The 262,407-nt window shown below is 46.5% G+C and overlaps 2 protein-coding genes across 4 annotated transcripts; one reads left to right on the top strand and one right to left on the bottom strand.

The window, feature by feature from the left end:
- The first annotated feature begins 22,875 nt into the window (after positions 1-22,875).
- Positions 22,876-26,181, top strand: LOC148521354 (uncharacterized). Its single transcript, XM_088475278.1, has 5 exons — positions 22,876-23,119; positions 23,216-23,323; positions 24,195-24,266; positions 25,464-25,604; positions 26,112-26,181. Exons 1-5 carry the CDS (start codon positions 22,933-22,935, stop codon positions 26,132-26,134), a joined length of 531 nt encoding a protein of 176 aa, XP_088331404.1. The 5' UTR covers positions 22,876-22,932; the 3' UTR covers positions 26,135-26,181.
- A 71,886-nt stretch (positions 26,182-98,067) lies between these two features.
- Positions 98,068-260,334, bottom strand: TEC (tec protein tyrosine kinase). Of its 3 annotated transcripts, XM_088475251.1 has the most exons (19): positions 260,177-260,334; positions 196,113-196,242; positions 185,678-185,870; positions 158,074-158,178; positions 155,992-156,073; positions 148,295-148,423; positions 142,387-142,427; positions 132,224-132,414; positions 130,120-130,185; positions 122,763-122,817; positions 118,486-118,565; positions 116,410-116,540; positions 114,676-114,750; positions 113,364-113,535; positions 112,563-112,779; positions 107,776-107,840; positions 103,612-103,730; positions 100,006-100,163; positions 98,068-98,491 (listed from the first exon to the last, which is right to left on the bottom strand). In XM_088475251.1, the coding sequence occupies exons 3-19, from the start codon at positions 185,813-185,815 to the stop codon at positions 98,420-98,422; spliced, it is 1,896 nt and encodes a 631-aa protein (XP_088331377.1). In that variant the 5' UTR covers positions 185,816-185,870; positions 196,113-196,242; positions 260,177-260,334; the 3' UTR covers positions 98,068-98,419. The 3 variants fall into 3 exon arrangements, with proteins under 3 accessions (XP_088331377.1, XP_088331378.1, XP_088331375.1); XM_088475252.1 differs by lacking the exon at positions 185,678-185,870; XM_088475249.1 differs by lacking the exon at positions 196,113-196,242.
- Between the last annotated feature and the right edge of the window lie 2,073 nt (positions 260,335-262,407).

The following is a 262,407-nucleotide window of genomic DNA, read 5'->3' as shown; positions in this document are numbered from 1 at the left end:
ATGCTAGTTTTTAAAACTTAATGCCTGGTACACTTTAAAAGGAAATAAAATAGTTGTGTTGTGTACTGATTCTATCAGTGGTAATACAGAGGCTGTAGAGAAAGTATTCACCCTTATTGGGGTTTTCTCACATTTTATTTACTTACACTATACAATGTCCAAATAGAGCTCTTCCCTTTGATCAGCACAAAATAAACTGTCAAATAGTGATAAACTAAATACTCAAAGCCAGTGGCGTAACTAGGGTATTTGGAGCCCAGGGCAAATTTGAAAAGGGAGCCCTCACCCCAATGTGCGCGCGCCAAAGGCACGCGCGGCAAAAAAATGGGCGTGGTCACTTAAAAATGGGGCGTGTCAACATGACACACCCCTTTATTTTCACACTGAACATTCCTATCCATATGCACCTTAACCCCAGTAGTACCCCTTATACAGTACCTCCAGTATGCAGTTGTGGTCCCTCTTATGCAGGCCCATAGTAGTGCCCCTTATACAGTATCCCCAGTAGTGGTCCCCCCAAATGCAGTGCGCCATGTAGTGTTCCCCCTTAGGCAGTGCCCTTTATATGGTGCCCCCAGTAGTAGTCCCCCCCCTATGCAGTGCCCTTTATATAGTGCCCCCAGCAGTAGTCCCCCCCATGCAGTTTTCCCAGTAGTGGCCCCCTTATGCAGGCACCCAGTAGTGATCCCCCCTATCCAGTGCCCCCTGTAGTGGCCCTTCCTATTATTGCCCCCACTAGTGGTCCCCCGAGTGCAGTGCCTCTAGTAGTAGGCCCCTTTTATAATGCCCCCAGTGGTAGTTCCCCCCCCCAAGTAGTAGTCCCCAGTAGAGATTCCCTCTCCCGATTAAGTGCCCCCAGTAGTAGCCCCCCCCAGTAGAGGTCCTCCTAATAATGGTCCCCCCAGTAGTAGCCACCTCCCTCCCCCATTGTGCCCCCACCCCCAGTAGAGGTCCCCCCAGTAATAGCCACCCCCATTGTGCCCCCAGTAGTGCAGATAGGTTAAAAAAATATATATATATATATTAGGGGTGAGCGGGTTCGGATTTCTGAAATCCGAACCCCCCGAGCCCCCCCGATCCGAGGCAGATCCGAGTCAGGCTCGACTTTTCCCGCCTGACTCGGATCTGAAATCGAGGCAAAACGTCATCATCCCGCCTTCCGAGTCTCGCGGGTTTTGGAACCTATATAAGGTACCCGCGTCGGCGCCATTTTCTCACTCGGCTGTGGACAGTGAAGAGGGAGGGTGGGAGTTAGGGCTGGCTGGGCTGTGTAGTGTAGTGTAGTGTAGTGCAGAGTAGTGTTGTGCTGTGCTGTGCTGCGCTGTGCTGCTGTCCACTACTTCAAAGTCCATAGGGGCTGGCTGTGTTGTGCTGTACTGCTGTTGTTAATACGGGCTGTGTCCACTACTTCAAAGTCCATAGGGGCTGGCTGGACTGTGTTGTGCAGTCAGTTCTCCATAGGGGCTGTGTCCACTCCAAAGTCCTGTGCAGTGTCCCAGTCCTAAAGGGGTGCTGTAGTGTTGTCCAGGGGGTGCTCTGTCCATCAGGGGTGCTCCCCCCAAGTGCTAAAAAAATTATATTTTTTGTGTGTTTGTGAATTGTGTGCGCAGTAGCCGCACGTGCATCAACAAAGTAGTGCCAAGCGTGCGCCTGTGTCATAAGTAAAGGACCGGCTGGCTTGACCATTAAAGGGTGCTGTAACCCCCAAAGTACACTCCAGTCCAAACCAAAAAAAAAATTATTTTCTGTGTTTGTGAATTGTGTGCGCAGTAGCCGCACGTGCATCAACAAAGTAGTGCCAAGCGTGCGCCTGTGTCATAAGTAAAGGGCCGGCTGGCTTGACCGTTAAAGGGTGCTGTAACCCCCAAAGTACACTCCAGTCCAAACCAAAAAAATATATTTTTTCTGTGTTTGTGAATTGTGTGCGCAGTAGCCGCACGTGCATCAACAAAGTAGTGCCAAGCGTGCGCCTGTGTCATAAGTAAAGGGCCGGCTGGCTTAACCGTTAAAGGGTGCCGTAACCCCCAAAGTACACTCCAGTCCAAACCAAAAAAAAAATAATTTTCTGTGTTTGTGAATTGTGTGCGCAGTAGCTGCACGTGCATCAACAAAGTAGTGCCAAGCGTGCGCCTGTGTCATAAGTAAAGGGCCGGCTGGCTTGACCGTTAAAGGGTGCTGTAACCCCCAAAGTACACTCCAGTCCAAACCAAAAAAAAATTATTTTCTGTGTTTGTGAATTGTGTGCGCAGTAGCCGCACGTGCATCAACAAAGTAGTGCCAAGCGTGCGCCTGTGTCATAAGTAAAGGGCCGGCTGGCTTGACCGTTAAAGGGTGCTGTAACCCCCAAAGCACACTCCAGTCCAAACCAAAAAAATATATATTTTCTGTGTTTGTGAATTGTGTGCGCAGTAGCCGCACGTGCATCAACAAAGTAGTGCCAAGCGTGCGCCTGTGTCATAAGTAAAGGGCCGGCTGGCTTGACCGTTAAAGGGTGCTGTAACCCCCAAAGTACACTCCAGTCCAAACCAAAAAAATATATATTTTCTGTGTTTGTGAATTGTGTGGGCAGTAGCCGCACGTGCATCAACAAAGTAGTGCCAAGCGTGCGCCTGTGTCATAAGTAAAGGGCCAGCTGGCTTGACCGCTAAAGGGTGCTGTAACCCCCAAAGTACACTCCAGTCCAAACCAAAAAAAAAATTATTTTCTGTGTTTGTGAATTGTGTGCGCAGTAGCTGCACGTGCATCAACAAAGTAGTGCCAAGCGTGCGCCTGTGTCATAAGTAAAGGGCCGGCTGGCTTGACCATTAAAGGGTGCTGTAACCCCCAAAGTACACTCCAGTCCAAACCAAAAAAAAAATTATTTTCTGTGTTTGTGAATTGTGTGCGCAGTAGCCGCACGTGCATCAACAAAGTAGTGCCAAGCGTGCGCCTGTGTCATAAGTAAAGGGCCGGCTGGCTTGACCGTTAAAGGGTGCTGTAACCCCCAAAGTACACTCCAGTCCAAACCAAATAAAAAAATATTTTCTGTGTTTGTGAATTGTGTGCGCAGTAGCCGCACGTGCATCAACAAAGGAGCAGCGCCAAGCGTGCGCCTGTGTCATAAGTAAAGGGCCGGCTGGCTTGACCGTTAAAGGGTGCTGTAACCCCCAAAGTACACTCCAAACCAAATAACAAAAAAATTTTCTGTGTTTGTGAATTGTGTGCGCAGTAGCCGCACGTGCATCAACAAAGTAGTTCCAAGCGTGCGCCTGTGTCATAAGTAAAGGACCGGCTGGCTTGACCATTAAAGGATGCTGTAACCCCCAAAGTACACTCCAGTCCAAACCAAATAAAAAAATATTTTCTGTGTTTGTGAATTGTGTGCACAGTAGCCGCACCTGCATCAACAAAGGAGCAGCGCCAAGCATGCGCCTGTGTCATAAGTAAAGGGCCGGCTGGCTTGACCGTTAAAGGGTGCTGTAACCCCCAAAGTACACTCCAAACCAAATAAAAAAATATTTTCTGTGTTTGTGAATTGTGTGCGCAGTAGCCGCACGTGCATCAACAAAGTAGTGCCAAGCGTGCGCCTGTGTCATAAGTAAAGGGCCGGCTGGCTTGACCGTTAAAGGGTGCTGTAACCCCCAAAGTACACTACCAACCAAATAAAAAAATATCTTCTGTGTTTGTGAATTGTGTGCGCAGTAGCCGCACATGCATCAACAAAGGAGTAGCGTCAAGCGTGCGCCTGTGTCCAATAAGTAAAGAGCCAGCTGGCTCATTTCTTAAAGGGTAGTGTAACCCACAAAGTGCACTAATCTCCTGCAAAAATAAAAAAATATTTTCTGTGTTTGTGTGCACCTTAGCCGCACATATATATCAAATCGATATAACATAAATGGAGGACCAAACTTTCTCCGATAAAAATAAAATAGAGAAAGATCAAGAACCACTTCCTCCTAGTGCTGAAGCTGCTCCCACTAGTCATGACATAGACGATAACATGCCATCAACGTCGTCTGCCAAGGCCGATGCCCAATGTCATAGTAGAAGCCACATACAATCCCAAATGACAAAGTTCAGGAAAATGACCTTAAAAAAAACATTTAAATCATCTAAAGAGAAACGTAAACTTGCCAATATGCCATTTATGACACGGAGTGGCAAGGAACGGCTAAGGTCTTTCCCTATGACTAGTGTGTGTCATACTAGTATGACTAGTATGTTCATGACTAGTGGTTCAGCTTCACATGACGATGGAAGCCCTCCTCCCACTAAAAAAATCAAACGAGTTAAGCTGGCAAAAGCACAGCAAAGAACTGTGCGTTCTAAGAAGATATCACAAATCCCCAAGGAGAGTCCAAGTGTGGTGGTGGTTGCGATGCCTGACCTTCCCAGCACTGGACGGGAAGAGGTGGCTCTTTCCACCATTTGCATGCCCCCTGCAAGTGCTGAAAGGAGCACCCACAGTCCACTTGCTGATATGCAAATTGAAGATGTCACTGTTGAAGTACAACAGGATGAGGATACTGGTGTAGCTGGCGCTGAGGAGGAAGTTGGCGAGGAGGATTCTGATGGTGATGTGGTTTGTTTAAATCAGGCTCCGGGGGAGACAGTTGTTGTCCGTGGGATGAAAAAGCCCATCACGGTCATGCCTGGGCAGAAGACCAAACATTCCACCTCTTTGGTCTGGCAATATTTCTATCCAAATCCGGACAACAACTGTCTTGCCATATGTACCATATGTAAACGTGGAATAAGTAGGGGTAGGGACGTTAACCACCTAGGAACATCCTCCCTTATACGGCACCTGCAGCGCGTTCATAATTAGTTACTGTCAAGTTCAGAAACTTTGGCTAAGACCGTAAGCAGTCCAGGGACACCTAAATCCCGTTGTCCTGTTGTATCTAAGCGCATGCAAACCACACCGTCAACTCCCTCCTCGTCAATTTCCTCCTTAGTCAGGATCGGAAGTAGTCCTGCAGGCCATGTCACTGGCATGACTGACTCTCCTATCCGGGATTCCTCCGGAGGATCCTGCATTGCTACGCCTCCTGCTGCCGCTGCTGCTGTTGTTGCTGCTGGGAGTCGTTCATCATCCCAGAGAGGAAGTAGGAACACCACTACTTTTACTAAACAATTGACCCTTCAACAGTGCTTTAAGTACGACAGCAGTCATCCTGAAGCAAAACGTATAACTGAGGCCTTGACTGCTATGTTGGTGTTAGACGTGCATCCGGTATCCGCCATTAGTGCAGTGGGATTTAGACAATTGATGGAGGTAGTGTGTCCCCGGTTCCAAATCCCGTCTAGATTCCACTTCACTAGGCAGGCGATACCGAAACTGTACAGAAACGTCAACAAAAGTGTCCTCAGTGTCCTGAAAAATGCCATTGTACCCAATGTCCACTTAACCACGGACATGTGGACAAGTGGAACAGGGCAGACTAAGGACTATATGACTGTGACAGCCCACTGGGTAGATGTATCACCTTACGCAACAACAGCAGCAGCGTCACCAGTAGCAGCATCTCAGAAACGCCAGCTCGTTCCAAGGCAGGCTACGCTGTGTATCACCGGTTTCAGTAAGAGGCACACCGCCGACAACCTCTTAGAGAAACTGAGGGAAATCATCGCCCAGTGGCTTACCCCACTTAGACTCTCCTGGGGATTTGTGATATCTGACAACGCCACCAATATTGTGCGGGCATTACATCTGGGCAAATTCCAGCACGTCCCATGTTTTGCTCACACAATAAACTTGGTGGTGCAGAATTTTCTGAAAAGCGAGAGGGACGTGCAGGAGACGCTTTGGGTGGCCCGAAAAATTTGTGGCCACTTTCGCCATTCAGCGACTGCGTGCCGAAGACTGGAGCGCCAGCAAACACTCTTGAACCTGCCCCGCCATCATCTGAAGCAAGAGGTTGTGACGCAGTGGAACTCAACCCTCTATATGCTTCAGAGGATGGAGGAGCAGCAAAAGGCCATTCAAGCCTATACATCCACCTATGACATAGGCAGAGGAGGGGGTATGCACCGGACTCAAGCACAGTGGAGAATGATTTCTGTATTGTGCAAGGTTCTCCAGCCCTTCGAACTTGCCACACGTGAAGTCAGTTCAGACACTGTCAGCTTGAGTCAGGTCATTCCCCTCATCAGACTTTTGCAGAAGCAGCTGGAGAAAGTGAAGGAGGAGCTAAGACAGAGTGATTCCGCTCGGCATGTGGGACTTGTGGATGAAGCCCTTCTTTCGCTTTGCCAGGATTCCAGGGTGGTCAATCTGTTGAAATCAGACCACTACATTTTGGCCACTGTGCTCGATCCTAGGTTTAAAGCCTATGTGGTGTCTCTCTTTCCGGCCGACACAAGCCTGCAGAGGTGCAAAGACCTGCTGGTGAAAACACTGTCAGCTGAAGCGGAACGTGACACGTCAACAGCTCCTTCTTAATTTTCTCCCGCAACTGGGGCTGCCAGGAAAAAACTTAGGTATCCTAAGCAACCCGCTGGCGGTGATGCAGGGCAGGCAGGACCAAGTCTGGACATCTGGTCCGGACTGAAGGACCTGGCAACAATTTCTGACATGTCTACTGTCACTGCATATGATACTGTCACCATTGACAGAATGGTGGAGGATTACATCGGTGACAGCATCCAAGTAGGCATGTCAGACAGTCCGTACCTGTTCTGGCAGGAAAAAGAGGCAATTTGGAGACCCCTGTACAAACTGGCTCTATTTTACCTAAGTTGCCCCCCCTCCAGTGTGTACTCCGAAAGAGTGTTTAGTGCAGCCGGGAACCTTGTCAGCGAAAGGCGTAGGAGGTTGCTTCCACAAAATGTGGAGAAGATGATGTTCATAAAAATGAATTATCAACTCTTCCAGGGAGACCAGCCTCCAGAACGTACAGAGGGACCTGTGGTGGTGGTTTCCAGCGGGGACGAGTTAATACTCTGTGAGGATGAGGATGTACACAACACTGAAGAGGGTGAGGAATTGGTGGATGAGGATGAGGACGACATCTTGCCTCCGTAGAGCCAGTTTGTGCAGGGACAGATTAATTGCCAGCTTGTTTTGTGGGGGCCCAAACGAACCAATCATTTCAGCCACAGTCGTGTGGCAGACCCTGGTGCTGAAATGATTGCTTTGTTAAAGTGTGCATGTCCTGTTTATACAACATAAGGGTGGGTGGGAGGGCCCAAGGACAATTCCATCTTGCACCTCTTTTTTTTCTTTGAAGTATGTACTGTTTGGGGCCTAGTTTTTCAAACTGCCATCCTGTCTGCCACTGCAGTGTCACTCCTAGATGGGCCACGTGTTTGTGCCGCCCACTCGTGTCGCTTAGCATAGTCATCCATCTACCTCGGTGCAACCTTTTGGACATAAAAACACTATTGTGAGGTGTTCAGAATAGACTGGAAATGAGTGGAAATTAAGGTTTTTGAGGTTAATAATAGCATAGGAGCAGAAAAATCAACACATTCTGTGATTTTAGCTGTTTTTATGCTTTTTTTAAAAAAAAATACAGATCCAAAACACAAAACCCAGAACCCAAAACACTGAAGGGTGGTTTTGGCAAAACCAATCCAGATCCAAAACACGAAGAAAGATCCAGATCCAAAACCAAAACACAAAACACGAAAAGTGGCCGGTGCACACCCCTAATATATAAATACTTACCTGAATCCACGCTGCTGCTGCTCCGGTCCGCGACGCCGCTCCCGACACCGACGCCGCCCGCCAGTCCTCCCGGGCTGGCATGCTCAGCATTATGGGACAGACGTCATGACGTCATGACGTCTGTCCCATTACCCATTGCAGGAGCCGGACGGAAGCCCGGCTCTTGCAGTGGGTGCTGCAGCAGTCAATGAGAGTCTATCTGACTCTCATTGGCTGCTGTTAACACACGCATCGCTGCCAGCGCTGGCGGCGATGCGTGTGTTATGCACAGCCGGAGCCCGCCTCCTAGCGCTATTGGGCAAGCGCTCAGGGGGAGGGAACGGGCTCAGATGTGCAGCACAGGAACGGCACTGGAAACCTAGCGCCGGTCCTGTGTAAATGTGTAGCGCTGACCGCACTCATTGCAGTCGGCGCCACACTGGTTAACTAGGGCGGGCAGGCCGGTACCGTGGCCGGCGGCGCCCCCCCTGCGCCACCAGTCCAACGGCGCCCAGGGCACACACCCCGCTCGCCCTGCCCTAGTTATGCCACTGCTCCAAGCTCTTTCTACATTTATTTATTTATAATGTTGATATCACAGTGCTGATGGGAAGTGTTGGGTGTATTGGGGCTATGCGTTGCACAGTACGGATTAGGAGCAGGAATGAGCATTGTCTTAAAATAAGCATTAAGCACAGATTTTGATTAAGAGGAAATCATTATTTATATTAGTTGTGTGGTTAGGGCACTTTTATAAGGGTGGGTCCACTGGATTGTTCTTCTTATGAAAGATGAAAAATCTTCGGGAAGGCATCAGACATCAGAGTTACCCTCCTAAAGTCACTCAAGATGGCTGCCACATCTCTGCTGTTGAGGCCAGTAAATCTGTGCTGGCAGATGCAGTCACTAGCCTCGGCACTTCCACAAAATGGAGATTACACGCCTCTGTTTTTTGCAATGATCCCATTCTCCTCCCCCAAATGGGAGTCAATCAGGCTGCGGCTTCCCCCACACTGTGGACCTCATTCAGAGTCGGTCGTTGCGGCCGCACGGTCGTGCGCCACCAATGTTCGCTAAACTGTGCATGCGTAAAGTTCGCAATGCGCGTGTGCAAACTAGCTGCTACGATCAGAAATTTCTCTCTCCTTGAACACAGCCAGGTCGGTAGTAGGGGTGACAGAATGAGGCATTTGTGGGTGGTAACAGGGGAAGGTGCTTGAAAACGGGGGAGGGGAGATCCGAACGCAGGCGTGCCTTATTATGCGAACGGCGTTTTATGGGAGTGCATAATTAACAAAGTAGTGTCATGGCACATGTGACATGGGTGGTTAAGAGAGGGTATGGTCAACCTTAATCTCTACGAGCAGTTCCGATGGTTACCGATGCAATGCATACGGGAAGGGGGCGTATTTTTGTCTTACGGCTGCATCCTCCCCTTGGTCGGCCAGCTAATGATCCGATTTTAAGGACGCAACTTGCGAGTGCATCATTTGCATAACCGGCCCCTTTTCCCTTACGACCCTGCGGCCGCAACGACCGACTCTGAATGAGGTCCTGTGTCCGGAGCCACAGCTGCCTCACGTCACATGCACCCTGCAGTTCTGGCGCAATTAAAAAAAAACACTGGACAGCTGCAACCGATTCAATCCAGCATCTGTCTTTGAATCACCCCCAAAGTGACATGTAATTAAAAAAATTAACAATGTCCCCTCACTCTGATGATGTATAAATCCAATAATTTATATTTGAACATACAAATGAGGCTAAACTGCAGGATTTTAGGTTAAAAAAGATGAATTGAATGAACTGGGTGCTCCCAATGCAAGTAGGATGGACTCTAATGTAACATTTTACATCTACAAACTGCTAATGTAGGTGCAGCCCCCTTTGTACAGGCTCTTGGAGGTGGGGGAGCACCGTACAATTCTCTGGGAAGATACATTTTTATGATTCATACATTTTGAGGATCATTTTTGAAGGGACAGTACAGTATACACACTTACCTACCGAGGGACATCCAGATTTACTCCATTATGTTGGGATCTCAAAAACGGCATCATATTGGCTATCCGGCTATCACGTGTTTTGGATAGCCAATCAGGTAAATCGGAACTAATCAGAACTTGAGCAAATTTGGTGAAAAGACAGAGTCTAAACCAAATCGCTCATCTCTAGTGGCAAGTATGACATCCTTGCAAAATATGTCATGGCATAACATTAATGTTGTTTGCAGTAGTGACTGAGGGTCTGATTCAGAGCCGCTCGTAAGCGGCCGCTCGTTCGCTCCGAGCGATGTTTGCCCAACTGTGCATGCGTACGGATCGTTATACGCATGCGCGAAAAGTCAGTGCGGCCGAAATTCATGTGCTCGCAAAATAGCAAATGCCTGATAATTTGAGTGACAGGAGTAGGCGTATGTGGGTGGTAACGGGGGAAGGTGCATGAAAACGGGGAGTGGAGATCCGAACGCAGGCGTGCTTAAAGGTCAAAACGGGCGTTTTATGGGGGTGTATAATTAATACAGCAGCGTCATTGACCACGTCACTGGGTTATTTTATAGCCAGAACTGCTCGCAAAATTGTGGTAGCAAAAACCAACCCCAAGAATAGCGAGCAGTTCATACCTTGGTCGATGTACTTGATTAATCTAATAAATAGCGGACATGACGTAGGATGCGAGCGGCCAGGGGGTGTATTTTTTCAAAAAACGACTGCAAGTTTTGTTCGCTTGTTCAGACATAGAGGCGTGAACAGACCGCAAAGAGCGAACGGTTCATTTGAATAGCCACCCCTTTTTTCTGAACGAACGACCGCAAATAGCGTCCGGCTCTGAATCAGGCCCTGAATTCGTAAAGACTTTTACACACTCAGGTTATTGGTAGCTCCAGACAGTGTCCCCTCATACATAGCAATACAGAAAGGTTGACATTTACAAATGATGTTAATATATAAAAAAAACATCTGTAAATAACATAATCATTGAGTTCTGAGAATGTAATTCGTGCTTGCAAACAACTTGGCTGTTTCCCGTAAACCAGGTGGGAGGTCCATGGGGCATGGTACAGCAAGGTGAGCAGCAAGGCTGTAGCTAGGGTAGTGCGGCCGGTGCCAACACACAGGGCACCACAGGTTAGGGGGAGCTGTTGGGACCTGTCAAATTTCTGTTTATTATCATTCTCACTTGTAACATCCTCTTATTTCATCCCCAGCATCTCCTGGCCTCTCCTATCTCTTCCCTGGCTTTTCCCCATGAAGCCATGGCCCTTTTTTGGGTGCATTATGTCCCTTTGAAAAATGAGGGGGGCACCAATGCTCTTTCTGGCACAAGGCACCAAAAAGTCTAGCTACGGCTCTGGTGAGCAGTGTGGGGGCGTGGTGCTACAATATCATTGTGACCCCACCCCCTGCTGCTGTACAAAGCTGTGCGGATCGCCCACTTCAACAGCGCAAACTGGTGGCAGCAACGCCTTCACCCACCACTTACACCAATGTCACTGTGTGCCCTGTGCACTGACTGATATGTAGCCTATCCTATTCACCCACCACTTACACCAATGTCACTGTGTGCCCTGTGCACTGATTGATATGTAGCCTATCCTATTCAAGTGTATACGGGCCTAAAGCATCTCTCCCTCCACCACTCACTGGCCACGTGCATGGTGCCACATCTATCTTTTGCATTGATGATGTCAATACATTTTGTTATTTGTTAGACACCCCCCTAAAGGGTTAGGGATAGCCTACTTATCTCCCCTATCGGGAACTTCCGGCATCGGTATTTTATCCGCCGGGCTGACATCTGGCGGTATAACATACCGATTCCGAAACAAAGTGCAAATTATTTCTAGGAATTTCCACTACAAAATGATGCGGTTTTCATGAAAATCGATTCAGTAGTCTTTGCACCAACTTGGAACAGACAGACACAACCAGGGCCGGACTGGGACTAAAAATAGTCCCTGGCATTTAAAGAACACACAGGCGCACCTTGGCGTCAGCATCTGGCTCCTGGCATAGACTCCTCCCCTTACTATTCCTGACTCCTCCCACTTCTTAGACTATGCTCTTACAAATATAATTCATATTAGAACAACATACAAGTGTACATCATTCTCTGGATTAAAATACACACAACAGAGCTTTCTGGCAGGGGATTCAAACATCTGTCATAGTCAGACGTTTGGTTTTTGGCTGGTTATGTTAGGTATATGTGGTACTTCATTGGTGTAGGTCACACACAAAGAAAAGGGAAGGCATTTTTCCAATTGACCAAACCTTAGCTTAGCAGGTGTAGAGGATTAGATAGCGTTCACTGTAGGAATCTTTAGGGCAGGGGTACTAAAGCACACATCTGTACACATCAAAGTAGAGCCATAAAGATAAAGAGCATGGGTACCCCCCTCCACACCCCATGGAGGGGAAGAGTGCGTCGTAGGCGCGTTTAAAAAAAACAGGGTGTAGTCTCACTGGGAAAGGGTGTGAGCACACAATAGTACCTCCAATTCAAATTATGCCACACAGTAATGCCCCTTAGTCACATTACAGCGCACAGTAGTGTCCTTTACACATTATGCCACACACCTTAATGGCCCTCACACATTATGCCATACACCATAATGGCCATTACACACATAGGCAAACCTATACATTTGGTAATGGGTGGTCCCAGCAGGGCTCCCAAGACACTGGGCAGGCCCAGGTATGGTGGGAGTGCATGACTACATGGTAGGGCATGGCAACTCCCTCTCATTTACAGCATGATTATAGTGTGCACTGCTGTGAAGGTGTGAGTTGAGTTGTGTGTGGTTGCTGTATATTGGAGACATTGGTTACACCTGTACTCCCATGCCCCTAAAGGGACTTGGGTACTTTGTACCCATCCTCCTGGGTCCCAGTTCCGACCCATCATCAGAACTTTTGTTTCCTAAAGAGATTGCCATTACGTAGGTCTCATGACCTTTACGTAGGTAAAATTTTCTAGCTTCAACTCTAGTCCCTGTGATGTGTTGTGCTGGGCATACACTATCAGCAGATCGCTCTGATAATCGTACTGTGTGTGCGGGCAACCGAGCATAAAATATCAATTGGTCGGGCATGCTGGATCGTCCATCTTGCCCGTCCGATGCGATATTCTGCAAGTTAAATGTTGGCCAAATTGGACAGTGTATGCCCAGCTGCAGCCCACTGACAGACATTTCCCTTTTCCTTCACCGTGAGGGAACAGGGAAATGTCTCCTCCCCAGGGGCAGAGGACAGAGTATGACTGCAATATCTGTTGGGGGTCAGGCTGCCTGATAAATGTCTGTCGGTCTGACAGGCATTTTATCTGCCAGTGTATCCCCTGCATTAGGTATGAGGCAGCATCAGCGATATCTTCACTTTGCTCTCGAGACTCCTGCCCATGCCTGGTCTGCTGACTACTCATGTGCAGCGGCCATTGCTGGGGAGGGCTCCAGGCTAACACACCAGCATCCCGTACACTTCCCATATACTGTATATAATATATTTAATCATAGAGCCAATGCACTCTCATAAAATTGTCAACCGTGGGGTGCTCTTCATCGGTGTACCAGGCCACAGTACAACTTAGGAATCTTCCAAGAAAATAAAGGGACTCCTCCAACAATTGAGCTTTATATATATAATTATATATATATATATATATATATATATATATATATACAGTATATATATATATATATACATTATATATATAAATCATACACAAACATATATATATATATATACACATTACACACACACAAATATATATTATATATATATGTATATACTGTGTATATATATATATATATATATATATATATATATATATATAAAAGTAATAACCAGGGGTGCACTCAGCAGTATTCATGCAGTATTCATTTATTGTATTATATCAGTAAGAGAATAATCAGAGATGTTTCGGTCCGGTACATGGACCTTTGTCAAGAACACCACATAAGTGGACCAAACACACTATATCGGGGTATATACTGTAGTGTGTTTGGTCCACTTATGGAGACGTTGATGTGAAGCCTCTGATTATTCTCTATGTGATATAATGCAATAAATGAATACTGCATGAAGACTGGTGAGTGCAACCCTGGTTATTACCTTTTTCTAAAAAATGTTTGGACTTAATGTGGTCCTTCATTGGGTAGCGACCCCAGCACTTTAACTTTTATTATCTGAGTGTGGACTTTTCTGGATGTATGTGTGTATATATATTATATATATATATATATAGTATATATATATATATATATATATATATATATATACACTGTATACTATATATACACCCACACACATTTGGCCCAATACAATTTGGGGGGCAAATCAACCTTTGATACCCTGATATTGCATATTTTCCTGCACACCTCAGGGGGAAAGCTGTAACTCCCCCCCCCCCCCCCCCCCTCCTCCCGTGCACCTCTACAGTGTGCATGGGAAACTATGCCTAGTCGGTGGCGGGAGGCACAAGTGTTCTGACAATTTTTTTACAGCACTTTGCTTTTAAGTGATTTCCCCCCTTAGGATGTATGAAGGGTTGATGGCTCTTTTTATTTTGACATATTTACATTGCCGTGTTCTCGCCAAAGAAAAGGCTTTTCTCACCTGTTTTTCAAATGCACAATAGGTTTCTCTGCTGCTCACCTATTTAGAATCTATTTCCTCCATCTCCATAGATGTCTACGAGGAGAAAAGCTTTGCTTGAGATGGTATTACCCTATTCCCAGCGATGGGAACCCTTAAAGCAGGAATGGTTTTACTTCATTAATACACTGTGTGCATGCCTATGCGTATTTCACCGTGAACCCTTCTGGTAGCACTAAGCTGCCAGTGAAGGGGAAAAAACCCTCATAGAGGTGCCAGACTTGCAATGTTGCTCTGCAAGGAGCTCCAGATTGGTATATTGTGGTGCTATCAAAATCTGTATTCCCACTTTAAGTGGCGATACAGATTTGTAGTTAGACTCGCTTATTAATAAATTGACTCCTCGGTATATAACACCGAGCTGTGACCAAAAATGTGTCATATTCATCCTAGCTCCTGTGGTCAGTTATTGGATATACAATAGTTTCATTTAATTTATTCACATTTCTTTACTCCCTGCTAGCTTTTCACTAATGGAAGCAGGGCCGGATTAAGGTCTGTGGGGGCCCCTGGGCAACAAACTTGTGGGGGCCCCTACATACCACCGTCCCCTGTAGTAATGCCCTTTAGGCAGTACCCCCAGTAGTGGTCCCCCTATGCAGTGCCCCCAGTAGTGCCCCTTATATAATGCCCCCAGACCCAGTAGTGGTCCTCCCCTATGCAGTGCCCCTTATATAATGCCCCAGTAGTGGTCCCCCTATACAGTGCCCCCAGACCCAATAGTGGTCCCCCCCATGCAGTGCCCTTATATAACTCCCCAGTAGTGGTCCCCCTATACAGTGCCCTCAATAGTGCCCCTTATATAGTGCCCCCAGTAGTCCCCCCTTATGCATTGCCCCCAGAAGTAGTCCCCCCTATACACTGCCCCCAGTAGCAGCCCACCCCTATTCAGTGCTGCCAGTAGTTGTCCTATGCATTGCCCCCAGTGCCCCCATGAAGCGGCCCCCCCTATGCAGTGCTCCTTACACACATAAAAAAAAAAACTTACCTGATGCGACCGCCGCTGTCGGCTCCGGCTCCTCTTCTCCTGCAGTATGGGAGAGACGTCAGCGTCATGACGTCACTCCCATCATCAACCGGGGGAGAAGCCGGAAGACGGAGCTCATAAGTGAGCTGCAGCCGGCTCCCTCCATTGAAGCAGCAGCCAATGAGAGTCTGTGTGACTCTCATCGGCTGCTGTAACAAACACACAGCTGCTGACTGCGGCTGTGTGTATGTCACTGTGTAGTGTGGCCGCACTCACTGTGCGGTCTACACTACACTAGCGGCGGGTGAACCCACCGGCTGCACCGCTGCTAGTGGGGGCCCCTCTGTGTGTGGGGGCCCAGGGACGACCGCCCCTGTCGCCCCCCCTTTAATCCGTCCCTGAATTAAAGTGTTTTTCTTAAGTTATAAAAAATACTTGCAACACTTCATGTTCCATATATTCAGATAATCCTTATAAAGGTTATGACTATTCTCTTTTGTCTATAATACTGCGCTGTATACATAATTGCATACACACACATATATATATATATATATATATACACACACATTATACAGTATATATACACACATGTATGGCCCGTATTCAATATGGCGCGAAAAGTCAGAGATCGGATTTTTCGCCCTCATCGTCGTTTTTTGCAGAGAGAAAGTATCGGGCGCGTGCCCACTTATCCCCGCATTCAATTAGGATCTGGCGAAAACGGAACCCAGCGGAAAGGTATCGAAAAGTCGAGGGAATTTTCGGGAAATCATCCTGGCCCCTCCTAAAGATGGTCTGACATGGTGGATCACTATGGGTACCCCCGATTTGAGCTGCAGACGGTAGTTGGGGTTTGTAATAGCTCCGGCTTGTGCATAAATGCGGCTTTAGAAGAAGGGGTGAAGAATAGCACTTAGATTTTTTTTTTTGTTAAAAATAACTATGCCCATCAAATTTCTCTCTATTGGAGTCGAAGTTTACCTAAGAAGAGACCTTATGTACACTGTCTTGTGAAAAGCTACAGTCGGTACGAGGCTTGCATATTTTGGGTGTTGGTGATTGTTGGATCCATCACACGAGTGACTTATGTTTTTTCTGACACCTTTTGTGTGTTTTTGCATGATCACATCATTGCTGTGCAATTAGCACAGTTATATGTATTATATAGATTATCCATTATCAGGTTACACTATATTTTTCTTTATTCTCTTTTTTGAGATATACTTTCTGGGGCACTATACACGGAGATCCCGTCAGGACTTCTTTTAAAGTTCATAGGGACTCTCTATGAACAGTTTGTTGCAAAGTATCTAAAAAAGAACTGGTACACTGAAGGCGCTGTTCCTTCATCATTTCCATTATATATATATATATATATATATATTTATGTATATATATTTATATATACACACAACTAAGAACTGAAAGGGAGTTCCAGCCTCACCACCTACCTGACGGCGGGGGGGTGCTCTTGTGATCACGGGGGGGGGAGGGGCACTCGCGGGGGGGCACCCATGGGGGGGATGCACCTGTGATGTGCTGCACCCAGAGGGAGCAATAGCTCTGCCTCCAACCAAGCATGGGCTGATTTACAGACACTAGAGCCCATCTCTCCCTCTGGCCATTGCATTGCATTACACTATGTGGGGGCGGCCATTTTGGGAAGGATTTTTATCACATAGACGGCCGGGCATTTCAGCAGCCAGACCGGCCCATCTTTGCATCGGCCCTTCTGGCATTTGCCAGAATTGGCAGATGGCCAGTCCGGCCCTGGATATAATGTTCTTATAATATTAGTATAGATATTGGAAGTCACTCGTAATGTCCCTATAATATACAGAAGTTGCCAAATTATTATGACCACTTCGTTAGTACTTTGTTGGGTCACCTTTTGCACTTAATACTGTTTGAATTCTTCTAGACATGGATTACACTAACTGTTGGTATGTTTCATGTGGAATATTGGCCCAAATGCGATGAACTGCATCTTCCCATTCCAGAAGGTTTGCTGTTAGCGGATGCAGAAGGTCCCACGCTTTCAGGGCTCTGTCTCCATCTGCACCCTTACATCTGCATGGTGTAATTAAAAACGTGATTCGTCAACCACATGACCCATTCCCAGTAATTTACTAATCCTGTTCCTGTGTTCCTGAACAAACTGGAGACATTTCACCCTGTTTGCAGCAGACAACAATGGTGTACAGACATGCCTTCTGCTTCTGGAGCCCATACAATGTAAGGTGCAGTGTACTACTCATTGATAACCAGGGCTGGCAACAGAAATCTTGGGGCCCGTCACATCATGTTTTTGGGGCCCCCTGTCCCCTCCCAGTTGGTACAGTACATGCAGGTTGGCCACTGTGTCTCATAGCCTCTGCCCATGTGTCTGTCAACATCAAACCCAGCCCCTGTGTCTCACAGCCCCAGCGAGCAGACACAGGTGGTCACTTCAGGGGGTGGGGCCAGATTCATGTCATTTAGCCCCACCACCTCCCTATGAAGCCTCGATTCATGGCAATTATGCAGTGATTCCCAACATTTATGTCCCCATCCTGCCCACTTCACTAGGAAGTGGGCAGTATGCGGGAGATCTGGATACTCTACCGACGGAGCCTCCCAAAACTTCCGGGACAGTAGGTAAGTATGCCCCAGCCCCTGTGCCTCACAATTCCAGCCCCTGTGCCTCTCAGCCCCAGCCCCTGTGCCTCACAACCCCAGCCCCAGTGTCTCACAGCCCCAGCCCCAGTGTCTCACAGCCTCAGTTCCAGTGTCTCACAGTCTCAGCCCCAGTGTCTCACAACCCCAGCCCCAGTGTCTCACAACCCCAGCCACAGTGTCTCACAGCCCCAGTGTCTCACAACCCCAGCCCCAGTGTCTCACAGCCCCAGCCCCAGTGTCTCACAGCCCCAGCTCCAGTGTCTCACAGCCCCAGTGTCTCACAACCCCAGCCCCAGTGTCTCACAGCCCCAGACCCAGTGTCTCACAGCCCCAGTGTCTCACAACCCCAGCCCCAGTGTCTCACAGCCCCAGCCCCAGTGTCTCCCAGCCCCAGTGTCTCACAACCCCAGCCCCAGTGTCTCACATCCCCAGCCCCAGTATCTGATAGCCCCAGCCCCAGTGTCTCACAGCCCCAGTCCCAGTGTCTCACAGCCCCAGTCCCAGTGTCTCACATCCCAAAGTCTCACAGCCTCAGTGTCTCACATCCACAGCCCCTGTGCCTCTCCAGCCCTGTCTTCCTCATCTCCCTCCCACCTGCCACTTCATCGCCAGATTCCCTACTCACCGCCTGAACGTGAGGAGGGGGCAGGACTAAATGACACGTTTTCATGTCATTTAGCCCCACCACCTCCCTATGAAGCCTCGATTAGTGGCAATTATGCAGTGATTCCCGGCATTTATGTCCCCACCCTGCCCACTTCACTAGGAAGTGGGCAGTATGGGGAGATCTGGATACTCTTCCAACGGAGCCTCCCAAAACTTCCGGGACAGTAGGTAAGTATGCCCCAGCCCCTGTTCCTCACAATTCCAGCCCCTGTGCCTCACAGCCCCAGTGTCTCACAGCCCCAGCCCCTGTGCCTCACAACCCCAGCCACAGTTTCTCACAGAATCCCCAGCCCACAGTGTCAAAGAAGCCTCAGCCCCAGTGTCTCACAGCCTCAGCCCCAGTGTTACACAACCCCAGCCCCAGTGTCTCACAGCCCCAGCCCCAGTGTCTCACAACCCCAGCCCCAGTGTCTCACAGCCCCAGTGTCTCACAACCCCAGCCCCAGTGTCTCACAGTCCCAGCCCCAGTGTCTCACAGCCCAGTGTCTCACAACCCCAGCCCCAGTGTCTCACAGCCCCAGCCCCAGTGTCTCACAACCCCAGCCCCAGTGTCTCACAGCCCCAGTGTCTTACAACCCCAGCCCCAGTGTCTCACAGCCCCAGCCCCAGTGTCTCCCAGCCCCAGTGTCTCACAACCCCAGCCCCAATGTCTCACATCCCCAGCCCCAGTGTCTCATAGCCCCAGCCCCAGTGTCTCACAGCCCCAGTCCCAGTGTCTCACAGCCCCAGTGTCTCACAACCACAGCCCCTGTGCCTCTCCAGCCCTGTCTTCCTCATCTCCATCCCGCCTGCCACTTTATCGCCAGGTTCCCTAATCACCGCCTGAACGTGAGGAGGGGGCAGGACTAAATGACACGTTTTCATGTCATTTAGCCCCACCACCTCCCTATGAAGCCTCGATTAGTGGCAATTATGCAGTGATTCCCGGCATTTATGTCCCCATCCTGCCCACTTCACTAGGAAGTGGGGAGTATGCGGGAGATCTGGATACTCTTCCGACGGAGCCTCCTGACACTTCTGGGACAGTAGGTAAGTATGCCCCAGCCCCTGTGCCTCATAATTCCAGCCCCTGTGCCTCACAGCTCCAGTGTTTCACAACCCTAGCCCCAGTGTCTCACAGCCCCAGCCCCAGTGTCTCACAGCCCCAGCCCCAGTGTCTCACAATGCAAGCCCCAGTGTCTCACAGAACCAGCCCCAGTGTATTTTCACCATTATTGGCCAAAGATTGCAGTGAGCTGACTGGTTACTAAGCGACAGACGAACAGAGCAGCGACACAGACACCACAGTTTAAAGCACATCTATGACACATTGCCAAACAGCAGTGGCAGAAATGAAAGGTAGAGCAAGATGGAATTGTCCTTGGGCCCTCCCACCCACCTAGTGGGGTACGGCCAGCAGAGTCACAGTACTTGTTTACACAGTGGGCTATGGACCTGATTCAGACCCGGTGGCTAAGTAGTGCTCGCTCTGAGCAATTTTCGTCCATCTGCGCATGCGTATAATTCGCAGTGCACGTGCGCAAGCCAGTCTTTGCGATCTGTTTTTGGCTGCTCGTAAGCCACTATCATGTTGCTACTTTGACAGATAGGCCTTGATGAAGTAGGGGGTCTTGAGAGCCCGTTAGAAGACTTATAGAGAGGGGGAGAGTCTGATAGGGAGAGGAAGAGCGTTCCAGAGGTAGGAAGCAACGCACAAGCAAAATCTTGGAGGCAGGAGTGGGAGGAAGTAATCAGTTGGCAGGAGAACTATCAAACTAATTCCTACCTTAAAACATACGAAAATGGTGTTTCCACAAATTTAAGGCAGAAATATGTTTCCCAAAAAATATCAAACCTAAAAATCAGGAGATATTGGAAATATCTTTTGCTTTGAGAGCAAATATATTTGCAGCAGCTGTCCCTTTAACTCTCCCTGGGGAAAGCTATTTAACAAGCTCCAAAAAGCTTAGAGTTAGCCCACTGTTCCCTATGGGAGAAGCCTGAATGGAGATTCTCATGCAGTTTAGCTGCTGTGTCCAAACTGGAAAGTAAAGTAATAGTGTAAAATACTGTGTTGAGAGTGTAAGTAAACACTTTACTTCTTGCAGATCTCCAGCAGGCAAAAATCCCCAATTAAAAATATTCTTAATTTCCGTTACACGAAGTGACAAAGAAGGTTAATTTTCGGGGATATATTGGATGTTTTAATAAATAGGCCCCAAAAGTGTAAAGTGGTAGCTGGAAGTCTTTAGCATGATCAGCCAAGCAAAATCAGCAGCAGCATCAGCATCCAAATCCAGAACATCTGCACGAGGTGAGTGAATTTCCATCAACTTATGGTGATATCCCACAGGACACAGATTGTCCAGATACTGACAGGGAATTTCAAACAACCTCCCTCACTCCAATTACAACTTATCACAAAGTCTGCCCCATTAGTGATTTTATCCATGTGCAGTGGACTCACTTCGCAGTTCATATAGGGAGCAGACCACAGCCACTATCTGCAGGGCATGCTTGCGGATTCTCCTTGAATGTCGGGGAGATTGCCTGAAATAGTGGTGAGCTCCATGAAGAGTCTAGTAATCTCCTTGAGGCCGGTAGGTGCAACACAGTGATGACATCATCACTCTCCATCCACCACAGAGGAAACATTGAGGAAAAGAGTAAGGGGGAGATGTATTATTGATCACCTTTTTTTTCGCATATATTTTGCAGCGAAATAGTAAATCCATGTTTTGAACTACGCCGGAATGTATTACTATTTTTACAAAGAGCTTCCGTTGCGTTGTCAGGATATCAATAGCAAGATCCACGCGCATGTGCAGAGTTGTCTTTTCACATCGGCATGCGCAGTAGAACATTCGGAGACGCCAATCTGTCAATGCGGCCTCCATTTCTTTTCGGGCACGACTGGGAACCACTGAAGCGGGAACAGACGTCAGAGGTAAGTTTTAAGAAGTTCTCTTTCAGATAAACCCTCGCAGAACGGTTGCAGAACGGTTGCATCTCCTCTGATTTCAGCCACGGCAGCAGGGTGGTTCTTCCCTAGTTATTGATTTGGCCAACCAAATGGTGGCTTGATGTTTTTATGGGTTGTGCTTCTGTGTGTAGGCTGCTGTGAATGTGACCCTGTGTATGTGTGGGAGGCTGCTGTGAGTGTGACCCTGTGTATGTGTGGGAGGCTGCTGTGTATGTGTGGGAGGCTGCTGTGAGTGTGACCCTGTGTATGTGTGGGAGGCTGCTGTGAGTGTGACCCTGTGGATGTGTGGGAGGCTGCTGTGAGTGTGACCCTGTGGATGTGTGGGAGGCTGCTGTGTATGTGTGGGAGGCTGCTGTGAGTGTGACCCTGTGTATGTGTGGGAGGCTGCTGTGAGTGTGACCATGTGGATGTGTGGGAGGCTGCTGTGTATGTGTGGGAGGCTGCTGTGAGTGTGACCCTGTGTATGTGTGGGAGGCTGCTGTGAGTGTGACCCTGTGGATGTGTGGGAGGCTGCTCTGTATGTGTGGGAGGCTGCTGTGAGTGTGACCCTGTGTATGTGTGGGAGGCTGCTGTGAGTGTGACCCTGTGGATGTGTGGGAGGCTGCTGTGAGTGTGACCCTGTGGATGTGTGGGAGGCTGCTGTGAGTGTGACCCTGTGGATGTGTGGGAGGCTGCTGTGAGTGTGACCCTGTGTATGTGTGGGAGGCTGCTGTGAGTGTGACCCTGTGTATGTGTGGGAGGCTGCTGTGAGTGTGACCCTGTGGATGTGTGGGAGGCTGCTGTGTATGTGTGGGAGGCTGCTGTGAGTGTGACCCTGTGTATGTGTGGGAGGCTGCTGTGAGTGTGACCCTGTGGATGTGTGGGAGGCTGCTGTGAGTGTGACCCTGTGGATGTGTGGGAGGCTGCTGTGTATGTGTGGGAGGCTGCTGTGAGTGTGACCCTGTGTATGTGTGGGAGGCTGCTGTGAGTGTGACCCTGTGGATGTGTGGGAGGCTGCTGTGTGTTTTTATTTTTTTGTTAACCATTATTTTTATATGTTTAATCATAGATGAGCTCCTCTAATCTGTCTGAGGATGATGAGCCTGTTAAAAATTCCTCAGATTTTGTACCTGAAAATAACTCCTCAGATGAAATGGAAATGGAATCTGAAGAAAAGATTAAAAAATTTCCAAAACGTAAAAGAGGACCACGTTTTAAAACGGCTGAAAATGAAGCACTTATAGATGGTGTCATTTCTAATTACAAAATTTTGTTTGGAAGGCACACAGGTCAGAATGTCAATTTTGAACGAAAGGAGGTTGTCTGGAATAGAATAGCTAAAGCTGTGTCTGCAGTAGGAAATGTTCCGAGAACCATCTATGTGTGTAAAAAGAGGTATTCAGATTGCAAAATGAAAGTCAAAGAAAAAATGTCAGCGCTAAATGAGCATACCAAGAAAACTGGTGGTGGTGGACCAATGAAAATCCTTTTTTTGGATTGGGAAAAAAATCTTCAAGCAAAATTATCCCCAAATGCAGTGATGGGCATCCCGGACGGGATTGATACTGAAGACTATAGTATGCCTCCTAAAATATTTGGTTTGTATTATCTTTAAAGTTTTATTTGCCTACAAGTTAAAATTGTGAAATCTTGTAAACTTTATTTTTTTTAAAAATGAATGGAACATCTTTCAGCTGGAACATCCCAGATGAACGTAGAGCCAGGATGCAAACCAAAATCTTTGAAAAAACACAATAAAGCTGTAATTCGACAACATGGATCCATCAATATTGAAAAGTCAGGTAAACATTTTTATATTAAAAAATGTTTTTTTAAAGTTTTTAATTAATTTTTAGTTTAATAAAATTATAGGGGGCTACTTATTTTTATACTGGATTTCTTTAGAAGGAAGTGCATTCAATAAACATTATGTTTTTTGAAATAGTGTATTAACTGAAAATAAAATAGTAAGATTAGTTATGTGGTTTTTTTTTTTTTTTAAAAACTTGTAGAAATTTTTTTTTTTTAAGAAGTTTAGAAATATGTGTTTCTATGAAATAGTTTAGTTTCCATCTGTGAAATTAAGTTATTTAATATTGGGTTATCTAGACTAGATAAATATATAATAAATAAGGGTGAGTTGTATCATCGTGGAAAATGTGGTAAAACCCCTGAAAATGCAGTTTTCAGGGGTTTTACTGCATTCTCCGTATGTATTAAATTCAGCTGCTTCGTGTTGCTAGGTAACGCCACCTTCAGGTGGCGTTACCCATTAGAAGCCTTTGGGCTTCTAAAACACAATGCTTGGGGCTGGGAGGGATCCAAACGGATCCCTCCCTCCAGCCCCCACGGCCCGCGTCCTTCTACGCATGCGCAGAAGGACTTCTGGTTGTTAAAGCCGGAAGTCCCTCTGCCCGGCAGCATTGCAAAGGACAGCTCTCATGGAGAGAGTTGTCCTTTGTGAAATCTTTGTAACCTACCGCGGTACGGAAACGCGACATGTACGCAAAGTCAGGGGGGATGTATTGTATTGGTGAAATCACCGTTAATACATCTCCCCCATATTTTTATTTGTACAATAATATTTATATTTGTGTAATGTGTTTTATTTTATTTATTTTATTTTTTTTACATTTTAATATGAATATATTCATTTACATTACTTTGTTTTAGATGCTTTATTAAAGAACATTTCCAAGTACTCGGGAAAATTTGAAAGTTTGAAATGTACAGAAGGTACTGAAGGTAGGTAAAAGTGAACCCAATTGTAAATTTCTAAATGCAATACTTTAAAACTGTTCTAAAATTTTTATTCTTAGAAAGGCACATCCAAAACCTTTTATGATGTTGGCTTTATAATAAACTTGAGATTTCATAATATATTTGAGAGTGGGGAAGGCAGCGGTGGTACTGAGGAAGACAATGGAGACCACTGCAGCAGGGCAGCAGCCCTGATTGGAACAACACCCCTCCATTTCCTCTTGATTCCAGGGCTGTGTCAGAAATGCCACTGAGCATGAGCTGTTCATGAATTTGTTGGTGCAGTTCACAATGCCTCTCTTTACAGGTAGAATCATGTGTATACAGTACTAAGGCTGGGGTTTTTTTTACAACAATTGATTGGTAACACTAAGAAAAGTAACCTGGGAACTCCAGGCTCCTGTCTCCACTCATAAAACTATCATACAGTATCCTCGGCCTGTCCAAGTTGAACATTAGTCTCAGTGGATGTTAGAATTTATTCTGCGCAGGGGCAGAAAAACAGGGCAGGTTGTTCTCCTCTCTTTTACGTGATGTCTGATGCCTTTATACCAGCAGAATCACTAAAGAATGACGTTGAATGAATGTTTGGCAGCTGGGGCGGTCATGGTGTGGCCTGCAGGATCCGGCTTCTGGATCCCAAACTATGTGCGTTTCACCAGTGGAACTAGAACCATCATTTTTTATAAAGTTAATTTGTTTTTATACAGTTAGATTAATGTTACCAATGGCGTTATAGGGGTGGTATAGGCCGCAGGGGGTCAAATCCTTCCAAGGGGTTACACCACATTGCCCACTCCTCACTCAACATTATCATTATCAGTGATAGGAGCCTTGTGCTTAACTATTGATCATTGTGCAGCACTCTGTTCCTGTCACATTTAAGGGAGCCGGTCATATTGTAACACTGGTCCTCGGGGGCAGTGTGCACCTTTTCAGAGCTGCTGGAGAGAGCTAAAGTTGGTGTTCCGTTGTGAGGGTCAGCCCTCTGTCACATGGCCTTCCTGCCTTGTCAAGAGGCCACCACGCCTTTTTCTTATAGGTTTAGATTCCTAAGTGGATATTCAATACTTTTGCAACTTTATAACATTAATGAATATGTTTATTTTTTATACATTTTTATAAATAAATTAATCTTTAATATTATTTTGTTACAATTATTTACTTATTTCATTTGTACAGTTCCAAAAAAACATGTCTCAAAACAGCGCACAAAAATGCAAAGTTACTCCTTGAAGAATCAATCCACAAAAAGTAACCATGCAACCTATGGAGAACTAAATCATGGAGAATCAAGTCGTTACCCAAAAAAAGCATCAATAGGTAATTTTTAAAATAATAAATTACATTTTTATCTAATTAGTATAATTAGCTTTTTTATATTTTTTTTTTAATTTTTTGATCATTTTTAGATTCCCATAACAATTCTGTATCGAATCGGATTGATATTGATGATTCGAGTGATTCCACAGGATCTGTATACGAAATACCAACTACATTTAAGCCAAATGTCAAAAATACTGTGACAAGTCAAATTCAGGCATCATGTTTACACCAAAAAAAAACAAAAAAAAACAGAAACATCATTATTGTCTAACTGTGTTACCTGTTTTTCAAAATTTTGGAGGGTTTTTAATTTTCTTTTAAAAACCTCAAATACAAAACTACCAGGAAACCCAAGTTTACATAGAAACACGTTTACATACTTAATTGAATACACACCCTAGTCACAAAACAAAATGATAAATATGTATAGATTTCTTGTTTAAATGCAGCTATATTATTTACTGACGTATTAAAGTAAATTATGTTTTTTCATTGTTTCTTTAGGAAAACACACTGGACATTCCTGACATTTTGGAAAAAATGTGGTGAATCCAAGAAAATTATATGTGTAATTAAACAGTTAATTTTAGAATGAAAAATATACAAATTTTAAATTTTTTGATCAACAAAGTTTAACAAGCTGAAAAATCTTAGCTGTAGCAAAATATGTTTCAGTTTTTGCAAGACTTATTGTTTCTTAACCAAAAAAAATCTGAAAAAACGAATACTCATTTTGATGTTGTTAACATTTAATTTAAATTTTTTTTTTCATTGAAGAACATAAATATACAGTAAAAACTTTAAGAAAAAACAGTTTTTTTAATGGAAAAACAAGGACCACATTGTCTTTCAAATGTTTTCAAACAAAAATGGTTAATCCAACTTTTGAATAAAACAACTCGAAAGTTGTATTTGCGTTTTTTTTTATTATTAATAAAGTTTCTAACGTTGATAAATAACATAAAAATAAAAATTTACATTTAAACAACAAATAGCAGATTACAAATGCAACTACATGGTATACATTTTAATGAAAAGTAGATTGCGTTTTCACCTGTGATATTTTGAACATTTAAGAAAAGTAATTAGTTATTACATTTGCTCTCACAAGATTTCCAGTATGTGTTTCTAATTCATTCTCTGCAGATACATTAGAACAATTTTCCTCTTGAAAAAAAAATTGTTCCTCTAAAGCAAGATTATGATTCAAACAGATGTTGTGAAGTACGCAACATACAACAAAAATGTTACAGACTTTACTGGCTCCATACTGTAGTGCACCACCTGATTTTGATAAGCACCTAAATCTGCTTTTCAGTAATCCAAATGACCTCTCGATCACTCCTCTAGTAGAGATATGTGAGCGATTGTATCTCTTCTGCGCTCTTCCCTTTGGTTTGCTTAAAGGTGTTAGTAACCATGGACGACATCAGTATCCAGAATCCCCTGATTAAAATGTATGTAATTAATAAAAAAAAAATTAATTCAATTCAAGTTAATTATATGTGCAAAAAAAACCATGACATACAAGTCAAAAATATTTATAAAAAAACAATAAACCTAACAGTGACTAGAAAGCCATTTTAAAATATGTAAACCAGCATTGTAAAGAGACTTGCAAACTCCAGAGTGAATGAAATATCACACTTATGTAGTAATTTTGGCCTATTTAAAAAAATACCTTTACAAATTTTTTTAAAAAAAAGGTTATTAAAAGGGTAAGCCTTGCCTCACACAACTAATGTTCACTCATCAATACAGTTTGTAAACATAATTCTGCATTCCATTTATAAATAATTGTTTGAACTTCCTGATATGATGACATTAAAGGTTTTGCTTATAAGATAAAATCTTGTTCATAATTACAAAACCAATATTTGTTGTGTAATATCCAACAATGAGGGACCCACCCTCATATTTTTAATTGTAAACAAAGAATTTTTTTAGTACAAAGTACCCTGTATTTTAGAAAGCAGTACCTCTCAACTGGTATACATATAGGATTTTGTCTTTGCATGAAATTTTAAATTTATGTACTTTTTGCTGTTTTGGGAAAAATTGTACAGCCAAAAAATTTCCAAAAATATTACTCAATGATTTAAGAATTCAACTAAAAATAGTATTGGGAAATAACTGCACCTCTCGCTGCATGATTTCAAGACGAGCAGATATTACAGCATTGAATAATTTTTTTAATTTTTTTTTATATGTTTGCAAAATTAGAAATTTAATCGTAATAAAATATATATTTAAATAAATAAATTAAATATATAAATATGTATACTGTATACTTAAGTAAACTTTCTTAATAACCAGCCCTCAGGGAACTGGTTAGTTTCAAATTTTTCAAAAATTTGAGAATGTCTTAATACATAGGCATCATGAGTAGAACCCGGGAATGCTGCATAAATATTCATAAATCTCATCTTGGCAACACAAATTGCTTGAAAATTCATTGAATGGAAATTTTTGCGGTTTCTACACACCTCATCTAACTCTTGAGTTGGAGTGAAAGCAACATGTGTGCAGTTGATAGCTCCCACCACATTTGGAAAATTGTCTATATCATAGAATTCTTGTTTAACGGCATTCCAATCATTCAAGGTTTGAGGAAAATGAATATAATTTTTAGTGTGTTTCAAAATTGCATTTAGTACCTTTCAAAAAAACGACTAAACGATGACTGGCTTACACCACAGATCACAGAAACTGAATTTTGAAAAGATCCAGATGCTAAAAAATTAAGTGTTGCCAAAAACTTTGTAAGACCGGGGATAGATTTACTTCTTCTGGTTTTAGGAGAAAGATCAATTTTAATTTTTTTATATAACTGGAGGATGGCTTTAGTAGGTAATCTGAACATTCTACGTATGTAGCTTTCTCTCAAACCTCTCAAAACTCTCCTAGATTTAAACAATCTCTTCCTACAAAGTTTGATACGATTTAGAGCTGAAGTGATCACTCTGGACTGCACAGTTTTCCTCAATCCATTTCTGACAAGTAACAATGTCAAGAGAAATCTAAAAAACCATAGTCTATAATTCATCTGTCAAAGTATAGAAAAAGATTTTTGATTATATTTTAATAGATAATTTAAATTTATTATGTTAGGTTAATATATACATTATATAACATAAATTTAATAAATATTTAAAGTTCGTAACTGGCTTAAAATTCAAAATGAATTTGTCATTTTATTAGGTTAAACATATACAGTAGTTTAAAGGATAATTTGAACATGTAAATATTTTGATATGTTCAAAATAATATATTTTTAGACTACAAACATACAAACAATTCACAAAATTTGGGAAAAAGTAGTTCATAAAACTTTTTTTATTAAAAAACATAGGTATAACTTAATTTACCTTGACTGTCTACACTTGATGACTACACTTATAGGGTCAGTACTAATTGATGTATTGTCTTCCAAAGGCGAGCTTTAAAGATTTTGCAATCAAAAAAAGAAATTGATGTAAAGAGTCGATGGAATAATCAATTATTTTATTAAATCTAAAGACACAAATATACAAAAACAAGTTATTTCAGTTCATTTCAGAAACAAATATTAAGCATAAATATACAGATTTTTCTAAACATCCATTGCTGAAATTTTTTAGGCCATAAAAAAGTAGATATTTATGATATGAATGGCTATGGAATTTGTGCATCACCCGCTAGCAGTATCTGGCCAAACTCCAGAGCCAACACACGGACTCCGGGCCTGATTCCGAGTTGGGAATAGAGAGAGATCTCTCTAAACTGATCATCTTGATGAAACCATGCTGCACTGCAGGTGGGTCAGTTTAAAATGAGCAGAGATATTTACATTTGGGTGGAACTTGTCCAAACCTACAGAAAAAGTGCCGTGTAATAAAAACGCTTTGCAGCTTACATCTAAAGTGCTGTGTAATATTAAAGCTGTGCAGTATTTGTAACCAAGATGCAAAAACACACACTATTTAGACTACATTCAAAAACAAATATGTATCTACACCCCATCATTGCAATGCGATCGTCTGGAAGCCGCCGATCTAAATGCTGACCACCAACTTCCAGACTGCTTTATCCCGACTAGGGACAAATGAATGGCCTCTAAATCTAGACGCCTGTCATTTTCCCAACGTCGAGAGACCAGCGCCCGGCATCCCAAACGAGCAGATGTCGGGCACCGGACGCGGCCAGCCTCGGGGGGAGGGTTAGGTTTATTTAGGCCTCCCGGGGGGGTCTTACGGTTAAGTACCCCCCCAGGAGGGTTACGCTAGGGGGAGGAAGGGTTAGGTTAGGCAACCCCCCGGGGAAGGTTAGGGTTAGGAACCCCCACGGGGGACTTTAGGTTTAGGCAGCGGCACAGGAGGTTAGGGTTAGGCACCCATAAGGAGGGTTAGGGTTGGAAGGGTTCGATTAGTAAAGTCAATACTTACCTTCCAACGAACGGGATTTCCTCTTTCGTCGGACTTCCACTGGCGGAAATTGAGCCCGGCGGTAAAACATATCACAACCATTGCAATATGGTTTGTCAAGGGAAACATTTAAGTGCTATCTCTTCCAAATTCAAAAGGCCCTCAATTCTATCGTACACCTTGTCTCTCCATTGGGACATGCATCATTCACAAAAAAACCTCATCAGAAGGCCAAAAAGTATTTTTCAAACGAACCAGCACATGCACAGGGGACTGTATAGCAGTCTATTGCCCACTGTGTACTGTTGTTTCAGTAGTCGGTCTGAAGGATCAGTTAAACCTGTGTCGTGAAGATAGGTGGATAGTCATGATAGTTATTTAACATGGGAGAACTATGATCAACAGTTCACTCGGGAGAAACTGGAGTGGAATTTGATTAGCAAACGTCTCAAACAATGAAATGCAAGGCATGGGGCTTATCTTATTGGCCCTGCACATAATTAAGTTGACACCATAATCACATTTTGGATTACTGTGGCCATTCACACTATCCATACCCGCATGTATCAAATTTTAATTGCAATTTATGTTAGGAAAGGGAAGAGAGAATTTAAAATAAAAAAAATTACTCAGCATGCAAACAGCTGGTGAAGCAGTGTACGGACAGCACAGTGTGAAGTAGTGTGTGCTTGGTGCAGTGTAGGGCGTGCTAGGAGCGGGTGTAGTGTAGTGAGTTCTGGCAGCTGGTGCAGTGTAGTGTAGTGAGTGTTGGGAGTGGGAGCGGGTGTAGTGTAGTGAGTTCTGGCAGCTGGTGCAGTGTAGTGTAGTGAGTGTTGGGAGTGGGAGCAGGTGTAGTGTAGTGAGTTCTGGCAGCTGGTGCAGTGTATTGTAATGAGTGTTGGAAGTGGGAGCAGGTGTAGTGTAGTGAGTTCTGGCAGCTGGTGCAGTGTAGTGTAGTGAGTGTTGGGAGTGGGAGCAGGTGTAGTGTAGTGAGTTCTGGCAGCTGGTGCAGTGTAGTGTAGTGAGTGTTGGGAGTGGGAGCGGGTGTAGTGTAGTGAGTTCTGGCAGCTGGTGCAGTGTAGTGTAGTGAGTGTTGGGAGTGGGAGCGGGTGTAGTGTAGTGAGTTCTGGCAGCTGGTGCAGTGTAGTGTAGTGAGTGTTGGGAGTGGGAGCAGGTGTAGTGTAGTGAGTTCTGGCAGCTGGTGCAGTGTAGTGTAGTGAGTGTTGAGAGTGGGAGCGGGTGTAGTGTAGTGAGTTCTGGCAGCTGGTGCAGTGTAGTGTAGTGAGTGTTGGGAGTGGGAGCAGGTGTAGTGTAGTGAGTTCTGGCAGCTGGTGCAGTGTAGTGTAGTGAGTGTTGGGAGTGGGAGCAGGTGTAGTGTAGTGAGTTTTGGCAGCTGGTGCAGTGTAGTGTAGTAGTGGGTGCAGTGTAGTGTTGTGAGTGCTGGGAGCGGGTGTAGTATATGCAGTATAGTGTAGTGTGCAAGGAGCAATTAGTAAAATTTACATAAGTTAAAATCGCAACCACAATGAGGCGTTGTTTAATATGCGCTATCAACGATGATACATACAACCTCCCGAAAGCCTCCACGTCTGACAATGACAGAACGAAACGCCGCGATATTACAGCGGGATTTCATGCTTGCGATGTTTACAAGTTTTTTTTCCCGGAAACTTTATTGATACATACGCGATACAGAACTTCAGTACGGTAAGCACTGTTTAAGGCTGCGATAAAACAATAATACATCTCCCCTTAAGGGTCATACTTATTATTAATTGCAGTGTGCACCCGATATCAAAGATTCCTTATCAGTTTGCGACAATAAGGAATCTTTGATCACCAGAATGTATCATTCCTGAGTTATCTGGACAGGAGCTCCAAGGGAGCCCATCCCAGTGATCAGTTAGATGAAAAGCAGTGCCAGAGTAAGGTACACATGGGCCTGGAGCTGAAATTTCTGAATGTCCTATTGTGTGACACTGCAAGGGGGTTGGCAAGCACCCCAGTGATGTCACTAGTGATGTGGGGTGCCTTACCAGTGCTGTGGGGTGTTGCCTGCACCAGGAGAGTGGCTTGCACCATGGAGGGTATAGCTAATAAATAAACTATATAAACATCCAGGGGCAGATTGAGCCACCGGGACACCGGGCCGGTTCCTACAGTGGCCACCCTCCACTCACCCATGCCCACTGCTGCAATTGGAGCTCAGCTCTGGTCGGGCATACTACAGCTTCTGCGCATGCGCAGACGCTAATGATTAAAACAATGTCTGACAGGGGAACTGCTGTGCATGCCCAGCCACAGCAGCTCCTCTCACAAGTCCTTGCGGAGTCTGTCAGGAGGAGCAGGAAAGCGTTGGCGGCGGCTGCACGGGGGGGTTCGAGCTGACAACACTGGGCTGGTCGGGGGAGGTCGGAGCTAACGAAACAGGACTGGTCGGGGGAGGCTGGAGCTGACGACACAGGGATGGGGGAAGGGGAGGTTGGAGCTGATGGCACAGGGCTGGGGGTGGATTGGAGTTGATGACACAGGGACAGGGCAGAGGTTGGAGCTGATGACACAGGGCTGTTTGGGGGAGATTGGAGCTGATGGCACATGGACGGGGGGGAAGGTTGGAGCCAATGACACAGGGCTGGGGGGGAGGCTGGAGCTGATGACACAGGGCTGGGGGGGAGGTTGAAGCTAATGACACAGGGCTGGGGGGGAGGTTGGAGCTGATGACACAGGGCTGGGGGGGAGGTTGGAGCTGGTGACACAGGGCTGGGGGGAGGTTGGAGCTGATGACACAGAGCTGGAGGGGAGGTTGGAGCTGATGACACAGGGCTGGGGGGGAGGTTGGAGCTGATGACACAGGGCTGGGGGGGAGGTTGGAGCTGACACACAAGGACTGGGGGAATGAGGCTGAGAGACACTGGGGCTGAGACACACTGGGGCTAGGGGGATTGAGGCTGACACACACTGGGGCTGGGGAATGGCTGGGGCTGAGGAATGGGGCTGAGACACACACTGGGGCTGCATTAGCACTTTATCCTTGCTCTGTACTGGATAACTAGGAGAAATATACAAAAAAGAAAAAAGAATTACAGATGCACAACTCCAACATTATTCATTATATATTAATAATACATTTTGCAATATAATTTTGCAAATAATAAACACCCAGGTAACCTCTGAGGGTAGGTCCCTAACATACTGGGGTTGAAATCCAGAGTGCATGACACCCCCAAACCAGCCCTGCTGAGCCACCCCAGGGCATCACTCCAATAAGGAAAGGTGAAGTGTAAAAAGGTGTAGGATAGATAAGAGCTGCTGCTGCTGCATATAGTAGGGTGAAAAATAAAGATGTGAAAATAATACATATATATTAAACAAACAATGAAAGTGCTAAAAGTTCAAAAAAGGAAAAATGTGTATATAATGTGATGCTCTGAAGCAGCCCAACCAAAGCAATCCAGGGGACCCACGCCCCAAAAATCAACCCTAAGCTGCACTACAGTATAAACATTTTTAGGACTTACCTAGATTGTGCCTCTTAGCAACCAATCAGATTGTACTTAACATTTAACTAGCACCTTCGAGAAGATAATAGCTAGAATCTGATTGGTTGCTATGGGCAACATCTCTTCTAAAACTCACTTCTAAAAACTCTCACTTTAGTAAATTTACCCTGTGACATCTTGAAATAATTCACAATGGACCTTCTTTAAGGTATCAATGTTTCGGAGCATTTAGTTATTTTGTCATTTCCCAGGTGATTTGCACTGTGATGCTACCGCTGATGCGGTGTGGGGCCCATGCACACCCTGCACCCCGTATAAATATGCCCCTGGTCGGGATGCATCAAGCATCACATTTTGGATGCAATGCAACCGACACATGATCGCATGCATACCAGCGTTTAGTAACACCGTATGCATGATGATTTAAGCAAAGGGCAGCTCTTCCGACAAGACCCATCCTTTGCAATGTGGGGACTTCCGGGGTCATGACCCGGGAGTCCCTCTGCGCATGCACAGCCGTCGACAGCGTATGTGCGAGCTGCGGGGGAGCCTGGGAGGGATTCTATTGGATCCCTCTCGGGGAGTCTCCCGACAAGAAGCCCACAGGCTGGCATTGCCCATAGGGTCCAAGCTGGTGCATATGGAAAATGCCGTCAAAACTCAGAGGTTTGATCACATCTTTAGAGTTGATGCATCCCGTTCCAGATCAGACTGTTATACAATCCTACTGCACACCTGTGACAGATTCTACATCCAATGTATGCACCTGCTGAAACAATCTGCTGAAAGGATTGTATCACCATACACACTCTTCCAATGTTTGGCAGACCAGCAGCCACTCACACACAATTTACATAATAAGGGTCAAAACTATCCGCACAGTATGATCTGTGCAGGCTAAAGAAAAGGTTCATTTAAAATAGAGATGTGCGGGTTCGGATTCACTCGGTTCTTATCGCTACTTTACCGCAAGTTCGGATTAGTTCGGATTTATTTTATTGGCTATTAAAAAAAAGTGATAGTCGATAGCCAATAAAATGCCGGTTTGAGATCCGAGTAAATCCGAGTAAATCCGAACCCGCTCATCTCTAATTTAAAATAAAAATTGTGTGGGGTTCCCCCCCAAATCAATAACCAGACTTGGACCTCTGAGCCTCATCTAGTATTCTAAAATAGGGGGGAAAACTGTGTGGGGTTCTCCCTATTTTTCAATAACCAGCATTAGCTTGAACCAGCCAGGGGGATAATGCCATAGCAGGGGTACACACACAGCGATAACGCAGTGAGCCGCAAATTTTCTCGTTGCGGCCATCTTGAACTATGAGAATGGCACCGTGAGCGAGCCAGTCACAGCATGCTAAACCATTTTTGAAATGGGATATGCCGCTATTGTGCCCATATACTACTGCCTTACAACCAGAGGTGAGGCTGTAAGTGCAGTCCGAAATTCAAATAGGGGAGCCACACTAACTGCCCTTCCAAACGCTGCACTGGCAGTGGGTGTGGCTCCCTTATTTGAATTTTGGACTGTGCTGAAGCCCCACCTCTGTAGCCACCACTGCCTACGACTACTGTCGAACACTGCAGTATTGACTGATGGGGGCTGGATCCTCCAGTACCCAGGCCCGATGCCCGCAGTCTCCACCAGGTCCCGCCGCATTGGCGATAGTGCCAGGTCCCTCCGGATCCAACTTTGCCACCACGTCTGTGATACCCCTAAAAGTGGTTGCTGCAGGGCTGTCTTAACAATGCACCGGAACCCGGTGCATTGTTATGGGCTGTCTTAACAGGGCAAAGCAATGCACCGGAACCCCTACCCACCCATTTATGGGAAAAAAATGTCCTGTGTCTGGGTAATTGATAGGCTACAGCTACCCAAAATTATTTATATATAAAACACAGGCGCTGGAGCGCTAGTGGTTGCTCCTGGTAACCAGAGGAGTGGAATTGCAGTCAAATCATGTGATGTACCTGCAATTTTTTTTTCCCCACATGTAAATCAAATTCCCACAGCAGCTGCAGCACTGGAGATAGGCTTCCATGTATGCGATCGGAATGCAGTAGTTTTAGAAAATATCAAAAATATAGAAACTGGCTGTGGCTGCAGGGCCCGGGCAACTGCCCAACAAGCCCAATGGAAGAGACGGCCCTGCGTTGCTGTCCAACTTATAAATATATATGTATAGTTTAGATTCATATATTTACACAGTTCCTAAATTAGAAAGACTGTCAGTTTATTTATATATGTGCCACCCCTCACAGAGGGGACATTGGAGCAAGCTACCCTCATTGGACTGTGGGTGCTGAAAGAGCGCGTGGCACAGGACGCTGGCATGTGACCCCTATGCAGGGGAGAACTGTCCCCATGGCGGATTGGTGGTAAACAGGGAGAGTGAGGCGTAGCGGCGCGTGGGTCAGGAGGGAAGAGGACCCACACGTGTCCGCTAGTGTTAATAGGACTGCCCAGCTGACCATTGGGGGTCCGGATGACGTGCGCTCTAGGCGCGGTACAAGGAGACCTTGGCGCTAAGTTTCTCCTATCTCAGGGGAGATCGGAGCCTAGGGTGACTGGAGCGGGACTTACCAGGACTTACTGCCTTCGAGGTAGCAGTCACAGCAGCAGGGCTACACTTAGGCCAATTTCACACATGCCGGTTTTGGCCAGCCAGGCAAGAACCGGGCGGTAGCCGGCCGGCTTTTTTCAGGCACTCAGTGCCTTTCATAAGCAGCGGCTTTGAGATGCTTTTTATGTGAGGGGGGTTTTTTTCCTATTGGGCAGCCGCTGCTGCACAAGCCCGGCCGGCAGAAGCCAGTGTGTGTGTGAAAGGAACATTGTTTCCTTCACACTACTGGCATGTAGGGACGGCATGGCCATGGCACGGCACCGTCCTGCACAGTAGATGTTTCCAGCCGTTGGACGGCGACCGTACCATGGCCGTGCCGTGTGAAAGGACCCGCTAATTCCCTGCATTTACTAGTTTTCACACCCGGCTAAAAACCGGCATGTGTGAAATTGGCCTTACCGGAGTGTATTGTGAGCCGGAGCTGAGAGGAAGCAGCATCGGCGGGACTGCCCATCCACTCCCCCTCTTGAGGTGACAGACAGCTGGGAGCTAGAGGTGCGGCCTGGGTGGAGCTCATAGACAAAGTGGATTGACGGAGGAGGAGAGACTGTGCTCTGGGGACAGGCTAAGTGACTGGGTGGAGCTTCTGCAGGACCGCCCGCTCCTCAGTCACTACTCGGGGAAACTGTACGTGTAGAGGTGGAACAGTGAGTACCAAAGACCCTCCTTCTCTCAGATTCCACCCTTCTGATAGGGAGTGCAGGGAAGGACACAAGCCAGTTTTGGGAGGTCTTACAGCACCCCTATAGAGAAGTAGTCAGCCGAGACTCTGTATGCAGTCTTTTGGACACATATATGTTTTTGCTGAAATAGTTGCAGTTTAAGGGATCTATTTATTAACATTATTTTTACTAAAATAAAGTGAAAAAGGGTGTTTTCACACCCTTTTCACATTATTTTAGTATCACCTATAGTTATTGCAGGCCAATTGGAGTAGAATTCGTAAAATTCTACTCCAACCCCTAGTATCACTTATTTTTAGTAAAGCAGATCGCATTTCCCATAATTGTAATGGGAAATGTGATCCGACCAGAGTTACTAAAAATAAATTGTAAAAAAAAACCGGTGGAAGTCCTGTGATAATTACTCCACCTGGAGGTGGCGTTATCCAGGGTCTCCCCCGGTTACCGGGCTCCCACTCTGCTCTAACGGGGAAAGCAGAGGCGGGAGCCGGTACCAGTAATCAGCTATGTGGTCTAAACAGACCGCAAGCTGATTGCTGTAAAAAAAAGAAAAAAAAAATTGAAACATTTTTTTTTTACTTACCTGAATCCAGGGACCGGTGATCGGGCCTCCGGTGATGGCTCCTCTCCGGTCAGCTGGTCTCCCATAGTGCACTGTGGCCCGGTCATCAGGTGATCGGGTCCCAGTGCAGTATGGGAGATCACCTGATCGGGAAGCCCGGAGAAGATCACCGGAGGCCAGGAGGATGCAGGTAAGTGTAATGAAGGGAGGGGGGTGTCGCGGGGGTCCGCGATCGAGGGGGGCGGGGCTTAGCGTCGGTGGGGGGTAGCAGCGATGGTGGGTCGGCGCATGCGCGGGCTCTTAGTCGCGGTATTTTTTCCGAAAATACCGCGACTAGAGTGCGGATGGGATCCGCAGGGACAGAGCTTTATCACAAGCTCTGTCCCTGCAAGGGATTTATAGTAAATCCCTGTGATATTGCCTGAATTCGCAATGCGAATTCACTCGGTAATATCACACTACAATACGCATTCAATATGCAGATTGTAGTAAATAGAGCCCTAAGTGAGGAAACAGCCAGAAATAATTTCACTAAATGTCCATACCTCTGCAGCAATCCTGCTGATTCAGCAAAGTAACCAAAGTATAAAGAAAGAAGAACAGGAGAGCCAGGATTAGTGACCAGAAAGAACTGTATTTAAGTACTTACCTGTCTATGATTCATGTAAGCTCCTACCATGATACCATCTATCAGTTAAAAGCATAAGGAGACAGGAAGCTATACACTTGTTTTTCATACACCAATAAACTTTAATGCAGTCTGCAGTACCATTAGGATTATAACTGCTGTGACTTATAACCCGGGCACCGTTTGCAAACATTTCAATAGCTAGTCACTCACTTGCATGCATAAGTGACGAGAAACTATTATTTGTTTTGTGCACAAAATAATAGAGTTATATTTTATCTAGTATTGATATTGCCTGTTTGCATATCTCTTGATTAACCCTTCTTACAGTATTCGGATCCGAGATTCCAGTTCCAGTCATAATAAAATATACGGATCTCAGCGTACTTTCCTGTCTTAAAGTGTGTGTGCAAATTGCATTGTAAATTGTTGAACTATATTTCTGATGTAGAAGTTGTCATTTAGCCAAACTAATATTGATGAATAAATGTACCAGCTGTTTTGCCCATTATTGCCTGTATCTCTACCATCACCTTCCGGAAGAGTCCAAAACGAACCAGAAACTGTGTGTGTTTGGTAAGCAGCCGGTTACTCCACACCTAGAATTACCTGTGTATTGGAGGGGTACCAACAGCTGTTAACTCTCCGGCTGTCAGCAAGTGCTGCTGATGCTGGCATGTGCCCGGCTGACAGCTGCTGCAGATGGTATGCTGAGCTGCCAGGACCGGAGATCGGTCGCCAGCTCCGGTCTGCAACATTGGTCAGCGGTCAGGGCTCCTGGTTATTAAGCATGCTTAAAAAAACATTTGACCTGACCAGGCGAAAGGATTGTTCAGGGGAGGGGTAGGATCTCCTGAAGAATTGGACAAGTGTGTACCCAACTTTATACTACACGTAGATAGCAAGAAACACTGACAGATGGCAGAAGAGAGAGACTGTAGCTAATAGTATAGAGAACACAGAGCACACAGGGGTATACAGCTGTTTACATTAATTAATAGATACACGTTTATAAATATAAAGAGATTATCTCTAGATAAGTGGAAGTGTGACAATTTTCAATGACCTACAACTTGCCAGTGTGTATATATATAAATAGCCAGCAGCCTTTTCATGCATGTACTATAACTAGGTGTCAAGCCGCGATCAAACCAGACCGAAACCACAAATGGAACATATAGCAAAGACATGTCACTCCACACGCCACCTAACTATGGTAACTTTGGAAGATTTTTTATTTTTTTAATGGAGAAAATGCAACTGTCGATAGTCATATACATATCTATTTATCTATTACACATGAAGCCCCATATTTTTATACTTATGAGGATGAACAAATGACACTGTTTATATATTCTAGCTGTGCTGATCGAGAAATAGGCAAATCAGAAAGTCAACGTCCATGCCCCTTCATGGCAATCAGGGATAATGCACCACTATATTGTCTGGTATTGATAGTATTAAACTCCCTATCAACAGATGTCAGTACTCACCATGCAGTCTTCAGAAGAGTATGCACCAGTGTCCTGAAACGGCGACACACTGTTATGTGATGCATTTCAACAGAATGTTGAAGATTTAAATGGAGATTGCGTGTAACTATAAATATATTTCACCTTGACTAAAATTTCCTATGAGTGCCGCGCTTGTTGTTTGTACAATACTGGAGAACATTGTTTGGCTACGCAGTGGCACCAAGGTGGATGAAGTACTCTTTATTTTAGTGTCAGACTAGAGGAGAATATATCCAGTGCTATTTCTCAGCAGGAACAAGTAGGAACTCAGGGCCCGATTCAGCAAGGAACGCACGGTAGCAGACGCATGCACCCGTCCACTGCAAGAATATGCTAATCAATGTGCACGCACAGAGACAGCAGCACAAGATGCAGACCCCCAGCCCCATATTAAGCCGTCCATCTCCCTTACTCACAGCCTGATCAGTACACAAGGTAGCGTAAACATCAGTAACATTGAGAACCATTGGACCAATTAGCATAATAGTGGGTGACCTGACCTGCCGCATGATTTTGGGCGCTTCCTGTGTACAGCTTACGTTATGGCTGCGTATGGCGCCACACTGCCTTAATTATGCACGCCCCTATAATAGCGTTATAATGCCTGCGTCGCCTGACCACCTCTCGTCACCACCCACAAATAGCACTTCCTGTCAATCAATATCGGAAGGGTCTGCGTACACAGTGGCGTCAGAAGGGGGGTGCGGCGGGTGCGGCCCGCATCGGGTGTCACCCTTCAAGGGGGTGACACCAAAAACAGCAGCATACAGACCCGCGGGCCGCACCTGCTGCCAGCACACCCCCTTCCTCTCCACCGAGGTCCTGCACTCCGCCGCTGGGAGTGACTTAGTTCTCTCTCCGCGGCCGGCGTCCAGAGCCACACACAGGCACAGAGCATTTCTATGTGCCTGTGTGTGGCTCTGGACGCCAGCCGCGGTGACGTCATCACTCGCGCGGCATGAGGAAGAAGGAGGTGCGCGCCCAGAACCCTCCTGGTGGAAGCCATCCTGGAGTGGACATCCTGAAGATAGGTAAGTAGTATTGCACAGGGGAGGGGGCACAGCATAAGGGGCATTACTGGGGGTGTTCTGGGGGCACTACTGGGGGTACTGTATAGTGGGCACAGTATAAGGGCATTATAGAAGGCACAGCATATGGGGCACTACTGTCTGGGGGCACTGCATAAGGGGAGCTCCTGCGGGGTACTGTATAAGGGCACTACTGGGGTACTGTATAAGGGCACTATAGGGGGCACTGTATAAGGGGTGCTACTGGGGTACTGTATAAGAGCACTATAGGGGGCACTGTATAAGGGGTGCTACTGGGGGTACTGTGTAAGGGCACTACTGGGGTACTGTATAAGGGCACTATAGGGGGCACTGTATAAGGGGTGCTACTGGGGGTACTGTATAAGGGCACTACTGGGGTACTGTATAAGGGCACTATAGGGGGCACTGCATAAGGGGAGCTACTGGGGGCACAGCATCAGGGGCTCTAATACAGGAAGCATTGCATAATGGGCTTTAATATAGGAGGCATTGCATAATGGGTTCTAAATACAGGAAGTACTGCATATTGGGCACAACTACAGGGGGCATTGCATAAAGGGGTATTACTAAAGGGGAAACTGCATAATGGACACTATTACTGGGGGCATTGAATAAGGGGCACTACTACTGTGGGCATTGTGTATAAGTGTCAATAACGTGGTCATTGTGTGAAATGGGCACTACTGTGTGTCAGAACATAAATTAGGGACACTACTTTATGGTGTAATGTGAATCTCTAGCACTATGTGCGGTGTAATGTGGATAACATTGTGCTACTGTGTGGCGTAATTTGAATTACGGATAGTATTGTATGGCCATGTCCCTTTCTTTCAAGATCACGCCCCTTTTTTGCGCTACACGCCTTAGGCGCACGCTGTCCTTTTATTGATAAATCGCCGGGGGAGGGGGGGGTCGTTCCACCACATCTCTAGGACCACTTTAAGCATTGCTAGCCAGAATATCGGGCGTGGCATCGACACGCCTGCCGGGTGCGCCTGGCATTCCGTGAGGAGCACAGTGTGACTGCTGGACTGGTAAGGGGGAAGAGTTTGCGGAGCTGCGCTCCATGGTCCCGATTTTTTTTTTGTGGGGGGGGGGTCACCGTGCATTACAGTACCGGGTGACACCAACCCTAATGACGCCTCTGTGCGTACACACTGCGTGCAGTCTGCATACCATAACACGATCGCACTGGCTAGTTCACGCACGCGCAGTGCGATGCCTACTCATGCGCAATGCAAAAACATCGGCCAAGTGATTGCGTTCTGTCCTTTGCGTTCCGAACCTCTCATTAACAATACCTTAATGTCCTGGGCCAAAATGTATTTTCCATAAGATAAGCTTTATTTTAAAGTTCCTTTTGAACGCCTTCTTTTTTAAATACTATGTATATGTTTATATAATATATATAACTGTTTTTCTATAGCTCCACCCCCAGTAGCTCCACCCACAGTTCCTGAACCTATTTTTCCAGAAAAATAGCCCTGAATCTATCATTGTCATCAGGGATACAAAAACATATAACACCATTACTCACTTTCTAGCCCAAGACACACCACATGAATCAGCGTCCGGAGCTGCAGCAGTGCGCATACTGCTGACGCCATAACCAAGTGCCCGTCACCACAGCAACCCATACACAACTCAGCGGGACTCACTAACAAACATATAAAAGGCATAGTACATATAAAATGTATACAAAATATTATACATATACATACTACAGGGCAGAGACATATCACTACCTATATTTAATGTAGAATTGAGTAATCTAAAATCAGATAAACACTCACAAGTTCACAACCTATATAATATTAAATCTGGATCAAATTTTATTGATTTATTACCAGGTATTTACATAGCACACATATTCCACAGCGCTTTACAGAGAATATTTGGCCATTCACATCAGTCCCTGCTTTAGTGGAGCTTACAACATGCACGGTATGTTCCCTACCACATGCACACACTAGGGTTCATTTTTTGTTAGAGGCCAATTAACCTACAGTACCAGTATATTTTGGGAGGAAACCAGAGCACCCGGAGGTAACACATGCAAGCACAGGGAGAATATACAAACTTCAGACAGCTAGGGCCATAGTGGGAATCCAACCCAGGACCACAGAGGCAGTAATGCTAACCATTACACCATCAAATAGATGATAGTGAACCTAGCCACAGTGGTATAAGGAAAAATATAAACTTACAATCATTATAACTAGGGGGACACATAACGATATTACAATAATATTAATATGGGGAATTAATTTGATAGGCGTGATCAGGCAGCTCCTTCTGGACAAATGTTAGCAAACCAGACCACAACAAGATGTTAAACCCAAAATTCAGGGGCCTATTCATCAATACAAAAAATTATATGGAGGTAATTAGGTTTAGAACCCGCATGGAGTTCTACCAATTTACAGGAGGAATTCATCATTCCTCCTCTGCATCAGTATCTATTCCTGAAAAACTGTCATTTTTGCGATGACAGCTTTTCAGGAAATAGATAGTTATCCCTGTCTACACTAACTTACCGCAGCTGGAATCATTGCTATTGGATGAAGCAGCGCATGCGTAGCAATGATTACAGCTGCACTAATTGAATATAATATATATATTTTTATTTTTCACAATACTAATCTATGCTCTGCCTGCCGCTGTATGCTGCTGCTGCTGGCGGGAAGCGTTTCTCCTCTGTTCCCTGGTGGCCCTTGTAAGTGCTTCTTCAATTGCTAAGCTTACTTATAAGTGCCACCGGGGAAGAGAGGGGAGACGCTTCCCGTCAGCAGCAGCATGCAGCGGCGGGGAGACCAGACAAGCCGGAGCTGGAGGACAGAGACAGAGGGGAGACCCGGAGGACGCAGCCGGAGGGGAGGCCCGGAGGACACAGCCGTAGGACTGAAAGCAGGTAAGTTTTCTCCCTTTCCTACACAAGCTGCCGTGTAGACGGCAGCTTGTGTACACTTTCAGGGGCTGTACGCCGTCTGAGTTTGGCGTACAGTTACAACATCAAATTCCGAAAATACATAATGTTCGGAATTGATGAATAGCTTAATTTCTACATCCCCATACTAAAGTACGCGGAGTGTGAAAACTAACACAGACAGAATTAACCAGGAGATATCAGTGATATCTCCTGTGTTAAGTGTGTTAATGAATACCAAAAAAAGGTAATTAAAGAAAACGTCCTTAAAACCGTTAGTTTGGTGTTGATGAATAGGTCCCACAGTCACATACACAGAATATACAGTATAAAATAGGAAATGAGAGGGCACTCACTAGGCTTGATGCAAACAGGACTGGAGATTTATTACACCACATGAATAAAATTGTAATAATCAATGTTTCGGTCCTATTGGAACCTTTTTCAAGATATCACCAATCCATAATCCAAAAGTAAGTGAGTCACAATTTCAGAATACAACTTTTACCTGAGCGTCCGTATATAGGGCCTGATTCAGAGCTGAACGCTCTGACCAGAGCGCTCGCTCTGAATCAGGGCCCTCCTACCTGTTTTTGGAGCGTCCTCATGGACGCTCGCATAGCTGTGGGTTACCACCCACAGCTTATGCGAGCATCCATGATGATGGTCGCGATGGTCAAAGACCATCGCGCTTCTGACGAGACCCTGCGGTAGGGTCTCGCTGCCGCAAGCCCAGGAGTGATTTTGGCTCTATCAGAGCCAAAGTCACTCCCACTGACATCATTACTGATGCCAGTGGGGCCGGACTCAGACAGTAGGCGTTCCCATGGGAACGCCTCCATCTGGCCACCACGCCCCCGGCACGCCCACCAAAGGGGGCGTGCTGTCAGTCACCATCGACAGCACTCCCCCTTTGGTGCTCGTCGGGTCTCGCGCATGCGCATTTGCCAAACATCGACCCGCTTGCGAGCGAACTTCCCTCGCGAGCGGGTCTGAATGACCCCCATAGTGCCAGCAATGTAGTAGTAATGAAATGTGACTACTTAATTGCTGGCACTATATAGGGAGGTTCAAGTAAAGGCACTGTTGTATGCTTAAATTGTGACTCAATTATTTTTGGATTATTTGTTGCTGATTGTAAAGTGGTCTGTGTGCAAATCACCACAGGATTCTGGAGAGCTGCAGAAGTGTGTCAGTCTTTACTATATGAATTCATGCTGAACAATGGCTGCAGAGTAGGAATGGCCTTTGGTCATCAATGGTTAACAACCTTCAGTGGTTAGTCAATGGTTTTGCAATCGATGGTGGAGATCCAATGTTATATACAGTAGGTGTAGGTGCAGGGGTGCATCTTCTATGGGGCACGGGCCGCTTCCAGTGCCTGCCCTCTCTCTGCACCTACTGGGCACCTATGCTGCCAGCTCAGACGCACACTCACCTCCTGAGCTCCTTTAGCAGTGTGCTGCTGCAGGCACATCTGCTCTCCCCGCCACTTCTGTCTCCGTCTATACTCACTGACTGGGACTGGGAGGAGGCATGTATGTCAGTGCCTAGCCTAGGTCTAGAAACACAACTGGTAAGGGGCCTGGAAGCAAAACCAACTTATTTGTGGGCTAGGCATCTGTTGGCAGCCTGTGTCTTGGCAGGATCTGGCTTAACACCCTCTGAAGTAAGAAGATGGCCAACATTCGGGACCACAGTGGCTCTTGTCAGGCCAAGATGAGGAAGCCAGATGCGGGGGATGCTGGAATTGTAGTTCTTGGAGACAACAGCTAATAACAGCAGTATAAGAAAGGACTACATACCTCAGAGTGCACTGCAGGAGACAGATCTGGGATGCTGATTGGTGAAGATTGGAGGATTACGGGCACTCGGTACTGCAGTCTCAGTGCAGCAATATACTGAGTGCTCTGACCAGGGAGCCCCCTGAGATAAGGGCCCTGGGACACCGCGTCCCCACATCCCCCTCTTTATCTGGCCCAGCCGGCGCCCCGAAGCCACAGCGGGATCTGCAAGGGCCTTTACTACGCCACTGACCTGTTGAATGACTTGCACATCAGCACTTAAAGTTGGTGACCCTAGTTTTATGCTGTCTAGCAGTCCTAGGAGCAATTTGACATTACTGCATACTTACCAAATTTCTAGTTGCCTACACCAGGTAGGGCACAGCAGGGGGCATAATAGCGGCATAGGTGGGCATACAGCGTCGAGATCACAGGCATTGTAAAGGGGGGCGGGGCTTTGATGACACGATTCAGCGCTAATCTTGTCATTACCCCCTCTGGACCTTCCACTTTTACTTGGTAAGTTGGTGGCTATGGAGGGTGTGGGGTGTGTACCAGCTCCTGGGAGATTTACCCACTTTTCCAGGTGCCCGGGAGCGCCCGAAGCACAATTTTCAGGAGACTCTCAGCATTCTGGGAGAGAAGGCAATTATGCATATATGTCCACTATATGAAACTGTAGCTGGAATTTTATGGACTTATGGATAGTAGGGAGGCCAATCCCCATGGTCTTAATTACCTGGCCACCATAAGCAATTAGATTCACAGTGTGATATCAGTCTATTGTCTTTTAGGGTTCGTGCGCTGGATGAGTTCACGTGACATGACTACATTTGCCGTCACTGTCTGTCATCAGCTTTAGGCTTGGACCAGCACCAGCGTGCAAAATGATGTTGTTTGCCACAAGCATTGCAGCGTTTATTGAAAGCAGGACATTTGTGGTGTTCATGGAAATGGCGACCGCCACAATTCACACAACGTGCTTGATGCTGCAGTGTTGCCAGGTTGTCTTTTGAAATCCATGCAGCATGCATATGTGTATAGTAGTTTCCAGTGTACATTCCTTCTCATGTAGCAAATGTACACGAGCAACATCATTATAAGTCCCACACATAGGACCTTATTCAGACCAGGTCACAAGCTCTGCGCGCTCGCAACCAGGTCGATGTCTTGGTCCTGCGCACGCGCAGTGGCCGCACTGCGAGTGCGCAAGCCCCGGAGCGAGAGAGAAACTCTCTCGCTCCGGAGCTCACTACAAAAGGGCCGGCTGTAGATGTTGATTGACAGCTCGGCCCGTTTTGTAGGCGTTTACACAAACGGAGGCATTCCTGACGAACGCTTGCCATTTTGTGGGCGGCCGCACTGACATCAGCAGTGATGTCAGTGTGGAGCTTCCTGCTCAATCAGAGCAGGAAGCTCCCTGGGGCTTGTGGTTGCCGAGACCCTAAGGTTGCAAGTCGCGATGGTCGCGATGGTCTTGACCATCGCAACCATCATCCTGGTCGGTCGCTAACACTGTGGGTGGTAACCCACAGCTTATCTAGCGACCAGGAGGCCGCACTAAAAAAAAGAAGCAGCCGCCCTCATTCAGAGAGAGCGATCGCTTCTTGCGACCGCCTCTGAATGACTGCCATAATCCTGTTCTTGATGAGTTCACTTGCTAATGCACCATAATCACATTTCTTTGCTAGTAGTTTAAATCTGGCAGCATATAACGGGATACTCTCAGAGGGGCTCTGCACAGCAATGTTAAAAGCATGACTGCCTATTATAACATTTTTCACTGCTAAGCATGTCTCATCAAACTTTTGTTATTAGTGTGTCTGGTTCTTCCTGATTCTCCCCCTAGAAATATACAAATAAGTCTGCATTATTTATTAGCAGCTTCAGAGCCAACCAGCTCGGTTGAGTAGGGTACATGCCTGTACATTTTTTTATTTGTCTGAGAGCCCGGCAGAGCAGTACACACGCCATTCATTCTTGATCTTGAACCATGTGTCTGCGATGTTGTCCTTGAAAACCAGCAGATCTATGTGTCAAAGACCTTTAGCCATCACAGCTAGACTTCTGACACCGTGTAAAGTGTTCTGTGTGCAAATCACCACAGGATTCTGGAGAGCTGCATAAGTGTGTCTTAAATACTTCATGACTTTCTGCCTGCCCCGCCAATTTGGCACAGCTGGATGGCATAGATGGGCAAGATTATTAGCATTGTACAGTGGGGGACAGGGCTACGATGGTAAATCGCGTCATCGGCCACTCGGATCGGCCATTTCACTCAGAAAAGTGGGCAGCGACCAGCTCTGGGAGACTTGAATATTTACCCAGGTGGACAAGAGCACCACACGACATTCGAGAGCCTCCCACGTATTTCGGGAGAGTAGACAAGTCAGATGTCTTTACTAGCTGCAATCATGCTGAACAATGGCTGCAGAGGCACTTCCTGTATGACAAACACTTCCTGTACAACAAGTGGATGGCAGCGAATGCAACTTCCACCATCCACATGCAGCATACAGTACATATACACTGATATCTTTAAAAAGGTCCTTATTGGACTGAAGCACAGATTATGGCAATTTTGTTCCTGTGATGTTCTTCTGAGGTAATGAATCTCCAAACCTGTTTGTATCAAGACTGGTGAATGCCCTCTCGTCTCCTATTTTTTTTGCATATGGGATTTCTGTACAGACAGAATTCTTTATGGAGCACCCCAGCTGTCGAAAGTAGATGATATAGCGAGAACCATCTGGTGTTTAGTTAATTAGGACCCTAATATAACCAATCATAGGGCCTGATTCACTATTGCTATTGTGATCACGGCTGTTATTACGCACACAGGTCTGCTGCGAAAATATGCTAATGATTGCAATCGCAAAGTCTTCTCACAGCCAGCATAGAGACGCCCACTACCGCTATCTCACATCCGTAATACCTTGCAGTCCTGTGTATACATTGGGAACATCAAGTAACATCGCCCCTCACGCACAATTACAACAGGTCAGACCTTACTCAGAAATTGCTAACCACGTCGCACGCAGTGAGTACTCAAGCTGTGTATGCCGTCACAGTGGCTAATTTATGCATGCCCAGGTAACGGCGTTCAAACGGACAGGCACGCCTGTGTTTCTCCTTTGTCACCACCCCCAAACACTGACTTCCCATCCCTCAATCTGTGATGGCTTTCTTTCTGCGTGCGTGATTGCATACACATGTGCAGTACGTACCATCTACCATTCTGCATACCCTGTTGCAGTTGCAATCCGTGATGAATCATTCGCTGTTAGTACATCCCATCCTGTGTGTGACTTTCAGTAGGCGTCATCTTTTTCATTTGCAGATATTTAATGACGGCTTGAATTTCAGTTTTCTCCATTTTACAGTATTCAGTATTATCCATTTTCAACTTGTAGGGGTCTATTTACTAAGCAGTGTTAGGAGACAGAGTGAAAAGTGATAAGAGAGTGATAAGGTGCCAGCCAATCAGCTCCCAACTGTCGTCATCTCACAGGCTGTGTTTGAAAAATGACAGTTGGGAGCTGATTGGCTGGCACCTTATCACTTTTCACTCTGTTTCCTAACACTGCTTAGACCCCTTAGTGATGTTGTTCTGAACTTTTAGTGATATTGTTTCATTTATTATTCAATATCTGCAAAAATAAAAGAACAACTGTGCAAATCAACACGGGGTTACATCTACTACTACGTCAGGACACAGACTTTTGGATCCACCTTTGTACATCCAAGTTTGTTGTATACTACAAGATGTCCCTGTGGTCTTCTATATCTGGGGAAGACAACTAGGCTCTTGAAAGAGCAGATGACCTTACACAGGTCCTCTATGAGGCAAGCTCTTGAGGGAAAACTGAACGATCAACCAGTGGTAAGACATTCCAGAGACCAAATACATAATTTGGCCAATCTGAAGGATAAAATTAAGTATAAAATTATAGATTGGATTCCTTCTAATTCAAGAAGCGGTGATAAAGCAAAAGTGCTCTTAAGGAGAGAAGTATGGATGATGTCACCATGCCTCCGAAGGGGAGTCATGGCGCCAGCATTTAGCACTTGGGGGAGTACACTGACATATAAGATATGTAATTTTGTATACTGTATACTGTTGATCCCAGATGAAATGATTTAGTGATTTAAATGGACATAATCCCAGGCTTTTGGGGGCTGTTTTTTTGGCTGTATGTGAACAGGAGTGCCATCTGTGGAGTCTGTGTATACTGATCGTTTTTGGAACGACACCCTGGTGAGTTGTCTCAAAAAGGAGTACCGGTCATTCTGGATTTTATATATATGTAACCCCCCCTTTTACCACTAAAGGGTCATCAGGTTACTTATCTCTCCTACTAACAATATTTGTGCCTCCACCTTGAAAGTTAGTTTAGGGCTAGCCTAGGAAATGTCATGTTTAATCTCTAAAATGTAAATTGTAATCAGTTGGGTGTTGTGTAAAGAAGCTTTCAATGTATATATTTGAGCAATGAACATTGCTCAATATAAACAAACCACCTGTTATGTTTATTCCCACAATATGCAGTCAGGATGCCGACAGCCGGCTTCCCAACTGTGAAATCCCGGCATAGGACTAATGATAGGCCTCGAAATCCCGACACCTATCATTATCCACCCGTTGAAATACTGATGCCCAACGTACTGAACGAAGGAAAGCCAGAGTCGGGAGCGGACAGCCGCGTGGGGGGGATAAGGGTTAGGTTTAGTGGCTCTCTGGGGGACTTAGGGTTAGGCACTCCTCTGGGAGGGTTAGGGTTAGGCTAGGAGGAGGGGTTAAGGTTAGGCACCCCTGGGGGGAGGTTAAGGTTAGGCACTCCCCCGTGAAGGTTAGGTTTAGGGTGCGGGGAGGGGGGGTTAAGTTTAGGCAGCCCTGGGGGAGGTTAGGGATAGGCACTAGAGGGGAGGATAGGGTTAGGCACCCCTAAAGGAGGGTTAAGATTAGGGGGGGAGAGGGTTAGGGATAGTTAAAAATACTTACCCTGTCGGGATCTTCAGTCTTCTGCCTTCCGGCTTCGGTATTACATCCACCGGGCTTATGTCCGGCGGTATGTAATACTGATACCTATTCCCACAGCTTCCGACACTGATGTCTTGCAGCCTCCTAAAGGTAAGTACAACTCACACATACAATTTTACGTATTACTTATTTCTTTAGTTAGAAGCCAAGTGTACAATGCATTATAACAACATTCAGTATATTACTTCCCACTTTACAACTTTATAATAGCAGTACATTTCATAACAGATTACATTAGTTATTCAATTGCATCCAGTAGTATTGAAATAATTTAAAGGGCAATAGAGGTAGTCTACCGTACGATAAAAATGCACAATATGAACAATAACGATATCGACCATATTGTTATCGTTCACATCGTTAATTTTTTGGTGCCCAACGACCAGCAATATGCGAGCACATATGGTCGATAACGATATCGACCATCACCCATGCATGCAGGCCAACCTGGTCGATATCGACCAGGTTACATAGGGACCTGCGATCGTTGATCTCTGGTTGCTGGCCCGTCGGTGGGTTAGGGATGTGTTGGATGAACGATAATGATCATCCAGCACACCGGGAAGGTACAGGATTATGAGTCAGCGATATCGTTATCGCTGACTGATCGTACCGTGTGTACGCACCATTATTCTCCTAAACTATCATACTACTGAATCTTGGTGGTGAATGTATGAATCCTTGGAACACGTAAAATAATCCTGGAAAAATTACTGTAACACTGTATTTCCTCTATTACTCTCCTATTGCTGGCTCTCCTCATGTAGTGTTGCCAGTATATCTGTACATATACAGTCATGTATATTCTTCACAATAACCTCTACATACAGGTCTCTAAAGGAAATAAAGCCAGTGCTTTAGCATCTATGTTTAGCTTATGATGAATTCCTTCCTGTTTGAGTTTCTAGCTGAAATCCAGGTAATACTAGTCTATATTGTAGCTAAATTGTATCTCAAGTACTTAAATCCCCAAATTTGATATTTCTGTATCCTTAGCACACAGTCCTGCAGCTATATTCCATAGATTGGATATATGTTCTATGCCTGTGGGACAGATGTACTCTGGGCCTGATTCAGAGCCGGACGCTCTGACCAGATCGCTCGCTCTGAATCAGGGCCCTCCTACCTAAAATTGGAGCGGCCTCCTGGCCGCTCGCATAGCTGTAGGTGACCACCCACTGCTTTTACTAGCGGCCAAAAAGATGGTCGCGATGGTCAAGACCATCGCAACCATAGGGCTTGCGACGAGACTCCTGCCGCAAGCCCAGGAGTGCTTTTGGCTCAATCAGAGCCAAAAGCACTCCCACTGTGGGGCCGGCCCCAGACGGTAGGCGTTCCCATGGGAAAGCCTCCGTCTGGGCAGCAACGCCCCCGGCACGCCCACCAAAGGGGGCGTGCTGTCACTCACCATCGACAGCACGCCCCTTTTGGTGCGAGACCCATAGTGACAGCTTGGCTGTCGCTATGCGGGTCTCGCGCATGCGCACGACGGAGCTCCCTCCGTCGTGCGCATGCGCACTAGGGCACCATCGACCCGCTCACGAGCGCTCTGCGCTCATGAGTGGGTCTGAATCAGGCCCTCAGTCTATAAAGTCCCACAATTATTTATCTACCCCCGACTCTTTCCTTATCTCTTATATTATGCTAAAGGCTTGGGACCTATTCATCATCACTTAATTTTTAGAAAAGCAGGAGAAAATGCACATTTTCACTTGCAATTGTAAAAATTACGGGCCATTCATCAAGAAGGTAAAGCAGGAGATAATATGAGATATGGTAAGAACTTACCCTTGTTATCTCTATTTCTACGAAGTCCATAGGGTTCCACAGGATACCTTGGGGTATAGGTGTGACGTCAGTCGCAGGGCACCAAAGAGTTAAGCTTTCAGCCTCCCAGGATGCACTGGGTCCCCCTCCTATACCCCGCCCCCGAGCCAAGGCACCTCAGTTAGTTACCAAGCCATAGGCCGGAGGAGGAGAAGGAAGAGAGAGAACAAAGATCTGGACACATACAAGAATCACATTCTCACCAGAGGGAGACGGAAAACCGGTGACCAGAGCAAAGCCCATCTGCAGCACAGGTGCGACAGGGCGGGAGTCCTGTGGAACCCTATGGACTTCGTAGAAATAGAGATAACAAAGATAAGTTCTTACCATATCTCATATTTTCTACTTCAGGGTCCATAGGGTATCCACAGGATACCTTGGGGATGTCCCAAAGCAGTATCCTTTAAGGGTGGGGATGCTCCTGTGCTGAAAGGAGAATCCGCCGCCCGAAGGAAGCATCCTGAGAGGCGAAGGTGTCAAACCTGTAATACCTCACGAAGGTATGGACAGAGGACCAGGTAGCAGCCTTGCAGATCTGGACTGCAGAGACACCACGTCGAGCTGCCCAAGAAGGACCCACAGACCTAGTGGAATGAGCCTTCACAGAAGGAGGAACCGGCAGGCCTTCATGAAGATAAGCTTCAGAAATAGCCATACGGATCCAGGCTGCCAAAGTTTGCTTTGAAGCAGGCCAACCCTTTTTACGGAAGCCATAGAGGACAAACAAAGCGTCCGACTTCCTAAACGAAGAAGTGCGGTCAACATAAGTCCTTAAGGCCCGCACAACATCCAAAGAGGCCTCACCCACGGAAAGACCCGGTGAGTTAAAGGCCGGAACAACGATTTCCTCGTTAACATGAAACTGGGAAACAACTTTGGGAAGAAACTCGGGCCGAGTGCGGAGCACTGCCCTGTTCCCATGAAAAACCAAGAAAGGGGGTCTACAAGAAAGAGCCCCTAACTCAGAAACACGTCTGGCCGAAGCAATAGCCAGAAGGAAAACAGTCTTAGCTGTTAGCCATTTAAGATCCACTGAGCCCAGTGGTTCAAACGGCGGTCCCTGGAGAGCCCTCAGGACCACAGCCAAATCCCAAGGCGCCACAGGTGGAACAAAGGGCGGCTGAATGCGGACAACACCTTGCATAAAGGTGCGCACATCCGGGATTGTAGCAATCCTACGGTGAAACCAGACAGACAGGGCCGAAACCTGTACCTTCAAAGAAGCAAGGCGAAGCCCATGATCTAGTCCCGCTTGCAGGAAGGCGAGAATCCGAGACAGACGAAACTCCCGCGGTGCATAACCTCTCGGTCGACACCACTGGAAGAACGTATGCCACACGCGATGGTATATCCTCGCGGAAGACGGTTTCCGAGCTCGCAACATGGTACGCACCACAGAGCTGGAAAACCCCCGGGACCTCAGCATGGCCGTCTCAACAGCCACGCCATCAAAGACAGCCGAGTCAGGTCCGGGTGACGACAAGGACCCTGAGACAAGAGGTCCGGTCGTAGCGGCAACCGCAGAGGACTGTCCACGGACAGACCCTGAAGGTCTGAGAACCAGTGCCGTCTGGGCCACGCGGGAGCTATCAACAGGAGCGTCCCTCCTTCCTGTTTGAATTTCCGGATTACCCGTGGAAGAAGGGAGACCGGAGGGAACAGATATGCGAACCGGAACATCCACCGGACGGACAGAGCATCCACCAGAGACGCCCCTTCGTCTCTTGTGCGAGACCCGTACACCGGCAACTTGTTGTTGTGCCGGGACGCCATGAGGTCGATCTCTGGAAGACCCCATCTGTCCACCAGTAGTTGAAAAACGTCCGGGTGCAGGGACCATTCCCCCGGATGAACGTCCTGGCGACTTAGAAAGTCCGCCTCCCAATTGAGCACTCCCGGGATGAAGACCGCTGATATGGCCGGAAGATTGCGCTCCGCCCAAACCAGGATCCGAGACACCTCTACGAGAGCCGCCCGGCTTCGGGTTCCTCCTTGCCTGTTTATGTAGGCCACGGTGGTAGCGTTGTCCGACTGGACCTGTACCGGGTGACCCTGGAGAAACCGATGTGCCTGCTGGAGAGCATTGAAGACCGCACGGAGTTCCAAGATATTGATTGGAAGCTCCGCTTCTGTCGGAGTCCACCTGCCCTGGAACAGATGTGGACCCGAAACTGCTCCCCAGCCCCGAAGACTGGCGTCCGTAGTCAACAGGACCCAATTTGGAATCCAGAACGGACGTCCCTCGCTGAGGTGGGTCGTCTGTAACCACCAAGCAAGGGACAGGCGAACCTCCGGGGTGAACACAATCATCTGGGACTTCAGAGACTGAGGCAGCCCATTCCACTTTGACAGGATCAGGTGCTGCAGAGGTCTGGAGTGAAACTGGGCATATTCCACCATGTCGAACACCGACACCATGGAGCCCAGTAACCTCATCGCCGAGTGTAGAGACACCTGGCGGCTGTGCAGACAACTGCGCACCCTTGACTGCAAAGCAGAGATCTTTTCCTCCGTCACGAAGATCTTTTGCTGTCCCGAGTCCAATAAGGCTCCAAGATGCAGAATCCTCCGAGACGGGATTAGAGTGTACTTCTGCCAGTTGATTAGCCAGCCGTGCCGTTGCAGCAGGGCAATGGTCAGGTCTAAGTGGCGTAACAGGAGCTCTGGAGATCCCACCACCAATAACAGGTCGTCCAAGTACGGCAACATGCGGACTCCCTGCAGCCGCAGAGAAGCCGCCATGACCGCCATCACCTTGGTGAAGACACGTGGTGCTGTCGCCAGGCCAAAAGGTAACGCCCGAAACTGGAAGTGGTCGCTGCGGATTGCAAACCTGAGGAACTGTTGATGGCGCAAAAGAATAGGGACATGCAGGTAAGCGTCCTGTATGTCCAATGACACCATGTAGTCCCCCGGTTCCAGCGCCAGAATGATGGACTGTAGGGTCTCCATCCGAAACTTCGGTACCCGCAAAGACTTGTTGAGTGCTTTGAGGTTGAGAATCGGACGATACGACCCATTGGGTTTCTGTACCAAAAAAAGATTTGAATAGAAACCCTGGCCCCTCTGGGAGAATGGAACAGGCACTATAACTCCAGCCTGGAGCATAGTGTGCAATACCTTCCGCAGCTCCGTAGCCTTGTTCCGGTCTGATGGTAGACCCGTGGTGAAGAATCGAGCCGGGGGTCTGTGCCAGAAGGAGAGGGCGTACCCATGGGGGACCACCTCCAGAACCCAAGTGTCTGTCGTAGTGACCGACCAACACTGGGTGAACTGCAGCAGGCGGCCTCCCACCCTGGGATCCCCCAAAGGGAGGCCCGGACCGTCAGGCCGCAGGCTTGTCATCTGGCTTGGGGGCCGGACGTCTGGTACTCCATGCCTGCTTCCGGGGCTTGACCGATTTCCTAGGGCCAGCCTGATGAGGAAACGACTGTGGTTTGGGCCTGCCCTGGGCCCTAGATGACCGAAAGGACGATGGTCCAGAACCAGAAGGAGCAGCGGCCGACGGGAGACAAGCCGATTTGGCTGCCGCCTGCGTGGCCACAATCTTATCCAGATCCAGACCGAAGAGAACTTCTCCGGTAAACGGCAAGGCTTCCAGACCTTTCTTGGAATCTGCGTCCGCCTTCCAGGATCGCAGCCACAAGGTGCGACGAGCAGCTACCGCTGCTGAAGAAATTCTAGACACTAGAGTACTAATGTCTAGAGCCGCCTCGTTGATGTAAGTGGCCGAATCACGGAGATTGCCAATCAACTCCGCCTGTTCGGCCGGACAGTCGGACTCAAAAGAAGCCTCTAATGAATCCGCCCAGCGCTCCATCGCTCTGGCAACCCAGCAAATGGCCATAGCCGGCCGTGCTGCCCCCCCCGCAAGGGAATAAGCGGACTTCAGGCAGATTTCCACCTTGCGGTCCGTAGCATCCTTAAGGGAGGACATGGATGGCATCGGCAATGTGGCACTATGGACAAGACGGGTCACGTGAGAATCCACCTGTGGAGGGGATTCCCACTTAGCAAAATAATTATCCGCGAACGGATAAGCCACCGCCAGGCGTATCTTTTACCAGGCTGTTTCCATGCCTCCTCTAAATGGTCCACCAACTGACCCGAAAGAGGAAAGACTGTGGCATCGCACTTCACATCTTTGAAAAAGGCATATTTACACTTAGCCGCTGGGGGAACTTCATCCTCAATCACCAAGGCTGTGCGGACCGCCCGAATAAGTCCAGGAATATATACTTTGGACTTAGCATCAGCGTCCTTAGTATGGAGAGGTTCCTGATCGTAAGGATCCAGAATCTCCCCATCATCAGACGTCCCTTCGTCATCCTCATAAGAAGCGGACAGAGACGCCACCGGCCTTTTATGAGGCCGCATCACAGACTCCCCTTGCAATACATCCGACAAGTGCTGTACAGAACTCGTCAGGGAGTTAACCCACGCTGGCTCCTGAGAAACCGGGAGCGGGGAAATAGGGAGACTGTGGGGTACCACCAATTGTCGTGGGAAACCCTGCATGGGTGACGACACCACAGACTGCTGGGACAAACCCATCGGAGTAAACGCGGGCTGCGGAGCTAACTGGCCCACTAAAGCTGTTAGCGCCTGAGCGAAACAAGCCCAGGGCGGCTCCTGTACCGGTGCTGTAACCGTAAGAGGCCGCGCCATGGACAAACACTGCCGGCAAAGGCCCTCCGCGCTACCCTCCCCCTCCGCTAACGGTACTTTACACCTGGTACACTGTAGCCGGAGGGGAAAATCACTTTCAGACATGATGGCACCACGTATGTGACCCCTCTCACCAATTATATATTAAATAGGCGAGAGACCACCCTGCAGCACCGCACCGCAAGGGCTTAGCAGAAAGAACAGGGACAGTAATAAAGCTGACAGTTTAGAGAAGAAAAGTTACAGGCAGCGCTAGCACAGTCACATACAATGCAAAGAAAATCAATTCCTGCACTAACAGCGCTGATCACTCAACTACACAGACACAGGGCCTGGTAGGACACAGCGCTGCATACACAGATCTGACCACAGCGGAGGAGAGGTATGCGGGGGGACCCAGACCACGATGCTTCCGTCCAGTGCTTCCAGCAGCGTTCACCATGCGTTGGAGAAGATGGCCGCCGAGGAGCAGAGAGGAGGCTGGCCTGGGGGAGGAGCGCTGACACAGGGCCAGTCAGCACAGTGCAGAGAGGGCTGTGTGCAGCGGGGGAGGCGCTGGCTGTGAGACAGGGAAGGCGTGCTCCCCCGGCATGCATTTAACCCCTGGGACCCCGCAGCACTACCGCTCTGCTGCGGTCCGCTGTCCCAGGGGGTAGTGGAAGCGCAGGTTGGTCACCTGGCTCCACGCTGCAGCCAGTCCCCAGGGAGCCCCCTGCCTGGGGACTTAGGACCATGTGATCAGCGGGGACCCACCGCGGGACCCCGCTGCTTACCTCTGTCCCCCTTGAATCCGGTCATGGTCCGGAACATCTGGGGTCACCGCTAGCTGTGACCCCAGATGCCCACCAGCATCCCCGGATCAGTACCGGCGTTCTGGTACCGGCGGGGTGTAGGGAAGACAGCATGGACATCAGGACTGACTGTCCATGCTGTTCATCCAGATGTGCAGCCACAGCTGCATGAAGAAAAAGCTTCAGGGGCTCTTCTAGCCCCCACTCCAACAGGTGCACCCGACTCCGGCCGGGCCCCAAACTAAACTGAGGTGCCTTGGCTCGGGGGCGGGGTATAGGAGGGGGACCCAGTGCATCCTGGGAGGCTGAAAGCTTAACTCTTTGGTGCCCTGCGACTTACGTCACACCTATACCCCAAGGTATCCTGTGGATACCCTATGGACCCTGAAGTAGAAATCACAGATATTTCCTACTTACCTTCCTTTTGCGGAATGGCCCGCTGTCCCCATACACTAGTATGGAGACAGAATTCATCAAGCTCCGAAAATATTATATTTTCGGAGCTTGACTACGGGAGCATTCGCCATCTTCAGATGGTGAATGCTCCTGCTCCAGCATCGCAACCTGCTCTTTTCCTATGGGAAGGAGGTCCGGGTTTGCGATGAGGGATCCTTTCGGATCCATCCGCCCCTGGGCCGGGGCTCTTGTGGACGTGCGTGAACTGACAGGAAAAGATTCACTGCTCTGAAAAGGAGCAGTGAAGTGGCTCACGGGGACAGCTGATATCGCATCAGCTGTCATCGTGCTGGAGCAATGATGAGTCAGAATGTTAATTATCGGGGTCCGTTCGGATGGGGATAATTAACATCATGAATAGGCCCCTTGGAGAAAAAATCCATTAAACTATTTCTCTGTCCTAATTTCTTTCAATCCAAATACTGTTAGGTGAATCCCTTTCTATCCTATGCTTTAACTTGTGTTAAAAACTGGTTGGATCAGTTCTTAACTACTGCATGTATGTGCAGTGTAAATTTTGCTGCTCACAGCCGCGGTCAGGTGATGCTTTGTATGGATGTAGCCACAAGGATTGATGCACTGTTTTTCTCATGAGTGTTATTAATATTAATGTCAATTACATGATATTACTTTATGTGTACATTATGCTGCTTATAACAACAGTTAGTGGAAATGGCACTTTAAATGGGTGACTTTTGTGCATAGAGCCGACCTCAGTTTGACAGCTTACAACTGCTTACCTATCAACATTTAGCCCTCCTGGGGAGGGACAGCTTGTGTGCCAGAGAGGGCGTGGCTTCTGGAAAAGGGGTGGAGCCTATGGAAACCAAGGCGGAGCCTCGTGACGTCCCCCGTTTTTGTCATTATGGCTGCGTGCCCAGCACTCTCCGAGATGCTGGGCAGCCCCCAGGCTCTCCCTACACGAGTGAACAGATGCCACATGCATGTGCATGGCATCTGTTTTCCTCCTGCACACCCGCTGCAGCGGTTTGTGCTTCCCCCCCATCATGGGACACTGCGGCCCGCGTGTGGGACAGCGGGACAGTCCCAGAAAAATGGGACTGTCCCGGCTGGATGGGAGGTATGCAACTGTCCTGCCCGGCTCTCCTCTTTACACATATGAGCTGGCTGTACACAGGTGTATGCCTCTGACTGTCTCTTGTATGACAGACAGCCTGTCACTGGATGGGATCCAGGACACCCGGGACTGCACACCGCTGATGCCGCTTCCTCCACCTGGGTCCCTGTGAGAGCCCTGCCGGAGCTAGGTCAGCACAGCGGATTGGTCCGGGACTTCTGCCTGCTGTCAGCGGTAAGCTTCCTCCGCTGACAGCCATCACTGATGCCTTCTCTCCGGCACCACCCCCTGCACCTGGCAGCCTACTACGGCTCCAGTGCTCGGGTCACAGGGAGGTGGGCACCCGAGGAGGGGAACTCCAGACTCTGTAAACTGCTGCTGACAGCTGTTATATGACAGGAACCAATTCACTCCTACATGTATCACTTCACCCATGTTAAACATGGGCTACCTGACTGCAGCTCCTGCCTGCCAATTCTGGCACTTTCTCGTATAATGCACACTACTTAAACATATACATAAACATGTACAGTATGAATTTAAAGTACTTTGACATCTCTACACACATATACCTTATTTATTTAAGCAATTACATACTTAAATTACCTCGGAATGCTATGAAATGTATATGCCAAAAGTATACATTTAAATTATTTTTCTTTAACCCTAAACCAGGGTTACATACATAATAGAACAATGGTAGGTGGCACTCAGTCGAATGTACAAGACTTTTTTAAGCGTTACGTCACGTCCAAGGGAGCCAAAACCAAGTTCTGCTCTATCTCCACTATGCATACTGCAGCAGCAGCCTCATCAAGAGCTCAGAGGAGAAGGAGGCTGCCTGCACCGCAGCGTCATCACTAGCCAGCCAGGACTCACAGGTGAGTAGCAGTAGAGGGCAAAACAGAGCACTGAAGCATGGGGGGGGAGACTGTGTGGTATAATAGAGGAACTGTGGCATACGGAGGACACTGTGGCATGTGGGTGACACTGTGTGGCATAATAGAGGAACAGTGCATACTTCCCAACTGTCCTGCACTTAGCGGGACAGTCCCGTTTTTGTGGGACTGTCCCGCTGTCCCACCCGCGGGCCGCAGTGTCCCGCGGTGGGGGGGGAAGTTGGGAGAAGCATACACGCTGCTCTGCTATGCGAGTGAGTCCCAGCCAGTGATGTTTGGCAGTGTGTGAAATGACAGTTGGTGTGACTCCCCTATTTGAATTTTGAACTGCGCTGCAGCCCCACCTCTTACCAGGGAATTCCAGGACCAGAGCATTGTGTCCCTCCTGGAGAGGGTCATGTTGGAAGGTATGGAACACTGTGGAACAACGGGGCACTGTGTGGAATATGGGGACACTATGTGGCATATGGAGGACACTGTGAGGCATAATAAGGGACACTGTGGCATAGGAGGGCATATTACTGCCTCACAGCACTGGGGTTGATGATTCGATTCCCACCGTATGCCTAACTGTGTGGAGTGTGTATGTCATACTTGCCTACATTTCAGGTGGGTTGTGATGGTAAATTACCGCGATTGGCACAAATTTAAATAGGGGTGGAGCTAAATTATGTGATTAATGCAGAATTGCATAATTAAGCCCCTCCCCCTACATGGGGACCCGCGATCGCTGCGGAGATTCTCACCATTCTGCCCACTTCACTAGGCAGTGGGCAGAATGCGGGGGGTTACCGGAAAAATTGAGAGCCTCCCACGATTCCGGGAGGGTAGGCGTGTATGGTGTATGTTCTCTCCACGTTTGCGTGGTTTTCCTCCTGGTACTCCAGTTTCCTCCCACACTCCAAAAACATACTAGTAGGTTAATTGACTTTCAACAAACAAATTAACCCTAGCAAGTGTGAGTGCGTGTAAATATGATAGAGAATATAGATCATAAGCTCCACTGGGGCAGGGACTGGGGTCACTGTAGCATATGGGTGGCGTTATTTGGCATTATGTAATTTTGTTGGTAAGGGCTCCCACAAATGCATCGCCCTGGGGCCCCCATAAATGCATTGCCCTGGGCCCCCCACAATCCCTAATCTGGCCCTGGGTTAGTGTATCAACGCTTAAGCACCAGGGCTGCTTAATATATATTCAACTGATGACGGTCAATATTTTATTAGAGTGAACAGATTGTTTTGCATTTACCAAAAACATAAACTACACATACTACTATTTTCTTCTAAGTGTATATTTCCTTTTAACTTGTCTATGTTTACACACTATATTTTTGGCTTCCTTCAATCGTGTTTTTTGGTGGCTTGTGTGGGTGTTGATGTTGTTCCCCTTTTTTAGCCCAAAGACAGGTGATGATATTTTCCACAACTTCACTACAATTTTGAGGTTATTGTCATTTTGTTTTTTTTGTTTGTTTTCTCTCTCTCTCTTTCTCTCTCTCTTTCTGTTCTTATTTCTTTGGTAGCTGTCTGTAGGGAGACTCCTATATCCTTGCATCATTTTGCTTATACAACCTTTCATGGTTCTTTAGCAATCTCCTTATACTATATATATATATTTACAGTAAATTCTATATGTTATCCCAGAGCTAATCAATTAGTCTGCAATTACCATGTGAAAAAAAATCTGTGTTAAGTGCACCCTCAAGGCTTACCACGCTGAGTAGTGTGCAGTAATGGAATAGCTCAGGGCAGTTAAATCTGCCCCTTAGTGTAACTGTGCCTCAATACAGCACTATTAACACCACATTTTCACACTGCAATTCCTCAGTGCACACAACCTCCCTTACATTGATACAGCATATTTATCACAAAGCAACACCAAAGTAAAAAAGTAACACTTTACAATACAAACACAACAGTACAACAATCCGAACCTGTTTCAGCAGTATCCAAACTGGAACTAAGTGAACATTCCTGAGATGCAACACTAGTGCCAGTGCTGGAACAAGACAGGTATTAAATGAAGCAGGTAAACACCATGCAATTTACAAGTAAAAAATTACAATGTAGAAAACTGCGTAGGACGGCATGTCTCGTATTCCTAGCTTGAATTTTTTGTTCTCCCAATGGATACAGGTACCCCTGGCTGGTATAGACCATATCTTCCAACCATCCCAGTTTTTGTGGGACAGTCCAGTTTTTCAGGCATTGTCTCGCCATCGAACCAAGAACATACTTGCTTACTCTTATGGAGTCTCCGGGACAAATCAGAATTAGAAGAGGAGTCTTCCGGGTCCTAGAATAGTGGGCAATTCTCTTACTGGAAAAAGTGGCCAGGGCAATGGGGCATGATGATGTGATTTGGCACAATGACGAGAATCACAGCTAAACATCATGGGTGCATGGCTGCAATTATCCCTATCCTGCCATTCTGGCCCGACCTATCCTGGAATCTCCTGGAAAGGAACTTGCCAGAGTTGTCAAGTATAACCCACAAATGTTAGGAGGGCATCCATACACTGTAGAGAGAGTCTATGGGCAGATCAGCAGCTTGGGAAGGGATGGGCATGCCCCCAACATGATGAGTAATGAGGGCATGGCGCAGATGCAGGGCATATTTATAATGGGTGCAGGGTGTGCGGGGCACATGGGCCCCTGGGTCCAGGGGGCCCGTACCGCACACCCTGCACCCATATTATACTTACCTCTCCTGAGTCCTACATTGGTGCCGGTGTCTGCTCTGTAAAAAATGGCTGGAAAATGTCCGCAGCAGCCATTTTCCCATTGTTTGCGCATGCACAGTACAGGGGAAATGGCTCCCGCGGCCATTTTCCCAGTGACCTGCACATGCGTTATAGACTCTGGGCACACTCTAGTGTCCAGAGTCTATAAGTGCGGCACTGGCCGCACAGCGCTCAGTGCGCTGCGGGCTGCCATACGAACAGGAGAGAGCTCATGAAGGAGACTGCTCCTCTCTAGAAACGCCCCTGCCCAGATGTCCCAAGTCTGACCCATTTGTGGGATATCTTAACAATGTGTAAACACCTATGAGAGTCTGATCACATCTGAAGATTTGGTTTTATGGGTATCCTAATATTCATCCGATGCGATGGTACAATGACGAACACACCTGGAAGCTTGTTTGCCCTAACGACCTTTCTGTCCAATGCTTTTATCAATTCTCCGCCAGGCCAGGTATCTGTGTGTACGGAGTCGCAATCTTTTCGTGAGGATTACGGATAAAAAGTAAGATTGTACAGGTGTGTGGCAGGAATCCTGGTACGCTCTTGCCACCCCCTCTGATGACCGTTATTTAGGGTATGTTTTATTCCTGTGCCTCCGTCAGACCGCAACGCGACTTCTGTTATATTGTTGCTGATATTTGATTGTGATTGAAATGCTTATTGGTATTAGACTGTATTATATTTCTCTGCTACAGTCAGAGGCGTTTATAGAGAGGGGGCCCGTATGCAGTCTCCATCACGGGGCCCCTCCTCTCAGACTGGCGGCCGGCAGCGCACTGAGCGCAGCACTGCCAGCGTCGCACTGATAGTCTCTGGGCCCTAAATTGGGCATGGCTGTGGCGGCTATTTTCCAGTCATTTTACACAGCTGAAACCGGCGCCGACGTGGGACTCCGGAGAAGTCAGTATAATATGGGTGTATGGTGTGGACCCAGGGGTCCGTGTGCACCGCGGAATCGGCATGATTTACTGCCGGACGCCAGTCCGGCGGTTGGAATCCTGACAACGGCTGCCCGACATGGGTGAAAATCCTGATCGTCCCTAAGGTAAGTATAAACTAACCTAATTCCCTCCCCTAACCCTAACCCTCCCTTAGGGGTGCCTAGCCCTAACCTTCCCCCCAGTGCCTAACCCTAATCCCCCCTCTAAGTGCCTAAACCTAACCCCCCCTTCCCCACCGCCTAAACTTAAGTCCCCCGGGGGGTGCCTAACCCTAAGTCCCCCCCCGGGGGTTCCTAACCCTAACCCTCCCTCCCCCTAGCCTAACCCTAACCTCCCGGGGGGTGCCTAACTGTAAGTCCCCCCCCCGAGAACCCTAAACCTAACCCTCCCCCCCGCGCGCCCGGCGCCTGGCATCCCTTCGATCGGAATGCCGGGCGCCGGTCTCCCGGCGTCAGTAAAATGACAGGCGTCTAGATTTAGACGCCTGTCATTTAACCCTCGCCAGGATTAAGCAGTCTGGAAGCCGGCTGCCAGGATTAGGTCCCCCGGATTCCCGACTGCATACCTGCATCACACACTCTGCACTCATTATAAATACGCCCCTGGTTACAGTATTATGTTTTTCCTGTATACTGCAACTGTTTTCTGTGGCTGTATATTTCTCTTTTCTTTTTTTTTCCAAAATATTTTATTGGTAAACTGTATACATTAATAAAACATATATAATGCATCACAATTAAATGTATAAACAGATACATTTTGTATTTACCATAAAACACATATATATAATAAGTTGTCAGAAACAAATGGGTTGAGAGAACCGCACGTATCACTAATAAACATTTTGAATCAACCAAATTAATACATTAGAAAGGTGAACTTCCTGTTGAAACAACTTCTAGGTTGTACCAAGCAGTTAACGCTTGGCGTAAATTATCTTTTGTCTCAGAAGGTAACGTACAAACATATGGTAACCATGTCTCAAAAAAATTTTTGACCTTTTTTTCCTTGTTAATTGACATTTCAAGCCAGAACAAATAGGAAATACCGGGTATTAATAAAGGTAATGTCAAAGTGTGTGGATATCCACTGAGACAGGATGGTCTTCTTTCCTGCTGCTGCAATTTTAGCTAATAAAATTCGTTGACCCAGTGGTGGTTTAGGTAAGTTCTGATCAAGGTATATGTCCCATAGGGCCCATTCGGGATTGATATTGATAGTTATACCTAAAACATCTTTAATATAAGTTTGAATTATAAGCCAAAATTGTTTAACTTCAGGACAATTCCACATACAGTGATAAAGATCTGCTTCTAAAGCCTGACATTTGAAACACTTAGAATCATTGGAGGCCCCCATCAAAAAGCGTAACTTGGGTGTGTAGTAAGCACAATGTAGCAGTTTATAATGCATTTCTGTGTAAGAAGCGGAAATAAGTATTTTATGTAGACGAATAAAAGCTTGAAGAACATCACTAAGTGGAATGTCAGGAAAATCAATCTTCCATTTAACAATACCAGACTGCAATTTTTCCAAATCTATAGATCGTTTAATTTGAGAATACAAATATGAGGTAGAGCAAACTCGTCCTGGGCAACTACTCAACACTCTATCTAATGTATGTGTCTTGTCTTTTAAAAGTAAGGGTAACATTATATTTCTCTTTTCAATATTTTGTTCTGATTCTATGCTCATATATATATTGTTTTGTTTTACTTTATTGTATGTCTTTTTAGTTTTGCTGTTTTGCTATTGAAAACCTTTCAATAAAAATACTTGGTTAAAAAAAGATTGTACAGGTGTGTACGCATGAATCTGCACATTGATAGGGACCTTCGTGAGTGTAATTGTAAGAAGAATCACATGTGAAGTATGACTGTACAGTGTGTACCTAACTTTAGGTCTATTTGTGGGTTGTTAAATAGGAGTCTGCAAATTCATTTCATTTTCAGTTTACCTGGTATGTACTAAGCGTCCAACTCCATACCTTCAAGGCTTCTCAGCAAAAGGATCTAAACTTTGTGCCACCTAATTGATTTTAATAAGACTGAGGGGAAGAGGTTTAAAACTTTTGAGAGAGATAAAGTTGAGAAGATGCCCATAACAACCAATCAGCTTCTTTAATTTCATGAGTAGACTGTGTTAGATAAATGATAAATAAACTTCTCAACTTCAACTTTCTCGAAGAGACTGATTGAAGCTGAGGAGGTATTAGAGGTATTAGAGCTTGGAGTGCAAAAATGGTGGCAGTGGAGGAAGTACTAACTAACTGTCAAGGTCCAAGTACTTTCCCATTAATCTAGACCTCACAAGGAAATATCTGAAGAAATCTCTCAATAACTAATTTGACTATCTTTCATTTTTCTTCAGTGACTGGAAGAGAACTTGGTTGGGGTAGCCTCTCTATGAGAAATTCCCTTCATGCAGTTGGTAATGGAGTAAAAGCTGTTGTCAGTAGCAGGGGTAAATGTATGAAGCGTTGATAACCGCTTTTTCCAATGTTTTTGCCGGAAAAAAATAAATTTTTCCAATTCCCCAAAATGTCTGAAAGTGCAGACTTTGGAGAAGGCAGTGATTTATCAAGCGGCACCTTCATATTCTGTTAATAACACTGCCACAACAAACAGCTATGGCAGCAAATAAGGATAGGCACCTAAAAAAAATAGCTTTTCCGTTGCTTGATACCTAACACTATAGTATAGCATCAGCACTAGACAGAGGTTGCTGAGCAAGTGCATCGGCAGGGGCGGATCTAGACTTTTCATTTAGGGGGGGGCGGTTTAATGATGATAACCATGACTCCTCCTCTTTCCTATCCTGAAACCTCCCCTTTCGGGTCTAGTGGGAGCAATATTGGTGTGCAGTCCCATTTAACTCATAACACACTGATTTTTTATATATATATATATATATATATATACAGTGTATATCTACATACATACAGTATATATATATTATATATATATATATATATATATATTAGGGGTGTGCACCGGCCACTTTTCGTGTTTTGTGTTTTGGTTTTGGATCTGGATCTTTCTTCGTGTTTTGGATCTGGATTGGTTTTGCCAAAACCACCCTTCCGTGTTTTGGGTTCTGGGTTTTGTGTTTTGGATCTGTATTTTTTTTTTAAAAAGCATAAAAACAGCTAAAATCACAGAATTTGTTGGTTTCTCTGCTCCTATGCTATTATTAACCTCAATAACCTTAATTTCCACTCATTTCCAGTCTATTCTGAACACCTCACACCTCACAATAGTGTTTTCATGTCCAAAAGGTTGCACCGAGGTAGCTGGATGACTATGCTAAGCGACACGAGTGGGCGGCACAAACACGTGACCCATCTAGGAGTGACACTGCAGTGGCAGACAGGATGGCAGTTAGAAAAACTAGGCCCCAAACTGTACATAATGCAAAGAAAAAAAAGAAGTGCAAGATGGAATTGTCCTTGGGCCCTCCCACCCACCCTTATGTTGTATAAACAGGACATGCACACTTTAACAAATCAATCATTTCAGCGCCAGGGTCTGCCACACAACTGTGGCTGAAATGATTGGTTCGTTTGGGCCCCCACAAAACAAGCTGGAAATTAATGTGTCCCTGCACAAACTGGCTCTACGGAGGCAAGATGTCATCCTCATCCTCCTCATCCACCGATTCCTCACCCTCTTCAGTGTGTACATCCTCATCCTCACAAAGTATTAACTCGTCCCCACTTGAATCCACCACCACAGGTCCCTCTGTACCTTCTGGAGGCTGGTCTCCCTGGAAGAGCTGATAATTCATTTTGATGAACATCATCTTCTCCACATTCTGTGGAAGCAACCTCCTACGCCTTTCGCTGACAAGGTTCCCGGCTGCACTAAACACTCTTTCGGAGTACACACTGGAGGGGGGGCAACTCAGGTAAAATAGAGCCAGCTTGTACAGGGGCCTCCAAATTGCCTCTTTTTCCTGCCAGTACAGGTATGGACTGTCTGACATGCCTACTTGGATGCTGTCACCGATGTAATCCTCCACCATTCTGTCAATGGTGACAGTATCATATGCAGTGACAGTAGACATGTCAGAAATTGTTGCCAGGTCCTTCAGTCCAGACCAGATGTCCAAACTTGGTCCTGCCTGCCCTGCATCACCGCCAGCGGGTTGCTTAGGATACCTAAGTTTTTTCCTGGCAGCCCCAGTTGCGGGAGAAAATGAAGAAGGAGCCGTTGACGTGTCACGTTCCGCTTCAGCTGACAGTGTGTTCACCAGCAGGTCTTTGCACCTCTGCAGGCTTGTGTCGGCCGGAAAGAGAGACACCACATAGGCTTTAAACCTAGGATCAAGCACGGTGGCCAAAATGTAGTGGTCTGATTTCAACAGATTGACCACCCTGGAATCCTGGCAAAGCGAATGAAGGGCTTCATCCACAAGTCCCACATGCCGAGCGGAATCGCTCCGTCTTAGCTCCTCCTTCACTTTCTCCAGCTGCTTCTGCAAAAGCCTGATGAGGGGAATGACCTGACTCAAGCTGGCTGTGTCTGAACTGACTTCACGTGTGGCAAGTTCGAAGGGCTGGAGAACCTTGCACAACACGGAAATCATTCTCCACTGCGCTTGAGTCAGGTGCATACCCCCTCCTTTGCCTATGTCATAGGTGGATGTATAGGCTTGTATGGCCTTTTGCTGCTCCTCCATCCTCTGAAGCATATAGAGGGTTGAGTTCCACCGCGTCACAACCTCTTGCTTCAGGTGATGGCGGGGCAGGTTCAAGAGTGTTTGCTGGCGCTCCAGTCTTCGGCACGCAGTCGCTGAATGGCGAAAGTGGCCAGAAATTTTTCGGGCCACCCAAAGCGTCTCCTGCACGCCCCTGTCGCTTTTCAGAAAATTCTGCACCACCAAGTTTATTGTGTGAGCAAAACATGGGACGTGCTGGAATTTGCCCAGATGTAATGCCCGCACAATATTGGTGGCGTTGTCAGATATCACAAATCCCCAGGAGAGTCTAAGTGGGGTAAGCCACTGGGCGATGATTTCCCTCAGTTTCTCTAAGAGGTTGTCGGCGGTGTGCCTCTTACTGAAACCGGTGATACACAGCGTAGCCTGCCTTGTAACGAGCTGGCGTTTCTGAGATGCTGCTACTGGTGACGCTGCTGCTGTTGCTGCGTAAGGTGATACATCTACCCAGTGGGCTGTCACAGTCATATAGTCCTTAGTCTGCCCTGTTCCACTTGTCCACATGTCCGTGGTTAAGTGGACATTGTGTACAACGGCATTTTTCAGGACACTGAGGACACTTTTTCTGACGTTTCTGTACAGTCTCGGTATCGCCTGCCTAGTGAAGTGGAATCTAGACGGGATTTGGAACCGGGGACACACTACCTCCATCAATTGTCTAAATCCCACTGCACTAATGGCGGATACCGGACGCACGTCTAACACCAACATAGCAGTCAAGGCCTCAGTTATACGTTTTGCTTCAGGATGACTGCTGTCGTACTTCATCCTCCTCGCTAAGGACTGTTGGAGGGTCAATTGTTTAGTAAAAGTAGTGGTGTTCCTACTTCCTCTCTGGGATGATGAACGACTCCCAGCAGCAGCAACAGCAGCAGCGGCAGCAGTAGGCGTAGCAATGCAGGATCCTCCAGAGGAATCCCGGATAGGAGAGTCAGTCATGCCAGTGACATGGCCTGCAGGACTACTTCCGATCCTGACTAAGGAGGAAATTGACGAGGAGGGAGTTGATGGTGTGGTTTGCAGGCGCTTGGATACAACAGGACAACGGGATTTAGGTGTCCCTGGACTGCTTACGGTCTTAGCCAAAGTTTCTGAACTTGACAGTAACTTTTTATGAACGCGCTGCAGGTGCCGTATAAGGGAGGATGTTCCTAGGTGGTTGACGTCCCTACCCCTACTTATTTCACCTTTACATATGGTACATATGGCAAGACAGTTGTTGTCCGGATTTGGATAGAAATATTGCCAGACCAAAGAGGTGGAATGTTTGGTCTTCTGCCCAGGCATGACCGTGATGGGCTTTTTCATCCCACGGACAACAACTGTCTCCCCCGGAGCCTGATTTAAACAAACCACATCACCATCAGAATCCTCCTCGCCAACTTCCTCCTCAGCGCCAGCTACACCAGTATCCTCATCCTGTTGTACTTCAACAGTGACATCTTCAATTTGCATATCAGCAAGTGAACTGTGGGTGCTCCTTTCAGCACTTGCAGGGGGCGTGCAAATGGTGGAAAGAGCCACCTCTTCCCGTCCAGTGCTGGGAAGGTCAGGCATCGCAACCACCACCACACTTGGACTCTCCTTGGGGATTTGTGATATCTTCTTAGAAAGCACAGTTCTTCGCTGTGCTTTTGCCAGCTTAACTCTTTTGATTTTTTTAGTGGGAGGAGGGCTTCCATCGTCATGTGAAGCTGAACCACTAGTCATGAACATACTAGGGATCGACCTTAGCCGTTCCTTGCCACTCCGTGTCGTAAATGGCATATTGGCAAGTTTACGTTTCTCTTCAGCTGATTTAAATGTCTTTTTCAAGGTCATTTTCCTGAACTTTGCCATTTGGGATTGTATGTGCCCTCTACTATGACATTGGGCATCGGCCTTGGCAGACGACGTTGATGGCATGTTATCGTCTATGTCATGACTAGTGGCAGCAGCTTCAGCACTAGGAGGAAGTGGTTCTTGATCTTTCTCTATTTTATTTTTATCGGAGAAAGTTTGGTCCTCCATTTATGTTATATCGATTTGATATATACGTGCGGCTAAACACAGAAAATAATTTTTTTTTTGGTTTGGACTGGAGTGTACTTTGTGGGTTACAGCACCCTTTAACGGTCAAGCCAGCCGGCCCTTTACTTATGACACAGGCGCACTCTTGGCACTACTTTGTTGATGCACGTGCGGCTACTGCGCACACAATTCACAAACACAGAAAATAATTTTTTTTTGGTTTGGACTGGAGTGTACTTTCGGGGGTTACAGCACCCTTAACGGTCAAGCCAGCCGGCCCTTTACTTATGACACAGGCGCACGCTTGGCACTACTTTGTTGATGCACGTGCGGCTACTGCGCACACAATTCACAAACACAGAAAATAATTTTTTTTGGGTTTGGACTGGAGTGTACTTTCGGGGGTTACAGCACCCTTTAACGGTCAAGCCAGCCGGCCCTTTACTTATGACACAGGCGCACGCTTGGCACTACTTTGTTGATGCACGTGCAGCTACTGCGCACACAATTCACAAACACAGAAAATAATTTTTTTTTGGTTTGGACTGGAGTGTACTTTCGGGGGTTACAGCACCCTTTAACGGTCAAGCCAGCCGGCCCTTTACTTATGACACAGGCGCACGCTTGGCACTACTTTGTTGATGCACGTGCGGCTACTGCGCACACAATTCACAAACACAGAAAATAATTTTTTTTTGGTTTGGACTGGAGTGTACTTTCGGGGGTTACAGCACCCTTTAACGGTCAAGCCAGCCGGCCCTTTACTTATGACACAGGCGCACGCTTGGCACTACTTTGTTGATGCACGTGCGGCTACTGCGCACACAATTCACAAACACAGAAAATAATTTTTTTTTGGTTTGGACTGGAGTGTACTTTCGGGGGTTACAGCACCCTTTAACGGTCAAGCCAGCCGGCCCTTTACTTATGACACAGGCGCACGCTTGGCACTACTTTGTTGATGCACGTGCGGCTACTGCGCACACAATTCACAAACACAGAAAATAATTTTTTTTTGGTTTGGACTGGAGTGTACTTTCGGGGGTTACAGCACCCTTTAACGGTCAAGCCAGCCGGCCCTTTACTTATGACACAGGCGCACGCTTGGCACTACTTTGTTGATGCACGTGCGGCTACTGCGCACACAATTCACAAACACAGAAAATAATTTTTTTTTTGGTTTGGACTGGAGTGTACTTTGGGGGTTACAGCACCCTTTAATGGTCAAGCCAGCCGGCCCTTTACTTATGACACAGGCGCACGCTTGGCACTACTTTGTTGATGCACGTGCGGCTACTGCGCACACAATTCACAAACACAGAAAATAATTTTTTTTTTGGTTTGGACTGGAGTGTACTTTCAGGGGTTACAGCACCCTTAACGGTCAAGCCAGCCGGCCCTTTACTTATGACACAGGCGCACGCTTGGCACTACTTTGTTGATGCACGTGCGGCTACTGCGCACACAATTCACAAACACAGAAAATAATTTTTTTTTTGGTTTGGACTGGAGTGTACTTAGGGGGTTACAGCACCCTTTAACGGTCAAGCCAGCCGGCCCTTTACTTATGACACAGGCGCACGCTTGGCACTACTTTGTTGATGCACGTGCGGCTACTGCGCACACAATTCACAAACACAGAAAATAATTTTTTTTTTGGTTTGGACTGGAGTGTACTTTCGGGGGTTACAGCACCCTTAACGGTCAAGCCAGCCGGCCCTTTACTTATGACACAGGCGCACGCTTGGCACTACTTTGTTGATGCACGTGCGGCTACTGCGCACACAATTCACAAACACAGAAAATAATTTTTTTTTGGTTTGGACTGGAGTGTACTTTCGGGGGTTACAGCACCCTTTAACGGTCCAGCCAGCCGGCCCTTTATTTATGACACAGGCGCACGCTTGGCACTACTTTGTTGATGCACGTGCGGCTACTGCGCACACAATTCACAAACACAGAAAATAATTTTTTTTTTGGTTTGGACTGGAGTGTACTTTCGGGGGTTACAGCACCCTTAACGGTCAAGCCAGCCGGCCCTTTACTTATGACACAGGTGCACGCTTGGCACTACTTTGTTGATGCACGTGCGGCTACTGCGCACACAATTCACAAACACAGAAAATAATTTTTTTTTTGGTTTGGACTGGAGTGTACTTTCGGGGGTTACAGCACCCTTAACGGTCAAGCCAGCCGGCCCTTTACTTATGACACAGGCGCACGCTTGGCACTACTTTGTTGATGCACGTGCGGCTACTGCGCACACAATTCACAAACACAGAAAATAATTTTTTTTTTGGTTTGGACTGGAGTGTACTTTCGGGGGTTACAGCACCCTTAACAGTCAAGCCAGCCGGCCCTTTACTTATGACACAGGCGCACGCTTGGCACTACTTTGTTGATGCACGTGCGGCTACTGCGCACACAATTCACAAACACAGAAAATAATTTTTTTTTGGTTTGGACTGGAGTGTACTTTCGGGGGTTACAGCACCCTTAACGGTCAAGCCAGCCGGCCCTTTACTTATGACACAGGCGCACGCTTGGCACTACTTTGTTGATGCACGTGCGGCTACTGCGCACACAATTCACAAACACAGAAAATATATTATTTTTTTAGCACTTGGGGGGAGCACCCCTGATGGACAGAGCACCCCCTGGACAACACTACAGCACTCCTTTAGGACTGGGACACTGCACAGGACTTTGGAGTGGACACAGCCCCTATGGAGAACTGACTGCACAACACAGTCCAGCCAGCCCCTATGGACTTTGAAGTAGTGGACACAGCCCCTATTAACAACAGCAGCACAACACAGCCAGCCCCTATGGACTTTGAAGTAGTGGACAACAGCAGCACTACACTACACTACACTACACAGCCCTAACTCCCACCCTCCCTCTTCACTGTCCACAGCCGAGTGAGAAAATGGCGCCGACGCGGGTACCTTATATAGGATCCAAAACCCGCGAGACTCGGAAGGCGGGATGATGACGTTTTGCCTCGATTTCAGATCCGAGTCAGGCGGGAAAAGTCGAGCCTGACTCGGATCGGACTCGGATCGGGGGGGCTCGGGGGGGTTCGGATTTCAGAAATCCGAACCCGCTCACCCCTAATATATATACATATATATATGAAAAAACAGCGGCACTCACAGGACTGGATAATAACGACTCACGACTCCAGTAAGTCTGTGTTCAACGTTTCAGTCTATACGACTTTTATCACCCGGGCTAGTATCTCCTTTACAGTGGAAATGCCGGCATTACTGTATTTTATATATATATATATATATATATATATATACAGTATACACACACACACACATATAGATATATATATATATATATATATATATACACACAGTATACACACACACACATATTTACAGTATATATAGATATATATATATACATACAGTATACACATATATATATATATATATATATATATATATGTATATATATATATATATATATACATAGTATACATACACATAAATATATATGCAGTGTACACACACACACATATTTATATATATATATATACAGTATACAAACACACACGTGTATATATATATATATATATATATATATATATATATACAGTATACACACATATATATATACAGTATATATACACATATAGATATATATATATACAGAATACACACATTATATATATATATATATATATATATATATATGTGTGTGTATATATATATATAGGAGGGGGAGTTAGGGTTAGGCACCACTGGGGGGAGGGTTAGGCACCAGCCAGTGAGGTTAGGGTTAGGCACCCCTAAGGGAGGGTTAGAGGGGGGAGAGGGGAGGGATAGCTACTTACTTACATTACTTACTTACATTGAGTGGCCGATTGGTAAGTGTGGACAGCTTACAAATCGGTTGTTCAGACAGTGGATCGGTCTGCTGACAGATCCATCATGATAGTGTGTACCCTGCATAAGACATCCTGCATTGCTGTCGCAAACAGCAAATGAGGCTGTCTCTTAATGCAGAGGAAAGGGCTGTGGTAGTACTTTGACCCCATAGTATTCTCTACTCTCGAATCTAACACTCAGCTCATGCAGTTACAGATTTATGTTTGATGCTTCTTTTCAGCATGTCTCTCGGGTGGCTGTCACCACTCATTATTAGCTGTTGTGAGGTAGCATTCTCTCCAACTTCACCACAGGAAGCAAAAAAGAGAAAGCTACATCCAAACCAGGCAGGAAGGCTAGACAATGGAGGACAGGGAGCTCTAGACTGCCCAAGGGCATTAGACTGGCTGTAAACAGCAACAAAATGAAAGCATTAAAGAGACTGGGACCTAACAAAATAACCACTTTCCTTATCTTCTACTGTCGCGGCAACACACATTACCCTACCTTCTAAGTACCTGAAATTCCAGGGCATATTGTGGCCGGGGACAACAAAAGGCTCAATCCATAGTGACTACATTAAGACAGAAATGACCTATTGAGGCAACTGAGGGTAATCATAGCAACCAAATACACGTTGTATACAAATGTTCCCATACCTTTAAAGAATGTGACATGTTGGCCATTGTGTTTGCATTTATTCTGAGTACAAGTTTTTTATTGTTTGTTATGAGCCATTTTTCTGCAAAAGGTAATTGCATCAGTGGGATTTCTGACAGGAAGTCTGTTGTGTTACAGAAATAGCTACCTCATGATGACCACAAGTGTAACTGAAAAAGATCTTCTACTCTGATACGTTCCTGAAATATTTACCTACAGCAGGGGTGGCCAACAAGTCAGTGAAATATCTGTATTCAAGCTAAAGAGCCGATAGCATGCACGCGCAAAAATGGGACGTGGCCTGGCTACCACAAGGCCATTCCCCATTTTTGTACGCACGCCTTTGGTATGACATTTGCAGGAGCATGACCTTGTGTCACACCCCTGTTTTTAGTCACACTGAGGGCGAGCCCAGCATTACTGTATTTCTGCCCCCTAAAGTAGTACCCCTTAAGCAGTGTCCCCTGTAGTTTTGCCCCTTATGCAGTGCCCCCTGTATTTGTGCCCCTTATGCAGTGCCCCCTGTATTTGTGCCCCTTATGCAGTGCCCCCTGTTGTTTTGTCCCATGTGTAGTGCTCCCTAAAGAAGTGCCTCTTAAGCAGTGCCCCCAGCCCAGTACTTACCTGACCACGCTGGCTTTGGCTCTGGCTCCCGCTGCCTCTGACTAGATCTAACTAGATCCACCAGGCGCGCAGGGCAGGATCCTCACATTCAGGTTGACATCATGACGTCAACCTGGCTATCTGCTCCCACACTCCAGCCACACAGAAGCTGGCTATCTGCTCCCACACTCCAGCCATACAGAAGCTGGCTATCTGCACCCACACTCCAGCCATACACAAGCCGGCTATCTGCACCCACACTCCAGCCATACACAAGCCGGCTATCTGCACCCACACTCCAGCCATACAGAAGCCGGCTATCTGCACCCACACTCCAGCCATATAGAAGCTGGCTATCTGCACCCACACTCCAGCCATACAGAAGCTGGCTATCTGCACACACAACAGCCATACAGTAACTGGCTATCTGCACAAACACTCCAGCCATACAGATTCAGTCTATCTGCACCCACACTCCAGCCATACAGAAACTGGCTATCTGCTCCCACACTCCAGCCATACAGAAGCTGGCATAAAGAACTGGAGGTGGGGACACAGGGAAGTGGAGGCAAGGGAAACTTGAATAAAGGTACAATTCCTGAGTAAAGTGTGCAGCGGTACTACATGTTGTGCCAAATTGCCTCCAGCCTGCCTAATCAACTGTGTTAGGACGGAGGGGACTCAGGGAAGTGCGTTTTGTTCCTACCAGAATACTTTCTCGGGCACCCCCACTGGTTCTTCCTTCCACATTTGGAGACTGGATGCACACGCTTACAATGCCTGCTGGAGTCCGCCACTGTATACTATACACTGTAATACATTAAAAAAAAAAATAGTTCACAAGACAGTCACATTTTGATCTGTCCATCTGCACTCCTGGCTTTCATTGTGAGACTAATACCACTTTCATACAGAAAAGGCAAAAAACCCATCTTTAAATGCCGGGTTGTTTTGCCGTTCCTTGCTTGTGCTCAGACAGAAGAGCAATTACCAGGTCATACATTTCTACCCAGTAATTTGCTGATCAACACGGGTATTTCTTCTGTCTGATAGGGTCAACCTGGGTCTAAATTCCCAGGTCAGCTCCTAACTGTCATTTTTCAAACACAACCTGTGACGTGACAGTTAGGAGCTGATTGGCTGGTACCTTATCTCCGTTCACTTTATCTCCTAACAAAGCTTAGTAAATAGACCCCCGAGGCTTTTATAGACCAGATAGTCTCCAGTCACAGGTACAGTAGCAGTAGCTGCAGCATACATACTCTGACACAGACACACACACTGACCTTACTGCAGGTCTGTCACACCACACACACACAGTGACCATACTGACTCTTTCTGCAGTCCTGTCACACCACACACACACAGTGACCATACTGACTCTTTCTGCAGTCCTGTCACACCACACACACACAGTGACTTTACTGACATTGTGAAGCAGCGGGCGGAGCCACGATGACGCGATTCAGCGCGAATCGCGTCATCGGGCTCCCCCCGTGCAGGGATTTTTACTAGTAGTCCGGGGGGGTAGGCGGCAGCCGGGAGGCTTGCCTGCCTTTCTGGGGGGTCGGGAGCGGCACCCAATATTCGGGAGGCTCCCGACCAAATCGGGAGTGTAGGCAAGCCTGACACACACACACACATTAAGAAGCCTGCGAGCCTGCCTGCAGGCTCCAAGCTTCCCTGAATGTGGCCACTGATGCAGGTCCAAATTATTCAATAGTGCACCGGCCCAGGGGGCACATGGCCCCCTACTCCCCGGTCCAGCCCGCCCCTGCCCATTCCAATTAATAATCATGCACTTGGAGGGGTTTAAATAACATAATTTGGCCAATAAAGACGTGAGTTTTCAGGTGAATTTCTCTAAAACGCTCAATAATGGGTTAATTATTTGGTACAGTATGTGGAACAGGTACGTGGATGTGTAAATGATGTGTGACAGGTACGTGGAGGTGTAAATGATGTGTGACAGGTACGTGGAGGTGTAAATGATGTAGTACATGTATGTGGAGGTGTAAATGAGGTGAGATAGGTATGTGGAGGTGTAAATGATGTGGAGCAGGTATGTGGAGGTCTAAATGGTGTAGGACAGGTATGTGGAAGTATAAATGAGCTGGGATAGGTATGTGGAGGTGTAAATGATGTGGGGCAGGTATGTGAAGTTGTAAATGGTGTAGGACAGGTATGTGGAGGTGTAAATGATGTGGGGCAGGTATGTGAAGTTGTAAATGGTGTAGGACAGGTATGTGGAGGTGTAAATGATGTGGTACAGGTACGTGGAGGTGTAAATGATGTGATACAGGTACGTGGAGGTGTAAATGATGCGGAGAGGTACGTTGAGGTGTAAATGATGTGGTACAGGTATGTGGGGGTGTAAATGATGTGGGACATGTACGTGGAGGTATAAATTGTGTGTGACAGATATGTGGAGGTGTAAATTATGTGGTTCAGGTATGTGGAGGTGTAAATGATGTGGTACAGACATGTTGAGGTGTAAATGATGTGGGACAGGTATGTGGAGGTGTAAATGATGTGGTACAGATATGTGGCGGTGTAAATTATGTGGTTCAGGTATGTGGAATGATGTGGTACAGGTATGTGGACTGGTACAGGTACGTGGAGGTGTAAATGATGTGGTACAGGTATGTGGACTGGTACAGGTACATGGAGGTGTAAATGATGTGGGACAGGTATGTGGAGGTGTAAATGATGTGGGACAGGTATGTGGAGGTGTAAATGATGTGGGACAGGTATGTGGAGGTGTAAATGATGTGGGACAGGTATGTGGAGTGGTACAGGTATGTGGGGGTGTAACTGATGTGGCACAGGTATGTGGAGGCGTAATTGATGTGGTACAGGTATGTGGAGTGGTACAGGTATGTGGAAGTGTAAATTATGTGGTACAGGTATGTGGAGTGGTACAGGTATGTGGAGGTGTAAATTATGTGGTACAGGTATGTGGAGGTGTAACTGATGTGGTACAGGTATGTGGAGGTGTAAATGATGTGGGACAGGTACGTGGAGGTGTAAATGATGTGGGACAGGTACGTGGAGGTGTAAATGATGTGGGACAGGTACGTGGAGGTGTAAATGATGTGGGACAGGTTCGAGGTGTAAATGAGGTGGGACAGGTGATTTGTATTTGCACTATTCTTTGTGTATGCTGAAGAAGGGGTCACCGTACCGCAAAAAGTTGATGACAATAAACACAATGTTGTTTCACCAATTTTGAGATGTCTCCGGAGTGCCTACATTATTGGCATTTATACATTGGAGATGCATACTCCCGTAGGAGGGCACCCGAAGCAAGGTAAGGTCCATAGTGACCAGCGGAGTGCCAGACAGTTTTGTATATATATATATATATATATATATATATTGTGTATATATGTATATATACAGTATATGTACATGTGTGTGGTTATATATTTTATATATACTGTATATATCTATCTGGTATAGCTAGAAGTGATATATGCTTGTACTTTAACACAATAATTGGGAGATAAGGTTGTGTATCCCTGTTTTATTTTATCGCCTGGACAAGATAGGTATACCTACTGCATGCCTCTGAGCAGTTTACATCTTTATTCAATATCTGCCTGAATTATACAGGTTTTTGAGCGCTTATCCCTGCTTCCTTACCGAGATTGTGTATTTATCAGGTTGCATAGCACTCTCTTTTGAAGCGCCCATTGGTTAATACACACTGGTTACATGCGCAGGGGTTTGCGTGGAACGCACCGCTGTTCGGCACACAACAACCGCGCCGTGTTATACGATGCCTCTATGATGCGACAAAAGTGATGTGGCTTCAGCTGGCTATATGAGTTGGAGGTGTAGGTTATCGGTAAGTTACATGTGAAGTTTGGCACTCTGGAAAAGAAACAGTATGCCAGGGTGCTCTCCTACTTTAGTAGAAGCAAGTAGGTACAGTATCCTGTAAAAAGAAAGAAGCATCAATCACTCTACATACTTTTAAATTAGTGTAAATATGTACCATGAGGAAAAGATCCATAGAGGTCTTGAAATATCGGTAACTATTAATAGATTTAAACTAGGGGTGTGCACCGGCCACTGTTCGTGTTTTGTGTTTTGGATCTGGATCTTTCTTCGTGTTTTGGATCTGGATTGGTTTTGCCAAAACCACCCTTCCGTGTTTTGGGTTCTGGGTTTTGTGTTTTGGATCTGTATTTTTTTTTTAAAAAGCATAAAAACAGCTAAAATCACAGAATTTGTTGGTTTCTCTGCTCCTATGCTATTATTAACCTCAATAACCTTAATTTCCACTCATTTCCAGTCTATTCTGAACACCTCACACCTCACAATAGTGTTTTCATGTCCAAAAGGTTGCACCGAGGTAGCTGGATGACTATGCTAAGCGACACGAGTGGGCGGCACAAACACGTGACCCATCTAGGAGTGACACTGCAGTGGCAGACAGGATGGCAGTTAGAAAAACTAGGCCCCAAACTGTACATAATGCAAAGAAAAAAAAGAAGTGCAAGATGGAATTGTCCTTGGGCCCTCCCACCCACCCTTATGTTGTATAAACAGGACATGCACACTTTAACAAATCAATCATTTCAGCGCCAGGGTCTGCCACACAACTGTGGCTGAAATGATTGGTTCGTTTGGGCCCCCACAAAACAAGCTGGCAATTAATGTGTCCCTGCACAAACTGGCTCTACGGAGGCAAGATGTCATCCTCATCCTCCTCATCCACCAATTCCTCACCCTCTTCAGTGTGTACATCCTCATCCTCACAAAGTATTAACTCGTCCCCACTTGAATCCACCACCACAGGTCCCTCTGTACCTTCTGGAGGCTGGTCTCCCTGGAAGAGCTGATAATTCATTTTGATGAACATCATCTTCTCCACATTCTGTGGAAGCAACCTCCTACGCCTTTCGCTGACAAGGTTCCCGGCTGCACTAAACACTCTTTCGGAGTACACACTGGAGGGGGGGCAACTCAGGTAAAATAGAGCCAGCTTGTACAGGGGCCTCCAAATTGCCTCTTTTTCCTGCCAGTACAGGTATGGACTGTCTGACATGCCTACTTGGATGCTGTCACCGATGTAATCCTCCACCATTCTGTCAATGGTGACAGTATCATATGCAGTGACAGTAGACATGTCAGAAATTGTTGCCAGGTCCTTCAGTCCGGACCAGATGTCCAAACTTGGTCCTGCCTGCCCTGCATCACCGCCAGCGGGTTGCTTAGGATACCTAAGTTTTTTCCTGGCAGCCCCAGTTGCGGGAGAAAATGAAGAAGGAGCCGTTGACGTGTCACATTCCGCTTCAGCTGACAGTGTGTTCACCAGCAGGTCTTTGCACCTCTGCAGGCTTGTGTCGGCCGGAAAGAGAGACACCACATAGGCTTTAAACCTAGGATCAAGCACGGTGGCCAAAATGTAGTGGTCTGATTTCAACAGATTGACCACCCTGGAATCCTGGCAAAGCGAATGAAGGGCTTCATCCACAAGTCCCACATGCCGAGCGGAATCGCTCCGTCTTAGCTCCTCCTTCACTTTCTCCAGCTGCTTCTGCAAAAGCCTGATGAGGGGAATGAGCTGACTCAAGCTGGCTGTGTCTGAACTGACTTCACGTGTGGCAAGTTCGAAGGGCTGGAGAACCTTGCACAACACGGAAATCATTCTCCACTGCGCTTGAGTCAGGTGCATACCTCCTCCTTTGCCTATGTCATAGGTGGATGTATAGGCTTGTATGGCCTTTTGCTGCTCCTCCATCCTCTGAAGCATATAGAGGGTTGAGTTCCACCGCGTCACAACCTCTTGCTTCAGGTGATGGCGGGGCAGGTTCAAGAGTGTTTGCTGGCGCTCCAGTCTTCGGCACGCAGTCGCTGAATGGCGAAAGTGGCCAGAAATTTTTCGGGCCACCCAAAGCGTCTCCTGCACGCCCCTGTCGCTTTTCAGAAAATTCTGCACCACCAAGTTTATTGTGTGAGCAAAACATGGGACGTGCTGGAATTTGCCCAGATGTAATGCCCGCACAATATTGGTGGCGTTGTCAGATATCACAAATCCCCAGGAGAGTCTAAGTGGGGTAAGCCACTGGGCGATGATTTCCCTCAGTTTCTCTAAGAGGTTGTCGGCGGTGTGCCTCTTACTGAAACCGGTGATACACAGCGTAGCCTGCCTTGTAACGAGCTGGCGTTTCTGAGATGCTGCTACTGGTGACGCTGCTGCTGTTGCTGCGTAAGGTGATACATCTACCCAGTGGGCTGTCACAGTCATATAGTCCTTAGTCTGCCCTGTTCCACTTGTCCACATGTCCGTGGTTAAGTGGACATTGTGTACAACGGCATTTTTCAGGACACTGAGGACACTTTTTCTGACGTTTCTGTACAGTCTCGGTATCGCCTGCCTAGTGAAGTGGAATCTAGACGGGATTTGGAACCGGGGACACACTACCTCCATCAATTGTCTAAATCCCACTGCACTAATGGCGGATACCGGACGCATCGTCTAACACCAACATAGCAGTCAAGGCCTCAGTTATACGTTTTGCTTCAGGATGGCTGCTGTCGTACTTCATCCTCCTCGCTAAGGACTGTTGGAGGGTCAATTGTTTAGTAAAAGTAGTGGTGTTCCTACTTCCTCTCTGGGATGATGAACGACTCCCAGCAGCAGCAACAGCAGCAGCGGCAGCAGTAGGCGTAGCAATGCAGGATCCTCCAGAGGAATCCCGGATAGGAGAGTCAGTCATGCCAGTGACATGGCCTGCAGGACTACTTCCGATCCTGACTAAGGAGGAAATTGACGAGGAGGGAGTTGACGGTGTGGTTTGCAGGCGCTTGGATACAACAGGACAACGGGATTTAGGTGTCCCTGGACTGCTTACGGTCTTAGCCAAAGTTTCTGAACTTGACAGTAACTTTTTATGAACGCGCTGCAGGTGCCGTATAAGGGAGGATGTTCCTAGGTGGTTGACGTCCCTACCCCTACTTATTTCACCTTTACATATGGTACATATGGCAAGACAGTTGTTGTCCGGATTTGGATAGAAATATTGCCAGACCAAAGAGGTGGAATGTTTGGTCTTCTGCCCAGGCATGACCGTGATGGGCTTTTTCATCCCACGGACAACAACTGTCTCCCCCGGAGCCTGATTTAAACAAACCACATCACCATCAGAATCCTCCTCGCCAACTTCCTCCTCAGCGCCAGCTACACCAGTATCCTCATCCTGTTGTACTTCAACAGTGACATCTTCAATTTGCATATCAGCAAGTGGACTGTGGGTGCTCCTTTCAGCACTTGCAGGGGGCGTGCAAATGGTGGAAAGAGCCACCTCTTCCCATCCAGTGCTGGGAAGGTCAGGCATCGCAACCACCACCACACTTGGACTCTCCTTGGGGATTTGTGATATCTTCTTAGAAAGCACAGTTCTTCGCTGTGCTTTTGCCAGCTTAACTCTTTTGATTTTTTTAGTGGGAGGAGGGCTTCCATCGTCATGTGAAGCTGAACCACTAGTCATGAACATACTAGGGATCGACCTTAGCCGTTCCTTGCCACTCCGTGTCGTAAATGGCATATTGGCAAGTTTACGTTTCTCTTCAGCTGATTTAAATGTCTTTTTCAAGGTCATTTTCCTGAACTTTGCCATTTGGGATTGTATGTGCCCTCTACTATGACATTGGGCATCGGCCTTGGCAGACGACGTTGATGGCATGTTATCGTCTATGTCATGACTAGTGGCAGCAGCTTCAGCACTAGGAGGAAGTGGTTCTTGATCTTTCTCTATTTTATTTTTATCGGAGAAAGTTTGGTCCTCCATTTATGTTATATCGATTTGATATATACGTGCGGCTAAACACAGAAAATAATTTTTTTTTTGGTTTGGACTGGAGTGTACTTTGGGGGTTACAGCACCCTTTAATGGTCAAGCCAGCCGGCCCTTTACTTATGACACAGGCGCACGCTTGGCACTACTTTGTTGATGCACGTGCGGCTACTGCGCACACAATTCACAAACACAGAAAATAATTTTTTTTTGGTTTGGACTGGAGTGTACTTTCGGGGGTTACAGCACCCTTTAACGGTCAAGCCAGCCGGCCCTTTACTTATGACACAGGCGCACGCTTGGCACTACTTTGTTGATGCACGTGCGGCTACTGCGCACACAATTCACAAACACAGAAAATAATTTTTTTTTTGGTTTGGACTGGAGTGTACTTTCGGGGGTTACAGCACCCTTAACGGTCAAGCCAGCCGGCCCTTTACTTATGACACAGGCGCACGCTTGGCACTACTTTGTTGATGCACGTGCGGCTACTGCGCACACAATTCACAAACACAGAAAATAATTTTTTTTTTGGTTTGGACTGGAGTGTACTTTGGGGGTTACAGCACCCTTTAACGGTCAAGCCAGCCGGCCCTTTACTTATGACACAGGCGCACGCTTGGCACTACTTTGTTGATGCACGTGCGGCTACTGCGCACACAATTCACAAACACAGAAAATATATTATTTTTTTAGCACTTGGGGGGAGCACCCCTGATGGACAGAGCACCCCCTGGACAACACTACAGCACCCCTTTAGGTCTGGGACACTGCACAGGACTTTGGAGTGGACACAGCCCCTATGGAGAACTGACTGCACAACACAGTCCAGCCAGCCCCTATGGACTTTGAAGTAGTGGACACAGCCCCTATTAACAACAGCAGCACAGCACAACACAGCCAGCCCCTATGGACTTTGAAGTAGTGGACAACAGCAGCACTACACTACACTACACTACACAGCCCTAACTCCCACCCTCCCTCTTCACTGTCCACAGCCGAGTGAGAAAATGGCGCCGACGCGGGTACCTTATATAGGATCCAAAACCCGCGAGACTCGGAAGGCGGGATGATGACGTTTTGCCTCGATTTCAGATCCGAGTCAGGCGGGAAAAGTCGAGCCTGACTCGGATCGGACTCGGATCGGGGGGGCTCGGGGGGGTTCGGATTTCAGAAATCCGAACCCGCTCACCCCTAATTTAAACTATTTTAAAAGTCTGTGGAGCGCAGCTTTTTCCTTTCTACAGGATACCTATATGCTATATGGGATCGGTATGAGTTACCGCCGGACGCATGCCTGGCGGTTCTAATGCTGGCGCTGGAAGACCAGCAGTTCTAATGCCGACAGGTAAGTATTTCCTATTCACTAACCTAACCCCCCCAACCCTCCCTTAGGGGTGCCTAATCCTAACCTCCCCAAGTGCCTAACCCTAACTTCCACCTGTAAGTGCCTAGACCTAACCCCCCTTCCCCTCACCTTAAACCTAAGTCTCCCGGGGGGGTGCCTAATCCTAACCCCCCTTTCCCCTAGCCTAACTCTCCCAGGGGGGTGCCTGACCCTAAGTCCCCCGCAGGAGCCCCTAACCTAACCCCCCCCCCGCGGCTGTACCCGCCCAGCTTACCTTCGATCAGGATGCCGGGCGTCGGTCTCCCGGCGTAGTCAAAATGACAGGCGTCGGGATTTCGACGCCTGTCATTAGACCCTTGCCGGGATTAGACAGTCGGGATGCCGACGGTCAGCATTTAGACCATCGGCATCCCGACTGCATACCTGCTATATATAATATTAATATTTACCACCTAATTGTACCATAATTCTCTCTCTAGTGATTGATGATGCATGATTTTAATTTTAGACTTTAGGGCCCACCCTGTCTTAAGTGCCCCCGGGCCTCCCAAAGCCTTAATCCAGCTCTGGGACACGTACATGGAGGTGTAAATGATGTGGGACATGTGGAGGTGTAAATGATGCAGGACAGGTATGTGGAGGTGTAAATGATGTGGGACAGGTATGTGGAGGTGTAAATGATGTGGGACAGGCATGTGGAGGTATAAATGATGTGGGACAGGTATGTGGAGGAGGAAATGATGTGGGACAGGTATGTGGAGGTGTAAATGATGTGGGACAGGTATGAGGAGGTGTAAATGATGTGGGACAGGTATGTGGAGGTGTAAATGATGTGGGACATGTGGAGGTGTAAATGATGTGGGACAGGTATGTGGAGGTTTAAATGATGAAGGACAGGTATGTGGAGGTGTGAATGATGTGGGACATGTGGAGGTGTAAATGATGTGGGACATGTGGAGGTGTAAATGATGCAGGACAGGTATGTGGAGGTGTAAATGATGTGGGACAGGTATGTGGAGGTGTAAATGATGTGGGACAGGTATGTGGAGGTGTAAATGATATGGGACAGGTATGCGGAGGTGTAAATGATGTGAGACAGGTATGCGGAGGTGTAAATTATGTGGGACAGGTATGCGGAGGGGTAAATGATGTGGGACAGGTATGTGGAGGTGTAAATGATGCAGGACAGGTATGTGGAGGTGTAAATGATGTGAGACAGGTATGCGGAGGTGTAAATTATGTGGGACAGGTATGCGGAGGTGTAAATTATGTGGGACAGGTATGTGGAGGTGTAAATGATGCAGGACAGGTATGCGGAGGTGTAAATGATGTGGGACAGGTATGTGGAGGTGTAAATGATGCAGGACAGGTATGTGGAGGTGTGAATGATGTGGGACATGTGGAGGTGTAAATGATGTGGGACATGTGGAGGTGTAAATGATGCAGGACAGGTATGTGGAGGTGTGAATGATGTGGGACATGTGGAGGTGTAAATGATGTGGGACAGGTATGTGGAGGTGTAAATGATGCAGGACAGGTATGTGGAGGTGTAAATGATGTGGGACAGGTATGTGGAGGTGTGAATGATGTGGGACATGTGGAGGTGTAAATGATGCAGGACAGGTATGTGGAGGTGTAAATGATGCAGGACAGGTATGTGGAGGTGTGAATGATGTGGGACATGTGGAGGTGTAAATGATGTGGGACATGTGGAGGTGTAAATGATGCAGGACAGGTATGTGGAGGTGTAAATGATGTGGGACAGGTATGTGGAGGTTTAAATGATGTAGGACAGATATGTGGAGGTGTAAATGATGTGGGACAGGTATGTGAAGGTGTAAATGATGTGGGACAGGTATGTGGAGGTGTAAATGATGTAGGACAGGTATGTGGAGGTGTAAATGATGTAGAACAGATATGTGGAGGTGTAAATTATGTGGGACAGGTATGTGGAGGTGTAAATGATGTGGGACAGGTATGTGGAGGTGTAAATGATGCAGGACAGGTATGTGGAGGTGTGAATGATGTGGGACATGTGGAGGTGTAAATGATGTGGGACATGTGGAGGTGTAAATGATGCAGGACAGGTATGTGGAGGTGTGAATGATGTGGGACATGTGGAGGTGTAAATGATGTGGGACAGGTATGTGGAGGTGTAAATGATGCAGGACAGGTATGTGGAGGTGTAAATGATGTGGGACAGGTATGTGGAGGTGTGAATGATGTGGGACATGTGGAGGTGTAAATGATGCAGGACAGGTATGTGGAGGTGTAAATGATGCAGGACAGGTATGTGGAGGTGTGAATGATGCAGGACAGGTATGTGAAGGTGTAAATGATGCAGGACAGGTATGTGGAGGTGTGAATGATGTGGGACATGTGGAGGTGTAAATGATGTGGGACATGTGGAGGTGTAAATGATGCAGGACAGGTATGTGGAGGTGTAAATGATGTGGGACAGGTATGTGGAGGTTTAAATGATGTAGGACAGATATGTGGAGGTGTAAAAGATGTGGGACAGGTATGTGAAGGTGTAAATGATGTGGGACAGGTATGTGGAGGTGTAAATGATGTAGGACAGGTATGTGGAGGTGTAAATGATGTAGAACAGATATGTGGAGGTGTAAATTATGTGGGACAGGTATGTGGAGGTGTAAATGATGTGGGACAGGTATGTGGAGGTGTAAATGATGTGGGACAGGTATGTGGAAATGTAAATTTTTACATGGTATTAAAGCACTGAAAAATCACTGTATAGACATTCTGTACCTCAAAATGTTAGAAAGACTTTAATATGCTGGCTGTGATTATCATCATGAATAAGGAAAAAGTGTTTTGAAGCAGATATGGTAAACCACTTTAGTTTTAATGCGCTATAGATGCTATTGGATCCTCATTTTGAGGGACATTTCCTCACATATTTAAGGCCACATGTGCATTCTAACAGGTATATTACTGCTGTGATTGCACAATTTAAAATAAAACAAAAAAACCCCAAAAACTATTTTATGTAAAAATAGCCTCAGTGGAGGAAACAAGGGCCCTCATTCAGAGCCGCACGTTAACAACAGTACGCTCGTTGCGTTCCGATGTTGACTAACCGCGCATGCGTCGGTGTTACACTGCGCATGTGCGTACGGTAGATTGCGAGTTTTTTTTCTCTCGTTCCTAAAATAGCGTACAGGAAGTGACATGTCAAATGTGATTGACAGAACAGGGCGTTTTTGGGTGTTGACGGGGGTGGAGATGAAAAAACGCAGGCGTGGCGAGGCGTTTTTGGGGCGTACATACATTAGCAGATGCGAACGTCAAATGTGTTCGGACCGTCTCATACGTCACTGGAACATCCGCTTTCCCTTCAAAATGCTCGCACAGCTTAGGGTCAGGATTACTCGACCACATTGGTGATGGCCTTCTCCTCCGTCCCGGGACTCAACGATGGTGCTGCGATTAATCGCGGCTGGTCAGTAAAGTAATTAGTGTTGGATTGAAAACCGGCTTGGTATGTGTTTGGAAAGCAGTTTATTGGGATAGCACAAAAGCGTACGCAGGTGGAAATCAGAGCTGCTAATGTCATGATTACACAATCAATTAGCGTACATTTTTGGTGTTTTATTTTGGCCACAATTTGTTGGTTATGGCCTATTGTAACAATAATGTCATCATGTTTTAATTAGCTCCCCTTTTTTTTGGTTTACTGTGGAATTTGCATCGCTATGTGATTTTTTAAACGTTCCTTAAAGAGGCCTTTTTTTTTTTTTAAGAGGGTCAGTTTTTGCCTTTAGGGCCAGGATTAAATGTAACCCATTTGTACAATAATGTCACAATACAATCTCAGTTTTTTGTTTTAAATTTATTGTTTAAACACAAACAAATTGGCCTAATATTTTGTTGCCTTTTTTTGTGGCAAAGATATTTGTTAAAAAAAAAAAAAAAACCATAACTGCTAACATAAACGTAAATACAAAATTTAAAAACATTTCACAAGAAAGGAGAGGGAAGTTTTGACCAGAAAGGAATATGAGCCAAGCACAGAAGGAGTGTGGGAAAAGTCGCCATTGCTGTCACCGTTTTCTCGCCCGTTTGGCTGGGTGAGGGTGGGCGCCAGACCGGGTCCGGGATGCCATCGGGCTGGCCTGTCCAGAGGCAGATGTTGTGGCCTCTGGACTAGGCACAGGGCTAGGCACATTTGGAGGATTGGCTGATGTTGTGCCAGAGGTGTAGGATCCGGATGTTCCGGCAGGAAGGGAGGTCGGCTCCACCATGTGCTGGCGAACGAGCTGCTCCAGGGCATCGGCGATGCGGATGTTGGCCCTGGTATTTTCCGCCAGGGCCTGACCAATGGTCACGTTGGCCGCAGCATTTTGCTCCAGGGCCTCAGCCACCCGTATCAGACTGGCGTCCATCCTCTGCAGAATCTCCGTATGGCAATCCGATTTAAAATTGAGTTCTGTGAGGAGGCCCACTGCCTGCGAGGGGGCACGCCCTGGACTGGCTTCTGCAGGGTCCTCAGCCGGATGTACTGGTTCCTCCCCTGCAGAGCCAGCAGAAATTCTGCGGCCAAGGCTCCCCTCTGGAGCAGACTCATCCGCCTCTGTCTCTGTTAGGAAAATTGCGAAAAGACTCACATTAGAATCTACATATTGGCACAATAGCATTTCAGAGTTGGTGACATCACAAGACTTACCTTGGCCAACATGAGGAGCCGCAAAGTCTGGCATGTCCGTATCCATGTTGGACACGCCAAACACCTCCACAGCCTGCACACACCCCTGTGCCAGCTCTTCTAAGTCTGTCAACTCCAATGACACAGGGGTGGGACCCCCACCTGTCCCCCTTGCATGCCTAGCCCTGTCGGCAAGTTTTTGCTTGAGACGATATTTGAAGTCTGCCCATCTGTGGAATGAAATTGGACCCATTATCCTTTTTTTTACAATGGGGTTTGTTTATAGGATGGGAAAGTGTTTACTTACCGCCGTTTGACATCCCGGGCTAGACGGACATAATCACCCACCCTATTGACAGCAACGGCGACCTCCTCCCACATTCTCCACTTCTGGCTTTGGCTCATATTCCTGGCTGCCTGGGGCAGGATGTCAACGCACTTCTGGATCAAAACCTCCATCTCCTTGCTTGTGAAATGTGGCTGCCTTTTTTTTTTGGCAGCTTTGGCGGGTTGACTGGGGCCAGCAGTCTCTTCCATGTCATCCTCCTCACCTATTTGGGTAAATATGCAGATTTAGCCACTTCACAACTTGACCAATATATTTGTTTTAAAATAATCATTGAGACAAAATGCATGAAGGCCTTACCGCCGGATTTTTGGCCATTGTTTCCCTGGTCTGAAGCCATGTCTCTGCTTCCAGAATGAAATCAACCAGAAATTCAATGTGATTTCGTGACGTATTTATACATGCGTCCTTTGTTTGCGGCCGCATCATTGATTGTGCGTCCCTATGATTCATCCTTAATTTGTGCGGGAAAATAAACACTATTTATGGCTTGGTGTGTGTGGAGTCGAGGTTGGGTTGTTGGATTGTTGGCGGTTAAGTTGTTTGGATTTGGTTGTTTGCGGTTGGAGGATTTGGCAGAGTTGGTTTTTTGTTTGGTTTTGCTACAGTTGTTTTGGTTTTCCGTTCACATTTTTTTGCTTTTTTCCCCATCCTTTCCTGATTTGGTAAGTTTTGTGCAGTCTAATTTGTGGCCAATTGGTGTCTACTTCTGTTTTTTGGTTAGCTATTTTTTTTTAACACTAATTTCATCTTTTTTAGTTTGTTTTGGCTTTTGGACCCAAAGACCTTTTTTTTGGAAATCTTATATATTCGAGTTGGGTAAGTCCATTTTTTTTCTTGCATTTGCGAACTAATTACCGCATTTTTGACTGTTGGTGTAGTGACTTGCATTTGCGAACTAATTACCGCATTTTTGACTGTTGGTGTAGTGACTTGCATTTGCGAACTAATTACCGCATTTTTGACTGTTGGTGTAGTGACTTGCATTTGCGAACTAATTAACGCATTTTTGACTGTTGGTGTAGTGACTTGCATTTGCGAACTAATTACCGCATTTTTGACTGTTGGTGTAGTGACTTGCATTTGCGAACTAATTAACGCATTTTTGACTGTTGGTGTAGTGACTTGCATTTGCGAATTAATTACCGCATTTTTGACTGTTGGTGTAGTGACTTGCATTTGCGAATTAATTACCGCATTTTTGACTGTTGGTGTAGTGACTTGCATTTGCGAACTAATTAACGCATTTTTGACTGTTGGTGTAGTGACTTGCATTTGCGAACTAATTAACGCATTTTTGGCGGCTTATTCATCATGTAAACCAGTTTTGCTTTTCCCTTTTCCATTTTTGGGGTCCATTTGAACCCTATTTGACGTACGGTGTGCAATGTCGTTTTCATCGATGGCCAAATGTGTGTTTCGCCTATTTTATGTGTTGGCTTGCAACAATTTGAAAAACAAAAATTCACCCTCTAAATTTTTGATGTCTCATTTTTGGCTTTTTTACAGTTTATACGTATCATGACAATACCCCGGCATGTAAGCAGCTATGGATGGTATCAGAAAGCTAAGTTGTTTTTTGTTACTTTTGGGGTGGCTCAAAAGCCTTACATTGTAAACTTTGAATTTCAGGTAGATCTGGGGCGAATTGTTCTGGCCCTGCTCCCGGAAGACGACCAACCTCAAACTCGTCCCAGGCGTAGGCATCGTAGGCATGCAAGGCCCCAGATATTTCGAACACGTGTCACCCTTTTTGGAATGCCCGATGATGAGGTTTTAAGACGCTACCGTCTACCTCCCAAAATCATCATAGACACTCTCTCATTAATAGAAAGTGATCTTGAGCGGCAAATTGACAGTCCAACAGCAATACCACCACTGACGCAATTTATGGCGGTGTTACATTTCTGTGCCTCAGGATCGTTTCAAACAACGGTGGGAATAGTGGCGGGCATCTCCCAATCCTCCTTTTCCCGGATCCTGAGGGCAGTGATGGAGGCACTTTTCAAGCACCTCCATCATTTTATTAAAATGCCTTTGGATATGGGTGCCCTTAGTGTGGCCAAGGCCAATTTTTACCAAATAGCTGGCTTCCCACACATCATAGGGGTTGTGGATGGTACTCACATACCACTTCAGCCTCCAGCACGGCTGGAGGCAATATTTAGAAACCGTAAACACTATCACTCCCTGAATGTAATGGTGGTATGTGATGCCTCCCTCCAGATCCTGTCCCTGAATGCTAAATTACCCGGAAGTGCTCATGACTCCTTCGTCATCCGGCAATCAGGGATATGGCAGAAATTAACCAACCTACAAGCTGGTGATGCGTGGCTTCTGGGTAAGTGGAGACCTTTAGTACATAACAATGTTAAGCTTGATACACAGTGTTCCTGATGTGGTCTATTTTTGTTCACAGGAGACAGTGGATACCCTTGCATGTCCTGGCTGCTCACTCCTTATTTGGCTCCCACACCAGGGCCACAAAGTGCGTATAATGCCGCACTTACAGCCACCAGGCAAGTGGTGGAGCGCTGTATCGGCCTTTTAAAAGGCCGATTCAGATGCCTCCACCGCTCTGGTGGCGAGCTCATGTATGTGCCGGATATGGTGTCTAAAATTGTGGTCCTGTGTGGGATATTTCACAACATTGCCATAAGGAGTGGTGTCCCAATGCAGCCAGAGGATGCCTTACCTGAGGATGGCCCCCCCGAGGTTGGTCGAAGGTCAGTATGTGGGGGGGCCATACGCGATGATGTGGTGGCCAGATTTTTTAGGTAAGTTTGAACAAAACTCCAGTGTTTATACCTAATGTGTTTGTGTTTGTTTGCGAACATCTAATTTTTTTTTTTTTTGCTCACCATCTTCTGTTTGTTCACATAATCTTTGGCACTCCAACGCTCACTACTTCCTGCTACCCTTACCAAACCTGGATCTGGTACTTTTGGGCATATATTCTGGAACCCATATCGCAACGCCATGTTTGTGGAATCATGTTGGCATGGTCCTTCGTCAACCAGTTCTTGATTTTTTGTTTTTATTTAATTATTTCTTGGTATGTGTTGTATTTGAATTTATCACTGTGTTCTTTTTTTGGGAGTGACCACTTTGTTTTCTCTGTTATGTTGTGAATAAATGTTTGGAGAGTGAAATGGTCTTCCTTTTTTGGGACGTTAACAGCAAGTGTAACCAGGTTAACACAAGTTACATTTGACTAAGGGGTAAACCAGTACTGACGCCAGTTGAGCTAAACTGAAATATGTTTTCAGCTTCCCAATCCACACCAAAAGGAAGCCTGGCCCAACCTTGGGATTTGTAAGATTGGCCTAAGCAGCTTGCGCACCAACTAGGAACCTGGAAAATGTAGAAATATGTAATTGACACTACACCCAAAAAGGGAAATGACATTGTTACTGTTATGTGTTTCTTGTGTCTGTTTGACATACAAAGACAAAACACAATCTAACTTTTAAAAAAGGGAAATCCTTGCAGGAACAGTCTACTTATGTCATGCTAAACTATCTTGGTTTTGGTTTTTAAAAATGAGCCACAACGTATATTTGTCTTAATAAATTTATTTTGAAAATATAACAAAAATAAAAAAACTGCCGAAGGAGGCTAGACAGCCGGTCGAGGGCCACCAGAATGCCGATGACATGTTGGCGCATCTGCCCCACACAATCCGCCACCTCTTGCCGACGCCTCTGTTCCTCTGTGGGTGAGAAAAGTGTGTGGGTTAATACAACAATAGGGAATCCACATTACAAAAAAAAACACAACCAAATCACTCCTAAACCCAAACAAAAAAAAAAAAGGGGGGGCTGGCAAAAATACAAGGCCTAGGTACAAATTCCCACAGGTATGATATGTGTATGTTGAAATCACCAGGAAGAGGTAAAGGCAAACCTTCAAAATCACCAAAAGTCAAGCCACAAAAACACGAAGAAAGGCACGACACATGATTACATACAAACAGTTTGTGCTTTAAAAAAAAAAAAAAAAAAATACATACCGGGAGACAAAACGGGAGCTCCGGAAATACCTCCATGATCCTCCTCGGAGGATCCGTCATTACCCAAAGAATGGGGAGGAGTTATGATGGACTCCGGGGAGGGGGTAATTGGAAGAGGGGTGGGTGGAGGAGAGGGGGAAGTGGGACGGAGGGGAAGGAGGCCCGACATTTCCAGGAGAGGGTCTGGGAAGGATGGGGAGGAGTGGGGAATAGGGGAAAGATTTGGGGTGGAGTGTTGGCTGGGGGTTGGGGATAGTGGCCGGGAACGCCGTCTGGACGGACGGTGACGGCGGAGTCTTGGCTGTCCCCCTAAAATATGACAAAGAAATTGCGGTTAGTTTATGGACAAATCCGGGCAACAAAACTAAAAAAAAAAAAAAAAACAACAAATAAGCCAAATAGCAGTAGAATGAATAAATCAGAAATAGAGGGAAAACATGCACACGCAGTTTGCCCCACAAACACAAACATTAAAACCACAATACATAACACTTACTTGCCAGGATCTGCATGCGAAAGCATGCCAGCAAGCGGGGCGTTCGCCGTTGCAGGTCGGACCACCTGCGCTCCAGCTGCCCGATGTTGCGGCGTGAGCCGAAGGACCGCAGGCGGGACCGTGCCTCCGCATACGCGGAGCGCTTCTGCCGGTTGGTCATGGGTTGAGGTTGGCTGGTGATCCGGCGATCCATGACCTCCGTAAGCACCAGCAGCTCGCGCCTGGTGAATGCGGAGGCTCTCATGATGGCAATGGTGTTTTTCTTAAAAATCATTTTTGATAAAGTGTGTAAAAATTTTCTGATTGGCTAATGTATTTTGGAAATTAACAGGAGCAATTTTATTGGTTAGTGTATGAGTCATGTGTTCGACAGGGCCAGAAATCTCTGGAGAGTTATGATAGGCTTGATGCAGTGACATGCGTAAGCAAATTTAAATAAAGAAATGAACCCAGGGAAATATGCGGGGATCCACAGCAATAGTACAATTGTTTAATTGTGGTTCACATGTTTTTTGAACAATAAAAGCGAATGTTTCATCCGTACGTATTCTGCGGGTAAACACAAACACGGACAAGAGTAAAGTTTCTTGCATTGTGTTGAAAAAAACAAACAATTAAGCTAATTGATACATTGATTGGCATGATACGATTGATGGAGGTAGGCAGAATAAAGGAGCAGGTAATCGACATCTGACAAGGCCACTTCCTGTTTATACTTGTGCGTGCGTTCCTTTCAAGCCATTTCGGGGATGTACGCTCGCTATTTCATACGCTCGTTAGTTAGAGGAGGGGTCGTCAGAGTTTTGGGAGGAATTTTAGATCCGAACGAAAATACGAGCGAGCCATTGAATTTAAATATTTTTGTACGTACGCCTAACGTACGTGCGCCCGCTTGCGAGTGGGTCTGAATGAGGGCCAAGGACTCCTCTGTGTAGTTACAAATTGTACACTGTACACTGGTTACATTTGAAAATCCCAGAGAAACTTGTTGCCTAATCTACTTGTTTGATCTGTGTGGGGTTAAAGAGGCAGAGCAATAGTTTATTCTAGTTCTATCAGGCAGTGTTACATTTATGAGAAAGCAAAGGGCAGAACAGGTCACATAGTCCTCATGCTTGGCTATGTCCTGCAGCCTTTTACTGTGCTACCGTAGTTATCCCAATTCTGCAACAGTAAATGTTGGTAAATACCTATGGTAGTGGTGTATAAAGTACACCTGGAAAGATACATTTTTACATCGCTGCAGATCCTTCTGCTTTCTGGGTGCATGTGCATCCTTTAGAATGTAAGCTCTCATGAGCAGGGACCTCTTCCCTCATGTGCTTCTCTTTACATTTTCTTCTACTCTTTACTCCCCATAAGGGCACCTAACACGTGGCTGCCAACTCCCGGCTGCTTATTGTGAGTGCTTTAATCGCTATTGCAGCAATGTATATAAATCGTGTCCTTGTCCTGCACTGTAATGTACTGTAAGTTACTTGTTTCTTGTTCACCTATTAGTTCTATGTACTATGTAAGGCGCTGCGCAACACTTGTGGCGCCATATAAATAAAGGATAATAATAATAATAATGCGAGTAGAAATAGGCGATAGATGTCATGTCACAAAAGGAAATGTGGCTGTATGACCTCATTTTGCAGCTTTGTAAGTTACCCTTATAGGGTACAACAATTCCAGGGAATCTACAAGAGGCTGGACGTCGACAGCGCGCCAGAAAAGCTTAAGGCCAATATGTAATAGCCTGCAAATTGCTGGAATAGACATGATTCAAATAATTTACCTGGAAATTTAAATTGGCAACAATATAAATTACAAAACCAAGTTGATTTTACCTTTTAAATTACTGGCGCTTTAAATCTACAGGATAAATAGCCAAAATCACGCTTGTTCCAACAACTCTCTCTCTATTACGTATGGACCTAACGGTCTGCATCAGAGGTGTAATCTCTTTTGTTTACAAGGAAACTGGAAAGTCTGTTTAATTTCATCTTGATTTGCAGTAATTCCATCCTATTAAAGTAGCATGTTTACAGTTATCGAAAGCTGAAATGGTGGTGCCAGTATTCTCATACCGACAAAAGCATTGTCAACAATGATTTTGTGGACATTATGACCACATACCCTTATAAACACTAGAAAACTACTATATGTGTGTTTACGTTTTGTTTGTCTATGTTATTATTCAAACAAATTATACAAAAAACTTTTCATCAAAAATCCCCAAACCTGAGTTATCACTGTTAGAGCGGGATGTACTAACCGTGCTGTGTACATCCCTCCAGTCACCGCATTGGTACTAACATATGCGATTAGCATCACAAAGGACAGCTCTTGCGATAAGAGCTGCCCTTTGCGAAGCTGCCGTTGTCGGGTGAGGGAGTCTCCGCGGGTCTCCTCCCCCTCCTAATCCCGGAAGCTTCCTGCTTGAATTCTCAAAGATAACATGCTGAAAAGAAGAATGATCGCATCTTGTGGTCATTCATGTTTTGTAGTGCTTGGGTCAGTAGGCTTCTCTGGGAGGTTCATAAATGGGATGTCGGACCTGTATCGCTTGCCCTCCCCATGTACTGTCTGACGACCTTCGGGATCACTACTGCATTATTAAATATTCTGTAAGGGGTTTTAAGCTCTCTTTACATACATTCAGGATCTCTTCCTCAGAGTTGACCAACTGGAATGCTCCATCCCCTTATCTGCATACGGTTTTCGGCAGCGTCTCGTCCTCCTTCCCTTTAGGATCCCTTCCCCGTTTCTTCACTCAAAACTAGTGAATTACGAATGCTACTTATCATATCTTCTGCTTTTGATGTTTATTGTGCATCTATCATATAAGCATGTCTTTACCTGTATTTCTTTGTATTCCTAACTTCAATAAATACAGAATTTCATTAATAAATAACTTTCAAATATATTAAACTTAAAACGAGATAAGCTAGCTCACGTATGTTGTACTAGCTGTAGTCAGAGGCTTCACCCACAATGAAATAGCTTCTGCCAACAATTTTTTTATTTGAGGTGCTTTAGTTGTATTACTTTGTATAGGGGCTCTGTGCGGGGGTGGCCCTTGTCACCAGCAAGACTGGTGGCAGCAGCGCCTTCACCCAACACTCATACCAATGTCACTGTGTGCCCTGTGCACACACTGCTATGTAGCCTATCCTCTTCAACTGAACGCAGGCCCGAAGCACCTCTCCCCCCACCCCTTACCGGCCGCGCACATGGTGCCACACCAATATCTTGCATTAATGATGTCAATACATTTGTTTTTGTTATTGCTCAGCTTTAACTTGACGGATTGAGATGAAACAAAGTGCAGGTTATTTCTAGGAGATTACACTACAAAATGATGCAGGTTTCATGAAAATCGGTCCAGTAGTTTTTGCGTCAATTTTGAATAAATAGACACAACGTTCTTATTATATTAGTATAGATATCTAATTACATTGCATACTGGAAAGACTAGAGATGAACCAGTAATGTGTTGCTGATTTGCTACTATAGGAGTTTTCCAACTGTGCACTTTTAACACTTTACAGCCACTAATAAAAGCCTCATTTTTTTGGTAAATTACTTAAAACATGTTTTGAACATCCCAGGGAAACTCCACCTCTGGAATGTACTTTAGTCGTCTACAATTAGAGACTGTCACCTATATCAAGAGCACTGTGGTTAAGAAATACATTTCATCCATAAGGGTGGATGTTGCTATGGAAGCATGTTTAGCAGAAGTTATTAAAACCACATTAAAGAATTTCAAAGTGTATTTTATCACAATAAGATCTATCCTTTTTTTAGTGCAAAACTCAAAAACAAACATTTTCCTTAACATAAATATATTTATATATACATATGCTATATACAGCTTGTTACACGTGACAAGATGAACCTTCATCCAGAAAAATGACAAGGAAACAATCCTAGAACACCACAGTCATCAATTATTTGTGAGTTGGGTGAACCTACGTATAATCCCTAATACCCGTAGTGTGCCAAAAAGTCTGACAATACATATAAGAAGTAATCCTGTAGGAACCACAGAAGTGAAACATTTGTCCAAAGGTTTGGATGCCAGGCAATTAACATCCTCCTTATATATAGTATATACAAATATTGTCCAATATTTCAATGTTCAATTTTAAGTCTTCAGAAGTCTCCTTCGAGTATTTGTCCGATTGCCAGCAACAGGTCATAAAATTTTGGGCGTCCTTCTGGTTTCTAAAATATAAAAACAAATCATTTGAGATTTTGAGATATAAAAAAGATCTTGGTCTCCAAAATATAACATGGCATGTCTAAGATGTATAAAGAGACCTATAACATTGGGGGAGATTCAATTCAGCGCGCTGTGAATATCCCCGGGAAGGAGTTCCTGGAGCTTTTCAATGCAATGCGGTGTTAAGTTTGACTAGTCTGACTTAAGACAGAGAATGCCGGTTAACGCGACTAAAGCTGGGTGCTTAGTTGCGCTAACCGGCATTCTCCGACTAAAGTGCCGGCCGCGAGGCACCGTGCTAAGCCGGCAAACAGCTTCACGGCCGGCACTTAAGTTGGATTTCTGCTCGCACCTCAGGAGACTACATCAGAAGTCCTTTAAACGGCCTAACAGCGCATGGAATTGAATAGCTCCGGGTACTCCTTCCCAGAGCTATCAACAGCGCGCTGAATTGAATCGCCTCCATTGTGAGGTAAGTATACAATATACACTGGCCTTTTATTAAAATGTCATTTTCATATATAAAAAGTTTAACAATTGTTTTAATCCATTGATTATCAGAGCAACAAAAAACATACAAAGATGTCTTTCTTTCCTCTCTGTAACAATTGTTACAGCAGGATAATCACCCTTCCACTGCCTATTGTACACAATAGTGCTAAGCACAAAATGGGATTTGTATTGCGTCATTGTATTTCTCAAGCTCCATATTGACAAGAGTTGCTGCAAGATCTGATTATATTGGGCAATGCTGGCATTTCTCTTGCAGCATTGCCTTTATATAGCAATACACCCTAATTATATGAGCTGTGTACACAAGAATGTACAATATAATTAAATGCGAGATTCTGATGATTTACAGCTGTGTATATAGAAGGTAAGCACAGGGGTGAACCTCGCTAATTTTCTGCTCACATATTAGGGAATGCAATCAAACAGGAGCAAGGCTTTCCTGCCCGGATAACACGATCAGTATTAGCACACGAGTTTCCTATGGAAGGTTGTGGCTAATTCGTGCAGTCGTTTGTCAGTCTGTGATGTGCCTACACTGAACGATCAGTCAATCAGTGTAGGCACATCAATCATCTGCAAACATGCTGAACCTGACGTTACCGTCAGGTTGTACAACATATTTGCCCGATGATAGCTGTCTAAACGACCAGCGGGAGCGCGCATCGCTGGTCGTTTTAGCCATTTTTTTAAACGCTGTGCAAATGTTTTTCTAACGATTATTGAACAATGGAACAATAACGATATAGTTATCATTCAATCACTCACTTTAATCATCTAGTGGATGTGTGCCTTTAGAGGGGGGAAACACAATGTACCAAGGATGTACAATAGTGTAACTATGCCTTGCTCAGAATCGAAAAACAAAGATGACACTGACAATCCACCAATTTATGGCCATGAGAATTATTATATACAGTATAAAATAAAGCATACAAATGTAGTTCCAAATGTATCAGATGCACTGGTGGGAGTGAGTACTGTGTGTCATGGGCTGTAATCTTACCTCATGCCAGCATGCCATCATTATAGTGTATATCTTGTTTGTAGCCAATCTCGGCCGATAGAGCCTCTCTCCTCTTGTCACCATATCCACCACTTCAACATTGGAATAGGTCTCGAAGGGCATCTTACCTTCTGTGAAAACCTCCCACATTAATACCCCTGGAAGGAAAAACAGAATAAGGAAATGAATGCCTGAGGCTCCATCCCAAATAATACAAGTACAGTATATACATGCAAGAATTGTTTGCTTAAAAACTTGCCATCTTACTGCAACCCTGGCTTCTACCTGATCCAATGTGGCCTGGCCAGTACATAGATAGAGCAAGTATGCACATGAAATGCAATGTGTAGTCACACATAAAGCATGGATAAAGCGAAGGGTAAAGTAGAGCATGCACTACACAGACCAGGGGAGAAGCAGGCTGCCTGATAGTTGGAGCGCCTCCATACATTACACCATTCACAGCACGACGTTGGCTCAATAATGGTCAGGTGAATCATACAGGTTTGATATATCCGGCATTATGCTAACTCATGCTGAAGAGCGTAATCCCCATCATTCTGAATGGGGACTGCGATCTGCCCCTATTTACCAGGCGAAAAACATAGGCCCTGATTCAGAGCCGGGCGCTCTGACCAGAGCGCTCGCTCTGAATCAGGGCCCACCTCCATAAATATGGAGCGTCCTCCTGGACGCTCGTATAGCTGTGGGTCACCACCCACAGCCTATACGAGCGTGCAGGATGATGGTCGCGATGGTCTTGACCATCGCGACCATCGCCAGTGCGAGCAGAAGCCTGCGGTTGAGTTTCTCAACCGCAAGGCCAGGAGTGATTTTGGCTCTATCAGAGCCAAAATCACTCCCACTGACATCACTAGTGATGTCAGTGGGGCCGGCTTCTGACGGTAGGCGTTCCCTTGGGAACGCCTCAGTCTGGCAGGCACGCCCCCGGCACGCCCACCAAAGGGGGCGTGCTGTCAATCAACATCGACAGCACGCCCCCTTTGATCAGACACAACGAGCGAAGGAAAGTCCTTCGCACGTCGCGTCTCGCGCATGCGCACGACGGCGCTCCCTCCGTCGTGCGCATGCGCAGTGCACACCATCGACCCACTTGCGAGCGGACAGCCGCTCGCGAGTGGGTCTGAATCAGGCCCATAGCTCTTTGGACTTGGACCTGTTAGCTAAAACCAACTTCTGATCCCCCAGATCTCCTTCTCTCCTCCTCCGCTCCTGTATGTTGCATTTTTCTTACTGCAGTGTCCTAACCAGCAGTAAAGTGATAGTAATAGCTATAATATTACTGCCAGGCTTTTCGCCAGGACAGCCTCTTATTGGACCTGCCGTCACAAAAGCTTTTTGGATTAATGGATATAAATATCATTCCAATATGCAGCGATAAGATATGATAGTTTATGGTTCTTCGGAGTTGATACGGACCCGCTCGTTAAGATGTGAACGCTCGCGGCTGCCGGTGGCATGCATTGTGCGCATGCATCGCAGTGCACAAACCATAGCCAAAGATCAGAATGCATTTGCTCGCAGCACATAGACAGTCCAGCAGAGTGAGTGACAGGAGAAGCCGTTTGTGGGTGGTGACAGGGACTGGCCATTAATAACGGAGGAGTGGATGTGAGAACCAAGGCGTCTGAGCGTCCCAATGCCGTTTCAGAGGTGTGCATAATTTAGAAGCAGCATCATAGTACATGTCACCTGGCTGTTTTTTACCCTGAAGTGATCGCAATGCTTGCGGCAGGGTATGGTCAACCTCAAGCGCTGCGATCGCATCCGATGCTACCCGATGTACCGATGGTTACATACACTTCCTGGAGATGACGTGCACAAGTGGGCATCTTAAGATATGCCGGTGGGCGTCTGCATACACTATGCAATCGCTCTCTAAGAAATACTGGGCGTGCTAATACATTGCTGTGCGATTACCCTGTCTAAGCAATTTGCATACACATCGTGCGAGCGTTCGCATCTAGCGAGCGGGTCTGAATCAGCTCCTTTATTCCAAATATATAAAGGACCTAGAATCTTATTGCTTATTCCTGTCCAAAGACTTCTGGGAACAACTCAGGTTTGTGGCTCTAATTACAGAGCTTTGCTAGGCACACTGCCAGGTGGGGGCGCAGGGGCATTTCTAGAGAGGAGGGGGCCAGTGTGCAGTCTCTGACACGGGCCCCCTCCTCTCCGCCCGGGGGCCGGCAGCGCACTGAGATGTGCGCGGCCAGCGCTGGAGTTGTAGCCTCTGGGCACTAGAGTTTATGCACAGGTCACCGGGCCATTTTCCAGTCATTTTACAGCGCCGAACCCCCACGCCGACGTGGGGACTCCGGAGAGGTAAGTAATATTATTGGTGCAGGGTGTGCGGTGTGGGGCCCCCCTGGACCAGGGGCCCGTGTTCCCCGCACACCCTGCACCCATTATAGATACGCCCCTGTGGGGGCGCTATAGCTCGGACAGCTGTTGGGATGTCTGCTCTCACAACATCTGTATGGTGTAATATCAGAGAAATCCTACTTATATGTGCATATTTATAGTCCTTTAGTGTTTTTGAACAAAATCGGGTCCACGACTGCCGGGGGAGAGTTCAAGGGAAATCGGACACGATATCGGATCGTCACCCTAGTGTGTGGGCACCTTTAGGCCTGATAATTAACATTCATTCCCAAATCTGGTGTAGAGTGGATGTTTCACAGGCACCATAGGGAGTACTGTCATTAAATGTTACTCTTCCATTAGTATTGTCGTTTTCTAACAAAATAAATGTAGTACTTCTATTTACAGTGACATCTAATGACGCATTGTTCCATTGTGAAAAATCAGCTCTGCCTTAGTGCACAAAGTCTGATCAATCTAAATTAAATATATAACAGTATCAGGACATAGTAGTGCAAGTTAAAGTGGTAAAGGTAATAAAGTAAACACAATATAATGGACAATCCAGGTTTCTGTATGCAACAGAAAATCCCAATAAGTCGCCGACTGAACACTTACTGTAAGTGCGCCTTTCTTGTGCGTCTTTTTCCTGCATACGTTCAGGATGCAAACACTGTATGCTTCCTTTTATTTCAGGGTTTGACAAAGTAGGGGAGAGAAAGTGTGGACCAGGTAAGCAATAGAGCGCTGTTTCCGGCACTTATTTCAGATGCAGGAACCTCATTCCATAACAGCTTTCCCCTAATAGTGGTCACTGAAGACTAAGGGGAGATGTACTAGACCTAGGAGAGAGATAAAGTGGACAGTGAGAAAGTATCAACCAATCAGCTCCTAACTGTCACATTACAGGTTGCGTTTCAAAAATGACAGGAGCTGATTGGTTGGTACTTTATATCTTTCCAAGGCTTAGTACATCTACCATTGTTCCACTGAGGTGGTTACACACGGCAAAGGTCACTGTAATTTCCATCACATTTGTTGTTGTCTCTGATATAAAGCTGAAGAGTTGTTAACCTTCATTTGGGTTTCTACATGGTTTGACGGTGTGTTATTTTGATGATGTAATTATAAAATATGCCAAGTGTCTGTGTTCAGGAATAGGGATTAGTGCTCCAGTCCACACAGTAGAAATTGTGATATTATTTCCAATGTATTTCTTACCAAAAGACCAGACATCAGATTTGCTGCTGAACTTGCTGTAGTTGAAAACCTCGGGTGGTGACCACTTTACTGGAAACTTGGCTCCACAGGAACTTGTGTATTGGTCGTCAAGGACATACCTAATTAGATATATATATTAAAAAAAATGTACCTCTAAGAACAATCACAAGTATCTGCTTTATACATAACAATATAAATTATTACGACTTATTGATCTACTAAGGTGCTATGCAGAGCTGGCTGTAGGATAAGGTCAGTGTGACCTGCCACAGGCTTCAGATTGAATAAAGCTCCCAGTGACTGAAATACATAGAAGCTCTCTACACCTGTGTCCAAGACAACACAGCGACTTGACACACGTGTGAATATTAGTCCCTTGTCCACAGCTTTGGAGGTGTCTCCTGAAAAGACCCTACATACATTACAGCCCTCTTGTTCATTTAATCTTTCACATTTTTCTTCATAATATACTGCTTAATTTATCCTGATGTGTACAGTAAATGCATTAAGAGCGTGAGGGACACTGAGACGAACAGAAACCCCTTTTTTACTTTGGCTAAATTGTGCGTAAAATGGATGATACCTAATCCAGTACTTTGGCAGGATGGATACAGTCCTGTGCGCACTCCAGCAAAGGATAGACCTAACTCCTGTATGTATCTTCTCTAATCTTTTATCTAGTTTAAATAATCACTTCTCGCTAAATGAAATCTAACTTTTTTGGTAGTGGATAAAGATGTCACCCTCATGCTGACATAGTAACTGCACCCACTAGATGGTGCAATCCATTAATCCCCAGCAGAGGCGGCCTCAAGTACACGTGCTTAACTGTAAACCAGGCACATCTGTGCAAAAGTGAGAACAATAACCTTACACTACACCTGTGCATGTCTGTGTATGAGCCAGCATTCATCAACAATTCATCAACAAGAATAACAAAAACTGGGGAGATTCCACACCATTATATGTTCTCCTCCTGAGCAGGCTTATAGAGTAGAAATAATAACTTTCTGCTGATCCTAAACTCATGTACAGTAATCATGTCTCATCCATGACTGGTTTCCTATCGTTATAACCTGAGTAGCAGATATACTAAATTGCCCATTATTCCATATTTTATTCTGCTCTTATTTGCCTTTCGGCTTTTATTTTGCCAGTATTTACTATATACAGACAATTGTCATCAAGCTCCTATTGTGTCCATACTATAAACACTTTGGTAAAGTGATTTATCTGTAATGGGTGCCGGACCCATGCCACACAATCTGTACCCCAGAACAAGGGCCTATCCGGTGGCATTTATTTGGCGATTTCTTCAGAAATATGGCGCATGCACAGAAGATGCCAAGGACTCTGGCACTGTAACTTCTGCGCATGTGCCAGCCACATTTGCCCACGGGTGGGGTCCCACACAAAGACCTGCACATTGGAGTTGTCATTTATGAAAGCGCCACTGCTTTGGTAGTCCTGAATGAGTTATCCCATATTAAAAGATAAAATATACACATGTAAAAAGATGTGTAACAGTAAATATAAAACCTGTCTATCAGGAACACGATCACATTTACTGAGATGGCGAGTGCCATTATGTAAGTGTGTGGGTTGTATAACCCTCTGTCAAAGAACAGGTTAGCCAGCACTGATGAATGTTAACCATCAGGAAGCATGAGCTGTGCGACTCAGGTACATATACACACTAACAACATCGCCCCCTGTGTCCGACATCGACACTGCGTTCAGCAAGTGACCAGAAATATTTGATATATTTCCTGGTTATGTCACAGAAACCATGAACTGTCATTGGCAGCTTAGTACCATGTATGGGGATGCTTGCAGATGGCTTATGGCACATAAGGGTCTTTGTACTAAGCCTTGGAGAGAGATAAAGTGGACGGAGAAAAAGTACCAAACAATCAGCTCCTAATCAAAGCCGGATTGCCCATCTGGCACTTCTGGCAAATGACAGAAGGGCCGATGGCAGAAGGGCCGGACCGGCGTCAAACTCTGGCCAAGCAGCTCCGCTTCCTGTGATACAAGGATACGCCCCTTTTGAGGTGAGACCACAACCATTTTGCGGGCGCTCAGGGGGACTGCCAGTCCGTCCCTTCTCCTGTCACTTTACAGGCTGTGTTTGAAAAATGACAATTAGGAGCTGATTGGTTGGTACTTTTTATCTCTTTCCACTTTCTCTCTCTCCAAGCCTTAGTTCAGAGACCCTCTAATAACTGTATGTTTACTGCGACTGAGAAAGAGTTTTCCTCTACACGATATTATAAAATAGGTTATTAAAGGTCTAACGGCGCACATCCACGACATCGTTATCGTTCAGTTGTCCATTAATCGTGCATGAATCGGGCACTAAAATGTCGTAAACGACCAGCGATGCGCGCTCCCGCTGGTCGTTTCCGACATCAATCATCGCCTGAACATGCCGGTCACTCTGTCGATAACGACAGATTTACCATGTTCAGGGATGAGGGATATATATTGAACGAACGATATATATTGTTCAGTGTGGACACTGCACAGTTTAATGAATGCCTGAACGATAACGATATCGTTCAGTCCTTCACTAGTCGCCTAGTGGATGTGCCCCTTAAGCTCACAGCAAGTGGGAAGATAGAGGGCCTCATTCAGAGCTGCTCGCAAGCGCACAACGCTCACAAGCGGCTTGATGTTTATGGTCTGCGCAAGCGCCACGTCCGGCGTGTGCATGCGCTAGCCCTGACGAGCGACTGAGCTTCAGTCGCTGCGGTGCTCGCTATAAGATGCCCAGTCTTGTAGCGAGCCCCGCAGCGACTGAAGCTCAGCCCCGGCTGTCGATGGTGAGTGACAGCTCGCCCCGTTTTGTAGGCGGGGGGGGGGGGTTGGGCAAACGCAGGCGTTCCCAAAGGAACGTCTGCCGTTTGAGGGCGGACCTACTGACATCACTAGTCAGTAGTGGGCTTCATGCTCTAATAGAGCAGGAAGTCCACTCGGGCTTGCGGGAGCCGAGACCCTACCATAATTGCGACGGACTCCAGGCCGCTCGCACAACCTGTGGGTGGTCACCCACAGCTTTGTCAACGGCCTTGAGAAAAAAAAAACAGGCCCTGATTCTGAATCAGGCCCAGAGTTTGTAATGAATACACGTATACCAAATACATTTATTGTGTAAGATGACACTTGAACCCACCTCCGCTTACAGTAATGTATTATAAGTCTTAAGGTGCTCGGGGGGTTCCCCGGATTCTTGTCTTGATTAAAGCTCTATATTTTAAGACAACCCTAATGTAAAGTTCTGACTTCAGGCTAAAGCTGGTCTGCTAACAGTGACTGAAGATGCAGCAACCAAGAGTGAACAGACCTTTAACTTCAGTGTGTGCGCTAAGCATAATAATTTGCCTGATCTGCATATGAATAATATGTATATGGATATTGAACTATGTGATATGCCTTACATTGGAACCATAGGATTTGCAAAATTAAAAACAGAAAGAAAATATAAACAGAAAATAAATCAAAAGCTTTGATCTGTATCCAAGTACACAACAATCAGCAGAGCAGTCAATATCAGCAAGTTTGTTACACGAGATCATTTTCATATTTAGTTGCCTTTTGCGTTCATTTATTTCATTAAGCATTCTCACCTGTCTGATGGGTTGCTATGGTCCAATACAAATGTTAGTAAACAAGAGCTACTCAACAAACAAAAAAAATATATTAAACAAAAACAAAATGAACATTGCCTATTGGCCCTAAATCTGATTCTGTTATTGAAAAAAAAAGTCCACATTTAGTTATTTCTATGTGAGAGAAAATTAAGTGCTATATTCTGCAGACATTTTTAGGGGAGAGTAATAATACATCAGATCTGAATAATTGTGTCTTGACTTTGGCTAAACATATCTTGAAAGAATTTTAGTTACATTAATATACTGACAAGGGTGCCAAGAGATGGGGGTAGCAGACGTAACAACATTCCCAAAATGGCCCACATCCATGGTGGCACTTTGCCATGCACCCAAGCTTGCCCATTCCCCACACAAACACACACACAGAACTGAGACGGCCTATTTCTAAGCAGCCCTGTCTATGGAAACCTCGGCACAAAAGACGTTAAGTTGTACTAGAACAGCACAGTTTTCACCCTGTATAGCACTTCAAATGTTACTGAATAGTTACCTTGTCATTCCAAAATCAGACACTTTTACTACTCCAAGATCACTTACTAAACAGTTTCTGGCAGCCTACAAAGAAAACACAATGCAAATGAAATTTGAAATGGAATATCGTTTGATGAATTATAAATCTGTGATGAAGATCTTATACACATATAAATATATACATATACACACATACATATATGTATATATATATATATATATATATATATATATATATATATATATATACATATATGTATGTGTGTGTGTGTATATATATGTATATTTATTTTACATTTAATCCAATGCACAGTATATTAAATATGTGCTTGTATCACAAGGCTCTGCACTAATAAACACCACATATATAAAAAAAAGTTATAAAGTGCCCTCACTTCCCATATGACAATAATTATTGTATGTATCAATAATTCTTAAAATGCAATAAAAAATGTTTGTGCTCTACTGTATAACACCTGCAGTTATCACAAAATAAATAGTTTGCTCACTTGCTACAGAATACCGATTACACGACTTTATAAATGTGCTTATGTAATAGTAGTTACATGTCTACAGAATTAAAAATTATATTTGTTATCCACCTTTGTTAATCTTTTCATAATATTGAAGAGTATATCATTATTTTTCAGTGATCAGATATAATGGGCCAATTGTAATAGGGTGAGAGTTTAGAAAATGTGAGAGTATAGCAGTAACCTCTCACACTATTACATTGATCAAGTTGTATATTAAAAATGGAAAACATCTGGATGAGAGTTTAAACTGTGAGTTTTTTTAGTCTGAAAAACATGAGAGTTTGCATATTCTCTGACTATATTCAGGGCCAGGATTAACGGCAGGGCGACAGTGGCAGTCGTCCTGGGGCCCCCACACACAAGGGGCCCCCACACAAGATTGCTCTGAGCCACCGATGGCTGAGAGCAGCTGCCGTCTCAGACGGTCACTCACAAGGCTGGCGCTGTGATTTTGCGACTGCTGCTGAAGGCACATGCATACCGAGCGGCTCCCAAGTCCCGTAAGCGTGACATCACGTCCGCGACGCTTATGGTACTCGGAAGCTGCTCTGTATGCGCTGTGCATTCATAAGCAGCGGCAGCCCGTCCTGGACGTCTGCCTATCATCGGAAGAGCCCGCCACAAAAGGTAAGTACTTGGGGGCTCTGTAGGTGTGGTGCACTGTGGGGATAAAAGTAATACAGCAGGGGCCACTGTGGGCATATACTGGGAGGCATATATATGTTATATATTAATTCTGGAGATGGCATTATGATTTTTAATACTGGGGGCATAATTATATTACAGAAAGCACTGTGGACATAATACTGGGGGTACTTGGGGGGGGGGATAATACTGGGGGTATTATGTGACATAGTGAAGGTGTATTATTACTGCGGGACATAATATTAATTCTGGATGGGGCATAATATTTATTGCTGGGGGGAATGAAATTATTTCTGGAAAGGGCACAATATTATTACTGGGGGTATTGTGGGGCATAATATTACTGGGTATATTCTGAAGGGGGCACTGTCAGGCATAACATTTAATATTGGGGCACTGCAGAGCATAATAATAATTCTGGAGGGGGCACTGTGGGGCATAATATTAATACTAGAAAAGGCAGTGTGGGCATACTATTAATACTGGAGGCATAATATTAATACTGGGGGCATTGTGTGACTTACTATTGGCAGGGTGTGGCATAATATCAAGACATTGTGTGGCATACTGTGGGGACAGTGTGACAGTGTTTGGTATGATGTTTATACTAGCCACTGTGGCATAATGTGCATAATGGGGACACTGTATGGCATAATGTAATTTTATTGATAGGGGCCCCCACAAATTAGTTGCCCTGGGCCCCCACAAATCTTAATCCGGCCCTGACTATATTACATTGACCAAGTTTAAAAACTCTCGCCCTATTATATTTGGCCCGATGTGTTTAAATTAAAACTCACATTAAAGAAACATCATGTCCCCTATTAGTGAATATATTATATGTTTTATAGTGCCCACAGTTATTTACACATGAAATAATACATTTTGACAAGTAAGTGCCGTTATCTGTACCTTATATTGATTCCCTATTTTAGATTGTCTATGGCAGGGGTAGGAAACCTCGATCAGCGTGAGCTACCAACAGTTCACGTTTTCCAGACCACCTAGCAGGTGCACAGGTGTATTCATTACTAACTAACACATTTGAAAAGATCCACAGGTGGAGCTAATTATATCACTTGTGATTATGTGAAGAGACCTGCAATACATGCACCGTTGGTAGCTCTGGAGGACCAGGCTTGGCTACCACTGCTCTATGGTATGGGGCATTTGGACATTTGCACAGTGTCAGCTTCCGGGAACTGGCCGGGGGCTGCGGGGGAAGAGATCGAAAGATCTCTCTCCTGCACCTGGAGCCTCCATAGGCTTACAGATTTTTGGAGTTTAGTACATATGGGTCAGATCATAGTCCCCATTAATAATAATGGGGACTGCTATCTGAAGTGCTAATTAGCACATTGTCGGAGATTTCTGTGAAATTCCTGCATTGTGCTATTAGTACATAGCTGCAATACATAAAATGATGCAGAAACTGCAGTTTCTGAGTAATTGTATGTAAAAATCAGCTTGATACATAAGCCCCTTAATGTTCTTAGGGTATACTCTCCATCAGTGCCTACTCTACATAGCTCACTGGATTAGGAATTGTTTGTGATAAGTAGTCCATCCAGCATCCTATAGTGTATTTAGATGGACTGACTATATTTCAGACAAACGGTGCAAATGGAGAAAATGCTCCACTAATGCTAATGCATGCCCAGTCATTGTGTATATGAACTCTCTGTCATTTGTCTTCTATATAATTATTATTATTATCCTTTATTTATATGGCGCCACAAGTGTTCCGCAGCGCCTTACATAGTACATGGAACTAAAAGGTGAACAAGAAACAAGTAACTTACAGTACATTACAGTGCAGGACAAGGACACGACTTAAATACATTGCTGAAATAGTGATTAAAGCACTCACAATAAGCTGCCGGGAGTTGGCAGTCCCGTGTTAGGTGCCCTAATGGGGAGTAGAGAGTAGAAGAAAATGTAAAGAGAAGCACATGAGGGAAGAGGTCCCTGCTCGTGAGAGCTTACATTCTAAGGGGAGGAGCAGACAGACAGGCGTGACACAGAAGGGGAAGATAGGAAGGAAAGAGCATGAGGTGGGTTAGGATGAGTGCTGGAAGGCCTTGATGAGGTAGTGGGTCTTGAAAGCCCGTTTGAAGAATTGTGGAGAGTCTGATAGGGAGAGGGAGAGCATTCCAAAGGTAGGGAGCAGCACGGCAAAATCTTGGATGCGGGAGTGGGAGGAAGTAATCAGTTGGCAAGAGAGGCGGCATGCATTAGTTGAGCGAAGTGGACGGGCGGGAGTGTAAAGGGAGAGAAGGTCAGAAGTGTAAGAACCTTGAATTGGCATCTGAAGGGGAAGGGGAGCCAGTGTAGGGCTTGAAGGAGAGGGGAAGCAGATGTAGAACGTCTGGAGAGGAAGATGAGCCGAGCAGCAGCATTGAGAACAGATTGTATTGGAGAGAGGTGAGAGACTGGGAGGCCAGCTAGGAGAAGGTTACAGTAGTCCAATCTGGATATGACCAGTGAGTGGATGAGGGTTTTAGTGGCATCCTGGGTGAGGAAGGGTCTAATCCTGGAGATATTTTTTAGGTGAAACCGGCAGGACTGCGAGAGGTGCTGAATGTGCGGTTTGAAGGAGAGGGAGGAGTCTAGGATAACTCCAAGACAGCGCACTTTGGGGCTAGAGGAGATAGTTGTGCCATCAATAGATAATGAAATTGTGGGAAGTGATGTAGTGGAAGAGGGTGTGAAGATGATCAGCTCAGTCTTAGACATGTTAAGTCTAAGAAAGTGCTGGGACATCCATGAAGAGACAGCAGAGAGACAGTTGGAGATACGGGTAAGGAGCGAGGGGGAGAGCTCAGGGGTGGAAAGGTAAATTTGAGTATCATCAGCGTAGAGATGATATTGGAGGTCAAAGGAGTTAATGAGTTCACCTAAAGAGGATGTATATAGGGAGAAAAGGAGAGGTCCAAGAACAGAACCTTGGGGAACTCCTACTGTTAGTGGAAGTGGGGGGGAAGAGGAGTCATGAGAGGACACAGCGAAGGAATGATCAGAGAGGTAGGAGGAAAGCCAGGAGAGGGCAGTGCCACGTAAACCGAGAGAGTAAAGGATTTGCAGGAGGAGAGGGTGGTCAACAGTGTCAAATGCAGCAGAGAGGTCAAGGAGAATGAGCAGAGAGTAGTGGCCCTTGGATTTGGCAGCAAGGAGGTCGTTGCTGACTTTCGTGAGGGCAGTTTCAGTGGAGTGGAGAGATCGGAAGCCAGATTGAAATGAGTCAAGGAGGGAGTGGGAGGAAAGAAAGGTGGTAAGGCGGTTATAGACAATACACTCAAGGAGTTTGGAAGCAAAAGGGAGAAGAGAGATGGGTCGATAGTTGGAAAGTATGTTAGGATCAAGGGTAGGTTTTTTAAGAATAGGGGAGACAAGAGCATGTTTGAATGCAGAAGGGACAGTGCCAGATGATAGGGAGAGATTAAGGAGGTGAGCCAGATGGGAACAGGCAGGAGACAGGTGGGAGGGGGAGACGGGAAGGGATAGGGTCAAGAGGGGAGGTGGAAGGAGGGGAGGACCGGATGAGGGCCATGACTTCCTCTCCAGAAGCAGGGGAGAAGGATGTCAGTTATAATATAATATAATATTGTGAACGTGTATATATTACCAGGTCACGATGTAAGAAATTATTCAGCTCCAGATAGTTCATGCCGTCACACACATCCTGGCACATACTGAGCAGAATGTCTGGATTAAACTGTCCATGTCTTTGGCGGAGGTAATTGAGGAGGCAGCCATGTTCCATGAACTCTGTCACTATGTAGATCGGCCTCTTCTCTGTACAAACGCCATACAGCTGCACCAGTTTGGGGTGAGTCAGTTTCCTAGAAGTAAGATGACAATGACCATACAGTACTTTGGGTATGGACAGCTTTCCACACATCTTCTACACTGTATTTACCTCCGGATACTCCTGAAGTCAGTTCAGATGACCCTGTCCTATCCGTACCTCGCTTCATATAATGTGCAACAAGGTTCCACTTGAACTACGGTTTGGGCTTATATTGTGCAGATGAAAGGGCAGAAGGCTGTGCTAGCTTCTTGTACAGCAGGTGTATAGAAAGCTGAGGAGCGGAGATACAGAAAGCACTAGTGTTTGAGATAGGGGTGGGACTACCGGGGTGGGTGTAGTATTATTGTTTGCACCTTGACCCAGCAGTACACAGATATTGTTTTCATTTTGTTTGGGTAAATCCTTTGTCGTCATATCACTGAGTGCTTTCTAGGCTTCTTCATCAAAGATCTTCTAATATTAACAATGAACAATATCCAACTCATGTATCAAAAAGAATAGCTGCTGTAGACATCAAGTTAAATATGTACAGCAAGGTTCACATAAAACAATGTTGTTCTATGCTTTTTAAATACTCCAAAATGAAAGCTTGATGACAAACAGCAAATAACATACATCATGACTTTAGCCTCCTCGATGAAGTCTTCTTCAGACATGGCGCCCTCTCGAATGGCTTTGATTGCTACTTTGTACTGTGCACGCCATTTCCCAAGACGCACCACGCCAAACAGACCGCTTCCCAGTTCCTTCATGAATGTGAGCTCGGAAGGGTTTATTTCCCACTTATCTGAAAATAAACAGGACACATCTCATTAGAAAACTGCTACTATATACTGTATACAGTGAATGACTTTACTAGAGACAGTGACCTATCAATTCACTAGAAACTAGCAACATCATTGAGGTGCGAGGCACAGAGTGGCTGCAATGTGTGTGGGTGATGGATGCCCTGGCAGAATATTTGTTTGCACTCAGTTGGAATGAATATGGCCCAAAATTAAAATGGACATCTATGCTGTTAGGTTTAGTTACCATAATCCTCTCTCTGAAAACGAATACATGAGTAATTATTCATATGTAATATTATTATGTATTACCTACTATCCTAACTGCTAATTATGTTTTAAAAGAAGTAATATATGTATAGGGTAATGGACAATAAGTATATTATTAATTATAAATTAAATCATTGTTTGCAAAGCTGAACCTCGCACTTAGGGCTTGATTCAGAGTGCCGTTATTTGCGCAGTTGAGCGATGTTTTGAGACTGCGCATACACAAAAAGTCTAAAAACTCTTACTGCGCACACGGGGTCCAATATGTGCGATAACGTTCACAATTGCAAAGTGGTTTGCGATCCCTGGGCATATCCGGGTGGAGACTGGGAGGTGACCTAAAGTGGTCACATAAAGGGGCCATTTCATGGGTGTATTATGGGAGTGTCCCTGGCATGTCTGAGAACATTCCCAATCGCTGATAAAGTGCTTCAGAGGACATGTTACGTTAGATTACAGGAGAATAGATAGAATAGACCCTAGACTTCCACAAATGTCAATGGTGCGACCGATATGACGTCGATGTTCGAGTGGTTACAATCTCCATCGCAAATGCACAGACCACGCAGCCGGCAAGTGGGAGTCTCAACGCTCGTACACTCCATCGCTGAGATTAGCATTTGCATATTCCCGCTGCCGCTATTGCGAGAACTGCTGCTTTAGCAACCATCGTAGCTAAATGACAAGTATAAAGTGTCAATGAAATGGAAAGCCTTCAAGCTATTCATATTTTAGGATTGATGGGTAACCTACCCACTGACTAGAGTGCTGTTAAAAAATAAACATAGTAAATATAGGCTCTATATTTTACTAAACATTTATAAGAAAGCAAATGAAAATAAACTTGGCTTATTCAGTATTGCTGTGCCTACCATAACTGAATCCAGCTGTCGTAGGTGCGATTTTATTTTTTTGACACACAGGGTATCGCAGTCTGGTCACTAGACCTGTTGAAAACAAATTATAATATCAAAATACAACTCAGAATATTTAACAGTCATTGGGCCTGATTCAGACCCGTTCGCTATTTGCGGTCGTTCGTTCAAAAACAAGGGGTGGCTATTCAAATGATCCGTTCGCAAATTGCAGTCTGTTCACACCTCTAAGTCTGAACGAGCGAGCAAAACATACGCTCGTTTATTTGTTAAAAACGCCCCCTGGCCGCTCGCACCATACGTCATGTCCGCTATTTATTAGATTAATCGAGTACATCGACCAGCGTATGAACTGCTCGCTATTCTTGTGGTTGGTTTTTTCAACCAGTATTTTGCGAGCAGTTTTGAGTTAAAAAAAACCAAGTGACGTGGTCAATGACGCTGCTGGATTAATTATGCACTCCCTTAAAACGCCTGTTTTGACCTTTAAGCACGCCTGCGTTCGGATCTCCACTCCCCATTTTCAAGCACCTTCCCGTTACCACCCACATACGCCTCATTCTGTCACTCAAAATAGTAGGCATTCGCTATATTGCGAGCACATGAATTTCGGCCGCACTGACTGGTTCGCGCATGCGTATAATGATCCGTACGCATGCGCAGATGTGCGAACATCGCTCGGAACGAGCGTACTGCCGCTAGCGAGTGGCTCTGAATGAGGACCATTGTTACTAATGGCATGGATTTCAGCAAACCCCAATGAACACACAGAGGGCCTGATTCAGACTCGTCACTCTGGGTCTCACTACAAAGGGGGCGTCCTGTCAATGGTGATTGACAGCACGCCCCCTTTGGTGGGCGTGCCGGGGGCGTGGCTGCCCAGACGGAGGCGTTCCCATGGGAGCGCCTATGTCTGGGGCCGGCCCCACTGACATCACAAGTGATGTCAGTGGGAGTGCTTTTGGCTCTGATAGAGCCAAAAGCACTCCAGGGCTTGCGGCAACGAGACCCTACCACAAGGGTCTCGTTGCAAGCCCGATGGTCGCGATGGTCTTGACCATCGCGACCATCTTTTTGGCCGCTCGCTATAGCTGTGGGTGGTAACCCACAGCTATGCGTGCGGCCAGGAGGCCGTTCTAAAATGTCGGCGGGACGGCCCTGATTCAGAGCGATCGCTCTGTCACAGCGTCCGGCTCTGAATCAGGGCCAGAGGACGCAGCTTGTGAAATGCAGAACCTAGCCATAGTCTTATGCTTAGGAGAACTTTAGAGATCAGCTACTAGACAGAACTGCAGGTAGGGACTTGTCCAATAGACTGGGAAAGCACTAGGCCCTGGATGCTAGGGGTTGAGCACCAGTTAGTGTAGCGTAGAAGTTGATGTTCTCTTGTATCTAAAATAGATGGTCAGACTACATGATGAAGGTTATCCTGCAAAGTCTATCTATGCCAACCAGTAAAAAAAGGGTCTTGCCTGGCTTTCAATCTAAATCTGCCAAATTGTAAAATCAAATGAGCTTTGCCTTCTATTGTTAGGCATTGCTAGAACCAAGCAGACATCCCAAGTAATACAGACTATAGTAAGAAATGTGACAGTGTGCTATAAGGGAAAGCAATACATTTTATTTGTTATTATTGTGCACTAAATCATTATGAGTCCACAATGAGCACCAAACAATGCACTGATTTTACCTTCCCTTAGACTTGTTATACATATTTACTTTAATATTTACCTGCAGCATTGTGCTTGTGGTAATCAATCATATCTGGAATAGAGTTAAAGATGTGTTTCTCAGCTAGGTAATATTGTTTGGGGAACCCGGTTTCCTTTATGTGGTAATGGCGTATTGCTGAGGAACCTTCCCTGGAAGGAGAGACGTTTTACAATTTACAATTTAAATGCCCACTGTTCTAGTACACAATATAAAATAAAAGCGCTAGAGCTCATCCAGTCACTTTCCCAGTCAGCATGGAGCTTAATGTACTCTCCACAGGGTGACCGCAGAACTGGAATTCTAGTGCTACAAAATTAAGGAGAGATGTACTAAGCCGAGGAGAGAGATAATGTACCAACCAATCAGCTCCTTACTGTCATTTTTCAATTTTTCAGCCTGTAAAGTGAGTTAGGAGCTGATTGGTTGGTAGTTTATCTCTCTCCAAGGCTTGATACATCTCCCCCATAGTCTGATCAGGAAATGCAGAGTGGTGCACAGCAGAACGTCAGACAGCAGCAGGGAGCTATAGTAGCTGTCAAACCAGTGAGGGTAGAGATTAATGGAGAAATTATGAATATGTACATTTCTGGGCAATGACGATATGAAGGATTGATGGGGCACTTGATTATATGGGGGATTGATGGACAGAATGATGATATGGAGGACTGATGTATGCCTGAGGATATAGGGAACTGGTGTGGGGCAGAATGATATGGAGAATTGATAGGGGACATGATGGGCAGGGGTGATTAAAGAGAGGAGGGGGCCCGTATGCAGACCACTCTGTGCGGGCCCCTTCCCCTCTGTGGTGTAGTACTCTGGCATTGTGCCAGAGTGTGCTGTGCATCTGCAGGTCTCCGAAAACATGTTGCCCACGCCACTGTACCGTGAACATTTCTACTGCACATATCACCGGCAAATGGCTACCATGCCATTTTCCCGGTAATTAGTGCTGCCACTGCAGCGCCGACGCTGGTCTCCAGAGAGGCAAGTATTAAACATGGGTGCAGAGTGTGCAGTGTGGGTCCCCCTGTATCCAGATGCCTGTGAGAACCACACACCCTGCACCTATTATAGATATCCGCCAATGGGTATGGGTGTGTTATCAGGGGACATGGCACAGTGATATGGTGGATTTAGGGGGCATTATATAGGGCATTGATGAGAGATATGCTAAATGGGGATAGAGGAGATGTGGGCTTTGATGTGGACCGTGATAATATGAAGGAATGGTGGGGACATAGTGATTTATATAGGGGATAGATGGGGGACATATTGCCCACCACCACTGCCACATATCATTATCCCACATAGTAAGGGCATAATAAGTGCAGTCACTGATAATATGGGGGGCATGATGACATGAAAATGATGACAAAGTACTCAGCTCCATGGTGACCGCATAACTCATATATCCCCTCCTTCCCCTCCTCAGCTCATCATATAGCCATTCTTCCTCTGAGAAGAACAATATCTATATAGTTCTAGAAAGTAAAGTTTTAACAATTTTTGTTGACATGTGGCAGATGATTTGCCTATACGCATTGTTTACACCGTGTCACTCTGCATTCTGCGATTTCTGTCATTTGACAGTTGTTCTATAATGTATATTATTGTGCCCTGTATATTACTGTAACATATTATTATTACCTCTCCTATTATATTTCCGTACCCTCCCTCCCCCTTCCTATATAATGTTTAAAAAAGAATCTACTAAAACTGCCTTAAAAAAAAAAAGAGAAAAAAAATACATAAAAATCACCAGCTATTATGTGTAATCCAGAAACAGACTACTGTGGCTCCCAGTGACACCATGTGACTTCCATCATGCAGGTGCACACTGGTGATTATAACTAGTAGCAAAGCACACTCATATCCCGAGATGAGTACAACTCTGCCTGTGGGTGAATACATGTCATTTTCCTGTGCACGCTCCTTCTAAGCAAAATAAACCTGACTTGCCTCTAACGGCATCAGACCCCATAAGTGGAACTTACTAAGGTCCTTTAATAAATAACTTTAGATAACAGCGATCATTTAACATTCTAATCATATAATGGTAATAAAGATTTTCCAGCAGTAGTATGAACTTACCCTGCATATTTTGTATAAAGTGAGACAGTATACAAGCCAGCTTGACTGGAATTCCTAACGATGAACCCACCTTCTTTATCCTGTTACAACACAATGGAGCAGATATTAGGGCTACTAGTTAAGTATGCACTGTGGGCCTGATTCACACAGTTCAACTACGATACTATGCTAATCCATTGTGATCGCTATGCCGACGTAGCACAACATAAGGTCGCCAACTTTACCTTACACACATCCGTAATGTTTAGGAAGACTGCAAAACCATCGGTACAATCGAGTACCATCGCAGCCTCACGCACACTTGCACAAGCCCTGACCTTACTCAGAAATTGCTAACAAACACGCACGCTACCAGGCTGCGTAGGGCATCGCAGTGGATAATCTATGCACACTTATGCAACGGCGTTCAAACGTACTGGTACCCCGTCACCACCCAAAAATGACACTTCCTTTCAATCACTCTGCGATGGGTCTGCGTAGTCACTGCGATCACAGTCCCGATCGCAGTGGCCGGTTCGCACACTGCAATGCATTCGCAGAACGCAAAAATCGACCAAATGCGCATGTAATCGCAGTTCTGATCGGTAGTGAATCAGGTCCTGTGTTCGCCAATGGCATTGTCATACTAGCACAGTGTTTGTAGCAGCCACTAGCGAAGTTGTGTGTGACATAACAGTGTCCTGACTCTGTGTAAAGTCCATCTCACATTCCAGAATTCAAATCAACATTTTGTTATTTATTCATGTAACCGGACAAATGAGACAATATAATACGCAAGCTTATGCCCTGTAAGTCCAGCCAGAATTGTAATTGCCTGTTTGCCTACTATTCTCAGTTTTATCTTTGTAACATTACTATTATATGAACTTAATGGAAATGGCAACTATATGCGGCTTATGTATAGGGTGCGAGATTGTGCCGGGGCAGGAATTTAGGCGAGTGTTCCCTGTAGTTTTAAAGAGGCAATCATCACCAGCTTAGTTTTGCCTTTAAAATGACTGGTGCTTGAAAATAAAAGGAACACTCGTCTGAATTCCCGCAGCGGCACAAGCTCGCACTCTATTACATAAGCCCCTATATAAGTATATATCCCTTTAAGGGTCCTGTAGGTGAGAATTGCATTTCTTGCTTTTTATTTATTTTATGGTTAATTCATTAATTATCATCATTCATTTTTACTGACGTTTTGTAAGACTAACACAGGGAGGGGATGGATATAGAAGGAAGAAAAAGGGGACATATGAAAGGAGGGGAATCATTGTGCACACATGCAAAATCTACAATATATGATACATGGAAACACACAATTACACAAAGTGAACACATCAGTATAAGCATAGCGCTCAAAAGAGAGCTAGAACTAGGTAAAATACAGGCATCAGATGACATGGAAAGCTATGGGTCATCAGAGGGTTCAAAATCAAGTCAGCACCTTCTATATCAGTGAGAAATTAATGTCATCTGATCCATTTTACCAATGGCAAAGAGGCAGAGGTAGAGCATGGGAGTCCCAATGTCTCCATTACAACGCACAGCTGTACCCAGGTCATGTATGGGAGCGACTGACAATCGACCACATGGTCCCACACACCGGAGAATGGACAAAACTGATTGTTCAAATAGGTTAAATTAGTTTGATTAAATCAACTTGTCTGAACGACCATTTTTGTTGGTTTTCCAGTGTTTGTGAGCAAATGGACGATTGTCAATGGCTCCCATACACTACCAGGTTTTCATTCCAACCAGCCAGATTGGACAGATGTCTGACCGATAATTGTATAGTGTATGCCCAAATCGCACTCCAATGCAGACTGTCCCCATTTCACATTTCTGCTAGAGACTTAAGGCACACATCCACTAGGCGATATTAATGTGCGATTTCACGATTACGACATCGTAATCGTGCAATCGCTCATTAATCGTGCACTAAGTCGGAAAGGACCAGCGATGCGCGCTCCCGCTAGTCGTTTCAGACCTCAATCATCGCCAGAACATGCCGGTCAATCTGCCGATAACGACAGATTGGCCATGTTCGGGGATGTTGGAGGGTGCCTGCACTGAATGACTAATCATTCAGTGTAGGCACTGCAGGGGATGGAGAACGACGGTACGATTACAATGTTGTAATCGTACTGTCTTTACCCCATCGCCTAGTGGATGTGCGGCTTTACAGTGACATCCTTTCCCTCTGATTCTGAGATGGATGCTGCAACGTGTGTGTATCTTTTGCTGGTACTGCTTTTACAACTTTATGCAAATATTGCTGCAAACCCTTCCCTGGTGTACAACTGTGCGTCTGAGATCTCACTTTGGGTGTCTTTAGATGCTGAATGCCCATAAGAACGACTTTCTCTATGCATCCGCATAGCCACCTGCCTGTCATCCCAGTCATCGCCCAGATGCGCATAATAAATTTTCAAGACATTTCTGATATCATGTGTCTTAATCACAACTGCGACTCTGGGCCTGACTATGACGTGCATGTAGCTACATCTATTGGCGATCACCCACCTACGACTTTATTCAAATGGCCTACAAACTCTTTCCCTTGTGTACATCCATGCGGCCGAATGTGTAAGGGCTGAGACACCCCTTATAGCGCCTGTATCAATTGGTGCGCCCTTATACACCACCATCGGTCGCACCATCGAAACTTGCACCAGCCCTACGGCAGGCGCAGTTTCTCTGTCTGACTATGGCCTCCCATATCTGCAGCTGTGTGTCTGACTATGGCCTCCCATGCCTGCAGCTGTGTGTTTGACTATGGCCTCCTATGCCTGCAGCTGTGTGTCTGACTATGGCCTCCTATGCCTGCAGCTGTGTGTCTGACTATGGCCTCCTATGCCTTCAGCTGTGTGTCTGAAGCTGTGTGTCTGACTATGGCCTCCTATGCCTGCAGCTGTGTGTCTGACTATGGCCTCCTATGCCTGCAGCTGTGTGTCTGACTATGGCCTCCTATGCCTGCAGCTGTGTGTCTGACTATGGCCTCCTATGCCTTCAGCTGTGTGTCTGACTATGGCCTCCTATGCCTGCAGCTGTGTGTCTGACTATGGCCTCCTATGCTTGCAGCTGTGTGTCTGACTATGGCCTCCTATGCCTGCAGCTGTGTGTCTGACTATGGCCTCCTATGCCTGCAGCTGTGTGTCTGACTATGGCCTCCTATGCCTGCAGCTGTGTGTCTGACTATGGCCTCCTATGCCTGCAGCTGTGTGTCTGACTATGGCCTCCTATGCCTGCAGCTGTGTGTCTGACTATGGCCTCCTATGCCTGCAGCTGTGTGTCTGACTATGGCCTCCTATGCCTGCAGCTGTGTGTCTGACTATGGCCTCCTATGCCTTCAGCTGTGTGTCTGACTATGGCCTCCTATGCCTGCAGCTGTGTGTCTGACTATGGCCTCCTATGCCTGCAGCTGTTTGTCTGACTATGGCCTCCTATGCCTGCAGCTGTGTGTCTGACTATGGCCTCCTATGCCTGCAGCTGTGTGTCTGACTATGGCCTCCTATGCCTGCAGCTGTTTGTCTGACTATGGCCTCCTATGCCTGCAGCTGTGTGTCTGACTATGGCCTCCTATGCCTGCAGCTGTTTGTCTGACTATGGCCTCCTATGCCTTCAGCTGTGTGTCTGGGAAAGCAGCCCCTTGCATTTACACGCCCATGACACTCCCATAACACGCCCACTGCACAGACCATGGAGTCTATTCACTAAGCCTGGGAGAGAGATAGAGTGGAGATAGATAAGTACCCACCATTCAGCTCCTAACTGTCATTTTTCAAACACAGCCTGTAACATGACAGTAAGGAACTGATTGGTTGGTACTTTTTGGTTGGTATCTCCATCCACTTTATCTCTCCAAGGTTAGTACATAGACCCCATATTTGTGTGCACTATTAGCCATGTCTGCCAGTCACTGCCAGGAAACACCCATCATGTTACTGTCTGAATGGAATGCAGCAGCAGCAGCTTTGTGTTTACAGTCTGTGTAACGCATGCGCCATAGGGGTTTTCAGAAATTCTCATGCATGCGCAGTTGCAAATAAAAGGCTCAACATACATGAACATCAGCATTGCGTGCAGATTGCGTGTGACTCAGAATCAGGCCCTCTGTGCACACAGACTCTGGACACGTGTAGTGCAACCTAGACACATGCGCAGTAGAAGAAAATCGCTCAACTTCATACATCATCGACGTTGTGTCCGACTCAGGATCAGGTCCCAAGTGACCTTTATGTGGTATATATAATTATTAGCGCTAGTCATTGTGCATTGTTACCACTTACTTCACTCCTAAGTAGTTGTTCTGCTTTCCCTCTGTTCATATTCTTGCTATACCATCTGGAACAAACAAAATGATTTGTTGTTAATGAATGTTGGAAAAGGGGTGTGTGGGGGCCATATGGCCTGGAGGGAAAGTAGAGTAAGTTTCTCTTGGTCTCGCAGCCCCACATGCTATTACAATAACAGGCTATTATAGGAAGACATGCAGACATGCTGTAGCAAATTATGATGAGCCAGGAGTTGTGTGGTCCTGCAGAAATCAGCATTATGCCACCTCGTAAGCAGATTTGCCAGTAAATCAGGTGTAAGTTCTTTGCTTAAAAGGAATGTGCACAGAAAAATGTGTATGTTTCATTTTATCTCGAAGTGCCACCATATCTACATGCATGTACACCTAGTTTACCATTAATCACCATCATCAGTGTGGACTTGTACCTGTCCTGTACTAGGTGCAAAAAAAACACCTTCAAAAAATATGAGATATGGTAAGAACTTACCCTTGTTATCTCTATTTCTACGAAGTCCATAGGGTTCCACAGGATACCTTGGGGTATAGGTGTGACGTCAGTCGCAGGGCACCAAAGAGTTAAGCTTTCAGCCTCCCAGGATGCACTAGGTCCCCCTCCTATACCCCGCCCCCGGGCCAAGGCACCTCAGTTAGTTACCAAGCCATAGGCCGGAGGAGGAGAAGGAAGAGAGAGAACAAAGATCTGGACACATACAAGAATCACATTCTCACCAGAGGGAGACGGAAAACCGGTGACCAGAGCAAAGCCCATCTGCAGCACAGGTGCGACAGGGCGGGAGTCCTGTGGAACCCTATGGACTTCGTAGAAATAGAGATAACAAGGGTAAGTTCTTACCATATCTCATATTTTCTACTTCAGGGTCCATAGGGTATCCACAGGATACCTTGGGGATGTCCCAAAGCAGTATCCTTTAAGGGTGGGGACGCTCCTGTGCAGAAAGGAGAATCCGCCGCCCGAAGGAAGCATCCTGAGAGGCGAAGGTGTCAAACCTGTAATACCTCACGAAGGTATGGACAGAAGACCACGTAGCAGCCTTGCAGATCTGAACTGCCGAGGCACCACGTCGAGCTGCCCACGAAAGACCCACAGACCTAGTGGAATGAGCCTTCAGAGAAGGCGGGACCGGTAGGCCTTCATGAAGATAAGCTTCAGAAATAGCCATACGGATCCAGGCTGCCAAAGTTTGCTTTGAAGCAGGCCAACCCTTTTTACAGAAGCCATAGAGGACAACAAAGCGTCCGACTTCCTAAACAAAGAAGTGCGGTCAACATAAGTCCTTAAGGCCCGCACAACATCCAAAGAGGCCTCACCCACGGAAAGACCCGGTGAGTTAAAGGCCGGAACAACTATTTCCTCGTTAACATGAAACTGGGAAACAATTTTGGGAAGAAACTCGGGCCGAGTGCGGAGCACTGCCCTGTTCCCATGAAAAACCAAGAAAGGGGGTCTACAAGAAAGAGCCCCTAACTGAGAAACACGTCTGGCTGAAGCAACGGCCAGAAGGAAAACAGTCTTAGCTGTTAAACATTTAATATCCACTGAGCCCAGTGGTTCAAACGGCGGTCCTTGGAGAGCCCTCAGGACCACAGCCAAATCCCAAGGCGCCACAGGTGGAACAAAGGGCGGCTGAATACGGAGAACACCTTGCATAAAGGTGCGCACATCCGGGATTGTAGCAATCCTACGGTGAAACCAGACAGATAGGGCCGAAACCTGTACCTTCAAAGAAGCAAGGCGAAGCCCATGATCTAGTCCCGCTTGCAGGAAGGCGAGAATCCGAGACAGACGAAACTCCCGCGGTGCATAACCTCTCGGTCGACACCACTGGAAGAACGTATGCCACACGCGATGGTATATCCTCGCGGAAGACGGTTTCCGAGCTCGTAACATGGTACGCACCACAGAGCTGGAAAACCCCCAGGACCTCAGCATGGCCGTCTCAACAGCCACGCCGCCAAAGACAGCCGAGTCAGGTCCGGGTGAAGACAAGGACCCTGAGACAGAAGGTCCGGTCGTAGCGGCAACCGCAGAGGACTGTCCACGGACAGACCCTGAAGGTCTGAGAACCAGTGCCGTCTGGGCCACGCGGGAGCTATCAACAGGAGCGTCCCTCCTTCCTGTTTGAATTTCCGGATTACCCGTGGAAGAAGGGAGACCGGAGGGAACAGGTATGCGAACCTGAACGTCCACCGGACGGACAGAGCATCCACCAGAGACGCCCCTTCGTCTCTTGTGCGAGACCCGTACACCGGCAACTTGTTGTTGTGCCGGGACGCCATGAGGTCGATTTCTGGAAGACCCCACCTGTCCACCAGTAGTTGAAAAACGTCCGGGTGCAGGGACCATTCCCCTGGATGAACGTCCTGGCGACTTAGAAAGTCCGCCTCCCAATTTAGCACTCCCGGGATGAAGACCGCTGATATGGCCGGAAGATTGCGCTCCGCCCAAACCAGGATCCGAGAGACCTCTACGAGAGCCACCCGACTGCGAGTTCCTCCTTGCCTGTTTATGTAGGCCACGGTGGTAGCATTGTCCGACTGGACCTGCACCGGGTGACCCTGGAGAAACCGCTGTGCCTGCAGGAGAGCATTGAAGACCGCACGCAGTTCCAAGATATTTATTGGAAGCTCCGCTTCTGTCGGTGTCCACCTGCCCTGGAACAAGTGTGGACCTGAAACTGCTCCCCAGCCCCGAAGACTGGCGTCCGTTGTCAACAGGACCCAATTTGGAACCCAGAACGGACGTCCCTTGTTGAGGTGGGTCGTCTTTAACCACCACGCAAGGGACAGGCGAACCTCCGGGGTGAGCACAATCGTCTGGAACTTCAGAGACTGAGGCAGCCCGTTCCACTTGGACAGGATCAGGTGCTGCAGAGGTCTGGAGTGAAACTGGGCGTATTCCACCATGTCGAACACCGACACCATGGAGCCCAGTAACCTCATCGCCGAGTGTAAGGACACCCGGCGGCTGTGCAGACAACTGCGCACCCTTGACTGTAAAGCAGAGATCTTGTCCTCCGTCACGAAGATCCTTTGCTGTCCCGAGTCCAATAAGGCTCCAAGATGCAGAATCCTCCGAGACGGGATTAGAGTGGACTTCTGCCAGTTGATTAGCCAGCCGTGCCGTTGCAGCAGTGCAATGGTCAGGTCCAAGTGGTGTAACAGGAGCTCTGGAGATCCTGCCACCAATAACAGGTCGTCCAAGTACGGCAACATGCGGACTCCTTGCAGCCGCAGAGAAGCCGCCATGACCGCCATAGCGTCCTGTATGTCCAATGACACCATGTAGTCCCCAGGTTCCAGCGCCAGAATGATGGACCGTAGGGTCTCCATCCGAAACTTCGGGACCCGCAAAGACTTGTTGAGTGCTTTGAGGTTGAGAATCGGACGATATGACCCATTAGGTTTCTGTACCAAAAATAGATTTGAATAGAAACCCTGGCCCCTCTGGGAGAATGGAACAGGCACTATAACTCCAGCCTGGAGCATAGTGTGCAATACCTTCCGCAGCTCCGTAGCCTTGTTCCGGTCTGATGGTAGACCCGTGGTGAAGAATCGAGCCGGGGGTCTGTGCCGGAAGGAGAGGGCGTACCCGTGAGAGACCACCTCCAGAACCCAAGTGTCTGTCGTAGTGAACGACCAACACCGGGAGAACTGCAGCAGGCGGCCTCCCACCCTGGGATCCCCCAAGGGGAGACCCGGACCGTCAGGCCGCTGGCTTGTCATCTGGCTTGGGGGCCGGACGTCTGGTACTCCATGCCTGTTTCCGGGGCTTGACCGATTTCTTAGGGCCAGCCTGTCGAGGAAACGACTGTGGTTTGGGCCTGCCCTGGGCCCTAGATGACCGAAAGGACGATGGTCCAGAACCAGAAGGAGCAGCGGCCGACGGGAGACAAGCAGATTTGGCTGCCGCCAGCGTGGCCACAATCTTATCCAGATCCGGACCGAAGAGAACTTCTCCGGTAAACGGCAACGCTTCCAGACCTTTCTTGGATCTGCGTCCGCCTTCCAGGATCGCAGCCACAAGGTGCGACGAGCAGCTACCGCTGCTGAAGAAATTCTAGACACCAGAGTACTAATGTCTAGAGCCGCCTCGTTGATGTAGGTGGCCGAATCACGGAGATTGCCAATCAACTCCGCCTGTTCGGCCGGACAGTCGGATTCAAAAGAAGCCTCTAATGAATCCGCCCAGCGCTCCATCGCTCTGGCAACCCAGCAAATGGCCATAGCCGGCCGTGCTGCCCCCCCTGCAAGGGAATAAGCGGACTTCAGGCAGATTTCTACCTTGCGGTCCGTAGCATCCTTAAGGGAGGACATGGATGGCATCGGCAATGTGGCACTACGGACAAGACGGGTCACGTGAGAATCCACCTGTGGAGGGGATTCACACTTAGCAAAATAATTATCCGCGAACGGATAAGCCACCGCCAGGCGTCTCTGCGGCTGGTATCTTTTGCCAGGTTGTTTCCACGCCACCTCTAAATGGTCCACCAACTGACCCGAAAGAGGAAAGACTGTGGCATCGCCCTTCACATCTTTGAAAAAGGCATACTTAGATTTAGCCGCTGGGGGAACTTCGTCCTCAATCACCAAGGCTGTGCGGACCGCCCGAATAAGTCCAGGAATATATACTTTGGACTTAGCATCAGCGTCCTTAGTATGGAAAGGTTCCTGATCGTAAGGATCCAGAATCTCCCCATCATCAGACGTCCCTTCGTCATCCTCATAAGGAGCGGACAGAGACGCCACCGGCCTTTTATGAGGCCGCATCACAGACTCCCCTTGCAACACATCCGACAAGTGCTGTACAGAACTCGTCAGGGAGTTAACCCACGCTGGCTCCTGAGAACCCGGGAGCGGGGAAATAGGGAGACTGTGGGGTACCACCAATTGTCGTGGGAACCCCTGCATGGGTGACGACACCACAGACTGCTGGGACAAACCCATCGGAGTAAACGCGGGCTGCGGAGCTAACTGGCCCACTAAAGCTGTTAACGCCTGAGCGAAACAAGCCCAGGGCGGCTCCTGTACCGGTGCTGTAACCGTAATAGGCCGCGCCATGGACAAACACTGCCGGCAAAGGCCCTCCGCGCTACCCTCCCCCTCCGCTAACGGTACTTTGCACGTGGTACACTGTAGCCGGAGGGGAAAATCACTTTCAGACATGATGGCACCACGTATGTGACCTCTCTCACCAATTAAGTATTAAATAGGCGAGAGACCACCCTGCAGCACCGCACCGCAAGGGCTTTAGCAGAAAGAACAGGGACAGTAATAAAGCTGACAGTTTAGAGAAGAAAAGTTACAGGCAGCGCTAGCACAGTCACATACAATGCAGAGAAATAACAATTCCTGCACTAACAGCGCTGATCACTCAACTACACAGACACAGGGCCTGGTAGGACACAGCGCTGCATACACAGACCTGAGCCACAGCGGAGGAGAGGTATGCGGGGGGACCCAGACCACGATGCTTCCTTCCAGACTTCCAGCAGCGTTCACCATGCGTTGCAGAGAAGATGGCCGCCGAGGAGCAGAGAGAAGCTGGCCTGGGGGAGGAGCGCTGACACAGGACCAGTCAGCACAGTGCAGAGAGGGCTGTGTGCAGCGGGGGAGGCGCCGGCTGTGAGACAGGGAAGGCGCGCTCCCCTGGCATGCATTTAACCCCTGGGACGCCGCAGCGCTACCGCTCTGCTGCGGTCCGCTGTCCCAGGGGGTAGTGGAAGCGCAGGTTGGTCGCCTGGCTCCACGCTGCAGCCAGTCCCCAGGGAGCCCCCTGCCTGGGGACTTAGGACCATGTGATCAGCGGGGACCCACCGCGGGACCCCGCTGCTTACCTCTGTCCCCCTTGAATCCGGCCATGGTCCGGAGCATCTGGGGTCACCGCTAGCTGTGACCCCAGACGCCCACCAGCATCCCCGGATCAGTACCGGCGTTCTGGTACCGGCGGGGTGTAGGGAAGACAGCATGGACGTCAGGACTGACTGTCCATGCTGTTCATCCAGATGTGCAGCCACAGCTGCATGAAGAAAAAGCTTCAGGGGCTCTTCTAGCCCCCACTCCAACAGGTGCACCCGACTCCGGCCGGGCACCAAACTAAACTGAGGTGCCTTGGCCCGGGGGCGGGGTATAGGAGGGGGACCTAGTGCATCCTGGGAGGCTGAAAGCTTAACTCTTTGGTGCCCTGCGACTGACATCACACCTATACCCCAAGGTATCCTGTGGATACCCTATGGACCCTGAAGTAGAAAGGTGTATTTTATCTTGCGTCTAGCTCTGCTTTTGCTTGAACACACCCTCATTGATCATTGGTGACGTGAGAATGCCCACTTACACCCCAGTTCTGCAGCTTCAATCACAAGTATAGATGCAATTTACATGTAAATGACTCTGCATTGCCCATACCTGCAGGTACAGATTTTCCCAGTAGTGAGAATTCACACAAGATATGCTCTGTATATCTGCGTCCGCTCAACTCGGCCCCAATAACTATGAGACGTGCACTAAGGGCCTGATTCGGCTTGGATTGCAGTTGCTAATACGCACGCAATCGGACGATTGTTTAATTTTGCGCATGCATATGCATTGCAGTGCTTGTGTCAGTCACTGCGATCGCAGTGACTACGCAGGCCCATCGCAAAGTGATTGATAGGAAGTGCCGTTTGTGGGTGGTGACAGGGGGGTACCAGTGCGTTTGAACGCCGTTGCATAAGTTTCCTGGCCTCTATTTAGCATCTGCGGCGTGATCCCATGGGGCACTTAGCATGCCAATGGTCTAGCAAATGATCCAATGTTCCGTTCTAGAACACAACTCGGACCAATAATGCATGCAGGAGGCATGACACCTCCTGATGCATTACCAAATTAGAGCTATCGCAGATGCTACCATGTAAGCAGCTGCAATCGCCCTGTATCCTTCTGTTCATGTACTCGGTGTCCTATGCTCTAGTTCCGGAACTCTGAAGTGACTTCGCCGCGGAACCAGCAATCCACTCACTACCCGATCATCCGTGAATTGCTGGATTCCCGATGCCCTCACTTCTGTGTTTCGGACCTGGAAGCAGAGGACGCTGACTATCCATACAGTGATAAACAGTTTACTGATAACTACATAAATATGAGTTTTAAATAATATTATTAATAATCATATGTTCGCCCATGCTCTCGACGTTTGATTTTATTGTTGCAGATATGTTCCCTGCTAGTTCACACATGTGTAGCCCAAAAACTTTACTATTTAAATTTGTCCCAGTACAGTAACCTTGTAGGACATGTCTCGATTTAAAAAAATGATCCCTTATTTACTTAACTAAGTAAAATATTTGACTTACTCATATTGGTCTAAATTGTCTAATTTCTTTTCCGTGACATAGTTGCTGGGAATATAGCCTTCTTTTCTGAAACAAACAGAAACAGATTTACTGTAAAAAAGAGTAATACACATAGTAATTATTTGCATAATTTCCAATCTAGCACACAAGGCAAGATCGTTGTTTCAGTAGGCACCATAATCAAATTATTACAATCATGTTTTAATTCTTCAATTTAACTTTGTATGAGATTAAAATGAGTTATATAGAATGGGTGTAAAATGCATCCAGGTATACGTATTTATATGACTCCTGGAATTATTCAGGTAAGTTAAGAACAGATGTCCCATTATATAAGAGAGCAGGTGACAATGAGGAAGTGAGGATACTAGTCATATTTTACTTAGCAGCTGCCTGGTCAGAGTTTCATTACCTGGGGGGAGGGGGCTACATACACCTGTGACCCCGTCTAAAATCAACTATGAATGAAATAGCAGCGTTTATTCTAAAACTAGTGACGGCTTACCATATGCCTTTGTATATATGGTTTTGTATAATTAGACTATGTTTTCAGCAGATATATAGCAAAGCACAGTATTTGTACATATTAGTGGATATTATCAATTAAATGTTACAAATAAAGGATAATAATAAATAATAATTACAAATGTTTTCTCATTCTCATATATGGGTATGCTAGGATCATACTACATGTGCCTGGCTACGCTTTCATTAGCTACATTTGTTACTTTGCACTGTGCTGAGTCTTAGGCCCCATACACACTAAACGATGTGTGTAAGTGGCATTATCGTCATCGGCAGGGGTGCCGGCATCGGCAAGTGTACACACACTTGCCGATACCGACCAACGACGGACGATGGCGGGGGGGGGGGGGGGAGTGGGGGCATCGCTCAGGATATCCCTAGGTTGGGCTACTTGTACAGCTGATTGGAGATATCATAAACGACCAGCGGGAGTGCGCATCGTTGGTCGTTTTTCGCATACACGCTGGTCGATATTGTGAATGATAACGATATTGTTCAATTGTTCAAAATGTCACTACAGGTATATGAAAGGTACCTGCAATCAGGTGACACATACATCCTGCTCAGACATTAGGTGAATAGGGTTTCCCATAAAATTAATGGACTGAAGGAGCACAGGTAAGTGATATTCCCCTATTTAACATCTCAACTAATATCACCTTTATTTTTTTTTAATATTTAAATGTTGGATAGAAATAGCCTTTAAACCTGGACACATACTGTATGCACCAAGGCAATTGGAGTCTGGCCCTGATTCAGAGCCGGACGCTCTTGACAGAGCGCTCGCTCTGAATCAGGGCCGGCCTTCTTGTTTTTTAGAGCGGCCTCCTGGCCGCTCGCATAGCTGTGGGTGACCACCCACAGCTATAGCGAACGGCCAGGAAGATGATCGCGATAGCCAAGACCATCGCGACCATCGGGCTTGCGACGAGACCCTTGTGGTAGGGTCTCGTTGCCGCAAGCCCCAGAGAGTTTTCGGCTCTCACAGAGCTGAAATCTCTCCCACTGACATCAATCGTGATGTCAGTGGGGCCGCCCCCAAACGGAGGCGTTCACATGGGAACGCCTCCGTTTGGGCAGCCACTCCCCCGGCCCGCCCACCAAAGGGGGCGTGCTGTCACTCAACATCGACAGTACGCCCCCTTTGGTACGAGACCCGGAGCGACGGTTTGCCCGTCTCTGTCTGGGTCTCGTGTATGCGCACGATGGAGCCGGCTCCGTCGTGCACATGCGCACTGGGCCAAAATCGACCCGCTTGCGAGCGCTTAGCGCTCGCGAGCGGGTCTGAATCAGGTCCTCTATCCAAAACTGTTATACTGTATGTGTAGAACAATTGAATGTCCAATCCAACTAAAACTAAAATCTGCCACTGATCCAGCACAAGTGTTCAACATCATTGTTGTTGGACAGAATAGTGTGGTGAGGATGGATCTATGTGTACAGGCTGAGCAGTCAGTGCACATATATTCTGTTATGATTGTGTTACATGTGAAGGTGAGATTCCCACTAGAATGCTGCAATCACTTCTGTGCTGTCCCACAAACTACAAACCTACAAATCCATAGTCACTCTTGCTTACCCATATATATTTCTTGCCTTCCACCAGTGGACGTCCTTCTTTTCTATCACCACATACTCTTCCCCAGTAACCAGCTTAAGGTCATGTGTCTCTGCCGGATGGAAGTCAAACATTGCAATCACTATGTCTTCTTTGTCTCCATTGCTGCTCATCAGCTCTACCTCTGGGGGCTGAGGAGGTGGAGGCCTTGACTGGGGAAAGAAAAGCCATTTATTGCAATATAAACAAAAGGGCTGTTAGTTTCTGTAACCAACATAAATTTACATTACTTTATAAATCCTATTTATGTGCAGGTTTCTAATGAATTACATTTTCTATGAACTTGCAGCGAGCTGTAATTTTGCTTGTTCATGCTGGGTCACAAAAGGTCCAATGAGCTTAATCCAACCCTTTATTCACTTGAAAGTGTCTCAACCATGAAATTAAGTAATATTTAGTATATTTTGTAGCTCTCTAGTTTGGATAACACCCTGAGAAAAATGTGTAAACTTTCCCAGTGGTACAATTTCAGCTGCTTTAACCTCTAGTCCTCTTCTTCATTAAGAATTAGCCGGCGCATTTCACTATGCAGCAAACAACATGTACTTGGTATATTCACTAACTAGGCAGTGGCGGATCCAGGGGGGAGCGATAAGAGCGATCGCCCCCCATACACACAGCCGCAATCCCGAAAGGGGCTTTAGTAAAGGGGCAGTAGGGTCAGCCAGTCAGCTCAGCTGGTGCTGCCTGTCATCAGTGCAGCCGCGCGGTGCAGCATCAGCGCGATTTGAGTGAGACTGTTGCCGGCCCCCATGTCCTCCTTCCGGGTGCCCGCTGAGGATTTGTTACCAGCGGGTGCCTGGTCCTCCCCCCGCCGCGGCAGTCGGAGACAGAGGCTGGATGAGCAGAGTGCACTATGGGAGAGACGTTATGACGTCTCTCCCAAAGTGCAGAAGAGCAGCCGAGCGGACCGGACGTCAGCAGACGCGAGAGCAGGGCTTAAGGTAAGTATTAGGTTGTTTTTTTTTGTGCAAGCGTCTGGGGACATTACTCGGGGGGCACTACTACTGGGGGCATTACTTAGGGGGGGCACTTCTACTGGGGGCATTGCTTTGGAGGCACTGCTACTGAGGACATTACTCGGGGGCACTACTACTGGGGTCATTACTTAGGAAGCAATACTACTGGGGACGTTGCACAGGGGGCACTACTACTGGGGGCATTACTTAGGGGGCATTACTACTGGGGGCATTGTTTAGGAGGCATTACTCATGGGACATTACTCAGAGGGCAGTACTCAGGGGGGCACTACTACTGGGGCGACTGCTACTGGGGGCATTACTTAGGGGGGTCTTCGACTGGGGGCATTACTTAGGGGGCACTACTACTGGGGGCATTTCTCAGTGGGCACTACTACTGGGGGCATTAATACTGTGGCACTACTACAGTGGGAACATTACTACTGGCTGCACTAATACAGGGGCATTACTACTGGGGCACTACCACAGGGGGCACTACTACTTGGGGCATTACTACTGAGGCACTACTACAGGGAGCATTACTATTGGGGGCACTACTAATGGGGGCATGGCATAGGGGGAACTTCATAAGGGGCACCACTGCTGGGGGCACTACTACTGGGTGCTCTGCATAAAGGGCACAACTACTGTGGGCTCTGCATAAGGGACACCACAACTGGGGGAACTACCACTATTGGGGGCACCACTGCTGGGGGCATTGCATAAGGGGCACTACTATGGGCATTATGTGTATTAGGGGTACTACTACTGTGGGTATTGTGTATAAGGGGCACTACTGTGGGCACTGTGTAAAAGGAGCACTACTGTGTGTCATAACATGATTAAGGGACACTACTATGTGGTGTAATATGAATCAGGGTCACTAGGTGCGGTGTAATGTGGATAAGATTGTGCATCTGGTGAGTAATATTTCATGTGGGTGCCTATATGTGTGTTTTTTTTCCTGTGTATTTTTTCAGTATTTGTTGAAAATAGGAGGGGCAGAACTCTAAGTGGGAGGGGTAAATGAATAGAAAGGGGGAGGAGTCAGTACTAATTCTTAAACCGCCCCCCCTAAAAGTAAAGTCTAGATTCACCACTGTAACTAGGTGATTGTGTTGTGTATAGTCTGGCCATGGCTTATTGTGTGACGAGAGTAATCTATATCAGAATGTGAGATCTAGGAGCTCTTTAAGAAAAGCAGTAAACGTAAACACATAAGGACTGATTCTGAGTGTAAGCCAAGTGGGTTTGTAGACACATCTCGTGGCTGCCCGGCTCTGGAGGTCTGCATAAAGAGACGGTGACCTGCACTGCTGCTGCTCGCAGGGCAACTCCGATGAAGATCCCCGTCCCCCACCCACCCCCTGATGATAATGGCACATGGCGCACTGCTTCCCTGATACGGCGCTGTATATTTCAAAGTGTTTTTGGAATTCAAGCTAAATTTTGGCGTTAAACCAAAGAGAAAGTGAAGGAGAACATTTAATCAGCCATATCTGCTTTAGAATGACATCTTTAAACCAATAATTGTGAGTTCACTAACTCTGCAAAAGAAACTCCTGCTGTTCACATAACCTGGTCACTCCACACTGAACTCCCTGCTTGGACACTGCAAAAACTTATCACCTTGTTTGAAAGCATTTGTTCTGCCTTTATATTTTCATATACATCAGACTATGGGTTAGGTATGAAATCCTGGCTGTTGGGATGCCACTGTTCAGAATACCAACAGCGGCATCCTGACAGCCAGAATCCCGACACCCATAAGAACGGCTGGTGAGTATTTTCCCTAACCCTACCCTAATCCTCCCTCCCCGGTGCCTAAACCTAACCTCCCCCTCCCCGCACCCTAAACCTAACGCCCCCTCCCCGATGCCTAAACCTAACCTCCCCCCTAGTGCCTAAACCTAACCTCCCCCTCCCTGCACCATAATCTTAACACACTCTCCCCGATGCCTAACCCCTAACCCCGCTACCTAACGCTAACCTCCCCCTAACACCCCAATACTTACCTTCGGGATGGCGACGGTCCAGATACTGGTGCCGGGATCCCGACCGGTATTTAGACCGTTGGCAGCCCGCACACAGGGATGCCGTCTACATCCCAGGACTACATATCTGTACCAATGCCAATCTGCATTTATACCCATTAGTTCTGTCTGAATTACCATTGCTTTTTATCCTCTCACGGCTAACACTGTCTACTTTAGAATTTTCTTTCTGCACCAATAAAATCTTGTAACCAGTGGGTTAAATAATTAATTTCTACATAGGCATATAAGTTGTAACACACAACCTGTGCTATTAAGGTTTGAATAGGACATTGCATTCATGTAGTTCTAGTCTATGCATAGACTGGTCATATTACCTAGGGTGTCAAAAAATTGAGAGGCCCAACTTCTATCTGTCATTAGTAGATGTATAATGAGCCATTTATACCTTATATGGTGTTAGTTGTAGACAGTTAGTTACATTCCAGTAGGGTGACCACTGTAAGTTGTGTAGAGACGCTAAGCATTATGGGTTACTGAGCTTCTACACAAAGGGGCTTTGAAACAGTGTAACATTCCAGGACACGTCATTACTGTATTTCTCTGGGTATATGTTAATGCTTATAGAGCATTTGCTAGAGAAAAGAATGGTCCATGCTATGCTGTATCAATCAGTGCTTGATACCCAGTATGTAAATAATATGGGCTTAATATCCAGAAAGCCAACACCCATACGATGATATATAAATCAAGACCTAGACAAAGGCTCTTCGGCTCGTGCAAGGACCTGAGACTGCAGTACATGGTGCCTGCAATGTATATTGAACTACCTGGGCGTTGTGAAACGAGGGCTCCCAAGATGAAGATGAACATGAACTACATCTTATGTTGAAGATGATGAACTACCGGTGTCATCTGAATACATAGACAAAAGTTGAGTATACTGTAAACTTTGTATGTTAATTGTTTGTTTGTGTCAGGACTGCGACTATTTCAGTACATAAAGATAGATTACTTTTTCCAAAGTTCCTTTGTGGTCGTTGGAGGAGCTATCCTGCTTGCTGGCGTTCTTCACATACAGGGAATAGAGAGTTAAAGTGATTATCTGTTTCCAAAGTGTTGTCAGGTTGTGGGATTCCTAGATTGCTCATTATTTCAAACCTGATTCCATTTGGGTCACATGTTCTGAACTTCCTATGGATCACAGACTTCTAGTATAAAGCCTGTTACTAACTGTGTCTCAATGTCTGTGCAACGTTACTTTCAGGTCTTTCTTGGACTCCTGCCAGATCCCTGCTGTGCCTGTGGGTTGCTGTGGACTTTGTTATATCTCCGCTCATGTTCCAGCTAAACTTCTGATGCCAGTTACCAGCCGCACTGCAGAGCTCAGCATAGCCATTGCCTAAGTATTGCTTTCTGCTCCACTGCTGTGGTTTCACCTTTTGCTGCACTATTTCCTTTGTCTGTTTCCTCTCACTCCTGTGGATATCGAACCCATCTTTGTTACAGTTGTCAACTGCACCGTTACAGTTATCATCACCGCATCGCGGGGCTCAACCCCGTTCTGGATTCTAGTCACGCCTCAGGGCTCAACCCTGTTCCGGAACCACACCGCTTCACAGGGCTCAACCCTGCTTCAACCTTCATTGCATCACGGAGCTCAACCCCGCTCCGGATTGTAGTCACACCGCAGGGCTCAACCCTTTTCCGGAACCACACCGCTTCACAGGGCTCAACCCTGCTTCAACCTTCATTGCATCGCGGGGCTCAACACTGTTCCGGATTCTAGTTACATCACAGGGCTCAACCCTGCTCCGACCTCACCGCATCACAGGGCTCAACCCTGCTCCGAGCTCCCCGCATCACAGGGCTCAACCCTGCTCCAACCTCACAGCATCACAGGGCTCAACCCTGCTCCGTCTTTCACCGCATCACAGGGCTCACTCTGCCCCGGATCTCCATCACTACAGGGTTCCACCCAGGTGAAGCTCCTCTATACCATCCTGAGGTCTTAGCCTCTTACTGGACTCAGGGTTCCCTACCATATTAACTTTTCTGTGTTAAAGACTATATGGGGGGTTTTCTCCTATACTCATTATTGCTTATGTGAACCTCAGTGTTGTTGAGACTTTATGTGAGACGTTGCTATTATATTTCTCCTGTGAATAAATTCTATTTTCTTTTATTCCGTGCTATCAAGATTTCATGAAAAGGTCATTCCTAAAGCCACCCCAGGTTATTGTGCCTAGTAGGCCTGCCTCCTCCCAGGAGTCTCAAGTGTCGGCAGCCGTGACAGTTTGTTACTTGTAAATAAAGTGTGTTAGTTTGTACTCACTCAAATGGTCATGTGTGTAACTATTCATTTGGATCAGAACGAAACCCACTGTTATGCAAATCTCCATCATTATTCTGCTTGTGCACACATATTTACCATCATTGGCATTTCTACAAATTTGCAGCACTGTCTGCATCTCATACAGCATCAACTCCTCCTTCCAGTTTTTCTTCCCCTATTTACCTCATCCACACAATGACCATCTTTTGTTTAAATCCTCCCCTCACTCAGCATCAACATTATCCATTATTCTACCTCCTGTTCCCACCTATATCCTTCCCACTAGTCTCATCCAACTCCTACTTTCGCTCATCTGTCTTCCTTCCTTCCTTCCACCCCTCTGCTTCCCTGCCTCACCTCCCCATTACTCAATTTTCATTCACTTTTCCCCCACCATGGTCCTGTTACCCCACCTTTAAGACCAGCTTCCTCCCTTCTCTCCCTGTCTCCTCGCCTCATCTCCATCCACATCACACAAAACTCCCTCCCTGCCCTCCACCTGCAGTTTCCCTTCCTAGCCCAGGACCCGGCCACATATCTACACTCTCTACATCACTGCTCCAAATGAATCTGACCTCCACACTACAGCAACCCTGATTCTCATCCACATCTCTCCCACAAACTCAGGCCTTCATTCAGAGGCGGCCGTACGGTCTACGACCGCACGGCCGCCTTGATGTTTGTCAAGTGCGCATGCGCACGAGGGAGCCGGCTCCTTCGTGCGCATGCGTGAGACCCGCTACGACCGACAGCGCCAGTCGTAGCGGGTCTCTTCCCAAAGGGGGCGAGCTGTCGATGTTGATTGACAGCTCGTCCCATTTGGAAGGCGGGCCGGGGGGGTGGCAGCCCAAATGGAGACGTTCCCATGGGAACGCCTACCGTTTGGGGGAGGCCCCACTGACATCACTAGTGATGTCAGCGGAGAGCTTCCGGCTCTGACAGAGCCAGAAGCTCTCCGGGGCTTACAACAAGTGAGACCCTACCCCAGGGTCTCGTCGTAAGCGACCATCACCCCAGCGGTCATTAGAGCTGTGGGTGTAAACCCACAGCCTAACGACCGAAACAGAGCCGGGCGGTCAGGATGCAAGCGGCCGCCCAGTTTCTGAGTGACCGCTTGCATCCTCCGACCGCCTCTGAATGAGGCCCTCAGTCCCCCTCTCCTGTGCCCTCTGGAATGCCAGATCGGTCTGTAAAAAACTGGTCCCCACCCGTGACCTTCCCATCGACCAACTCCCTGAGGGGTCTATTTACTAAGGCTTGGATGGAGATAAAGTGAACTGAGATAAGGTACCAGCCAATCAACTCCTAATTGCCATTTTTAAAACACAGCCTATGACATGACAGTAAGGAGCTGATTGGCTGGCACCTTATCTCTGTTCACTTTATCTCCATCCAAGGCTTAGTAAATAGACCTCAAATAATCATATATTTGCACCAGGCATCTATTATAGAAAAACCAATGCTGTCTGGAATTCTCTGATTTGCTGGGTAATCATATATTTGCACCAGGCATCTATTATAGAAAAACCAATGCTGTCTGGAATTCTCTGATTTGCTGGGTATACTGTCTTTAATTAATATCTGTAAACTCCGGAGTAACTTTATATTTAATTATTTAGTCAGATCTTATCTCCTAGCTTCATGGGATGCTGTTTTGGCTCTGCTTGTTTGTATTAGATTTTATGACTTGTATCTGGTGTGGGTGAGGGTATTGAGGGTGGGTGTAATCAGTGACTGCACAATATAATCAGTAGGTCACAAGGCTTTAGGCTTGTACAAGGCTGCTAGGTTTTATTTCAAAGTGGGTTTTTTTCTAAGTGGGACTACATGTACAGCATAATTTAAAGAGTTAGTCAGGAGTTAAGCAAGAGGACGACATTTTAAAAGAACTCTCTAAAACTTGGGGAAAAAACAAAGGATCTTCTGAGCTTCTGGAAACCCTGCTACTCAGCCACCAGCTTCCATTATAACCTGGACACTCTTTTTGCCAACACCCTGCAAGCAACTACCTGCTTACTTAAAATTTAATACTTGTATGTTTGTTTCTTCTCTACAATGTTTAAATCATTCCAATACCACTGTCAAATTATCTTTATACCACTGTAGTATCTGCCATTGTTTCACACCTATACCTTTTATTTATTTTTTAATATATTCATACTTTATACTAATTCTCAAGTCTTACAACTTGAACACCTCAACTCCTTTTTTGGTTATAATATACTATTGTAGTTGTGCCTTTACATCTTCCAGCACTGTTCTTCCTTTTATCTGATTTTGACCTTTGACCTGTACTGCTCCCTCATCTCACACTCATTACTACTACTGACTTCCCCCCCCCCAACTGCCTCATCTACACATTATCTCTTTTCTTCTACTCCTCCCTCACTCAGCTGCTACATTATTTTCTCCTCTACCACCAGTTTTCATCTCATTCCTCCATCCATAGTCCCCTCTACGTTCTCCCCCTCCTTCCCCTCCCCTGTCTCTCTTCATCACATATAAGTCTCTCCACTGCATCTCCCACAACTCCAGTATTATTCACTTCTCTTCCACCATGGTCCTGCTGCACCACCACTAAACTCTGCACCCTCTCTTTTCTCCAAGTTACCTATCCTTCCCCCTCCCCACACCACACTAAACCTCCACCTTACCCACCACCTGCTGTCACCCTTCCTCATTCAGAAGCCAGCCACATAACCCCACACTCCTTATCCTCCTTCTCTAGATCAATATCACCTCCACACTACATCAACCCTAATAATGTCAGTCTCTTCTCGCCTCTTAACTTTGTCCCTCTCTCCTGTTCCCTCTGGAAAGCCAGTTTTGTCTATAATAAACTGGTCTCCGTTCATGAGCACTTCATCTGCAATGCCTTGATTCTCCTTGCCATCACCAAACCCTGGCTATACCCCTCTGACACCACTGCTCCTGCAAAATTTCTCCATCACGTGGCTTCCTGGCTCTTAATCTTCAAATGGGCCCTCAAGACCCATTTCTTCCTCAATGCTCTCCAGCGCTCAACCTAACCCATTACTCTATGCTCCTTCCTCACTATCTAGCCCATGTGTGTCACCCCTGTTTGTCTGACCCTCCCCTCAGAATGTAAGCTCTCACGAGCAGGGCCCTCTTTCCTCACGTGCTTCTTCTTGCCTTACTTTTACTTTCATTTACAATGGCACCTAAAACTGATTACTGACACCCTGCTGCTTATTTAGGTGTTAGGCAGCATTGTTTATAAATCATATACTTGTCCTGCATTGTCTGTACTGTTAATAATTGTTGTCTTGTGTGCTCATTTGTTTCTGTACCTTGTAAGGCGCTGCGGAACCCTTGTGGCGCCATATAAATAAAGGATAATAATAATAATCTCCTAGCCAACAAAACCTGGATTTCCCACTATAACACCACATCTCCTGCAGCTCTATCCTCTGGGAGCCTTACGTCCTCTCACACACCCAGGTCCAGTGGTGGAGTTGGGGTAGTTCTATCCTCCGGTTACTCCAGCTCATACGCTGGAATGGGCAGCCCGACAAGAGCAGAGTTAGAAGCAGCGGAAGCCAGACAGCGCTGGAAATCCCGATCGTGGATAGGTAAGTATCTACTAACCTAACCCCCTAACCCTAACCCTCCTTAGGGGTGCCTAACCCTAACATCCCCCCCAAGTGCCTAACCCTAATCCCCCCTCTAAGTGCCTAACCCTAACCACCCCCTTCCCCACTGCCTAAACCTAAGTCCCCCGGGGGGGTGCCTAACCCTAAGTCCCCCCGGGGGTGCCTAACTCTAACCCTCCCTCCCCCTAGCCTAACCGTAACCCTCCCGGGGGGGTGCCTAACCCTAAGTCCCCCACGGGTGCCCTAAACCTAACCCCGCGCGGCTTTCCGCTCGCGGCGCCCGGCATCACTACGATCGGGATGCCGGGCACCGGTCTCCCGGCGTCGGGGAAATGTGGGCGTCTACATCTAGACGCCCGGCATTTCACCCTTGCCGGGATATGACAGTCGGGAAGCCGGCTGCCGGTATTTAGGCAGTCGGCTTCCCGATTGCTTCCCCATACGCTCTGAAAAGCTCAGATCTTCCCATCCTCAACTTAGGTGACTTCAATATCCCTATCGATGCTTACTCTCACATCATCATTTGGTCTCTCCCAATGAACCTCCTCACCCTCCCATGTGAATGGACTCTCACTTGATATGGTATTTACTCACCGCTGTGATATTTCTGATGTTCGTGTCAATAGGCCATACCCCCTCGTGACAAAATGCCGGGAATCGCGGACATTTAGATAGGGGGTGGAGCCAAATGACAAAATTATCAGATAATCACGTCATAAAGCCCTGCCCCCTCCCGCCGACCGCAAATTCACGGTAAGATTCTCCCCATTTTGCCTTCTTCACTAGGAAAAATGAGAGTCTCCCACAGGTTCTGGGAGAGCAGGCAATTATGCCAGAGACCCTGCAAGGAAAAAGCTGTGTGGCAGGGTGCCCTCAGGGCAGTGACTGCACCACTCCCTCAGCCTTGCACCCTGGGCCGGAATCAACTGCTGCACATCCCCTGGATGTCACAAACTTTATGCAAAGTCATTTATTGCAGCAATAACAAATAAAATCACTTTATTGCTGCCATTAAACTCAATAATGTGATAATGTCCTGGGGCGGTATGAGTTATCTTAATGCTTTATCTGACCAAGTACTGTAGTTGTGTGTATGCCTACTTATGCTGTAAACAGGAAAGCAAAGATTTTGACTTTCAGTTCTACGTGGTAAATACAATTACAGTTTAAAATACACAAAAAGTATTTTAAAACATTCAGGTCATGATCCTAATGTTCTTACCCGGACAATATCTGGAGTAGGAGGCAGGGGCTTCCTTGTAACTGAATAAAGGAAACAACAATACAGGCAGAATAGGTTAACACAAGAGACACATTCAAGCATGTATAGGCAATATATAATAGCTTAATAATGTCACAATATATAATGGCATAATCATTTTCACATTATTTCTTAATGTCTTCAATTTAATTCCCTTGACACAAGCAGCGGCATCACACTACCTTCAATTTCCAGGGGGTCTGCTAGACTGAAATGTGAACATGTTCTCAATCCCACTAATCAACAAGCAGGTTTCTAGGGACTGCAATGGGAGCCAGATAGGGCTGCTGTCATAGCAGGGGAGTGACTTTCCATTGGAAGCTCTCTCTCTGCTAATCACATGATAGACAGGTAGGCCCTTCCAGGGGGAGAACATACCTTCCCTGAGATTGCCTGTCCAACATATGCTTAGCAGGGAGCGCTTCAAATGGGAAGTCACTGCCACTGCTGGGCACTACAGGCCCTGCAGGTGGGAGATTTTACTGCTGCAGCCCCAAGGTAAAATCTGCCACTGCTTGCTACTAAATTTTACATGCTGAAATGTAGGGATAGCGTAGTATTCCAACAGTTAATATGTAAAACAGCCTGAATGAAGGCTGTGAAACAAAAAGGTAACATTCAGAATGTCAGCCTGGACAGAATGTTGACAGTCAGCATGTCGACAATGGACCCGATTCAGATCCGCATGCAAAGGCCATCATCCCAGCTGCAACGTCTCACAAATCGCAATTGCGAAAATATGACTCACTCGCTGTCCAGTGCTTAGAGCAGCTCACTGAAAGCATCCCACATCCGCCGCTCAAGCACAAAACCGGAAACATCGAACACAGAATAGGCGGCCATCAGCCTTCTCAGTAAGTCTAAGATGCCGCAGACATAGCGGGTCTCCAGACACGCAGAGGGCTCTTCTGCTGCGAGCAAGGATGCAGGTGCTAATTTATGGAGGTCCAGAAAACAGTGTTTTAACGGTTCAACACGCCTGCGTTTCTCTAACCACTCAGTTACCTCCCCACTCACTTTGCGAGTGAATCCTATGTGTGTGTCTGATCGCAAAACAATTAGTTTCAAATAAAACACTATCTCTGGATGTCGCTATGCCTGCTCGCACAGGAGACAGGCATGGAAGGCACCGCTCTCTTCCTGCTGTCTACCTCGGTGCACTGGGCTAAACGTATAACTTTCCCTCTTTCACATAACTGAAATTCGACATAAAGAGCCCACCAGAAACAACATTTGTCTTCACCTGGACAGGTCTCATCACCAGGTTTGCTTCATCTGTCCCAGCAGGTCTTTTTATATAAATACAGCAATATCCTGATGGCGAAAAGCGTCAATATTTTTCTACTGCTTTACTAAATAGAGCCCTATGTCAAAAAGTTCTACCTGTGCTCCAATTATTTTTAAACCTATCACGGGTCTGTATCTAGACAGCTTAGTGCCCTGGACAGGCTGGGCACTGTCCCCTCCCCCTAGCTGTTCCATTACCTCCTATTATAAACACTGTATGGAACAGAAGCCACAAGTGTAGTTGGTGGAAAGACTGTGGAAAGATGGCACTGCACAGTAGCATTGGCTCTGGCACTGTGATAGGGTCTTTGCTCTCTTCTGTACATTTATCACCGGAAGTATGGCGCCGTAGAGGAGCAGAGGGATCCAGCGCACCACGCAAGAGATACATTTCACCTTAGAGCAGGGCTCGCCAAGTCCCGGGGGCCAGGTCGCCATTGCGACTAAAATTTTAGTCCTGGCGACCAGATTTTACAAGAGACAGGTACTGTGAAAAATAAAGCTAATTGAAAAAGAAATGTTACAAAGCACTCCTATTGGTGGTTACTGGAGTGGACGGGATGCTGCAGGCCTGTTGCAAGGAGGAATGGATGCCCGCCATAATTAATCACTGTGGCACCTCCCTTGCGCCCGCGGGGAGGTGCCTCACTACCGGCGTGGAAGTGGAGAATGACCACGGAAAGCTGCAACACCATTGCAGAGGAGTGTGACCGCCGGGAGCTGAATTATTACCGATGCTTTGAAGGAGAGTGATTGCGGGTAGCTACAGCACTGCCAGTGGGAGCACCAGTTTTGCCAGCAGCAAAGGAAGACAGTGACCACCATAGCATTGCCGATTGGGGAGTAGAGTGACAGTTGGGGAGCTGCATCACTACCAGCATAAGGGTAGAGAGTTACCAATGGGAGCTGCAACACTGCCAAAGAGGAGAAATGTGTGACCAGGGGAGCTGCATCACTACCGGCATGGAGAAGAGTGACTGCGGGTAGCTGCAGCACTGCTAGCAGCAGAGGAAGACAGTGACCACCAGTGGAAGATAGTATCCTCCAGGGAGCTGTACAAAGCTGGTGAGTATGTGGTTTCATTACAATGACCACCCACTATAATACTGTTATTAATTGAAAGCATTCCTGTGTGGCACACTGAATTGGGGGCACTTGTGTGTGGTGAGCTTCTGTTTGTATGTGGGGCTCTCCTTTCTGGCATGCTGTGAATTGGGGGCACTCGTGTCGAGCCCTGCCTTAGAGAGACTTTAATTCAGAGAGTGGCTAGCCTGAAGTATTTCTATAAGCATGAGCTGGAGTTGGAAGCTTCTTGCAGATCTTTAGAAATAGCTTATATCTCAGATAATTTAGATTCAACTAGAGAGGCTTGGCTGGCTGCCCAGAAAGCATGGAAGGACTGTTTAATGGACAAGGCACAATATAAATTATTACTTAATTCACACTTGCAATACGCATCAGGAGATAGACCTGGGTCTTATTTGGCTAACCTGGCAAGGGCCCAGTGCTCGTTGAATACGGTGGTAGAAATTGTTGGCTCTGACAATGCTGCCCATGTGCGGACTCCAGATATCGCAGCGGAGTTTGTCAGATATTATCATCAACTATATAGTTCTAGATTACTTTATACTCAACAGGAATTGCGTAATTTCTTGCAGAATATATCCCTTCCAACACTTTCCCCAGAGGCAAGGGAGTTTTTAGACTCCCCTATAACTCTAGATAAAATCGAATTGGCCATAAATTCCTTTCCCATTGGTAAAGCTCCAGGGGTCGATGGGATTCCTCTGGAGCTATATAAAAAACATTAAAAACATGTATGTGCCGCAATTGTTTGAACTCTTTAACCAAATTTATGAGAATAATACCCTTCCGCGTTCCATGTCAGAGGCCTTAATAATTGTTTTGGCTAAACCAGACACTAAGCGGACTGATTCGTAAATCCCCATATCACTTCTCCCCACGGACGTAAAAATACTTGCAAAAGTCATGGCCTCCAGGAATAATCAGGTTATAACCCAGTTAATTCATTCCGACCAAAAAGGTTTCATGCCAGGTAAGTCCACCTCGGTTAATCTTCTTCGCTTATTTACACAGTTACAGGTCTCCCATGGAGATGCCCAGACCTCTATTATTGTATTGGTAGATGCCGCCACGTTTTTGTGGGAGTCTATGGACTGCTTTGGCATTGGTGGGGATATATCAAGTGGGTCAAGTTACTATATTCAACTCTGGTAGCGAGAGTATCTGTGAATGGCTTAATTTTATTGTCCTTCTCACTTTTTAGGGGAACGTGGCAGGGTTGCCCCCTCTCACCCATTCTATTTGCTATGGCCATAGAGCCCCAAGTGTGTATGATTAGAGCCAGTCCTGACATCTTTGGGTTCCAGCTGAGTTCCAGGGTTGATAAAATCGCACTATGGACCTCGCTCTGAATGACAGCGGCCGCATGTAAAAAATTATCCGGCCTCCTGGCGCTCGCTAGGCTGTGGGTTACCACCCACAGCCTTAGCAAGTGACCAGGTAGGGTCTCATCTGCCTCAAGGCCCAGAGAGCTTTCGGCTCTATTAGAGCCGGAAGCTCTCCCACTGACATCACTGGTGATGTCAGTGTGGCCGCCCACAAACGGCAAGCGTTCGCTTGGGAATGCCTGTTTCTGAAACCACCCCCCCGCCACGCCTACAAAACGGGGCGAGCTGTTGATCAACATCAACAGCCGCCCCTTTTGTAGTGTGCCCCGGAGCGAGAGAATTTCTCTCTCACTCCGGGGCTTGCGCACGAGCAGTGCGGCCGCTGTGTGTGCGCACAGCCAAACATCGACCTGCTTGCGAGCGGGTCTGAATGAGGTCCTATATGCTGACGATATCTATTAATCTTTATTATGAAATATGATACTGTATACTCTATGCCTTATACTCTATGCCTTATATCCTAAATATCACTGATTCATTTGGCAAGTACTAAGTGTTACTGATGCATTGGGATAAATGTATTCTTCCCCTCAGAGGAACCTGTCCCAGTAATCCCCTTATAAATCTTCCATTGAAATGGGTGGATTAATTTAAATATTTAGGGGTTTGGATATCCAATGTTCCTCAATGATATGTGTCACTTCATATTATTCCGCAAGTAGATTATCTCAGATCCTGTATTGCATTATGGGGAAAACTACCTTTAACTTTAACGGGCAAAGTTTATCTTGTCAAAATGGTTCTACAGCCTAAGCTTTTATATGTGCTCCAGCACTCCCCGGTATATATCCCTCAGAAGGTCTTTAAACATATTGAGGGATTACTATGTTCATTAATTTGGGTCAATAAAATAGTTAGTATTAAGTTGGACACTCTAACTAGACCCCGTGACTCTGGATGTTTGGCGCTTCCCCTTTTTAAATTCTATCACTACGCCGCGCAGTTAGCGCACCTATGGGAATGGATTAATGACAATACAGCTGACACCTTACCTGCCCTTTTACTAGCACAATCCTCATCAGGACTGTCACCCTCACAGCTACTTTTAAGTAATAATTTACAGGTAGTTAATACCCCACTGGTCAGACAGGCTATTCTTATCTGGATGCACATGAGAAATATGTTAATGTGGCTAGAAAAACAGAGAATAAATACTTTGATATCTGGGCAAGATGGCTAGGCTCGCCTTACTATCAGGGGGGTATCTAGATTTAATATGTATATTACTGGTGGAGTAAGATAGATATGTCTTTGCGTATGCAGCAGAATTTTTTGTGCATCCTTTCCCAGCTGAATGTTCCTAACCTATACCTGGATTGTAAGCCACACTATTTGTGCTCTGTAATGACTATGATTTTGTATGTTATTTAAAGTACTTCACATTTGTTAATTGTGTAGTTAAGAATTTAGACCACACATGATGTACCGGTATATATTTATCTCTCTTTTATTTCATACCAATATGCTTATTAATATTTATATTATGTTTTATTCTGTTTTAATTATTTTATGTATGTTTCAAAATGCAATAAAAATTATTGGATAAAAAAAAAGGGGGGGGGGGTTTGGTGAGGAGCAGGGGCCTGCTTCATGGTGGTGGGCCCCACTGCACATGGCTCTTCCAGTCCTTAAATATGTACGGGCAACTGTCTTCCTAGCCGCGGGGGGGGGTTAGGTCTATGGCACCCCGGGGAGACTTAGGGTTTGGCATCCTCCCGGGAAGGTTAGGGATAGGCTAGGGGAAGGGGAGGTTAGGGTAAGGCACGCCTGGGGGGGAGATTAGGGACAGGCACCCCCCCGGGACGGTTAGGTGTAGGGTGCGGGGAGGGGGGGTTAGGTTTAGGCACTAATGGAGGGAGGTTAGGGTTAGGAACTAGGGGGAGGTTAGGCACCCCTAAAGGAGGGTTAGGGCCGGCGATACAATCCCATTCCCCTTAAAACACCACTAGTCAAGATAATGTTCACATCTTGTGAATGTTATTCATAGAAAGTTTATTGAGACAGCTTGTTATTAGGTTTCAGTCATCTTTTAACTGCAGCAATATAGATTTTGTGAAAGATGATACAAGCATACAAGTGGTACATGTATGAGCTCATTGAAAACTACTTACTATCTCCAAAGATATTATATTCTTCACAGCCTGGAGCCAATTTGTCTGTTTGTCTGCAGCACTGATACACACCGTCTGCCCATAACTGAGGGTGGTATTTGGACAAAATGTAGTTGTTGTTTTTTATTTCTAGAAAGGAACATAAGTTGTTTACTAAATTGGACACCAACATGTTTAAGAATGAGGAAATACATATACTTCATTTCTAGATTTACTGCTAGCACCATATGTGCACTGGCCTCACTAGGGGTGTGCTGGCTGCACTCGGTGACACCATCCGAGTGGGTGACACCAAAATAGCAGAGCTGCTCTGCTATTTTGGTGTCACCCCATGGGATGGTGTCACCGTGATATGGAGAGAGGCAGGGAGGGATGTGGGCTGCCCTAGCAGCTGCAGGAGCGCTGGGGAAGCCCACTGTGTGCCGAGAATGGGAGGCGGTAACGCCCCCAAGATCGGCACACATAAGGGGGCGTGGCTTTGTGAGAAGTTCACGCCCCTTTCCACAAAGTCATGCCCCCTTTCGAGTGCGCGCCTACGGTGCACAATACAGCTACTCCTGCCGCACCGGGTTCCATGGAGGTTCAGTGACGCCTCTGCATATGTGCCATTGATAGCTGAGAACTACACATACAAGGACTCAACATTTAAGTCTCTTCTTATCATGTATCTAATTAAATATAATTAGAATTAAATATTATATATGCACACAGTTAGGTTCATATATATTTGGACACTGACACAATTTTCATAATTTTGTCTCTGTTCGCCACCACAATGGATTTGAAATGAAAAAATGGCAATTTAAGTGCAGACTGTCAGCTTTAATGCAAGGGGTTGAACAAAAATATTGTATGAAATGTTTATGAATCGCATCCATTTTTATACACAGTCCCTTATTCAAAGCCTCAAATGTAATTCGACAAATTAACATAATCTTAAATAAAATGTTGATTTTTAATACTTTGTGGGGAATCCTTTGCAGATTTTGTATTCCCATCATTCTGGTAGAGGATGATCTTAGCTTCATCTGTCCATTGAATGCTGTTACAGAACTGAGCTTCTTTAGATGGTTTTGGCAAAGTTTAAATTGGCCTTTTTATTCTTGAGGCTTATGAATGGTTTGCACCTTGCGGTGAAGCCTCTGTGTTAGCTCTCGTGAAGTCTTCTCTTTATGGCAGACTTGGATAATGATACGCCTACCTCCTGGAGAGTGTTCTTCACTTGGCTGCATGTTGTGAAGGTGTTTTTCTTTACCATGGAAAGTATCCAGTGATCATCCACCACTGTTGTCTTCCGTGGATGTCCGTGGATGTCCAGGCCTTTTTCTGTTGCCGAGCTCACCAGTGTGTTCTTTTTTCTCAGAATGTTCCAAACTGTTGATTTGGCCTCTCCTAAGGTTCCCATTATCTCTCCGATGGATTTTTATTGTTTTTGTAGCCTAAATATGGCCTGTTTCATTTACATTGAGAGCTCCTTTAACTGAATGTTGAGTTCACAGCAAAAGCTTCCAAATACAAATAGTCTGCACTTTAAAACAAAACATCTTCATTATATAACTGTAACTTGACTATGTTTTGGTAAATAGTTGAAATAACCCAAAAAATGTGTATATGGAGCTAATATATATACATATATATATACATATATATACATGTACATATATATACATATATATATAATATGAGATATGGTAAGAACTTACCCTTGTTATCTCTATTTCTACGAAGTCCATAGGGTTCCACAGGATACCTTGGGTATAGGTGTGACGTCAGTCGCAGGGCACCAAAGAGTTAAGCTTTCAGCCTCCCAGGATGCACTAGGTCCCCCTCCTATACCCCGCCCCCGGGCCAAGGCACCTCAGTTAGTTACCAAGCCATAGGCCGGAGGAGGAGAAGGAAGAGAGAGAACAAAGATCTGGACACATACAAGAATCACATTCTCACCAGAGGGAGACGGAAAACCGGTGACCAGAGCAAAGCCCATCTGCAGCACAGGTGCGACAGGGCGGGAGTCCTGTGGAACCCTATGGACTTCGTAGAAATAGAGATAACAAGGGTAAGTTCTTACCATATCTCATATTTTCTACTTCAGGGTCCATAGGGTATCCACAGGATACCTTGGGGATGTCCCAAAGCAGTATCCTTTAAGGGTGGGGACGCTCCTGTGCAGAAAGGAGAATCCGCCGCCCGAAGGAAGCATCCTGAGAGGCGAAGGTGTCAAACCTGTAATACCTCACGAAGGTATGGACAGAAGACCACGTAGCAGCCTTGCAGATCTGAACTGCCGAGGCACCACGTCGAGCTGCCACGAAGGACCCACAGACCTAGTGGAATGAGCCTTCAGAGAAGGAGGGACCGGTAGGCCTTCATGAAGATAAGCTTCAGAAATAGCCATACGGATCCAGGCTGCCAAAGTTTGTTTTGAAGCAGGCCAACCCTTTTTACGGAAGCCATAGAGGACAAACAAAGCGTCCGACTTCCTAAACGAAGAAGTGCAGTCAACATAAGTCTTTAAGGCCCGCACAACATCCAAAGAGGCCTCACCCACGGAAAGACCCGGTGAGTTAAAGGCCGGAACAACTATTTCCTCGTTAACATGAAACTGGGAAACAACTTTGGGAAGAAACTCGGGCCGAGTGCGGAGCACTGCCCTGTTCCCATGAAAAACCAAGAAAGGGGGTCTACAAGAAAGAGCCCCTAACTCAGAAAAACGTCTGGCCGAAGCAATGGCCAGAAGGGAAACAGGGAGACCGGAGGGAACAGATATGCGAACCGGAACGTCCACCGGACGGACAGAGCATCCACCAGAGACGCCCCTTCGTCTCTTGTGCAAGACCCGTACACCGGCAACTTGTTGTTGTGCCGGGACGCCATGAGGTCGATTTCTGGAAGACCCCACCTGTCCACCAGTAGTTGAAAAACGTCCGGGTGCAGGGACCATTCCCCTGGATGAACGTCCTGGCGACTTAGAAAGTCCGCCTCCCAATTTAGCACTCCCGGGATGAAGACCGCTGATATGGCCGGAAGATGGCGCTCCGCCCAAACCAGGATCCGAGAGACCTCTACGAGAGCCGCCCGACTGCGAGTTCCTCCTTGCCTGTTTATGTAGGCCACGGTGGTAGCGTTGTCCGACTGGACCTGCACCGGGAGACCCTGGAGAAACCGCTCTGCCTGCAGGAGAGCATTGAAGACCGCACGGAGTTCCAAGATATTTATTGGAAGCTCCGCTTCTGTCGGCGTCCACCTGCCCTGGAACAAGTGTGGACCCGAAACTGCTCCCCAGCCCCGAAGACTGGCGTCCGTTGTCAACAGGACCCAATTGAGAACCCAGAACGGACGTCCCTTGTTGAGGTGGGTCGTCTTTAACCACCACGCAAGGGACAGGCGAACCTCCGGGGTGAGCACAATCGTCTGGAACTTCAGAGACTGAGGCAGCCCGTTCCACTTGGACAGGATCAGGTGCTGCAGAGGTCTGGAGTGAAACTGGGCGTATTCCACCATGTCGAACACCGACACCATGGAGCCCAGTAACCTCATCGCCGAATGTAAGGACACCCGGCGGCTGTGCAGACAACTGCGCACCCTTGACTGTAAAGCAGAGATCTTTTCCTCCGTCACGAAGATCCTTTGCTGTCCCGAGTCCAATAAGGCTCCAAGATGCAGAATCCTCCGAGACGGGATTAGAGTGGACTTCTGCCAGTTGATTAGCCAGCCGTGCCGTTGCAGCAGTGCAATGGTCAGGTCCAAGTGGTGTAACAGGAGCTCTGGAGATCCTGCCACCAATACCAGGTCGTCCAAGTACGGCAACATGCGGACTCCTTGCAGCCGCAGAGAAGCCGCCATGACCACCATCACCTTGGTGAAAACACGTGGTGCTGTCGCCAGGCCAAAAGGTAACGCCCGAAACTGGAAGTGGTCGCTGCGGATTGCAAACCGAAGGAACTCTTGATGGCGCAAAAGAATAGGGACATGCAGGTAAGCGTCCTGTATGTCCAATGACACCATGTAGTCCCCAGGTTCCAGCGCCAGAATGATGGACCGTAGGGTCTCCATCCGAAACTTCGGGACCCGCAAAGACGTGTTGAGTGCTTTGAGGTTGAGAATCGGACGATATGACCCATTGGGTTTCTGTACCAAAAATAGATTTGAATAGAAACCCTGGCCCCTCTGGGAGAATGGAACAGGCACTATAACTCCAGCCTGGAGCATAGTGTGCAATACCTTCCGCAGCTCCGTAGCCTTGTTCCGGTCTGATGGTAGACCCGTGGTGAAGAATCGAGCCGGGGGTCTGTGCCGGAAGGAGAGGGCGTACCCGTGGGAGACCACCTCCAGAACCCAAGTGTCTGTCGTAGTGAACGACCAACACCGGGAGAACTGCAGCAGGCGGCCTCCCACCCTGGGATCCCCCAAGGGGAGACCCGGACCGTCAGGCCGCTGGCTTGTCATCTGGCTTGGGGGCCGGACGTCTGGTACTCCATGCCTGTTTCCGGGGCTTGACCGATTTCTTAGGGCCAGCCTGTCGAGGAAACGACTGTGGTTTGGGCCTGCCCTGGGCCCTAGATGACCGAAAGGACGATGGTCCAGAACCAGAAGGAGCAGCGGCCGACGGGAGACAAGCGGATTTGGCTGCCGCCAGCGTGGCCACAATCTTATCCAGATCCGGACCGAAGAGAACTTCTCCGGTAAACGGCAACGCTTCCAGACCTTTCTTGGAATCTGCGTCCGCCTTCCAGGATCGCAGCCACAAGGTGCGACGAGCAGCTACCGCTGCTGAAGAAATTCTAGACACCAGAGTACTAATGTCTAGAGCCGCCTCGTTGATGTAGGTGGCCGAATCACGGAGATTGCCAATCAACTCCGCCTGTTCGGCCGGACAGTCGGATTCAAAAGAAGCCTCTAATGAATCCGCCCAGCGCTCCATCGCTCTGGCAACCCAGCAAATGGCCATAGCCGGCCGTGCTGCCCCCCCTGCAAGGGAATAAGCGGACTTCAGGCAGATTTCTACCTTGCGGTCCGTAGCATCCTTAAGGGAGGACATGGATGGCATCGGCAATGTGGCACTACGGACAAGACGGGTCACGTGAGAATCCACCTGTGGAGGGGATTCCCACTTAGCAAAATAATTATCCGCGAACAGATAAGCCACCGCCAGGCGTCTCTGCGGCTGGTATCTTTTGCCAGGTTGTTTCCACGCCTTCTCTAAATGGTCCACCAACTGACCCGAAAGAGGAAAGACTGTGGCATCACCCTTCACATCTTTGAAAAAGGCATACTTAGATTTAGCCGCTGGGGGAACTTCGTCCTCAATCACCAAGGCTGTGCGGACCGCCCGAATAAGTCCAGGAATATATACTTTGGACTTAGCATCAGCGTCCTTAGTATGGAGAGGTTCCTGATCGTAAGGATCCAGAATCTCCCCATCATCAGACGTCCCTTCGTCATCCTCATAAGGAGCGGACAGAGACGCCACCGGCCTTTTATGAGGCCGCATCACAGACTCCCCTTGCAACACATCCGACAAGTGCTGTACAGAACTCGTCAGGGAGTTAACCCACGCTGGCTCCTGAGAACCCGGGAGCGGGGAAATAGGGAGACTGTGGGGTACCACCAATTGTCGTGGGAACCCCTGCATGGGTGACGACACCACAGACTGCTGGGACAAACCCATCGGAGTAAACGCGGGCTGCGGAGCTAACTGGCCCACTAAAGCTGTTAACGCCTGAGCGAAACAAGCCCAGGGCGGCTCCTGTACCGGTGCTGTAACCGTAATAGGCCGCGCCATGGACAAACACTGCCGGCAAAGGCCCTCCGCGCTACCCTCCCCCTCCGCTAACGGTACTTTGCACGTGGTACACTGTAGCCGGAGGGGAAAATCACTTTCAGACATGATGGCACCACGTATGTGACCTCTCTCACCAATTAAGTATTAAATAGGCGAGAGACCACCCTGCAGCACCGCACCGCAAGGGCTTTAGCAGAAAGAACAGGGACAGTAATAAAGCTGACAGTTTTGAGAAGATAAAGTTACAGGCAGCAGCGCTAGCACAGTCACATACAATGCAAAGAAAATCAATTCCTGCACTAACAGCGCTGATCACTCAACTACGCAGACACAGGGCCTGGTAGGACACAGCGCTGCATACACAGACCTGAGCCACAGCGGAGGAGAGGTATGCGGGGGGACCCAGACCACGATGCTTCCTTCCAGACTTCCAGCAGCATTCACCATGCGTTGCAGAGCAGATGGCCGCCGAGGAGCAGAGAGAAGCTGGCCTGGGGGAGGAGCGCTGACACAGGACCAGTCAGCACAGTGCAGAGAGGGCTGTGTGCAGCGGGGGAGGCGCCGGCTGTGAGACAGGGAAGGCGCGCTCCCCTGGCATGCATTTAACCCCTGGGACGCCGCAGCGCTACCGCTCTGCTGCGGTCCGCTGTCCCAGGGGGTAGTGGAAAGCGCAGGTTCAGTACCTGGCTCCACGCTGCAGCCAGTCCCCAGGGAGCCCCCTGCCTGGGGACTTAGGACCATGTGACCAGCGGGGACCCACCGTGGGACCCCGCTGCTTACCTTTGTCCCCCTTGGATCCGGCCATGGTCCGGAACATCTGGGGTCACCGCTAGCTGTGACCCCAGATGCTCACCAGCATCCCCGGATCGGTACCGGCGTTCTGGTACCGGCGGGGGTGTAGGGAAGACAGCATGGACGTCAGGACTGACTGTCCATGCTGTACATCCAGATGTGCAGCCACAGCTGCACTGAAGAAAGCTTCAGGGGCTCTTCTAGCCCCCACTCCGACAGGTGCACCCGACGCCGGCCGGGCACCAAACTAAACTGAGGTGCCTTGGCCCGGGGGCGGGGTATAGGAGGGGGACCTAGTGCATCCTGGGAGGCTGAAAGCTTAACTCTTTGGTGCCCTGCGACTGACATCACACCTATACCCAAGGTATCCTGTGGATACCCTATGGACCCTGAAGTAGAAATACATATACATATATACATATATATATATATATATATATATATATATATACACACACACACACACACACTATGTAGACAACAGTGATTGGACACTGCCAGCAAATAGATGAATGAGATTTTATTGATGTCAATGCTTTGTAGGGCCACCACGTGTGGTGATTACTACAGACACATCTTGGCAAACTGTCCACAAGTTCCTGGACATCAGCAGGTGGTATGTTTTGCCATTCAGCCTTAGGTAAAGTGGCCAACTGTGACACTGAAGGTCGAGTTGGCCTTGAATGCAAACGACGCAATTCGTCCCAGAAGTTCTCAATAGGGTTGAGATCTGGACTCTGAGCTGGCCAATCCATTAGGGTTACATAATTTTCTGTATAACAGTCCAGCATCGCTCTGGAAACATGACAGGTGGCATTGTCGTCTTGATAAAACATTTGTTGTTTCCATAGAACTGCAAGTGCACGGGCCTCCCTACAAAGTGTTCTTGTCGAAACCGCCACATTAGTGGCCATTTGGAACTCGTGTGCAATGGTGTGCATGGTATGCATTTCGCTTGCACAGGGGAGTCCAATCACTTTTGTCTACATAGTGTGTATATACAGTATGTATAGATACACTACATCCATACAATACACAAATCTAGTGCAGTGCTAACTCATTGTAATGATATCTCTGTTTAGTTTTAGGTCTTTGGCAATATACATAAAATTGTAACAATCACCTTCTTTTAGACACTTCACCCACTGGAAGCGAATGTCAGCAGTTGGTGCAAAAATGTACAGTATGCTTGTATCATACACAACCTGTAAATGGAAGGAAGAACAAATATCAGGTTAACATTGTACAACAAGTCATAAATCTGGATTTATTATTTATGTTTGAAAAATGTACACTGATATATTGCAGCCAATATTTGCAGTATGTAAAACAATTAAAACAACTTTATTATCGAATATGTTGCCAAATACGGTTGGAAGAAGACTGCAGGTCACAGCTATTGACCTATGTGTGAGCAGTGGCGTAAGTTCATCCCAGATGCCCGGATGCCCCCGCGTTACAGCCGCTGACACTGTAATGTAGCAAGCAGGTACACCCACAGTTGCACACAGAATATAGGCATGCCATGGAGGAGTGAGACAGAGTTGTGGGTGAGGGGGCGCCGGACGTGTCACACTGACAAAAGAAACTGCTGAGGAGCAGAAACACCAATGAGCAGGGACAGGCTATAGATAGCCAGAGGCGGCAGCTGACAATGAGCTCTCCACTAGTTTATAGTGACTTCTCAGGTGCCAGGAAGAGGTGCCATGTATTGGGCAGCCGTGACGGTACACTCCGCATATATAGTTACAGCTCTAAGTGGGGTGAATATATTGTGAACAATGGAGGGGGTGCCCCTTCAGTGCTTGAGCCCAGCGGCAGGCGCCTCTATTGTCTCTCATAATTCTGCCCCTGTGTTTGAGGTCATTTCCCCACTGCAGTGACATGTCCACATTATGGTGTAAACATTACTTGGCTACACGTGCAGCCAAATTGATCAATGATTCTATTACCTGGCCAACATGCTAAGCATCAATGGGCCTAATTCAGAGATGGATGCACATCACACATCCGCAGCGGGTGTGCAATAATATGCTAATGCTGTGGGAGGCATCTTGTGTAAACAGACGCCTCCTGACGACTTCTCTGATCCGCTGCTGTATCCCTTATTATTTTATGTCATCTGCTATCTAATGTTTTTTAGTATTCACACAAATCCCTGCCATATAAACCAATGCATATGTATAAAATATCTTTCTTAAGATGTTAAGAAATCATATCGCTTTTCCTATAATCATTGGAGGCGATTCAATTAGCCGTGGGTTTTAGCTCCCTGGTTAACTGCCCAGAGCTATTCAATTACTGCCCGCAGTAAGCCTGCGATTAGCCCCAAGGGGGCACTTAACTTGGACTTCTGTTAGCACCCTCCTGAGGTGCAAACAGAAATTTGCATAAACTAGTGCTTCCAGGGCTATTTGCATGCTTACCACAGGCAGTAATTGCATAGGTCTGGGAACTTAACCCAGGAGCCATGAGTTACCAAGAGTAAGCCGCAGGCTTACCGCGGGAAATAATCAAATAACTCCAAGCAAAGCCGGGAGCAAAATTCCCACCGTAACTGAATTCCCCCTATTGAATCATATATTAAATATTACTTCTCAAGAGATAGAAGGAGGAATATGACTATATTATTAAAAAGTCTAATTGAAGAGGATTAGAATATAAAAATACATAGGGGGAGATGTATGAAGGGGCGATAGGGGGGAACATGCACGTTAAGTATTGCAGTTACCGCTTTCCTGTAGTACTGCAGGGAAGCGAGCCTGTCATTATTGGCACTCCTATCTACAAGATAGGGCACTGATGTGCAGCTAAATGTATGAACAGTCATTGGCACTGACCGTTCCGACAGCTGCAATAGCCGCATGCACAGCACTGTCCATGGCTGCGGCGGCTGCTGGGCTTCCAGGATGTTCATGGGAGATCTCACAATGTTTGCAAGATCCCGTGCATGCCCAATGAAGCTGCTGAGAGGTGAGACACAGAGCATCATCACTAGGCTGATGCTCTGGGGCTCTGTCAGGGATTGTTGGAGGGGGAGTTTTCATGGTAATTCTCTCGTTGGTACTGCTTCCTGCTTCGCCTTGGTAAAGAGGAGGAGCAGGAAGAGCTATAGTGTCACGATCCGTCCCACTAAAATACATCTCCCCCATAATGTGGAGAGGGACTAGATGCACTGGCATTGTGATGAAATGGTTAAACATACCTGAAATGGATATTTATTCGGACAAGGGACGGGGTCTGTTCCATTCTTTACCACCTCAACACACTTGACTTTAGTAATGTCCACGGATCCTTTCTTGTTTCTTTTCTGAAAAAATACAGTAAGACAATAAAATTCAGACAGTCTTGAAACTGGCACAAACACAGTAGATTTCCATGGCTGGAAGTGTTAGAAAAATTATGAATAAAAAAAAATAATAGAAAAACTTGATCTATGAAAAGAAATAAAAAGTTAATAATGTTGATCGGTACAACTAACAGGTGTGTTACTCAGATCTATGTTACAAGACCGGCGGTACTGTGTGTCAGCCATGTGTGTCACATGGGGTGGGAAGTGGGAACCACTGTACTAACACAATGTATACATTACACACCTTTAACTTTACTTCTCATTACCTTGTAAGAACTGCTGTCAGTGGATTCACACAAGTTGTGTAAAAGACAATATCGAATCAAATCAATTTATGAAACCAATCTTAAGGGGCCTATCCATTAGACGACTTTTCGAACGATCTGACAAAAACAGGAGGGTTTGGTCGGAACATTCAGAAAGTCGTCTAATGGATAGATGGCAAGGACCAGCGATGCGGGGGTGTGTTATGTATGAGGGTGTGGGGAATCTACATTGGCAATTCTGCCTCTTTGAATTTGATCTCCCACCCAGCCTCCCCTATTGTGTATTGTATCGGCTTTATTTAATGCAAGGAAAGACCGGCAATATTTAAGCGTCCATCTTGCGGCAGTATGAGCGGTGCACACCCCTGGCAGAACCTTGAATTAAGTGTTGTCCGTCCTTTTGCAAACACACCAAACAGCAGAATAAGTTGACCTTCAACAACTAGCTCTATATATATAGGAGGAATTCACTAGGTTTATTGGGCGCCCTAAGTAATGGCGGTGCCACGGATGCCCACATTTCTGTTCGCAGTATCCTGAGGTGGCGAGCAGAATTGTGTAAAAAGTCCAGTTTTTGGGTGGCCAAACGGTACTTTCCGCATTGCGCTCATTAGTTTAGATTGGTTTAGATGCCTTTAGCAGCTAAACCCGATGCTTTTAGGCTCAACGAGCGCAATAATGGGCACCCAAAACAATTGAATTGCTCCAGCAGGCCCCCCTTAATTATCGTCACCCAAAATAATGGGATTTTGGTACCTACCGATAAATCCTTTTCTCTGATTCCACAGGGGACACTGGAGGTGCTTACGCTGGGGTATAGAGGCGTGGATAACTGGAGCCGGCACTTTAAATAATTTAGAAGTGTGAAGCTCCTCCCCCTCTATGCCCCATCAGCCCTCAGTTTAGAAAATGAAGACCGAGAGGAGATGGAGAACAAGCGGAGTAAAAAGGGAGAGAACACACAATAATCAAAACATACAACATATGGAACAAACCGAACAGGCAGGCTAAGAGCGCAGAGGTCGGCGTCCAGTGTCCCCTGTGGAATCAGAGAAAAGGATTTACCGGTAGGTACCAAAATCCCATTTTCTCTTTCATCCACTAGGGGACACTGGAGGTGCTTACGCTGGGGACGTCCCAAAGTTTTCCCCACGGGCGGGAGCGCTCTGCGGGGCCTGCAGAACAAGACGGCCAAAACGGGATGCCGAAACCGCGAACGTATCAAATTTGCAAAACTTGACAAACGTGTGCACAGAAGACCAAGTGGCTGCACGGTACAACTGTGACGTGGAGGCCGGCGTTCGGCACCAACAAAGTCTGCTTAGACGCTGGCCAACCCCTCCGAACCGCATCATAGAGGACAAAAAGTCACTCAGACTTCCGGAGGGAAGCAGTCCTGTCAACATAGATGCGGAGAGCTCTAACCACATCCAAGGTAGAAGAACCACCAGAGTCCTCCACCAAAGAAGCTACCACAATAGGCTGATTAATATGAAAAGCCGACACTACCTTGGGAAGGAAGGCGGCTACCGTCCGGAGTTCCGCCCTATCAGCATGAAACACAAGGTAAGGTGGCTTATAGGACAGAGCACCCAATTCCGAAACTCTACGAGCCGAAGCTAGAGCCAAGAGAAGGACTTAATATCAACCTCTTCCAAAGGTTCAAACATGGAAGACTGAAGAAACAAAAGCACTAAGTTCAAGTCCCAAGGAGCAATCGGAGGTACAAAAGGAGGCCGGACCCGCAAGACCCCCTGAAGAAACGTCTGCACCTCAGGAATGAGGGCCAATTTCCGTTGAAAGAAAATGGAAAGGGCAGAAACCTGCACCTTTAAAGTTCCAAGACGAAGGCCAGAATCCAGACCCGTCTGAAGAAAAAGCAGAAACCTGGACAACCGAAAAGTCCTAAATGGAAGATCCCGACTGGAACACCACGAGATATAAGAACGCCAGATGCGGTGATAATGCGCAGCAGAAACTGGTTTCCTGGCGCGTAGCATGGTGGGAATGACAGAGTCTGGGATTCCTCTGTGTCTTAAGATATCGGTTTCAAGAGCCACCCCGTTAAACGCAGTTGCGCTAGGTTGGGGTGTACTATAGGACCTTGCTGTAGCAGATCCGGTCGCAGAGGAAGGGGCCACAGATCGTCTGACAATAGGGACCGAAGGTCCGCGAACCAACTCCTCCGAGGCCAGTTCGGAGCCACGAGAATGACAGAGGCTGACTCGTGTTTTATCCTTTTTAGCAGTCGAGGAAGTGGAATCGGAGGAAAGAGGTAAACCAAGTCGTAGTTCCTTGGAACTGTCAGAGCGTCTACTGCCACTGCCTGCGGATCTCGAGTTCTTGACACGTATACCGGGAGCTGCCGATTCAATCGTGATGCCATGAGGTCCACCTGAGGAGATCCCCATCGACGTATCAGCGCGTTGAACACGTCTGGATGAAGCATCCATTCCCCGGGGTGGATATCCTGTCGGCTTAGGTAATCTGCCTCCCAGTTGTCCACACCCGGGATGAATACCGCCGACAGGATTACTGACTGGATCTCGGCCCACCTGAGAATCTGAGTTACTTCTCGCATGGCAATGCGACTCCGAGTCCCTCCTTGGCGGTTGATGTACGCGACAGCCATTGCGTTGTCGGACTGAACTCTTACCGGACGAGTTCTTAGAAACTCTGTTGCTTCTATCAGAGCATTGTAGATCGCTCTGAGTTCCAACACATTTATGGGCCACTTTTGTTCTAGAGGGGACCATCGACCCTGTAAATGATAACTGAGGACTACAGCACCCCATCCTCGAAGGCTGGCATCCGTTGTTATGATGATCCAGTCCCACACTCCGAATCTCCGGCCCGCAAGAAGATTGTTGGATTGTGTCCACCAGAGAAGGGCCACTCTGGTAGCTGGGCTCAGACGGATCTGGCAATAGAGGAGCAGATGAGACCCTGACCCCTGTGTTAGTAGGTCCAGCTGAAACACCCTGGAGTGGAACCGCCCGAACTGTATTGCCTCGAAGGCTGCTACCATCTTCCCCAGGAGACGCAGACAAAGAAGGAGGGACACCCTCTTTGGTCTGAGGACCAGCTGAACTAACAACCGGATATCCCGGGCCTTGTCTACTGGAAGGAAGATCCTCTGTGATGCTGTATCTAAGATCATGCCCAGAAACAGGAGCTTCTGGGATGGACTGAGATTTGATTTCTTGAAGTTTAGTATCCAACTGTGTTGGATTAGAGTCTGATATGTCAGTAAGGCATGGCTTGTAAGAAGAGATACCGACTGCGCCTTGAGTAGCAGGTCGTCCAAATAAGGGATTATGTTCACTCCCGATGACAGAAGGAGAGCAATCATGACTGACATGAGTTTGGTGAAGATGCGGGGAGCCGAGGATAACCCGAACGGCAATGCCCGAAACTGATAATGATCCTTCAATATGGCGAAACGCAGAAAGGCTTGGTGTGGTTCCCAAATGGGAACGTGGAGCTAAGCATCCTTGATATCCATGGATAATAGGAACTCTCCCGGTTCCAAGCTCGCAATAACGGACTGCAGAGACTCCATTTTGAACCGATACATCTTCAGATACAGGTTCAATGACTTGAGGTTCAAGATGGGCCTGACCGATCCATCCGGTTTGGGTACTACAAACAGGTTTGAGTAAAACCCCATACCTCATTGATGTTCTGGAACTGGGACTAGCACAGATGATACTACTAAAGACTGGATAGCCTCCTGTAGAACCCTGGCCTTGTCTGCAGGAATTGGCAGACTTGTAGTGAAGAACCGAGGTGGAGGGGGGACCTCGAACTCTATTCGGTACCCCAGGGAAATTAGTCTGCGGATCCACGGCTCTGGAGATGTCTGTTTCCAAACCTGTTGAAATCTTTGCAGGCGGCCTCCCACTGTAGGTGGTCCCAGGTGGGACGGAAGACCGTCATGCCACCTGTTTTTCAGCTGGCTTAGGCTCCTGTCTACATGCAACCGAGTGTGGGCGACCTCTACCTCTGCCGCCTCTTGCTTGGGAGGGAGCACCTCTGGCTCTACCACGAAAGGAATGTGGGCAAGAAAGGAATGAAAGGAAGGTTCAGTGTAAGATCGTCTGGGAGCCGATGCAGTTGACGGGAGGAAGGAAGACTTACCCCAAGTGGCCTGGGATATCCATTTGTCTAATTCCGGGCCAAACAGCATGTCGCCATTGAATGGTAAACCCTCCGCCGCACGCTTGGATTCTGCATCCGCATGCCAGGCGCGCAACCAGAGGGCTCTGCGGCCTGAAATAGCAGAAGCAGATATGCGAGCACTAATCTGACTGATATCTTTTGACGCTTCTCCCAGGAAAACTGCAGACTCGCGGATGTGTTCAGCTAGTAAGCGGAACTCTGCTCTAGAAGTACCCGAGTCCAAACCTGTAATCGACTGGTCAGCCCAGCAAACCACCGCTTTGTTAACCCAAGCAGTAACAAGGGTGGGCCTAAGTTGAGCACCCGCTGCGGTATAAATAGATCTTAGCGTTCTCTCCAATTTACGATCCGAAGGATCTTTTAGTACTGTAGCTCCCGGTACTGGGAGTGCTGTTTTTTTAGAAAGACGGGAGACGGACGCATCTACTGGAGGGGGTGTTTCCCACTTCTCCATCATGGTTGATGGAAAAGGGTAGCTAGAAGGAAACCGCAGCGGAATTTAGAACCGTTTATCCGGTTGCTTCCAGGCCGCTTAGAGCTGTTGTTGAAGTTGCTGTGAGAACGGAAAAACCGCCGAGCTCTTTGGTTGTTCATGAAATAATTCACACTCCTGGGATGCAGGAATCACATCCTCAGGTAAGTTAAGGATTTTTCTGACCGCCAAAATTAGAGATTCCACCCGGGAGAGGTGGACTCTAACTCTAGAGGGGTATCGTCCTGTAATGCTTCCTCCAATTCCCCTTCCTCAGTATGCTCCGTAGCGAGGAATTCCTCGTCAGACTCTTCTGACTGGAGAACAGTCGATAAAGGACGTCGGAGGGAGCGGACACAGCTGTACCCATTACCTGTACCAGGGTGTCAAGAGACTTGGTTAGCCCAGCAACCCAGGGAGGCTGAGACTTGCGTGCCTCAGCTCACTCAGACGTTAAATCCGTCATTACTCCTACCATGTCAGCGGCCCATGTAGGCGCAGGTGAGGCAGTAATAGCCATAGGTGGATCAATTGCTATACAAGCATCACATAACGTGGACCCAGCAGCATGCGGCTTGGATAGTTTGTTGTTACACCTAGAACAAACAAACATCTTTTGAGACGCCTTTGTTCTGTTTGAGATGGATACACACAGTCACCAACACAGAGGGACAGAGTATATACAGAAGTAAAGAAAAACAGAAGGCTGGCTTGGGACACAGAGGAGGAGATACACCCCACTCCCTTCCCACAGATCAGATTCCTTGCACCCCCAGTGTATTATGCACAGCCTCTGCTTAACTTATAGCTGCTATAGCCAGGAATGGGGAACCAAAGAATCCAGCCTTCCGATCTGCTGCACTCTTCCTGTATAAGGGAGAGATGCAGGCATTTAAGAGTTAATAAACGGCAGCCACGCTGTTTTTTTACAGCCGCTTGCCGCGCATAGAAGAGAGAGAGCCCGCGATGATTAGGCTCCGCCCCTTCTTCATGCCCTAAGGGCTCCATTATGGCTACTATGTCCGTCCCCCCCCCCTCCCCTCTGCGCTACCCGCGTGTATCAGCGGGGAGAGGGGAGAAGCAGGGAGCCGCGTGTAGCGCTGTGTATCTCTAACACAGCGCAGGGCAGCGCTGACAGCGGGACCTGCAGCGCTGTCTAACAGCGCTATGCACAGCAACACAGCGCAACATGCTATGTCAGCGCCGGGCAGGGGGGGTAGGAGCCGGGGGATGCTCAGCTTGTTACTCACTGCGTGTCCCCAGAGAGGCTTCTCTCGGCAGGTCAGCAGAGTCTTCTGTTCTTGTGTGAAGACTTGCTGCGGCGGTAAGGAGCTGTCAGGAGCTCTTGTAATGAGCTCCTACCAGGGCGCCAGGTACCCGGACCCCACCTTTTAGATAGGTGGCGAAGGGTACCTATAGGATGTGTAAAAGATGCTTAAAATAAAATAAAAATGAAATAAAATAAATGTATTGCTGGAGCACAGCATAATGTGACCAGCTCCTAGTAGGCACATTTTCTAAACTGAGGGCTGATGGGGCATAGAAGGGGAGGAGCTTCACACTTCTAAATTATTTAAAGTGCTGGCTCCAGTTATCCACGCCTCTATACCCCAGCGTAAGCACCTCCAGTGTCCCCTAGTGGATGAAAGAGAAACACTTGAAACGGTCCCATAGACTATAAATGTTGTAAAAAAATATAAAAATATTTACAAATACAATCAGAAAGTTTTTTTTATGTTGAATGGAAAGCAAAAGCAGAACTCATAGATTTTATCACCGGAACTTGGCACCTATGTTCATCCACAAACCTTTATTGCTCTATATATGCAGCAAGGTGACGGCTCTGGGCCTGATTCAGCAAGGAACGCAGCTGCTGATATGCGATCGGTTGATTGTGACGTACTACGCATGTGTATGCATCGCAATGCGCGAACTACCCACTGCGATCGGGACAGCTCTCGCAGAGGATACGCAGACCCATGGCAGAGTGATAGACAGGAAGTGCTGTTTTTGGGTAGTGATGGCGGGGTGGGGGGTCGGGTGAACGAAGGCGTGCCATGGCATTTCAATGCCGTTGCATGGGCGTGCATAAATTAGCCACTGCGATACCAGATGCCGACTGAGGCTCCATAGCGAGCACTGAAGTAAGCAATTACTGAGTAAGGTCTGGGCTTCATTAACTGTCCGATGCTACTCAATGTTACCGATTGTTTCTCTATGTTGGTCAAGTATATGGATGTAAGTAAGGGGAAGTGGGCGTCCTTATGTCAGGCTGTGATCGCAGTGCAAATACAAACATTTACAAGTCACCGCTGATTTTAGCAACTGCGTTGTGTGCTTTTAAGCAGAATAGCGATCCATAGTGAATCAGGCCCTCTGGGTACTGCACACAATCCTGACCCACCATAAACTTCACGGGGTCTATTTACTAAGAATAATATCTGGCCTAGATTAAATACGCTGAGCATTGCTGGGACACGTGACAGTTTTTCCCAATCAAACACACAAATTTACTAAGAATCATGTTTTCCGATGGTCTATGGAATCATGTTTGATCGTGTGTGAGTTCAGTCTTATTTGGCTGAAATTAACAGACCTGCCTGTGAGCAGCATGATGTGCCGAAGCACTGCACAGATCAGTGTGATCTATGCAGGCTTCTGTGTGCTATATGTGTAATAAAGTGTACTAGGGAGCAGCCTAATATAGTGAGAGTATTCCAGACTATATAGGAATAGGGCTATACTAGGAAAAGCATTGCTCAGGCACAAATGGGAGATGGCTACTATGGGTGCAGACTTTGGGTAGCAGTTATGGGAAACCCAGTCAATTTCAAGGGACGCATGTGTGGCCTCCAAAATTAAAAGACACCAAAATTACCAAAGCACTCCCACATTACTCATCACATGGCCCTTACTTGCTCAAATATTACATCACATGCCAATCAGACATCCCACTTTCTTCAATGTCCCCACCCATGTGCCTTCTGACCCCCACAAGCAATCTGATCCCTCATCTATTCCAAAAAGTCCCGTACATGCCAATCATACCTTCCCACATACCACTAAGATCTCGCCATGTGCCCACTGACCTCTACACATGCCCCATATATCCACATGTCTTTCATCCAATAGGTCTAAAAATAATTTGGCACGAAATATACTTCACTTTCTCCTGCTCTGATTGCTTGAGATGTGTGACCTCTCTGATTGTACAGAGGAGGACATGTGACATTAAATCTGATTGGTCCAATTAAGGGCCGTATTCAATTTGAGCCGAGCCACGTTAACTTAACGCGGCCCGGACTTAACGCTGCCTTCGCCTGTATTCCAGGCGTTAAAGTATCGCATGCGTGCCCGCGCATCCCCGCATTCAGTTTGAAACTAGGCGAAAACAGGACCCGGCAATACTTGGATCGGCGGTAAAAACGGGAATTTTCGGGAAATAATCCCAGGACCCCCCTAAAGATGTCCAGACATTGGGGATCACTATGGGTACCCCCGTTTTTGGCTGCAAAAGAAAGTCAGGTTTTAAAATAGCTGCGGCAGGTGTTTTTATTCCCGACTTTGAAGAAGTGATGCAGAAGAGCATTTAGCTTATTTTTTTCATTTTAAAAATGATCCCATCAAATTTGGGGTATATGGAAATGGGTACTAGCATATTTTTAAGCCCCAAAACGCATTTTTTTTAAATTCTGCAAAAATGCACCTGCCACGGCTATTTTAAACCCAGACTTCCTTCAGTAGTTAAAAATGGGGGTACCCATAGTGATCCCCCATGTCTACTCATCTTTAGGGGGGTCCCTAGAATACTTTCCGAAAATTCCAGTTTTTTTAACCTCTAGAAAAAAGTAGTAAAAATGTAAAAAAAAAATTACATAAGGTCCCCCCCCCAAAAGCCAAACCAGCCCCAGGCTTGCCAGCCAGTGGTGGTTTCTAAAAATACGGGGAACAAAATGTGCAGGGTTCCACCGTATTTTAGAAACCAACACCAGGCTGCAGGGACTAGTGCTGGTTTTAAATATAGGGGGCAAAAAAGACCAGCACCAGACCCAACCGACCGGGGTGTAATGCCACAGCCTGGAGACCCAATCACCGGGGCTCCAGGTCCAAAGCATTAGCACCCCAAGTCGGTCAGCGCAAGCCGGTGATCTCGGGGGAGTCGGGGACCCCCTAAAGAAGGGTCCCCCCCTCCCGTGCACCCCAGGCTTACGCTGAAGCCTGGAGCGGTGGGTATGGGGGTAATGGGAGGGGGGGCAAATAATGTAAGACTATTGTACTTTACAGTGGAACTACAAGTACCAGCATGCCTGCCATTTTGCACTTGTGGAATTGAATACGGCCCTAAGTATTATTCTCTGCTTTATAACTAAGCAGTGAGCAGGTCACAATGGGGGAACGGTGCTGGGGGTTAAAAGTGAAGGCTGGGAGCCAACTGTTTCTCATCACTGAACTAGAGAGACAAGTGGAAGGATGTACAGGCATTATGGATTTTAACAGAACCAGAAATATAACAAGCCCTGGTCTAAAAAGGCACAAATGTACTTCTTGCAAAGGATTAGTCTGATATGATTAGTTTATAAGTTGCATTTCAAATAGACTGAAGTGTTGCCAGCTTAGTTGTAACAAGCTGATTACTAAAACAAAGATATAGGGCCTGATTCAGCGGTGGACGCAGTGGTGATGTCGGACGCAAACGGACGATGTGTATTCAGTCTGCGCATGTGTACGTGTCGCACTGCGCATGTGCCCAGATGGTTACCGCTCAAAGACGCAGATGGAAATTGCACACAGAGAGATGTGCCTAACCCTAACCTCCCCCGTTTAGTGCCTAAACCTAACCCCCCCCCCCCACAGCCTAAACCTAACCCTCCTGAGGGGGTGCCTAGCCCTAACCCCCCCTCCCCTGCCCTAGCCCTCCCAGGGGGTGCCTAACCCTAAATCCCCCCCAGGGGTCCCTAAACCTAACCCTCCTCCCCCCGCGGCTAGACGCTAAGACACCCGGCTTACCTTCGTTCCGTATGCCGGGATTCCGTAGTGGGGCTCAGGATTTCGACGCCTATCTTTAGTCCCATGTTGGTATGTAAGTGTCGGGATATCGGTGGGCGAGATAGCGTCCGCCGGTATCCTGATTGCATCCCATAATAATATGATACAATACAAGGATAATTATATAATGTACACTAGAGCTATATAAAACAAGACATGAATGGAAGAAGGAGGAACTTATTTAGTTGCTGGACAGATAAAAACAAATATGAACAACATTATGTATCAATATTTTATGCAACTCCGTAAGCAAAAGACAGGGTGAAAGTGACTTCCTCTTGCAGTATCTTACATAGACTTATTTCCTGAGTTGGGATATTTTATTAATGTTTATCATTACATTCTCAGGAGGACAGACATATGGAGCTAAAATGAAGAAGGAAAAATCAGCATTGTATGGAGTTCAGCACCATGACATAATTCTATGACACTCTCAGTGGGCTGCATTGTTCAGTATGCCTACAAATACATATACAACAATTATGAACATAGTATTAAATAGAAATTAGTCAAAACTAATACATTTATGGAGCTATTATTGATTTCTAAGGAGGTTCCTATCATAATGTATGTCTCTGCCACGTGGTAGTAATTAGGGCAGCCTGCAAATCTTTTTTGTACTTTAATTAATTAAATCAATAAAGTACAAATTAATACTAAAAACAAAAAAAAATTCCCTTTGTTTTACATGAAACATGTTTACAAAGACAATGAGCTCCTGTAATATATGCAGTTTATATTTCCACCCCTTATTACTTATCAGCTACAGAACAACCATCTGAATGACAATGGGTCATGCAGGTAATGAAGGAGACACACCTGTCCGGTACTTTGCACTTACTGTAGTATAGTACAAGCACATTCTGAGGATAATGACTGGTCAACTATACGTGTATGAGCGCCACACAGAGGCAACTCTGCTTACACCATGTGCAAATGTACACTATTTTCCTGAACATCACTTTTGAGTAATGTAAGCTCATTTTACTTCCATCTCTGCATTATCTGCTTAGTTTGTGTAGTGTAGTAGTGTATTGTTAGATCAGCATGTAAAGCATGAAGCAAGCCATGGCTCCCAAGTGCTCGTAAACTTAGCTGTCCTTTGTGATGTCCCCGGATAGAGGGAATTCCGGGTTTAACACTCAGTAGTCCCTCTGGCGTCCTTCTGCGCAGCTGCGGAGGGAACTAGAAGGGATCTGATTGGATCCTTCTCAGGGGAGGCTTCCTGATAAGAAGCCCATAGGCTTTTATTGGGTAATGCCATCTGAATACATAGTACAACTGAGAAATTCGGATAAAACCCTCAAAAACTGCATTTTCTGATGTTTTACAGCATTTTTCACATTAGTACATCCCGCCCTATATGTATTAGAGTAGAGTGAAGGTGATTTGGCACTTACAGTACCTGCACACAGAATATGCCAAATGACTGTGTGAGAATATTTTGGAACTCCCAGTATCACACCAGGAAGTAGCAAGATGGTGGGAGATAAAACAAGCTGTCCTGTATCTGAATTAAAAGGTATATATCCTTCCATAGTTATGCTGCCTCAAGGAAATTCCACCAGCTGTGGGACTGGAGTGTCCTACATACTGCAGTGATTGGACTGGTCAGGGAAGATAGCATGGAGTCTCATCGGGACCATGGGCCTCATTCAGAGACGAATGCTCTGAAAGAGCGCTCGCTCTGAATCAGGGCGTTTTTGTTTTTTTTTGGAGCGGCTTCATGGCCGCTCGCATAGCTGTGGGTAACCACCCACAGCTATTACGAGCGGCCAGGATGATGGTCGCGAAGGTCAAGACCATCGCTACCATCGGGCTTGCGACGAGACCCTTGTGGTAGGGTCTCGTGGCCGCAAGCCCCAGAAAGCTTCTGGCTCTAATAGAGCCGGAAGCTCTCCCACTGACATCACTGGTGATGTCAGTGGGGCCGCCCACAAATGGCAGGCGTTCGCATGGAAATGCCTCCATTTGTGAAGCCACCCCTCCGCCACGCCTACAAAATGGGGTGAGCTGTCGATCAACATCGGCAGCCACCCCTTTTGTAGTGAGCCACGGAGTGAGTGCTGTTTGCGCTCGCTCCGGGTCTCGCGCACGCCACACGTGCGCACTGGGCCACCATCAACCCGCTTGCGAGCGCTATGTGCTTGCGAGCGGGTCTGAATCAGGCCCCATGCACAAACTATAGACGATTTTGTAAGAATTATTTTTTTATTTTAATCCACGTGGAAGTCCCAGAGACCTTCTCTCTTATAAAAGGTCCACTGTCACTCTTCCCATGCTCTCCCATCTTTTTTAAATGGATCTACAGGAGACTGACTAAAATGTGGTTAAAATCTGATATATCGTCTACATTAATCTCCTTGTGGATGATCTGTCCAGACATAAAGAGGCTGATGGTGAGCTGTACACATATGCATACAAAACAAAGCACTAGCAAAGCACCTGTGTACTGAGGTGTGGGCACCTGGAGATGCATCCCGCTCTGCACCAGTACACACCTGGAGATGCATCCCGCTCTACACCAGTACACACCTGGAGATGCATCCCGCTCTTCACCAGTAAACACCTGGAGATGCATCCCGCTCTGCACCAGTACACACCTGGAGATGCATCCCGCTCTACACCAGTACACACCTGGAGATGCATCCTGCTCTGCACCAGTACACACCTGGAGATGCATCCTGCTCTGCACCAGTACACACCTGGAGATGCATCCCGCTCTGCACTAGTACACACCTGGAGATGCATCCCGCTCTGCACCAGTACACACCTGGAGATGCATCCCACTCTGCACCAGTACACACCTGGAGATGCATCCCGTTCTGCACCAGTACACACCTGGAGATGCATCCCGCTCTGCACCAGTACACACCTGGAGATGCATCCCGCTCTGCACCAGTACACAGATACACTTACACACAACTAGGTCATAAGCACAAGAAAAGTTCTTTTAACATTTGTTTTGAAGGTGAAAAATGCAAATACTGCAATACAGCAGGCATAATCTTGGTTTTAGTGTACAAATGAAACTTCTAAAAAACACCCACAGAATCATATAATATAGGTAAGATCTATAAAGATTACTCTACCGGGGAATCTGCTATCAGCCAAACCAAAGCAGTTACCTAGTACCTAATGTCTATTTACATCGGCCCTGGGCACCCTTAAATGATCTGGCTACAAAGAGATGTTTCTGCCCCTCTGTGTGGGTCTGCCTTAATCTGCAGTATGGTCGAACAGTGGTGCCACCCCATAGAGGGTGCAGTTCTCCAAACCATTCCGATTTCATCAGGACAGTCCCGTTTTTCGGGTAGTATCCCACCCGCGGGCCGAAGTGTCCCACGGGTGGTCGGGAGATTGTGGGCACGCACCACCGCTGCTCTGCTTTGCTAAACAGAGAGCAGTGGTGCCAGTGATGCTGAATGGATGCCTCGCGGTGGCTGGGGACAACTCAGCTGCTGACGGAGTACTGAGCTCGCCCCCAGAATGGCGTAAGGAGGTGTGCCATAAAGGCACGCCAATATAAGGCATCATATAGGGGCGTGGGCTATGGAAATTAGGTCATGTCTCCTTTTCGGTCGCACGCTGGGGGGCTGGGGTGCCAAAAAATAATGGAACAGGGCACTACTCCACCTGGAGCCGGCTCTGCCCCTTCCTGACTTTCCAAACAAAGGAGGCGCAAGTGTCAGATCTGCCCAAGGATGTAGGCATGTGCATTGGAAATCTGGATATTTTATACTAAGTGAACAAGCATACGCCCAACTCAGCATGAGCCCCAATAACTCTAGGAGAGAACTGCGGGCTACTAAATTATAATTTGCAGCTGGCAGCTTGGTTTAGACTTTCACCCCATTTCCACTCATCCCATAACTACACAGAACATGTTAGCAAAATATTTATGGTTATAAGATTAATTTTGGTAAGACTGAGCTTTTGCGGGTGACAAATCATGCAGAGTATCTGATGTTTCCATACTGTCATACTGATTATGGAACACATCACCTAAGTATTGTCATTACCTGCATTGCGAATGTTACACTTCACCCTATTTGTTCTCTGTAGTGATACAGTGACGCTTCTCACAATATGGTCCTTCTTACCTATGCATATTATCAACCCATTTATAAGTAGCAGGTAGTTTACATGTAATAATGCAGCCAATACATTCTATTACTATATCATATATCATAACATAGGGCCTGACTCAGCAAGGAATGCAGTTGCTAATATGCACGCAATCGGCTGATTATTGCGTTCTGCACATGCGTATGCATCGCAGGGCGCGAGCACGAACTAGCCATTACGATCGGGATTGCGATCGCAGTGGCTACACAGAGTGATTGACAGGAAGTGCCGTTTGTGGGTGGTGACGGGGGGTGGTGGTCGGCCAAACACAGGCATGCCAGTGCGTCTGAACGCCGTTGCAGGGGAATGCATAAATTATCTACCGCGATGTCCTACGCAGCCTGAGGCCTCATAGCGTGTGTGGAAGTTAGCAATTTCTGAGTAAGGTCAGACCTTGTGCAAGTGTGCGTGAGGCTGCGATGGTACCGATGTTTTCGCAGTTTTGCTAAACATTACGGAAGTGTGTAAGGTAAAGTGGGCGTCCTTATATAGTACAGCAGCGGCATTGCGATGGCAATGGATTAGCATACTATCGCAGCTGAACTGCGTGCGGAATCGCTATTACATTCGCAGTTACATTCCGTAGTGAATCCGGTCCATAGTCCTATACCATAGGTATATTGGTACACAGACAAGAAATAAAGTATGCTCATGGGATGTTCTGGAAGTATAAAAGGAAGTATTGTGAAATATTACTCTCAGGCTAAACTAAATATTTATTAGAAACTTTATGTAAGAGGAAACTATGCAGAAATGTAGAAGTGACAAGTAATATTTTATACGGACATATGTTAGTTACATAACCACAGCCTTTGCTGTCTCAAGGCTGCCATGGTGGGGGTTACTGTGCTGAGTTAACATCTATGGTGGCTCAGTTCATCATTCCCTCTGGTGGCATATGATGGGTCTATATGGAAGTATTGTTATTATATATGATGAAACTCTGATGCTATGTGTGGATATATGATGGTGTATGATGGCATTTGGGTCTGTGGTGGCATGATAGGGCTATATGAATGAAGTAGCTGTGTGTGATGGGTATATATGGTAACATGGTCATGGAAGTTATTAACACCTTTGCAGAACTGGAAAACATTTGCCTACATTCATCTCTATTTACATTAGACATAGATACGTAGTGTGTGTTCAGATTTGTTAAGGCGTGAATAGTGGGCCTGATTCAGCAAGGAACACAGCTGCTTATACGCACACAATCGCAAGCGTGCGCAAGCCAGATGCAGTAGAGGGCATGCAGACCCATGGCAGAATGATTGACAGGAAGAGCAGTTTGTGGGTGGTGCAGTGCGTTTCAACGCTGTTGCAGGAGTGTGCATAAATTATCCACTGCGATTCTAGATGCCGCCTAAGGCGTCATAGCGTGCGGAAAAGTAAGCAATTCCTGACTAAGGTCTGGGCTTCATTAACTGTCCGATGTTACTCGATGTTACCGATTGTTTCGCTATGTTGCCCTAGTATACGGCTGTAAGTAAGGGGAAGTGGGCGTCATTACGTCAGGCTGCGCTCACAATGCGAATGCAAATATTTACATGTCACCGCTGATATTAGCAACTGCGTTGCATGCGTATGAGCAGAATAGCGATCCATAGTGAACCAGGCCAGTATTAGATGCCAGGCATAACCCACCACCCATCCTTACAACTGTCCCAATTCAGGTGGAAAAGTCCTGACTTGAGGGAACTGTCCCGATTATCAAGAATTTGTCCTGATTTCTTTATTGTTGGATGGTATGTTGCAGTGTTGTTTGTCTTTCTAATGCCAGGTTTATCAACTTGGCATTGAAGTGTTGTTTTTGGGTAGGTATGAGCGGAGTTGGACTGGCTCACCGAGGTATTGCCGGGATCCATTGCCAGTCTGTGTATGCCGGGACAATGTTTAGAGGCACCCAGCTATCTGTACTCGCTCCCACACATACAATCGGCATCACTGACGTCACAGTCAGTCAGCGATGTCTATTGTAGATGCAAGTGTAGACAGCCGGGTGCCTCTAAATAGTGTCTGGGAATACACGGACTGGAAGCGGATCCCGGCATTACCCCAAAAAGCCAGTTCGACTCTGGGAATGTGGACAATCTAGAACTTTGGAAGCAGGGCACTCTCACTCTGCATTTCAGCTGTGTCCAGCTTTTTAATATGTTTGGAAATATGTTTTATACCCCTTTCAGACATACCGAGACACCCAGGATGTAGCTGGGGCAGGGCGAAACTACCTGGGTCCGGCTTACGTCTGAAAGGGTCCATGCCCCTTCAATCGACCAGGGTTATTCCCGGGACTTGTAACGCAGGTCAGTGCCCCGGCTTATGTCTGAATGGTGCAGAAAAGGAGCTGATTGGCTGTTCGGGGCTTCCTACGGCTGTTACTGATGACCTCATCAGTGGCAGACGGCACTGGACGCCAACAGGACTGAATTTGTCCCAGGAGAACTGTGCTTACAATTTAAAAATATCACTTTGGAAGGATGAGGAGGTGGGTGAGCTATTGGCAGTGCGGGGAGAGGAGGACATAAAGTCACAAATAACAGAGTGTGAAGGACGCGACTGTATATAGCAATATCTCTAAAATCCTGTGTGCCTGGGAGTGGTAAGAAAACTCAGTAACAGGTCGTCAACAAACTGAAGTCTGTTTGCAAGCAATATACAGCAAGGTCCATTACCACAATAGAAATCGTAGCAGGGCTGGCCGCGTGGAGTGGCCTTATTATGAGCTTTGTAATGCTGTTTTTGGAAACTAGGCACTATCAAACCCTATCAATTAGTCCTCCACAAGTGGTGCTACTATGCAGACAGCGACGGCAACTTCAAATACGGAGAGCAGTCAACAGAGCCCGCCATCATCGAAGGTGCTGTTTGAGGATGATAGTGGCTTGGACTCATCTCTGCGTAGCGAAGAGCCAGCCAAAGTCACCTTAGATATGCCAGCGGAGCCACAGACACCAGGAGCAGAGTCCCAGGCAGAGAAGCCGGCGTAACGCACCAACAGTAAGTTTTCCTCAAAGACAAAAAAGTTTTTTTTAAATAAAATAGAAAATATGCTACAGAGAACTACAGAACTCTTTCCTCAAACATACATTTTGACGCCCCTTGGTGGAGCTCAGACGTAAATATAAAGAGTTTGGAAAACCAGATAACATGACTAGCGCTGTAAGTCTTCGGGGTCTATTTACTAAGCAGTGTTAGGAGACAGAGTGAAAAGTGATAAGGTGCCAGCCAATCAGCTCCCAACTGTCATTTTTCACACACAGCCTGTGAGATAGCAGTTGGGAGCTGATTGGCTGTTACCTTTTCACTCTGTCTCCTAACACTGCTTAGTAAATAGACCCTCTAGAGTGCTATATACAGATACACTTATTAATATTGTCCAGTAAGGCCAGTCTGACCAGTATGAGGAAGGAGGAGATATGTGTACTGTATGCATTAGCCACTCCACACCTTGGGTACTCCCCAAACTACAGCACAGTAGTAGTGATCCCAACACCATGTAGTCATACCTGCCAGCTCTCCCTCATTGTCAGGGAGACTCCTTGAAATAGTAGCAATCTCCCTGTCTCCTGCACCTTACCCCAATTATGAAGCTGTTATATTAATAAAAAATAGAGATATATACATTCAAATAGGAACACTAGTATTATTTCCCTGCATTTGTTATTAGACACAATGATCATGTAGTTACATGCATTTTCTGATAAGTATCTGTGTGTTTTCATCAACAAGTAGATCTTACTAACAGCTTTGGGGTTCATTTACATTTGGATAAAAGTCAATTTAATGACACGCCCCTCAGATGTAGATGTACACGCCCACTTTACCACTGCGCTCATAGGTGCTGCTTTCACAATCTCCCTGAAATGCTTTTTCAAAAGTAGACAAGTATGTAGTGACTACACTATTAGTCATCTCCTGATCACAGGGAGTGTTACAGGCTCATGCAGAAGATTTACAGGTCATTGTGTGACTTCTGCCCTGTAAATATGTGCACAGAGAGAGAGAGAGAGAGAGAGAGAGAGAGAGAGAGAGATTTGTTTATTTATATATTATAATATAGTATATAATATAATGAATAGTTTGTTTATTAATTAATGGTCACAAAAGGTCTGCAATCTGCAGTGGAAGAATCAAGGTGCATACCAAACCATTGGTGGCTGACTGGGCTGCTGCCATGGTGGAGTGAGCAGCCTATGACAAACCAGTGGCAGGAGTGAGAGGAGAAAAGAAGGGTGGGACAGGAGGCAGAAGTGGAAGGGTGGGCCTAAAAAAGAATACAGCTCATTGGTGGCTGGTCCTGTGGGACAGGCCAGACCCCGGTAGACACAGCACTAGAGTAACAATAAATCTGCCCAAAGACCCTATGAAAATGTGATCGCAGCCTCTTTCACAGACTGGGTTGCTATGGTGGGGAACATATGTTCCTGCCACCTAGTTCAACCCGACGGTCTCTTCCAGTGAGATGTTGCAGCAGGGAGCTCAGTGGGGGTGACACAAATTGACAGTAGGATGCCAGCAGTCAATGTAGTGAGGTGTGAGGATGGAGGAGGGAGCAGGAGTCAGACATGTGTACTTCCCGTCACAGTGCACTGGAGCCGGCAGTGTGCTAGACGCCCCCTTCCCCCGCATCCGCCACTGCCTCCATCTACATCTGCATCCATGACCGTGAAGGAACAGACTTTCACACGTCTTCCCCGCAGCGGCACCCATGGGCGACCATGGAGGAGGGGGGCAGCACATCCCCATCTCACAAAATCTTTCTAGCACCAGCAGAAACCTTCCTTGGAGTCTGGTGCTTGACTAACAGCAGGGAACATGAGTTCCTTGCAGGCCACGCCCTCTGCTGGCTGGCTCTCATACATAGTTGCCAAGTACGCTTATAACAAGCGGAATTGGGCTTGTTTTTTTACACAGTTGCTTGTTTTTTTGGATTGTTGCTTGTTTTTGGGCTTATTTTTTTTTTGTAGCTTGTTTTTGGGCTTGATACCCAGGTCCCATTACTAAGGTGAGCAAATGTTATATAGCTCCTTCACCAATCCATTTATGTTTAGCTGTCTGTATGTATGTATATCTCTCTGTATATGTAGTTATATAGATTTGGTTTACTAGAATGACTCGTTTAAACGATCAGTAGAAGTTACATTTTCCCATATGTCAGTTATTTTGTTTTGACGTGTTTGTTTAAATTACTCTTTTGTCCTCTACTTTACCATGCACAGAGGACCTGACTCAACAGTGCACACTAGTTGCTTGGGAATCTGCGCAAGACCCATTATGCGCATGTGCAGAACGGGTCCTGCTATATCGCACCTGTATGCATTTGCCTGATTGACAGGCAGAGGAGTTTGCGGGGCGGAGACGGCCTGCGTTCCTGGAAATGGGGGCATGTAGCCCCCGTTTTCTGGGAGTGCCAAGGCTAGGATCTGCAACCATGGACGCAGACTTCCTGGCCTTGCATGATGACAGAACACGGCCAGCTTCAGCTACCGCAGCCTGACCAAAGGTGCAACCATCGCGATCGATGGTTGCAATGGTGATCCCAGACTGCAACCTTGGTCGCAGCCTGGGATCGCAGATGCAGCAAGGAGATTTCAGGCACTTTCTGCTGCATTTGCATTTTAGGAAGGACAGAATTATAAAGCTGCTTGTGTGTGGCTTTGCAATTCCGTCCTATGCCGAATCAGGCCCTGAGAGCCCTGCGCTTTACTTTGCACAGTGGAGTGTATTCGTAGAGCAGGGAAAAGCTGTGTTTTGCAAATATTTATATGTATTTTAATAAAATGAACAATAAACAATAACGTTTGTGGTTTTCATTAAATGACCCCCACCCCAGTACCACCATATTACGTTGGGCTTATGTTTTGGGCTTTATAGGATTGGGTTGGGCTTGTTTTGGGCTTGTTTTTCACTCAAGAGTTGCTTGTTTCTCATTTCAGAGTTGGCAACAGTGGCACCATAGTAGTTAGAGTATATGCCGGGCCGGGCCGGCCCTGGTAGGACCTACCTTTTTTTTGGACGCAGCCTCACCTAGTACACCACAACCCACTGGCCCAAATCAGAATCCTGATTTTATTGTTTATAAGCGCTGTCTGTATTACATGTTGTGTCAATGTTATAGTTGTGTTTTCTTACATTAGTAGCATTTGTTTTAGGCATGTTATATAATGTGTTTAAAAATGATGCCATATGTCAAGGCAAAGTTGTTTTTTTTTGGATGACTGGCAGTTTTTGTATGCCAAATATTGTGTATTTTTATATTTATGATACAGTTATGTATATGCTCATATTTATATAATAAGAGCAGCACTGTACACGATTGAAAAAATATGGGAGTTGTTACATCAGAATAAACATATTTTATTGAAAAGCTCCTATGTGTCCGGTTTCTCAATTACTTCACATATTAAATGTTAGATTTTATGTGAGAGTATTGTATCACATAAGGACATCAAATGAATAAACTCAAAACCTAACACGTCTATGGGCCTGATGCAGAGTTGTTGGCAAAATTAGAGTCATTACTCAAAAACAATATAAATGACAGATACTTTACATACTATAAGCAGAGCTGCACACATTTGGAGATGCATCCACCTCCGTTTCGCCAGCATATGCGCCTTGTATACGAGAAGTCATGATCATCAGACTGCATTTGCACCTGTCTTGTCCTGGTCTGCATCAAAACGCATTTCCTGTATGTGAAGACGTCCCTCCCCTCCCCCGTTCCTCCTCTTCAGTTGCAAGTAATCATGTCAGAGGAGTTTGTCCTTATATTCGCACATTTACATGCCCTGGCTTTCTGAACATACACAATGTACACTACTGTATGTCAGGGTTGCCTACCCTCCCGATTCGGGCGGGAGCCTCCCGATAAATGGGTGCAGCTCCCGCCCCCCCGTAAAGGCAGGCAAGCCTCCCGCATGCCGCCGATCCCCTGTCTCCCCCCCGTCAGTACCTGATAAACCCCCTTCAGCGGGGGGCCGCTGACGCGATTCGCGTCATTTTGGCCCCGCCCCCTGCTTCACAATGCCTGTATTTCGGCATTGTGTAGCGGGGCGGGGCCAAAATGACGCGATCGCGTGGCCCCGCCCCCTGTCACACCCGGAAATGACCTTCAGCCCGCCCAGCCACGCACCCTTTTGCCGGCCACGCCCCCTGTTCTGCCGATCTGGCTGCTCCCTCCCGGAAGGAGCAGCCAGATAGTCGGCAAGTATGCTGTATGTAGGCAAAAGTGATTGGACACCCCCGTGCAAGCGAAATGCATACCATGCACACCATTGCACACAAGTTCATAATGGCCACTAATGTGACGGTTTCGACAAAAACACTTTGTAGGGAGGCCCGTTTACTTGCAGTTCTATGGAAACAACAAATGTTTTTATCATGTTTCCAGGGTGATGCTGGACTGGTATACAGAAAATTCGGCAACCAGGATGGACTGGCCAGCTCAGAGCCCAGATCTTAACCACATTGAGAATCTGTGGGATGAATTGGAGTGATGAGTGCATTCTAGACCGACTCAACCTTCTTCAGTGTCACAGTTGGTCACTGTACTAAAGGCAGAATGGCAAAACATAACGCCTGCTGTTATCCAGGAACTTGTGGACAATTTGCCTAGAAAGGTGTCTGCAGTAATCACTGCATGTGGTGGCCCTACAAAGTACTGATGTCAATTAAATCTATTTCCTGGCAGTGTCCAATCACTGTTGTCTACATTGCTTATATGAATCAGCTTATAGCATTTAGTTAGTGCTAAATTATTGTGGTTTGCTATGTGTGAGCTCCTATTACTGACAGCAGCCTTTTTACAGACCACGCTGAACTCTGTGTTCCTGACCTCTGCTTGTTATCGGACTACGGTCTGCTGCTGCTATGTGAGAGATCCTCTGTTTCTCTACCTCTCACGGCTGGATCTTGCAAATCCAGAGAATGCTATATAGCGGTTTTGTAACAATACTTTGTTTTCACTAATACATTTTTTTTTTTTTTACTAAAAATAAATATAAACAAATTTTATATATATATATATATATATATATATATATGAAATATTAGAGCACAAAAAGGGGGCGCCACATCGTGCATCAAATATAGACAAAAGTTTTATTAAATGAAAAACTTCATCCTTGGGCCTCCTGATGAAGTCCAAGGACGAAACATGTTGGGGCTTGGCCTGGCGTGACCCTCTGTTACTGCTTGACTGGCTGGAATAGATCCTGGAGACGTTCGGGTGAAACACCAGCCTTATTGTTATTTCACTGTTTATGCTTGCGGTGGTTTTAGACCGCCTACTTTGGTACGCACGCTGACCTGGAGTCTTTGTTTTTTATGTAATAAAACTTTTGTCTATATTTGATGCACGATGTGGCGCCCCCTTTTTGTGCTCTAATATTTCAGATTTCTACCCATTCTGATCTGGGTCTGTGTGAGGGGAAGACGCCGGCTGATTGCTGTGGCTGCTGGCCTGTGCACTATTAAGATTTCAATTGAAACCAAAAAGACACAGTCCAGTGTGTCTCTGTGAAATCACTTCAGGACTGTGGTATCCTGTCCTATTTCATTGACTATTTTGTACTAGCGCACTGACTTTTTTTGTTGTTTTATATATATATATATATATATATATATATACACACACACACAGTCAGGTTCATAAATATTGGGACATTCACAGAATTTTCATATTTTGGTCTCTATTCACCACCAAAATGACTTTGAAATGAAACTAACAAGATGGGCATTAACTGCAGACTTTCAGATTTAATTTGAGGGTAATTACATCCAAATCAGGTGAACGGTGTAGGAATTACAACGGTTTCTATATGTGCCTCCCACTTTTTAAGGGGCCAAAAGTAATGGGACAAACTAAACAATCCTAAATCTAACTTTCACTTTTTAATACTTTGTTGCAAATCCTTTGCAGGCAATTACAGCCTGAAGTCTGGAACGCATAGACATCACCAGAAGCTGGGTTTCATCCCTGGTGATGCTCTGCCAGGCCTCTACTGCAAATGTCTTCAGTTCCTGCTTGTTCTTGGGGCATTTTCCCTTCAGTTTTGTCTTCATCAAGTGAAATGCATGCTCAATCGGATTCAGGTCAGGGGATTGACTTCGCCATTGCATAACATTCCACTTTTTAGCCTTAAAAAACCCTTTGGTTGCTATTGTAGTATGCTTCGGGTCATTGTCCATCTGCACTTTCAAGCGCCGTCCAATGAGTTCTGAAGCATTTGACTGAATATGAGCATATAATATTGCCCGAAACACTTCAGAATTCATTCTGCTGCTTTTGTCAGCAGTCACATCATCAATAAATACAAGGGAACCAGTTCCATTGGCAGCGTTACATGCCCACGCCATGACACTACTACCACCACCATGCTTCACTGATGAGGTGGTATGTTTTGGATCATGAGCAGTTCCTTTCCTTCTCCATACTCTTCTCTTCCCATCACTCTAGTACAAGTTGATCTTTGTCTCATCCATCCATAGGATGTTGTTCCAGAACTGTAATGACTTTTTTAGATGTTGTTTGGCAAACTCTAATCTGGTCTTCCTGTTTTTGTGGCTCACCAATGGTTTTCATCTTGTGGTGAACCCTCTATATTCACTCTTGTGAAGTCTTCTCTTGATTGTTGACTTTGACACATATACACCTACCTCCTGGAGAGTGTTCTTGATTTGGCCAACTGTTGTGAAGGGGTTTTTCTTCACCAGGGAAATAATTCTTCTGTCATCCACAACAGTTGTTTTCCATGATCTTCCTGGTCTTTTGGTGTTGCTGAGCTCTCCAGTGCGTTCTTTCTTTTTAAGAATGTTCCAAACAGTTGATTTGGCCACACCTAATGTTTTTGCTATCTCTCTGATGGGTTTGTTTTGATTTTTCAGCCTAATGATGGCTTGCTTCACTGATAGTGACAGCGCTTTGGATCTCATATTGAGAGTCGACAGCAACTGATTCCAAATGCAAATGTCACACCTAGAATCAACTCCAGACCTTTTACCTGCTTAATTGATAATGAAATAACGAGGGAATAGCCCACACCTGTCCATGAAATAGCTTTTGAGTTGATAGTCCCATTACTTTTGGCCCTTTAAAAAGTGGGAGGCACATATAGGTGTAATTCCTACACCGTTCACCTGATTTGGATGTAATTACCCTCAAATTAAATCTGATAGTCTGCAGGTAAAGCACATCTTGCTTGTTTCATTTCAAAGCCATTGTGGTGGTGAATAGAGGCCAAAATATGAAAATTCTGTCAATGTCCCAATATTTATGCACCGGACTGTGTATATATATATATATATATATATATATATATACACACCTCGGCCCTGAAAGATCATTTGTAACTGCAATGAGGTACATGTTGCGGTGCAGCAGAGATTATACATAACATCACATCCAGGTAATTATTTTATCCCATAAAGTGTTATATAAACCTAAAATATAGCAGAAATGTTTATTAATCACACATCCAGCACACCTTTTAATGAATACTTGCCTACTTTAAAACTCTCCTATCTGGAGAGGAGATAAAGGCAGTGTTTCCACTTCCTCAGATTCATGTTAAGATTCCTGGTTTCTATCAGTTTCTGTCCTGGTTTTCCAGAGAAAACTTCCCTGTAAATTCCCTGGCACAAAAGTCTGTGGTAATTACATAACAGGAGAGCTGACAAACTACAAAAAAGTTTGGGAACCACTGGCTAATGCTGGGTACACACTGGCCGATATATTGGCCGATCAATTGATCGGCCAATATATCTGCTTGCCGTCGGCCTGTGTGTACAGACGATATGTCTGTGAACCACGTTGTTCAAAGACATATCGCATTGGCTGTGCTGCACAGCCGTTGGACAGATACGGTATGTCTGCAGACCGCCCACAAGTGTGTACGGGCGGTCTGCAGACCGCCCGTACACACACAACAGCAGCTGCGGGGAGGGGGGCGGCACGTCCCATCTCCCTGCCAGTGGGACCTGTGGCTGCCAGATAGATGACGGCCGTTCAGTGTGTATGAACAACAATCATCTAACGATATATCTGCAGATAACTCGATCTGCAGATGTACTGTATCTTTAGGGTATGTACCCACCTTATTACTGTGCATAACTGATGAACTTGCAAAAATCAATTTTACTTCCAGATAAGCATACCTACCATCAGTCAGATTTCACCATGAGGCTTTTATTATATCCCTGTGTGTTGAAAGATTTGAAGAAATAATAAGAGCCACATATCCCCTTCTCCATCAGCAATAAAGTCAAGAATGAAGGTTTGTCTAGGGAACGTTTATTATAAATTTTCTCAATGGGCTTTTTTTCCAGTTTGTTTTTTTTACAAGCAAACTACAGGTCCCAGAGGATCCGCAGTTCTATAAGTGACAGTATTTCTGGCAGCCATGGTTATGCTGGAGGTTGTAGCACATGATTGATTGCTGGAAACTGTAGTTCTCCGTCCCAAAATAAAAACAGACTTGCTGCAACGCAGGCATGAAAAGAGCCCTAGTGCTTTCAGCACGGGATGGAGCATAATTTCTGCAGGGCCGATTCCCACAGGGAATTCAGCCCACTGCTGAACAGACTGGGTCTATCCGCAAGTTTCTGCAGATCTCATTGCGTTTGAGCTAACACACCCTTTCTGTACTCCGGTTACATGAGAACACACTTTCCCACCCCCATTCCGCCTGTGTAAGTAGCTCTACATTCAAAATATATGCAGGTCTGCAACAACGTGTTTGCGAACATTGGCTTTCTAAGAATATGCAGTGCAAAATAAGCTACGCTAACTGGCCTAGTGCTCACTTTGAATTGGCCCCTAAGTATCCCTAGAAGTAGCGTTAACCATATGTTGTTGTTCTCCTTTCTCTCATCTGGAGCAGAGGTTCCTGTGAGTACATTAGCTAATATTGCCATAGTTGGAAGAACAGGAGGGTACAGTGATCTAACTAGTACTTAATCTATCCAATTGCCAAGCGTGCAATTAATTCAGTGTTCTTGGCTACACTTTATTGTACTGTAGCATATCATATAATAGTAAGAGCTGTAGCTGTACAAGTTGTGATCTCAGAACCAGCATTTCCTTTAGTTACTCTACCTAGAATGCAATTTGATATTGATTTGTTGTTAAATTAAGAGTTGGGAACAGAGGTTTATGTCCTTTGAAACTCGATGCTTATATGTATTATAATGAAGAGGTGGTTATTACAGTTGGGGTCTCATATGGCAGAGTATTGTATAATACAATGTGGTGGCTGTATTTTATTCCTTGTTTTGGGGTCAACACCTTAAATGTTATTACCCTATTTTGTCTTAAACCATTACTGTTCATGTTGTCACTATGGGCAAATAGTGGCAACTCCGCTAATGCTATCAGTCTGTTGGCATTGCTGTGGACTCACAGCAACTTTCAGTTCCTAAAACCTGCCATAGAAACCTCTCAGTTTCCAGAAAGCTGTCCTGCCACAAAAAACGCAGCGCTTTTCTAGTACTGCATTGGTTTCTCGGAAATATGCATTTCCGTTCTTTGTTTATCAAAAAAAATAATCGGGACAAAAACTGTGGAGTCCCCCAGAAATTGTTATAACCAGCACTACACCCTACTTGCCAGTATGGGTGCCGATGTAGCAGGGGAACACACAATGTGAGGACAGTCATTATGATTGTGTAGTACTCCACGTAGATAGGTTACTACCAGAAGCGGCTCCTGCCCTCTTGCCTGAGGGGGCTGCCGCTGCTGCTGGTCTGGCTGTGGCCGGTTGGGTCCCGGCGCCTGCACAATAGATGTGGCAGGCTCCGGGACAGGCGCATGCGAATGAGCGGCGCATGCACGTGACACTGGCTTCTGGGGTCTGCATTCACTGCAGCTCCGAGAAACCGTGTAGGGCTGCCGGAAAGGCAGAGCAGCAGCTTCCACTGGAAGCCGCTCTCTGCTAATCACAGCCCGGACTGGCAGTCCCAGGGTGAGGAGACACCTCCCTCTGGGGCTGCCTGCCAGGTGACGCTTCCAATTGGAAGCCACCTGACAGGCAGTCACAGTGTAGCGCACTGGATCACTGAAGTGGAGGATTTTACTGGGGGGGGGGGCTGCAGCCCTGCAGCCCCTAGGTAAAATCCTCCACTGGTTACTACTAGCCAATCAGAATGACTGACACTATGACCAATCAGAGTACAGTCATTACTATACGTACAGTATATACTAAATACTATATGTATGTAGGACACCCTTGAGGACTCTCAATGTATTTCTTCCTGGTAAAACATTTAATCAAATTCTAAATATATAAAAACCACAAAGGTCCTTTGTATACATTCATGTCCAAAATGGGTTTAATTAAGGACTGCAGATAAATCTGTTCCTTACCTCAGAGCGTCCTTCATAGTAGGTTAGTTTGGACTTTGTTAGCACAAATATTCTCTCCTTGTAGTTTAAGGGAGATGTCCTCTTTTTCTGCTGTGACCTTTTAAAGAATGTATATTCAAGTATAATTTCTGAATTCATTTCTCATTCCTCCTGCTCACTGGCTTCCAAGCCATTGAAAATGAAGCCCGGCAAACTGAAATAGGAATAAACATCGTCAGAGGTCAGATGACACATGAATTACTTTACCTTAACCTTAGTAAAACTTATGCAAAATAAAGACAACAATAAGGTATTTAAAAAATTTATTTATTAAATGTGTGGTGGTGAAAGAAAATCCATCCAGCAATTCAGCGTCCACTGGACTTATGCAAATAATACCACAACTTGCACGGTCCAACTATCCCTTTATCAACGGTGAGATATAGCAAAAACTTACAAGGGCCAACTGTCCCTTTAAGCAAGTAGGAGGTATTCGACATCCAGACCAACAAGACGGAAAAGGGAAGGGAGGGTGGGAAGTTGGCAGAGAAAGAAACAGAACTGGATCTGTCCAGACACGTAGGGGTATATTTACTAAAGTGTGGGTTTTAAGAAGTGGAGTTGTTGCCTATATCAACAAATTAGATTCTAGTTATCATCTATCTAGCACCTTCTAGAAGATAATAGTTAGAATCTGATTGGTTGCTATGGGCATCAATTCCACTTCTAAATACCCGCACTCTAGTAAATATACCCCTACAGGGGTATACAAATATACCTCTGTGTGACACCAGGTTCAGGGAGGGTTATAGTGCGGGCGGCGGAGCCATGTGCCGACAAAAAAGGGGCGTGGTCTTGCGGGTAGGGGTATGGCCTCGTTTTAGTCACTCCGGGGGTCCCAGAGATGCGGATTGCCCCCCGGGGATCAGTCTATGTGCAGTGCAGGCTCCCTCACTGTGTCAGGAGGGTAATGCTCCAGTGCAGCACCCAGCTCCTGTCACCGAGGAAGAGTCAGCACTTTGGTGTCACCCCTCGGTGGGTGACGACCAGGAACGGCCCGCACCCCCCTTGTGACATCACTGTACCCCTAAGAGACTTATAAATCCCACCCATCATACATCCACTTAAGCCCTATGGATCCACACCAATAGATTCAATCTAATATGAGTAGGCCTAACCAAGCCAGCAACCTACATTTATTAACCCTGTCTGACCCTGACTTGTAGTTTAAAAGCTGTTCAGTCTATCTGTCCCTCCATTATTCATAGCATTATATTTAGTTTGAAATGTACAGGTTTGTATTATTCTTTTGAAAATTAATATGCTTTTCTTTTTTCTTTGAGCAGTGAACACAGACAAGGGGTTAAATGTAATAGTCTGCGAGTTGAAGGCAGCTGTGAGGTCTCTGCAATTTAGCAGATTTAAAGGGACAATTTTTTCTTTTTTTTAAAACTGCCTGCTTTACATGTAACGACTAAATTGCTAAATTCTTGTGGCTGCCTGCAACTCAAAGGCTATTACATTTACCCAATGATCTGAAGTCTTAATACGAGGTCCATCCCTCAAAGGTGCCAGAATAAGTATGGTGATCTTCTATTAGCTACGTTCTAACAGAGACAAGCAGGATTTAGTCAGAATGTAGTCATCCACAATGTCGACACTGACTAAATGTTGACATGTTCAAAATGTCAACATTATGAATGTCAACAAAATAAATTAGGGTTAGGCTGCAGTTAGGGTTAAGCTAAAATAGGAGTGTCGACATCATGACTGTCGACATTCATAATTTCGGCCAAATGAACAGGTCGATATTATCTCTGTGTCGACATTCTGAACACGTTTGACATCCTGAATGTTGACATTATGGTGCTGACATGATTAATGTCGACATTCTGAATGTTATACCACACGGACGACAAACATTTCCCACACAATTATACAATATTCTAAAGAAATTACAATAGTACAAGTGAAATCTTCCCAAATGTTTCATTTTGATAAATATGCCGAACTGTATTAGACGACTTGTTTCTTGTTAAAATAAATATCAAGACTTTTACAATTTACCAAACATTCAGTATGAACATGAAGAATGATATTGTCAAGAGTGTTGTCTTTAGAAGCTATGAGGGACCCCAAAATTTTGCCATGGGGCCCATAAAGTTCTAGTTATGCCTCTGCTCCCCGCGTTCCAACCAGAAAAACCAGGACACTGTATGCCACATACCTGATCAGATATTGTCAAGCCTTACCTCATAATTTATGTTTTGGGAACTTGTGTAAAATGTTAAATGATGTATATCTGAATGAAGATCTCTCCATCTCAGAATATTTTCTTCGGCTTCCCACTCCTTATAGAGAACATTCTTATAATAGTTTTCACCAGCTATTTTTCCTTCTGTAACCATGACACACATCTGCACTGATAAACTCCCTACATGTCACCTGGGTCCTGGCTGGCAGCCTGTTATAGTACAAGCGCTTTATAGAATTTTTCGGTTTCAGTTTTCTCAAGCTTCCCAAAAGTAGACCACATTATAACCATCTACATTTTATATAACCTGTCCTCATGACTGTTCTATGTCCAACATCGCAAACTTTGTGAATTTCAAATTAGGAATGGAAAAAACAGCACTAGTACACCAAGAATAGCAATCCAGTACTGTTAATCCAATATGCCACAAACTTTCCACATTTCACCTATTCCCCACCCCCCCCATACCCGTACAATTATGTTATTTATTACACAGTGTGCAGCAGGGAGCGGGCCAACTATTATGCGACTCAGTGCAATCACGTTATCAAGCCCCCAGACTGCCCATTCCACTGGGAAACTAGGCATGACCAGAGAAGCTGCTTTCCTATACTGGGATTCCAGAATAGCAGTCCGAAATCGGTGAGTCTCCTGGACATTCTGGAAGAGTAGGCATCTACTGTATATAATAGTCAAGAATGGCACGTCCTAAGAGTTCCCACTTGCAAAGATAATATATTGGTTTACACAGTGTATTAGAAACTGTGGAAGTGGAAACATCTTTGTTAAAGTTCTCAGTTCTTGTGCCTAGAATAAACTGACATTTGCTCACAATTGTTCTGAAATAATGCAATGATGAATTGGCAGCCAGAAGGCAAACTGTAACCTCAGATAAGAGCGATGGACGGATTTCCTCCTCATATTTTCTCTCGGATAAACAGTAGTAACAAGAAAGAGCTGCCTGATCTGCGCTCACTGTAAGTGACCCACTAGATGACTATGCTTCACACAAAGTAGTAAGTTTGTTTGGTGTTAGAGTTTACACTTCACAGGGACAGCCATTGTGTGGGCTGCACTAATCTCCAGCTGCTTCAGAGTGAATGAATATCAATATAATCTTGTGAATAATTGTGTACAGCATAATATAGCTTCATCCATTGCGAGCATGGGCAAGGAGCCTAATGCTAAGGGCTGCAGCGCCATGGGGTCTGCACTGCAGCTGTCATGCCCCATGTGTAAATGGGTTTGTTTCACCTTTTAGTGGTACATGGGGACCTTAAAAATCTTGCTCCTGTAACCGCAAACATCTAGTTACACCCCTGAGTAGAGGCTGAGTATACATTAACCTGCCAAAATTGTGTACAAAGCATGGCAAATACATATGCAAAACAAAACAAGCATAACTTGCATCAGGTGACCAAATGTAAGAGGAGCTGCTCAAACATAATACTAATAATAATAACTGGTCATTTATATATTTGTTTGTTTATTTTTAGCAGCGCTGTGTTTTCTGAAAAAGCAATGGAGGAAGTCATCTTTTGGGTGTACACAAAGCTGCAGCCTATCAACTCACACGGAACTAGTGACATCACTGACTAGTCCCTAATAGTTTCATACGCTGGATGTTGGTTCAGCCTATAAAGTAATTGACATCACTGCATATTACGGTGCATGGTATACTTTACAAACTCAGGGTCTCATTCAGACCCGCTCGTGAGCGCAGGACGCTCGCAAGCGGGTCGATGGTACCCAAATGCGCATGCGCACGACGGAGGGAGCTCCGTCGTGCGCATGCGCGAGACCCGGCTAGCGACGGGGTAGCCGTCGCTCCGGGTCTCGCACCAAAGGGGGCGTGCTGTCGATGTTGATTGACCGCACGCCCCCTTTGGTGGACGTGCCGGGGGCGTTGCTGCCAGACGGAGGCGTTCCCATGGGAACGCCTACCGTCTGAAGCCGGCCCCACTGACATCAGTAGTGATGTCAGTGGGAGTGATTTTGGCTCTGATAGAGCCAAAATCACTCCAGGGCTTGCGGCAGCGAGACCCTACCGCAGGGTCTCCGTTGCAAGCCCGATGGTTGCGATGGTCTTGACCATCGCGACCATCATCATGGACGCTCGCATAAGCTGTGGGTGGTAACCCACAGCTATGGGAGCGTCCATAAGGCCGCTCCAAGTTGAGGTAGAAGGGCCCTGATTCAGAGCGAGCGCTCTGGTCAGAGCGTCCGGCTCTGAATCAGGCCCTCAATATATTCAGGAAATAGGAGGATAAAGACCTTGGGTCAAATGTAATAGGGTGAGAGTTTAGAAAATGTGAGAGTTTTCTCACACTTTTTTTAACCTGGGCCAATGTAATAGTGTCCGAGAACATGCAAACTCACGTTTTTGAGACTCAAAAAACTCTGACAATTTAAACTTTCATACAAATGTTTTGCCAAAGTAATAGTGTGCAGATTATGAGATTGAGAAATTGGGACACCCATGTGCATATATGCGACATGTGTATCATTTCTTGGGATAGTCACGTTTTAGAGATTTGTCCTTAAAGTCTCGATTTAAAAGTAACAACCTCCGCAGCGAGTATACACATCACCTCCCAGTTGCTGCATCACTGCCTGATGGCATTAACCGCACTGCAGCGTGTGAGGTTCCAGCATAACATCGCAGCTATCTCCGCTGCAGAGTGCTTCCAGCCTTCCAAGTGCTGTGTCATATTCCGGCGGCACAGTGCAAACTGCTGTGTCCGAGGGTCTCCAGCCTTACACCGCAACCACTTCCGCAGTGTGTGTACACCTCAACTCTCCACTGCCGCACCATCCCGGCGGCATTAACCGCAGTACAGCATCTTCAGTCATCACAATTGCCGCATCATCCCCGCGGCATTTACCACAGTGCTGCGTTCACAGCCATCACATTCCTGCACCATCCCGGCGGCAATAACCGCAGTGCAGCGTCTGAAGTGGACTATATTGTTTACCAAGGATATCTCCGCTGCCCTGCCTCTCGGGATACTTCCAGCCCTCAAGGCTGCTCCGTGAGCATAAGGTCAAAAACTTTGTCTAGCATCTACGGCCCTGGGTAATAACTGCACTATCTTTCTGAAGAGAATCTCCCTGGGATTCATCACAACAAGCTGCATACTGTAGTACAATTCTTTTTCTGCCTCTTAGCTGCAGTTTATTATACTGTATATTCTTATTTTCTGAGTTGTATTAGTTGATAGTTTTAGAACAAGTGAATCTGAAATGCACAATATATGATCACAATTAGAAAACGTTACAGATTATAATGTTCCAATATCTACCAACACAGTACCTTGCTTATCGTGCTTAGCAAAGTATTCTTGGAATCTATTTTAAAGTGTTGAGAACTGACCTTTACTCGGGCCATACAATTCACTGCATACTTCCTGTTAGATCGTAATTAAGGTAAAGCAGTTATAGGGGCCCAGGGCTCTATTTACTACAATCCGCATTGTAAATGCAGATTGTAGTGTGATATTACCAGCTAACCGGAGAGAGGACATCACCAGATATTACCACCCACAGCTTTAGCGACCGTAGGTGCTTGCGACAAGACCCTAAAGTTGGGTCTCGGCAACCGCAAGCCCCAGGGAGCTTCCTGCTCTGATCGAGTAGGAAGCTCCCCACTGACATCACTGCTGATGTCAGTGCGGCCGCCCACAAAATGGCATGCGTTAAGGAACGCCTCCGTTTGTGAAACCACCCCCCTCCCCGCCTACTAAACGGGGCGAGCTGTCGATCAACATCGATCTATATAGTGTAGATCTAGAGCTGAATCTCACGGACAAACTCACTAGCTAGTAACCCTAAGAAAACAATGTACTAATTACTCGGGCCAGGACTTGTTGGAGGGGCACGGCCAGGGCCAGCTGCTAAGGGCCACTGTGGCTACTGGCACCGTGAAAAATATTTTTACATTTTTTGAGAGGGCGTGGTCATGTCTCCTCGACTTTGGCCACGCCCTCTCAGGACTGCCCTATTCATACCCCAGCACTTTATCCGTATACTGGGCCCGATTCAGACCCGCTCGCTAGGCTGCATTTACTCGTAGCTGCCGATGGTTGCAATGTGCGCATGCGAACACATTGCAGTGTGTATGTGTAACCTAGTCCTGTCAATCGGGAAGCGTTCGCTCGCTGCACATAGACAGCTCACTAGATTGAGTGACAGGACAAGCCGTTTGTGGGTGGTAACAGGGGTTTGGTCAATGGAAATGGGGGAGTGGTGGTGAGAACGCAGGCGCGTCTGAGCGTCTCAACACCATTTCAGAGGCGTGCATAAGTATTACATAGCGTCATAGTACAAGTCACTGTTGAATTTCACACTGAAGCACTCTCAGTGCTTGCTGTGGGGTATGGTCAACCACAAGTGCTGCGATCGCATACGATGGTACTCGATGTTACCGATGGCTGCACACACTTCCTGGAGATGACGTGCATAAGTGGGCATCTTAAGACATGCTAGTGGGCGTCTACATACACACCGCGATCGCATGCCAAGACATAGTGGGCGTGCTAATGCTTCACCATACGATCCCCTGCCTTTGCAGGATTTGCATAAGCTGGGTGCGTGCGAACGCATCTAGCAAGCAGGTCTGAATCGAGTCCTCTGTTCCATGATTCCCCTGCATGCAGTTACATGGGAGCTTGGCTCTATGTCAGCTAATCCGGAGCAGGCGATAGGCAGGGCGGGGTATTTCAGTACAAAGTGACATACAGGTGCGTGGCATACACAAAATATTCCTGTGTATTACAAGGGGATGGGACCAGCAGTTCCACAGACACTTCCAGCACATCTTTGTGGGCCCCTGAAATCATGGTGCCCTGGGCAGCTGCCTAGTATACCCATACTTTAAAATGGCCCTGTTGTACTACCACCGCTTAGCCCCACAAGCATCCCGTTGACCCACAGTAAGTGCACAGCCCAGGCGCACTACAACACTCAGCAAACCCTGTATGATCCAGGCTGTGTTACTGCAATGACACCACTGTATTACCAATACTACTGATACTGATATGTGTGTTACCAATGTGTTTGTGCTGTTAACCAATGCTGTTTACCAATAAATCCAGCTCCCTAGTTAAGGATTCCCTGTGTGGCCTAACATTCACTTTCACATCCACTGTGCACCCGGGATCAGTATGTCAAATCCCGACAGCGGAAGCCCGGCAGTGAGATCCCGACAGGTAAGTATTTTTTTTCTATTTACTAGCCTAACCTCCCCCTCCTAACATTAACTCGCCCTTAGGGGTGCCTAACCCTAGCCTCCCCCCGGGGGTGCCTAACCCTAGCCCTCCCTTCCCCTAGCCTAACCCTAACCCTCTCAGGGGTGTCTAACCCTAAGTCCCCCCCGGGAATCCCCAACCTAACCCTCCCCCCCCACGCAGCTGTCCACGTCCAGCGCCTGGCTTACCTTCGATCGGTAAGACGGGTGTCGGGCTCCCGGCATAGGTCTAATGACAGGCGTCGGGAATTCGACACCGGTCATTAGACACTTGCCGGGATTAAACAGTCGTGATGCCGGTCGGCATTTAGACCGTCGGCGTCCCGACTGCATCCCGTGCACCCTATAGTGACCACCATCCCAACAGGCCACAAGTATACATTCAGAAGAGCTGGCTTTTCATATACCTACTGCAGCAGACTCTGTAGAAGAATTTGGTTTCTCACTCCCTTCAAAATGCTAGAAATAAAGGGCCTGATCCTGAGTCGCATTCAGCTCCGTATACAACCACAAATAGCAAGTTTTAGCAAACTGTGCATGTGCCTAAAGACACCTCCTGCTGCATTTGCATTTGAGATGGACGGAATTGCACAGCCTCTTCATAACATCCCTCTTACCTGCCATGATTCCTCTCACCCTTCCTTATCTAAGGGGTGTAGTGCAGATAGGTAGTGGTAAGGAGGGGTAAGGGGTGTAGTGCAGATAGGTAGTGGTAAGGAGAGGTAAGGGGTGTAGTGCAGATAGGTAGTGGTAAGGAGGGGTAAGGGGTGTAGTGCAGATAGGTAGTGGTAAGGAGGGGTCAGGGTGTAGTGCAGATAGGTAGTGGTAAGGAGGGGTCAGGGGGTAGTGCGGATAGGTAGTGGTAAGGAGGGGTAAGGGGTGTAGTGCAGATAGGTAGAGGTGAGTATGGAGGGGTAAGGGGTGTAGTGCAGATAGGTAGAGGTGAGTATGGAGGGGTAAGGGGGGTAGTGCAGATAGGTAGTGGTAAGGAGGGGTAAGGGGTGTAGTGCAGATAGGTAGTGGTAAGGAGGGGTAAGGGGTGTAGTGCGGATAGGTAGTGGTAAGGAGGGGTAAGGGGTGTAGTGCGGATAGGTAGTGGTAAGGAGGGGTAATAAGGGGTGTAGTGCGGATAGGTAGTGGTAAGGAGGGGTAAGGGGTGTAGTGCAGATAGGTAGTGGTAAGCAGGGGTAAGGGGTGTAGTGCAGATAGGTAGAGGTGAGTATGGAGAGGTAAGGGGTGTAGTGCAGATAGGTAGAGGTGAGTATGGAGGGGTAAGGGGTGTAGTGCAGATAGGTAGTGGTAAGGAGGGGTAAGGGGTGTAGTGCAGATAGGTAGAGGTGAGTATGGAAAGGTAAGGAGTGTAGTGCAGATAGGTAGAGGTGAGTACGGAGAGGTAAGGGGTGTGGTGCAGAAAGGTAGAGGTGAGTATGGAGGGGTAAGGGGTGTAGTGCAGATAGGTAGTGGTAAGGAGGGGTGAGGGGTGTAGTGCAGATAGGTAGTGGTAAGGAGGGGTAAGGGGTTTAGTGCGGATAGGTAGTGGTAAGGAGGGGTAAGGGGTGTAGTGCGGATAGGTAGTGGTAAGGAGGGGTAAGGGGTGTAGTGCGGATAGGTAGTGGTAAGGAGGGGTAAGGGGTGTAGTGCAGATAGGTAGAGGTGAATATGGAGGGGTAAGGGGTGTAGTGCAGATAGGTAGAGGTGAGTATGAAGGGGTGTAGTGCAGATAGGTAGAGGTGAGTATGGAGGGGTGAGGGGTGTAGTGCAGATAGGTAGTGGTAAGGAGGGGTAAGGGGTCTAGTGCAGATAGGTAGAGGTGAGTATGGAGGGGTAAGGGGTGTAGTGCAGATAGGTAGTGGTAAGGAGGGGTGAGGGGTGTAGTGCAGATAGGTAGTGGTAAGGAGGGGTAAGGGGTGTAGTGCAGATAGGTAGTGGTAAGGAGGGGTAAGGGGTGTAGTGCAGATAGGTAGTGGTAAGGAGGGGTAAGGGGTGTAGTGCAGATAGGTAGTGGTAAGGAGGGGTAAGGGGTGTAGTGCAGATAGGTAGTTGTAAGGAGGGGTAAGGGGTGTAGTGCAGATAGGTAGTGGTAAGGAGGGGTCAGGGTGTAGTGCACATAGGTAGTGGTAAGGAGGAGTAAGGGGTGTAGTGCAGATAGGTAGAGGTGAGTATGGAGGGGTAAGGGGTGTAGTGCAGATAGGTAGAGGTGAGTATGGAGGGGTAAGGGGTGTAGTGCAGATAGGTAGTGGTAAGGAGGGTTAAGGTGTGTAGTGCGGATAGGTAGTGGTAAGGAGGGGTAAGGGGTGTAGTGCATACAGGTAGTGGTAAGGAGGGGTAAGGGGTGTAGTGCAGATAGGTAGTGGTAAGGAGGGGTAAGGGGTGTAGTGCAGATAAGTAGTGGTAAGGAGGGGTAAGGGGTGTAGTGCAGATAGGTAGTGGTAAGGAGGGGTAAGGGGTGTAGTGCAGGTAGGTAGAGGTGAGTATGGAGGGGTAAGGGGTGTAGTGCAGATAGGTAGTGGTAAGGAGGGGTAAGGGGTGTAGTGCAGATATGTAGAGGTGAGTATGGAGGGGTAAGGGATGTAGTGCAGATAGGTAGTGGTAAGGAGGGGTAAGGGGTGTAGTGCAGATAGGTAGAGGTGAGTATAGAGGGGTAAGGGGTGTAGTGCAGATAGGTAGTGGTAAGGAGGGGTAAGGGGTGTAGTGCAGATAGGTAGTGGTAAGGAGGGCTAAGGGGTGTAGTGCAGATAGGTAGTGGTAAGGAGGAGTAAGGGGTGTAGTGCTGATAGGTATAGGTGAGTATGGAGGGGTAAGGGGTGTAGTGCAGATAGGTAGAGGTGAGTATGGAGGGGTAAGGGGTATAGTGCAGATAGGTAGTGGTAAGGAGGGGTAAGGGGTGTAGTGCAGATAGGTAGAGGTGAGTATGGAGGGGTAAGGGGTGTAGTGCAGATAGGTAGTGGAATACTTACCGACTTTTGAAACATCCTCTGTGGGAGCAGCCTGGAGAGGAGACGTTGCTGTCAGCTTCATGGGCGGAGCCAGACTGTAGACGTCATTAGGCCATGTCCCTTTCACGAGAAAAGCCTGTGATTCACGGATCTGCACAGAGGGGATGGGGCTAAATTATGTGTTTTGCATCATTTAGTCCCGTTCCCCCCAAAGGACCAACAAATTCCCTGTATAATCTCCCATCCTGCCCACTTTACTAGGATGTGTGAGGAATGTGAGAGATCTGCCTACTCTTTCAGGGGTGGGGGGCTATCCAAATAATCGGGAGCCTCCCGCAACTTCGGGGAGTGTAGGTAAGTATGGGTAGTGGTGAGCACGGAGGAGTCAGGGAGGTAGTGCAGAGAGATAGTGTTTTGGTGAATAGGGATCAGGGGGTGTAGTGCAGAGAGATAGTGTCTGGCAAGGAGGGGTTAGGGGAGTAGCACATATAGGTAGTCGTGAGTATGGAGGGGTCAGGCAGGTAGTGGTATGTACGGAAGAGTCAGAGAAATAGTAGTGAGCTGCCCAGTAACCCTTGCAATGCTGGTCAGTTGTGGGTAAATAAGATCACTACATATGTACTAACATTATTACACACTGTAGTGCCCACACATTATGCCACACTCACACTGTAGTGCCCACATATTATTAAACACCGTAGTGCCCACAGTGTACTCACCAGAAGCTTAGCAGCCGTCAGAGCAGCAGTCACAGTCTCACAATGGGTCACTCCCATTAGGCTGTGCTGCTGATCCCCATAGGTAAGAGGAGCATGTGACGGGCTCCTCCGATCAGATCTCAGCACATGCTCCTCTGACCCCTCTTTAGAGACTACTGGGATACATTACCCAGTAGTGCAGGGCTGAGTCTGACTGCAGGGTTAGGTCTAAAGTAAAGTGACCTACAGGACCTCTCATAATCATGTGACCCATAACAACAGGGAGAGGAGCAAGGTTTAGAACAGGGAGCCAAAAATGTACCCTTGCGGGCTCGCTTTGCTCCCCATGCTTCGGGCAAGGTGTTTAGCTTTGCTTCCCCCTCTATGTCCATGTGGATAGTAACAGTGGTAGCTGACCGGCCCTGCTATAGCGGTCACAAGGTTGTGATGTCAGAGATCTTTCTGCCAACATGGATCTAACATCAACCTAGTTTGAGGATCAAATATAATTCCATATACAGCCTTGGTGACTGCCCAGCAAGCAGCGGCAGAGCACTGCAGCCTGCCATAGGAACAGCGCCCTATGCCCCACCCTCCCATGATAGAGGGCATGGCTACAAATCAGTGGGGCCCACTGGGGATTTCCCCGACTTCCCGGCGGCCCAGTCCGAGCCTCCGTGTACTTAAATAATGTTTATAATGTGATTTTGATGACGCAGAGATTCCCTTCATTACAGTCTAGGCTATAAGGATATCAATGTTTGAGCACAGGTGACTTAGGGCCTCATTTATCAATGAGTGATATTCTTGTTAACACTCATTATTAATCTTAAATATTGCTCCAACCAATCAGCTCCTGTCATGTGATTGAAAAAAGACAGTTAGGAGCTGATTGGTTGAGGCACTGAGTGGGATGTGTGTGCCACATAACTGCTCAGACCTCAGTTGCATAGACTGCATGTGTGTATTCCAATGAGCACACAATTCTATGAATTAGCAGCTCCACCATTTTGTGAGTGACAGCAATCTCATTCTGTGAGAGTGCTGAATCTGCAGTTAACCACAAGGTGTGATGGCATACCATATCTGTATTGCGCAAGAAACAGGTCCATTAAGGCGTCATTGCTTTTTTAAGTTTGATTCGCAGAAATTCAATAGGTTTTGTGAAATTTCAAATCATGTCTAAGAAGCCTTATTGGGACATGTGAAACCGTAAGGTTTTTGTCTATGGAATTTCATTACTTTTTTATAATTTATTAACCATCAGGGACGAGAGCTGCAAACTCAGCCACCTCCAGGGGAGAAGGGCAACAAAATAATATACTAGCGCTGATGGTGGAGGGGACAGCAAACAGGAGGTGTTTCGGGGGTGCAGAGTGAGAGACGGCTGAGGGGGCAGGCTGCAGGCGTGCGGGGCAGTGGCAGCAGTGGGGCAGTGCACAAGGGCAGCAGTGGGGGACAGAAAGGCTCACTGGCACTGATAGTCCCAGTCCTGAACTGCTTCTTAAGACCCCTACACACGTAACGATGTGCTCACGATGCAATATCGTGAAAGATTTCCCTTGAACACATTTTGACATGGGAACTATGGTGCAAGATCTAAAAATAGCTGACTGCATACACGGATCAGTGAGATCCGTGATGCAGGACACTGTGTAAAATAAATGATTCAGAGATGCACGCATGGATTAGTGAGATCCATGTGGCTTGCATCTGAAGAAATTAAAAAAATCAATAAGACACAGATGCATGGACGGATGAGTGAGATCCGTCCATGCATCGGTGTTAAAAAAATGAATAAAAATATATTTAAAAAAAAAACGCTTGGCCCAAGGAACAACCAGCACCGGAGATCCAGTACTGGTTGTGCTAAATACAGAGGACAAACGATGTAGGGGTCCCCTGTATGAGGCACAACCAGCACTGGGCTTTGAACCAGTCCGGGTTGCCAAAATACGGGGGGCAAACGACATAGGGGTTCCCTGTATTAAGAACAACCAGCACTGGGCTCTGAGACGGTCCTGGTTCTGGAAATACAGGGAAAAAAAATGTGTAGGGTCCCCCTGTATTAACCAGATCCAGAACTGGACTTTTTCTAGCGGGGGAGTAATGCCACAGCCAGGGGAGCCCTATCACCGGGTCCCCCAGCCGAAGCATCACCGCTGACCGCTAGTCAGCCCAGGCCAGGGATCCCTGGGGAGTTGGGGACCACCGCATAAATGGGACCCCATCTCCAGGGTACCCCATGCCTGGACTGATAGCCCGGGGCTATCCCCAGCACCCCTGGCCGGTGGGTGCCGGGTTGATAGTGTAGTGTGGTGCATATGAAAGTAAATATATTGTCTTTTGCAGCAGCACTACAGGTCCCAGCAGGCCTCCCCCGCATGCTGGTACTTGGAAACCCACAATTACTAGCATGCGAAGCATTATGGGCCCGCTGGTACCTGTAGTTCCACAGCAAAAGAAATATTAAAATAAACACAAGACACACACACACCGTTGAAAGTAAAAGTTTATTAACACATACATGCTGGTACTTGTGGCTCTCCAAGTACCAGCATGCGGAGGAGGCTTGCTGGGAACTGTAGTTCCACAGCAAAAGATAATATTTTTAACTCTTTACTTGCACCACACTATTCAAAATCGACAAAGCACCCACCGGCCATGGGTGGCGGGGATAGCCCCGGGTTATCAGCCTGGGCATGGGATACCCTGGAGAGGGGGACCCTTTATGGGGGGGTCCCGACCTCCCCAGGGATCCCCAGACTGGGCTGACTAGTGGTCAGGAGTGAAGCTTCGGCTGGGTGGCCAGTGATAGGGCTCCCCTGGCTGTGGCATTACTCCCCCACTAGAAAAAGTCCAGTTCTTGATCTGATTAATACAGTGGTTCTGAATAGCCCAGTGCTTTTTGTGCTTAATACGGGGGACCATATCTCCTTACCAATACCTATCTGCACTACACCCCTTACCCCTCCATACTCACCTCTATCTGCACTACACCCCTTACCCCTCCATACTCACCTCTACCTATCTGCACTACACCCAATACCCCTTTACCCCTCCATACTCACCTCTACCTATCTGCACTACACCCCTTACCCCTCCTTACCACTACCTATCCGCACTACCCCCCTTACCCCTTCATACTCACCTCTACCTATCGTTTGTCCCTTGTATTTAGCACCACCAGGACTGGGTCTGCAGTTTGGGGAGGGGGAACGCCATTTATTTATTTTTTTCAATTTAACACTTACATTTTTTTAAATGGAACTCCCTGAGCCCGTCCGTGCACCTGTGTTTATATTTATCATACACAGATGTAGGCATCATGGATCTCCCGCCGCCCGCACCACCGCCGGGTCCCGCAGCCTCACCGACGACCACACGCTGCTGCTAATCTGTCTGCCATTATCACCACGGCTGCTTCTTTTCCCCAGGTCCCACCGGCACTACCGCCCGCACTGGACCGCCATTTTGGTTCACCCAAGTGAAGCCACAGTGAGTACACCTGCTGAAGGCATCTACTGTAGCTGCATAACAAACTGAGGCTTCCTATCTCTATAATGGAGCAATTGTGAGGTAATAGTTTAAAAACTGTAACTTTTTCAATTATCTGAACCCCAAAAGACCCTACTGGAACAATAGCTACCTAATAAAACAAATGCCAAGTCTAAATTCGCCCCCTACCCTGAGTTATCCCTTCCCAAAAATCCTCCATAGATAACAGCAGAAAAGTGGTCCTAACTGAGGGCCCGATTCAGACCCAGATGCTACCCAGTGATCTCACGCTATGGCCGATTGTCGCCTGCCTGCGCATACGTATGCGTCATTATGCGCATGTATGAGCCAGTCTTTGTGATCGGGAAGCGATTGCCCGGAGTATACAGATGGCCCGCTACTGTGAGTGACAGAATGTATCGTTGTGGGTGGTGATGGGGGAAGGTGCTTGGAAACGGTGAGTGGTGCTGCGAACGCAGGCGTGTCTGAGTGTCAAAACGAAGTTTACAGGGGCTCCATAATTAAAGTGGAGCGTCACTGTACACGTCACCTGACTCTTTTTTTGACTGCGGAACTCGCAGTGCATGCAATAGGGTAGGGTCTACCTCAAACACTGCGTGCGCCTCCGATGGTTCTCGATGTTACCAATGGTTTAATATTCTTCCTGGAGATGACGTGTGTTGCGAAGGTAAAGGGGGCGACATTAGATCAGCTTGCTATCACTTTGCTGCTGCACGCTAAGACATTGAGGGCGTCCTTAAGTCAGGCCGTGCGATCGTAGAATTTGCATACCCGGCCCGATGGATGTGTGCGAGCGCATCTAGCGAGCGGGTCTGAATCGGACCCTGAGAGTGTCCGAAAAAAATGACAGTTGGAACTTTAGATTACTCCCAAATCCTCATTTTTTATATTTTTTTGTCCTGAAATTTGGCATGCAGCACCCAGTGACAGTCCTACCTGTCCATGCCAAATTTCAGCTCGGTACTTCCTATAGCTTTTGAGGTGTAGACCCTTAAACACCTATGGAGATTTCATTTTTTTTTCGATTCAGCCTTAATATACGGGCACAACTGTGCCCTTATTTTTTATTATATATATATATATATATATATATATATATATATAAATCAGTGTGTTTTCATCAACAAATAGATCTTACTAACTGCTTTGGGGCTCTTTTTTCATTTGTATGTAAGTAAATTTTATGCCACACCTCTCAGATGTAACAGTACACAAGTACACACCAACTTTACCACAGCGCTCATAGCTCATAGCTGGTGCTATCACAATCTCCGTGAAATGCTTTTTCAAAAGTGCACCGTACAAACACTTTCTACCTGCTTAGGATGTTCATTTCACTTCAGACGGGTGACAGGGTTGTTGAATGAATAGAATAATTATTCAGCAAGTAGCAGAGCTGATCTTAGCTTACACGCAGAAAGTGAAGAACAAGAACTACATGTAGCCATGTGTGTATTCTACATACCCTACTCAGTAAGAGCCAAGTATTATGCGAGACCGGGGACTGGAAGAGCAGATTCTGGTGGAAAATTGTTCATGGGAAAAATGCACTAAATGTACAGAACGAACATTCTTGCACACTAACTTTTGTTCACATCATCAGCAGGAAATATTATTTCCTTATATCTCTACAAATAGTACACAAAAGAACATCTGACTACCTGCATGTCCCTGCTGCATACAGTATGAAGGGTTTCATGCATAAATTAATCCACCAAGCCATTGCACTATTAACCTGTAATAAGAGGGCTGTATTCTATTTCCTGTAGATTGAGATGTTTGTGCATGTTGTCAACATTTTAATATTACTAATTTGTTAGCTTGGCTACTGTTAGAACTTAGGCCCTCATTCAGACCCACTCGCGAGCGGCTGTCCGCTCGCAAGTGGGTCGATGGTCCCCACTGCGCATGCGCACGACGGAGGGAGCTCCGTCGTGTGCATGCGTGAGACCCGACGAGCGAAGGACTTTCCTTCGCTCGGAGTGTCTCATCAGAGGGGGCGTGCTGTCGATGGTGACTGACAGCACGTCCCCTTTGGTGGGCGTGCCTGCCAGACGGAGGCGTTCCCATGGGAACGCCTACCGTCTGAAGCCGGCCCCACTGACATCACTAGTGATGTCAGTGGGAGTGATTTTGGCTCTGATAGAGCCAAAATCACTCCTGGCCTAGCGGTTGAAAAACCCAACCGCAGGCTTTTGCTCGCAGTTTCGATGGTCGCTATGGTCAAGACCATCGCGACCATCATCCTGCACGCTCGTATATGCTGTGGGTGGTGACCCACAGCTATATGAGCGTCCAGGAGGACGCTCCATATTAATGGAGGTGGGCCCTGATTCAGAGCGAGCGCTCTGGTCAGAGCATCCGGCTCTGAATCAGGGCCTTAGTTCTCAAGGGTATATTCCATTCCCTAAAGGTTCTGTTACTACGTATTAAGGCTGAAAGACTGTCATCACAGAGAACATTCATCCTCCGGTACACACAGTCACAGCACACTCCGACATGCTTGGCAGACCTGGAACACTGAATAGTCTATTTTCTGGTGCCACGAAACCTTGTGTTTGCTAAAGTCACATTTACCATAGATATCAGTGATTAATCACTAATCTTTACTATAACATATCTTCCAATATTGTGCATCGTGATGATAATATTAAAACTGCAGAACCCGTATCACAGTGCGTCACTGCACCTTTTACAGTGACATGAAAATCCCGGGTTTTTGCATGTGAACGTGCATCAACCCGGGATTTTTGTCAGTGGAAATGGATCAACCCGGGTCCAGTGACCCGGGGATCCAACACAGGTAGCTTACAGGGTTGGGCACGGGTTGTTCCCATGTCACCCTGCAGTGTAAACGGCGCAACCTGGGTCACGATCACCCGGGTCGTGCCGCGTGCTACCAGCAGTAGCGGTTGGAGATTACATCATCTCCAAGCGTCCACTGCAATGCCGGAAGACCCGGGTCACTGCAGACCTGGGTCCAGTGTGAATGGCACCGACCCGGGGATAACCCAGATCAGCACCGCAGTATAAAGGGGTCATGTCCCGAGTCTGGTCCGCGTTGAAACCGTGTTCTAAATCCCGGGTCAGACCCTAGACTTTGGTGTAACTCGAAAGTAAATTGTAAATATGCAACAATACGGAGGAATGTTACTTTTTGTCTTGGAAGCAATTCTTACTGAAAACAAACTATCTCCCGGGGGTCTAGACCATCCATTTGTTATGATATTCATGTGTAGTAGTTACTGGTATGAATCTGACAGTAGCTTATTTGCCTCTGACATGTAATCTCCCTTGTTAAGCAATGTATTGTATTTTGTGCTATAAAGGCAAATGTAAAGCACTTTAGGAGAAAATTATTATTATTATTATTATTATTATTATTATTATTATTAATCTGCCTTGTGGAGAATTACAATACCACCTACTTTATCAGCTGGTCTGATGATAATATAAGTGATCTTCCTGAAACATTTTAGGGCTTATGGTTCAGTTTTTTCTCTCCCTGGTACGGCATTCCCGTCTTCCTCAGCTAAGCCCTGACCAGCTCCTCAATTAATAGTGCAATTTATTTTTAAACCAGTATGTATATAAGTGAAATTGAGTTTCTCTTGTAAAGGACATTCAAATGTTTTTATTTCTCTCAGAAAATCAATGTACCAGAACTTACCAAAAACATACTGTACAGAATTGAGACAAACAATGGGGAGGAAACAAGCTTGGTCCAGAGAGACTTGCAGGACTATAAAATCTAACAACTGAGATTTGAGTACAAGATGAATAACAAAACATAGTTTATAATTCAATATAACGGAAACAAAATGCAGCAGGGAATTTCGACACATATCAGCAGCTTATGCAATCACAACATGGGGGTAACCATAACAAAACCTTAGAGACAATTGTGAGGTTGATTCGGAGTTGCCCGCTGCTGCAGCGACAGTTTTAGCGTCTTTTGAAGTAGTTGTGCCTGCGACTTTATGCTATTGCTGGTATCAGTCCTTCCCCTGGTGTACAAGCGTGCGTCTGACTGATACGCCCACTTTGAGCGTCTTTAAACACAACAATCCCATCATAACTTGCACCAGGCCCATGCTAGCAGCAGAATCTCCATCAGAATAGCGTCTGAGTTCGCAACCAGTTAAGTTATGCGACACGCCTGCAAAACTCCCATAACACGCCCATAGGAGAGAGGGTCTCAGTGCGTCTGTTAGCCACCTCCCCGTCTCTGCCCAGGGATGCCCAATACATTTCCAATACAGTACATTTCTGAGGCCCCGTGCCTCAATCGCTACTGCGCCTCTGTGCGCGCACACTGTCGGGATGCATGCGTTGTGCAACTTTTTTAGTGACTTACATGCATGTGCAGTTAAAAAACAACGACCATTTGGTCGAATGTCAGCATTGTGTGCAACTCAAAATCAACCCCTTTATCTCACAAAATAGGTTCACATAAAAACAAGCACTTATTAACTAGCTCTCAAATAAATATTTATTTAAGTTTACGAATATAAACAGCAACAAGTAGTGAGAGTCCATAAAAAACAGCAATCAACATAGTGTGAGTAGCAAAAGATATTAAGCATAGTGGCATGTATCAAAGACCCCAAAATATTGCAGAGATTATGCTCCCCCTTGGTCACAGGTAATAGATACATTCAATTTCAATTCAGTTATGACCTAAAACACTAATAAAATAATTTTATACTTAAGAAGTCAAGAAAATGAACAACTAAAAGCTTATTTTTCTATGCAAATATACCCTCCCAATGATATATATTCTTGTCATCATGACATTCAACAGTTATTCAAAAAACATTTATAATGTTCTTAAATGGCATTTGTTTATTTTGTTCAAAGATTACGCCATAAAAGAGACCATATGAGCCAAATCCCTAGATATTATAAGCAAACAAGTTTCCAGCTTCAACAGGTTTACAATAGAGCACAAGTCCTGTCTGGGACGGAACACAAAATGTAGTTTTATTTCCTTGCAATGACAAAAGCTGCAATGCCAGTAGCTTATCAAATACAAAAACCTTGGCAGGATGAGACTTCTAACATTATCAAAAGCACATATAAATTTGCTGCTAAAGGAAAGCACAACGCAAAAGGTGTAATGTACCTATTACAATGCCTCTGTGGCACAAAACACATTTGCCTCAACTTTGGGAAGTTAATAATCAGGTTTGCTGAACATATGAGATACACTGTGAATGCAATAACTACTCAGTGGTTCTCTATTCCACTAGCAATCGGTCACATCAACATTATAGGCTTCTAATGATTATAGGATACAGGCTTCCGATGATGAATGAATCAACAGAAAAAGTGAAACTGGGCTGCCGTGAGGAACAAAATATAAGGATCCATCAGAAATGTAATATGTAATCACAATCTAATATTGTATAAGACAGGTCAGAAATAAAAAACACCCCAACGGGCAGAGGTGGATAAAAACCCCATGGGGCCCGAGGACAGATATTGGTTTGAGGTCCCTTCTCATCCAATGCATCTCTGCTAAAATCCCTCTCTTCACACACGTGCTGTTATGTACCTATAGATCTCCCGTACATATCCTGCACACCTGTGCTGTTATGTACCTATAGATCTCCCTCACATAACCTGCACACATGTGCTGTTATGTACCTATAGATCTCCCTCACATAACCTGCACACCTGTGCTGTTATGTACCTATAGATCTCCCGTACATACCCTGCACACCTGTGCTGTTATGTACCTATAGATCTCCCTCACATAACATGCACACTTGTGCTGTTATGTACTGTACTGTATAAATCTCCCTCACATATGCCACACACCTGTGCTGTTATGTACCTATAGATCTCCCTCACATAACCTGCACACCTGTGCTGTTATGTACCTATAGGTCTCCCTCACATATCCTGCACACATGTGCTGTTATGTACCTATAGATCTCCCTCACATATCCTGCACACCTGTGCTGTTATGTACCTATAGATCTCCCGTACATACCCTGCACACCTGTGCTGTTATGTACCTATAGATCTCCCTCACATAACATGCACACTTGTGCTGTTATGTACTGTACTGTATAAATCTCCCTCACATATGCCACACACCTCTGCTGTTATGTACCTATAGATCTCCCTCACATATCCCACATACCTGTGCTGTTATGTACCTATAGCTCTCCCTCACATATCCTGCACACCTGTGCTGTTATGTACCTATAGATCTCCCTCACATATCCTGCACACCTGTGTTATGTACCTAAAGATCTCCTTCACATATGCCACACACCTGTGCTGTTATGTACCTATAAATCTCCATCACATATCCCACACACCTGTGCTGTTATGTACCTATAAATCACCTGCGCTGGTAAGTACACCACATATCTCCTTCACATATACCACACACCTGTGCTGTTATGTACCTATAAATCACCTGCGCTGGTAAGTACACCACATATCTCCTTCACATATACCACACACCTGCTCTGTTATGCAGGGCCAGTTTTAGACCAAGTGAAGCCAAGGGTGTAAATTTCCTCTTTTAACCCAGATTGTGTACTTTTTTCTGCATTAATAATAGTGCACTAAGGGCCTGATTCCGCAAGGAACGCAGTTGCTAATACGCACGCTATTGGCCGATTGTTGCATACTGCACATTCATATGCACCGCAGTATGCAGTGTGAACTAGCGATCGGGACTGCAATCGCAGCAGCTACGCAGACCCATTGCAGAGTGATTAACAGGAAGTGCCGTTTGTGGGTGGTAACGGGGGTGTTGGACGATTGCAGACGTGCCAGTGCGTTTGTACACCGTTGCATGGGCGTGCATAAATTATCCACTGTGATGCCCTACGCAGCCTGAGGCCTTATAGCGTGTGCTGAAGTTGGCAATTTCTAAGTGAGGTCAGGGCTTGTGCAAGTGTGCGTGAGGCTGCGATGGTACTCGATTGTACCGATGGTTTCGCAGTCCTGCTAAACATTACGGATGTGTGTAAGGTAAAGTGGGCATCCTTATGTTGTGCTGAGATTGCATTGCGATCGCATTGAATTAGCATACTATCGCAGTTGAACTGCGTGCGTAATCGCAGCTGCGACTGCAATAGCGATCCAAGCAGAATCAGGCCCTAAGTAAGCAATACCACCACCTCGCTGTCAATCTACATCAATACATCCATCCCCACCAATACCCACAGTTCCCCACTACAGCAACATCACTGGCTCCAACCCTGCATTAGAGCAACACCACCACCTTCAAACCACCACTACGACAACAACACCACTACTAACCCTGCACTTTATCAATACCACAATTCCCAAACCAACACTGCAGCCAATACCATTGCCTCCTAAGCCCGGGAGTAATCTGGGAGGAATGGCTGGACGGCATTTTGACAGCTCCTGTGAGCTGCCTGCAGGACTGCCCGGCGACACCATGTTGAGGACAGGGTGGAGTCACCCACGTGCGGCTGCGGTGATGTCATGACGCGGCCGGCCAAGGGATGGAAAGCACAGCAGGGGCGGGCGAGAAGATGACTGAATGGACTGGGCGTCATCTTCGGACACCTCATGATCTGCTGACAGACACCATCTGCAGACACCAGGTTATTACTGTGAGTGGCATAATGTGTTATAAGGGGCATTATTGTGTGTGTCATAATGTTTAAGGGGCGTTACTGTGTAGCATAATCTATAAGGGGCACTAATACTATATGGCATAACATGAAATGGGCTCTACTGTGTGGTGTAATTTGAATAAGGGACACTACTGTGTGACGTAATGTGACTATGGGGCACTAATGTGTAACGTAATGTGAAAAAGGAAAACTGTGTGAAGTAACAGGGAAAAGGGACACTGGGCCTGATTCAGACCCACTCGCGAGCGCATAGCGCTCGCAAGCGGGTCAATGGTGGCCCAGTGCGCATGCGCATGACGGAGCCGGCTCCGTCGTGCGCATGCGCGAGAACCGGATAGCGATGGGCAAACCGTCGCTCCGGGTCCCGTACCATAGGGGGCGTGCTGTTGATGTTGAGTGACAGCACGCCCCCCTTTGGTGGGCGGGCCGGGGGAGTGGCTGCCCAAACAGAGGCATTCCCATGTGAACGCCTCCGTTTGGGGGCGGCCCCACTGACATAACGAGTGATGTCAGTGGGAGAGATTTCTGCTCTGTTTGAGCCGAAATCTCTCTGGGGCCGCTCTAAAAATCAAGAAGGCCGGCCCTGATTCAGAGCGAGTGCTCTGTCAGAGCATCCGGCTCTGAATCAGGGCCACTGATGTAATGTGAAAAAGGGACACTACTGTGTTACGGAACGTGAAAAAGGGGAGCTACTGTGTGATGTAATGTGAATAAGGGACACTACTGTGCAGTGTAGTGTGATGAAGGAATACTACCGTGTGGTGTAATGTGACTAAGGGACACTACTGTGTGACGTAACATGAAAAAGGGACACTACTGTGTGACATAACGTGAAAAAGGGACACCACTGTGTGACGTAATGTGAATAAGGGACACTACTGTGCGGTGTAATGTAATGTAGGGGCACTACTGTGCAGTGTAATTTCTTTAGATTGTAAGCTCTCACGAACAAGACCCTCTTCCCTCATGTGTTTCTCCTTGTACTTTCTTCTACTCCTTACTCCTCATAAGGGCATCTAACAATTGATTGCTGACTCCTTGCTGCTTATTTTGAGAGCTATGATCGCTAATGTAGCATATTCTTGTCCTGTATTGTAGTGTATTGTAAGTCACTGGTTTCTTGTTCACTTATTTGTTTATGTACTTTGGAAGGCGCTGCGGAACGCTTATGGTGCCATATAAATAGAGGATAATAATAATGTGACTAAGAGGCACTACTGTGTGGCATAATTTTAATTGGGGGTAATATTATGTGGTTTAGCCCCTTCCCAGCGAGACCACACTTGGATTTTTGTGGATGGCGGCACAAACACTCTTTTGTCAAAACGTGTAGTTACAGCTCTGCTTTGGTGTGCACAGATGTGTCCTCCTCGGTCAGCACCCCAGCCCTAAGAAAATCCTACAGTGAACACTATCTAATCTTCTACAACTGCTAAACTAGGGCTTGGTCAATTGGGAAAAATGCCTTCTCTTTTCTTTGTGTGTGACCTACACCAGTAATGTCTGACTATGGCACATGTTTGAATCCCCTGCAGGATGTGCTCTGTTGTATGTATTACATTTTTAATACAGAGAATGATGTGTACTTGTATGTTGTTCTAATATTAATTATTTTTGTAAGAGCATAGACTAAGGAGCCAGATCCTGCTGCGAGGTGGGCCTGTGTGCTCTTTAAATTCCAGGGCCTATTTTTAGTCACAGTCCGGCCCTGCACTAGTGCATGTTACTTTATTCATTCTTTTAGATTCATATTTGAGTGAATAGTCTCTTAACATAAGAATACAAGTCACAGATCCTGATATATATCAAAGACCCCTACCACAAGCATTTTGTGTTAACAAGCAGGATCTGTGGCAGCCCATGCTGGCATAAAACAAACTTTAGAACTCTGAAACTGTGTACAATTCTCGGTGAAGCCAATCTAACTTTGGAAATTCCTTTCTTGCGTATACATGCAAAACTGATTCATGTAAGTGAAACTGTTAATTTTTAGCCCTTTTTATTTATAAGAAAATGATTTGCCTAAGACTGCCTTTGTATGTCATTCTTATTGCTTTTGTATATACTTTCAGCATTGTATCTTTATCATATTAAACCTCATTTGGGATCACACTTGGAATAAGCATAATAATATCCTTAAGAGAGACCTAAGGAGCAAATAGGGTTGAAGTTGCCAAAAGGAGCTAGATAGGCCAAGTGGTTCTTATCTGCCGTTAAATTCTATGCTTCTATGGGAATGCATTTAGCTTGCCGAAATCTCGACAAGCCGCCATCCCGAACAAAGGTAAGTGGGCTCCTTAGCTGTTAGTAGTGGGGGGGAGGGTTATGTTTACGAAGAATAGTGGGGTTATGTTTTGGGGGAGGGGGAGGTTAGGGTTAGGCACCACTGGGGACGGTTGGGGTTAGGTACCACTGGGGGAGTTAGGGTTAGGCACTAAGGGGGGATGGTTAGGTTTAGACATCAAGGGGGGAGGGTTAGGTTTATACACTTACGGGGAGGGTTACGGTGCGGGATGGGGAGGGTTAGGGTACAAGAAGGGAGTGTTAGGGTGAGGGAAAGGGGAGAAGGTAAGAATACTTACCGGACCCCTATTGGGATCTTCACCATCGGATGTCGCTATCAGTCTTCTGAACACTGGGAAATCATACTGATTCCGTTTCTATGTTTCATTTAATAAATGAGTCTCTGTGATTCTTATCAGATCTATTTTGCCTGTTGATTAGGCCAATCCATGCTACACATATATATTTTAGGTTATTATTTAGGTAATAGTAACTGGGAATTAATTGTAGGTGTAGGGAGAACTTATTTGGAGTGAATAGCCAGAGAATTAATAGTGAGTGGAAAAAATACTCGTGTGCCCAGAGTCTATTGCGCATGCGCAGATCACAGGGGAGATGGCGCTTTCCTCACTGCTCAAACACAAAACGCTGGAAAAATGGCTGCTACACCATTTTCCAGCGTTTTGCGCAGCGCTGAGGCACCCAGGGTATCAGGGATTATAAAACCATATATTGCCCTAGGGCATACTTTTCAACACCTCAAAACTCAAAAGTCTAAAAGGTCTACGTCTTCTTCAGGGTCCATTGGGCTCCACACGGAGACAATGGAGTGTAGGTAGAGGACCGGACACCAATAGCAAAGCTTTTTTGTATCCCAGGATGCTCCAGTTCTTCCCCCTATACCCCGCCCACAGCCTGAAGGCAACTCAGTTTCATAGGTGTCCGGCAGGAGCTGGATCGCCGTTAGAACAGTGGGGCTACTGTTAAGCAGCCCAAGCTTTGTTTTTATGATTTATTTTCATTTTAGTACAGAGCAAGCAGCACTAGACATTCCTCTGACCATCTGCACTGCTGCTGCATTACCCCTCCGCGGCACCACGACTCCAGCCTCGGCTAGGTACACGGTGGGGCTCCGGGGGGACCTAGTGAGCAGGGCTCCTCGGACCCCAGACTGCAGTCGGGACTCAAGGGGACAGGTAAGGGGGGACAGCTAAGGCCAGGGACCGGGTGGTTGATGTCAGCATAGGGGAGAAGGTCCTCTCCCTGCAGCCCTTCCCCCAGCTCAGGGTGCCATTTCACTGCGGTCTTGCCGCCCCTGAGTTGCTCCTCTCTCACCCTCCGCCCCCTTAGAGACTCAGGGCAGCCATTTTCTGCATCAGGTCTCCGGGAACGCTGGGTCCGGTCTCTCTGTATACCTCACCCAGGAGCCAGGTTATACAGCGCTATGTCCTACCAGCCACTGCGGTCTGTGTAGTTGAATTTAGTGCCCACTGCAGTTATATTGTATGATCTGCATTGTATGTGACTTGTGCTAGCGCTGCTGTCTGTTTAGTTTTTCTCAACTGTCAGCTTATACCTTTCCCTTTCTTTCATTCTCACATCTATCTGTATTTGTGAGGGCTATCACATACTGTATATCTGTGTTGCACACTACACGGTGCCATATTGTACATATATCTGGGTTGCTCACTGCACTATGCCAGATTGTGTGCTACATTATTCTTTCAGCTATGTCTAGCAAAGGCAAGAATAACAAGCAACCTGCTGCTCCCACTCTGGTGTCTTGCAAGTCCTGTTTAGCTGGCTTAGCTTCAGAGGATCTTATTCAAGATGGTTTATGTGCATCTTGTTATACGACACCTGGCCCATCAGCCTCTGCATCCATACTCCAGGAACCTCCCTGGGCTTCTTTTTCACAGGTGGCAAAAATAGTGGACCACCTAGCGGTCCCTGTGGTAGCTCCCCCTATAACATAGCCACAGCAGGTACTCCCTGCGAATCCTTTGCCTCCCCCATGGGTAGACTTACTTTCTACCTCAGTGCAGAGTCTGGCGGATACCTCTACAGCCTTTCAACAAATGCTGCAAAATGAGAAACCTTTACCTAAACAAGGGATGCCCCTTTTGGATCCCAGACTGGGCACTCCTCACCATGGACGCAAGCCTCCACGGGTGGGGCACAGTGACTGGCCAGCACTCCTTCCAAGGACACTGGACTCCAGCTGAGGCGATCTTACCAATGAATGTCCTGGAACTCCGAGCCATTTACTGTTTTCCTCCAATCTCCCTTCTGCCTAGGGTTCTTCGGAAGTTCAAGCAAGAGGGGGGCACAGTCCCGTTGGTAGCTCCGGCTCGGCCTAAACGCCATTGGTAATCCGATCTTTAAAGTCTCTCAATAGACGTTCCTCTCCAACTTCCCTGTCACAGGGTCCCTGTCTCCATCCGGACCTGGCCTGTCTGTCTTTAACGACCTGGCTCTTGAGACATCCCTCCTAAGGTTTAAAGGGTTTTCTAGCTCTGTGAATCAGACCATGCTCAGAGCGTGGAAATCGGCCTCTGCTAGGATTTATCACTGGATGTGGCATGCATATTTCCAGTGATGTGCTACTAGAAACTATGACCCTCAAGCTTTTAGAGTCTCTATAATCCTTGCCTTTCTTCAAGCTGGATTGGATCTCGGACTCCGCCTAGCCTCCGTGAAAGTGCACGTCTCTGCTCTATCCATCTGGTTCCAGCGCAGAATTGCTCCTCTACCGGATGTTCACACCTTCCTGCAAGGTGTTCTATGTATACGACTTCCCTTTGTCCCTCCTACGGCTCCGTGGTATTTGTCAGTGGTTCTCCACGCACTTCGGGAACCACCATTCAACCGCCTGGATTCAGTGGATATCAAATGGCTCACTGTAAATACTCTGTTTCTTCTGGCTATAGCATTTTCCCATAGGATATCGGATTCAGGGGCGCTCTCCTGTCGCTCCCCATTTCTAATCTTTCATCCGGACACGGGTGATTTTTGAAAGCGCCCTGGCTTCCTTCGCAAGGTGGTCTCTCGTTTCTACCTTAATAAGACCTCTCGGCAGGTGAGGCCACTTTGGATGTGGTCCATGCTCTGAAGATCTACGTGCACCGTACTAGTTCCATCAGGAAATCGGACTCCTTCTTTGTCCTGAACACAAGAAGGGATGGCCAGCTAACAAACAGACTCTGGCCAGATGGATTCGCATGACTACCTCACAGGCTTACACGCAGACTGGCCTTCCTGTGATGGCTACAGTATCTGCTCATTCTACTCGCTCTGTGGGTCCATTGTGGGCAGCCCGGCGCGGTGCGTCTGCCGAACAACTATGCAAGGTGGCCACGTGGTCTTCTGTCCACACCTTTTTTAGGTTCTATGCCTTTGATACATTTGCCTCTCAGGATGCTTCTTTCAGGCGTCGGGTTCTCCTCACAGTTCAGGAGCGTCCCCGCCCTTGAACAACTGCTTTGGGACATCCCCATTGTCTCCCTGTGCAGCCCTATGGACCCTGAAGACGAAAAGGAGAGTTATGGTAAAACTTACCCTTGTTAACTCTCTTTCTTCGAAGTCCATAGGGTCCACAGGGTACCCGCCCTGATGCACCTGGCTTCTATGGGTTTCTTGGTCACTTGTTTCCTTCTCTGTGTGAGAGTGTGATTCTTTAGTGTACCAGTCTTCTTTATCTCCTATCCTGCTCCTGCCTTGTTAACGAAACTGTTGTTGCCTTCAGGCTGTCGGCGGGATATAGGGGAAGGACCGGAGCATCCTGGGATAGAAAAAAGCTTTGCTATTGGTGTCCGGTCCTCCAAATACCACCTACACTACATTGTCTCCCTGTGGACCCTATGGACTTCGAAGAAAGCGTTAACAAGGGTAAGTTTTACCATAACTCTTCTTTTTTGAGAAGAAATTTCTCCTGCAATGAATGAAACCATTTCTGAACCATCATCACAATCACTGACAGACAACGAGGACTCTGAATCCAATATGGGACTAACGCTGGGTACACACTATGTGATGTAACAAACAATGAAACAGTTGTCCCAATTTCACTAAATCCCAGAACACGATGTAAAGCGTACACACTATGTAATTTTCCTAATGACGGCACAATATATTGTGTCGGGGGATTGTATGCAATTAATCGTTTCTCCTGTACACTATGGCCTATTGCGATTGCAGCTGCGATTAGAAATATGTCGTTTGCAACTGTTCAGCCAGCATAGAGATGCCCACTACTGCTTTCTCACATCCGTAATACCTCACAGTCCGGTAACATTGAGTAACATCGCACCGTCACGCAGAATTACAGAGGTCTTGTCACATGCAGTGAGTACTGAAGCTGCATATGCTGTCACAGTGGATAATTTATGTATGCCCATGCAACTGCGTTCAAACGGACAGGCACGTCTGCGTTTCTCAGACCACTCCCCCGTCACCCCCCCAAACGCTGACATCACTCATTCTGCGATGACTTTCTATCTTCGTGCGTGATTGCAATGCTAACCTGCACACGCACAGTGCGCACCATCGGCCAATCTGCGTACGCGGTTACAATTGCGATCTGTGATGAATCAGGCCTTATGTACGATTGTGCATACACACTACATGATCTGACGTGTAGCACAGCAGATGAGACAATATGCTGCAAAAAAAGCCGGGAATACACCTAACACAATGTGTATGATGTATTGTTCCGATCTGCACCGGAGCAATATATTGGACAATAGATGAAATAGTATGTACTCAGCTATAACCATTAAATAGGCAAGTCAGTGTATGTGTGATACATATTTCTACACATACTCCTGCTGCAAATAGATTACACTATTCTATCATTTCTGTTTTACATCTCAGCCAATGGTGAAAATACCCAACCAGAGACGTTCCACCACAACATTGTAGTTATAGCCACCTTTGGACAAGGGTGTAAAGGTGCCTACACACTTAGCGATATTTTACATGATGATTTGCCCAATTCCGACGCATCGTGGCGACAAATCGTGTAAAATATGCCCAAATCGTGAGTGTTCAATCACGATCACGATGCCGAGGCGCGTCCCCGCAGGTCGTACATTGCATCTTCTGTAGGCAAGATCTGACAATCTCAGTTACGATGCACTGGAATAGTTAGGAGAAACGATAGATTGTTTGTCACATTGGACAGTTTTTAACACCAAATCGTGCCCACGACTGTCGGGGAGCTGCTGGGGAGAGTTCAAGGGGAAATCGGACACAATGTTGCATCGGGATGACATCGGCAAGTGTGTAGGCACCTTAAGATTGTCCAATATCTCTATAATACCTACTATCGATGAATGCACTGACAAGAGGTAATTGCATTTTAACCATACTTGCTGAAAATTTGGCTGCCCCCTCCAGGAGGAGACAGCCAGGTCAGTACAGCAGGGAGCGAGGCGTGGAGTGTGACACGTGATTAGGGGTGTGCTACACAATGCCGATATTACCGTCATTGTGTTGCAGTGCACAGAGCCATGATGACTCGATTCTATAAATGGGTGGCTGCTGGGGGGAAGTGGACAGCGGGGGAGGGAGGTGCGGGCAGGTGGCAGAGTGACACTGGATTTTCGGGAGACTCCCTGGCCTTTCCCGGGAGAGCGGGCAAGTATGGAATTGAACATATTGGGCGGGATGCATGATGCTTTGCACTCGGGATGCAATGCCTCCCGCCAGTCTTCGCATGCATGCCGGCATACATGAAGATCACAGCAAAGCACAGCTCTCTCGGTAATAGCGGCCCTTTGTGATGGAGGGACCTCCAGGTTGATGACCCAAAAGCCCTCCCGACGTCCTTCTGCGCATGCCTAAACTGACGCACGCACCGGGAGGGGTGGGGGGGGTGTCCTGGGAGGGATCTCTCTTACAACGCTCTGCAGAAAAAAAAACATAGATGTATCCACTGCACTGGAATTTGGATATATAACAAACAAAGGATTACCTCACCATCCTAAGTAGTTCGTAGAATCCTCTAAGAAGGAGTGCTACCAAAGATAATGTATTTGACATATATAATTGAATAAAGGAAGGGAGAGAGGGGGGGAAACATATATTTAAATCTGTGCACACAGGTAATATTTATTAGAATGCCAGATAAAAACTTAATCCAAACTTCAGGATTTAATCTGAAACTAATGAGAAGCAAGCGAACTATAATCAGGAGTGTGCGAGCAGAAATGTGACTGAAACACCCTGGTTAGGGCGCACTAACCGCAGACAGCACGCCCTAACCAGGAATTAAGACGGGTTTAGCTGTTTTAGATGGCTAAACCTCGTCTTTTAGTCAGCGAAGAGAGCAATAATGAATGAGCGCCCAGAACATTTGAATAGCAAACTGGATGCTCATTAATTAGCACGGCCAAAAAAACAATTGAATGGCCCCCCCGAGAGTGTAATACGATTCCACACTGATTGTGTAATATTAACTCCTTAGTGGAGAGAATCAAATTATTCCCTATTGCCTACTACATACTTTTATTCAGAACTTGTCATTATTGTTTCAATAGTAATGTGGGATCGCTACATTGGGTTGACAATTACAGCAGCATACATTGTATCTATCTGTCTGCCTTCATATAATTACTATTCACTGATATAGTGGAATATTCTTTAAGTAGTGTTATAGCCTGACAATCTAATGTAATTTAATAACCATACTGGCTACAATGCTGTCTCATCATCAATAATTATTAAAAATGATGATTAGTATTTTGTCAGATCTCCCCATTGGGTGAATTATCACTGTTTGCCTGTGGGAGCTAGTAACTGGTAATAAATTATTTTTAACTCATTGTAGTTAGACAAATAGTGTGTGACGCTATCGGGATATTCAAGATATTGCGTATATATCACTGCAGCATTTATCTTGCTATAGGTGTTTGTACATGAGCCTGTTCATTCCTAGCCGCAGTCAGATTCATATATATATTTTTTATCCTGGCGCTACCACAATCACAATCATGTACAGTGTTGCCAGATATATTGCTGAGAATGTGTGTTTATGAATAGACCTGTTTGTTTCACTCAGGTTCTATTCCCTGATAATGTTCGTTTGCAGCAACAGCCAGATTCACATATACTTTCCCGGCACTACCACAATCATATACAGCGTTCCCAAATATATTACTAGTGGTGTGACATTAAAACATATAGTTATTGTAATTAGATGAACAGTGCACCAGCGAAACTGCCGACGTGCGTTTCGCTATCAAACAGGCCCAATATATATACGCAATATCTTGAATATCCCGATAGCGTCACACACTATTTGCCTAACTACAATGAGTTAAAAAATAATTAATAGCATCCCGGGTGAGAAAGGGTCTAATCTATATTTTTTAGATGGAAACGGCAGGACTGTGAGAGGTGCTGAATGTGTGGTTTGAAGGAAAGGGAGGAGTCCACGATAACTCCAAGAGAGTGCACTTTGGGGCTAGAGGAGATAGTTGTGCCATCAATTGATCAAGAAATTGTGGGAAGTGAGGTTATGTGGGAGGGTGGGAAAATGATCAGCTCAGTCTTAGACATATTAAGTTTAAGCACCAGGAAGAGATAGCAAAGAGACAGTTGGAGATACGAGTGAGGAGAGAGAAGTAGAGGTCAGGGGAGGAGAGGTAGATCTGAGTATCATCGGCATAGAGATGATATTAGAGGTCAAAAGAGCTGCTGGGTTCACCTAGAGAACACGTATAGAGGGAGAATAGGAGGGGACTAAGAACAGAACTTTGGGGAACACCAACCATTAGTGGAAGTGGGGGGGGGAAGGAGCCATGAGAGGAGACAGAGAAGGAACGTCAAGAGAGGTAGGAGGACAGCCAGGTGAGGACAGTGTCATGTAGACCAAGGGAGTGAAGGATTTGCAGAAGAGGGTGGTCCACAGTGTCAAAAGTAGCAGAGTGGTCGAGGAGAATGACCATACAGTAATGGTCCTTGGATTTGGCAGCAAGGAGGTCATTACTGACTTTTGTGAGGGCAGTTTCAGTGGAGTGGAAAGAATGGAAACCAGACTGAAATGGGTTATGGAGGGAATGGGAGCAGAGAAAGGCGGGAAGGCGGTTGTAAACAATACGCTCAAAGAGTTTGGAGAGAAAAGGGAGGAGAGAGATGGGTTAGTACTTGGAGAGAGTATTAGGATCAAGGGAAGGTTTATTAAGAATAAGGAGACAAGGGCATGTTTGAATAAAGAAGAGACAGTGCCTGATGAGAGGGAGAGATTAAGGAGGTGGGCAAAATGGGAACAGGCAGGAGAGAGGTAGCGGAGGAGACAGGAAGGGAAAGGGTCAAGGTGGAGGGGAGGGGGGGAGACCGGATGAGGGCCTCGACTTCCTCTGCCGTTACAGAGGAGATGGATGTCAGAGTTGGTAAGATGGAAGGGGAGGAGTCGCCCAGGAAAGGAGGGGGTGTAGTGCTGAAGGTCTGGTGGGAGATGATGTCCAGGTGTATGGAGTCAATTTTAGATGTAAAGTAGGTGGCAAAGTCAATGGCAGAGAACGATGAGGGGGTGGGCAGAGGAGGGAGTTGAAGGTGGCAGAGACACTTTAAACGGAGAAAGTCTGCCTTAGAGCGTGACTTTCTCCACTGTCGCTCAGGTGTATATATATATATATATATATATATATATTGCAGTATATCCAAAAAGGAAAAACCAGCACACAATGCATAATATGCAAAATAGAGAGGTTGTATTAAACATATACAAATGGCTTCAATGAGTACCCTGGGTCACATATTTCAAGTGCATAAAAGTAATACATTACAAAAACCGGTGAGAAGCCATGGTGATATGGAGATAGCCCGACGGCCGTTTCGGTGCACACAGCACCTTCGTCACGGGGCACAGAGTCACTGGGCACACGACCAAACTGCAAAAGTCCACCCAGAAACCACCAGAATAAATAGGGCTTAAGGCCCACCTGATAGGTGTGATCAGTTGGAAAACAAGACTCACCTGTCCTTAGACATCCATGCCGTCTCGTGTGAACAGCATTGCGCCTTCCTAATAATCCGGAAGTGACGCATGCGTGTCACATACAACGCTGCATGACACGTGCGTTCCAGCAGCCGGAAGTATAGCAGCGGCCACTATGTAACTATTAAACAGATATATATGACCAATGTGTGTCACGTACGGAACTGCATGACACATGCGTTCCAGCAATCGGAAGTATAGCAGGGGCCGCTGTGTAATTACTTAACTGGTATATGTAACCAGAATAAAAAGTGTCCAAAAGACAGGTGAGTGAAGTCATCCAACAAAAATCCACCGTCAGACATAGATGTAAACATATAAAGACCAACCATTAAGTACCACATAAAGTAAAATAAGAAAAATAAACAAATCAAAGAAAAACAAAAAGCAACAAAAAATAAATTACAAAAAACAAGTTAAGTTAAATTCTTCGTTTAACCCTGTTGGTGCCAGACAGTTCAAGTCATAAATCCAACGTGCTTCTTTTTGAAGCAATAATTTTTCACGATTACCACCTCGTTTAAGAGGAGCAATATGGTCAATGGGGATCACTTTAAAGTCAAATAAATTATGTCCTTTCGCCACAAAATGTCTAGCAACTGGAGGAGTGTTAGCATCACAGACTGCAAAAGCTTTCTTGATGGAAGATCTGTGGAGAGCAATCCGCTCTTTTAACATTCTTATAGTCTTGCCAATATAAATCTGTTTACATGGACAGATAATGGCATAGACAACATATTTACTTTCGCAAGTCAAACGGTACTTAATGTCAAAAATACGTCCAGACAGAGGATCACAGAATTTTGCACCTGTGAGCATGAAACGACAATTAATACAACCCCCACAACGGAAAGAACCTGTCTTTAAAGAAAACCAATTCTGTTGAGTCTTTAATCCAATATCAGAGGATGTAATTTCATCTTGGATATTGTTGCTGCGTTTGTAGCAGAATAATGGCAGATCTTGACTCAATTTGCCCAAGATTGGATCCGTTTGAATAATGTGCCAGTGTTCTTTAAATGCACGTTTAATAATATGTGACCCGGTGGACTAGGTACTAGAAAAAATGAATCTCTCCGGTTTCATATTTGTGGGTTCTTTGTTTAACAGTGAGATACATCGATGATATCTTTCTGGTCTGGACCGGTAGTCAAGAGCAGTTACTTGTGTTTTTCGATTATCTAAACAGCGTCAGTGACGATATTAAATTGACATTAAATTTTAGCAACAAATTAATTAATTATCTAGATGTTACAGTTGATATTTCGTCTGGACAATTTGTCACTACCGTCTATACGAAGAAAACTGACAAAAATACCCTGTTGGCTGCCGACAGTTTCCATCCAGCACCTTTAAAGAGAGGATTGCCATACTCTCAGATGATACGAGTCACAAGAATCATCTCTGATCGATCCCATTTACTTGAAGCGTTGATCAATATGGGGAATAAATTTTCATCACGTGGATATGACAAAACCGATATCCAAGAGGCAATTGATAAATGTCTTAAACTTGACAGAAAGGAACTGTTAAACAAAGAACCCACAAATATGAAACCGGAGAGATTCATTTTTTCTAGTACCTATTCCACCGGGTCACATATTATTAAACGTGCATTTAAAGAACACTGGCACATTATTCAAACGGATCCAATCTTGGGCAAATTGAGTCAAGATCTGCCATTATTCTGCTACAAACGCAGCAACAATATCCAAGATGAAATTACATCCTCTGATATTGGATTAAAGACTCAACAGAATTGGCTTTCTTTAAAGACAGGTTCTTTCCGTTGTGGGGGTTGTATTAATTGTCGTTTCATGCTCACAGGTGCAAAATTCTGTGATCCTCTGTCTGGACGTATTTTTGACATTAAGTACCGTTTGACTTGCGAAAGTAAATATGTTGTCTATGCCATTATCTGTCCATGTAAACAGATTTATATTGGCAAGACTATAAGAATGTTAAAAGAGCGGATTGCTCTCCACAGATCTTCCATCAAGAAAGCTTTTGCAGTCTGTGATGCTAACACTCCTCCAGTTGCTAGACATTTTGTGGCGAAAGGACATAATTTATTTGACTTTAAAGTGATCCCCATTGACCATATTGCTCCTCTTAAACGAGGTGGTAATCGTGAAAAATTATTGCTTCAAAAAGAAGCACGTTGGATTTATGACTTGAACTGTCTGGCACCAACAGGGTTAAACGAAGAATTTAACTTAACTTATTTTTTGTAATTTATTTTTTGTTGCTTTTTGTTTTTCTTTGATTTGTTTATTTTTCTTATTTTACTTTATGTGGTATTTAATGGTTGGTCTTTATATGTTTACATCTATGTCTGACGGTGGATTTTTGTTGGATGACTTCACTCACCTGTCTTTTGGACACTTTTTATTCTGGTTACATATACCAGTTAAGTAATTACACAGCGGCCCCTGCTATACTTCCGATTGCTGGAACGCATGTGTCATGCAGTTCCGTACGTGACACACATTGGTCATATATATCTGTTTAATAGTTACATAGTGGCCGCTGCTATACTTCTGGCTGCTGGAACGCACGCGTCATGCAGCGTTGTATGTGACACGCATGCGTCACTTCCGGATTATTAGGAAGGCGCAATGCTGTTCACACGAGACGGCATGGATGTCTAAGGACAGGTGAGTCTTGTTTTCCAACTGATCACACCTATCAGGTGGGCCTTAAGCCCTATTTATTCTGGTGGTTTCTGGGTGGACTTTTGCAGTTTGGTCGTGTGCCCAGTGACTCTGTGCCCCGTGACGAAGGTGCTGTGTGCACCGAAACGGCCGTCGGGCTATCTCCATACCACCATGGCTTCTCACCGGTTTTTGTAATGTATTACCTTTATGCACTTGAAATATGTGACCCAGGGTACTCATTGAAGCCATTTGTATATGTTTAATACAACCTCTCTATTTTGCATATTATGCATTGTGTGCTGGTCTTTCCTTTTTGGATATACTGCAATATTACATACCATTACCAAGCACCTCTTTCTTGATACATCCGTAGATTAGTGTGCAATCCTTGTATTTTTTCTATATATATATATATATATATATATATATATATATACACACATACTGTAGATATAGATATATATATATATATATATATATATATAGATATATACACACACACACACACTTTTTGTGCTTGAAAATTATGTAGTATAAAAACACGGAAAGCAGGCTTATTTAATTTATTGTAGCTAGAATTATATTGATATTTTCTATTATATTGCGATAAGAATGTAATTCAATCATACAGTATTCACGTTAACAGATCGCAAATGTAAATTTGGACTTATTACATAATTCCAGCGTAATCCATTTCCCTACATGACTGCAGTTTTTACTATGCCAGAATGCAGCATCTGATCAAACTGAGGTTCAACTTCCTCAATTAGGACAAGGGGCACAATCTGTGTATCATCTGCCTCTCACTGTTAACCTTTCATAGAACCATATATATTTGATCTTCTCCAGACTAGCTATGGCAGTACTGGTTAGGGTACCTATCTCACAAACTGTGTGGTATAACAGTTGGAACCAGTGGTGGCTCCAGAGGTGGGGCTGGAGTGCAGTCCAAAATTCAAATAGGGGTGCCACACCAACTGTCCTTTCAAACATTGCCAGCTGGCAGTTGGTAAGGCTCCCTTATTTGAAATTTGGACTTTGCTGCAGCCCCACCTCTGGAGCTGCCACTGGTTGGAACCCTTCTGATTCCTCAAGGTGGGCTGTACAATGGTGGGGTATCAGGGAATTGATTGCAGTTCTCTTTGAAATTAAATCATGTTTTTCCAAACTAAAGAAGCACCAATTTTGTGCTAGCCAACCAGTCTTTTGTATGTACTCAATAAATAGACAACACCTATACCCTTTTTCCACTATATACCTGGTTCCAACCCAGGACACGGAGTATGGGTCGGAGCCAGGTTTTACCCGTTTCACGCCGGTACCCGGGTCTTCCATGAACCGGGTCTTCCAGCGTTACAGTGGACGCTTGGATATTATGTCATCTCCAAGTGCTACTGAAGCCAGCCAATCCGCTTGTTTGAGGCATGACACGGGTCATAGTGACCCAGGTCATTCCATTCACACCGCACCATTACCCGGGTCCTTCCCTGGTTCGACCCAGGTAGTTACTAGGGTCGGATTCCCGGGTAAATTGACCCGGGTAATTTTTCTTAGACTCTTTTACACCAAATATCGACCCAGGTTGCCCCGGCAATAACCTGGGTTATCTGTTTGGTGGAAAAGGGGTATCAGTTGTAAGCAGCCACAACAGTGCACTCATTTGGAAATATTTCATAGTGATTTGAGCTTAAATCACTGAAGGCAGAACACAGAGAAGTAAAATTTGCCTTGCATGAATGGATCCAGTCACTGTTGCAGATGCAGGGTGTGACATTCTCACAAGATGTAAGTCTGTCATCTGTGACGACTACTGTCTACAAAATATCCAAGCACCATTTTCATATGACACTATGAGGAACAATCAAATTCTCAAGAAAGACAAGAAGCATAGGCTGGCAGGGGTGGACGTTCCTTTTCTAGAGAAAATTAAAATAGAATCCCCTTCATCCCTTTTTTAATTCCAGAATCTCGGGGAAAGTAGGTAACTATGCTTTTACACACATTAGCATCTATTGTTGAGTGAAAAATAGTAAACTACCAACAGCCAAGCACTTGATACTATGTATAATATAGTAGCATATGCTTGTATATTAAAAGGCTTAGAACACAGCACATGAAAGCTTCCGGGAGTACATTTCCTCCAGTTTTATTATTCAACATTCTCTTTTCTTTTTGCACTGTGGTTTGGGTTGCCTAATAAACTACCACAACATAGTATTTGGGAAGCCTGATGCATGTAACGTGTACAATTACACAACCACTTTTCATTATGCCTACTTGCAAAGTGGTCATGATTGCAGATTATTGGGGGAGATGTACTAAGTCTTGAAGAGTGATAAAGTGGAAAGAGATAAAGCACCAACCTATCAGCTCCCAACTGCCATTTTTCAAACACAGTCTGTAAAGTGACAGTTAAGAGCTGATTGGTTGGTAATTTATCTCTCTCCGCTTTATCCCTCTCCAAGGCTTAGTGTATCAGAGCTACTAATATCTTTTGTGTCGGGTACACACTAGACGATATGTTGTCCTAACCGGCTGAACAGACACCATATCTGGCACATCGGCCAGTGTGTACCAGCTATGTCGCTGACGATGTGCGCTCCCACTCTTCGTCAGCGACAATGCCCGTCAGACCTGCCTGCGATAATGTCAGCTGGGGCCATGCTGCCGAATGCGCTCTGTCACCCCCGTGCAGTGGAACAATTCACAAAGCATAAATGTGCTGATGTTTTCAATCATTAACTGGTTCTTAATAGCTGGAAGGGAAATATAATTATGTCTTTGACTTGATGATCAAGTGATGTTTTACATAAATGCCTTAAATAAAGATTACAGTGTTGCCATTCAGTATTTCACATAACAGAATTCTGGAGCCTAGCTTGCTCGAATACAATGGTGACAAAGTGAATGTTATACATTGTATTTAGCCATATATATTATTTTAATGCACATTCCCTCCTCTCCACAGACACTGTCCCGACCAAAGTCGACAGCGAACTTTCCACTTGTCAAAAATCATTTCTCCTTCATTATCCTTTTAGTCCTCTCTTCAGCCTGTGAAACCATGGACCAACTTCTTCAACTGCGCTCACTTCATTCACTCTATCTGCGACATGGTCCTCTCTTGGTTCTCCTCCTATCTCTCGACCCATTACTTCTCTGCCTCAACTTTCACCCCCCCCCCCCCCCTCATACATCCCCCTTCTATTTCCGTACATTAGTTTTAGGCATACTTGTCTACTACCCCAGAACGGCCGGGAGGCTCCCGAAAATTGGGTGGCTCTCCCGGCCACCCGCAAGAGGGGGCAAGTATTCCGGCCACCTGCCCGCATCACCACACAGACACCCCCTCAGCGGGGTGAGGGGCATGACACGATTCACACTGAATCGCGTTCTAGTAGCCCGGGCCCCTATTCCACAATGCCGGTAATCTCGCCATTGTGCAGCGGAGACGGGGCCACGATGACGCAATAGTGCAGTCACACCCCCGCACCACCTCTATTGCAGGGTAATGTCCCTGGCCACGCCTCCATATGCCGCCTCACTTCCTCCTTTATACTATAGTTTACAGTGTGTATTTATGTCACTATGCACACGCATGTAATTATGTATATGTATGCTGCTATTGTATTATCGCTCTATATGGCACTGCAGAGCTAATTCCCTTTCAATAAATGATAATAATAGTTAATAATAACATAGTTGACTGAGAGAGTTCTACTAAACACCTAATAATTTGTCTAGTGATATACCAGACACTGGTGACTGTCCCTTCTAGAGTCTAACCCTAACCCTCAGGTAGGTGCCTAACCCTTTAAAAAAAAAGTGTTGCCTATTTCAATGTCAACCTTTTTACCATGTCGACCTTTTTTGTACCTGTCGGTGTTCATCCTTGTTGATCTTTCGTGTGCTGGCCTTTTGACCATGTCAACATTTTGTACCTGTCAACCAATTGCCTCTCTATTAGTTGGAAAGGTCAACACAAAAATAGTTTTTTGGGTTAGGGTTAGGCACTTACCAAAGGGTTAGGGTTAAGTACTTTCTCCGATGGTTAGGCACTAGGAGGGACGGTTAGGGTTCGGGGCTTAGTGGAGGGTTGGGGTTAGGCACTAGGAGGGACAGTTAGGGTTAGGCACTTTCCCCGACGGTTAGGTTTAGGCACCAGGAGGGAAGGTTATGGTTAAACACCAAGGGGAAGGTTAGGGTTATGGTAAAGATTAGGGTTAGAAAACACAAAAAAAATGTGTCGACCATTTTTGTGTTGACCATTTCAATGTCAACCTTTTGACCATGTAGACCTTTTGTACCTGTCAATCTTTACCCATGTCCACCTTTTGTGTGTCGACATTTTGTCCATGTCGACATATGAACATGTCGACCTATTGCCTGTCTATCAGTTGGTGTCAATATTTTGACAGTCTATCTAAATAGTGTAGATCTTTTAATCTATTACATGACATTGAAAAGTCTGAGAGCCAATTCATTGCAGGTGCATTCTTAAAAGGTATTTAGGGGAATATTTATCACAATCTGCATCTCAGAGGCGGATGGGATGTGAAAATATTGACACAAATTCGCAATGCGAATCGTGAAGCATGTATCAAATATAGCATGCAGGCAGGGGTGTCGGAACGATTGTAACATATGAGTTGAAAAGCATCAGAGAACTACAGTACCGCCCAGTTGACACATCAAGCCCATACCAGACTGCCATGTCCAGTCCGGCACTATCCAGCAGGAGACAGTACTCATCTGCGCACCAGAACTCAACATCTGCACATTCAGCTACCGGATGAGCCAGACCCAACAGGCTCTTGGGGTCACCTCTTCACTGCAAACCTATCTCTGCCCACAAGCTCAAGTGAGGACGCCCCCGAGGGGAAGGGGAAGAGCAACACTTCAAGCTTACAAAGCTTTGGAACTTTTTGAGGAACAGAAGGCACAGCACAGTATCTGCCCACCTACCAGTAGGTTCATTTTATGGATTCCTTACCAGTGCAGGACACAGTCACTGTTTTGAATTGTCTTGCACCTGATACAAACAGCTCCAAGCGCTGACACAAAAAGAGTCTGTAGGCCATAGGTCCAGCAGGAATAACATGTCCAAGGTGCTCTCTAAAGGATTAACCTTACCTCTCACTCCCACAGCGCATACCACCAACCATCACATAGTGAGAGTATAGGTATAGCTATACTAGAAAGGGTATCCCCATCCCCATCATCCACAAATAAGCATTGTGATTTCTCTATAAATGGATTGGTTGATTTCCACTACACATTACCCAGTTTTGGACATTCCCTCTCCGTTTGCTTTGATTATATCCAAAATTAAACACAGTTTCCATATAGAGACACTACTTCAATTCCCTTAAATCCTATTTGATGAAGTGGCACAGTTGGCATGTATATTATACAGATGGCCCTTTATCCATGAATCCTGGATGTTCACTGGAGTGAATAGAGCACGTCTATGTCTCTGTTGTCTGCTTTGAGCCTCTCTCCCTCTCTATATAAATGATAGGGCCCTAGTGCTGTCCTTTATGTGTTTGATGTATTTGTCCTATGTTGTGATCATCATGCCTGACCCTATTTCCTTCCTTAAAGCTGTCCATACACAGTGAAATATGCACCTTGCTATGCGACTTGGGATCTGCCGGCCGACATATCGGGCGGTCCCCACACACGCAACGATCGGGTGGCCAACCACCTGATATGCCGGCACCCCCCTCTCCCACCCGCATAGCGCTGCATGGGATCGTACATAGATCAAGTGAACATGTAGTAAGATCTGGAAGTGCGATGTACTGTACGACCCCACACACAGTACGATATAGCAGCGATATGGGTACCTTAATTCTTTTTATGTATCCCTTTTATGCTTTGAATAAAAATTATACTTAAAAAAAAGAACAGATAAAGGGGTCTATTTACTAAGCAGTGTTAGGAGACAGAGTGAAAAGTTATAAGAAAGTGATAAGGTGCCAGCCAATCAGCTCCCATCACTTTCGTATCACTTTTCACTCTGTCTCCTAACACTGCTTAGTAAATAGACCCCATAGTGATTGAACTAGGCAGAGAATATATCCTTTTCTAATGCTGCACACACATTTACACTAAATCCTATTTATGGGGATTTGTCCTTTTATCCCTATAATGAGAGAAAAACAAAGGAAGAGGTACATCTGCACACATCACATATAACAGTAAGGATGCCCCATATTTGGCATATTTTAATTGATATTTAAATTGGGGATGCTGCCATTTTGACAAATATACTGTAAATGTTTACCAAGTTACTAAGAGGAGAAAGAAGTAATTGTCTTGATATATGGCGCACATGAAATTGTTACATAAATATTAAAAGGTAAATCTTTATTAGATATACATTAAAAAAGTTGGTACAATGGTACCAATGCCAGCGAAATAAAAGTTAAAATCATCAAGTGACAAAAAGTCAAAGTATGGTGAATATCAGTGAGAAATTGAAATTTTTAATGATTTTTAATTTTTAATAAAATCGAGATAAACCTCGCCGTGTGTCTTCATTTATTCAACTGTTGTTGTAAGCAAATATAATTAGGCAATACTGTATTCACAATGTTGTTGATTGAAACTCAAAATAAAAGGAGAAAAGAACTCAAAGAAATTATATTAATAATCCCCTATTACATGTATATTGTAGGGGATATCTAAGTACCAGTGCAAGATCTCCTCTGAATGAAGGGGGCACCCTTCTAATCAGTAATCTCACTATATAGATATTAATTCCAATACATGGTCTTCTAACTGGTCAAGTTAATATACATCATCATGTTACCTCATGGTTCTATATCACAATTGTATCTAATTGGTCTCAACCTGTCATTCCACACCAACTAAATGTATTGGTGAAACACCATTGATTTATGGCACACTCGTTATATATTAATAGTAGTATGAATAGGGCATCAATTAATTAATATCCTGTGCACAGAGATAGTAAACGGGACAATTGTTGGTTATAAACCTCCCAAAAGATAATACACTTGCATCTTTTAACAGTAATCGATAGGTTATATTTAGTCTCATGGTGGGTTTCGATAGCAAAATGTAATTGGTATATTATATTGTTCACACAGTTAATAAGAGAACAGTGTTTGATATTATTCAGTTTATATACCCTATTCAAACACTGCCTCAACTCCCGTGTCTGATAGTACACTATAATGACAGGTTCATTGTTCAATTACTGTCCATAGAATCACCTAGGATTGAATACAATAGTTGGTTATTGACAGATTGTTTAGAGTGATGTGAAAGTTCTTATTATTGCCACTAATTAACAATGGCTACAGTGTTGGCATTACACGTGCATATTATGCAACTGTATTGCTGTTCACAGGTTATGCCAGGAGTGAGCTCTCTCATGGTGCAGCAAGTCTCTCCATATTGTAGTACATATAACATTAGACATTGGGTTAAAACATATTGATTATTAACAAACAAGAAGGACACACAACGGGCATGCTGACACGCGTTTCGCTGTGTGCTTTTTCAATATGTTCTAACCCAATGTCTAATGTTATATGCACTACAATATGGAGAGACTTGCTGTGAGACAAGGCACTGCACCATGAGAGAGCTCACTCCTGGCATAACCTGTGAACAGCAACATACATGATCAGCAAATCTGGGAAGAATTTCACTGATTCCACAACGAAACTCTGATCATCGATGGCCATCGAACGGCCTTAAATCAGGGTATTGTGGAGACGGCAGGCAGATGTATGGGGCCCTTTACTTCCTCATAGAAACTGGTCAGATTTCTTTCGCAATAATGGAGCCTTCAACTATGTTGTTAGTTCATTTACTGTCACATATTCACATAATTCTGAAAGTTAATCTTACAATTCCCAGCACTCACTGGTCTGTTATTTACTACTGTTTCTCTCCTTCTGAACATGGTGACATCTGCCTCCTCAGTCTGCTCGCAGTATGTAGGAGACCATACATATAAGAAATAAGGATTTATCTATAGCTTTTTCAGCACAAATGGGTAGATACCAACTGGACAAGGTACTTTATCAATGTTAATCTTGTTTAGTCAGAAATACTGCGTCCTGAAAGAAACCACAATCTCATGGTGTGCTTGTAATGCTGCAGGACATGTTTCCTGGCCCTGCTTCCTCCTTTATGAGCAGATGAGAGGGACATACAGTGGCAAACGCAGGATTTCTTGAAGGGGGTTTCCAAATGCTTATTTTAGAGTTATACCCCTTTTACACCAGAGCTAAAACCCAGGTTATTGCAGAGTTAACCCAGGTAGCTCCTTGGTGTAAAAGGGGAAAAGGTTGGATTGCCAGGTCAAGTGACCCGGCAATCCAACCCAGGTAACTAGCAGGGTTTAACCCGTGAAACCCTGCAGTGTAAACGGCGTGATCCGGGTCACGGTGACCTGGATCGTGTCGCATGCCTGCCGATTGGCCGGCTTCAATGGCGCTTGGAGATGACATCATCTCCAAGCGTCCACTTCAACGCCGGAAAAGCCAGGTTTATTATTATTATTATTATCCTTTATTTATATGGCACCACAAGTATTCCGCAGCGCCTTACATAGTACATAGAACTAATAAGTGAACAAGAAACAAGTAACTTACAGTACATTACAGTGCAGGACAAAGATACGATTTATATATATTGCTGCAATAGCGATTAAAGCACTCACAATAAGCAGCGGGAAGTTGGCAGTCACGTGTTAGGTGCCCTTATGGGGAGTAAAGAGTAGAAGAAAATGTAAAGAGAAGCACATGAGGGAAGAGGACCCTGGTCGTGAGAGCTTACATTCTAAAGGGGAGGGGCAGACAGACAGGCGTGACACAGAAGGGGAAGATAGGGCAGCAGCATTGAGAACCGATTGTAGTGGAGAGAGGTGAGAGACTGGGAGACCAGCTAGGAGAAGGTTACAGTAGTCCAATCTGGATATGACCAGTAAGTGGATGAGGGTTTTAGTGGCATCCTGGGTGAGGAAGGGTCTAATCCTGGAGATATTTTTCAGGTGAAAACGGCAGGACTGCGAGAGGTGCTGAATGTGCGGTTTGAAGGAGAGGGAGGAGTCTAGGATAACTCCAAGACAGCGCACTTTGGGGCTAGAGGAGATAGTTGTGCCATCAATAGATAATTAAATTGTGGGAAGTGATGTAGTGGAAGAGGGTGGGAAGATGATCAGCTCAGTCTTAGGTTTATGCAGCCCCGGCTCTGGTGTGAACGACGCCGACTCGGGAAAATCCTGGGCTGGCGCCGGCTAAATTCCAAGTCTGATCCGGATTGGATCCCTGTTCCAACCTCCGGGTCAGACCCCGAATTTAGGTGTAAAAGCTGTATTAGTGTGGCCAGTCCATGAATAGGGCATAATTAGTACTTATCCAGCTTTAATATGCATCATACAAAGTGTATTGTGTGTCATAATTCCAGCATATACAGCAGGGGTTCCTAACCGCTGTCCTCAAGGCACACTAACAATCCAGGATTTAAGGATAGCCAAACTTGAGCACTTAATTAGTATTTAGTTATTTTGATTTAACATCTGTGCTCAACCATGGATATCATTAAAACCAGGAAAGTTAGTGTGCCTTGAGGACTGAGGTTGGGAAACACTGCTGTAAATTATATAAAATCACACTTCCTAATATTTTAAAACTCCCCGCTGGGAGACTTCGCAGAGCGGGGTTGGAGGTGGCCAAATTTTGCTTTGCCTCAGTGATGCAATACTGCAAATCACTGCAGAGAATAATGTCATCATGCCCCCATCCCTTCCATTTTGCTAGGAGGTGGGCAGGTTGCGGGAGGTTGCCCAGCTCTTCCATAAGTCCCTGGGACTTCCCAAAACTTTGTGAGCCTCCCAGACATTCTAGGAGATTCGGCAACTATGTATTAAATCTATATATAGTATTACTAGTAAATAAATGGTCATCTCAGCTTCCCGCCCCCTCAGGCTCCCTCTGTCTTTGTCCCCTCCCGTCCCGTTATATCCCCCCCCTTCCCTGTCCTCTTTTCCTCTCGCTGCGGCATGTGCACATTATACCTAACGAGTACAGTGCACGCCACACCTAATGTGCATGGTGCGCGCAGTGGGAGCTGCGAAGTGCACGTGCCACAGCCACAATTACGTTATAATGCAAATATACATGATGACCTAATTAAGATCTGGTTCCAATTTTATAATAATTGATTATTATATTGCATTACATTTAACATAGCAGAGTATCTAATTCTATATCACCAGGTAAAACAATGCATTCTATGTGTGTGTGTGTGTGTGTGAAACTATGAACCATGAGCAGTCCATTCTGATTAAATATTAACATGTCACTAGCGTGTTTCTCCTGTTTTAACTAGCTGATTTCCATGAAATTCCAGGCAGAGAGAACACCAGCCAGAGAGAACACCAGCCAGAGAAAACACCAGCCAGAGAGAACACCAGCCAGAGAGAACACCAGCCAGAGAGAACAAACACCAGCCAGAGAGAACACCAGCCAGAGAGAACAAACACCAGCCAGAGAGAACACCAGCCAGAGAGAACAAACACCAGCCAGAGAGAACACCAGCCAGAGACAACACCAGCCAGAGAAAACAAACACCAGCCAGAGAGAACACCAGCCAGAGAGAACAAACACAAGCCAGAGAAAACACCAGCCAGAGAAAACACCAGCCAGAGAAAACAAACACCAGCCAGAGAAAACACCAGCCAGAGAAAACACCAGCCAGAGAAAACACCAGCCAGAGAAAACACCAGCCAGAGAAAACACCAGCCAGAGAGAACAAACACCAGCCAGAGAGAACAAACACCAGCCAGAGAGAACAAACACCAGCCAGAGACAACACCAGCCAGAGACAACACCAGCCAGAGACAACACCAGCAAGAGACAACACCAGCCAGAGAGAACACCAGCCAGAGAGAACACCAGCCAGAGAGAACACCAGCCAGAGAAAACACCAGCCAGAGAAAACACCAGCCAGAGAAAACACCAGCCAGAGAGAACACCAGCCAGAGACAACACCAGCCAGAGAAAACAAACACCAGCCAGAGAGAACACCAGCCAGAGAGAACAAACACAAGACAGAGAAAACACCAGCCAGAGAAAACACCAGCCAGAGAAAACACCAGCCAGAGAAAACAAACACCAGCCAGAGAAAACAAACACCAGCCAGAGAAAACACCAGCCAGAGAAAACACCAGCCAGAGAAAACGCCAGCCAGAGAAAACACCAGCCAGAGAAAACAAACACCAGCCAGAGAAAACAAACACCAGCCAGAGAAAACACCAGCCAGAGAAAACACCAGCCAGAGAAAACGCCAGCCAGAGAGAACACCAGCCAGAGAGAACACCAGCCAGAGAAAACACCAGCCAGAGAAAACACCAGCCAGAGAGAACACCAGCCAGAGAGAACAAACACCAGCCAGAGAGAACACCAGCCAGAGAGAACAAACACCAGCCAGAGAGAACACCAGCCAGAGAGAACAAACACCAGCCAGAGAGAACACCAGCCAGAGACAACACCAGCCAGAGAAAACAAACACCAGCCAGAGAGAACACCAGCCAGAGAGAACAAACACAAGCCAGAGAAAACACCAGCCAGAGAAAACACCAGCCAGAGAAAACAAACACCAGCCAGAGAAAACACCAGCCAGAGAGAACACCAGCCAGAGAGAACACCAGCCAGAGAAAACACCAGCCAGAGAAAACACCAGCCAGAGAGAACAAACACCAGCCAGAGAGAACAAACACCAGCCAGAGAGAACAAACACCAGCCAGAGACAACACCAGCCAGAGACAACACCAGCCAGAGACAACACCAGCAAGAGACAACACCAGCCAGAGAGAACACCAGCCAGAGAGAACACCAGCCAGAGAAAACACCAGCCAGAGAAAACACCAGCCAGAGAAAACACCAGCCAGAGAGAACACCAGCCAGAGACAACACCAGCCAGAGAAAACAAACACCAGCCAGAGAGAACACCAGCCAGAGAGAACAAACACAAGACAGAGAAAACACCAGCCAGAGAAAACACCAGCCAGAGAAAACACCAGCCAGAGAAAACAAACACCAGCCAGAGAAAACAAACACCAGCCAGAGAAAACACCAGCCAGAGAAAACACCAGCCAGAGAAAACGCCAGCCAGAGAGAACACCAGCCAGAGAGAACACCAGCCAGAGAAAACACCAGCCAGAGAAAACACCAGCCAGAGAGAACACAAGCCAGAGAGAACAAACACCAGCCAGAGAGAACACCAGCCAGAGAGAACAAACACCAGCCAGAGAGAACACCAGCCAGAGACAACACCAGCCAGAGACAACACCAGCCAGAGACAACACCAGCAAGAGACAACACCAGCCAGAGAGAACACCAGCCAGAGAAAACACCAGCCAGAGAGAACAAACACCAGCCAGAGAGAACACCAGCCAGAGAGAACAAACACCAGCCAGAGAAAACACCAGCCAGAGAGAACAAACACCAGCCAGAGAAAACAAACACCAGCCAGAGAGAACACCAGCCAGAGAGAACACCAGCCAGAGAGAACAAACACAAGCCAGAGAAAACACCAGCCAGAGAAAACACCAGCCAGAGAAAACAAACACCAGCCAGAGAAAACACCAGCCAGAGAAAACACCAGCCAGAGAGAACACCAGCCAGAGAAAACACCAGCCAGAGAGAACAAACACCAGCCAGAGAAAACACCAGCCAGAGAGAACACCAGCCAGAGAGAACACCAGCCAGAGAAAACACCAGCCAGAGAAAACACCAGCCAGAGAAAACACCAGTTTCAGCAGACAGTGACAAGATGTATAAATACAGTTGAGGTCTTTATGCCCTGCCTCACACTTTTACTTGGACCTATTAGGCATATTCTTGTTGCTCTTGCAGTAAAGAACGTTTCTAGGAGCACTTCAAGCAATGGGCCTGATGTGGACGAAAAGTCAATATTTACGCACCGAACGTTTGCCATTGCGCATACGTGTAAGCCGCACAGCGCAATTGAATTGTGATTACGCTCTCACAGAGGATTCACTCTCAAAGTCAGTGACAGAGAGTCAGCGTTTGGAGGAGGTAACGGGGGGGTGTAAAAAAACACAGACGTGTCGGACCGTTTAAACACTGTTTTCTGGGCATGCAAAAATTAGTCACTGTGTTCTTGCTGGCAGCAGGAGAGCCCTCTGCGTGTCTGGAGACCCCGCTATGTCTGACACAGCACAGACTTACTCAGAAGGCCGATGATCACCTGATCTGTGTTCCATGTTTTCGATGTTCCTTTCTTTGTGCGTGAGCGGCGGATGTGAGTAGGGGTCTCCAAGCACTGGACGGCGAGTGAGTCATTAGCATATTTTTGCAACTGCGATCCATTATAAATCACGGCTGCGATGGTATTTGCGTCCACATCTGAATCAAGCCCAATGTTCTAAAAAGCTTCATACAAACATTAAATGCCACAAGTAATAAAATATGTGCTAGTTATCCCTTACTCTGGACGTTAGTATGATGAGGTTAAACGGAGCAGTTTTTTAGAAGAAAAATGACAAAAACATTGGACATTTACCGGGACATATAATAGTGCACCTCTGAAGGTATTTCTGCGTCAAAGCAAACACGCGCAAGCTACGTTTAGCAAACAGACTTACATGTAGCTCTGCATCAGCCCCACAATGTGGAGGCACCACACAAGGGTGGACAGTAGGTGATGAGTATAGTGTGCAGGTCATTGAGATGCACTGATGCAAAACCAATGTGAGTGTACTACAAAAATGAGGCTCAATATCTCATACAGGGGCCTATTCATCAAACCTAAACTTTCTCTGGAGGTAATTAGGTTTAGAACTCGCATGGAGTTCTACCTAATTACAAGAGGAATTCATCATTCCTCCTCTCCATAACTATCTATTTCGAAAAGCTGTCATTTTTGCGATGACAGCTTTTCAGGAATTAGATAGTTATCCCTCTCTGCTCTAACTTACCGCAGCTGGAATCCGTGCTGCGCATGCGCTGTTATATTCGTTAACCCAGCGCATGCGCAGCACTGCCTACACCCCCCACTCCCCGACTTACCTGCTCGCGCAGCAGCCTCCGGCTCCGTCTGCTATGCTGTCACGTGTTCTCCCCAGCAGAACTCAGTAGTTTAGAAACAAAAAAAAACTTATTTTTTTCTAAACTTTATTGTGTTCTGCTGGGGAGAACACGTGACAGCATAGCAGACGGAGCCACAGGAGAGTCCAGAGTGCCGGAGGACTTGCCCAGCTGGAAGCAGGTAAGTGTTACTACTATACGCCACCTCACAGTGGCGTATGGTAACACCATCAAATTCCGAAAATACATAATTTTCAGAATTTGATGAATAGCCTAATTTCCCTATACCCATACTACTGTATGGGGAGTGTGGAAATTAACGCAGGGGGACTTAGCAAGGAGATATCAGTGATATCTCCTGTGCTAAGTGTGTTCATGAATACTAAAATAACGTTAATTAAGGAAAATTGTCCTTAAAAATTTTATTTTAGTGTTGATGAATAGGCCCCACAGTGGGAGATGTACTAAGCTCTGGAAAGTGATAAATTGGAAAGCGATAAACTACTAGCCACTCAGCTCCTAACTGTCACATGTTACAGGCTGTGTTTGAAAAATGACAGGAGCTGATTGGGTGGTAGTTTATAACTTTCCAATGTACCACTTTTCAGAGCTTAGTACATCTGCCCCATCTGAACACTGACATGACATGATAAATAAAACAAAAAGGTCATTACTCTGCGGGGCATGTGTAGTCCCATGGCAGCCTGTTGCCCAGGACTGTTTTAATTTCTCTCACCTGCATCAATTATTTTAGATGTTTGAACTAAAACCAGTTTTTCTTGCATACACCAAGGCACCTAACAACAATGCGGAACATTACATACTATATATCATATCTCACTCTTGCTAATATTTTAAAACGCCCCGCTCTGAGACTTCACGGAGTGGGGATGGAGGTGGCCATTGTTTGTGTGTGGCAGGGAACAGTCCTGGGAAATCACATAGTTTGGCTCCACCCCAGTGACGCAATGCTGCAATCACTGCAGAGAATCATGGCATCATGCCCTCATCCCTTCCATTTCAACCCACTTACACTCATTCAGTCACAACTGGAGATGAATTTGGACTGTGTACAACTCTGTATCTCCCATTGCTGCATGCGCATGGTTACGGAGTATGCACAACAGTGTTGAAGTGTGCCCGGCATGCGATGGTATGACATACCGGCACTTCGGGACAGTGTAAATTTAGAAGTGAACTGCATAGCAATATACACTGTAGTCACAGCCCGACATATAACACTGCTTGCCAATGACACTGGTCCTCGCTCTGACAGGTGCATAGCTGGGTCACTGTTCAGAGGAAAGAACACTTGGCACTGCTCCAGATTCCAGAGGTAGGAGGCTCGAGGAGTAATTTGGTGTAGTGTAGTGTGTAGCCCAGCAGCTGTCTCCCCTCCTCATAATCCCAGACCTCCTAATGCCTCACCCCCCTGTGTCTCCCAGCACTGCCCGGCATCTGTCTCCCCTCCTTGTAGTTCCTATCCTCTTAGTGCCTCACCCGTGTCCCCCAGCACTGCCTAACAGCTGTCTCCCCTTTTCGTAATCCCAGTCCTTCTAATGCCTCACCCCCTGTGTCTCCCAGCACTGCCCGGCATCTGTCTCCCCTCCTTGTAGTTCCTGTCCTCTTAGTGCCTCGACCGTGTCCCGCAGCACTGCCTAACAGCTGTCTCCCCTCCTCATAATCCTAGTCCTTCTAATGCCTCACACAGCTGTGTCTCCCAGCACTGCCCGGCATCTGTCTACCCTCCTTGTAGTCCCTGTCCTCTTAGTGCCTCACCCCCGTGTCCCCCAACACTCCCTATCAGCTGTCTCCCCTTCTCGTAGTCCCTGTCCTCCTAGTGCCCACACAGACACTCCCACCATAGTTCATACTGAATATTAGAAGGATCATGAACTTATGATCCATCCAATGTTCAATGCAACGTCTGTGATGATACTATTCCACATGATAAGTGAGCTTCCCCAGAAAGTATCTGACTGTAGTTTGGGCTGAATATACCACAAATGTTTAAAAATACATCAGGTCACCTGCTTACTTTCAAAGAAGGGGAGAGGGGAAAAGGACACTGCTACCAGCCTGCAATGCTGAACCACCCAGGCTTGTTATGTATACATGAATAAAACAGCAGGGGAAAAGTACAGGTGCAGCAGCTGTCTAAGTAATCCGCTTCTGCTGTCAGTACTAAGTAGCAAAATGATGTCTCTTTCAGATACTTCTTTAATTTTTGTGCTGGCGACCTCAGTCACTTCAATGGCACCCCTCAGGAGCCGATGTCCTAAGACAGTTGCCTAAAGCTGCCTAGCCCTGCTCGTAGTCCCTGTCCTCCTAGTGCCTCACCCCCTTGTGTCCCTCAACACTGCCCGACTGTTGTCTCCCCTCTTCGTAGTCTTTGTCCTCCTACTGCCTCACCCCCGTGTCTCCCTGCACTGTCAGACAGCTGTCTTCCCTCCTCGTAGTCCCTGCCCTCCTAGTGCCTCTCACCCGTGTGTCTCCCTGCACAGTCCAGCTGCTATCTCCCCTCCTCTTAGTCCCTGTCCTCATAGTGCCTCTCACCCCTTTTGTCTCCCTGCACAGCCCGGCAGCTGTCTCCCCTCCTCGTAGTCCCTGTCCTCCTAGTGCCTCTCACCCCTGTGAATACTTATACTTGGGAACTTTTGAAAAAGCATTTCAGGGAGATTGTGAAAGTAACACCTGTAAGCGTGGTGTTAAAGTGGCGATGTACTGCTACATCTGAGAGGTGTGTCATAAACCTGACTTACATCCATATGTAAACGAACCCCAAAGCAATTAGTAAGATCTAATTGTTGATGAAAACACACTTGATTAGAGATGAGCGGGTTCGGATCAAAGAGATCTGAACCCACCCGAAGTTAGTAGATCCGAGTCGGATCCAAGCCGGCTCAGAGTTTCCCGCCTCACTCAGATCTCTCAGATTGAGGCAAAACCATAGAGATGAAATCTCATGGCTCGCGAACTTTCGTCTCTATATATAAGGGACGAGGCAGGTGCCATTTCACTCCGGCTGTGGAGACTGAACAGGGAGGGTGGGTAGATTAGGGCTGGGGAGAGGTGCTGTGCTGTCTGCTGTGTCCTGGGCTGGGGCTGAGCCATTCTGGGCTGATGCTGTGCTGTCTGCTGCGTCCATCTGGGCTGGTGTTGATCCATCTGGGCTGGTGCTGTGCTGTCTGGTGCTGGTGCTGTCTACTGTGTCCTGGGCTGGTGCAGATCCATTCTGGGCTGGTGCTGTGCTGTCTGCTGTGTTCATCTGGGCTGTTGCTGTGCTGTCTGCTGCGTCCATCTGGGCTGGTGCTGTGCTGTCTGCTGCTTCCATCTGGGCTGGTGCTGATCCATCTGGGCTGGTGCTGTGCTATCTGCTGCGTCCATCTGGGCCCAAGTTCTGGCCCCCCCCAAAAATAATTTTTTTTTTTTTTTTTTTATCTAATAATTGTCTGTGCATGTTAGGCTTAGCCGCACAAGATCTAGCAAGTCGGCAACACAACCTAGTGCTGCCCGACTTCAGTCATCATCAATCTGTGCTCTGGGCCCTCTTACCCTTATGTATGTTTTTTATGTATGTATGTCTTTTACAACCCAGTATAATGTTAATTCAAATTGTAAAGCGCAACGGAATTTGTTGCGCTATATAAGAAACTGTTACTAAATAATAAATAAATAAGTTCTGGAGCTGAAAAAAAAAATTTCTTTTTTTGTCTAATTGTCTGTGCGTGTTAGGCTTAGCCGCACAAGATCTAGCAAGTCGGCAATGCAACCTAGTGCTGCCCGACTCCAGTCATCAACGATCTGTGCTCTGGGCCCAAGTTCTGGAGCCCAAGTTCTGTGTGCGCACGACTGCACGTGTGTGAATTTTGTAACCGCACCTTGGCTACACTATTGGTGCTTGTGACACTGCTTGAAGACCGCAGAAAATATGGAGGGCTGTCACATGACAGGAGAGCAAGGTCAAAAACCACATGTTGTAGATGCCGCCAGCAGTGCAAGGCCGTCAACTTCCTCGTCCTCTATGAAGGCCCATGCCCCAAGGCTTAAGTCACGCCATCGATATGGTAAAGCTACATTTACTGAACTTAAGAAAAAACAATTGAAAGGAAATGTGCCTTTAGATAATCAAAAAATTGGCAATATGCCATTCACTACACGAAGTGGCAAGGAAAGTATAAGGCCTTGGCTTTTCTTTATGAAGACTGCTATTTCTGATTCTGATAGCCCTTCGGAAAAAAAAACCTGTGTGCCCTGAGAAATCGAAATCACAAATCCCCGAGGAGAGTGCAAGTGTGTCCGCGGTTGCCATGTGTGAGCCAGACCTAAATACTAGTGTGCTGGAGGATCCTACAAATTCCAACATTTGTGTGCCCTCTGTAAATATGGGGAAGGGCAGTCAACATCTTGCAGACGTAGTCATCGAGGATGCTTCTGTGGAATTGCACATGGAGGAGGAGGATATTTTGGTAGTTGAAGGTGCTAAGGATGATGAAGATGTTGATGATGGGGATGTTGATGCCGAGGATGTCCTTTGTGTAAGTAAGGCAACAGCTGTTGCCCATGGATTGAAAAAGCCAAAGCCCACTGTTGTCATGCCAGGACAAAAGACAAAAAAATCCACTTCTCACGTGTGGAATTATTTCCACCCCGATCCGGAAACAGTTGTCAAGCCATATGTGACCATTTCCAAGCAAGAGTGAGTAGAGGGAGGGACCTAAACCACCTAGGAACCTCCTCCTTGTTAAGTCACTTGGAGCGCATTCATCAAATACCAAAGTGTACGTCGCCAAGTTCCAAAAGTCAAAACATAACAAGTCCAGTGTCACCTACCTGCTCCCTCTCTGTGAGATCCAAGCGCCTTTGATCTCCAACACCAACACCTGCATCATCAACATCCTCATTCGTCATCGGGAGTAGTCCTGCTGCATCCAATGTTGGTATTCGAAGAATGATTGACTCCTCTCCTATCCGTGATTCGTCAGAGGGATCCTTGATGACTACGCCTGTTGTTGCTGCTGTTGCTGTGAGTGAATCTTCATCCCAGAAGGAGACCAGGAGGAAGACTACTTGTAGCATATTAACTGTTAAAACAATCGTTTGCAAGGGCAAACAAGTATGACAGCAATCACCCATTTGAACAGCAGATTACTGACGCCATAACATCTATGCTGGTATTAGATGTGTGTCCAGTATCCACCATTACTGCAGTGGCTTTTCAACAGTTAATTAAGGTCCTGTGTCCTCGCTACCAGATCCCTTCTAGATTCAACTTTGCTAGAACAGCAATTCCAAGTCTGTACAAGGACATTAAAAAAAACCTTATTAATGTCCTCAGAAATGCCATTGTACCCACTGATATGTGGACAAGTGGGACAGGGCAAACTAAGGATTACATGACTGTGACAGCCCACTGGGTAGGTGTATTGCCTACAACAGCAACAGCAGCAGCAACATCTACCAAAAGACAGCTGATACAGAGGCATGCTACTCTTTGTATAACTGGTTTCACTAAGAGGCATACCACTGAGAACCTCTTAGAATAACTCAGGGAAACCATTGCTAAATGGCTTACCACACTTGGACTCTCCTCGGGATTTGTGATTTCGGACAATGCCACCAATATTGTGAGAGCATTACATGTGGGCGAATTCCAACACGTTCCATGTTTTGCTCACACAATTAATTTGGTGGTGCAACATTTTTTAAAAACGGACACGGTCGTGCAGGAGATGCTCTCGGTGGCCTGCAAAATATCCGGACATTTTAGACATTCGGCGACCGCTTGTCGAAGATTGCATGACCAGCAGGTACTGTTAAATTTGCCCTTCCATCAATTGAAGCAAGAAGTAGTAACTTGGTGGAATTCTACCCTCTATATGCTTCAGCGGATGGAGGAACAGTAAAAGGCCATCCAGGAATATACAATAGCCTATGACATAGGCCGTGGAGGGGGAATGCACCTTACTCAAGCGCATTGGAGAATAATTTTCGTGTTGTGCAAGGTTCTCAAACCCTTTGAACTTGCCACACGTGAAGTTAGTTCAGACACTGCCAGCTTGAGTCAGGTCATTCCCCTCATCAGACTTTTGCAAAAACAGCTGGAGAAACTGAAGGAGGAGGTGAAACGGAGCGATTGCGCAAAGTATGTCGGACTGGTGAATCAAGCCCTTGATTCACTTCACCAGGATCCAAGAGTCGTCAATCTATTGAAATCTGAAAAATATATTTTGGCGACCATTCTGGATCCTAGGTTTAAGTCCTACCTTGTGAGTTTTTTTCCAATAGACCCAAATCTAAAACTGTGCAAAGAGCTGTTGGTAAAAAAAAGTGTCAGCTGCAGCCGCATGTGAAATGCCATCATCTCCTCCTTCAGTTTCTGCAGCCGCCAGGAAAAAACTAAATTTTCCTTACAGAATGCCTGTTGGTCATGCAGATCATTCACCAAAAAATGACATCTGGTCGGGCCTGAGAGAGCTGCTTACTAGTGACATGTCTTCTACTGTGACTAAATGTGATACGGTCTCCATTCACAGAATGGTGGAGGACTAATTCAGAGATAACATCCTAATAGGCATGTCAGAAAGTCCCTTTCAGTACTGGCAGGAAAAAGAGGCAATTTGGAGAGTCCCATACACAAACTGGCTTTGCATTACTTAAGTTGCCCACCCTCCAGTGTGTACTCCGAAAGAGTTTTTAGTGCAGCTGGCAAAATTGTCAGTGATCGCCGTAGGAGGTTACTTCCTCAAAATGTGAAAAAGATGATGTTCATTAAAATGAATTACAAATTCCACGAGGAAGACCTGTACCAACAATTGCATCAAAAAATTACAGAGGTGCCTATGGTGGATTCCAGCGGGGACAAATTAATATTGTGTGAAAGAGAGGATGTACACACTGATGGGGATAATGAGGATGACAACAACTTGTAATGTAAAGCCAGTTTGTATATGGGATCATTTTCATTTCCATGTCCAATGCACATTGGCAGCTTGTTTTATGGGGGTCCAAACAAACCATTCATTTCAGCCACAATTGGCAGTCCTTGTCGCTGAAATGATTGGTTTGTTAAACTGTCCTGTTTTGTATACAACATAAGAGTGGGTGGGAGGGCCCAAGGACTATTCCATCTTGCACCTTTTTCCTTTCCATTACGTGCTGGTTTGGGCATTGTTGCCTGACATTTTAAATTAATGTTATGGTTGGTTTAGGAACCAATGATTTATTTTTAAATTAATTTATTATCAATTTTACAGCCAGGGGCTGTACCAATGAATTTCTTTTTATTACCTATTCAGCCAGGGGCTGCATCCAATGAATTGTTTTTTTAATTAATTTATTATCAATTTTACAGCCAGGGGCTGCACCCAATGAATTGTTTTTTTAATTAATTTATTATCAATTTAACAGCCAGGGGCTGCACCCAATGAATTATTTTTTAATTGATTTACTATCAATTTAACAGCCAGCGGCTGCACCCAATGAATTGTTTTTTAATTAATTTATTATCAATTTTACAGCGAGGGGCTGCACCAATGAATTTCTTTTTATTAATTATTCAGCAAAGGGCTGCACACAATGAATTGTTTTTTAATTAATTTATTATAAATTTTACAGCCAGGGGCTGCACCAGTGAATTGTTTTTAAATAAATTTATTATCAATTTTATAGCCAGGGGCTGCACCAACTATCAACTATCAATTCTTCAATCCTCAAGGGTATCCCAACCATCATCTTTGCACAGTCCCCAACTCTATTAATAATTATATCAATCAGTTTTGAGCCAGCAAGCTGGATGCAACCTTTTGGCCCTTTAACTAGATGAAAAAAATCAATATTGTGAGGTGGTCAAAATTGACTGGAAACGAGTGGAAATAAATGTTATTGAGGTTATTAATACTGTAGGAACAAAAAAGAGCCATTTTATGTTATTTTAGCTGTGTTTTTTTGTTTTTAAGAAAAAATCCAGATCCAAAACCAAAACACGAAAACAAAACACGGAGGTGAAGTTTGGCCAAAACCAATCCAGAGCAAAAACCAGGGGAGATCCAGATCCAAAACACGGGGGTCGGCGCACATCTCTACATTTGATAAACATACACACAGAGATATAGATTTCGTCTTTAAAACTGACCAAAATCTTTTTTTTCTTTTTTCTGCTGAATTTTTTAAATAATTGCTTTTAGATTTATAGCATAAAATTCTGAAATTGCTCCATCCCCTTCACTGAGGACTATTATCCAACAGTTCTTGTCACAATGTCTGTTGCTACAAGCAGAACAGCAAATGCTGGCTTTTTCAAATACTGAATTAGCAAGAGTAAATAAGCATTAAAAACCAGAGATGTGCGCCGACCCCCGTGTTTTGGTTTTGGATCTGGATATCTCCCCTGGTTTTGGATCTGGATTGGTTTTGCCAAAACCTCACCTCCGTGTTTTGGTTTTGGATCTGGATTTTTTTCTTAAAAAATCCAAAAAAAACTGCTAAAAACACTTTTTTGTTCCTACAGTATTAATAACCTCAATAACATTTATGTCCATTCATTTCCAATCAATTTTGACCACCTCACAATATTATTTTTTTCATCTAGTTAAGGCCAAAAGGTTGCATCCAGCTAGCTGGCTGACTAAGCTAAGTGACACAGTGGGCGGCACTAACATCTGGCAGTTCAGCTTCCAATTTCCAACACAGATACAGTGTGTAATACAGTGTGGGTTGGATGCACCAATAGTGCACTTACTGTGACAGCAGTGTCGGCAGAGCGGGATTGCTGACGGTGTCCTCAGTACATGGAATGCCAGAGCTGCGGTGCTGTCAGTGTTCTCAGTGCAGGGTATCGGCGGTGTCAGCAGAGCAGGGGTGCCATTGGTGTCTTCAGTGCAGGTTTGCTGGCTGTGTCGGCAGTGCAGGGGTTGCTGACGGTGTCCTCAGTACATCGAATGGCAGTGCTGCGGTGCTGACAGTGTCCTCAGTGAAGGGTACCGGCGATGTCGGCAGTGCCAATGGTGTCTTTAGTGCAGGTTTGCTGGCTGTGTCGGCAGTGCGGGGGTTGCTGACGGTGTCCTCAGTACATGGAATGGCAGTGCTGCAGTTCTGGCAGTGTCCTCAGTGAAGGATAACGGCGATGTCGGCAGTGCCAGTGGTGTCTTTAGTGCAGGTTTGCTGACTGTGTCGGCAGTGCAGGGGTGTTCTCAATGCAGGGTGCTGGCAGAGCAGGGGTGCCAGCGGTGTCCTCAGTGCATGTGTGCTGGCAGTGCAGGGGTGCTGGTGGTGTCCTCAGTGTGGGAGTGCCGGCAGTGTGGGGGTCGCTGACGGTGTCCTCAGCACGTGGGGCAGCAGTGCAGGGGTGCCGGCAGTGTCGGCAGCGGTGGCGTCGTTGGCGGGGGATGCTGCCAGTGGGGGTGCCGGCGGTGTCAGCAGCAGGGGTGCCGGCGGTGTCAGGCAGCAGCGGATGGCGGGCGCCATCTTCTTTTGCTTCCTGACTGTGTGCAGCTGTGACAGACGGCTCTCTCAGCCAATCAGCGTTAAGCCCGCTCAATACAAAACCTCGCGACCCGACAGCAGGATCGCAAGGTTTTGCCGTGGGTGAGGGATCTGGGGCAGGCAGGGAGATCCGAGCTTAGCTTGGATCGCACCGGATCCCCGGAATTTGGGTGGGTTCGGATCTCTGAGATCCGAACCCACTCATCTCTATTATAAACTGGGGGGTGTAGTCAAGATGTCGACAATTGCAATGGACAACATATTATTGAATGTCATAATGTCTACATGGTTAAAATGACACCTGCAAAATATTGACAAAATCTCAGAATAGTGTAGTGAACAATCATTTGACAGAATATATCAAATATCCACACAGTAATACTAATAGTAAGTAAAGTTGGATACACACATATACAATCGTCGGGCCGTTCTTTCTATATCAAGAGAACAGCCGGTTGATTGTATAGGTGTGCACTCTGTCCCGATGCAGGAGCGTTAAGGTGCGTGCACACGCTACGATTAAAATGCACGATATGAACGATAACGATATTGATCATATCGTTATCGTTCATATCGTGCAATTTTCGGTGCCTCCAACCCACCAACGACCTGCGATGCGCGGGAACGTATGGACGATAAAGATATTGTCCATCGACCGTGAATGCAGGCCAACCTGGTCGATATCGACCAGGTTACTGTAGGGACCCACGATCGCCACAGAGGCCCGCACACACTGTGCTATGTCTGCACAGTGTGTATGCGGCTGACAGGCAGCTGACCGGGGGTCACATGGCTGCTCGGGAGAGTTTTACCCGATCAGCCGCTGATTGTACAGGTGTGTACCCAGCTTAGGAATACAGTTCAGCAAACATTTGAGACAACCATGGTACAGCAAAGAAACAAGCAGTCGAGTCGAGTCCTACACATCCCTGTAGGATTGCCAAAGAGATGAAATTTTACCAAAATTTAGAGGACACTTCCGTTTTGCATACATAAAACTCTCATGAGCCATAGTAGCGTTCACTAGGCCAATCCAGGCAGAAATAGTAAGAGCCTGAGGAGCCATCCACCATCTATTTATACATACTCTAGACAGCATCCAAAGGACATTAACATAAAGTTGAAGATAGTGATTAAAGGTTTCAGAAAGACTGAAGTGAAGTAGGCATAGTTTAGGATCTAGTAAGGGAATTTTAATCCTCATCTTCACCTAACATTTTACGACTACAGACCAAAATTTTACTATCAAGGTAGAAGACCATAGCAGATGCCAGTAGCCAGTCTCAGAGGCTCTGCTTTCTTGACAGGAGGTACTGTAGAAGTCCGACAAACGAAGTTACCAAGGTGCACTGAAGTCCAGTACACTCTATGCAGTAAATATAATTTAATCTGCTAGAATATGACATGAGCAGTGACCATACAAGGAGATTGAAGCAGAAAGTCCCAATCCTCATCTGATAATGACCCCAGATCAAGCTCCCACTGATTCCTCAAGGACTGTAAAAGTGCCCACACACTAGACGACTTGCAAAATATGCAATGTCCTCAGCGGTTTCCCTTGAACTCCCCGGGCCACTCACCGGCACTCCTGGACAGACAATATCTTCCTAAACTGTGCAATGTGACTAACGACCTATCGTGCGTCCTTAATGATTGGCAGATCTTACCTGCAGTAGGTAAGATCTGCAGATATGACAAGTGACCCGCAGGACCGCGCATTGGATCATTATTGTTCCTGGAAGCTACACGATTTGCACGTTTTTAAACAATGTATTGTTACGATGCATCGTTTTCATGCAAATCGTGCCTAAAATCAGCCAGTGTATGAGCACCTTAAGACCCTTCACCAAAACAGGGAGATAGAGAGGAGTAAATAACAGAGATAGGTTTCCTGAAGGGAAGGGTCTACACTAATTGACACACAGGTGATTTCAATATACTGGGGACATCTCTCCCCCACTGTCAACATAGAGCATGTCACTCCTGCAAATGCTTATTAAACAGAGAGATGAATACCAAAGTCAGCACTAGGTTGGGCAAAGGATCTCTATGATTTATAAGAAAGCCATAGAGACTCACCCTCCAAACTAATCAACTAGAAAAACATAGTATTATTCCATAATTGTGTTGATGTCTGCCAAACTCTACATGCCTGCACCAGGTTATGGGGGCACCCCACAAGGGAAGACCCAGTGAGAAGAAACTGAAGCGGATAAATGCCAACCCGGCCTGTTGAAGTAGTGCCTAGTGTGCATATACCCATCTTGCGGTGCAGATATCTGTTTTAGGAGATCTGTCAGCTGAACAATCAAATAATATGAGATATGGTAAGAACTTACCCTTGTTATCTCTATTTCTACGAAGTCCATAGGGTTCCACAGGATACCTTGGGGGGTATAGGTGTGACGTCAGTCGCAGGGCACCAAAGAGTTAAGCTTTCAGCCTCCCAGGATGCACTAGGTCCCCCTCCTATACCCCGCCCCCGGGCCAAGGCACCTCAGTTAGTTACCAAGCCATAGGCCGGAGGAGGAGAAGGAAGAGAGAGAACAAAGATCTGGACACATACAAGAATCACATTCTCACCAGAGGGAGACGGAAAACCGGTGACCAGAGCAAAGCCCATCTGCAGCACAGGTGCGACAGGGCGGGAGTCCTGTGGAACCCTATGGACTTCGTAGAAATAGAGATAACAAGGGTAAGTTCTTACCATATCTCATATTTTCTACTTCAGGGTCCATAGGGTATCCACAGGATACCTTGGGGATGTCCCAAAGCAGTATCCTTTAAGGGTGGGGACGCTCCTGTGCAGAAAGGAGAATCCGCCGCCCGAAGGAAGCATCCTGAGAGGCGAAGGTGTCAAACCTGTAATACCTCACGAAGGTATGGACAGAAGACCACGTAGCAGCCTTGCAGATCTGAACTGCCGAGGCACCACGTCGAGCTGCCCACGAAGGACCCTCAGACCTAGTGGAATGAGCCTTCAGAGAAGGAGGGACCGGTAGGCCTTCATGAAGATAAGCTTCAGAAATAGCCATACGGATCCAGGCTGCCAAAGTTTGCTTTGAAGCAGGCCAACCCTTTTTACGGAAGCCAAAGAGGACAAACAAAGCGTCCGACTTCCTAAACGAAGAAGTGCGGTCAACATAAGTCCTTAAGGCCCGCACAACATCCAAAGAGGCCTCACCCACGGAAAGACCCGGTGAGTTAAAGGCCGGAACAACTATTTCCTCGTTAATATGAAACTGGGAAACAACTTTGGGAAGAAACTCGGGCCGAGTGCGGAGCACTGCCCTGTTCCCATAAAAAAACCAAGAAAGGGGGTCTACAAGAAAGAGCCCCTAACTCAGAAACACGTCTGGCCGAAGCAATGGCCAGAAGGAAAACAGTCTTAGCTGTTAGCCATTTAAGATCCACTGAGCCCAGTGGTTCAAACGGCGGTCCTTGGAGAGCCCTCAGGACCACAGCCAAATCCCAAGGCGCCACAGGTGGAACAAAGGGCGGCTGAATGCGGAGAACACCCTGCATAAAGGTGCGCACATCCGGGATTGTAGCAATCCTACGGTGAAACCAGACAGATAGGGCCGAAACCTGTACCTTCAAAGAAGCAAGGCGAAGCCCATGATCTAGTCCCGCTTGCAGGAAGGCGAGAATCCGAGACAGACGAAACTCCCGCGGTGCATAACCTCTCGGTCGACACCACTGGAAGAACGTATGCCACACGCGATGGTATATCCTCGCGGAAGACGGTTTCCGAGCTCGCAACATGGTACGCACCACAGAGCTGGAAAACCCCCGGGACCTCAGCATGGCCGTCTCAACAGCCACGCCGTCAAAGACAGCCGAGTCAGGTCCGGGTGAAGGCAAGGACCCTGAGACAGAAGGTCCGGTCGTAGCGGCAACCGCAGAGGAATGTCCACGGACAGACCCTGAAGGTCTGAGAACCAGTGCCGTCTGGGCCACGCGGGAGCTATCAACAGGAGCGTCCCTCCTTCCTGTTTGAATTTCCGGATTACCCGTGGAAGAAGGGAGACCGGAGGGAACAGGTATGCGAACCGGAACGTCCACCGGACGGACAGAGCATCCACCAGAGACGCCCCTTCGTCTCTTGTGCGAGACCCGTACACCGGCAACTTGTTGTTGTGCCGGGACGCCATGAGGTCGATTTCTGGAAGACCCCACCTGTCCACCAGTAGTTGAAAAACGTCCGGGTGCAGGGACCATTCCCCCGGATGAACGTCCTGGCGACTTAGAAAGTCCGCCTCCCAATTGAGCACTCCCGGGATGAAGACCGCTGATATGGCCGGAAGATTGCGCTCCGCCCAAACCAGGATCCGAGAGACCTCTACGAGAGCCGCCCGACTGCGAGTTCCTCCTTGCCTGTTTATGTAGGCCACGGTGGTAGCGTTGTCCGACTGGACCTGCACCGGGCGACCCTGGAGAAACCGCTGTGCCTGCTGGAGAGCATTGAAGACCGCACGGAGTTCCAAGATATTTATTGGAAGCTCCGCTTCTGTCGGCGTCCACCTGCCCTGGAACAAGTGTGGACCCGAAACTGCTCCCCAGCCCCGAAGACTGGCGTCCGTTGTCAACAGGACCCAATTTGGAACCCAGAACGGACGTCCCTTGTTGAGGTGGGTCGTCTGTAACCACCACGTAAGGGACAGGCGAACCTCCTGGGTGAGCACAATCGTCTGGGACTTCAGAGACTGAGTCAGCCCGTTCCACTTGGACAGGATCAGGTGCTGCAGAGGTCTGGAGTGAAACTGGGCGTATTCCACCATGTCGAACACCGACACCCTGGAGCCCAGTAACCTCATCGCCGAGTGTAAGGACACCCGGCGGCTGTGCAGACAACTGCGCACCCTTGACTGTAAAGCAGAGATCTTGTCCTCCGTCACGAAGATCCTTTGCTGTCCCGAGTCCAATAAGGCTCCAAGATGCAGAATCCTCCGAGACGGGATTAGAGTGGACTTCTGCCAGTTGATTAGCCAGCCGTGCCGATGCAGCAGTGCAATGGTCAGGTCCAAGTGGCGTAACAGGAGCTCTGGAGATCCTGCCACCAATAACAGGTCGTCCAAATACGGCAACATGCGGACTCCCTGCAGCCGCAGAGAAGCCGCCATGACCGCCATCACCTTGGTGAAAACACGTGGTGCTGTTGCCAGGCCAAAAGGTAACGCCCGAAACTGGAAGTGGTCGCTGCTGATTGCAAACCTGAGGAACTGTTGATGGCGCCAAAGAATAGGGACATGCAGGTAAGCGTCCTGTATGTCCAATGACACCAAGTAGTCCCCAGGTTCCAGCGCCAGAATGATGGACCGTAGGGTCTCCATCCGAAACTTCGGGACCCGCAAAGACTTGTTGAGTGCTTTGAGGTTGAGAATCGGACGATATGACCCATTGGGTTTCTGTACCAAAAATAGATTTGAATAGAAACCCTGGCCCCTCTGGGAGAATGGAACCGCCACTATAACTCCAGCCTGGAGCATAGTGTGCAATACCTTCCGCAGCTCCGTAGCCTTGTTCCGGTCTGATGGGAGACCCGTGGTGAAGAAGCGAGCCGGGGGTCTGTGCCGGAAGGAGAGGGCGTATCCGTGGGAAAAAACCTCCAGAACCCAAGTGTCTGTCGTAGTGGTCGACCAACACTGGGCGAACTGTAGCAGGCGGCCTCCCACCCTGGGATCCCCCAAAGGGAGGCCCGGACCGTCAGGCCGCAGGCTTGTCATCTGGCTTGGGGGCCGGACGTCTGGTACTCCATGCCTGCTTCCGGGGCTTGACCGATTTCTTAGGGCCAGCCTGTCGAGGAAACGACTGTGGTTTGGGCCTGCCCTGGGCCCTAGATGACCGAAAGGACGATGGTCCCGAACCAGAAGGAGCAGCGGCCGACGGGAGACAGGCAGATTTGGCTGCCGCCAGCGTGGCCACAATCTTATCCAGATCCGGACCGAAGAGAACTTCTCCGGTAAACGGCAACGCTTCCAGACCTTTCTTGGAATCTGCGTCCGCCTTCCAGGATCGCAGCCACAAGGTGCGACGAGCAGCTACCGCTGCTGAAGAAATTCTAGACACCAGAGTACTAATGTCTAGAGCCGCCTCGTTGATGTAGGTGGCCGAATCACGGAGATTGCCAATCAACTCCGCCTGATCGGCCGGACAGTCGGATTCAAAAGAAGCCTCTAATGAATCCGCCCAGCGCTCCATCGCTCTGGCAACCCAGCAAATGGCCATAGCCGGCCGTGCTGCCCCCCCTGCAAGGGAATAAGCGGACTTCAGGCAGATTTCTACCTTGCGGTCCGTAGCATCCTTAAGAGAGGACATGGATGGCATCGGCAATGTGGCACTACGGACAAGACGGGTCACGTGAGAATCCACCTGTGGAGGGGATTCCCACTTCGCAAAATAATTATCCGCGAACGGATAAGCCACCGCCAGGCGTCTCTGCGGCTGGTATCTTTTGCCAGGTTGTTTCCACGCCTCCTCTAAATGGTCCACCAACTGACCCGAAAGAGGAAAGACTGTGGCATCGCCCTTCACATCTTTGAAAAAGGCATACTTAGATTTAGCCGCTGGGGGAACTTCGTCCTCAATCACCAAGGCTGTGCGGACCGCCCGAATAAGTCCAGGAGTATATACTTTGGACTTAGCATCAGCGTCCTTAGTATGGAGAGGTTCCTGATCGTAAGGATCTAGAATCTCCCCATCATCAGACGTCCCTTCGTCATCCTCATAAGGAGCGGACAGAGACGCCACCGGCCTTTTATGAGACCGCATCACAGACTCCCCTTGCAACACATCCGACAAGTGCTGTACAGAACTCGTCAGGGAGTTAACCCACGCTGGCTCCTGAGAACCCGGGAGCGGGGAAATAGGGAGACTGTGGGGTACCACCAATTGTCGTGGGAACCCCTGCATGGGTGACGACACCACAGACTGCTGGGACAAACCCATCGGAGTAAACGCGGGCTGCGGAGCTAACTGGCCCACTAAAGCTGTTAACGCCTGAGCGAAACAAGCCCAGGGCGGCTCCTGTACCGGTGCTGTAACCGTAATAGGCCGCGCCATGGACAAACACTGCCGGCAAAGGCCCTCCGCGCTACCCTCCCCCTCCGCTAACGGTACTTTGCACGTGGTACACTGTAGCCGGAGGGGAAAATCACTTTCAGACATGATGGCACCACGTATGTGACCTCTCTCACCAATTAAGTATTAAATAGGCGAGAGACCACCCTGCAGCACCGCACCGCAAGGGCTTTAGCAGAAAGAACAGGGACAGTAATAAAGCTGACAGTTTAGAGAAGAAAAGATTACAGGCAGCAGCGCTAGCACAGTCACATACAATGCAGAAAAATAACAATTCCTGCACTAACAGCGCTGATCACTCAACTACACAGACACAGGGCCTGGTAGGACACAGCGCTGCATACACAGACCTGACCACAGCGGAGGAGAGGTATGCGGGGGGACCCAGACCACGATGCTTCCGTCCAGCGCTTCCAGCAGCGTTCACCATGCGTTCTGGAGAAGATGGCCGCCGAGGAGCAGAGAGGAGGCTGGCCTGGGGGAGGAGCGCTGCCACAGGACCAGTCGGCAGCATGCAGAGAGGGCTGTGTGCAGCGGGGGAGGCGCCGGCTGTGAGACAGGGAAGGCGCGCTCCCCTGGCATGCATTTAACCCCTGGGACGCCGCAGCGCTACCGCTCTGCTGCGGTCCGCTGTCCCAGGGGGTAGTGGAAGCGCAGGTTGGTCGCCTGGCTCCACGCTGCAGCCAGTCCCCAGGGAGCCCCCTGCCTGGGGACTTAGGACCATGTGATCAGCGGGGACCCACCGCGGGACCCCGCTGCTTACCTCTGTCCCCCTTGAATCCGGCCATGGTCCGGAGCATCTGGGGTCACCGCTAGCTGTGACCCCAGACGCCCACCAGCATCCCCGGATCAGTACCGGCGTTCTGGTACCGGCGGGGTGTAGGGAAGACAGCATGGACGTCAGGACTGACTGTCCATGCTGTTCATCCAGTTGTGCAGCCACAGCTGCATGAAGAATAAGCTTCAGGGGCTCTTCTAGCCCCCACTCCAACAGGTGCACCCGACTCCGGCCGGGCACCAAACTAAACTGAGGTGCCTTGGCCCGGGGGCGGGGTATAGGAGGGGGACCTAGTGCATCCTGGGAGGCTGAAAGCTTAACTCTTTGGTGCCCTGCGACTGACGTCACACCTATACCCCCCAAGGTATCCTGTGGATACCCTATGGACCCTGAAGTAGAAAATACAACATCATATCGGGAAGTGTCAGCCCCCCCTTCCCCAATCCTCGGGATCTATACAAGATTTTATAGGCAATAGGGGCAGATTTATGACTCCAAACAAAAGAGGTCAAACACCTCACTAGGGGGGCGATTCAATTCTCTTTGCAAGCCCGATCGTGCCTTATACCCTGTCTAAAGAGACGTGTCGATATTCAATTGTTGCTGTTTTTTCGTGCATGTCGCGCCCAAATAACCTAGGTTTAGCTGCGTTAAACAAGTAAACCCATCTAAAATCCTGGTTAGTGCGCCCAAACCTCAGAAGGGAAAAATCATAAATATGTCCACTTGCGGCATTCACCCCCAAATGGAGCAACAGTTGAATTGCTCCGTGGGGCGCCCATTACTCACAGCCGTGGGTGAAAACAAATGAATGACCCCCTATAAAAGAAAAAAGTTATATAGGAAGGTAAATTGGAGAATCCTAAAGTAGTAACTTGGGTTAAAAAATAATTTTCACAAGATTCACTCTACCTGTATCTAATAAGAGTAACTTCTGCCAAACATGAGACTTAACTTTAAGATAATTACTTAGACTGAGAGTGTGAAATCTAGACACCTAAATACTTAAACTGCATACACCAGCGCAAAGGAACTCCATAAGACTCCGACATAGAGAAAGTGCGGAGTAAATGGAAAACTATGGACTTATCCCAATTCATCTTTATTTCCAAAAATGTCAACCGCTGCCAAAAGTGAGGGCAGGGAATGCTGCATTTGTGACAAGAATAACAGCATGTCATCTGCATAAAGTGCAATCTTCTCCTCACGGTCCGAGACCATCAGCCCAGAGACAGCAGGAGAAGCTCTAATTGCAGCTCAATGGCAATGACAAGTAGTGAGGCTGACCATGGACAGCCCCGTGTAGTGCTCCTACCCAGGGTAAAGAAAACTGTAACAAAGTTTCTAGCACTGTCTGCCTGAATATAATAATCATAAGCAGCGAACAGAAACCTATGCTTGGACTTGTCAAGCAAAAAAACAGTCCATCCTTCATGAACAACAAGCCATTCAACTAATAGTTTACTTCCTCCAAAACCCGACATCTCTGATCCAGTTCCATCATCCAAACTTAGGGCCTGATTCTACAAGGATCGTAATTGCAGAGTTGCACGCTGGCAGCTTTGCAATTGCGATCCTTGCAGATATGGTAATGCAGCAGGAGGCGTCACGCCTCCTGTGCAGTACTTGTCCAAGCTGCGTTGTCCAACGCAGCACCGGATAATCTGCATAACATCATCCGGCTGCGGTGACCCATGGGGTCACGCAGTCAGCCCCGCCGTTTAGAGGAAGAGGCCAGGAAATGTCCGTCAGCCAACGGAGATCCTGGCTTCTTCCCTCCCCCACAACGGCGGCGACACACCTCCGTTTCGGGAAACGGAGTGCATCACCGCCCTCTCCCCGCCCACAAACGGCAACAGACTGTCAATCACTGACAGTCTGCGAGCGAGTTAGCATGATCCATTCTGTACACTCGCAGAATGGGTCCTGCGCTTGCGCAGATTCCCAAAAATCAGGAATCTGCGTTCAACAAATGCATGCTGAATCAGGCCCTTAGTACATAGACCCCTTGAAGTGAAAAAGTTTCTAATAATAAAATTTTGTTATTGGTGAAATTCCAATGAGCTCAAACAAACAGAACTGGGGGGAAATAGGGGCAGGGAGAAGCAGGCCAGTCCCCAATGGGAATGCAAAAAAGCTTGGCTGAACCTCCAAGAGGGGTTATGGATGATAGAAGACAGACAAAAAGAGCAAAACAATTTAACTTGGTAAAACATTGTATATTACGTCAAATATTAGCGACCAGTATGGCAAAGATGATAACGTAGTTTCAAAGACTGAATCGTCAACATTCTTACACCCTGACCTGGTATAGTACTTAGAAATATCAAACTTCAACTATATATAACCTTATAATATAAATTGACAAAACTTTACAAATTACGCTATCAGGGACACTTAAACTTGGTATACACTAATACCTCTTTTCCACCAAAAACCTGGGTCCGACCTGGGTTTTCAGACATGGTTCCAACCCAGGTCAGACCCCGGTTAGACACCATTTACACAGCACCATTGATCTGGGTTATTCTCATGTCAGCCCCATTCACACTGAACCTGGGTCTGCCCTACTAAACTTGTGAGGTCATAAAAAGTGGGAGGTGACAGCTCCACAACCACCAATCAGCTAACTTTAGGCATGACCCAGGTAGGATAACCTGGTTTGCGCCGTTTACACTGTACCATTACCCAGGTCCATCCTGGGTCAGACCCTGGTAGCTACCTTGGTTGCGACCCGGGTAGATCCAGCAAAAACCCAGGTTTTTGCTCTGGTGTAAAAGGGGTATAAGTAATGTGTGTACCCAGCGTTGCGACCGATGCCCCCCTCCCCCCCTCCAGACGGGGTGGCCGGTACACACTAGATGATATGGCACCCAACTGCCCAATGTATCTCCCCCTGCCGCATACCGCTGCATGGCGTCGTCAGGTTAGCCTGCATGTAGGGCCGACCTGATTGATGCGGCTGACAACCCCATGGAAGCGTGCACCGGACGACATAGAGAATACACACTAAATGATTTTGAACGATATGTCATTCCGATGCGTTGGAATCGGGCATATCGTTCAAAAATCGTCTAGTGTGTACACACCTTTAAAGTAGTTTCCAACCCCAAGATGACTTAAAGACATATTAGATGTCATTCTGCAATTATTTATGAACAATTTCCTTATGTTTCAGGCTCCCTTTAGGCAAGTGTTATATACAGTAATCATTCAATCATTTATTTCTGTTATTTGGGTTAAGACACTGAGGAGTATATTTACTAAAGTGCAGGTTTTTAGAAGTGGAGATATTACCTATAGGAACCAATCAGATTCTAGCTATTATCTTCTAGAAGGTGCTAGATAAATGATAAGTAGATGGGCAACAACTCCACTTCATTGTGTTGTTTTGAAGGGCAACAGAAATGAATAACAACTCGTATGTCTGACATTATACGGGGGAATTCAATTCAGCGCAATGTTGAATAGCGACGGGAGGGAGCTCCCGAAGCTATTCAATACACCTCGCTGTTTGGGCGGGCTAAGGCATCCCCCTGGGGATGCGAGGAGAAATCCGACCAAAGTTCCGGGCGTGCGGCTGTTTTTCAACATAGCGTGGTGCTAACAGCCGCGCGCCCGGCACTTTGGTCAGAGAATGCCGGTTACCACACCTTAACACCCTTGTTAAGGCGCAATAACCGGCATTCTCCGACCACACAGCGCACTGAATTGAATAGCTCCAGGAGCTCCCTCCCAGCGCTACTCGATTCGCGTTGAATTGAATTCCCCCCATTGAGACATAACTGAAAAGCACAGAAGGAAGTCAGGAGGAGTAAAATCAGTATATTTAATAAATGTAACAATAAGGTTTGTTCAATCAGTGATGTAAAGTGGTCTGAAGATGGGAAAACACTGAGATAAATGCAAACAGAAGTACCTCAGCTACAATATGTGCATTCCAACATCAAAAATCACTAATATAAACAAATATACACAATCTGACTGTTGTTGTTTTGTGCCAATTACATATCTTTGTAAGAATTTTGTTATAGATGTCCATAGTTCGGTCAATGAATGAGTGGCATTGTAATAACACAGATGAATCATAATATGAATTGCCATGAAAGTTATTTGTGCCAAATGAAGATGCAGAGGAAACGATTACATCTTAATATAAAAATATGATGCAGAGTCAACCACAAATCGGTCATTACTGCTCCAGCATTGCGTGCAGAGAACCAAAGTCTGTACACCTATCTGGTTCATAGCCGTTCTCATTGTTGGTGCGAGCTTGCAGCAGCCCTATCCTTGGTGCAAGACATCCATCTGAAAATTGGCGCAATTGTGTGAACGCAAAACTCTGCATAGGCAGCACTGAACTCAGCCGGCGTTAGAACGCCCCATTACAACCCAGTTACTCCTACTCAGCCGCAGGTATAGATGATATACATATGATTCTGCTGATCCTGGAGTGTGCACAGTGCAGAAACACATGCGACATGCTTTATGTGACACCTGAGACCGCCCAACCTGTTTCTCACGCTTACAACAAGAGAAGCTTTGAGCATTCATTATAAACTATTAATTATTTTGAAGGCTTAAATGTCACCAAACCTGCTTACTACGACGAGAGTATGTATTTACAGATCCATCTCCTGCAGCCCTACAATCTATGCTGGATGAGAACTGCATTGTATGAATGAATACTTTGGGGTCAATCCAATAATACCCCTTTTACAACGGACCTAAAACCCGGGTAATTCCAGGGTTAACCCGGGTAGCTCCTTGGTGTAAAAGGGGTGAGAGTTGGATCGCTGGGTCGAGTGACCCAGCAATCCAACCCAGGTAAATAGCAGGGTTTAACACGGGCATAACCCATGAAATCCTGCTGTGTGTACGACGCACTCCGGGTCTTGATGACCTGCAGTGCGCCGCAAGCCGGCCGATTGGTCCGGCTTCAGTGACACTTGGAGATGACGTCATCTCCAAGCGTTCACTTTCACGCCGGAAAAGCCGGGTCTATGCAGACCCGACTGCAGTGTGAGCAGCGCCGACTTGGGAATATCCCGAGCCGGCGCCAGCTAAATTCCGGGTCTGATCCGGATAGGAACTCTGTTCCAACTCCGGGTCAGAACCGGAATTTGGTGGAAAAGAGGTATTAGTTGCGAATTGCGAATAGTGAGTTTGTTTCATGAAACTCGACAATTTCTCCAATCCAATTAAAAATGCCTATTCGCTGTACTCGCAACAGAGGGGTGCAAAATGACTGCCTAATGCGATGTGAGAGATGTGCATGAAATAGTGGGGAGACCCTCATGGACCCCCCAACATTCATAATTTTGTTAGCAGAACCATATAGAAGGCTGTTTGTGGGCATTAGGAAAGTACTGATCATTTTTAAATGGTGTCAAATGGCTGATTCGTGCTTCTTTTTTTAAATGCAAAAAATTATAAAAGGCTAACTTTTTTCATTTAATCTGAAAACGAATTAAACAAAAAATGCAAAAAAAAAGAAGGAAGAAGGGTGATTTTGGGGCACTTTAAAAAGTTGTAAAAACATTATATATATATAAAAAAAAGTATTATTTTTCCATTTAAAAATTACTGTAATTACATTTTGGGTGCCTAAACTAATGAAAAAGTTGATTCTGAAGTAATCTGAGGATTTGTAATTATTCAACTAATTAAGCTAATTGGAAACTTCCAATTGCCTAATTAATTATTATGGGGGGAGGGAGGGGTCCAACAGTGTCCCGACATTTTATTCTTAAAATAAAGATTTTCCTTTCCACCTCAGGGAGGTGTGAATGGAAAAATGCGAATTCACTGTGCTAATTGGATTGCAAAATGAATTTGCTATGTGAAAACAGCAACTCGCATCTCGCAATTCGTACCTAATTGGATTTTTCCTTATTCTCCCACAAAGATTTTACAGTTTTTGCTCCTTACTTTAGATGTGCTACGTATAACTACAACAGTTGTGTTGGCTGATTGCTGGCCTTGTACGGCTTTTCAATTCAGCAGCAATATCTAAATTTTGACAATATATAATAGTGTTTAATTAACACTACTATTTTTTTGGACCAGTTCATCTGTAACGAATAATACTCCCTGAAAACGAGATACGTTTAAGATGCCGATGGATGGGATCCCGGACGTCGAAATATACGGACGCCGGAATCCCGACGCCCGGCATAATGCCGACGCCTCCAACGCCGAACACATAAGGATACCGACGTCCAGCATACCGAACGTAAGGATGGGGGTATTACACTTAGCCCAGGGGTTGGGGGGGTTAGGTTTAGGAACCTCCCTGGGTAGGTTAGGGTTAGGCACCTCCACGAGAAAGGTTAGGCACCACCAAAGGGGGGAGCGCAGCAACTACCACTGAGACAGCTTGTAGAGTACAAGAGCTATCCTCCCAACATATCCAGCGGGCAAGGGGTAATCATTGTAGCACTAGCAGCCATCTCCTTGCTACCCCTTTCTCCCTCTGTAACGTCTCCATGCTCAGTGGCCTCTGTGCAGGGCTGACAGTCTCCGGGCAGTGCCGGATCAACAGCAGCTTCGTGCAGGGCTGACAGTCTCCGGGCAGTGCCTCCCAGGTGACAGACCCGGACGTGGACGAGCTTGGACAGCTTCTCATGGGCAGAGTTCGCAGCAGGGAGGGAGCCAGTCCGGTCCGGCGTTCCGGAATAAATTCCGTTCCGGTTTTCACCTAATCCCACTACCATGAAGGTGTCACACAGTATATGTCACACTCTCTTGACATATACTGTCAGAGCCAGCTCGGAGTGCATGAGTTCCCTACTGCAGTAATAATAACAGATCACTATCACCCCATAGAGTACACAGGCTGCTGGGAGAGGTGTACCTGGCTGGCGTCTCTGAGCGGGGCGTCGGAGGCTGGGCTGCTGTTGCTGTAAGGAGTGCTGCTGGGCTGGCTGGCACGGAAGTGTGTGTGTGCCTGCTGGGGGGGTAGGGACTCAGAGGTTCAGCATGATCACCATAGGCTCAGGCACGCCCTCCGAGGAAAGGGAATATATATATATGTGTGTACAGTATTAATATAGAAGTGTTGTGAGCTCTCCCTCCCCGGAGCTGGCGGATGTCACATCACTTCCTACCCACTGGCACTCACATGCCAGCTCTGTAATACAGCTCTGCCAGGGGACCGGTATTGTGCACATGGTAACTTCAAGGGTTATGCTGCTTTATTAGTATTTTATTTTATTCTGATCAGTGCCCTTTGTGTAAAGAAGCAGGTGTGAGAACTTTCTCAGCTCACATAGTACAGCGACAGGTGCTACGAATTACTGTGGGGAAATAATGTAACACTTCCACAATGCAGTTAAGGACTGCGATACACCAGCGCCACCTATAGGGTGTACAGGGGTGTGCAGTGAAGCCTGAGCAAAACTTATGTACTATGCTAGTGTGGTGTGTTGGCAGCTTGATGGGGATGCTAGCTGTAAATATATCTTCCCGTGTTCCTTTGTATGTAAATAAATTTATATGTAATAAATAAATACGTGTGTTTTGAGGAAGGAGATATTCTCTGAAACATCACAAATAAACACTATTGTTCAGACCCGTAACTAGACTTTTAGGTGCCCTTTGCCAGAAAGAGCATTGGCGCCCCCTTCATTTTTCAAAGGGACGTAATGCACCCAAAAAAGGGCCATGGCTTCATGGGGAAGGTCCAGGGAAGAGATAGGAGAGGCCAGGAGATGCTGGGGATGAAATAAGAGGAAGCTACAAGCAAGAATGATAATAAACAGAAATTTGACATGCCCAAACAGCGCCCCCTGACCTGTGGTGCCCTGTGCGATGGCACCGACCGCACTACCCTAGCTACGGCCCTGCTATTGTTTAACCAGTCTTGCAGCCTCTGAGTGCCGCCTTCTACCACACATTCTATCTATCTAATCTATCTATCTAGTCATATAGATATTGATAATATTATATTCAATCCGTATTTAAAATGCAGTTGTAGTGTGATATTTTCTGGAAATATTCCTTGGATGTACTAACATCCGCATGCAGGGACAGAGTTTGCGATAAAGCTCTGGCCCCGCGAATCCTCTTTGCACAATTCTCATGGTCGCAACAATACAATGAAAAGATGTCTTAACATATGCCACAGCCAGCTACTGATACCCTCCCCCTCGCGGCACTTACCTCAGTGATCGGTGAGCTCTCTCCTCTGGTCAGCTGATCTGGTCTGTGGGGGATCGGTATGAATTTGGTTCAAATCCCGACGTCGGAAGACCGGCAGCAGTGAAGATCCCAACAGTTAATTAAGGTTAGTATAACTAACCCTCTCCCCCCTAACCCTCCCTTAGGGGTGCCTAACCCTAAATTCCCCCCCTAGTGCCTTACCCCCCCGTAAGTGTGTAAACCTAACTCCCCCGTCCCCGAAGCCTAAACCTAACCCTCCCGGAGGGGTGCCTAACCCTAACCCCCCCTTCCCCTAGCCTAACCCTCCTGGGGGGAGTGCCAAACCCTAAGTCCCCCCGGGAGCCCCTAACCTAACCCTCCCCCCCAGCAGCTGACCGCACCCGCTGCCCGGCTTCGTTCGGTATGCCGGGCGTCGGGCTCCCGGCATAGGGATAATGATAGGAGTTGGGACTTCGATGCCTATCATTAGTCCCCTGTTGGGATTGCACAGTCGGGAAGCTGGCAGTTGGCATTTCGACCGTCGACTTCCTGACTGCATCCCGTCTAAAGCCCAGTAAGATGTGCTGTAAACTGAGATGACGGGTTACAGAACAGCTGACGGGGGTCACAGTGCAGTAACCCTGGCGACCAGCTGACCGGAGAGAGCTCACCGATCAGCGTCCCCTGGCTGCAGGTAAATGTTTGTGGTTTTTATTTTTAAACTTTTTTTTTTTTTCTGTTATCAACTTGTGGAAACTTATCACAGGGGGCCGTCTCTCCGCTTTGCTCTGCCTGTCAGAGTGGAATAGGAGTTGGGGAACCGAGGGAACCCTGCTTAATGCCATCTACAGATGGTGTTGGTATAGCAGGGCTCCCATCCGGTATTTTTTCACAATTCCCCCATAGCAAATTTGAAGCAGATCGCATTTCCCATTACAAGTATCG

The sequence above is a fragment of the Taudactylus pleione genome, unplaced genomic scaffold (genome assembly GCF_031769625.1).
Source record: "Taudactylus pleione unplaced genomic scaffold, aTauple2 ptg000169l, whole genome shotgun sequence".
Taxonomy (NCBI): domain Eukaryota; kingdom Metazoa; phylum Chordata; class Amphibia; order Anura; family Myobatrachidae; genus Taudactylus; species Taudactylus pleione.
This window is presented reverse-complemented; position numbering and strand designations above follow the sequence as displayed.

Bases quoted from the DNA above. Each gene is read 5' to 3' on its own strand.
- TEC (XM_088475251.1), bottom strand. From the start codon at position 185,815: ATGAATTCAGAAATTATACTTGAATATACATTCTTTAAAAGGTCACAG. The intron at 148,424-155,991 runs GTGATTGTTACA...GTTCCTTTCTAG, and splicing joins GGTGAAGTGTCTAAAAGAAG to AAATAAAAAACAACAACTAC. The intron at 116,541-118,485 runs GTAAGTTCATAC...CTCTCCTTCCAG, and splicing joins CTTTATACAAAATATGCAGG to GGAAGGTTCCTCAGCAATAC.
- LOC148521354 (XM_088475278.1), top strand. From the start codon at position 22,933: ATGAAAGTCAAAGAAAAAATGTCAGCGCTAAATGAGCATACCAAGAAA. The intron at 24,267-25,463 runs GTAGGTAAAAGT...TCATTTGTACAG, and splicing joins ATGTACAGAAGGTACTGAAG to TTCCAAAAAAACATGTCTCA. The intron at 25,605-26,111 runs GTAATTTTTAAA...TTGTTTCTTTAG, and splicing joins CCCAAAAAAAGCATCAATAG to GAAAACACACTGGACATTCC.